This window comes from Hemitrygon akajei, chromosome 2 (assembly GCF_048418815.1).
Source record: "Hemitrygon akajei chromosome 2, sHemAka1.3, whole genome shotgun sequence".
NCBI classification, from domain to species: domain Eukaryota; kingdom Metazoa; phylum Chordata; class Chondrichthyes; order Myliobatiformes; family Dasyatidae; genus Hemitrygon; species Hemitrygon akajei.
Genome location: NC_133125.1, coordinates 171,098,343 through 171,300,530, shown reverse-complemented (window position 1 = coordinate 171,300,530; position 202,188 = coordinate 171,098,343). Strand labels below are relative to the sequence as shown.

General features: G+C 49.0%; 4 protein-coding genes across 25 annotated transcripts; 1 reads left to right on the top strand and 3 right to left on the bottom strand.

Moving 5' to 3' along the window:
- Positions 1-17,914: 17,914 nt before the first annotated feature.
- Positions 17,915-92,433, top strand: LOC140718494 (alpha-1,3-mannosyl-glycoprotein 2-beta-N-acetylglucosaminyltransferase-like). Of its 20 annotated transcripts, none has more exons than XR_012096725.1 (4): positions 72,627-73,191; positions 73,331-73,382; positions 73,511-76,200; positions 91,319-92,404. XR_012096725.1 is itself a non-coding variant. In XM_073032372.1 (3 exons), exon 3 carries the CDS (start codon positions 71,228-71,230, stop codon positions 72,575-72,577), a length of 1,350 nt encoding a protein of 449 aa, XP_072888473.1. In that variant the 5' UTR covers positions 17,915-18,045; positions 23,499-24,307; positions 71,172-71,227; the 3' UTR covers positions 72,578-72,622. The 20 variants fall into 20 exon arrangements, 4 of the variants coding, with proteins under 4 accessions (XP_072888473.1, XP_072888487.1, XP_072888483.1 ...); XR_012096724.1 differs by adding an exon at positions 73,236-73,279 and having other exon boundaries at positions 72,627-73,057; positions 73,331-76,200; positions 91,319-92,402; XR_012096721.1 differs by having other exon boundaries at positions 72,627-72,963; positions 73,006-73,057; positions 73,236-76,200; positions 91,319-92,401.
- vars2 (valyl-tRNA synthetase 2, mitochondrial) lies at positions 83,798-129,497 on the bottom strand. The gene is made up of 29 exons (XM_073032334.1): positions 128,847-129,497; positions 126,886-126,961; positions 125,094-125,194; positions 124,890-125,011; positions 120,302-120,368; positions 118,413-118,510; positions 117,209-117,290; positions 115,783-115,902; positions 110,995-111,103; positions 110,443-110,531; positions 110,167-110,257; positions 101,423-101,550; positions 101,132-101,235; positions 100,866-100,947; positions 100,032-100,108; positions 99,621-99,705; positions 98,542-98,647; positions 98,320-98,390; positions 97,704-97,829; positions 96,907-97,011; positions 96,721-96,784; positions 96,286-96,369; positions 95,941-96,068; positions 92,834-92,986; positions 92,433-92,642; positions 90,967-91,078; positions 90,225-90,397; positions 85,361-85,510; positions 83,798-84,957 (listed from the first exon to the last, which is right to left on the bottom strand). The coding sequence occupies exons 1-29, from the start codon at positions 129,132-129,134 to the stop codon at positions 84,877-84,879; spliced, it is 3,282 nt and encodes a 1,093-aa protein (XP_072888435.1). The 5' UTR covers positions 129,135-129,497; the 3' UTR covers positions 83,798-84,876.
- Positions 129,498-132,884: 3,387 nt separating this feature from the next.
- ppp1r11 (protein phosphatase 1, regulatory (inhibitor) subunit 11) lies at positions 132,885-157,747 on the bottom strand. The gene is made up of 4 exons (XM_073032500.1): positions 157,634-157,747; positions 144,113-144,293; positions 139,703-139,811; positions 132,885-133,991 (listed from the first exon to the last, which is right to left on the bottom strand). Exons 2-4 carry the CDS (start codon positions 144,206-144,208, stop codon positions 133,828-133,830), a joined length of 369 nt encoding a protein of 122 aa, XP_072888601.1. The 5' UTR covers positions 144,209-144,293; positions 157,634-157,747; the 3' UTR covers positions 132,885-133,827.
- A 19,281-nt stretch (positions 157,748-177,028) lies between these two features.
- On the bottom strand, positions 177,029-191,914 carry LOC140718520 (RNA-binding protein 4B-like). Of its 3 annotated transcripts, XR_012096728.1 has the most exons (5): positions 191,636-191,913; positions 189,245-189,551; positions 182,188-182,937; positions 178,520-178,655; positions 177,029-177,419 (listed from the first exon to the last, which is right to left on the bottom strand). XR_012096728.1 is itself a non-coding variant. In XM_073032478.1 (4 exons), exons 1-3 carry the CDS (start codon positions 191,738-191,740, stop codon positions 182,195-182,197), a joined length of 1,155 nt encoding a protein of 384 aa, XP_072888579.1. In that variant the 5' UTR covers positions 191,741-191,913; the 3' UTR covers positions 177,029-177,419; positions 182,188-182,194. The 3 variants fall into 3 exon arrangements, 2 of the variants coding, with proteins under 2 accessions (XP_072888579.1, XP_072888592.1); XM_073032478.1 differs by lacking the exon at positions 178,520-178,655; XM_073032491.1 differs by lacking the exons at positions 178,520-178,655; positions 182,188-182,937 and having other exon boundaries at positions 191,636-191,914.
- Between the last annotated feature and the right edge of the window lie 10,274 nt (positions 191,915-202,188).

Genomic DNA, 202,188 nt, shown 5'->3' with positions numbered 1-202,188 from the left:
GCCCAGAGCCATCAAATGTTCCTCATACATTAACCCTTTCATTCAGATTCATGAATGATTTTCATGAATCTGATCTGGACCTTCTCCAAATGCCAGCACATCATTTCTCAGATGCTGTTTTAGAGCTGTGCAGCCTAGTTGGGTGTAACTGGGCAGTGCGGGCTCGCTGGGCCAGCCGGAAAGGCCTGTTACCCAGCTGCATCTCAAAACAAATGAATCAAATCTGTAAGGTGTACAGACGGGCTGAATGCAAGCAGGCTTCTTCCCACTCGGGTTGGGTGAGACTCGAACTAGAAGTCATAGGTTTAAGGTGAAATATTGAAGGAGAATCTGAGGGGGAGCTTCTTCACGCAGAGGGTGGTGAGAGTGTGGAATGAGCTGCCACTGGAAGTGGTGCAACGTTCGAGAGAAGTTTGGATAAATACGTACGGTTTGGAGAGCTGTGGTCCTGCCGCAGGTAGACGGGCCAAAGGGCCTGTTTCTCTGCTGCAGTGTTCTGTGACTCTGTGAGATTTATAGACGGGATAGACAATAAAAATCCCTTCCTGATACTTGGAGTGCCCAAGATCAGGGGATCTGGGTTAAAGGAGAGGGGATCTGAGGCACACTGTCAGACCTCACTGCCTGAGGCAACAGATGGTGGAGTCTGATAGGAAAGGAAGGTGGAATGTGCACTTGTGAGGAGCGCAGATGGGAACGATGGTGGGAGGGGGAAGAGAGGACCCAGTGGAGTGGGTGGAGGAGAGAACGGATGGGGGGGGGGGCTGCGGTTTGAAAGGAAAGGTGTGTATGAGAGGGCCTGTAGGGAGTAGAGCAGGATACCTGAAGGTGGAGAATTCAATGTACACGTTGCTGTGCAGTCTATCCAGGCAGCGTGGGGGGTGATGTCCCTCTAGTTTGCATTTGGCCTCACCCTGAACGGAGAAGATCGAGGACAGACATGTCCGTAAGGCTATGACACAGGAACAGAATTAGGCCATTCAGCCTACTGAGTCTACTCCGCCATCGATTTTCCCTCTCAAACCCTCTTGTTGGTGTGGGAACGGGGAGGGGAGCTGAAATGGCTGCAGCTGGGAACTGTAGACGGTCAGTGAACAGAGCAGAGGTGTTTGGCGAAGTGGTTGCCCAGTCTGCATCTGGTCTCACTGACTTACAGGAGGCCACATCACAAGCACCAAATACCATAGGACGAAGCTAAGACATGGGAGTGAGCTTTGTAGCTCTTGACAGGTGTGGAAGTTAAATGTGGCTTGGACTTCGACTAGAGTGACAGAACACTACAGCACGGCCTTTCTGTGCAGACTATTAATCTGCCTAGTTCCATCGCCTGGACCATAGTCCTACATACCCCTCCCAAATTTCTCTTAAATTGACCCCACTTCTGTACTCTCACCACCCTGAGTGAAGATGTTTCCCCTTAAATATTTCACCTTTCACTCTAGTCTCATGCAGCCTCAGTGGAAAAAGCCTGCTTGCATTTACTCTTAACTATACCCTCATAATTCTGTATATCTCTATCAAATCTTCCCTCATTCTTCTACCCTCGAGGGAATAAAGTCCTAACCTATTCATCCTTTCCCTATCACTCAGGTCCTCAAGCCTGGCAAATTCCTTCTCAGTTTTCACTGTGCCCCTCCAACATTATTGACATCTTTCCCACAGGTAGAGACCAAAATTGCACACGTTACTCCAAACTGGGCCTCACCAACGCGAGTCCCTCCCGGGTTTGCCCTTCTAAAGTGCAGCACCTCACACCTGTCTGCATGAAATTCCATCTGCCAATCTTCAGCCCATTTGTTCAGCAGGTCCACATTCAGTCAGTCTCCTCACTGTCCACTAAACTCTCATTCTTCTTGTCATGAATAAATTTGCTGATTCAGTTAATCACATTGTGATTCAGATCACTGATATCGATGACAAACTTCAAAGGACCCAGCACGGGCCCTAGCGGCACTCCACTAGTCACATTCCTTCCAGTCAGAGACACCATTTACTACCACTCTGCCTTCTCACACAAAGACAATGACTAAGCAATTTACTTCCTCATCCTGAATGCCAAGCGACTGAACCTTCTTGATCAACCTCCCAAGCAGGATCTTGTCAAAGGCCTTGCAAAAGTCCATGTAAACAACATCCACTGCCTTTCTTTCATTAATTTTCCTGGTAACTTTTGTGAAAAACTCTATATGATTGGTTAGACACAAGCTATCTGCACAAAGCCATGCGAACACTTGTATATCTATTCACCCAAATGCTTCTCTATCTGGTCCCTCAGAATATTTTCCAACAACTTACCCACTACTGATGTCAGACTCACCGGCCTATAATTCCCTGGTTTATTCTTAGAGCCTTTCTTAAAAAAAAGATAATATTAGCTATACTCCAATCCTCCAGCACCTCACCTGTGGCAAAGGATGTCTTAAGTACCTCTGTTAGGGCCCCTGAAATTTCTGCAGTAGCCTACCACGGAGTCTGAGGGAACACTTTGTCAGGCCCTGGGGATTTATCCACCCTAATTTGCCTCAGGGCAGCAAACACCTCCTCGTCTGTAATCTGTACACGGTCCATGACCTCAGTGCTGCTTTGCCTCACTTCTATAGACTCTGTGTCCATCTCCTAAGTAAATACAGACGCAAAAAAACCATTAACCATCTCCCCCATCTCTTTCAGCTCCATTCTGATCTTCCAGAGGAGCAATTTTGTCCCTTGCAGTCCTTTTCCTCTGGAGGCCCTGGGATTCTCCTTAACCCTGTTTGCTAGAATAACCTTTTCGCCTTCCTGATTTCTTTTGGAGTGTTCTCCGTATTTCTCATACTAAGTACCTCATTTGTTCCTTCCTGCCTAGGTGCTAGGCACCTTCTTTTTTCTTAACCAGGGCCTCGATCTCTCTTGAAAATGTATTAGCATCGCCTGTTATTCTGACAGGAACATACAAACTCTCGACTCTCAATAATTCACTTTTGAAGGCCTCCCACTTACCGCGTATGCCTTTGCCAGAAAACATCCTGTCCAAACCTACACTTGCCAGAACCTTTCTGATTCACAATTAACTTTTCTCCGATTTAGAATCACAATCCAAGGACCTGACCAGTCCATTTCCATAATTATCTTGGGACTATTGGCATTATGATCACTAGATGCAAAGTGTTGTCCTACCCAAACTTCTGTTACCTTCCCTGTCTCATCCCCTAACAGGAGATGTAGTAGGGCACTCTCTAGTTGGGGCCTCTGCGTACTGATCAAGGAGACTTTCCTAAACAAACTCTTATCCGATCCAGAATGGCCCATTGGTCTAAAAATCTGATGCCCTCCCTTTTGCATCAACTCCTTAAACACATATTAAACTGTGAGATCTTCCTATTTCTGGCCTCGCTAGCACGTGGCATGGGTAGCAATCCTGAGATCACAACCTGGAGGTCCTGTCCTTTAACTCCCTGAACTCACCCACCCTGCCCATGTCAATGGTAGACCTTGACCTTTGGCTGTTCATCCTCCCACTTAAGAATTCTGTGGACTCGATCCAAGATGTCCCTGACCCTGGCACCCTGGGAGGCAAAAACCATCTGGGAATCTCGTTTTGGTCCACAGAACCTCCTGCCTGTTCCTCTAACGAATGAATCCCCTATCACAAGAGCTTGCCACTTCCCCTCTGAGCCACGGAGCCAGACTCAGTGCTGGAGACCTAAGCACTGTGGCCTTTCTCTCCTAAGTCCACCCCACCCAATGGTACACCTGTTGTTGAGGGGAACGGCCACAGGGGTCTCCTTTCCCTTTCCTGATGGACACCTGCACCTTGGGTGTCACTGCCTCCCCGTATGTCCTGTCAAACAATCCCTCAGCCTCCTGAATGATCCGGAGCTCGTCCAGGTCCAAGTCCAATTTCCGAACATGGTCTGAAAGAAGCTGCAGCTGGATGCGTGGAGCTCTCCCTGCGTTCCCACATCCCACTATCATACCTGACATTCCCACTGCTCAAACTGTGTGATAAGAAAGAAAGATAAATGATAAAATCTACCTACAGCCTTCATGTCTCCTCACCAAAGCCTCTCTGAGCCAAGCCTGAATTCCGTACACAAACACAATTGCCACTCCCTTAAACATAGCTTCTTACTGGCCTTTTGCCAGGTGCCTAGTTATACACAACGCAAGGCCTCCTCGGGAACTGTGATGCACAGTGTCCTGACTTACCCTGCTCACGTCTTCTGAACCCTCTCCGTTCACAATCGAACATCTCCTCAGGAACTCCAGCGCACAGAGCATACCATAAACCTCCAGAGATTCTTGTGACCAACACAACCAGAAAAGACATCTGCACTAATCCCCGGTGATTCCATCAAAAGCTTTTTAAAATTGGGCATTGACAGAAGTGTGAACAGGAACGGAGATTTCCAGCATCACCAGTGACTCGAGTTCAATTCCCACGGCTGTCTGTACGGAGTTTCAACGCTCTGCCTGAGACCGTGTGGATTTCCTCCGGGTGCTCTGATTTCCTCCCATAGTCCAAAGACGATCGGGTCAGTAGGTCATATGGGTGTGCCTGGGCGACGTGGGTTCGTTGGGACAAAGTGGTGTAGTGGCATCCACACTGGACACTGGACTTCAAGGCGAGTGGTTCCGGGTTCAAACCCAGCAGGCTCCCTGCACACTTCCTATCCGTGTTGGGCTGGGCATCGAGATAGCAACTCATCCTCATAACAAAACGGACAAAAATGCTAAAGAAACGGCAAGGCTGCCGCCTGATGTGCCACAGGGCGCGGAGAGGAATAACAATAATGTACAGGTATGTAACTGCCTTGAGATTCCTTGAAGAAAATAAATAGTATTTATGAAAACTGTTACGGATTCAGGCAACAATAAATAGATGAGTTAGGCAGGGGTTTATATAACAAATAACACGTTTATTAAACACTGAAAACAAACCCCCCAAAAGTAAACAAATCACTGACGTAACCGGAAGTCAGCTGCTGTGCGGCAGCTTGAACAGTTCTTAAAAGCATTGAAGCTTAAACAGTTCTTAAAGCGATGTTGCAAAAACAGTTCTTCAAAGTAGTATTGCCAAAAGTTCAAAATGCTCAAAATCCATTTAAGGGAGAGACTTTTTAAGACGATTTAAATTCTCTTTTCCGTCGTGTTGCTTCGGTTCCCAAGATCGAACTTTTTCCCACAAAGAATTTACGAAACAAAACAGCTTAAAGGCACTGACCTTTCCTTTACAGAACTATTCCCAATCCTTTCTGCTATTTCACAGGGATTAACACGAGAACAGTCAACGAATTCCTTCCGAATAAGGATCAAACAAGGTCGAACCTGTTTCACCATTGAAATCGATTCTCCTCGATCTTTAACACCTGAACTCCGATCTTCACTCTTCACTGATTCTCAACTAGCAGTATTGTAGAGAAACCGCTGGCAATGACCTTTTAAACTTTAGGCATTAGATAAAACTTCATCTTTCAACTAAACTGCGTCATAACATTAAATCACGCAGTGGCATGAAGTCAACAGGGCAAATCCAGCCACGAACTGCCCCTCCTTTTATACCCTGTAAAAAAAACTGTCACATGACCTCTACTGGCAGGAAAATGATGTCACTCCACCATCACAAGACCATTACCTCAAGTCCAGTAGCGCTTCAATCCCAGTCACGTGACAAGGGTACCATTGTCACGTGTCACGAGTACGTAACAAAACCTAAACATCAACAGAGGCTGATAAACAACCAACGTGTAAAACAAGACGAACTGGGCAAATCAATGCAAGAAGTAAAGATTTATAGTTCATTTGGGAATACTTGTGCCTCTGGCCAAGTGTGACAAGCTGCCGTTTGTTGTTGTCACTGCGTATTATACAGAATCCACAGGGTTCAAATGCCACATAAATTTAGCTCTCTGCAGAAACAGCACTGTACATTTGAAGATGAGGACAAACATGAGTTTATGAACTTCAACAGAAATTATACATAATTTACACGAATACAAAATAAACATGACATTAATGCAAGACAAAGAGAGAGGGAAAACATAACCAGAGGTAGTGTTTGAGTTTTCAGGTAGGTTCAAGACCTTGATGGCAGTGGGGCAGAGGAAATTGTTGATCCTTGAGGTGTGGGTCATCAGGCGCCTGTACCCCCTGCCTGATGACAGCATCAAGAAGAGAGCACTGTCCAGATGGTGGGTGTCCAATGTCTCTCCAGAGAAGCAAGTATATGTTCCAGGATGACAATTCCCTGTGAGGTACGGACATTCTGAGAAGTTAAACTGCAGCTCTGCCCGCTCTCTGGGACGGATTGTTAAAGAATTCAGGAATTCAGAAGCTTCAGTCAATTGTATTCCCTCAACTAAATTGATTACCACAGATGATTACCCAGATGGTACCACATTACTAAGATGCAAAACATGGTTGGTTAGCACACAGGATAGCACAACACATGATCAGGAACTTCAGTCCACAAGGTCTGTGTCAGACACAACGCCAAATTGAAGTATAAACACCAGAGATTGCGCAGATGCTGGAAATCTGGAGCAACACACACCAATGTTGGAGGAACGCAGCACATCTATGGATGAGAATAATCAGTCAATATTTCAGGCCGAGACCCTTTACCAGGACTGAATTTAAGCCAAATTAAACTAAATCTCTTTTGCCTGTAGATGATCCTGATCCTTTTATTCCCCGCACATTAACGTGACCGTCCAAAAGCCTCTAAACATCAATACTCCACTACCACACCTGGTAACCCCTTCCAGGCACACATCACTCTCCATGAACAACAAACTCTTGCATCGAACGTCTTCTTTACACAGCCCTTCTTTCATTGGGCCCTTGTACTTGACATTTCTACCCCGGGAAAATGACTATCACATCTACACTCAATGGCCACTTTACTAAGTACCTCCTGTGCCTAATGAAGTGGCCACTGACTGTACCTTCGTGGTCTTTTGCTTCTGTAGCCCATCTGCTTCTAGCTTTGGAGTGTTGTGTGTTCAGAGATGCTCTTCTGCACGTCATTCACTGTGGTAGCATGTGGTTATTTCAGTTACTGTTCCCTTCCTGTCAGCTTGAACCAGTCTGGCCATTCTCCTCTGACCTCTCTCATTAACAAGGTGTGATGAGAGAACTCATCACAATGAGTGTGATGAGAGAACCCACAGAACTGCTGCTCACTGGATGTTTCTACTTTCTCGTGCCATTCTCTGTAAACTCTAAGAGTCTGTCGTGCATGAAAATCCCAGGAGATCAGCAGCTTCTGCGATACTCAAACCACCCCATCTGGCACCAACCATGGCCAAAGTCACTTAGATCACATTTCTTCCCCATTCTGATGTTTGTTCTGAACAACATCTGAACCCCTTGACCATGTCTGCATGCTTCTGTGCATTGAGTTGCTGCCACATGATTGGCTGATTAGATATTTGCATTAAAAGAGAACAGGTATACAGGTGCGTAGCTAATAAAGTGGCTCTGAGGGTACCTTTCTCATAATTTTATAAACTTCTGTCAGGTCTTCCTTCAGCCTCCACCTCTCCAGTGAAAACAACTGAACTAGTCCTTACAGCCAATAGCTAATCCAAGCAGTATCCTGGTAAACCTCTCAGTCAGAGAACACGATAGCACAGAAACAAGCTACTCGACCCATCTATTCAGTGTCAAATCTGCCTAGTCCCATCAACCTGCACCTGGACTATCACTGTTCATATTCCTTCCATCTAGGTACTTTTCCAAATTTGCTTTAAATCAAACCCGCAGCCACCACTTTCACGGGCAGCTCATTCTGCACATGGCCCTCTGAGTGAGGAAGTTTCCCCCCCATGTTGCCCTGAAACATTTGACCTTTCACCCTTAACCCTGTGACCTCCAGTTCAAGGCTCACCCAACCACAGGGGAAATGGACTGCTTCCATTTACTTTATCTATACCCCTCATAATTTTGTATACCTCCCCTCATTCTTCTACACTCTTGGGAATAAAATCCTACCCTGTTCAACCACTCCCTATAATTCAAGTCCTCTAGACCTGGCAAAATCATTATAAATTTTCTCTACAATCATCCAATCTTTCCTGTAGGTTGGTGACCAAATCTGCAGACAATACTCCTAATTAGGCCTCACCAACTTCAACATAACATTCCATCTCCTGTACTCAATACTTTCATTTATGAAGGCCAATGTGTCAAAAGCTGGCTTTACAACCCTGTCTACCTGTGACACCACTTTAAATGAATTATAGACCTGTATTCCCAGATCCCTCTCTTCTACCGCACCTCAGTGCCCTACTGCTCACCGTGTAAGACCTACACGGTGTCCTCCCAAAGTGCAACACCTCACAACTGTCTGCATTAAATTCCATCTGCCATTTTTCCAGCTGGTCCAGATCCTGATAGTCTTCCTCGCTGTCCACTACACTCACAATCTTGGTGTCACCAGCAAACTTTCTGATTCAGTTTACCACTCTGTCAACCAGACCATGGGGCAGCATGGTAGCGTAGTGGTTAGCACAACACTTTGTGAGACCCAGGTTCAATTCCTGCCGCTGTCTGTAAGGAGTTTGTATGTTCTCCCCGTGACCACGTGGGTTTCCTCTGGATTCCTTCCACAGTCCAAAGACATACTGGTTGGCAGGTTAATTGGTCATTGTAAATTGTCCGGTGATTAGGCTAGGGTTAAATCTAGGGATTGCTGGGTGGCAAGACTTCAAGGGCCGGAAGGCCCCACTCCACACTGTACCTCAACAAAATTTTTAAAATCGTTGATATAGATGACAAACAACATGGACTCAACACTGATCCCTGTGACACACCACTAGTCACAGTCACAGTTGCAGTCCCCCAGTCAGAGAAGCAACCATCTGCTCCCACTCTCTAGCTTCTCCCTCGAGACTAATATCTGATCCAATCTACTGCATCCAAGTGTGGCCGAAGCCAAGTTTTATACAGCCGCCACATGAATTTTTTACTCCTGACCAAAGAAGGCAAGCATGACACTAACATCATCTCAACTTGTGTGGTCACCTTCAGGGAGCTTTGAACTTGGACTCCAAAACCCCTCTGTGCATCAGTCTTATTAAATGTCCTACCATTAACTGTATACTTCCCCCTTACATCTTACCTCCCAAAGTGCAGCACCTCATTCCTCCCCAGATTAAACACCATCTGCAATTTCTCTGCCAGTGTTCCTGTTGTATCATCTGGTACTGCCCTCAGTCCACAACTCCACCAATCTCCGTGACACCTGCAAACTTATTAACCCAGCCAGCTAGATTTTCACCCAAGTCATCACAAACAGCACGAGTCGCAGACGTCCTACCAGAATAACGTCCTTCCACCACTACCCTCTGCGATAGGGGTGGTCCACAATGGGTAATATGATTCTAAATCCAAACTAACGAGTCACCACGGATCCCAAATGCCTTGATCTTCTGCATGAGGAACCTTGTCAAATGTCTGCCTAAAATCCATGTAGACGGCATCAATCACCCTCATCACCTCCTCAAAACGGAAGTCAAAAGACCCATCCCACATAAAGCCATGCTGACTATCCTTAATTAGCTCATGTATTTCCCAAATGTGCATGAATCCTAGGATTCTGATAACCACTGATACCAGGCTCACAGGGCTATAATTCCCTGGAATCTACGTATTTTTCTTCTTGACCATGGAATGATATTGGATTCTCTCCTCCTCTCCAGGACCTCTCCTGAGGCTACAGAGGATACAAAGACCTTCCTCAAGACCCCTGCAGTCTCCTCTCTTTGCCTCTTTCAATAACATAGAATCGATCCCATTAAGCCCTAGGGATTTATCCACCTTAATGCTCTTTAAAAGACCCAGCACCGCCTCCTTCCTGATCTTAAAATGTCCTGGCACATTGGCGTGTTCCAGACTATTATTAATTCCCATGTCCTTCTCCTTGGTAAACACTGACACAAAGTACTCACTTAGTACCTCTCCCGTATTCTCTGACTCCAAGCAGAAATTTCCTTCCTTATCATCCTACCCACTGTCTCCAGTTATCCATTTGTTTTTAATGCAAGGACAAAACTCTTGTGATTATCTTCAATTCTACTTGCCAAGTATATTTATCATTCGTTTTGACCCTGTCTTGGGCTCTGTCCTGTTTTCTTTATGTTCTTCAAGGGCTCGGTCTGATTTTATCTTCCTAAACCTGACACACTCCTGTTACTTTTTGGCTAAATTCATAACCATTCTCATCATCCGAGGTTTTCTACTCCTGCCATCCTTGTCTTTCCTGCTGACTGGAACATGCCGGTCTTGAGTTCTGATCACCTGCTCCTTGAACAACTCCCACGAGTCTGATGAGGGCTTACCCGCTAACAGTTGTTCCCATTTATCTCTCCCAATGCCTGTCGCAATCTACCCTCCCTAAACTTAGTGCTTTCCCACGAGCCCCAGACTTATCGCTATCCACCACTGTCTTAAAACTTAAAGATAAACACAAGAGATTCTGCAGATGCTGGCAATCCAGAGCAACACCCACAAAATGCTGGAGGAACTCGGTGGGTCAGATAGCATCTATGAAATAAATAAACAGTCATTGTTTCAAGCTGACACCCTTCACCAGGACTGGAAAGGAAGAAAATTAATAAACAGTCATCCTTTCGGGGCAAGAAAGGAATGCCACGATAAGAAAGTGTGGGGGGGGGGGAGGGAAGGAGTACAATCAGAAGGTGATAGATGCAGCCAGAGGGGGAGTGAAGTAAGAAACTGGGAACAAGAGGAAATCTGCAGATGCTGGAAATTCAAGCACTGTCAATGTTTCAGGCCGAGACCCTTCGTCAGGTCTCGGCCCGAAACGTCGACAGTGCTTCTTCCTATAAATGCTGCCTGGCCTGCTGCGTTCCACCAGCATTTTGTGTAAGAAACTGGGCGGTGTTAGGTGGAAAAGGTAAGGAGTTGGGGAAGGAGGAATCTAAGCTCTCAGATCTCTGTTCTTTTCTCAACAACAGACCCCACCAGTTCCTCTCAAACACCACCCCCCTCCATCTGGCAGAATTGGTCCTCACCTTCAACAATTTCCCTTTCTCCAAACTCAAGGAGTAGCCATGGGCTCCAGCTATGCCTGCTACTTGGAAGCATCCATATCCTGAGCCTTCCCTGGCAATGCTCCCCAATTCTTTCAGTGCTACATTGACAAAGGAATTAGTGCTGCTTCATGCACCCACGCTGAGCTTGCCAATTCATTAACTTTACCTCTGACTTCCACTCTGTCCTTAAGTTCACTTCTGAGATCTCTCTCTCCTTTCTCAATTTCTCTGTCTCCATCTCTGCAGGCAAACTGCCTACCAATGTTGTTAACAACACTGCCAACTGCGCAGCAGCTTTGAGTAGCTGTGCTCTAAATGTGGCCCGGTGGACCTGGCATGTTGGGGAGGTCAGGAAAGCTGTTGTAGGGCTTGGACGGACAACTGGCTGGCAGATGGAATACAGTGTAGAAACGTGTATGGTCATGCTCTTTCACAGGAGGAATAAAGGCGAAGAGTATTTTCTGTGCGGGGAGTAAATTCAGAAATAAGAGGTGCAAAGGGACTTGGGAGTCCTCATGCAGGATTCCCTAAAGGTTAACTTCCAGGGTGAGACGGTAATATGAAGGCAAATGCAATATTAGAATTCCTTTTGAGGAATAGAGTACAAAAGCAAGGATGTAATGCTGAGGTTTTATAAAGCATTGGCTAGACCAAATTTGGAGAATTGTGAGCAGTTTTGGGCCCCTTATACAAGGACATGCTGGCATTGGAGAAGGTCCAGAGGATATTTACAAGAATGATCCTGGGAATGAAAGAGTTAAAGTATGAGGAGCATTTGATAGCTCTGGACTTGTATTTGCTGGAATTTGGAAAAATGAAGGGGGATCTCATTGAAACCTATTGAATATTGGAAAAGCTGGATAGATTGGATTTGGAGAGGATGTTTCCAATAGTGGGAGGATCCAGAACTAGAGGGCACAGCCTCAGAACAGCACTTCAATTTAGAACAGAGATGTGGAGGAATTTCTTTAGTCAGAGGGTGGTGAATCTGTTGAATTCATTACCATACACAGCCATGGTGGCCAAGCCATTGCGTATATTTAAAGCAGAGGGCAAGAGTTTCTTGATTAGTAAAGGTGTCAAATGATTCAGAGAGAAGACAGAAAATGGGTCTGGGGTGGGATAATATATCAACCATGATGGAAAGGCAGAGCAGACTTGATGGACCAAATGGCCTAATATTGCTACTATGTCTGATATAGGCTTACAGGCAATTCTCTTTCTACATTAGGTGATCTTGGACCCAGTCACCTGATGGGAGCATCAGTTTTAGGTCAAGTCTTGAGTTGGTCTAAAGACAAAGAAATAAATATCAATATATAAGCAATAAATATGAAGAACGTGAGATGAAGAGTCCTTGAAAGTGAGTCCATCGGTTGTGGGAACAGTTCCATGATGCCAGTGAATTGAACCGAATTGAATTTAATTGACTTTGTTACTTACATCCTTCATATACATGAGGAGTAAAAATCTTTACGTTACGTCTCCATCTAAATGTGCAATTTATAGTAATTTGTAATAAATAGTAATTACAATAGGATAGTCAATATAACACAGAAATACAATTGTATCAACATGAACTAATCAGTCTGATGGCCTGGTGGAAGAAGCTGTCCCGGAGCCTGTTGGTCCTGGCTTTTATGCTGCGGTACCGTTTCCCAGATGGTAGCAGCTGGAATAGATTGTGGTTGGGATAACTCGGGTCCCCAATGATCCTTTGGGCCCTTTTTGCACACCTGTCTTTGTAAATGTCCTGAATAGTGGGTGTTCACATCTACAGATGTGCTGGGCTGTCCGCACCACTCTCTGCAGAGTCCTGTGATTGAGGGAGGTACAGTTCCCATACCAGGCAATGGTGGAGCCAGTCAGGATGCTCTCAATTGCACCCCCTGTAGAAAGTCCTTAGGATTTGGGGGCTCACACCAAACTTCTTCAACTGTCTTGAGGTGAGAGGTGCTGTTGTGCCTTTTTTTCACCACACAGCCAGCACATACAGACCATGTGAGATCCTTGCTGATGTGTAGATCCATTGATATTGAAAAGGTTAGCCTGTCTCCATTCCTCCTGTAGTCCACAACCAGCTCCTTTGCTTTTGCCACATTGAGGGAAAGGTTGTTTTCTTGACACCCTTGTGTCAGGGTGATAACTTCTTCTCTGTAGACTGCCCCATTTTTATTTGAGATAAAACCAATCAACATAGTATCATCAGCAAATTTAATTAGCAGTTTGGAGCTGTGGGTGGCGACACAGACATGGTTATACAGAGTGTAAAGGAGGGGGCTTAGTACACAGCCCTGAGGGGCACCTGTGCTGAGGGTCAGAGGGGCAGAGTGAGGGAGCCCACTTTTACCACCTGCTGGTGATCTGACAGCTGTCAGGATCCAGCTGCACAAGGTAGGGTGAAGGCCGGGGTCTCTGAGCTTCCTGCCGAGCCTGGATGGAATTATGGTGTTGAATGCTGAACTATAGTTCAAGAACAGCATTCTTCTTCTCCAGAGAAGTTTAATGATGCAGCAAGTGAAGTTGAGTGAAGTTATCTCCTCTGGTTCAAGAACCTGATTGTTGAGGGGTAATAACTGTTCCTGAACCTGGTGTGTGGGTCCTGAGGCTCCTGATGGCAGCAGCGAGAAGAGAGCATGTCCTGGTGGTGGGGGTCCCTGGTGATGGATGCTGTGTTCCTCTGACAACACGCCAAACAGATGTTCTCAATGATGGGGAGGACTTTACCTGTGATGGACTGATCCAAAACCACTACTTTCTGTAGGATTTTCCTTTCAAAGGGCATTGGTGGTTCCTTACCAGACTGTGACACAACCAGGCAATATACTCACAAACAAGAGAGAATCTGCAGATGCTGGAAATCCAAGCAACGCACACACAAAATTCTGGAGGAACTCAGCAGGCCAGGCAGCATCTAAGGAAAAGAGTACAGTCAATGTCTTGGGTTGCCATTTTAATTCCATTTCCATTCCGATATGTCCATGATCCATGGCATCCTCCACTGTTGTGATGAGGTTAGGTTGGAGGAACAACACCTTATATTCCATTCGGGTAGACTCCAACCTAATGGCATTGGTTTTTCAATCTTCCCCCCTTTTGCCATTTCCTATCCCTTTTTACCTCTCCCACCTTATCTCCTTGCCCACCCATTGCCTTCTCTGGTGCTCTCCTCCCTTTTCTTTCTCCCATGGCCCTCTGTCTCTTTTACCAATCAACTTCCCAGCTCTTTACTTCATCCTTTCCCCTCCAGGTTTCACCTATCACTTGCTGTTTCTCTCTCCCCTCAACCACCTTCTAAATCCGCTCCTCAGCTTTTTTTTTCTCCAGTCCTGCTGAAGGGTTTTGGCCCGAAACATTGTACTTTTTTCCACAGATGCTGCCTGGCCTGTTGATTTCCTCCAGCATTTTGTGTGCGTTGCAGTCAATATTCTCTCCACCACACACCTATAAAAGTTTGTCAAAGTTTTAGATGTCATTCCAAATCATCACTAACTTGTAAGGAAGTTGAGGCACTGCCATCATTTCTTTGTAATTGCACTTACAGATCAGGTGAAATGATAACACTGAGGAATTTAAAGTTGCTGACCCTCTCCACCTCTGATTCCCCGAGTGAGGACTGGCTGATGGACTTCCAGATTCCTCCTCCTGAAGTCAATAATCAGCTCCTTGCTCTTGCTGACATTGCATGAGAGATCGTTGTTGTGGCACCACTCAGCTAGATTTTCAATCCCCCTCCTATATGCTGATATGTCACCACCTTTTATTCAGCCAACGACAGCAATGTTGTCAGCAAGCTTAAATATGGCATTGGAGCTGTGCTTAGCCACACATTCATAAGTGTAAAGTGAGCAGAGCAGGGGGTGAAGCATACAGCCTTGTGGTGTACCTGTACTGATGGAGATCACGGAGGAAATGTGGTTGCCAGTCCAATCTGACTGTGGTCTACAAGTGAGGAAACTGAGGATCCAATTGCCCAAGTAGGGATTGAAGCCAAGGTCTTAAAGCTTATTGGTTAGTTTTGAGGGAATGTTAATATTGAATGCCGAGCTGTAGTCGATAAAGAGCATCCTGATGTATGCATCTTTGCTATCCGGATGTTCCAGGGTTGAGTGAAGACCCAATGAGATGGCATCTGCTGTGGGCCTGTTGTGCTGGTGGGCAAATTGGAGCAGATCCAAGTCACCTCTCAGGCAGGAGTTGATATGTTCCATCACCAGCCTCTCAAACACTTCATCACCATGGGTGTAAGTGCTACTGGAAGATATTCTATTAGATAAACCTTGACTAGATTACAATCACTTTGTCTAGGTTGCAATCGGCAGCCTGTATTTTTCCTTTAAGAAATGTACTTTTGAATGATTTAAATGAACTAGCCATTTTACAATCTCCTGAATGATTCGGCAAACTTGATCCTTAGGAATGCACTTCAAAGGGGAGGGCCGACCATCGCCAGGGTGGATTTCAGGCCAGATTAAACATTGAGGCCTGCGAGTTCAGCCTCACTACTCTGCACCAACTAAAGCATCGAGCAAGATTAAAGCATTGAAGGCCAAGAGTGGAAAATAAACCGGAGTTTATAGCCGACTGCTCCACGCCAGCCACGATGCCGCACTTGAGCCCATCTTGTCAACCCAGCTCCCTCTCTTTTGACAACTGCCATCATGCGGGAGGGGCAGGAGTCTTGGGTCCACATCGCCAGGTTTGGGAGTAATTGTTGTCCTGCAGTCACTCTGCACCCTGGACTGGTTTTGCTCACTTCAGCACTGAACTGACTGCACAGCCTACAGACTTACTTCCCAGGGCTACAGTTCATGTTCTTTGTACAATTTGTTTATTTTTTAAAATATTTGCACGATTTGTCCTCTATAGTATTAGGACAAGGGCTGTTAGGCTGGGAAGCAGCTTCTTTCCCAGGCCGTGACTCTGTTGAACGCCCTGCCACCACCCAGAGACATAATCTGATTAGGGACAGTCAGCATGGCTTTGTCAAGGGCAGGTCGTGCCTCACGAGCCTGATTGAATTACAGTATTTGAGGATGTGACTAAACTCATTGATGAAGGTAGAGCAGTGGATGTAGTCTATATGGATTTCAGTAAGGCATTTGATAAGATTCCCCATGCAAGGCTCCTTCATGAAGTAAGTAGGCATGGGATCCAGTGAGACCTTGCTTTGTGGATCCAGAAATGGCTTGCCCACAGAAGGCAAAGAGTGGTTGTAGATGGGTCATGCTCTGCATGGAGATTGGTGATCAGTGGTGCCCTGCAGGGATCTATTCTGTGACCCCTCCTCTTTGTGATTTTTATAAATGACCTAGTTGAGGAAGTAGAAGGGTGGGTTAGTAAGTTTGCTGATGACACAAAGGTTGGGGGTGTTGTGGATAGTGTGGAGGGCTGTCAGAGGTTAGAGCAGGACATCGATAGGATGCAGAACTGGGCTGAGAAGTGGCAGATGGAGTTCAACCCAGATTAATATGAAGTTGTTCATTTTGGTAGGTCAAATTTCAAGACAGAATATAATATTGGTAAGAGTTTTGGCAGTGTGGTGGATCTGAGAGATCCTGGGGTCCGTGTCCACAGGACACTCAAAGCTGCTGTGCAGTTGGTAGTGTTATTAAGAAGGTGTATGGTGTGTTGGCATTCATCAACGGTGGCATTGAGTTCAAGAGCCGTGAGGTAATGTTACAGCTATATAAGACCTTGGTCAGACCCCACTTGGAGTACTGTGTTCGGTTCTGGTCACCTCACTACAGGAAGGATGTGGATACTATAGAGTGCAGAGAAGATTCACAAGGATGTTGCCAGGATTTGGGGCATACCTCACGAGAACAGGCTGAGTGAACTTGGCCTTTTCTCCTTGGAGCAATGGAGGATGAGAGGTAATAGAGGTGCATAAGATGATGCGGGGCATTGATCATGTGGATAGCCAGAGGCTTTTTCCCAGGGCTGGAATGGCTAACACGAGGGGGCATAGTTTTAAGGTGCTTGGAAATAGGTACCGAGGGGATATCAGGGGTAAGTTTTTCCGCACAGAGACTGGTAGATGCATGGAATTCACTGCCAGCGGCGGTGGTGGAAGTGGATATAATAGGGTCATTTATGTGACTCTCAGATAAGTACATGGAGCTTAGAAAAACAGAGAGCTATGTGCTAGGGAAATTCTAGGCAGTTTCTAGAGTAGGTTACATGGCCAAAAGGCCATGTCTATGTCCTTCTATGGTTCTGTCTTATCACCTGTAACATTTTTTAAAAATTTTAAACTTCTGTTGTAAATGCACCTTATACTCAACGTCAATTTTCTGGAATATATTTTATGATTTACTTATTTATTGCTGGTATTTTTGCTTCATGTGCTGTGTGAGGGATGTTGTTTCGTTAGGTGGCGGTTGAATGACAATATGTTTGTCAGTCTAAGTTGCACGTGGTTTTATGTGCATTATATTGTGTTTCCTTGTTTGTGGGAGCCTGCAAGGTTCACATACATTTACTCTTACCTTTACTTTCAACTTTGAACAACACAACATTGCCCGTCCAAGATTGCTAACTGTAGTCAGGGGCTTCCTGGAGATTTAATTCATGAAAACAGCTGTAAAACCACGCTGTTTTTCTTTATCTTTAGTGGAATACGAAAATATTTTGAAATGAACAAATGTATTTTGTCAAATGTCACTGTGAAATTGTCACTTTTTTAACTTACGCCAACTCCCCCGTAGACACATCCGCTTCACCTTTGACATTGCCATCCAGCCGAAGCCGGGGAGGGAGGTGTCACGTGCGGAGGGGTGTGGGCGGGAAGAGCCAATCGGAGCGGAGGGTCGCCGGCCACGTCGGCGAACAGGTCAGGTGACAGCGTCCGGCCAGTGGCAGTGCGCGGGGTGGGCGGCGCGCGCTCTCCGCCGGCACGCGGCGGGCTGGTGGCTGGCTGACGTCTATTCCGTGCGCGCGGGCTCCGCGCCGGGCAGGAGCAGGAAGAGGGGGGTCACGAGCCCGGGAAGGCATGGGGGAGAGGGTGAGTAACCATGGAAACAGACAGGTAGGGTGGGGGAGCAAAGGGTGTGGGAGGCGGCCCCGTCGCCATGGAGACACGGCCTGGTCACAACCGGGAGGGATCAGCGCCCGAGCCGGTATGAGGGAGAGGAGGTTGTGACTGAAGCTGTGATTTATTTATTAATATGCGCGGAGAGGATGGGGTGTGTGTGGAATATCACACTCATGTACTTGGGGAGTGATTCAAAATCAGTTCATCAGCATGGAGTCAACGTCAATATAAACACTGCCAGGTTCAGAATCCATGTAAATAACTGGGAGACATTGATTCCAAATCAGCATGGACACCAGGAGTCAGTGATTCCAAACCAGTGTAGATGCTGGGATACGGTTATTTCAAATCAGTGTGGACACTCCATGACAATGATTTCAAAACAGTGGTGATGGGGAGACAGTGATTTCAAATCAGTGTGGACACTGGGTGACAATCATTTCAAAACAGTGGAAATGGGAGGCAGTGATTTCAGATCATTGTGGACACAGAGACTGGTTCCCAATCAGCGTAGCGACTGGAAGACAATGATTTCAAATCAGTGTGGAGACCGAGACAGTGATTTCAAAACTGTGTGGAGAGGGGGAGAGAGTGATTCCAGATAATTGTGGACACAGGGAGCCAGTCAGTAATTCTTTCAGTCTAGATGACCAGGGTAGAGGAAATGGAAATAGGAGATCTTTGTGATGGTGGTGATTGAATGGAAGTGGAGATGGGAGACTGAGCCCAGTGGTGTTTGTACAGAGACTGAGCAAGCAGTTCACAGCCCCATTGTCAGGATGTATGAAATGGAGTTGGTGGTTAGAGTTGGCCCCAGCTGTGAATGGGGAGATCTGGGAGGTTGAAGTTAGGGTCAAAGAGGAAAGATTGCAGAGAGGAATGATTACTAAGCACTGGTGACAGGTTTTCTAATACTGATTTCAAAGGTTCAGGGACTTTTCAAATTGCCAGTGGATGTCAATCCCCACAGGTCCTTGTCATTGAGGTTTCTCCCCCAAAACACTGTCCCCCTATCAGATTCTTTCTTGAGCCCTTTTATCTCTTCTGCCTATCATCTCTCAGCTTCTAACTCCATCCCCCTCTTCCCCATCCAACACATGTATCAACTGCCAGCTTGTACTCCTTCCCTTGTGGATGCTAAGGATTGGTCACTGTTTTGGGTCGAGACCCTTCATCTTGTCTGAAATGTTGACTGTCCATTTCCCTCCAAAGATTCTACCTTGCCCTAGGAGCTTTTAAATTTGCATTTTAATAATGTAGTGATGTCAGTGAAACTTTTAATGTTCTTTCAGATATTTTAAGGATTTTGTTTTAATTACGCATCAAATCCAAAGAGCACAAAAGAGGCTATTTGGCTCAACCAGGCAATGCTAGACTTTATGCTCCAGCCAAGTTTCTTCCTCACTGTAAATCTACTGGCATAATCCTCTTTTCCCATCAAGTCAAGTCAAGTCACTGCTGGTGCAGTACATAGTAAAAATGAGACGTTTTTCCCATAAGACATAGGAGCAGAACTAGACCATCTGGCCCATCAAGTCCACTCTGCCATTCCATCATGACTTATTTACTATCTCTCTCAAGCCCCTTCTGCCTTCTCCTTGAATCTTAGACTCCCTTACTAATCAAGAACATATCAACCTCCACTATAAATATACCCAATGACTTAGTCTCCACAGCCATCTGTAGCAATGAATTCCACAGATTCAGCACTCTCTGGCTCAAGAAATCCCTCCTTGTCTTTGTTCTAAACGGAAGTCCTCCAATTCTGTGCTGTCCTTGATAATGCGCCTAGACTCCTCCACTTTAGGGAACATCTCCTCTACCTCTAATAGGCCTTTCAATATTCAATTAAGTTCCAATGAGATTCCCCCCCCACTTTTTATTCATTTAACCTTTGTCTGTAGGTTCATTTTTCGACAACTGTTTGGGTAAACAACTTTCTTTTTAATTCCCGATTAGATTTCTTAAGGAGTATCTTTTAAATAAAGACATTCATCTAAGCCATTGAGCATTTTATAGATCTCCAGACACTTTCTCAAGGCCCACGGTCTTTGAAACCTTCCTCTGTCTGTATGCTCTTATATCTTGGTAGTTCTTTTCTCCATTGTCTTTAATTTTTATAATATTTGCTTCAATTTGAATGAGTGTCTTAAGATTGTTACAAAGCACTGACAGCTTTACAGTGCGGCCATCTAAGGAGATCTGGGCTCTCTATCAATGGTGCGGCCAGCTGATGAGATCTGGGCTCTCTATCAACGGTGTGGCCGAGTGAGGAGATCTGGGCTCTCTATCAATGGTGCGGCCAGCTGATGAGATCTGGGCTCTCTATCAACAGTATGGCCGAGTGAGGAGATCTGGGCTCTCTATCAATGGTGCGGCCAGCTGATGAGATCTGGGCTCTCTATCAACAGTATGGCCGAGTGAGGAGATCTGGGCTCTCTAGCAACAGTGTGGCGATTTAAGGAGATCTGGGCTCTCTATCAACGGTGTGGCGATTTAAGGAGATCTGGGCTCTCTAGCAACAGTGTGGCAATTTGAGGAGATCTGGGCTCTCTATCAACAGTATGGCCGAGTGAGGAGATCTGGGCTCTCTAGCAACGGTGTGGCGATTTAAGGAGATCTGGGCTGTCTATCAACAGTACGGCTGAGTGAGGAGATCTGGGCTCTCTATCAATGGTGTGGCAATTTGAGGAGATCTGGGCTCTCTAGCAACGGTGTGGCAATTTGAGGAGATCTGGGCTCTTTATCAACGGTGTGGCGATTTGAGGAGATCTGGGCTGTCTATCAACAGTACGGCCGAGTGATGAGATCTGGGCTCTCTAGCAACGGTGTGGCGATTTGAGGAGATCTGGGCTCTTTATCAACGGTGTGGCGATTTGAGGAGATCTGGGCTGTCTATCAACAGTACGGCCGAGTGAGGAGATCTGGGCTCTCTAGCAACGGTGTGGCGATTTGAGGAGATCTGGGCTCTTTATCAACGGTGTGGCGATTTGAGGAGATCTGGGCTCTCTATCAATGGTGCGGCCAGCTGATGAGATCTGGGCTTTCTATCAACGGTGTGGCAATTTGAGGAGATCTGGGCTCTCTATCAACGGTGTGGCAATTTGAGGAGATCTGGGCTCTCTATCAACAGTACGGCTGAGTGAGGAGATCTGGGCTCTAGCAACGGTGTGGCGATTTGAGGAGATCTGGGCTCTCTATCAACAGTGTGGCGATTTGTGGAGATCTGGGCTCTAGCAACGGTGTGGCGATTTGAGGAGATCTGGGCTCTCTATCAACGGTGTGGCGATTTGAGGAGATCTGGGCTCTCTATCAACGGTGTGGCGATTTGAGGAGATCTGGGCTCTCTATCAACAGTGTGGCGATTTGAGGAGATCTGGGCTCTCTATCAACGGTGTGGCGATTTGAGGAGATCTGGGCTCTCTATCAACGGTGTGGCCATCTAAGGAGATTTGGGCTTTTTTTCAATGGTGCAGCCGTCTGAGGAGATCTGGGCTTTATCAATGGTACGGCTCTCTAAGGAGGCCTGGATTTCTTTATCAACAGTGCGACTGCTACTTGGCAATCAGAAGCCTGGTGGGGAGAGCATCAAGTTTCAGTGAGTGTAGGCAGTGTTTCCTACTGGTTTGTTGAGCGCCGGAAGGACCCAGCCCTTGATTTTGCTAATCTTGTAAAGTGACGCAGCATCAATACAGGCCCTTTCACCCCACTACAAATCTGCCGACCATCTCTCCTAATCCCATTCATCAGTGCTTGGTCCACCTATACCTTGACATTTGGTGTTTGTGTTGATTTTTGAGTGTCACATTATGAAGATCCAGGGAAGAGCTTGTCTTGCCTACTATTCATAGAGATCAAATCATTACACAGTGCATTGATTTAGAACAAGGTAAAACAATAATAATTCAGAATACAGTTTAAAAGCTATGGAAAAAACGCAGTGAGGGAAAGGATAAAGTGCAGGATCATAACGAGGTAGATTATGAGGTCAAGAGTTCATCTTATCGTACAAGTGTCTGGTCAGAAGTCTGATAGCAGCGGGGTAGAAGCTGTCCTTCAGCCTGGTGGTCCAAGCTTTCAGGCTTCCCGATTGGAAAGGTGAAGAGAGAATGTCCCAGGTGAGTTGGGTCTTTCATTATGCTGGCTGCTTTAGAGGCAGCGAGAAGTACAGAGGGAGTCCAGGGACAGTTGGTTTCTGTGATGTGTTGAGTTGTGTCCACAACTCTGTGCAGAGCAGTTGTCAAACCAAGCCACGATGCATCCAGACAGAGTGAGAAATACAGTTCTAGCGTTCATTGAACTGTTGTTTAAACCTTGCAAGAGGCTCTGCCTTCAGAATTCCAGCCACCCTCTGGATGAAATATATTCTTCCTCAAATCCCCTCCAGATCTCTTCTTCCTTTGCTCTAAACCTATAAACTGTACATCTACTTAGAGTAATGAACTTTATTTCAATTTGTCGTGCATCCTCTCTGTATTTAGTTCACAAGCCAGCCAGTGTCCTACTGTCCCACACCAGCAATAAAAAAACTGCCTTTAATGTCACAAGGTGTGGCAGAGCATCTCACGACACAGACCACAAGAGTGGACAAAAGGACATAAAATCTAAATCTTGATTAGAGAGCATGATGTTAACTATCGTCTTTTGAGGAGGAAGTAGAGGGGTGTAGTTGGTAAGGGAATGTAGTTTGGAGCTTAGCAGCTATGTAACTGAGTGGTTGTAGGCATTGAGGCCGGAACTGAGGCAAATAGATATCAGGGGTGGGAGGTAGTGAGAGACGTGGATTTTATCACTGCAGGAGTTGGGATGTTGTGTTGAGGTTGTATAAGATGTTAGTGAGACCAAATTTGGAGCTTTGGTCACATGCTGGAAAGATGTCAATAAGATTGAAAAAGCACAGAGAAAATTTACAAGGATGTTACAGGGAACTGAGGACCTGAGTTATAGGGAAAGGTTAAATAGCATGTCATTTTATTGCCTGGAGCATAGGAAAATGAGGGGAGATTTTAAAGAGCTATAAAAATTTTAAGGGGTACAGACAGGGTTAATACAAGCAGTTTTTTCCCCACTGAGGTTGGATGAAACTAGAACTCGAGGTCATAACTTTAAGGATGAAAGATGAAATATTTACGAAGAGCCTGAGGGGGAATTTCTTTACTCTCAGGGTGGTGAGAGTGTGGAACGAGCTGCCAGTGGATGTGGGTTTGATTGCAACATTTCAGAGAAGTTCGGATAAGTACATGGATGGGAGGAGTAACAGAGGGCTATGGACCCAGGTGCAGGTCAATGGGACTAGGCAGTATAACTGTTTGGCTTGGACTAGATGTGCTAGAGGGCCTGTTTCTGTATTGTAAGGCTCTATGCTTCTATTCAGCTTGTATGGAAGGGAGCAGAAAGCTAACTCGTGGCTTGGTTTCTTGCAGTTACATAGTGAGAGCCCCCCAAGCAACAAGAGAAGGTGCGTGTTTGCCAATGTGAGGAGATAATCACCCTGAATCACAACCAGCTGCTTCCATTCTGCTCCGGACACTCACCGTAGAGTGAGCAGCTCACATCCCGACGTAGTCGGGGGAGAACCCCTTGGCTTCTGAAGCCAGGGATCAGCCTCATCCTCATCCTCGTCCCCACCTCCCAGCTGTAGGTGAGCGGCAGTGCCGTGAAGTAACCGAGCAGCTTGATGGCCGAGGACTGACTGTTCTCCACTGTGGAGGCTGGACCTTGCTGGATAGACTGCGTGGAGCGGGGGTCAGACAGACGCTGGGTGAAGGCAACAGCTCAACCGTTCGATTAAGGGAAACCTACTTGGCCTGTGTCTTTTGAAACTGTACCAGAAGGAAGCCAACACAGAAGTTCAAAATCACCGCAGACATTCAGGAATTCTATTCTTTTCATGTTGTGGGAGGGATAAAAAAAATGCAGCCAGCACAGGGAGCCCTGGCTCACACAGTGAACAAACAGAACGAGAGATTTCCTGTCTAGGGAGGGCCCTCAACTGAAGTGACACGTTTCCTCTTTTGTCAGGGTGACTAGGTTTAAAAAAAACTCAAAGCTGCCAAAGTCCAGTCAGCAAAGTCAGTGCTGTGCACGCATACACGGACGAGAATCAGGAGTGCACAGGGTCACTGATAGCACAGTACGAGCTCGAGAGGGTTCGCTTCGCACTTGCTGTTGTCGCCTCGTGAGCCTCTCCGGCAGTAACATGTCCAGATAGGATCAAAGTTTGCGTTTCCTGGTAAGGCCAACCCTTTATTTTATTCACGTAGTGCTTGTTAACAGCTTTTCTGAGGCGGGGTGCTGGGTGGGTGTTGGAAACTGCTTGTTGAATTCTGAAGGAGTCATTCACTTAGTGCCGGTGCGTCTGAAAGTGTGGGTGTGTGTGCGCGCGCGCGAGTGTACAGGAAATGTACTAGTAAAAAGTTAACCTGTTGATATCTTCTTTTGTGCTGAAAACTTCCTTTCCTGGTTCTAAACAAGAATGCCCTCGATGGTCTGGATGCTAAACTGTGGTCAATGAAAGCCATTTGTTACAGTGGGGAATTGTTTTATCATGTTGGTTGTCACAGAGCTCTTGGGGGAAATGCAGTTTTCTTCTATGTGCACTCTGTAGTGCCGGGAACGCTTAGCCAAGAGAATGTTCCAGGTGTCTGCAAATTTTTTTAAAAAAGCTCCTCTCAAATTTCAGTCATATTTCCTGAAAAGGCTGGCACACTCTGAACTTTGTGATGCTGTTAGCAGTCAGCAGCGTGGCAGGGAGTTGGTCTCATCTGTGGAAAGAACCTGTCCTGACCGATCTCTTGATTTACTGTTGTGCTTATAATCTTGACCTCACTCGTACACTGCTACTTCATCCTCTGGCTAAAAGTTAGTGTGGACAAAATATCTCCTCTGATCTGCATGGTGAATGGTGACGCAGTAACATTTCTGCACTGAGTTTCATTTCTGGTCATTGGCCTTCCCCTCTCTGCTAGCTGTCTGGGCCACAATGTTGTACCTCTGCTGCTCTCAAACCCTGCAATCTTGCACAAATCCCATGGAAGGGAATATAGGAACAATCGCAGGCCATTTAGCTTATCACCAAAAAAATGCCTGACAAACTTCTGTAGGTATCCTAACTGTTTGTATCACAGCTTGGTATGGTGAGGATTAGAAAAGATTACAGAAAGTGGTGGATACAGTCAAGTCCATCAGAAGCAAAACCCTCCCCACCATTCAGTGTATTTACTTGGACCCCACCATCCAGGCCATGCTCTCTTCTCACTAGTACCATTGGGCAGGAGATACAGGAATCTTAGATTCCACACCAGGAAGTAATTACCCTACAACCTTCAGGCTTCTTTCACCACAACTCTGCCTATAGAATCACTGTCAAAGACTCTTTATTATTTTCATTTACACAGTGTCTTTTGTACATTGGTTGTTTGTCAGCCTTTGTCTGTTTAAGACAAGGTTGGATAGATTTTTGCATAGTAGGGCTTATTTTCCCCTTAATTGGGTAGGGCTTATTTTCCCCTTAATTGGGTTATGGGGAAAAGGCAGGTAGGTGGAGATGAGTTCATGGCCAGGTCAGCCATAATCTTATTTGAATGGTGGAGCAGGCTTGACAGGCCAGACTCCTGCTCCTATTTCTTATGTTCTTATGTGTAGTTTTCTTGGTAAAATTCTATTGTAGTTTTTTCCTATAAATGCCTGCTAGGAAGTGAATGGTGACAAATACATACTTGCATCATAAATTTACTTTGACCTTTGAACACTAAGCCCTCGAACATGATCCGTCATTTAGTGAGACGATTTGTGACTCAGCTCCACACACCAGCCATGATCAAGACTCCGTAAGATCTGCCAGTCTTGGATTTAAAGTTAACAAGGGTTCCAAGTTTCTACTGCTCTGTGTATGTAGAAGAATTTCCTAACCTCTCCTGAAAAGCTTGGCTAGGAATTTGAGCTTCTGGTTCCTGGAGCTCACCACAGTGCTTCCGGTTTGTATGAGCCAATACTAATATAACTTTATTTATAGCGATATGGCACAGTAGCAGGTCCACCCAGCCCAACGAGTCTGTGCCACCCAATTATACCCATGTGACCAATTAACCTACTTACCTGCATGTCTTTGGGATGTAACGGGAGACCCACTCAGTCCCAGGGAGAATGTAAAAACTCCTTACAGACAGCAGTGGGATTTGAACCCTGTCACTGGTGAGGTAAAGCATCACGCTACAGTGCCACCCCATCCCACTGGGAAAGCAGCATGTCAATAAGCTTTTTGATGATCTTCACCAGTGCTGCATGGCATTTTAAGGATCTACGGACAAGGATCCACTTGTCTGTTTGGATTACCACTGCTTCTTGCTTTTCACTATTTGGACTCTTTCTCACTGCCCAGCAACGCAAGAAATTGCAGAGTTGTGAACACAGCCCAGTCCTTCACACAAACCAGCTTCCTCTCTGTTGACTCAGTCTGCACTCAGGCAGCCAGAATAATGAAGACCCCCTCCCGCCCCAGTCTTTCTTTCTTGTCCCCTCTTCCCATTTTGCAGAAAATAAAAAAAACTGAAGAACATGTAACACCAGGCTCAAGGTCAGTTTCTATCCTGCTGTTGAATAACCTACTGAACTATCTCTCAATCTACCTCATCATCCACTCACACTTATTTGTCTCTCTGCACTGTAATTTGATGCTATATCCTGCAGACATTTTTTTGTACTATCTTAGTGTCTGAAATGATAAGTCTGGATGGCATACATGCCAAAGTTTTTCACTGTATCTCAGTAAATATGACAATAATGATCTCAATTAGCCCTTTAAATCCAAAGTGGAGACCTCACTTTACGTTGCTTTGCGTAAAGCAATGCGTCCTTGCAATTGGGCACTTTGATCTACCCGCCTTACAATGCCACCTTCCGAACTTTTTATCCTAAAACTTGATACCCCACCACCTGAGTCTCTGAAAATATTGGTTACCCTTAACACAGATTTTTGCCAATCCTGGAGTCTGCTTATACCTACTTATGTACACTTAACTGTTTAGTATCTTTCCTAGTGGTCACTGTAGTTTTGTGTATTTGTTCAGTGTGTCCCCTAGTGGTAGAAAGCTCTGGTAGTTTCTCTGATGCTGTCTTATTTGAACTGAGGATTGCGTGACTGATCTGCAAATAAGAATGTCTCTTATCTATGGGTATAAACGGTGCTGACTGCGTGGCGCAGCCATCTTTTTGCTTCTTCCCTCCCTCCTGCTGCTAGGCTCTTCTCCTGTTACTATCCATTTTAGACTTCCTATGTTCTGTTAATGCTTAATAAAACAAATGTGAAGCCACAGCTTTGGTACCTCTTTCCTGACTTCCGAAAGAACCTTGAATTAAAAACATTGCTACTCTGTTAAGATACTGACCTGACAGGTCAGCAGTCTTGATAATGGTGATTCAGCTCTAAAGCCTCCCACTTCAGGCATTTATTGCATTCCAAGAGAGTGCTTTAGAGCTCAAGTCCGCCGCGGAGAAATAACTCTTTCATCGTATGTGGGGTCAAGAGTGAAAGGCATTTGAGAGAGTAAATGGCCTGTGCCAAATGAAGATCATTAACTGTATTTGTCACACACACAGAAACATACAGTGTAATGTGTCAAATCAAATCAGTGAGGATTGCGCTGGGCAGCCAGCAAGTGTCGCCACATTTCTGGTGCCAACATAGCACACACTGGAACTCACACTGGGGGTCAAACCAGAGATTGGGTGGTTTATATGTGCAGGGCAAGAAAGATAAAGAACCTTGCATTTCCACAGTGGTTTTCTGAATCTCAAAGCTGTTTTGGTTGTCACACCAGGCAGGACATGATTGCAAAAGGGAATGGTAAATTGATAACTAGTTTATTATTGGCACATACAGTGAAAAGCTTACTTTTGCGTGCCATCCATACAGATCATTTCATTGCAACAGTACATCAAGGTAGTTCAAGGAAAAACAATAAAGGTCGCAGCTACAGAGAAAGTGCAGCGCAGACAGAAAATAAGGTGAAAGGCTATGACAAGGTTGATTGTGAGGTCAGAAGTCCATCTTAACATTCTAGGGGACCATTTAACTATCTGACAAGTGCTGGATAGAAGCTAGAAACAGGATTGGTGTGGATGGGTTGACATGGACATGGTGGGCCATGCTGTATGACTCCATGACATCACAAAGCTCTTCTACGTCAAAGTCCACCTGGGTACGGTTGAGATAGCCGGTGTGATCTCAGAAGGAGTCTGAATATATTTCTTTGGGTTATGCCATTGGAAGAGCAAGTAATGAGGAACAGCATTAGGGCGAGCCTGTTGCACTCACATTTTGCTCCCCTCCACCCCAGGCGAATGTAGATCCCAAGCCTGTTACACAGAACTAAGAAACAAAAACCTTGGTTCCCACCAGCACCACTCCCACATCCTAGATCAAAATTTACTCCAGGAACGGCAAATAAGCGTTTGGCTAGAAGACCAGAGAAACTGCAGATGCTGGAGTCTGGGACTAAAAGTAAACTCAACACTGGAACAGCTCAGCATCAGTTGAGGGAAAAAGTGAGTTTTGATGCTTTGTGTCAAGGCCTTGCAACAGGACTGTGAAGGAGGAGGGAAAGGCAGCCAGTACATGGCAGTACGAGGGGTTGTGACAGAGGTTGCTCGTGATAGGTGGAACCAGATTGAGAGGGGTGAAATAATGGGAGAAGGAGAGGGACCAAACAGTGAGGGATACAAAACGGACTGGTGCATGCGTTGGAGAACACCAGCGGAGCAGGTCACCTGATAGTGGAAAATTCAGTGTTCTTGCCTTTGGGTTACAATCTACAGAATGTCAATTGCTGTCCTTCCAGTTTGCATTTGGCGAAGCAGTTTCTGTTTGTCAGATTGTGCACAAACAAAAGCGCTGTGACTGCTTTGTTTTAGCAGTGACTACACTATAAATAAAGGCTTGTTCTGCTTTCAGGATGAGAAGCAGTTTCTGTAAGCTGTGCACAGGAACACTTGGTTGCAGCTCCCTCACCAGAGTGCTTCGCCCCTCCCTCAGGCTAGCAAGAAGAGGTGACGTGGCTGTGTGAGCAAATTGTAAACTGACTCGTTGCTACTTTGCATGGACTTTGGTCAGGTTCACTCAACTGCCTAGTGACATAACCTGGGACAAAACTAAGCAAACAGCTGGAGGGTTCAGCATCCACCTGCAGAGGGAGAGCATTCAGCCAGACAGTGCTGAATCATTGCCACAGAGTTCTGTGAAGCCCAGGTCTTTGGGTATATTTATTTGATTTATTTAGAGATAAAGCACAGTTACAGGCCCTTCCAGCCCAACAATCCCACAGCACCCATGTCACGAATTAACCATATGTCTTTGGAATGTTTGGGGGGGGGGGGGGGAACCAGAGCACCCCGAGGAAACTGTGAAGTCATGGGGAGAACGTACAAACTGCATATAGACAGCAACTGAACCCAGCTTGCTGGTGTTGTATTAGCACAATGCTGCCACGCCACCCACACAATGCAGAAGGGCAGAGGTCGATAGGTTCTTGATTAGTAAGGGTGCCAAAGATTACAGGGAGAAGGCAGGAGAATGGGGTTCAGAGGAAAGTTAAATCAGCCATGATCAAATGCCAGAGAGACTTGGGCAAAAAGGCCTAATTCTGCCCCAATGTCTTACTGTATCACCACATAACCTGTTTTTCGGGATGTTGGTCTTGCGGTCTTATGATCTCAACCCGAATATATCCATTGTTCTGCCTGCTTGACATGGTGAGTTCCTCCATCAGTTTTTGCCGTGGCCCATCATGCCTGTGAGCCCATTTTCAAGTTTTTGCTGCCTGTTGTATTGAGTGAGGTGTTCCAATGCCATGACAAGTCCCCAAACTCTCGCCCTTTTTTCTTACTCATCGCCAAGGCTTTAATATCTGCGGATCTTGACCTGACCTTGAGCACCGAACCCTGAGCTGGAACTAAGACTGATGACTGCCCTTTCTGGGAGACTCTCCCGTAAGCTCAGAGGTGGACATTTTAGCTCTCAGTGCCCTGTTCACACACAGGTTCACCTGCATCGCTGCTGATATGCTAGGGTTCATCTAGAGAGGCGCAAGCTATTTTCTCCTCTTCTCTTTCTGTAGCCAGGGCGGGCAGGGAGTTGGTCGTCTGAATCTGTTGTTCTGGACCTTCCCCATCATTTCAGCCAGGCCTGGAACAGAAACTGGTGGGTCAAGGTGGAGTCCCCCGTTAGAGGACCAGTTCCCATGCACCATGACCCTGAGTGCGCATTGGTCACCCATTCGCAGCGCAGCTGCATTCGATGTGGAGTCAGAGATTGATGGAAGGGCTGTGGCCAGGAGAACTTAGTGCAGATAGAGTGAAATGTGGCTCCATCTAAGAGGATTCCTTTGGTTCTTTCACCTTGCCCTTCCTTCTGCCATGCGTCATCTACATTGCAAGTGTATCTCAAGGCTTGCTGTGTCGGTCAGAAAATTTATTACCAAACTATGCATATGTCATCATATTACTACCCTTCTTGTCTGCAAGAAGATTCATTTTCTTGCAAGCATTTACAAGAAACATAACAGAAATACAATAGAATTTATGAAAACTATACATAGCAAGATTGACAAACAAAGTACAAAAGAAGACAAGCTGCAAATAACAAAATCACTAAATGCTTGAAAGTGCGTCTGTAGGTTGTGGGGACAAGTTCATCGATGAGTTGAGTGAAATTATCCACACTACTGAAGAGCCTGATGGTTGTAAGGGTATTTATTAACTGTTCCTGACCCTGGTGGTGTGGGACCTAGGGTTCCTGTATCTCCTTCCTGATGGTAGTAGTGAGAAGAGAGCATGGCCTCATGGTGGGATCCTTGATGATGGATGCTGCAGTGTTCCTTGTAAATGTGCTCAGTGATGTGGAGGGCTTTGCCTGTGATGGGCTGAGCCGAGTCCACCACTTTCTGCTGGATCAGTTCATTACCACATTGCTGTTTTTGTTATCCTGCTGTGTGTAATCTTGGTGAAAGGTGCTGATAAATGCGAACCTTTCTTTATTGTTTGCTCTTTCCGGCTACTGTGCTGCGTCTGCAGATCTAACAAGCAAATGAGAACTCGGGCTGCCTATTTTCTGCTCACTTCTGTTATTTTTTTCCCTGCCTTGATGTGGGGGAGATTGGATAGACAGCCCCTGTCCCTGCCCTGTGACATCCAGTTCCTGTGTGATAGATTGTTGCTCTAGGCTTGTGACTTCCTGTTCTCAGTCAGTAACTCTTACAGACCTCATTTCACTTGAATGATATGTGGGCTGTGCATTTTAATTGGCAGTTTCACAGTTCTCTTCAGAAGATTAAGGGCATGCTATTTTTAATACGATTAAAGGACTAAACCGCGACAATGAGAGAATATCTATTTCCTTGGACAGTGAGCATAATCCTAAAGTTAGGTCATGCAGTGGACTGGTTTGCCAACATACTGCTAAGTTTGTAAATGAGATGTTGGCACCTCCATATAAACCTGGGACCCTGGATCCATAAGATCATAAGCCGATAAGACATAGGATCAGAATTAGGCCATTCAGCCCATCAAGTCTGCTGCACCATTCGATATGGCTGCTGATTTATTATCCTTCTTATCCCCATTCTCCTGTGTTCTCCCTGTAACCATTGACACCCTTACTAATCAAGAACCTATCAACCTCTGCTTTAAATATACCCAATGATTTGGCCTCCACCACCATCTCTGGCAAGAAATTCAGACAGACTGACATACTTTATTGATCCCGAGGGAAATTGGGTTTCATTACAGTCGCACCACCCAAGAATAGTGTAGAAATATAAGTAAATAATGCCAAGTGGAAGTTAGTCCAGGACCAGCCTATTGGCTCAGGGTGTCTGACACTCCGAGGGAGGATTGTAAAGTTTGATGGCCACAGGCAGGAATGACTTCCTATGACACTCAGTGTTGCATCTCGGTGGAATGAGTCTCTGGCTGAATGTATTCCTGTGCCTAACCAGTACATTATTGAGTGGATGGGAGACATTGTCCAAGATGGCATGCAACTTGGACAGCATCCTCTTTTCAGACACCACTGTCAGAGAGTCCAGTTCCACCCCCACAACATCACTGGCCTTACGAATGAGTTTGTTGATTCTGTTGGTGTCTGCTACCCTCAGCCTGCTGCCCCAGCACACAACAGCAAACATGATAGTACTGGCCACCACAGACTCGTAGAACATCCTCAGCATCGTCTGGCAGATGTTAAAGGACCTCAGTCTCCTCAGGAAATAGAGACGGCTCTGACCCTTCTTGTAGACAGCCTCAGTGTTCTTTGACCAGTCCAGTTTATTGTCAATTCGTATCCCCAGGTATCTGTAATCCTCCACCATGTCCACACTGAACCCGTGGATGGAAACAGGGGTCACCGGTACCTTAGCCCTCCTCAGGTCCACCACCAGCTCCTTAGTCTTTTTCACATTAAGCTGCAGATGGTTCTGCTCACACCATGTGACAAAGTTTCCCACTGTAGCCCTTTACTCCGCTTCATCTCCCTTGCTGATGCATCCAACTATGGCAGAGTCATCAGAAAACTTCTGAAGATGGCAAGACTCTGTGTTGTAGTTGAACTCCGAGGTGTAGATGGTGAAGAGAAAGGGAGACAGGACAGTCCCCTGTGGAGCCCCAGTGCTGCTGACCACTCTGTCTGACACAAGTGTTGCAAGCGCACTTACTGTGGTCTGCCAGTCAGGTGATCAATAATCCATGACACCAGGGAAGCATCCACCTGCATCACTGTCAGCTTCTCACCCAGCAGAGCAGGGCTGATAGTGTTGAACGCACTGGAGAAGTTAAAAAGCATGACCCTCACAGTGCTCGCCAGCTTGTCCAGGTGGGCGTAGACACGGTTCAGCAGGTAGACGATGGCATTCTCAACTCCTAGTCGGGGCTGGTAGGTGAACTGGATTCAACAGATTCACCACTCTGTGGCTTAAGAAATTCCTCCTCGTCTCTTTTCTAAAGGGACGCCCTTCAAGTCTGAAGGCTTAGACTCTCCCAGTAATGGAAACATTCTCTCCATGTCCATTCTATCTAGGTCTTTCAATATTTGGTAGGTTTTACTGAGATTCCCTCTTATTCCCCAGCAAGAACAGGTCCAGAATCATTAAACCCTCATACAGTCCTTTCATTCCCAAGATCATTCTCATAAACCTTCTCTGGACACTCTCCGATGCCAGCCCGTCCTGTCTTTGATAAGGAGAGCAAAACTGCTCAGAATACTCCAAATGCAATCGAATCCCTAAATGAGCAGGGAAAAAAGGCCAGTGTGGGTAGAGCAGGCCGAAGGACCCATTTCTGAGCTGTCTGACCCTGACTGCTTCTCCGTGTAGTTTTGCCAGTTCTGATCCGTCCAGGTAGATCCAAGCTGAGTAGCTGAAAGCTGTGAGCCGAGGTGGTTGAAGCAGATATGGTAGAGATGTTTGAGGCTTTTAGGCAGGTATATAAGCAGCAGGGAATGAAGGGGTGTGGGTCATACATAAGCAGATGAGGTCAGTTTAATTCAGCATCATGGGTTGTTTTTGTGCTGTAATGTTCTGTGTAAATTGGAAAGAAAACTAATTAAGCTATTCCAGTGCAATGGTTGACGAGCTGGCCAGCAGCATAATGACTTACACATTTGTTTAGCATTCTTTTCCTTCTTTATTCTGTTCCTCCTCTGTTTATGTAGTGGAGTCTGGATGTTCCTGGGAGCCACTCAGCCTCTGGTGTCTGGCCTCCCACTTTAATTGGCAGTCTGAAAGTCTGAACTGTGGATGGGTGGAGATGTGTGTCAAGCTGTTTTTTTACCTCCCTGTTCTCCCCCCACCCCCACCTCTTACATACGGACTTAAGGTCTCTGTTCAAAGGATCGTTTTATTGTCAATGTATACATGTGCAATACAACTCTGATAATCATCTTTCTCAGATAACCATGAAATACAGAAAATCCATGGAAGTTGTTTAAAAAAAATACATAAATTCCCCCCCCCCACAAAAAAGAAAAAGATACAGAACTCACAAGTCCCAGACCCTCCCACTCCCACCCCCTCCCTCACACAAAAACTAACAGATCACCTGTCCGGAAAACACCAGCTTGAACATCAAAAACCTCCCTCGCAAAAAAAAAGTGACTATAGCATCAAATCCCCAACCCCTCTGTCACACACAAAAACTAACAGACCTCCCTCACAGAGAAACACCAACGAGAACCTCAGACCCCAAATCCCCAACCCCTCCCTCACACACAAAAACTAACAGACCTCCCTCACAGAGGAACACTGAGAACCTCAGACCCCAAATCCCCAACCCCTCCCTCACACACAAAAACTAACAGACCTCCCTCACAGAGGAACACCGAGAACCTCAGACCCCAAATCCCCAACCCCTCCCTCACACACAAAAACTAACAGACCTCCCTCACAGAGGAACACCGAGAACCTCAGACCCCAAATCCCCAACCCCTCCCTCACACACAAAAACTAACAGACCTCCCTCACAGAGGAACACCAACGAGAACCTCAGACCCCAAATCCCCAACCCCTCCCTCACACGCAAAAACTAACATGCCCCTCACAGAGAAACACAACGAGAACCTCAGACCCCAAATCCCCAACCCCTCCCTCACACGCAAAAACTAACATGCCCCTCACAGAGAAACACCAACGAGAACCTCAGACCCCAAATCCCCAACCCCTCCCTCACACGCAAAAACTAACATGCCCCTCACAGAGAAACACCAACGAGAACCTCAGACCCCAAATCCCCAACCCCTCCCTCACACGCAAAAACTAACATGCCCCTCACAGAGAAACACCAACGAGAACCTCAGACCCCAAATCCCCAACCCCTCCCTCACACGCAAAAACTAACATGCCCCTCACAGAGAAACACCAACGAGAACCTCAGACCCCAAATCCCCAACCCCTCCCTCACACACAAAAACTAACAGACCTCCCTCACAGAGGAACACCGAGAACCTCAGACCCCAAATCCCCAACCCCTCCCTCACACACAAAAACTAACAGACCTCCCTCACAGAGGAACACCGAGAACCTCAGACCCCAAATCCCCAACCCCTCCCTCACACACAAAAACTAACAGACCTCCCTCACAGAGGAACACCAACGAGAACCTCAGACCCCAAATCCCCAACCCCTCCCTCACACACAAAAACTAACAGACCTCCCTCACAGAGGAACACCGAGAACCTCAGACCCCAAATCCCCAACCCCTCCCTCACACACAAAAACTAACAGACCTCCCTCACAGAGGAACACCAACGAGAACCTCAGACCCCAAATCCCCAACCCCTCCCTCACACGCAAAAACTAACAAGCCCCTCACAGAGAAACACCAACGAGAACCTCAGACCCCAAATCCCCAACCCCTCCCTCACACGCAAAAACTAACATGCCCCTCACAGAGAAACACCAACGAGAACCTCAGACCCCAAATCCCCAACCCCTCCCTCACACGCAAAAACTAACATGCCCCTCACAGAGAAACACCAACGAGAACCTCAGACCCCAAATCCCCAACCCCTCCCTCACACGCAAAAACTAACATGCTCCTCACAGAGAAAAACCAACGAGAACCTCAGACCCCAAATCCCCAACCCCTCCCTCACACGCAAAAACTATTGGATTGCCCTCACAGAGAAACACCAACAAGAACATGAGACTCCAAATCCCCAACCGCTCTCAGACTCCCAAACAATTAGTTATTCAATTGCACCAAAGTTCACCTCAGTTTCTTGCAGTCACTGGTGCAAGTCAGCAAGAAGGTGTTAGTATAGGTTTAAGGCCAGAAAATAGTAGAGTTACTCTGTAGATTAGGGAGCACCTGTGGTGTCAAAGTCTCTAAACCAAATTTCCAGCAGTGTCTTTCATTTCAGATTTCCATTGTCAGGAGTTTTAGTGCTTTTCCATGTGTTTACACAGGCTATCTTTGTGACTGGGTGGCACACTTCACAGGGCCGCTGTGAAGCCCTGTGCTTCACAAGTGCTGCCTCTTCACGGGTCCAGTGAACCCGATTCAATCCTGACCTGTCTGTGTGGAGTTTGTTTCCATGACTGTGTAACCCCCTGGGTCGCCTCAGGCTCGCTCAGCTCGTTCTCGTCTAGGGGAAGCAACCTTCGGCCCCGCCAAACAGGGTAATCAGCTGGTGTGGATGCTGTGTGATGTCCTCGCCTCGCCCAAAAACAGACAGTACACCATATGCAATTAAATGAGTACAATTTATGAGTACTATAACTAAGTGATTAATAATGATACCAGTATGTATGAAGGAAAAACAATAAAGAAAAGGCGCCAAACTTATCAAAGTCCAAACCACTTTGTGCACAACCGTTGGAGCTCAATTACTGAAGTCTTCTGGCCACCATTCGATCCCCTCCGAACTCCTCGACTCACAGCTTAGGACCACCCGAAGTGGTCAACCAAGCACATCTAGCTTTATCTCCTCTCCTCGGAGTACCTCCTGGCCTTGGACCCCCGCTTGGGGTCCGTTCCTCGCCCAGCTTACAGCATCGCGTCCTCTCTCTCTCAACCCCTTGCGCCGATCTCCCCAAAAGCCCGCCAACAATAGCTTACAGACTTAGAAGAAAGAACAACATTAATCCCAATTGGTTTACAAAGGAATACAATTCTCGTTATCAGTAAATTTTAACTCAGACAAGCTTCCAGCACTCTCTCGCAACAAAGAAGCATTCCTGCTTTTAACAAAACAAAGAGGCCATTTTGATTACATACACAGTAACAAAGAAAAAAGAAGAAACCCCCTTTACAACTGTGTGGGTTTCCTTCTGCTGCCCTGGTCTTATTCTGTGGTCGGTGGGTTAATTGCCTGATGTAAGTTGGCCCCTGTGTGTAGGTAAGTGGTAGAATCTGGGTGGGGGGGAGAATAAGATGAGATTAATGCAAAAGGTTGTTTGATGGTCAGCATGGATTCAGTGGCCTAAAGGACCTGTTTCTCTGCTGTATTGCTCTGTGCAATTAGTGTCAAAGAACAGTGCAAATTTGGAGGCTGAAAGGGAATTTTCTCTCTTGTAGAGTCATAGAGCATTACAGCACAAAAACAGCTCCTTCAGCCCATTTACACCCTGGCTAACGATTATTCTTCCTAGTCCCATTGACCTGCACCTGGACCATAGCCCTCCATGTTGCAATTGAACACGTATCCAGCACTTCCACTGGCAGTTGGCTCTGTACTTGCACCACCTCTTGATGAAAAAAGGTTCCCCTTAGATACTTCACCTTTCACCCTTAACCTATGATGTGTTTGGATTTCTGCATGGCCTTGCTCCCTCTCTGCCTCTGCAGCCTTCAGCCCTCCAGCGCAAAGCTGCTCTCCCTTATCAAAAACCTGTTGTGTGGCTAAGCAGAGCTCCGTGCAGTATTCAAATTTGCTGATGACCCCACTGTCACAGGTGATGACGAATGACCATATAGGAGGGAGGGAGACTAAAAATCTGGCTGAGTGGTGATGTCAGCAAGACCAAGGAGCTGATTATTGACTTCAGGAGGAAACCAGCGGTCCATGAGCCAGTCCTTAGTAGTGGAGAGGGACGGCAACTTTAAATTCCTAGGTGCTATCATTTCAGAGAGTCCAGCACGTAAGTGCAATTATGAAGAAAGCACGGCAGCACCTCTACTTCCTGAGAGTTTATGAAGATTTGGCATGACATCTAAAACTTCTGTAGGTGTGTATCACAGCCTTGTCTGGAAACCCCATTGCCTTTGAAAAGGAAATCCTACAAAAAAGGTGGATCCATCATGGATTAAGTTCTCCCCTCTATTGAGCACATCTACACAAAGCGTTGTTGCAAGAAAGCAGCACTTTATAAGGGACCCCCACCAACCAGGACATGTTCTCCTCTTGTTGCTGCCATCAGAAAAAGGTTACAGGAGCCTCAGGACTCGCACTTCCAGGCTCAGGAACATTTATTACCCCTCCACCATCAGGCTCTTGAACCAACTTCACTTGCCCTGTCATTCAACTGTAACCACAACCTTTGCACTCACTTTCAAGAAGTCTTTGTTTCATGTTCTGGATATTTATTGCTTATTTATTATCACTATTTCTTCCTTTTTGTATTTGAACATTTTGTTGTCTTTTACTCATTGTTAAACACCCCAGTTAGTGCAGTCTTTCAGTGATTCTATTATGGATATTATTCTATTTTGGATTTATTGAGAATGCCTGCAAGAAAATGAATCTCAGGGTTGTATATGCTGATATTTATGTACTTTGATAATTTTAGTTTAAATTTACTTTGAACTTTTTGGTCATCTGACCTCTTGATCTTTTGCCATATTTTTGGTGGTGTCGCTCACAGCCGCTGAAATATTTTTGGGAAGTGTGTCCCCTCTTACATTGCAGGATGTGCAGTAGCCAGTATGCATGTAGAAAGTTCCCACCAGCAGCAGTACTCTCTCCACAGGATCCTCGGGATGTTTAGCCAGATGAAAGGTGCGCTGTGTCTCATGAAGGGTGGGGGTTATACGTTGGAGGCTATTTGGGCAGAGTCAGCAGAAAGGAAGAAAGCGCACAGCTGAATGATGAGCTACTAGGCAGACCAGCTAGACCAGACAGGGAGGGGCAGACCACACTCATTCAAAGTTCTGTGCTAAATCCATTGTCCAAAAAACTACCGAGAATGGCTCTCCTTCCATCGTGTTGCACCCCCTCCCCCACACACCCAACCACTGTTTGTTTCAAACTGATTAGTTCCTGAGTTAGTTAGGCAAACTTTCTGATCGATCAGTACAAGCAAGCCGTGACCATTGGACTGTGATAGCCAATGTATGTGACTATACTTTGTTTCAAAGTGTGTGTCGGTTTTAGCTGCTGTGCCTTCAGACTTCATGAGGTATGTTGCAGATTTCTTTAACTTGAGATGTCACTGCAGTGAACTAGGTGTCAATTATTTAACGATCCCTGACTAACCCTGCCTTTTAATGTCTTTTACAATGGTTGTTAAGGCGCAGGAGTCCTTAACTGAAACCAATGTCAGCTTGCAGGCAGATTAGAGAGAGCAAGGAAAAGCCTCCGGAAATGTGCATGTGGTGCCCACTGGCATGCTATCCAATCACATGCACTGGGATGCCACTGTCAGCTATGTACTGGGGTAGATGAGAACGCAAGCCAGTCTCTGATCCCCACTGGCTCTGTGTATTGGGCTTGTGCTGGAGTAGATGGGGATCCATCTCTGGCAGGACCCAGACCAGATGCAGACCTTGTTTCTGATGCAGACTCCATGCTGACAATTCGTGTACTGCAGCCAAATCAAAATCAGCTTTAATATCACTGATATATGACACTGAACTCTGTTGTTGTGCAGCAGCAGTACCGTGCAAAAGCCTCAGGCACATGTATATAGCTAGGGTGCCTAAGACTTTTGCACAGTCCTGTATTTGTCAACGTGGAGCAGAGAGTGAGTTTCTGAATTTGGCAGCAGCAAAGGGTGTTGGGAATGGCGAGGGCAGAGCGCCACATTAGGATTGTGGGACAGGTGGCAAAGAAGGAATACCAGGGTGGGGTGGGGTGGGGTGGTGTGGGTACAGACACATCCTGCCCTGAGTCACCAGGCAAAGTCATTTGATCATTACAGAGTGCCTCTCTAATACTTCCTGCTCCCTCCCCTCTCCCTTCCTGTTTTTCCAAGCATGATTCCCCTCTCCCTGCCCACTTCCCACTCTCAGTCCACGATAGAGACCCATATCAGAATCAGGTACATCGTCACTCACATTTGTCACAAATTTTTTCTTTGTGTGGCAGCAGTACAGTGCAATGCATAGCATAACTACAGTACTCTGCAAAAGTCTGAAGCACCCTAGCTATATACAGTGGCATGCAAAAGTTTGGGTGTCCCGGTCAAAATTTCTGTTACTGTGAATAGTTAATTGAGTAGAAGATGAACTGATCTTCAAAAGTCATAAAGTTAAAGATGAAACATTTTTTTCAACATTTTAAGCAAGATTGGTGTATTATTGTTGTTTTGTACAATTTTAGAGTGGGAGAAAAAGGAAAGGAGCACCATGCAAAAGTTTGGGCATCCCAAGAGATTTGAGCTCTCAGATAACTTTTACCAAGGTCTCAGATCTTAATTAGCTTGTTAGGACTATGGCTTGTTCACATCATTGTTAGGAAAGGCCAGGTGATGCAAATTTCAAAGCTTTATAAATACCCTGACTCCTCAAACCTTGTCCCAACAATCAGCAGCCATGGGCTCCTCTAAGCAGCTGCCTAGCACTCTGAAAATTAAAATAAATGATGCCCACAAAGCAGGAGAAGGCTGTAAGAAGATAGCAAAGAGTTTTCAGGTAGCCGTTTCCTCAGTTCGTAATGTAATTAAGAAATGACAGTTAACAGGAACGGTGGAAGTCAAGTTCAGGTGTAGAAGACCAAGAAAACTTTCCAAGAGAACTGCTCGTAGAAAGGCAAATCAAACCCCCGTTTGACTGCAAAAGACCTTCAGGAAGATTTAGCAGACTCTGGAGTGGTGGTGCACTGTTCTACTGTGCAGCGACACCTGCACAAATATGACCTTCATGGAAGAGTCATCAGAAAAAAACATTTCCTGTGTCCTCACCACAAAATTCAGCATCAGAAGTTCGCAAAGGAACATCTAAACAAGCCCGATGCATTTTGGAAACAAGTCCTATGGACTGATGAAGTTAAAATAGAATTTTTTGGCTGCAATGAGCAAAGGTATGTTTGGAGAAAAAAGGGTGCAGAATTTCATGAAAAGAACACTTCTCCAACTGTTAAGCATGGGGATGGATCGATTATGCTTTGGGCTTGTGTTGCAGCCAGTGGCACGGGGAACATTTCACTGGTAGAGGGAAGAATGAATTCAATTACATACCAGCAAATTCTGGAAGCAAACATCACACCGTCTGTTAAAAAAAAAGCTGAAAATGAAAAGAGTATGATCCTAAACACACCTCAAAATCCACAATGGACTATCTCAAGAGGCACAAGCTGAAGGTTTTGCCATGGCCCTCACAGTCCCCCGACCTAAACATCATTGAAAATCTGTGGATAGACCTCAAAAGAGCAGTACATGCAAGACGGCCCAAGAATCTCACAGAACAAGAAGCCTTTTGCAAGGAAGAATGGGCGAAAATCCCCCAAACAAGAATTGAAAGACTCTTAGCTGGCTACAGAAAGTGTTTACAAGCTGTGATACTTGCTAAAGGGGGTGTTACTAAGTACTGGGTACTTAGGTCCCAGGGTACTTAAAGAGGTGGCTCTAGAAATCGTGGACGCATTGGTAATCATTTTCCAATGTTCTATAGATTCAGGAACAGTTCCTGCTGATTGGAGGGTGGCTAATGTTGTCCCACTTTTCAAGAAAAGAGGGAGAGAGTAAACAGGGAATTTTAGACCAGTTAGCCTGACGTCAGTGGTGGGAAAGATGCTGGAGTCAATTATAAAAGAGGAAATGACGACACATTTGGATTGCAGTAGAAGGATCAGCCTGAGTCAGCATGGATTTATGAAGGGAAAATCATGCTTGACTAATCTTCTGGAGTTTTTTGAGGATGTAACTATGAAAATGGACAAGGGAGAGCCAGTGGATGTAGTGTACCTGGACTTCCAGAAAGCTTTTGATAAAGTCCCACATAGGAGATAAGTGGGCAAAATTAGGGCACATGGTATTGGGGGCAGAGTACTGACATGGATTAAAAATTGGCTGGCTGACAGGAAACAAAGAGTAGTGATTAACGGGTCCCTTTCGGAATGGCAGGCTGTGACTAGTGGGGTACCGCAAGGTTCGGTGCTGGGACTGCAGCTGTTTACAATATACATTAATGATTTAGATGAAGGGATTAAAAGTAACATTAGCAAATTTGCTGATGACACAAAGCTGGGTGGCAGTGTGAAATGTCAGGAGGATGTTATGAGAATGCAGGGTGACTTGGACAGGTTGGGTGAGTGGGCAAATGTATGGCAGATGCAGTTTAATGTGGATAAATGTGAGGTTATCCACTTTGGTGGCAAGAACAGGAAGGCAGATTACTATCTAAATGGAGTCAAGTTAGGAAAAGGAGAAGTACAACGAGATCTTGGTGTTCTTGTACATCAGTCAATGAAAGCAAGCATGCAGGTACAGCAGGCAGTGAAGAAAGCTAATGGCATGCTGGCTTTTATAACAAGAGGAATTGAGTATAGGAGTAAAGAGGTCCTTCTGCAGCTGTACAGGGCCCTGGTGAGACCACACCTGGAGTATTGTGTGCAGTTTTGGTCTCCAAATTTGAGGAAGGACATTCTAGCTATTGAGGGAGTGCAGCGTAGGTTCACAAGATTTAATTCCCGGAATGACGGGACTGTCATATGTTGAAAGATTGGAGCGACTGGGCTTGTATACACTGGAATTTAGAAGGATGAGAGGGGATCTAATTGAAACATATAAGATTATTAAGGGATTGGACACACTGGAGGCAGGAAGCATGTTCCCGTTGATGGGTGAGTCCAGAACTAGAGGCCACAGTTTAAGAATAAGGGGTAGGCCATTTAGAACAGAGATGCAGAAAAACTTTTTCACCCAGAGAGTGGTGGATATGTGAAATGCTCTCCTGCAGAAGGCAGAGGAGGCCAAGTCTCTGGATGCATTCAAGAGAGAGTTAGATAAAGCTCTTATAGATAGCGGGGTCAAGGGATATGGGGAGAGGGCAGGAACAGGGTACTGATTGTGTATGATCAGCCATGATGGTGGTGCTGGCTAGAAAGGCCGAATGGCCTACTCCTGCACCTACTGTCTATTGTCTATTTACTGACCATGCAGGGTGCCCAAACTTTTACTTTGGGCCCTTTTCCTTTTTTGTTATTTTGAAACTGTAAAAGATAGAAATAAAAAAGTAATCTTGCTTAAAATATTAAGGAAATGTGTCATCTTTAACTTTATGCCTTTTGGAAATCAGGTCACCTTTTACTAGCTTAGCTATTCACAGTAACAGAAATTTTGACCAGGGGTGCCCAAACTTTTGAATGCCACTGTATATGTGCCTAAGACTTTCGCACAGTCCATAAGGCACAGGAGCAGAATTAGGCCATTCAGCCAATTGAGTTTGCTTCATCATTTCATCATGGCTGATCCTGGACCCCATTCAACCCCATACACCTGCCCTGTCACCACATCCCTTGATGCCCTGACCAATCTGGAATCTATCAACTTCCATTTTGAAAATTCCCATGGACTTGGCTTCCACTGCAGTCTATGGCAGAACATTCCACAGATTCACCACTAAAAAAATTACCCCTTACTTCTGTTTTTAAAGGTTGCCCCTCAATTTTGAGGCTGTGTCCTCCAGTTCTGGATACCCCCACTGGAGGAAACATCCTCTCCACATCCATTCTATCTAGTCCTTTCCACATCTGGTAGATTTCAGTGAGAAACCCACGCATTTCCTCTAAATTCCAGTGATTACAGGCCCAAGGCTGCCAAATGCTCCTCATATGTTAACCCCTTCATTCCCAGAATCATCATCATGAACCTCCTCTGGACTCTCTCCAATTAGAATACATCCTTTCTGAGATAAGGAGCCTAAAACTGTTGACAGTAATCCAAGTGCGACCTGCCAGGTGTCTTATAAAGCTTCAGCATTATCTCCTTGTTTTATTCCTATTCCTCATAAAATAAATGCCAATATTGCATTTGCCAACACAGCCTCAACCTTTGAATTAATCTTCTGGGAGTCTTAGGTGAGGACTCCCAAGTCCCTTTGCACCTCTAATGTTTGAATTTTCTCCCTGTTTAAATAATAGTTTGCATTATTGTTACTTTTACCAAAATGCATTATCATACATTTTCCAACATAATTCCATCTGCCACTTTTTTGCCCATTCTGCCATATTGTCTAAGTCCTGTTACAAACGCATTGCTTCCTCAGCACTTACTACCCCTCCACCTATCTTTGAATCATCGGCAATCTTTGCCACAAAGCCATCAATTCCACTATCTAAATCATTGACAAACAATGTGAAAAGTACTGAGCCCTGAGGAACACCATTAGTCACTGGCAACCAATGAGAATAGGTCCCTTTTATTCCCACTCGCTGCCTCCTGCCTGTCAGCCATTCCTCTATCCATGCCAGTATCTTTCCTGTAATGCCATAGGATTTTATCTTGTTAAGCAGCCTCATGTGCGTCACCTTATCAAATGCCTTCTGAAATTCTGAATAAATGACATCCACTGCCTCTCCTTTGTCCACCCTGCCTTGTTACTTCCTGGAAGAACAGATTTGTCAGGCAAGATTTCCCTTGACAGAAACCATGTTGTCTTGAATTAGTTTATCATTAGTCTCCAAGTACCCTGAAACCTCAACCTTAGTAATAGACTCCAATATTTTCCCAACCACTGAGGTTAGGCTAACTGGCCTATAATTTCCTTTCTTTTGTCTTCCTCCCTTCTTAAAGAATGGAGTGACATTTGCAGTCTCCCAGTCCTCTGGAACCGTGCCAGGATCAAGTGATTCTTGAAAGATCAAAACCAATGCATCTGCTATCTCTTCAGCAACCTCTTTCAGGACTCTGGAATGTAGTAGATCTGGTCCAGATGACTTAACCACCTTAAGATCTTTCACTTTGCCTCACACTTTTTCCTTTGTAATAGCAATGGCATTCACTCTTACTCCTTGACGTTCATGGACCTCTGGCACACTGCTAGTGTCTTCCTCAGTAAAGGCTGAAGCAAAGTGCCCTTTAAGTTCATCTGCCATTTCTTTGTTCCTCATTACTACCTCACCAGCATCATTTTGCAGTGGTCCAATATCAACTCTCACCTCACTTTTATTCTTATATAACTGAAAAAAACTTTTGGTATCCTGCTTTATATTATTGGTTAGTTTGTCCTCAGATTTCATCTTTTCCCTTCATGGCTTTTTTAGTTGCCTTTTGTTTGATTTTAAAAGCATCCCAATCATCCAATTTTCCATTCACTTTTGCCATCTTGTATGCCCTTTCTTTGGCTTTTATGCAGTCCTTAACTTCCCTTGTCAGCCACAGTTGCCTAGACCTGCCAATTGAGAACAACTTTTTTTGTGGAACGTATTTATCCTGCGCCTTGTGAACTGTTCCCAGAAACTTCAGCCACCTCCATTCTGCCATCATCCTTGCCAGTATCCTCCTCCAGTCTACCTGAGCAAGCTCCTCTCTCATGCCTCTGCAATTCCTTATTATTCCATTGCGATACTGATACATATGGCTTAAGCTTCTCCATCTCAAATTGCAGTATGAATTCAATCATATTATGATCTCATCCTCCTAAGAGTTCCTTTACGTTAAGCTCCCTAATAAGATCTGAGTTATTACACCACACCGAATCTAAGATAGCCTTTCCCTGTGTAGGCTCAAGCACAATCTGCTCTGAGAGGCCATCTCATAGGCATTCAGCAAATTCCCTCTCTTGTGATCCGACACCAACCTGATTTTACCAATCCTCTTGCATATGATATCCCCCATTACAATTGTGTCATTTCCCTTCTTACATGCCCTTTCCAACTCTGTTTATAATTTCAACCCCACATCTTGGCTACTATTTGGAGATCTATATATGATTCCCATAATGTTTTTTACACCCTTGCAGTTTCTTAATTCCACTCACAAAGATTCAACCCTAACCCCATATTAACTCTTTCTAAAGATGTATTTGTATCTCTTACCGACTGAGCCACATCACCACCTATGCCATCCTACCTGTCCTTTCAAATCAGTCCTGTAGGAAATAAAGAAATAGTGCAAAAAGAGAGCAAACTAGTGAGGTAGTATTCATGGGTTCATGGACCATTCAGAAATCTGACGGCGGAGAGAAAAAAACTTCATAAAACATTGAGTGTGGGTCTTCAGGCTCCTGTACCTTTTCCCTGATGGTAGTAATGAGAAGAGATGGAGAGTGTCCTTAATGATGGATGCCACCTTTTTGAGACATTGCATTCTGATGTGCCCATGATGGAGCTGGCTGAGTCTACAGCCCTCTGCAGCCTCTTGTGCATTGGAACTCCATACCAGGTGGTGTTGCAGCCAGTCAGAATGTTCTCCTCTGTACATCTGTAGAAGTCTTCTGGAGTATTTGGTGATGTACCAAATTACCTCAAACTCCTAATGAAGTATAACCACTGGTGAACATTTTTTGTAGTTACATCAATATAGTGGGTCCAGGATAGATCCTCTGAGACGTTGACACCTGGGAACCCTTTCCACTGCTGATCCTGACTTCCCCTTCTTGAATTCAACAATCCATATTTGCTGTTGATGGAAAAAGGACTAGGTTAGAAACAGAGAGCCCTACACTTTGGAAGGATGAATTACTTTAAGTGGAGCAAGACAACAGAACATTGAGTACAAAGGGATCTGTGAGTTTTAATATTTGAAGTACAAGCGGTTCCCATGCAAGAAGAGTGAGTCAATAAGGAGGCTCATGGAATGTTGGCCTCTATTGTAAGTGAATTGGATGGAGTTTCTTGTATACTCACCAGGTTCTTTCCCTTCCTCTGTCCACTCCCGTTGACCATCACACTCACATAAGACCATAAGACATAGGAGCAAAAGTAGGCCATTCAGCCCATAAAGTCCTCTCCTCCATTCCATCATTCCTGATTTATCATCCCTCTCAACCCCATTCTCCTGCCTTACCCCTGTAACCTTTGACATCCTAACTAATCAAGAATCCATCAACCACTGCTTTAACTATACTCAATGACATGGCCCCCACAGCTGTCTGTGACGATAATTTTCACAACTTTGCCATCCTCTGGTTAAAGAAACTCTATGCTGAGGCTGTGTCCCATTCCATCCCCTACTGTTCCCATCTGCCCAGCTCATTTCCATAATCAGAGTTTAGACATTGAGAAGGCATTATTTTAGAATGATGGACCAAGACAGGGAGGAATTTCTTCTCTCAAAGGACCATGAATCTGGAATTCTCTACCCTAAGAGTTGAAGTCATTGTACGTGTTTAGGATGAAGCTGGACAGATACTTTAACTTACAAGGAAGTGGAGGGGTTGGTAGCGATGCGGTGATCTTGTTAAATGGCATCCTGCACTTGCTCTTGTTTCTGGAGTTGTTTTTAAATATTGCTGCTCCACTGTCTATGGTCATTTGCTGTTGCACACTTGGCCGATGGTATTGAAAGGCCTTAATAAACTGAACATGGAGATGATGTTTCCAACAGTGGGAGTCTAGGGCCACAGGGAACAGCCTTAATACAAGGATGTCCCTTCAGAACAGAGAAGAAGAGGAATTCCTTCAGCCAGATGGTGGTGAATTCATTGCCACAGACTGCTGTGGAGGCCAAGTCATTTTTCCATAAGACCATAAATCATAGGAGCAGAATTAGGCCACTCGCCCCATCGAGTCTGCTCTGCCATTTCATCCTGGTTGATTTATTAACCCCCTCAAACCCCATTTCCCCAATTCTGAATGGAGAGAAACTGCGACTGTGTGATCTAGGCGTTCTAGTGCATGAATTATTAAAACTAGCAGTCAAACCCAGAGAGTGGATAAGAAGGCCAACTATATTTTTGGTCTTTATTGCAAAGTGGTTGGAGTTTAAAACTAGGGAGGATTTGTTGCAATTACGTATACAGTACGCTGTTGAGGCTTCAACAGGAATGCTGCATACAGTTTTGTTCTCCTTAATCTAAAATAAACTTACTTATACTGGAGGCAAGCAAAGGAGATGCACCAGGCTAATTCCCGTGATGAGTAGATTGACTACAGAGAGACTATATAATTTGGGTCTGTATTCCTTGGAGTTTAGAAGAATGAGAGTTGGCCTTATTTAAACATACAAGATCCCAAGAGAGCTTGACAGGTGGAAGCTGGGATGTTTTCACTCATGGGAGAATCTTGAACAGAGATGTAACAATAAGGTAAGGGCCAGTCATTTAAAGGTGAGCTTCATAGAAACAACTTCTTGCACAGAGTGATGAATCTCTGGAATTCTCTGCCCCAGTCTGTGGTGGAAGCTGGATCATTCGAAGTATTTAAAGAGGAGGTGGATAAACATTTGATCAATTAAGGAATAGAGGGGTGTGGAGGAATGGCAGAGGAGGAATTGAGGCCAGCTCGGATCAGCCATGGTCATATTAAAGTGGCTTGATGGGCCCAATAACCTCAAATTGTCTTGTGTGTCATCAAATCCATGTAGTTTTCTTCTACGTAGCTTCACAGTGATTCTATCCCTGCTGCTGGTTTGGATCTCGGCAGACACGTGCACAGACTGACTGCCTCAGTGAAACACACGGTCTGCTAATCAGGAGTCCACAGCAGCAACCCTACAAGGAATGGGTGGCGGCAGATTAGATCCTGATCATTGCCCCTTGGGCCTGGCCCTCGGACCTCCCACAGCACTTTACAGCAAATAATCTCACTCTGAAATACGGTTACTGTTGGAGTGTTGAAAACCATTTACACACAGCAAGCTTCCACGTTAGGCCGTGTGCTAATACCAGCTAATTTTTATTTTGCCTGACTCTGGGAAGAATCAATGTCAGTGAAGCTGGCCAAAGTCCTCCAATTTCTGAGAATTCTGTGAGTGGAGTTGCTTCATTATTGTTATTGGTACCACATACTGTGAAATGTGCTTACTTGCATACCATCCAGGCAGGCAGCTCTTACCATACGTAAGGACACTGAGGCACTAAAAAGAAAACAGAACCCTCTCCTCTTTCTTCCATGGTTCACTGTTCTCCCATATCACATTCCTTCTTTAGCTCTTTACCTCTTTCACTGATCCCCTTCCAACTTCCACTTCATCCCCCATCCCCTACTCACCCACTTACCTCTCACCTGGTCTCGCCTTTCAGAGCACTACAGGCTCATTGGCCCACCTAGTCCACGATGAACCGTTATTCTATCTAGTTCCATCAACCTGCACCTGGACCATAACGTTCCATACCACTCTCATCCATGTACTTCTGTAAGATGTTACAATTAAACCCACATCCCCAACTTCGCTAGCAGTGTGTTCAACACATGCACCACCCTCTGAATGAAGTTCCCCCTCAGATACTCCTTAAGCTTGTACTCCTTCCCCTTCCCCACACCTTTTTATTCTGGCTTCTGCCCTCTTCCTTTTCAGTCCTGACGAAGAGTTTAAGAGTCATGAGGTAATGATGTAGCTCTATAAAACTCTGGTTAGGTCACACTTGGAGTACTGTGTCCAGTTCTGGTCGCCACACTATAGGAAGGATGTGGAAACATTGGAAAGGGTAACAGAGGAGATTTATCAGGATGCTGCCTGGTTTAGAGAGTATGCATTATGATCAGAGATTAAGGAAGCTGGGGCTTTACTCTTTGGAGAGCAGGAGGATGAGAGGAGACATGATAGAGGTATACAAGATATTAAGAGGAATAGATAGAGTGGCTAGCCAGCGCCTCTTCCCCAGGGCACCACTGCTCAGTACAAGAGGACATGGCTTTAAGGTAAAGGGAGGGAAGTTCAAGGGGGATATTAGAGGAAGGTTTTTCACTCAGAGAGTGGTTGGTACATAGAATGCACTGCCTGAGTCAGTGGTGGAGGCAGATACACTAGTGAAATTTAAGAGACTACTAGACAGGTATATGGAGGAATTTAAGATGGGGGGGTTATATGGGAGGCACGGTTTAAGGGTCGGCACAACATCGTGGGCTGAAGGGCCTGTACTGTGCTGTACTATTCTATGTTCTATGTCTTAGCCCGAAATATCAACTATTTATTCCCTTCCATAGGTGCTGCCTGACCTGCCTAGTTCCTCTTGCATTTTGTGTGCATTGCTCAGGATTTCAAGCATCTACAGAATCTCTTGTGTTTATGCAGTTACAGAGAAAGTGCAGTGCAGATACACAGGGCCACATAAGGCAGATTGGGAGATCAGGAATTCATCTTTAATGCATGAGAGGTCCTCTAAAGAGTCTGTTAACAGTGGGGTAGAAGCTGTCTTTGAGCCTGGTGGTACCTTGTATCTTTTGAATATTCTGCCTGAAGAAGGAAGGGACAAGAGAGAATGACTGGCGTGCGAAGGGTCCTTGATCATATTGGCTACTTTCCCAAGTCAGCGGGAAGTGTAGAAGTCAGTGGAGGGGAATCTGGTTTGTGTGATGCTGGCACTGAAGGGGTGTTGGTCTGGATATTTGTGCTCATGCTCTGGAGTCGGACCTGAGCCCGTGACTTTCTGACTTTGAGGCTGCCCTCGGTGCCATTTCTACAGCCGATGCAGTTGGGGTGAAGCGAGGGCTTGGGACAGCCTGATCTATCGTCCTGGAATCCAGACAATGCGTTGCTAGTGCAGCCTATGCTCTTCCTTCATGGACCCTGTGTGTGGGAGCTGAAATGTACCATCCACGAGCAGACCAAGACTCCGAGCCCCTGCATTAAATCTCAGCCATTTATGAGGGACAGTCCTTGTTCTCCTCCAAAAACACTCAGTAAGTAAGTTGTTTGTCACAGTTTCTTGTGTTCTGCTCTGAACAAAACTTATTTAGATCTTCCAGCAAATCTCCTTTGATCAGTAACCGGACACCTGTGAACAGAGACTGCTTGCTTTACCCTATCAGGTTCCACTGTTTGCTTTGAAGGTGCTGACTTAAAACTCCCCTGTGAGTTTCAGTTCCTCTTCTGGCTGGAACCACTAATAGTGTCTCAGTCTTATTTAATTAGGAATCTGCACATGCGTGCTATAATAACCCTGTTGTCTGTATGGCATTCTCTTTCCTTCTCTCTGTCAAATACTCGCTTACAGTTGGACTGTGTGTGTGTTTTCTCTCTATCTCCTTGTTTGAGTATTGTTGTGCTTTTGTTGTGTATAATGAAAGATATGTACAATCTGAGTGTATGTTTGTTCTTCTCTGGGGCTGCAATTACTGGGTTGAAATTCTGATTTAGTGTAAAGTGTGTAGCCAGTTGGCTGTACTTTGCTGGATCTGAGTATTTTTGTGTTTAGCAGAATGTGTTTTTCATTCTTTGTACTGATGACCACTCACTGCTCTTGCTTTTCTTTTGGACTGTTGTGTGTTTATTTTTCTGTGGTCCATTTTGTTTCTGTCCCGCTCTCCAATTTTTTTTTGGTCTGAATTGAGCTCTCTCTTTGACACTCTGCTGTGTGTTGCTTCTTCATGTCTGGATGTCTATGTGTCTTCTTCTTCGCTGTTCAACTGCCTCGTCAGCAAGCAGCACGGACTGTTAGACAGAACTACCGCTAGGAATGTGGCTGATGAAGTCAGAGACTCTGTGCACTGGGGTTGGACTCAATTTTCAGCCAGAGATGTACATTGTGAAAGATTAACCCTTCTTTAACAATTCATGGAGTGCTTCCAGAAATGTAGTACTGTTGTAATGTAGGAAATGTGCAAACCCATTGGCACAACAAGATTAATGACCAGATTTTCTTGGTATTAATGTATTATTGTCATACGTACCACGATACAGTGAAAAGCTTGTTTTGCGTAATGTTCATACAGATCAAATCACTACACAGGGTATTGAGATAGAACAAGGTAAAACAGTAACAGCGCAGAATGAAATGCAAAGCAAGTATCAATCCTAGAATGACCTAAATAGGAGGCCCTTCAGCCCAACTGGCCCATGCTGACCAAGATTAGCATCTAAGATTAGTGTGTTGTCTTACAGCATCAGTGATCACCAATTGATATACAATTCCCTCCACTGCCTGGAGTGGGTTTTTATGTACTCCCCCTTACCTCTGGTTTCTTCTGGGTGCTCTGGTTTTCTACCGCATTCCAAAAACATACAGTGAGTTGTGGGCATGTTACGCTGCTGCCAGAGGCATAGTGGCACTTGCGGACTGCCCATCATGATCCTCGTTGATTTGATGCAAGCTACACATTTTGCTGTTATGTTTCAAAGCACATGTGACAATAAAGGTAAGTCTTTCTTTCACCAAATTGCCCACATTTCGCTCATATTCCTTAAACTGTTCTTGTTCATACCTGTCCAAGTACCTTTCTAAGTGTTGTTAATGTACCTGCAGTACTCTACAGGTGAGCAAACAAGGGTTTGGAAAGAATGTAGAACAGCAGTGATTGGCCAGAAGCTACATACCAGAATCCTACATTGATTCCAGTTTTTAAAAAATTCTCCCCAGATTCCCATCAATTCCCCAGAGTCTACCACTCACCTACACACTAGGAACCTTTTACAGTGGCCAGTTAAAACTCCATACAGGCAGTGCCAGGGTGCCACAGGGCAGCAGCTCTGCCAGCTGTGGAAGTGACTGTCTTCCAAGAGCTTCCCCTCCTGTGCAGGCAAAGAGACGCACTCTTGAAAATTTGTGTTGAGCTTGTTGTGGGAACTGAGTGAGTCAGAGGTTCTGGAAGGAGAGCAAGGCAAAACATTTGACTAGTCCTTGGGAGAAGCGAAAGGATTTGGAAATCATGATTAGTCAGAGGCCAGTCACCCTTGGAGGCCTCGTTCAGAAGAGGGGGGTGCATTCACACTAGTCCTTGGAAAGACTATCAGAAATAACTCATAAAAGAAACTGGTACTTCCCAACATTGAGCAGTCAGACTGCCAGCTTTCTTCCAAAAGGTTGCTGTCTACTGGGATGAGGAGAGACTCTGGACTGGCAAATGTAGCTCAGTGGCATTGGGTGGCTGAAGTGAATGCAGGTAGCTGGGTTAGACGGGCAACAAAACAAGAGTGGATGGGATTAGACAACAGTTGAAGGTCACTAATAGATGGACAAGTAGATGTTAGTGTTGAGGGGTTTATAAGATTATGAGAGGCATACATAGCATAGGTAGTCAAAATCTATTTACAGTTAAAGTCAGAAGTTTACATACACCTTAGCCAAATACCTTTAAACTCAGTTTTACTCAATTCCTGGCATTTAATCCTAGAAAACATTCCCTGTGGTCAGTTGGGATCACTACTTTATTTTAAATGTGAAATGTCAGAATAATAGTAGAGAAAATGATTTATTTCAGCTTTTATTTCTTTCATCACTTTCCCAGTGGGTCAGAAGTTTACATACACTTCGGTAGTATTTGGTAGTGTTGCCTTTAAATTGTTTAACTTGGGTCAAACGTTTTGGGTAGCCTTCCACAATCTCCTCACAGTAAGTTGCTGGAATTTTGTTCCATTCCTCCAGACAGAACTGGTGTAATTGAGCCAGGTTTGTAAACTTCCTTGCTCACACATGTTTTTTCAGGTCTGCCCACAAAATGTGAAAACCTGAGATTAAATGTATTTGGCTAAGGTGTATGGAAACTTCTGACTTTAGCTGTACCAGTAATGGTATCAAAAGCATGAGGGCATAGGTTTAAGGTGAAAGATAGGAATTTTCAAGAGCAACTGAGGAGAAAACTTTTTTTTACATAGAGAGTAGTGATGTCTGGAGTTGTTGAGGAGGAGGTGATAGAATCAGATGCAATCACTACGTTTAAGGGCATCTCTCTAGAACAGAGATGGGGAACTTCTTTAGTCAGAGAATGGTCAATTGTGGAAATTCGTCGCCAAGATGGCTGTGGAGGCCAAGTACATTTAAAGTAGGGTTGATAGGTTCTTCAATAGTAAGGGAGAAGACAGGAGGATAGGGTTGAGAGGGAAAATAAATCAGCCATGATGGAATGGCGGATGAACACAATGGGCTGAGTGGCCTAAATCTGCTCCTATGTCTGTGAGACATTTGGACAGGCACATAAATAGGCAAGACATACAATTTAATGCAGGCTAATGAGATTAATGTAAATTAGCAAAAACCTTGGCATGACCATCAGTCTGCGGCAACAGTGGAGGTGCAGATATCCGGACCACACGCAGACGACTGGTTAGATTGGATGCAAAAGTAGGAGCAGCTGAAGGTAATTCAGCACCAGATTTCTGTGAACCAAAACCTTTCTGGCTTACACAAGAGGATGTTGCGCTAAGCTGGGTTGAAAAGTGCGAGGTGATGCATTTAGGAAAGTCAAACCAAACCTGTGTAGGATTTGTACTCTGAATGACAGGACATTATTGAGTGTAATAGAACAGAGGGACCTCGGAGTACAAGGGCATAGTTCATTGAAAGTCGTGTCTCAGCGTGGTTAAAATGTGTTTAGTAGGTTGCCTTTTATCCGACAGAGCGGGATGCTGCTGCAGATGTACAAGTCATTGGTGAGGCCACACCTGAAGTACTGTCACTGTTTTAAGAAATACATGGTTAAACTAAAAAGAGTGCAGGAAACACTTAAAAAGATGTTGGCAGGACTAATGAGTTTGAGTTACACAAGTCAGCCAGGCTGGGTCTTTTTCCTTGGAACGCAGAAAAATGAGGGAAGACCTCGTAGAAATGTTTAAAATTGTGAGAAGTATTGGTAGGGTGGATGGCCACAGTCTTTTCCCAGAGAGGGGGAATTACAAACTAGAGGGCATAGCTTTGGGGTGAGAGGGGAAAGATTTAAAAGGGACCTAGGGTGGTGAGTATGTGGAACAGGCTACCAGAGGAAAGGGTTGAGGCAGGTTTCATTTAAGAAGCACATGAGTAGGTACGTGGAGGGTCCAGCTCAGAGGGAACACACAAAATTGGAACTAGATGGTTGGGCACCACGGTCAACATGGACTGGTTGGACCTGTATCCGTGCTGTATTGCTCTGATGGGATTATATACTTGTTAAGGTCTGAAGTTGTTACCCAAGAGTGAGTGAACAGTTAGAACAGAGAGGTAAGTGATTCTAGACAGTAACTTCTCTAACACTCACCTGGAAAGGTTCTGTGTGACGTCATCTGCACTCTCTCTGTAAAACAAATCCCAGATATTAATATCTGGACACCTTGCAGTAAACATAATACAGTGCACCACAGGAACAGGCCCTGTGTTGAGCATGAGGCCAAATTAAACTTTAATTTTTAATCATATTTAAACTTCTGCCTGTACATGACCCATATCATTTCAATCCCTGAGTATTCATATGCCTGTCTAAAAGCCTATTGAATGTAGCTGTCTTATCTGTTTCCACTTCATCCTCTGGTAGCCTATTCCAGGCATCTGCCACTCTCTATGTAACAAGAAAGGTCCACACCACATCCTCTTTAATCTTACCCCCCAGCCCCATCTACAGTTATGCCCTCAAATATTTGACGTCTACCCTCGAATAAAGATTCTGGCACTCCACACTATCTATTTTGTCCATCTGCTCCTTGTAGCTAATACTTTGAATTTTAGGCAGCATCCCATTGGACCTCATCTAAACTCTCTCCAAAGCTTTCACATCCTTCCTGTAAAGTTCAAAGTAAATTTATTGTTAAAGTTTGTATATGTCACCGTATTCTACCCTGAAATTCATCTTCTTGCAGACATTCACAGAGGAACAATATGATGGAGACAGTGAAAACTACACACAAAGACTGACAAAAATTGTGCAGAGATGACAAACTCTGCAAATACAAAAATAACAATAATAAAACTTAATGAATTAATACCAAGAACATCGGTTGTAGAGTGTTTGTAAGTGCAGGTTGTGGAATCAGTTCAGTTCGCTGAGCTGGGCAATTAACTTGCAGGTATTTCATTAACAGTTGAAGGGACATCCTCAGTGCACAGTTATTGGTGTTTCTCTCTTGGAGTGCTCACATTTATTTAGCCTCCCGCCTGTTCGTTTACCTTGGTCCTGATTGGCTACCCCTTTAGTTAAACTTTGAATTCTATTGGCTCTCGTTTCTTTGGCTCTTAGGGGTTCATTGTTGCCGTCTATTTCAGTATGTTCGTTTATGGAATTACCACAAGATCACCATGCTTCTGAAAATTTTTGTGCCTGCTATGTATTTGCTTGTACCAGAACCTCCGCGATGTCCCAGTTAAAGCAGACCTTACTCTTTGCGAATATAAATGGAAGCACTCTCAGAGAGAAACAAACAATAACTGCACACAGATGGTGTCACCTTCACTGTTGATGAAACATCTTCTAGCTAGTTGCTAAGCTTGGCAAACACTGCAACATCAAACGGCTCAACCCGATATTCACCACCGTCCTAAATCAATTAACACTGGTTCAGGAGCTTGATTGTTGAAGGGTAAAAACTGTTCCTGAAGCTGGTGAAGACCTATGGCTCCTGTTCTTCCTGACTGAGGGAAGCAGTGAGACGAGAGCATGAAAAATGCAGGAGAGAGACCCCAAGGGATGGATGATGCACAGCAGGGATTGAGTTCAAGAGCAGGGAGGTTTTGCTGCAACTGTACAGGGTACCTGTGAGGCCGCACCTGGAGTACTGCTTGCAGTTCTGCTCTCCTTACTCGAGGAAGGATATACTGGCTTTGGAGATGGTGCAGAGGAGGTTCACTAGGCTAATTCCAGAGATGAGGGGGTTAGACTATGAGGAGAGATTGAGTTGTCTGGGAGTGGAGCTGGAATTCAGAAGAATGAGAGGAGATATAAAATTATGAAAGGGATAGATTAGATAGATGCAGGAAAATTGTTTTCACTGGTAGGTGAGACTAGAACTAGAGGACATAGCCTCAAGATTCAGGAGAGTAGATTTAAGATAGAGATGAGGAGGAGCTGTTTTTCCCAGAGACTGGTGAATCTGTGGAATTCTCTGCCCAATGAAGCAGTGGAGGCTACCTCAGTAAATATGTTTAAGATAAGGATGGATGGATTTTTGCAAAGTAGGGGAATTAAGGGTTATGGGGAAAAGGCAGGTAGATGGAGATGAGTCCATGGCCAGATCAGACATCATCTTATTGAACAGCAGAACAGGCTCAACAGGCAAGATGGTCTACTCCAGCTCCTATTTCTTATGTTCTTATGTTCTAGAAGACTTATCCGGTTGGTGTCCGATTCCCCTTCCCCAGCATCTAGGTGGTCCTGTATGGGATAGTATTTGTCTCTGAAGAGTTTTAATTTGCCATTTTGTTGGTTGAGTAAAGCTGCTCTGTATAGTTATTTACTAGAAAAGCTTCAAGTACAGTACAGTCTGCTGTTTCATTTAAGCAAGATGCATATAGATTGGAAAGTGGATGGGTTTGTGTGAGAGTACAAAGCACAGCCACTTTCCAATCCATATTGTCTTTTCTGAAGGCCTCTGGCCTGATGCCCATTAACAAGAGCCTTATTGTACATGTTGGTTTTCACAACCCTGGGTCTCTCCCCAGGTGTGGTACAATCACTGAATTACTTTTATAGCATAGTTACTGTTACAATGTGGTGGTGGACTTTAGGAGATCTAGGCCTCATATGGAGCCAGTGATCATTAATGGAGAATGTGTGGAGCAGGTTAAGACCTACAAGTATCTGGGAGTACAGTTAGACGAGAAGCTAGACTGGACTGCCAACACAGATGCCTTGTGCAGGAAGGCACAGAGGCGACTGTACTTCCTTAGAAGGTTGGCGTCATTCAATGTCGGTAGTGAGATGCTGAAGATGTTCTATAGGTCAGTTGTGGAGAGCGCCCTCTTCTTTGTAGTGGCGTGTTGGGGAGGAAGCATTAAGAAGAGGGACGCCTCACGTCTTAATAAGCTGGTAAGGAAGGTGGGCTCTGTCGTGGGCAAAGTACTGGAGAGTTTAACATCGGTAGCTGAGCGAAGGGCGCTGAGTAGGCTACGGTCAATTATGGAAAACTCTGAACATCCTCTACATAGCACCATCCAGAGACAGAGAAGCAGTTTCAGCGACAGGTTACTATCGATGCAATGCTCCTCAGACAGGATGAAGAGGTCAATACTCCCCAATGCCATTAGGCTTTACAATTCAACCGCCAGGACTTGAGCTTTTTAAAAGCTATTATTAATGCTTTTTGAGATAGTGATTTAGATGCATATCATATTTTTTACTGAGTTAAGTATTGTATGTAATTAGTTTTGCTACAACAAGTGTATGGGACATTGGAAAAAAGTTGAATTTCCCCATGGGGATGAATAAAGTATCTATCTATCTATCTATCTATGTAGGAAACACCCTAGCCAGTTTGTGGACAGAATGTTTTAAGTTATTGTGTTCTGGAAAGTTCATGGTTTTGACTAAAGAATAATGCTCACCCCTACTCCCTCCCCCCTTTCTCTCTGCCACCCTCACTTGTTTCAGTTACTCCCCTCACTGTATGTGTGACCTGGCACATCTACAACATCTCCCTATCTGCCAGGTACACTGAGTGTCCTGTGCCCCTTTTTCACTCTTGGCTTTCTTCCATGCAGAGACCAACTGATTTCAACCCCATCCTCAACCTGTGTTACTATGAGAGGGATTGTGCTGCTATTGAAGCTTTCTCTCTCTCTCTCTCCCTCCCTCTCCCCTTCTGCCCCTTCTCTCCTTCTCTCCCCTCTCTCCCTCTCCCCCTCTCCCCTCTCCCTCTCTCTCCCCTCTCTCTCACCCACTCTCTCTCCCTCTGATCCCCCCCTCTCTCTCTCTCTCCCTCTAATGATAATATAAGCAGATCTAATCCTAAATTTTGCCCGTGCGGAGTTTGCTCTGGTTAATGTCAACAATGTGGTAGGAAGTGATAAACCAGGAAAAGATAAATCACTGGGACTCACAGATAACATTGGCTAAAAGATGACTATGGACTTTTACTAGAACTAGAGCCCATGGGTTAAGGGTGAAAGGTGAAATATTTAAGGGGCATCTGAAGGGGAGCTTCTTCACTTTGAGGACAGCGCGAGTGTGGAACGAGCTCCCAGGGGAAGCGGTGGATGTGGGCTCTCTCCTCTCTCCCTTCTCTCTCACCCACTCTCTCTCCCTCTGATCCCCCCCTCTCTCTCTCTCTCTCTCTCTCACACACACACACACACACACACACACACACACACACACACACACACACACACACACACACACACACACACACACACACCACCCCCCCCCCCCCCCCCGATGAAAAATGCAATTGTTTCTAGGCACTGACTGGATAGAGATAGAGTCCAGTCCCTCTGCACCGTCTTATCACACACTCCAAATAGCACAGGGTAAATAAAGAGTAAAGTTCACTCTCAATCTTGCATCATACACTCCCAAAGCAGGGACAACATGGGTTGTTGAGGCAAATTTCCCTCTACTTTGTCCCACCAAATACTCAAGGGCAGGGTAGTTTTGATCGTTTCCTCGTCTCTTCTACCAGGATGAATGGGGAGACATGTTGTGAATTTCTGGTAGCTCAAGAGGGGGATAGTCTGCTGTTAATGCAGAGCAACATGTATGTTCATTGGCCCTCCGATAGGAGTTGGGGGCAAAAAGTGACTGCACACTCAGGGTGCTCCAAGTGCTTTCCCACAGGGGCTGTGCCCTAGTCATAAATCAGTTGGTGACCACCATGCTGTTGTATCAGTCAGTCACTTTAGTCCAGGAGAAGCTCCATTTGATGCTCTGCAAAGTCTAACACAGGATCTCTGCAGTGCTGGGCAAGATTTAACACAGGATCTCTGCAGTGCTGGGCAAGATTTAACACAGGATCTCTGCAGTGCTGGGCAAGATTTAACACAGGATCTCTGCAGTGCTGGGCAAGATTTAACACAGGATCTCTGCAATGCTGGGCAAGATTTAACTCAGGATCTCTGCAGTGCTGGACAAGATTTAACACAGGATCTCTGCAGTGCTGGGCAAGATTTAACACAGGATCTCTGCAGTGCTGGGCAAGATTTAACACAGGATCTCTGCAGTGCTGGACAAGATTTAACACAGGATCTCTGCAGTGCTGGACAAGATTTAACACAGGATCTCTGCAGTGCTGGACAAGATTTAACACAGGATCTCTGCAGTGCTGGACAAGATTTAACACAGGATCTCTGCAGTGCTAGACAAGATTTAACACAGGATCTCTGCAGTGCTGGACAAGATTTAACACAGGATCTCTGCAGTGCTGGACAAGATTTAACACAGGATCTCTGCAGTGCTGGACAAGATTTAACACAGGATCTCTGCAGTGCTGGACAAGATTTAACACAGGATCTCTGCAGTGCTGGACAAGATTTAACACAGGATCTCTGCAGTGCTGGGCAAGATTTAACACAGGATCTCTGCAGTGCTGGACAAGATTTAACACAGGATCTCTGCAGTGCTGGACAGGATTTAACACAGGATCTCTGCAGTGCTGGACAAGATTTAACACAGGATCTCTGCAGTGCTGGACAAGATTTAACACAGGATCTCTGCAGTGCTGGACAAGATTTAACACAGGATCTCTGCAGTGCTGGACAAGATTTAACACAGGATCTCTGCAGTGCTGGACAAGATTTAACACAGGATCTCTGCAGTGCTGGACAAGATTTAACACAGGATCTCTGCAGTGCTGGACAAGATTTAACACAGGATCTCTGCAGTGCTGGACAAGATTTAACACAGGATCTCTGCAGTGCTGGGCAAGATTTAACACAGGATCTCTGCAGTGCTGGACAAGATTTAACACAGGATCTCTGCAGTGCTGGACAAGATTTAACACAGGATCTCTGCAGTGCTGGACAAGATTTAACACAGGATCTCTGCAGTGCTGGACAAGATTTAACACAGGATCTCTGCAGTGCTGGACAAGATTTAACACAGGATCTCTGCAGTGCTGGACAAGATTTAACACAGGATCTCTGCAGTGCTGGGCAAGATTTAACACAGGATCTCTGCAATGCTGGGCAAGATTTAACACAGGATCTCTGCAGTGCTGGACAAGATTTAACACAGGATCTCTGCAGTGCTGGACAAGATTTAACACAGGATCTCTGCAGTGCTGGACAAGATTTAACACAGGATCTCTGCAGTGCTGGACAAGATTTAACTCAGGATCTCTGCAGTGCTGGACAAGATTTAACACAGGATCTCTGCAGTGCTGGACAAGATTTAACACAGGATCTCTGCAGTGCTGGGCAAGATTTAACACAGGATCTCTGCAGTGCTGGGCAAGATTTAACACAGGATCTCTGCAGTGCTGGGCAAGATTTAACACAGGATCTCTGCAGTGCTGGGCAAGATTTAACACAGGATCTCTGCAGTGCTGGACAAGATTTAACACAGGATCTCTGCAGTGCTGGGCAAGATTTAATACTGGATCTCTGCAGTGCTGGACAAGATTTAACTCAGGATCTCTGCAGTGCTGGGCAAAGTAACACAGGATCTCTGTTGTGCTTGGACAAGATCTAACAGAGGGTTGGATTAATCTTAGAGTAGGTTAAAAGGTCAGCAGTACATTGCTGTACTGTTCAATGTTATGTATTGCACTGGACCAGTGTTGTCCACGGATATCCAAGCCATGGGCCCATTATTCAACCTGAATGTACCACGTGTATATGCAGTGTGAAAGCTTGCAGCCCTTAGTGTATTTTGAAGGGGCTGCTCCTCAAAGAGTTTGTACTTGACCCCTGGACTTCGGGCACCTGGTGCAGAGGTGTGGAGCAAGTCAGTCAGGGGACTTATTCATTGGCTCCTGGATCCACTCAGCAGGCACTGTGGGGGTTGGTCCATTACGTTTGCCTGCCCCTCTTTGAGGGTATGTCTGTACCAGGGTGTCCCTGGAGAGGACACTCGTAATGTCCACTGTCTTGCTGAGACCCAATGGGCACTGCAGGGTCTGGAGTACATTCTCAAGTTGAGTTAATCATTGAATGATGAAAACTTTTCTTACAGCAGCATCACAGGCACATAGTTACGGGTGAACACAGAATATAAATTCTATATAATCAGTGAAGAGCAAAAATCACTCAATGCAAAGCAAATCAATTGTGAGCCATTGTGAAAAACAAACATGAGATTCTGCAGATGCTAGAAATCTTGAGCAATGCACATAAGGTTTTGGAGGAGCTCTGTAGGTCAGGCAGCGTCCATGGAAGGAAATAAACAGTTGACACTTTGCACTGAGACCTTTCATCAGGATAGACAAGGACAAGGACAGAGGCAGAAGCCAGAATAAGAAGATAGGCTTGTACTCCTCCCTCTCCCTCTACCTTCTTATCCTGGCTTCTGTCCCCTCCCACTTCCTTTCCAGTCCTGATGAAGGGTCTTGTCCCGGTTTATTCCACTCTCTAAATGATGACAATCAAAGTTGGGTTCATGGTCGTGCAAGAGGTGGTCTGTATTGCTGAGGTAGGGTGAAGTTGTGCCAGTTAGTTCAAAACCGTGATGGTTGTAGGAAAGTAGCTGTTCCTCAACCTGGCAGTATGGGACTTCAGGCTTGATCCCTCCCACCCAGTGAGAAGAGGACATGATCCGGATGGTGGGGTTCCTTGAAGATAGATGCCACCTTCTCAAGACAGCGCCTGCTGTAGATGCTGTCAGTGGTGAAGAGGTCTGCAGCCACTTGTGTTCTTGTGCATTGGAATTGTCATACCAGGCCGTGATGCAGCCAGTCAGGATACTTTCCACAGTTAGTCAGAGTATTTAGTGACATGCCAAGTTCCCTAAGGTCTGCCTCCTTCGTGTTTGCATCAAAGTGCTGCTCCCACGACAGATCATCCGAGATGTTGACGTTAAGTAGAAACTGCTAACCCACTCTGGACAATACATCCTCGACACAGAGAACAACAATTTTAAGTGATGAATTGTTAATAAGACTATAAAACATAGAGCAGAGTCAGGCCACTCGGCCCATCAAGTCTACTCCACCATTCAATCATTTTGATTTATTTTCATTCTTCTGCCTTCTCCTCATAGCCCTTACTAATCAGGAATCCAGCAACCTGCACTTTAAATATACACAACAGAGTTGTCTGCATTTATGAATTCCACAGATTCAGAGAAAGCATGACAGTGGCTATTTTTCATTAGGAGCTTGAAGAGACTTGGTATGTCACCAAAACCCTTGCAAATTTCTATAGATGTACTGTGGAGAGCATTCCAACTGGTATGGATGGGCCACTGTACAGGATTCATAAATGAGTAATAAAATTGTAAACTCAGCCAGTTCCATTAGGGGCACAAAGCTCTCTAGCATCCAGGACACCTTCAAAAGATGTTGCCTCAAAAAGGTGGAATCCATCATTAAAGACCCCCATCATTCAGGCCATGCTCTCTTCTCATTGCTTCCATCAAGCAGAAGGTACAGGAGCCTGAAGATAACACACTCCGCTATTAGATTTCTGAATGGACAGTGAACCAATTGAGTATTCCTCACAATGTTTTGCTCTTTTTACACTACTTATTTAATTTATTTTAAAATATATTTGTATTGTAATTTATAAGTTCTTAAATCATGTCTTGCAATGTATTGCTGCCGTAAAACAGGAAATTTCATGCCAATGATATTCAGCCTGATTCTGATTCTGATTCTGTCTGGCTAGAAAAGTTACTCCTCGTGCTCCATTCTAAATGGATACCCTTTCATTCTGAGGCTATGCCCTTTAGTCCTAGACTATCCCACCAGTGGAAACATCCTCTCTATGTTCACCTTATCTTGGCCTTGTTGTAATGTAAGGTGTAATGATGTAAGTAAGATTATTTTAAGATGAGAAGAACAGAAAATGGACATCGGGTGATAAACCCCAAGGAAAATAGAATAGACTGCAGAATTCGATCAGTGTAGAGATCCGTCAATCCACAGTTGAAACACAGTAAGAGATAAATACAGAGTAAAGGTATATATAACTAAAGCCTGAATCACAGACTTGGAGATGCAAGGAGAGCATTCAAATGATCCTGTTGATTTGTTAGATCATGGCATTTCTGAACCATGTTTTGCCTTCGTTTGGTTTTGTTCCTTGTACCTCAAAATTCTTACCTGAAAAAAATTCAAGTGGAGATGTGATTTCTCTGCCCTGCTCAGTATCTTGTCTCTCTGGTTTTAGAATATGTACCTCACAAGATTTAAAAAAAACAGACATCTGCTACTGACTGTCAGGTGAACCATAACTGAACTAACAGTTTGTTAGTGACTCTTAATTAAACAGTAACAGAAACACAGCTGGTGATAACAGAAGTTATCAGACCAAGGCAGATAAACATTTCTTTATTTCCTCATTGGCCAGTCCTAGATCATACCAGCATGGATCTATCAAGCAAAATAGACTCCCCCAGCTTTTTAGATATCTGACTTTATTTGTGATAAATCAAGTTTTATTTTTAGTAGAAGATGTCAGTCATTTTGAGACATCTTATTAAACAAGTTCTTTCCACTAATTGGTTCTGATCTCTAGCCTATCATCTGCTTGTCAGGATTGTTTTCTGCAAGCCCAGTCCTTGGAACCGAGCTCCCACCTCCTAGTCACAGGACCAAGGCTTGTGTTCATATCAGCACGACTATCCTTGTAATTAAAAATCCCTGACTTGATGGAGGAGTACAGGATGATAGAGGCAGGAATTGAGTGGTTAGCCCAAGATTTTTACCCAGGGTGGAAGTGGCTAATACAAGAGGAAATAACTTTAAGGTAATTGGAGGAAAGTATGGGGGAGATGTTCCTGTTTTTAATCAGGGAGTTTTGGTGCATGGACTGCCCTGCCAGATCTGGTAGTAGAGGCTCAATAATTTGCTCAATAATCTGAAATATTGACTCTCCTTCATACCTGTTTCTAGTCCCATTGCAAGTAACAACTCTCGAACCATGCTTTCATGTTTTATGAAGCGAACATAACCAAGAAGTGAAGATTCGTTGCCTGGCAAAGTTGACTCATCCAACTGCAGAGCAAATTCTGTTACCCTAAATATGTTGCACAATGTGTCCTCCACATTCTCAGACATTTCATCTATTCATCTTTGAACAGAGTTGTTGCAGAGTCGGTCTGGTGACTTGTACAAAACTATACTCAGAACCTCCTTTACTGCTGGCAGAATCAGTTCTCCAATTTCCAGATTTAACAATGAGCAATGAAATGTTGTTTGAAGCACACAAACCATCACAGTTTTGTCGTGAAGTACTGGCGAATATGTATTGAAGTGTTTTTAGTTTCTGAAAGTTTTCATGAAGTGACTGAGAATAAGCCAAGTTCGTGTTTGCGTTATCAGAGTGTATTCTCTTCAAATATTCAGGGAGCCTGAACAGTTTAATTACCGCATTTGAAAAAACTTTTTCACACAACAGACAGATTGGTTCCTGTTGGTTGCTTCTTGCTGGTATAAATCCCTGTTTCAGATACTCTGCGCTATACTGTCGACATTTTTTCATTTGGTCTGCTTCTGTGATTTTCCTTGCGGATTAAAAACCATGGTGAGTGACCTACTGTTTAAATCCAACGTTAAGTGCTGAGATCGATAAAAGGGGAAGTTATGATGCCAGGCAAAACCTGGCTCTCTGCCTGAAGTGGGGCAGCAATATCTGGTTGACCATGGACTGGAGAACTGTGTCAAAGGGCAGATTCTGAACTTTACCCCATTCAACATGATACTGTAATTCATAGGAATTTCATCACTGCATGATTAGAGTGTGGGAATCTCGTATTAGCTAACAGCGTACTTACAGTAGTGAATGGCAATAATGTGATGTAATGGGCTCAGAAATAACATGATTTCTTCAATCTAGATTTCCCATGATGTACCAGCAACTATAATGTGTTGCCTTTTAATAACTACAATGTGCCAAAGTCCAAGACATTGGTTCCCAACCATTTTTATGCCATGGACCTCTACCATTAACTGAGGGGTCTGTGGAACCCCTGGTGGATTAGCAAGCGATGAGGTGATTACGTGATCATTTTATTCAGTTATGAGGCTCTGAGGATCAAATGCTTATAATAAGTAACTCGTTTCTTAAATTAAGCCTGTAATCCCTCAGTTGACCCCCTTACAACCAAGCACCCCCCACTGCCCATTTTATCTTCATCACCCCCTTTGAAATTCCCACTATAATCTCAGGTGATGGGGTGAAATTAACCTTTTAACCTTCTCTAAAATCGATGTAACAGTTCGATTGATGTTAGAGTAATTTAAAAGGTCGGCAGAATAACGTGGGTTGAAAGGCCTGCATTATGCTATAATATTCTGTGCTCTCAAGATCTTCCGTCTGCACAGCAAAGCAGGTAGAAGCAAATCATTTCAGCACTCTCCCGCTCGCCAGCCTTTCTGGCGAGATCCTGGTCGAACTGAGCAGAGAAACATGTCCTTTGTTCATTCCTCTGCTGGTAACCTCATTCTGTCTATAAAACAGTAACCCACAGTGCATCTTCAGTTTTTGACACATTAGTCCCTCGTCACCCTTTCTAATTGGTTATATATATGTATCCACACCCCCCCCCCCCCCCCGTGACTGAGGTGCTCCCCAGGAAAAAATGTAGTACCGTAAGATGTGGACATGAAACATGACTTTCCATTGTGTTGACAAAAGACCCACAATCTGTGAACCTGTCTGAAAAGGTTTCATAGAAGATAGCACAAGAACAGGCCCTTCATACTATTGTGCATGTGCCAACCACAGTTGTAACTATAGGAGGTAGTGATCATAAGCTTTTATCTGCAATTTGAGAAGGATAAGGGCAGCTCGGAGGTGTCAGTGTTGCAGATGAACAGGGGAAACTATGGAGCCATGAGGGAGGAGCTGGCCAAAGTTGACTGGACGGATAGCCTAGCAGAAAAGACAGTGGAACAGCAATGGCAGGTATTCTTGGGAATAATGCACAAGGTGCAAAATCAGTTCATCCCCCAGAGAAGGAAGGATTCAAAGGGGGGAAAGGGGCCTCAGTGGTTGACAAAGGAAGTCAGAGACTGCATAGCATTTAAAAAAAGGAAATATGACAGAGCTAAGGTGAGTGGGAGGACAGATGATTGGGAAGTTTTTAAGGAACAACAGAACTTAACTAAAAAGACAATACGGGGAGAAAAAATGAGGTACAAACGCAAGCTAGCCAGGAATATAAAGGAAGATAGCAAAAGCTTTTTTAGGTATGTGAAGAGAAAGAAGATAGTTAAGAACAATGTTGGGCCCTTGAAGAATGAATTGAGTGAAATTGTTAAGGGAAACAGAGAAATGGCAGAAGAATTTAATGAGTACCTTAGATCTGTTTTCACTAAGGAAGACACAAGCAATCTCCCAGATGTATGGATGAGCCAAGGACATAGGGTAACAGAGGAAATGAAACAGATTGACATTCGGAAGGAAACGGTGATGAGAAGACTGATGGGACTGAAGGCTGACAGATCCCCAGGTCCAAATGGTCTGCACCCTAGGGTACTAAAGGAGGTGGCCCTGGAAATTGCGGATGCATTGGTAATCATTTTCCAATGTTCCTTAGATTCAGGAACAGTTCCTGAGGATTGGAGAATGGCTAATGTTATCCCACTTTTTAAGAAAGGAGGGAGGGAGAAAACAGAGAATTATCGACCTGTCAGCCTGACGTCGGTGGTGGGAAAGATGCTAGAGTCCATTATTAAGGATGAAATAGTGGCATATCTAGATAGCAGTGATAGGATTGGGCCGAGCCAGCATGGATTTACCAAGGGTAAATCATGCTTGACTAATCTGTTGGAGTTTTTCGAGGATGTAACCAGGAAGTTAGACGGGGGAGATCCAGTGGATGTAGTGTACCTCGATTTTCAGAAGGCATTTGATAAGGTCCCACATAGAAGATTGGTGGGTAAAATCAAAGCTCAGGGCATCGGGGGGAAGGCATTGACATGGATAGAAAACTGGTTGGCAGATAGAAAGCAAAGGGTAGCGGTGAATGGGTGTTTCTCGGAACGGCAGGTGGTGACTAGTGGGGTGCCACAGGGCTCGGTATTGGGACCACAGCTGTTTACCATTTACGTTAACGATTTGGATGAAGGCATAGAAAATAACATCAGCAAATTTGCTGATGATACTAAGCTGGGTGGCAGTGTGACATGTGATGAGGATGTTAGGAGAATTCAGGGTGACTTGGATAGGCTGGGTGAGTGGGCAGATACTTGGCAGATGGCGTTTAATGTGAATAAGTGTGAGGTTATCCACTTTGGGAGTAAGAACAGGAAGGCAGATTATTATCTGAACGGTATAGAGTTGGGTAAGGGAGTAATACAAAGAGATCTCGGAGTCCTTGTTCATCAGTCACTGAAGATGAATGAGCAAGTGCAGCAGGCAGTGAAGAAGGCTAATGGAATGTTGGCCTTTATTACAAAGGGAATTGAGTACAAGAGCAAGGAAATCCTCTTGCATTTGTACAGAGCCCTGGTGAGACCACACCTGGAGTATTGTGTACAGTTTTGGTCTCCAGGGTTAAGGAAGGACATCCTGGCTGTAGAGGAAGTGCAGTGTAGATTCACGAGGTTAATTCCTGGGATGTCTGGACTGTCTTACGCAGAGAGGTTAGAGAGACTGGGCTAGTACACGCTGGAATTAAGGAGATTGAGAGGGGATCTGATTGCAACATAAGATTATTAAGGGATTGGACAAGATAGAGGCAGGAAATATGTTCCAGATGCTGGGAGAGTCCAATACCAGAGGGCATGGTTTGAGAATAAGGGGTAGGTCATTTAGGACAGAGTTAAGGAAAAACTTCTTCTCCCAGAGAGTTGTGGGGGTCTGGAATGCACTGCCTCGGAAGGTAGTGGAGGCCAATTCTCTGGATGCTTTCAAGAAGGAGCTAGATAGGTATCTTATGGATAGGGGAATCAAGGGATATGGGGACAAGGCAGGAACCGGGTATTGATAGGAATTGATCAGCCATGATCTCAAAATGGCGGTGCAGGCTCGAAGGGCCGAATGGTCTACTTCTGCACCTATTGTCTATTGTCTATATGTCTGCCTGTCTGTGGTCTACATCCTTCAATACCCTGTCTATCATGTCTTTTTAAATACATCTTAAATTCCTATTCCTGTTACTTTGGGGTACCTTCAAGGAATCTGTCCACAAAGAAGCTGGACTACAAAGGGGACAAAATGTTGGCTGTTTATTTCCCACCTGGTGCGCTGAGTCCCATCAGCTACCTTGTGTGTTGCTGCAGATTTCCAGCACCTACAGAATCTCTCTCTCTCTCTCTCGATAGCATCTCCTAATCTTTGAGATGCAAAGGATTGTAGATGCTGGAATTTGGAGAAGCACACATCATAATCTGCTGGAGGAACTCAGCAAGTCGAGCAGCATCTGTGGGAGGGGAAGGAATTATTGACGTTTCGGGTCAAAACCTGCATCGGTCAGGGTACTTGCTCACTGGGTCAGAGCAGCAGGCAGTTTGGGGGTCAGTCCATCATGGCTGCTAGCCTTTTCTGAGGTCGTGTCCATGCTGGGGTGCCTCTGGAGATGGAACACACGATTCCCACTGGATCCCTTCAGGTTCCCAGGATCCAGAGTACATTCTCAACTCTTCATTGTCAACTGATGGAAAACTTTTTTGCAACAGTATCACAGGCATGTGGGTGCAGACACACATAGATATTAATCATACGCAGACAGTAAAGAGCAAGAAAATCAGTGCACGATCCTGATTTCATGTTTAGACAAGAACTATAAACAGTTCAATTTCCCCCACAGACTCTGCTTGACCCAATGAGTTCCTTCAGCACGTCCTTTGCTTCTACTTATTTTTCCCCTGTTGAAAAAAAACAGCTGCCTTTCCACAAGCTGGATGAGATTCATATCGTTACCTTATACTAAGGTGCTTTAAAGTTGGGCTTGAGATGATGTTGGAATTGGCAAGGCCAGAATAGAGAGGATCAAGAGATTTGTTAGAGGTGTTCAAATCTCTGAAGGATGTGGACGGAATAGAACATTACAGCACAGAAACAGGCCTTTTGGCCCTTCTTGGCTGTGCCGAACCATTTTTCTGGCTCGTCCCACTGACCTGCACCTGGCCCATATCCCTCCATACACCTCTCATCTATGTACCTGTCCAAGTTTTTCTTAAATGTTAAAAGTGAGCCTGCATTTACAACTTCATCTGGCAGTTCATTCCACACTCCCACCACTCTCTGTGTGAAGAAGCCCCCCCCCCCCCCCCAATGTTCCCTTTAAATTTTCCCCCCTTCACCCTTAACCCATGTCTTCTGGTTTTTTTCTCCCCTGGCCTCAGTGGAAAAAGCCTGCTTGCACTCACTCCATCTATACCCATCATAATTTTATATAGATGAGAGTTTTTCCACAGAGAGGAGGAGGCTTGTCAACAGAGTTCAAACTGTGTGCAAATGAGACTGTGTTGGACAGCAGATTATCCTCAGCTGGCAAACACTGCTTGAAAGGGAGGTTCAGAGAGGACATTGGCACCTTTCAAAATGGAATTCTGTATAAACTTAGAAGGAAACATTTCCAGATATCTAGAGAATGATTATTCATAAAAATAAGAAGGCATTTGGCATGTTGGCCTTCAGTCAGGACACTGAGTGTTGGAGTTGAGACACTACATTACAGATGTGCAAGATGGAGACATTGCTGTATGGAAAGGTGTCATTAGTTGGAAAGAGTGCAGAAAAGATTTACAAGGATGTTGCCAGGATTCCAGGGCCTAAAGTATAGGGAGAGGATGGGCAAGCTGGGATTTTGCAGGAGGTAGGTAAAGTGAGAAATTCTGCGGTTTTGTTTTAAACAGAGATTGTGAAACGTTGGGGTTCAGTGGCACCTGGGTAACTTTCACAGTCATATTATTGAAAGGTAATTTATTTATTTAGAGACAGCTCAGAATAGGCCTTCCGGTCCTTCGAGCTGCAATGCCAGCAACTCACTGATTTGGGGCAATGTACAAAGACCAACTAACCAGTACATCGTTGAACTGTGGGAGGAAACCGCATGTTCACAGGGAGAACGTCCTTACAGATGATGTTGGAATTGAACTCTGAGCTCCAGTGTCCTGAGCTGTAATAGCGTCATGCTAACTGCCATTGTTGTGTAGCACACAACATGGCAGGCCTCTGGTGCAAGAGGATTTAACCACAGCAATAAATATGTTTTATTGTAATTATATAGGACCTTGCTGAGACCACATCTTCAGTACTGTGTATAATTTTGGTCCACTTAGCTTGAAAGAAAAAGAGGATAAACATCATATTGAGGGAGTTCAACAGGAAGTCATCTGGTTGGGATGGGATGGCAGGTCTGTCATTCCAAGGAGGATTGAGTAGGTGAAGCCTCGTAGAGTTTAGGAGGCTTCACCATGTAAACAGCCTTTGCTACAGTTCATTCCTTCCTACCAAGAAGGCTGAACTCACCACCGTGCGTCTCCACCCCCCCACTTGCCTTTCTCCCTCCATCCCCTGCTCCTCATTCCACTCCACCCGCTGTCCCTCTCCGCCCCTCTCAGCTGGAGCAGGAACCGCTTGCTGCTTACCTTTCAGCCAGCCTGACCCTGTGTCTGTCTCTGCCGCAGGTTGATGGAGTGACATCGGCGAGGAGTCGAGCCGCGCCCGGCCAAGGCCCCACAGGATGCTGCGCCGGGGCAACGTGGTGGCGTGGGGCGTGCTGCTCTTCATTGCCTGGAACTTGCTGCTCCTCTTCTTCCTGCTGGCCCGGCCCCCGGCGGGAGGGGCTGGCGGGGGTGAGGGGGGTGTCCCGGCCCCCGAGGATCTCACCCGCCAGGTGGTGAAGGTGGCCGAAGAGGTGGAGCAGGAACTGGAGGCCCAGAAGAAGCTGCTGCAGGAGATCCAGGCGCACCAGAGCCAGTGGCGCCGGGGTCGGGGCCGAGGAGAGAATGGGAAGCAGCATCCCCCGGCTCCCACCTCCACCCGTCAAGCTCTGCCCCAAGACAGCCCTCTGCCCGTGCTGGTGATCGGCTGTGACCGCCCCACCATCCGCCGCTGCCTGGATAAGTTGCTGCTACACCGGCCCTCCAAGGAGCTCTTCCCCATCCTGGTCAGCCAGGACTGCGGCCATGAAGAGACAGCCCGGGTCATCGCCTCCTATGGTGACCAGCTCCTCCACCTGCGGCAGCCAGACCTGAGTGAACCACCCGTGCCAGCGGGCCACCGCAAGTTCCAGGGGTACTACCGCATTGCCCGGCACTACCGGTGGGCCCTTAACCAGGTCTTCCACACTTACCACTACGACGCCGCCGTGGTGGTGGAGGACGACCTGGAGGTGGCCCCGGACTTTTTCGAGTACTTCCGCGCCCTGCGGCCCCTCTTGCTTCAGGACCCCAGCCTGTGGTGTGCCTCGGCCTGGAACGACAATGGCAAGGAGCAGATGGTGGAGGTCGGAAGGCCCGAGGTCCTCTATCGCACTGATTTCTTCCCCGGCCTAGGCTGGATGCTGCTCCGCTCCATGTGGGAGGAGCTGGAGCCCAAGTGGCCTGGCGCCTTCTGGGATGACTGGATGCGGAATCCCGCCCAGAGGCAGGGCCGCTCCTGCATCCGGCCCGAGGTCTCCCGCACCATCACCTTCGGCCGTAAGGGCGTCAGCAATGGGCAGTTCTTCGACCAACACCTCAAGTTCATCAAGCTCAACGAGCGTTTTGTGCCTTTCACCAGCCTGGACCTGTCCTACCTGCAGAAGGAGCGGTACGACCCAGCCTTCAGCCAGCAGGTGTACAGTGCGCCGGCCCTGCGCGTGGAGGAGCTGCAACGGGGCGAGCGGCCCGAGTCGTCCGAAGTCCGCGTCCAGTACACCTCCCGCGATGCCTTCAAGGCCTTCGCCAAAGCCCTGGGCGCCATGGACGACCTCAAGTCGGGCGTACCCCGAGCTGGCTACCGGGGTGTTGTCACTTTCATGTACCGCAGCCGCAGGGTATTCCTGGCGCCGCCCGAGGACTGGAATGGATACGACCCCAGCTGGAGTTAGCCCAGCCCCGCCGGACTTCTTCATTCCACTGAAGTGCCCCCAGCCCTCTCCAACCCTTCCCCCACCTGTCTCTCTCTGTCCTCTTTACGCTCCCCACTCTCCCTTTTCACCCCTCTCTCTGGCTCACCATTCTCTTCCCTCTCTCTCTTTCTCTGCCTTTGTCTCTCTTGCTCACTTCTCTCTTTTCTTTATGCCCTTTCTCTCCTTTTTCCTTCCTAGAGATGAGGGTAGAGAAAAACAGATTTCCCCCTTTTTGAGTGTTAATACCCTCTTTTTCCAACCCCTGCCCCCCCCCCCACCTCCTGCTGGCTGACTGGCTTCCAGTGAGGGGGTGGGAAGTGTTGCTGGGAGTGCTGTCAGTGAAGGGTGAGTGAGTGAGGGGTGAGGTGAGGATTACACAGGAGTCACAATGAAGAGTGAGGGGTGAGGTGAGGATTACACAGGAGTCACTCAGTGAAGAGTGAGTGAGTGAGGGGTGAGGTGAGGATTACACAGGAGTCACAATGAAGAGTGAGGGGTGAGGTGAGGATTACACAGGAGTCACTCAGTGAAGGGTGAGGGGGTGAGGATTACACAGGAGTCACTCAGTGAAGGGTGAGTGAGTGAGGGGTGAGGTGAGGATTACACAGGAGTTACTCAGTGAAGAGTGAGGGGTGAGGTGAGGATTACACAGGAGTCACTCAGTGAAGAGTGAGGGGTGAGGTGAGGATTACACAGGAGTCACTCAGTGAAGGGTGAGGGGGTGAGGGTGAGGTGAGGATTACACAGGAGTCACTCAGTGAAGAGTGAGTGAGTGAGGGGTGAGGTGAGGATTACACAGGAGTCACTCAGTGAAGAGTGAGGGGTGAGGTGAGGATTACACAGGAGTCACTCAGTGAAGGGTGAGGGGGTGAGGATTACACAGGAGTCACACAGTGAAGAGTGAGGGGTGAGGTGAGGATTACACAGGAGTCACTCAGTGAAGAGTGAGTGAATGAGGGGTGAGGTGAGGATTACACAGGAGCACTCAGTGAAGGGTGAGTGAGTGAGTGGTGAGGTGAGGATTACACAGGAGCACTCAGTGAAGGGTGATTGAGTGAGGGGTGAGGTGAGGATTACACAGGAGCACTCAGTGAAGGGTGAGTGAGTGAGGGGGTGAGGATTACAAGGAGTCACCTCTGGCCAGGTGGCTCAGGGTGGTGGGGGGGGAGGAGGTGAGTCAGATTTGAAATGATGACCACAGGGTCCTTGGGTTCGTCAGACACCACATGGAAGATGAGATTTTGATAACACATTGGACACCATGGGAGAGGGAGGATCAGGAAGTAATGGCTGTGGGGTGGGTTTATCGGACTCTGATGGCTATGGGGTCATGTGAGTTGTCAGTCGTCTCTACGGTGGGCGGACATCTGTCATCTCTGCAGGGAGAGGGCAGATAGCTCTGGGGAAGGGAGGTTGGACGGATGGCTGTGCATTGGTCAGTGCAAGGTTCAGCTTGGGCCTGCTGTCAAAGATTCTGGTGGATATGAGTATTGCCTGGTCTCTGCAGGAACCACGGGCACTCATCCCGCTCGGGGAGTAGGGGCTGGGGCAGGTGACAACTGGAATACCAACAGATTCACCACCTTCTGGCCGGGCGGGGGCGGGGGGAGTGCTTATTATCCACTCTTCCTCTCGTTTATACCCCTTCTTCCCCGCCCTCCTCCCATTTACATCTTGTGATGTCGCATCCTCATTCTGCCCAACCCCGAGCCAGCCCGGAGAGGATCCCGGCCGCTTGGGGGAGGGGAGTATTTGAGAAGGGGCCACAAACGTGAACGGAGGAAATCTTCCTGCTCTCAGTTGCGGTGAGAAAAAAGACTGGAGCTCGCTGCGATTTTTATTTTTTATAATAATAAATAAATATATGATTATATCCGCACAGAGCAGCTCGATCAGAACCAGAGTTACTGGTCTGGATGTGGAATGGGCAATCGGAGTGACCGCTAGCGCGCAGGGATGAAGGGCCCCGTGGCCAAATTGTCCGCCGACTGCGATATTTTCAGGGAAAAAGGGGGGTGCGGAGAGATTGAAATTACGGATGGGAAAGCACTCTCAGAAAATGAGCCGGTTGCGAGAGGTTTTCGCCATCCACACCTGTGATTTCTAAAATTATAATTTCTAAAACGTGTCCAATGATGGTAGTTCCAATTCCCATACAAGGTCTTACCCCTATCCTGTGTTGGGGCGGGGCGCTGGGTCGCATCCGGTGTAAATAAATTTAAAATATGCATCTAGGACTTGCACAGCACCTGTTTCTAAAGGTGGGGCGTTTGTAAAATGTGATTATTCTCTCACCAGAGGGTTTTTTCTCGGTAAAGCTGTGATGGGTTGGTTCTCTGATTTCATTAAACACAGACGTTTGTATGTTTCACATTGATCGCTCGGAATTTAAATCGGTTTATTTTTGGAAAGTGTTGTGCGAGGCGGGGGGTGGGAAGACGAGAGCGGAAGACAGAGTACCGCCGTGTTCTTCCAGCAATCTGTTACGAACGAGGTTAAGTGTTGGCGACTGAAGCGGAGCTTTTATGGAACTGATGGATCACCGCTGGCTATATTGAAGGAGAGAGGAGGTGGGGCTGGTCGGAGAGTGTAGGAAAGTAGCCAAGTCTTCCCAACCATCCCTGAGTATTCTGATTTAAATGCGGGAAGAGGTAGCGTCATAGAAAAGTCAGCACAGAAACAGTCCCTTCGGTCCATCTTGTCCATGCCAAATCATTTAAACTCTCTACTTACATACCACTACCACCCATGTACCTATCCGAACTTCTCTTAGACGTTGAAATTGAGCTCGCATGCACCGCTGGCGCTCACACTCTCACGACCCTCTGAGTGGAGAAGTTTCCCCTCATGTTCCCCTTAACCCTGACCTTCAGTTGTAGTTCCACTTAACCTCAGTGGGAAAAGTCTGCTTGCATTTAATCAATCTGTACCCGTCATGGGCGTATATACCCCTCAATCCACGCAAAGGCTTACCCTTCCTTCCCAAGTCTCTCTGAGGTTTTGGTTTGTTTTCGAGTAACTGCCTCACCCAGGTCTAAGGACACTTGGGAATTATGTCAACTGAGCAAGCTTTGTTTAACTCCTTATCGAATCACACTGAAATAACTTAAATAAAACCAGGAAGTGTACGTCAGAGTAGTGTGGTCATGACAAAATCAGGGACAGAATGAGAGATGCAAAGAAACAAAAGACTGGGTTTGGAGGAGAAAATGAAATATTTTCTATTGAATTTTTAAAATCTCCAAAATTATTAAGAAAGATTCTTTTATCCCATTTCCCCGGGGAGGGAGTTTGCACTGAACATTGGCTGCTTTCGTACATTCGGGTCGGCCTGTAGGGGGTGGGATTTCCCAGGGTAAAAACTTCCTCCATCTGTTAATACTCCCGCCGGCACTCCACCTGCGGGAGTTCGGGGCCCACCTTCGGTTACGGGATATGGAGACACGCTGACTTTAGGAATCCGGAAACACCGGGAGTACCGCCGGTACTGATTGGAGAGTTGAGGCATGACGTGTTGCCGTGTATGTTATTGGCCCGCTCATCAATCTGTCCGCATGTTACCGTCTCCGCCAGCCAATCAGAAAGAAAGGGCTCAAATGAAGGTAGGTGTGGGCAAGGGCTTCCCTCTATCGCGTCGCTGCTGGTCTGGCACAGAACCGGGAGGTTTGGGGTGGCGACCGGAGGTAGTCGGATCTAACCGACTTCAGCTGAGCTGGAGGGGTTAAATCCCCCAAAGATGCAAGCGAAGGTCCAGTGGAGCTGAGTGGTCTTGACCGTTCCGCAGCTCGTCTGAGGCGGGGACAGACGGCGACTGGTCGGGGAGCAACGCTTCCTCTGGGCGACTGAACCCCGGTCAACCCACTAACAGAAAAGGCGATACACGTCAGCGTGGGGTCGCCCAGTCTAATTCGGCAGTGGTGATCTCGGGTCAACTGCTCAAAGCTTTCCCTCTACTGTTGCAGCATGACATTGAGAGGTGTGAGTGGCAAGATTGGACCATGCACGGACAGGGACAGGGATAGGATAGCAAGGGTTTCATGAAGGATTTAAAAAAAGCGGCAGAATGAAGCAGATATTGAAAAAGTGGGACCCTTGAGCTTGGAAAGTATGGCTGAGTATACTGTGCAGGGCAAAAAAAAGGTTGAAGTATCACTGATGGTCAAGATCAGACAAACGATAGACATTTCATAACACAAAATGCTGGAGGAACTCAGCAGGTCATTTATAAACAGTGCCCTCTCGGGCCGAGACCCGTCAGAACTGCCGCGTATCTTAGGTTGCCACAGAAAGAAATTGCTAGGTCCCGATGTAGATGTTAATTTTCATTGGCCACGGTGAGGTGCCAGATGATTGATGGACAACTTTACTGGGCAGCAGGAATAACACACAAAATTGCTGGAGGGGCGCAACAGCAGTCCTGCCGCAGCGTGTCGACACGAAACGTTGACTGTACTTTTCTTTCGTAGATGCTGCCGGGCCTGCTGAGTTCCTCCAGCACTTAGTGTGTGTTGTAGATTTCCAGCATCTGCAGATTTTCTCCTGTTCAGCGGGAGTAAATCGGGATGTGCCTTACATCAGTGAGTGGAGATAAGGCAGGATGCAGGGGTTGATAGAGATATCCAGCACGGCATCAGTGTTAGAGCTGATTCTGTTAGAGCTCTAAGTTTAAGTTAGAGCCAAAGGTATGACAAGCTCGGCGGCTAGAGGCCGAGTAAGTAAGTGATCTAGGTGAGTGCGGAACTCAGAGCTCTAAGACACAGGGAGCGGGTGGGATTTTTGTTCTTGCCTGTAAATCGTCAATCCTGAAAGTGTAGGAAGCATGGATAAGGTGGTGGAATGCTCCAGTAAAATGAGTGGGAAGTACCTCCGACTTAAATTGACTGACAAAGTCAAGGAATTGGATGTACTTAGGACTATCCGGGAGGCAAAAGAAAATCTCACAGCTGCCCACACCCAGAGTAGAGTGTAGGCTGCAGATAGGTGACGACCAGAAGTAAGGGTCAGTCCAGGGTTCCCCTGTGGTCATTCCCCTCAGCAACAATTATACCCCAGTGGCGATGGCGTGACCTATCAAGACACAGCAACCGAAGCCAGTGGCGCTGTGGCTGGTGCTGAGGCCCGGCAGGGAAGGATTTAGGAAGGGCCATTTAGCCCTTCGAGTCTGCTTCGCCGTTTAATCATGGCTGATCCATTTCTCTCTCAACCGCATTCTCCTGCCTTATCCCTGTAATCTTTCACATCCTGACATCAAGAATCCATCAATTTCCACTTTAAATACACCCAATGACTTGGCCTCCACAGCCCCCTGTGGCAATGAATTCCAAATTCACTAAAGAAATTCCTCCTCATCTCCATTCTAAATGGCTGTCCCTCTATTCTGACATTGTGCTCTCCAACCCTAGCATTCTCCCCCTCCCCCCATTATGGGAAACATCCACTCTATCCAGGCCTTTCAATATTTGATTGCTTTCTGTGTGATCTCTAAATTCTAGTGAGTACAGGCCCAAAGCTGTCAAACACAACTCATGTGAACATTTTTGTGAACCTCCTTTGAACCGTCTAAAATGTCAGCGCATCCTTTTTTTTTAGAAAAAGGGCCCAAAACTACTCACAGCACTCCAAGTGTAGTCTGACCAATGCCTTAAAAAGCCTCAGCATTACATCCTTGCATTGTATTCTTGTCCTCTTGAAATAAAGCATTGCATTTGTCTTCCTCACCACCGACTCAACCAGCAAATTAACCTTCAGGGAATCATGCATGAGGACTCCCAAGTCCCTTTGCACCTCAGGATTTTGAATTTTCTTCCTGTTTAGAAAATAGTCGCACTTTAATTCCTTCTACCAAAGTGCATGTCCATGCACTGTATTCCATTTGCCACTTCTTTGCCCATTCTGATCTGTCTAAGCCCTTCTGCAGACTCCATACTTCCACAATACTACCTGCCTCTTCACCTATCTGTGCATTGTCTGCAAACTTGGCCACAAAGCCTTCAATTCCATCATTGGCATACAATGTAAAAAGTGGTCCCGACACAGATCCCTGTGGTATATCACTAGTCAGCAGCAGCCAACCAGAAAAGGCTCCTTTTACACCCACTCTTTGCCTCCTGCCAATCAGCCACTGTTCTATCCATGCTAGTATCTTTCCTGTAATACCATGGGCTCTTATCCTGCTAAGCTGCTTCACGAATGTTATCTTGTCAAAGGCAACCAATTCTCCTTTGTCTTTTCTGCTTTTCATTTCCTCAAAGAATTACAACAGATTTGTCAGGCAAGATGTTCCCTTAAGGAAACCGCGCTGACGTTGGCACATTTTATTATGTGCCTCCAAGTGCACCAAAACTACATCCTTAATGATCACCTCCAACATCTTCCCAAACACTAATTGGCCTATAATTTCCCTTCTTCTGCCTCCCTCTTGTCCTGAAAACTGGAGAGACATTTGTAATTTTCCAGTCCTGTGGAACCATGGCAGAATCTAGTGATTCTTGAAAGATCATCAATAATGCCTCCTCTTTCTCTTCAGCTACTTCTTTCAGAATCCTCGGGTGTACTCCATCTGATTGACATGATTATCTACCTTCAGACCTTTCAACTTCCCAAGTACCATCTCCCTAATAATAGCAGTTGGACTCACTTCTGCCCTGACATTCTCGAACATCCCGTATACTGATAGTGTCTTCCACAGTGAATACTGATGCAAAATATTTATTCACTTCATCTGCCATTTCCTTGTCCCCCATTACTACCACCCCAGTAGTCCGATATCTAATCTCACTTATTTTATAGATCTAAAAAAACACACACACATTTGCTATCCTCTGATGTTATTGGCTTGCTTACCTTCTTTCATCTTTTCACTCCCTATGGCTTTTTTACTTGCTTCTGATAGTTTTGCTCTGGTCTATTACATGCCCTCTCGTTTCTTTTACGTTGGTTTAGTGGTGTCATCCAGCAATTAGAATACTTCTTCTTTGAGATGTATCTATCCAGGTCTTTTCACATTGCTCCCAGAAACTTCAGGCATTGCTGCTCTGCCATTATCCCTTCTAGTGTCCCCTTCCAATCAATATTGGCAAGCTTCTCTCTCATGCCTCTGTAATTCCCTTTACTGCACTGTAATACTGATCGATCTGACTTTAGCTTCTATCTCTCAAATCGCTGGGTGAAATTGATCATATTATGATTGCTACCTCCTAAGGATTCCTGTACATTAAACTCCCTAATCAAATCTGGTATATTGCACAACAGCCACTGCAGAATAGCTGATCCCCTAGTGAACTTCACCAGAAGCTGCTCTAAAAAGCCATCTTGTAAGTATTCTACAAATTCTCCCTCCTGAGATCTGATTTTTTGAATCTACTGGCATATTGAAATCCCCCATGACTATTGCAACACCGCCAGAGTCTCCCCGAGGAAATAAGACAATTAAGCACAGAACTCCTACAGAATGGCTACAAGGTGAAGGAAATCAGTTGGGCCCTTAAAAGAGCTGATGAGAAAACCAGGAAGTGTAATAAGGAGGAACCCTTCGCTACTGCCTGTCTTCCCTATATTTCCATGGTTTCTGGAAAGAATGCCAAAATCCTTAAGAAATTCCAGAGAAATACCATCCACAAACCCATAAGGAAGCTCAAATCAGAGCTTATGTGGGTCAAAGCAGTAGCCAAAAAGGCTATTGCAGTAACTTGGAAATTGGATGCATACTTAAGTATAGATCGTTGGAAGAAGGAAATTTATAGCTGTATTCCACTTGAAAAAATTACTTATAATTTAAGAGATAAATATGAAACATTTTTGAAAATTTGGTGCCCTTATTTACAAAAGACAGGATTAAATATATAGGTGCTCTGAAGATGAAATAATTGGTTATTTGGGGAAATAAATAAGTATATATACTAAAGTTATTATGAACTCCATGGAGCATGTGGGGATCTTCCGATATCCAGGCACTCTTTCTCTTTTTTCTTTCTTTTTTTCTATAGGGATGTTAGAGGGGAGGGGGGAAGGGTATATATATATTTTTTTCATATATTTTCTTCTATTTCTGTAATTATTTGAAAACTCAATAAAAAAAGTTTTAATTAAAAAAAGATGACCTGGGACTCAGTATGGCTGGTGTTTACAGGATTGCCTGTGAATGTAGAACAGCGTACATCTGCCAGACGGGACGCACGCTGGAAACCCGCATCAAAGAGCACAGGTGAACAGTATCTGTTTTGGTTACCTGGAAAATTTGGTGGTAGCACAACATTGCATTGGCAATAGTTATAGGAATGGATTCAATGGCACAAAACTACTGTTCTGTGCCTGGAACAGCCTGGTAAAGGAAGCCATTGAAATAAAAATAGAGCAAAAGAATTTTAACAAAGACAAAGGTCTCGCTCTAAATAAGAACTGGAATTTAGTTGTAAATAATGAGAATGCAAACCTGATTGGATGAGGACTAATTATTAGGAGGGATGGACGATGAGAGTATTAAATACCACTGGCCTAGACCTGCCCAGGTATCATCCCTGATGAAAATAGCAGTGTTTGTCATCAAAATGACTTATAATCAATACCTGTACCAGGCTGGAAGCCCAAGAAGTTTATTCACCTTCAATCCTGAACTCATCCCCATTTTGATTGTGTCCATTACACTGCACACTCATTCCGCTGACTAGTTTTCTCTATCATCTGCCTCTCCTTCCTGACAATCTCTCTGCAAGCTGCCTCTGTTTGTATACCAACTGCTTTATCCTTAATTTCCACACCACACCACCTGCCAAGTTAGTTTAAACCCATTCCTCATGGTTCCAGCGAACCTGCCCACAAGGATATTGGTCCACAAGGTTCTCGGGTTCAGGTGTAACCCATCCGTTTTGTACAGGTCATACCTTCCCCAGAAGAGATCCCAATGATACAGGAATATGAACCACTGCCCCCTACACCAATTCCTCAGCTACGCATTAATCTGCCAAATTGTACAGGCAGCAGGCCAGAGATTACTGCCCTGGAGGTCCTGCTTTTTAAACTTTCGACCTAGCTCCCTAATCTCTCTCCAGGACCTCCTCCCTTTTCCTACTTATGTCATTGGCGCCATTATGTACCAAGACTTCAGCTGCTCACACTCCTCTTTGAGAATGCTAAGCACCCAGATGATAGGAGACTTGATAGGGAGATGAGCTGGAGATCTTGTGGCTGCAAAAGAGACAACAGGATGGTGTGTTGCCTCCCAGCCAGTGGGGTCCAGTATATCTCAGAGCACCTGCAGAATGCTCTTGGGGGGAGGGTGAGCAGCCGGAAATCATAGTGCAAATTGGTACTGATGACAGAGGTAGAATGGGGAAGAGGTCCTATGCAGAGAGTACTGTTGATGGAGTTGGGAAAGGGGTTGAAGAGCAGGACTCCACGGTAGTAAACTCCAGATCACTCCTGGTGCCAGGTGCAAGTCAAGGTGGGAATAGTATGACAGTACTAGCTGTGGAACTGGTGCAGGGGGCAGAACTTCAGGTTCTTGGATCGCCAGAACCTTTTCTGCCCCAGGGGTGACCTGTACAGAGGGACGGGTTGCACTGAAACTGGAGGGGAGCCAATATCCTGGCTGGGAGGTTCATTAGTGCTACTCGGGAGGGTTTTAAACTCGTTTGGCAGGGGGAAGGGAACCAGAGCTCTAGGTGAGAAAGTGGAGGGATGAAGAGGACAGTAGATGCCAGGGCCAGTAAAACTAGCAGGAACAAAGTAATTGATATGATAGGACAGCTAGTTTGAAGTGTGTGTATTTTAATGCTGGGAGTATTGAGAGTAAAGGTGATGAACTTAACGCATGGATCAGTACATGAACTATGATGCTGTGGCTGTCACAGAGATCTGGTTGAGAGAGAGAGAAACAGGATTGTATCCCGAAGGTCTGATCCTTTAGAAAAGATAGAGAGGTGGGGGAGTTGCACTACTAATCAGGGACAACATCACAGCTACACTCAGAGGGACATAATGGAGAGCTCGTCCACTGAGTCTGTATTGGTAGAATTCAAAAAGAGGAAGAATTGGATTGGATTACAGACCCTCCAATAGCCACTAAGACATTGAACAGATATACAGGCAGCTTAAGGAAAGGTATAAAAATAACAGGTTTCTTATCAACTTCCCTAATATAAACTGGGACCTTCTGAGCAGTAGATGGGGCATAATTTGTTAGGTGCATCGGGAGGGTTTCTTAAATCAATCTGTAGACAGTCAAACAAGAGGAGGGAGGGGCTGTACTGGACCTGGTGTTGGGTAATGAGCCTGGCCCGGTGACCACAACCCTCCCGGATCCCTACACAGAGTCGGAGTCTGGGAGGGTTAACACCATTCAGACCAAATCCTGGTTAAACAGGACTAGTATATGATGGGGTGAAGGGGCTCTTTCTGAGTGCTACAGCGCCTTCTGGCCCAAACCCTTCTCTGAAAGTGGGGTGTCCAATAGCATAGAGTTGGATAGCACCACCTTCTGGATGCCGTCCCCAGTGTTTCCAACAAGTTAGCTCCACTCTCACCACCACCACCCGATGTTAAACTTTTGAAAAGTGAAATAAAGATAAGTTCCATCTGTCAGGAGTGTGGTTTCCCAGTGGCCAACCATTTTACTTCCAATCCCCATTCTCATATACCAGCCTCCTCTTCTGCCAAGATGGGGCCACCCTCACCTCCAACTCGATGGCATTAACATCGATTTCTCCAATTTCTAGTCATTTTTTCCCCATCCATCTTCTCCAATTCCCCACTCTGGCCTTTTACCTCTTGTCACCAGTCTATCACCCCCCCCCCCCCGTGCCCCTCCTCCTTCCTCCCATGGTCCACTCTCCTCTCCTGTTACATTTCTTCATCTCCAACCCTTTACCTTCTCCACCTCTCACCTCCCAGCTTCTAACTTCATCTCCCCTCTTCCACCTGGCTTCACAAGTCACCATCTTCCTCCTTCCCCCGCCCCCATCTTATTCTGGCTTCCTCACCCTTCCCCTCCAGCCCTGATGAAGGGTATCAGCCCAAAACGTCACTTTCTTTATTTCTATAGATACTGCCTGACCTGCTGAGTCCCTCCAGCATTTTGTGTGTGTTACTCCGGATTTCCAGCATCTGCAGAATTCCTTGTGTTTATAATAAAGATCAGTTGTTTATTTATTTTTGGTGTTGTTTTTAGTTAAAATGCAAGTGAATATTTCCGTTGGAGCCTCCTGTGAGAAACGTATTTTATTTGAGCTGGACAGCACCAGGCACCGCTATTTCAACCATGATTAAAGTTGCAAAGATTCCCACTGCCTTGCTCTCAAACTTGGCTCCTGCACCGGTCCTGGTTTACCCTGTTGATCGAATTTCCGATGTACCAGCACCGTTCAAATCTCCCTCCCCCCCCCTCCCTGGAGGATTGTGCAAAGCAGAAGGCAGCAGATGTGGAGGGGCTGACATCTCCGGGTGGCAGCTTTGGTCTCCCCTGTACACCCACCTTCATTGTAGGAGGGGCTGATGTCCTTCGGCAGCTGGAGTACAGGGGAGATGAAGACTCGTGTGAGGGACATCCCAGTGGGGCAATGCCTGAGGCCCTCAGAGCTGGGCCCAGCTGGGAGCGGAGGGGGATCACTGAAGCTGGCCTTTGGGAAGGAGGAGGAGAGGGATGCAGAGAGGCCATTTCTTGAGGCTGGAGACATTGGTGCAAGGATGGGGTCAGACTTCAAGGACTGAATACAGGAGGCATTGCTTCACGCACAGGGTCACACATCTTTGCATCACTGATTCTGGAGGACACACGCACACATTGGAAGCAGTCTGCGGGGCAATCTGACCACCTCGCTGGTAGGCCATTTGGCCCGCCGGGTTCATGCCAGCCCTCAGGCAGTCCCAGTGCCCATCTTCTCCAGCCCAATGCCTTCCTCTTCCTCAATTCTCCCTGGACCCTCCCCACACACTCACCATCCCAACAACTGGCCTGTTGGTGTGAAGGGAGAGGAAATGACAGCACCCACGGGGAGATGGTGGGAACCGAGACTGTCACAGGAAGAACGTGCAGATTCCACAGAGCTGCAGGAGACGGGAAGGAAGGAGACTGTAAAACAGAGTGAACCAGACCGCGGTGAGACTCCAGTGAGCGTGAGATGGATCCTCAAAGCCGTGGTCACTGGGCGACAGTTCCTAACCCAACCCGTAGACACCATTGTACTGTGGAGGGTCTCACACACTGTCCTCTCTCCCTCTGGGTCTGGGCGGGGCAGTCAGTGAGGGGTGTGGCAGCCGTGGGCTCTCTCCCCACCCCAGTCTCCTCAGCTCGAGCTGCGGAGCATCTGCTCCAGTCCCCTCTCTGCCTCCATCACTCGCTGCAACTCCTCCCGGATGGCCTCTGCCTGCAGGGGGAGACAGCGGGTCAGTCAGCGTGGGACAGGCACCCAGCACCTCCGTTCAACCCCTGGACCACCCGAGAGAAAGTGGGGCAGGACAGGGAGTGGGAGGGGGGGAGAAAGGGAGCGAAAGGGGATGGAGGAGGAGGAAGGGGAGAGAGAACAGGAGGGAAGTATTGAGAGAGCAAGAGGAGAATTGATTGAGGAGTGTTGAGAACTGAGGCAAGTAAGGTGAGTTGTGGAGTGGAGGAGGGGGCAAGGGACGTGGGACGATGACCAAGAAAACGGGTGGGGTAATGAGGGCAGATTTTAGGGGGGGGGGGTTCAGTACAGGTCCTGTTCACAGCCCCCCTCCTCCCGCATCAGAATCCCCTCCCCCAGCGCAAACTGTCCCCATCCCTATCACCACCTTCCGTGCGTGCTCCAGCTGGATCCTCTCCGGAACCTTCTCTCTGTATCCGGCCGCTTGTGTCCGACCGACCGCTGCCTCCAGCTCAGCTTCCAGCCGCTGTCGTCTTACCCTCAGCTTCTCCAGCTCCCTGCGGGGGTCCCTGGCTCCCTAAGGGGGAGAAAGAGAGAGAGAAGATCAGAGAGGAAGGGTCAGACAGAGCTGGGGAAGGGGTTGAGAGGGGTCACAGAGAAAGGTCATGGCAAAGTTACTATCCCTCTCACCCCCATTTTCCTGCCTTCTCCCTGTAACCTTGGATGCCCTGAATAAGCAAAAACCTATCAATCTCTGCTTGAAATAAAAACCCCTCCACAGCTGTCTGTGGCAATGAACTCCACTGCTTCACTAACCTCTGACTGAAATTCCTCCTTGACTCTGTTCTCAATGGATGTCCCTCAACTCTGAGGCTATGTCCTGTCCTAGACTCCCCTCCACGTCCAATTTGTCTAGGCCTTTCACTATCCAATAGGTTTCAATGAGATCCCCCTTCATTCTTCTGAACTGCAGCAAGTACAGGCCCAGAGCCTTCAGACATACGTTAACCCTTTCATTCCTGGGACTGTTCCTGAGGACTGCCTCTGGATCCTCTCCAATGCAACACATCACTTCTCAGATATACCACCACCCCAAATGGGTATGAGGTTTCACAGGGATGGTCACAGAGTCGTACAGCACAGAAACAGGCCCTTCGGCCCATCTAGTCCGTGTTGAAAACCATTTAAAATGCCAACTCCCGATGACCTGGACCATAGCCCTCCTTACCCCTACTATCCATGTACTTACCCAGACTTCTCTTAAACATTGAAATCGAGCTCACATGCACCACTTGTGCCGGCAGCTCAGTCCACACTCTCACCACCCTCTGAGTGAAGAAGTTCTGTCTCATGTTCCCCTTAAACTTTTCACCTTTCACCCTAATCTATGACCTCCGGTTGTAGTCCCACCCAACCTCAGTGGGAAAAGCCTGCTTGCATTTACCCTATCTATACCCCTCATAATTTTGCATACCTCTATCAGATCTCCTCTTAGTCTTCTACGTTCTAAAGAATACGGCCCTAACCTATTCAATCTTTCCTTACAACTCAGGTCCTCCAGATGAGGGAACATCCTTTCACTCTTTCAACCTTGTTTACATCTTTCCTGTAGGTAGGTGACCAAACTACACAATAATCCAAATTCGGCCTCACCAATGTCTTATACAACTTCAAGTTAACATACCAGCCCCTGCACACAATAAACTGATTTATGAAGGCCAATGTGCCAAAAGCTTGCTTTAGAAACCCTATCTACCTGTGATGCCACTTTCAATGATTTATGGACCTGTACTCTCAAATCCCTCAGTGCCCTACCGCTCTCTGTGTAAGACCTACCCTGGCTGGACCTACTGAAGTGCAAAACCTCGCACTTGACTGCATTAAATTCCATTGGCCATTTTTCCAGCTGACGCAGATCCCTCTGTAAGCCATGATGGCCTCCTTCCTCACATTCACTACTCCCCCAATCTTGGTGTCAACCGCAAATTTGCTGATCCAGTTAACCGCATTATCATTGATATAGACGACAAAGAAAAAGGACCCAGCATTAATCCCTGTGACACACCACTAGTCACAGGCCTCCAGTCAGAGAGGCAACCCTCTACTACCCTCTCTGTCTTCTCCCACAAAGTCTAATCCAATTTACTACCTCATCCTCAATGCCGAGCGACTGAACCTTCTTGGCCAGACTCCCACGTGGGACATTGCCAGATTTCTTGCTAACGTTCATGTAGACAACATCCACTTTCCTAGTAACTTCTGAAAAAATTTCCGTAAGATTGGTTAGACATGACCTACCACACATGAGGCCATACTGACTCTCCCTAATCAATCCATGTACAGTTTTGGACTCCATACTTGAGGAAGGATGTACTGGCTTTGGAGGCAGTGCAGAGGAGGTTCACCAGGTTGATTTCCAGGGATGAAAGGGTTAAGCTATGATGAGAGATTGAGTCACCTGGGACTATACTCTCTGGAATTCAGAAGAATGAAAGGGGATCTTATAGAAACTTACAAAATTTTGAAAGGGATAGATAAGATAGAAGTTGCTTCAATTGGTAGGTGATACTAGAACTAGGGGTTCTAGATTCAGGGGAGAAGATTTAGGACGGAGATGAGGAGAAACTGTTTTTCTCAGAGAGTGGTGAATCTGTGGAATTGTTTGCCCAGGGAAGTGGTTGAGGCTGAGTATAGTTAAGGTACAATTAGATAATTTTTTACATAGCAGGGGAATTAAGGGTCATGGGGAAATGGCAAATAGATGGAGCTGAGTTTACGGACAGATCAGCCGTGGCCTTATTATAACGGCGTGGCAGGCTCGATGGGCTGGATTGCCTACTCCTGCTCTTATTTCTTACGTTCTTATATTATGTTCATGTCTATCCAAATCCTTATATATCTGGTCCCTTAGAATACAATCCAATAACTTTCCCACAAATGACGTCAGATTCACAGAATAGAGAGGATTCTGAGACAGGTGAGAGATAGAAGGGGGGATTCTGAGACGGGTGAGAGATAGAGGGGGGATTCTGAGACAGGTGAGAGATCGAGGGGGATTCTGAGACAGGTGAGAGATAGAGGGGGGATTCTGAGACGGGTGAGAGATAGAGGGGGGATTCTGAGACGGGTGAGAGATAGAGGGGGGGATTCTGAGACAGGTGAGAGATCGAGGGGATTCTGAGACAGGTGAGAGATAGAGGGTGGATTCTGAGACAGGTGAGAGATCGAGGGGATTCTGAGACAGGTGAGAGATCGAGGGGATTCTGAGACGGGTGAGAGATAGAGGGGGGATTCTGAGACGGGTGAGAGATAGAGGGGATTCTGAGACAGGTCAGAGATAGAGGGGGAATTCTGAGACAGGTGAGAGATGGGGGGGATTTTGAGACGGGTGAGAGATAGAGGGGGGATTCTGAGACAGGTGAGAGATCGCGGGGATTCTGAGACGGGTGAGAGATAGAGGGGGGATTCTGAGACAGGTGAGAGATCGAGGGGATTCTGAGACAGGTGAGAGATCGAGGGGATTCTGAGACAGGTGAGAGATAGAGGGGGGATTCTGAGACGGGTGAGAGATAGAGGGGGGATTCTGAGACGGGTGAGAGATAGAGGGGGGATTCTGAGACAGGTGAGAGATAGAGGGGGGATTCTGAGACAGGTCAGAGATCGAGGAGATTCTGAGACAGGTGAGAGATAGAGGGGGGATTCTGAGACGGGTGAGAGATAGAGGGGATTCAGAGACGGGTGAGAGATAGAGGGGGGATTCTGAGACAGGTGAGAGATCGCGGGGATTCTGAGACGGGTGAGAGATAGAGGGGGGATTCTGAGACAGGTGAGAGATCGAGGGGATTCTGAGACAGGTGAGAGATCGAGGGGATTCTGAGACAGGTGAGAGATCGAGGGGATTCTGAGACAGGTGAGAGATCGAGGGGATTCTGAGACAGGTGAGAGATAGAGGGGGGATTCTGAGACAGGTGAGAGATAGAGGGGGGATTCTGAGACAGGTCAGAGATCGAGGAGATTCTGAGACAGGTGAGAGATAGAGGGGGGATTCTGAGACGGGTGAGAGATAGAGGGGATTCTGAGACAGGTGATAGATCGAAGGGGGATTCTGAGACGGGTCAGAGATCGAGGAGATTCTGAGACAGGTGAGAGATAGAGGGTGGATTCTGAGACAGGTGAGAGATTGAGGAGATTCTGAGACAGGTGTGAGATAGAGGGGGATTCTGAGACAGGTGAGAGATTGAGGAGATTCTGAGACAGGTGTGAGATAGAGGGGGGATTCTGAGACAAGTGAGAGATTGAGGAGATTCTGAGACAGGTGAGAGATAGAGGGGGGATTCTGAGACAGGTGAGAGATAGAGGGGGGATTCTGAGACGGGTGAGAGATAGAGGGGATTCTGAGACAGGTGATAGATCGAAGGGGGATTCTGAGACGGGTCAGAGATCGAGGAGATTCTGAGACAGGTGAGAGATAGAGGGTGGATTCTGAGACAGGTGAGAGATTAAGGAGATTCTGAGACAGGTGTGAGATAGAGGGGGATTCTGAGACAGGTGAGAGATTGAGGAGATTCTGAGACAGGTGTGAGATAGAGGGGGGATTCTGAGACAGGTGAGAGATTGAGGAGATTCTGAGACAGGTGAGAGATAGAGGGGGGATTCTGAGACAGGTGAGAGATAGAGGGGGGATTCTGAGACAGGTGAAAGATAGAGGGTGGATTCTGAGACAGGTGAGAGATCGAGGGGATTCTGAGACAGGTGAGAGATTGAGGAGATTCTGAGACAGGTGTGAGATAGAGGGGGGATTCTGAGACAGGTGAGAGATTGAGGAGATTCTGAGACAGGTGAGAGATTGAGGAGATTCTGAGACAGGTGAGAGATAGAGGGGGGATTCTGAGACAGGTGAAAGATAGAGGGTGGATTCTGAGACAGGTGAGAGATAGAGGGGGGATTCTGAGACAGGTGAGAGATTGAGGAGATTCTGAGACAGGTGAGAGATTGAGGAGATTCTGAGACAGGTGTGAGATAGAGGGGGGATTCTGAGACAGGTGAGAGATTGAGGAGATTCTGAGACAGGTGAGATATAGAGGGGGATTCTGAGACAGGTGAGAGATCGAGGGGATTCTGAGACAGGTGAGAGATTGAGGAGATTCTGAGACAGGTGAGAGATAGAGGGGGATTCTGAGACAGGTGAGAGATAGAGGGGATTCTGAGACGGGTGAGAGATAGAGGGGGATTCTGAGACAGGTGATAAATAGAGGGGATTCTGAGACGGGTTAGAGATCCCTCCCACCTACCTGGAGATTCAGGTGGACCTGGCAGTACTGGTTGACCACGGCCATCGTGCATCCCTCGGGTGGGTTCACACCGGGGTCCAACAACTCTACCCGTCCTGAGCGTGACAGTGTCCGCAGGGGCCCAAGGAAGGGGCGCAGACGAACAGCCTCCTCCTCCCGACAGCAGATATAGACTGTGAAGAGATACAAACTGGGCAACTCTCATTCCGGCTGGGTGTCGGGAGAGTGGGGTGAGGGGGGAGTTGCCATACACCATGTTCCAGGCGGTAATCTGGACCAGAGTAGGGTGGGAACCTCAGCTGACACGGTCCAGATGGGCCAAAAGGCCTGTCTGCTGTACAACTGTGATTTAACCCCATCCGACACCTGACGGGTCTCCACCCCCCAGATCACCTCCCCAAAACCTCTTGTTACTGCCGCAAGGGGCACAGATCAACGGCCTCCTCCTCCCGATAGCCGAGGCTGGAGTGGATTCGAAGGAGAGGGCTTGATGGAGAGGTGTTGGACTAAAGGGGGATATGGATTTGCCCACAGTTCATACCCAGATATTTATCTCCCCAAATATTCTCCCCCCATATCCGTGCATTTCCTGACCCTCCCCACTGATATCCCTGCTATGCCCACACTCTGTGGCCGTTCATCGCCTGGCCTTCTCCCCCACCCCTGGTGTTTCTCCCTCCCCCCCACCTGTGCTGTTCCTGACGCCTCCTCCCCAGTTCCCCGGGGTCCCCACCCAACTCACGGTCTGGCCGCGCCTTGGTCAGCTGATAATCCGCCCGCAGTGCCCTCACCGCACGCACCACTTCCTGTGCCAGCAGGAAGTCCGACTCCAGCTGGGGGCAACTCCAGTCCGGCTGCGGGAAGAGAAGATGCCGTGTTACCACTGCCCCTGTCACTCCTCCCACCCCACCACACCAAGACTCGGCCCATCCGTCTGCAGGTGAACCCAAAGCACCGGCTGTGAGCAGGTACTGGAGGGGCAGAAGGGCCTCTTTGCCTACTGGACATCACTAGTCAGAGCCTCTGAGTGTGGATGAATTCCTCCTCCCCCTCGGCACCCCCTTTTTTCACCGAAAACTTTCTAACCTCCACAGACGTACTGTTGAAAGCACCGTCTCCGGTTGCATCACGGCCTGGAATGAAGCTATGAAGAGCAGTGGAGTCTCACCGGCACATCCCTCCCCACCATCTACAGGAGGTGCCGCCTCAGCGAGGTCAGCACCCAGACCTCGGCATCTTCTCGCAGCTCCCAAAGTACAGGAGCCTGAAGTCCCACACCACCATCTACAGGAGGTGCCGCCTCAGCGAGGTCAGCACCCAGACCTCGGCATCTTCTCGCAGCTCCCAAAGTACAGGAGCCTGAAGTCCCTCCCTACCATCTACAGGAGCCAACCTGCACAACCCCAATCGCTCCTGCAGTATCAGCGCTTTGCACTAAACGGACTTCTTGTTATAATTGACTTGTTCTTGCAAAGATTGTGCATAATATATGTTCAATTCATGTTTTTCCTTGAAAACGCTGTGCCTCGAATGTCGTGTCCGAGATGCTGCTGCTCATAAGTTTATCATTGCACCCGAGCACACACGTACTTCTGACATTAAACTCAACTTTAACCTTTGTCATTTAGACAATCTGAAAATAACTGAAACTTGTCAGATGATTTTATGGAAGTCTGATCACGTCTGACAAATTTGCTTGAATTGTCTTAGGGTATAACAGGGAGGGTTGATGTAGGGGAACCTGCCGATGTGGTAAATTTAGATGTTCGGGGGCATATGAGAAGGTGACACATAGGAGGGTGGGGCATAAATTAAGAGAAATCAGAAACACTCGGGAACTGGGGATATTCGAGTATCAAAGGAAGTGTGTTAGAAAGGACTGAAATCCACTGGGGTATAATTTATGTTGTAAAAGTTGTGTGTGGTTTTCCTGTGAATGCTGTATATCTGATGCTCTTTACTTGTGGTGCTGCTGCAAGTTAGCTTTTCCTTGCACCTGAGCAGACATGTACTCATTCATGACACTGTAGCCTCAAATTTGACAAAGTGTTGGTGCTCAGCAGAGATCTGAAAGGCCGAAAGACCTCTCTCCCAGCTAGCAGTTCTGATTCTGGTCTCCCGACACAGCAGGACGAAACGAACTGTCCCTCCAGACCCCTTTACCCACTCGCACCACGCTGCCACCCACAGCCCAGGTCAGTCTCCTACCAGCCACCCAGGGTTGGGGTACGGGGCGAGGCAGACGCTGGGCTCTGCCTGCAGCTCCTGCCCTGGCAGGCGTTGCCACAGTTCCTCGGTCAGGTAGGGCATGAAGGGCGAGAGGAGGCGGAGGGAGAGGTCAGTGCAGGCGTGCAGGACCTGGCGGGTCCTCTCCCGAGAATGGCTGTCTTCTCCATGCAGAGCCGGCTTCACACACTCCTGGAGAGGGCAAAGAGGGCAAAGGGTAAGTCAGGGAAGCAGAGGAGAGTTAGACGAGGGGGAAAGGGGTCCAGGGGGGTGAGAGGGAAATAAAGAGTCCGGGGGGAAGGCGAGGGGAAAGAATATCTGGGGGTGAAGGGGGTCAGAGAGACAGGGACTGAGATGCTCTTCCCCACCCCCGCCACACTCACCAGGTAGACATCGGACAAGTCGTGTAGCCAGAAGCGGTGAAGGGCCCCAGTGACCAGCGACAGGTCAAGCTCCCGGAATCCGCGGTCACACACGCCTGCAGTCCGCTGCAGCCTCCCCAGCACCCACCGATCGATAGCGGCCATCCCCTCCACCTGCACACCACAGGTCAATGTCGCACAAGATCACTGTCTGCTCTCTGAATCCTGACCGTCCACACAACGTGGCCGTCCCTGTCTCCCCACCCGGACATCCCGGGGACCGTCCAGACCCACACAACGTGGCCGTCCCTGTCTCCCCACCCGGACATCCCGGGGACCGTCCAGACCCACACAACGTGGCCGTCCCTGTCTCCCCCACCCGGACATCCCGGGGACCGTCCAGACCCACACAACGTGGCCGTCCCTGTCTCCCCCACCCGGACATCCCGGGGACCGTCCAGACCCACACAACGTGGCCGTCCCTGTCTCCCCCACCCGGACATCCCGGGGACCGTCCAGACCCACACAACGTGGCCGTCCCTGTCTCCCCCACCCGGACATCCCGGGGACCGTCCAGACCCACACAACGTGGCCGTCCCTGTCTCCCCACCCGGACATCCCGGGGACCGTCCAGACCCACACAACGTGGCCGTCCCTGTCTCCCCACCCGGACATCCCGGGGACCGTCCAGACCCACACAACGTGGCCGTCCCTGTCTCCCCCACCCGGACATCCCGGGGACCGTCCAGACCCACACAACGTGGCCGTCCCTGTCTCCCCCACCCGGACATCCCGGGGACCGTCCAGACCCACACAACGTGGCCGTCCCTGTCTCCCCCACCCGGACATCCCGGGGACCGTCCAGACCCACACAACGTGGCCGTCCCTGTCTGCCCCACCCGGACATCCCGGGGACCGTCCAGCCCCACACAACGTGGCCGTCCCTGTCTCCCCCACCCGGACATCCCGGGGACCGTCCAGCCCCACACAACGTGGCCGTCCCAGTCTCCCCCACCCGGACATCCCAGGGACCGTCCAGCCCCACACAACGTGGCCGTCCCAGTCTCCCCCACCCGGACATCCCGGGGACCGTCCAGCCCCACACAACGTGGCCGTCCCTGTCTCCCCCGTCCGGACATCCCGGGGACCGTCCAGCCCCACACAACGTGGCCGTCCCTGTCTCCCCCGTCCGGACATCCCGGGGACCGTCCAGCCCCACACAACGTGGCCGTCCCTGTCTCCCCCGTCCGGACATCCCGGGGACCGTCCAGCCCCACACAACGTGGCCGTCCCTGTCTCCCCCGTCCGGACATCCCGGGGACCGTCCAGACCCACACAACGTGGCCGTCCCTGTCTCCCCCGTCCGGACATCCCGGGGACCGTCCAGACCCACACAACGTGGCCGTCCCTGTCTCCCCCGTCCGGACATCCCGGGGACCGTCCAGACCCACACAACGTGGCCGTCCCTGTCTCCTCCACCCGGACATCCCGGGGACCGTCCAGACCCAGACAACGTGGCCGTCCCAGTCTCCCCCACCCGGACATCCCGGGGACCGTCCAGACCCAGACAACGTGGCCGTCCCAGTCTCCCCCACCCGGACATCCCGGGGACCGTCCAGCCCCAGACAACGTGGCCGTCCCAGTCTCCCCCACCCGGACATCCCGGGGACCGTCCAGCCCCAGACAACGTGGCCGTCCCAGTCTCCCCCACCCGGACATCCCGGGGACCGTCCAGCCCCAGACAACGTGGCCGTCCCAGCCTCCCCCACCCGGACATCCCGGGGACCGTCCAGCCCCAGACAACGTGGCCGTCCCAGTCTCCCCCACCCGGACATCCCGGGGACCGTCCAGCCCCAGACAACGTGGCCGTCCCAGTCTCCCCCACCCGGACATCCCGGGGACCGTCCAGCCCCAGACAACGTGGCCGTCCCAGTCTCCCCCGTCCGGACATCCCGGGGACCGTCCAGCCCCAGACAACGTGGCCGTCCCAGTCTCCCCCGTCCGGACATCCCGGGGACCGTCCAGCCCCAGACAACGTGGCCGTCCCTGTCTCCCCCACCCGGACATCCCGGGGACCGTCCAGAGCCACACAACGTGGCCGTCCCTGTCTCCCCCACCCGGACATCCCGGGGACCGTCCAGAGCCACACAACGTGGCCGTCCCTGTCTCCCCCACCCGGACATCCCGGGGACCGTCCAGAGCCACACAACGTGGCCGTCCCTGTCTGCCCCACCCGGACATCCCGGGGACCGTCCACACCCACACAACGTGGCCGTCCCTGTCTGCCCCACCCGGACATCCCGGGGACCGTCCAGACCCACACAACGTGGCCGTCCCTGTCTGCCCCACCCGGACATCCCGGGGACCGTCCAGACCCACACAACGTGGCCGTCCCTGTCTGCCCCACCCGGACATCCCGGGGACCGTCCAGACCCACACAACGTGGCCGTCCCTGTCTGCCCCACCCGGACATCCCGGGGACCGTCCAGACCCACACAACGTGGCCGTCCCTGTCTGCCCCACCCGGACATCCCGGGGACCGTCCAGACCCACACAACGTGGCCGTCCCTGTCTGCCCCACCCGGACATCCCGGGGACCGTCCAGACCCACACAACGTGGCCGTCCCTGTCTGCCCCACCCGGACATCCCGGGGACCGTCCAGACCCACACAACGTGGCCGTCCCTGTCTGCCCCACCCGGACATCCCGGGGACCGTCCAGACCCACACAACGTGGCCGTCCCTGTCTCCCCACCCGGACATCCCGGGGACTGTCCACATGTGTACTTACACAGACACACACACACACACACACACACTCCCTCATTCCTGCCCCTGCCTCCACTCAGTCACTCACTCTCTCACTCCTGCCCCTGCTTCCACTCACTGCAGCCCAGCCACTCAGGAACTGTCAGGCTCCCCCCAAAGGTTCTGTCCGCTGGGACGAGGGGCCCACCCCATTCTCGAGCACCCCAGAAGTCCTCCCAGTACGAGATTCTACCAGACGTCACCCCTGCCGTGAGACCCTGCACCATCGTGGACAGAGCTGGCCCCAGCCAGCCCCCGGATCTGGCCAGTGCCTCCGCCCACCCAACCCCCGGATCTTCCCGTCGCCCCTCCTGCCCGCACCTCATCCAGCGGCAGTGGTCGGAAATCTCTGGGCAGGACGGAGAGGGAGAACTTCATGGCATTCCAGATCTTGTTACAGAACCGTCGGGCGTTCAGGAATGAGGCAACGTCAACGTTAATGTCTTCACCTGGGGGTGAGGTGGGGCAAAAGCGGGAGATGGAGAGACCTGGGTGAGGCAGCAACTAGACAAGATGGATAACAGGGCAGGATGGGGTGGGAGGGTGAGGGGGATGGACAGGACGGGGTTTAGGGGACTGGTGAGAGTGAACCGGAGGGGGATGAGAAGGGGAAGGGGTTATTACCCAAACGAGCACACCCCTCTCCCCCAGTTCCCGTCTCCTTACCTTGACACCGGTGGGAGCAGAGGGCGAAACGCAGGGCATCCGATCCGCACTCTGGGATTCCCTGTGGAAAATCCCGGCACTGCCAACACAACATCACAGTGAGGTGATCCATCCTGTATCCACCCACTCCCTCACCCCTCACAATCTCAGCCCCGAGCTCCTCTCTCAATATTCCCCCCCACCAACATATCACCACTCCCACCCACCCCTCAGTTCTGACAACCCCCCCAGCACCCAGCTTCACCCCCCCTTACCAGCACAACCTCACCTTCAACCCACCCCACCAAAACCTCACCCCCCCAACCCCAATCCCGATGCAGACACCCTCACCCGCTCTGTGACTTCTCTCAAGGGTTCCTCACGTGCAATTCCCCCTCCTGAGGGAGTCTCAACCACCCACATGCCCCTCCTGAGGGTCGCCCACACCTCCCTGCCCCTCCAGGGCGATGTGTCTCTCCCGAGGATCCAGGTTCCCCTCCTGAAGCTTCTCCTGCAGACGCTGGAAGAGATGAAAGTCAGTGCGGGCCCCGTCCCGGACAGAAATCACAGGATGGCAGGCTTACAGAGCGGTGGGGGAGGATTGAGTATGTCTCCCTACACCCACATGGAGCAGAGACCCACCTGCAACGAGGTCCCATTGATCACATCCAGCGGGTCAATGACGTTGCCCAGGGACTTGCTCATCTTCCGGCCGTGGGCATCCCTCACCAGAGGGTGGAAGAGGACCTGTGGGGTGGGGAAAACGTGGGTCAGGGTGCAGGCAGGTGGAAACTGTGACATGCAGCGTTTACCCGAGGGTGCAGGAGAAAGACACACACTTGTGCATGGAGAGAGAGAGAGAGATGGTGAAAGACAGCGTGCAGAGCAGATTTACAAGGATGTTGCCTGGATTGGAGAGCATGCCTTATGAGAATAGGTTGAGTGAACTCAGCCTTTTCTCCTTGGAGCAATGGAGGATGAGAGGTGACCTGATAGAGGTGTATAAGGTGATGAGAGACATTGACCTAGTGGATAGTCAGAGGCCTTTTCCCAGGGCCGAAATGGTTGCCACAAGAGGACACAGGTTTAAGGTGCTGTGGAGTAGGTACAAGGGGGTAAGTTTTTTTGCTCAGAGGTGAGTGCGTGGAATGGGCTGCCAGCAAAGGTGGTGGAGGTGGATATGATAGGGTCTTTTAAGAGACTTTTGGATATGTTTAAACAAGTAAATAATATAAATAAATAAATAATATAATATATGGAGGTAGGCAAGGGGCAGAACAGCGAGTAGGGAGAAGCACAAAGACACAGATCTGTATAGAAATGGGCAGGTACAAAAACAGATACACACACTCACTCACAGACTGAAACGGTAGTATTAAGCCCCATTAACCCTCCAGGCTGCGAGCCTCCTCCCCCCAGGGTCTGCCCCCCCAGCCCACCTGAGGGAAGGGCAGCTGCCCAGTCAGCCACTGGCCCAGCATCACCATTCGGGCCACCCAGAAGAAGATCAGGTCGCTGCCCGTCTCCAGCAGCGAGTTGGGGTAGAAGGTTTTCAAATCGGACGTCTGTTGGTTGAAAGAAACGCAGGGTCAGCTCCCAGCCGGCTGTCTAGACATCCTGACCCGCATCACCCCCTCCCCTGGGGACGGGGACCTCCCCGAACGTCCAAAGGTGCAGTCACAACTGCGGCCCCAGCAGCGCACAGGAGGATCCCTGGTTGGTCCAGAAGTGGAGCTGCTGGAGGGGGTAGGGGAGAAGATGCTCGAGAATAGGGATGATTGGGCAGGGAAACGGGTGAGGGGGAGGCTGGAACAGAGTTTCACACAGGTAATAACGGGGTGGGGGGCGAGGGAGGCAACGATGTGTGTCGGGGAAGGACCGATGGGGGAATCTCATCCTCTGGTCTCCCAGTGCGGCTGGACGCTCTCAGTGGAGGGACCGCAGGAGGTGATCGGACGCCGGAGGCAGGGATGGGACTCGGCAGAGGCAAGAGGAGGGAAGGAGGAAGTGAGGGGAGGTTAGTTGTGGGGGGGCAACAGTCTCCCCGTGACTCACCTCCCGTGGCCAGCCCAGAGCCGCGAAGGGGAAGAGGGCTGAGGAGAACCAGGTGTCCAACACGTCTGCATCTGTGGGACAGACAGCACAGTCACGGTCACTCAAACACTGCCTGTAAAGCACATACACGTGCGTGCAGAGACAAACGCATGCAAACATTCACACGGTGAACGAGCAGCTGTACGAACGTGGACACAGACACGGGCATCACCACCCTCCTACCCCGTGTCAGCGTGATCTTGCTCTCCTCCCAGCCGAGCTGTCTCGCAGCTTTCCCTCGGGCCTCGTCCTCCGTACGACCCACCACCCACAGCTCGCTCGAGTCGTCCTGTAACGGGAGAGGGAGAGTCAGCCAGAGAGAGAGAGACGCGCGCACACACACACACACAGCAACCCTTCCCTGTCATCCTAACCCACATGTACTCTGTCCCGTACCCCAGATTGAATCTCAAACCACCCCATAACAATCCCCTCCCTCCCTGACAGCAGACTCGCACTGCCCATGGTTACCCAGCTGCCCTCCTCACCCCTCCCGGCCTAGTACAGCAATTCCGAGCACAGAGACACAAGAGGCTGTGGAGAGTCGCACACACAGCCCTCCCCACCACTGACAACATCTGGAGGAGACACTGCCTCGAGGTGCTGACACTCACCATCCAGGCCGTGCCCTCTCCTCATTGCTTCCGAAGCCTGAAGTGCCACTCTCAGCTTCAGGAATAGCTACGATCACAGACCCGAGAGATTCTGCAGTGTTACTGGAGGGTTTCAGCCCCAATCGGGGGGGGGGGGAAGGACGACTATAGATGCTGCCTGACCTGCTGAGTTCCTCCAACATTTTGTGTACATTTTCAGGTTGGTGAATCCACATGCACAGCCTTAATCCTACCTCGGCAATGGAACATTACAGACCACCTCTCGCATTACCCTGGATATGACTGTAGCCTCCCCCGTGATGGCATACACATCGATTTCTCCCCCCGTCCTTCTCTCTTTTTCCACTCCCCTCTCTGGTCACTCACATTTAAAAGGCCTTTGTGACAGGGACACAGATTGGAAAGGGTTAAGGTGATAAGGGCCAAACACAGACAAATGGGACAGCATGGACGAGTTGGGCCAAAGGGCGTTTCCCTGCTGTGTGACTCAGTGACAACAAAACTGATTTGATTTCTCAGAGACGAGCTCTGTTCCTCACCCGACACCCTTCCCCTCGCCCCCTCCCTCTCCTGACGACCAACCCCCATCACCAGGACCCGCCTGCTTGGCTGAGCAAGGTGAAAGGTCGCCAGGTCATACACACGCACCTTGGGGTCATGTGATCCGGGGAGCGAGACGCGATAGGCTGGAATCTGATGACCCCACCACAGCTGCCGAGACACACACCAATCACTAGAAGGCAAGAGGTCAGAGGTCAGGCTGTGCTCACGTGGTCTGCCAGGTTACAAGGAAGGGAGAGTCGAGGGGTGAGGGAATGGCGTTTGTGGGGCATAGCAAAGGGACAGGATGGGGTAAAGAGAGGGTGGGTAGAGAGGGGCGTCAGATGGGGTCAATGGAAGGGCATGCGGGGGGGGCGACGGAGGGGGTCAACAGAGGGAGGGAGTGGTGGAGGGTGAGAGAGGGGGATCCAAACAATACCGTGTCGGAGGGGAGCAGCTGGGAACTCAGTCCGTGGAGACCACACCTTCCCCCCACAATTGCCCCACCCCTCCACCAACCTGATGTCAGACAGCCAGCTGTTCCAGATGTTGTTCAGGGAGGCAGGAATGAAGGTCAGATCTCCACGGTCCACGGCCTGTGGGGCAGAAGGTCAGTGAGAGGTGGGGGTCAGAGAGAAACAGACACAGAAGAGTTCAGTCTCCCCCCCTCCCCACCGATGTCTGTGGGGAACTGCAGGATCCTCTCCTCATGGGCTCACAGAATCACCCAGTGCCTCAATCTGATGAGACCGTGAATGTCTGTAACCCGGCCCGAGGAACTGAGCACAGTCTGATCCAGAAAATACGACCGGGGACCCAGGCAGCTGAGTGCGACGGCTTCCACCCAAAGCCCGTAGCTCACATGCTGTCCTCTCCCTCTGGGTCTGGGTGGGGCAGTGGGTCACACACTGTCCTCTCTCCCTCTGGGACTGGGTGGGGCAGTGGGTCACACACTGTCCTCTCTCCCTCTGGGACCGGGCGGGGCGGTGGGTCACACACGGTCCTCTCCCCCTCTGGGACCGGGCGGGGCGGTGGGTCACACACGGTCCTCTCCCCCTCTGGGACCGGGTGGGGCAGTGGGTCTCACACTATCCTCTCCCTCTGGGACTGGGTGGGGCAGTGGGTCACACTGTCCTCTCCCTCTGGGACCGAGTGGGGCAGTGGGTCACACACTATCCTCTCCCCCTGGGACCGGGTGGGGCAGTGGGTCTCACACTATACTCTCCCTCTGGGACTGGGTAGGGCAGTGGGTCACACACTGTCCTCTCTCCCTCTGGGACTGAGTGGGGCAGTGGGTCACACACTGTCCTCTCCCCCTGGGCTGTCCGTTCCTGTTGAAGGAGCCTCACTCACCGCCATCGCGCTGTCTGCCAGTTGCCGACACCTCACGTACCACTGACTCTTCAGCAGGGGCTCCACCACGTCTCTCGACCGGCTGTGGGGAAACCAGGCCGTCAGTGGAGTGGGGAGGGGGGAGTATCGGAGTGTTAGCGGGGGGGGGGGGGGGTCAGCGATCGAGAGAGGACTGGGGAGGGGAATTTTCCAGAAACCCCAACACCATCGTTGACGAACCCCCCCAGGGGGTGGGGATCCCAGCTGCTGCCCTTGGAGCCTCTCACCTGCAGAGCCGCAGGACCATGGCGTGATCCTCGGATCCCCGGAACAGGCCCCGCTCCGACAGGGCCGTCACTACCTGCTGACGGGCGTCAAACCTCTTCACACCCTGGGAGCGGGGGCGGGGGGAGAAAGGGGCAAAGTTAAAAGTGTAACGCCCTCATCCCCGGCTCTCTTCCCTCACCTCCGACGTCCTCGGCACCTCCCCTCCTGAATCCTGCCTCACGTTCCACTCCCCGTTCGGCCTCGCTCCCTTACTCTCCCACCCACCCTCACCCCCTGCACCCACGCCCTACCTTCAGCCAGCCATCGCTCTGGGCCACCATGGTGCCATCCTCCTGAATGACGGTGAGAAGGGGGAGCTGGTGCTGGACGGCCAGCTGGTGGTCAGTGTGGTCGTGGGCCGGAGTCACCTTCACCGCACCTGTGGAGTGGGTGGGTCGAGGAGAGCCGTCACTCGGGGGGGGGCAGGAGGGGAGTCGGTCGTCGAAGGGTCACTCGCGGCCGAGTGGTCAGTGGGGGAGCGGTCACGCGGCAAGCACGTCAAAGTACATTTTACTATCAGACAACCCAGAGGTGCATTACCTGTACAACAGTGACTATAACAGGATCAATGAAAGATCAACAAACCGTGCAAATGCAAATATAAATAAATAGCAATAAATAACAAGAACGTGAGATAAAGAGTCTTTAAAGTGGGATTATTGATTGTGGGAACATCTCAATGGATGGGCAAGTGAGTGAAGTTATCCCCTCTGGTTCAAGAGCCAGATGGTTGAGAGGTAGTAACTGTTCTTGAACCTGGTGGTGTGAGTCCTGAGGCTCCTGTACCTGCTTCCTAATGGCAGCAATGAGAAAAGAGCTCGGCCTGGCTGGTGGTGATCTCTGATGATGGATGCGGCTTTTCACGTTGGTGGGGAGGGCTTTACCTGTGACGTACTGCACCACAGCCACTACTACCTCTTGTAGGATTTTCCATTCAAAGGCGTTCGTGTTTCCAGGCTGTTCTGCAGCCCGTCAATACACTCTCCACTACACATCTACAGAAGCTTGTCAAAGTTACAGATGTCGTGCTTGCTTCGCAATTGCATCGACATGCTGGGTCTGGGTCAGAACCTCTGAAACAGTAACAGGGTGGAACCCTCTCCACCTCTGGCTCATGCACCTCCAGTTTCCCTCTCATGAAGTCTAGAATCACTCCCTTCATCTTGCTGACGTTGAGCGAGAGGTTGTTGTTATGACACCACTCAGCCAGATCTTCATCCTCCTTTTTCTTCACATTGAATCATCATCCCCTTTCATCCGGCAAACAACAGCGGTGTCACCAGCAAACTTAAAATATGGTGTCGGAGCTGTGGTCAGCCACATCGTATAAGGCGAGTAGAGCAGGGGGCTAAGCTCACAGCCCTGGGGTGCACCCGTGCTGATGGAGATCGTGGAGGAGATGTTGTTGCCAATTCAAACTGACTGGGGTCTGCAAGTGAGGAAAGCCAGGACCCAATTGCACAAGGAGGCATTGGAGCTTATTGATTAGTTCTGAGGGGGTGATGGTACTGAATGTTGAGTTGCAGTTGATAAAGAGCATCCAGATGTGGGCATTGCAGTCCAGATGTTGCAGGGTTGAGTGATGGCACCTGCTGTGGACCTGTTGCTCTCGTAGGCAAATTGGAGCGGATCCGAGTCGCCTCTCAGGCTGCAGCTGATACGTTTCAGCACCAGCCCCTCTCAACACTTCAGCAGAGCGGACGGAAGTGCAACTGGGCGATGGTCGTCAAGGCAGGTCACCACGCTCAGGTGAACGGTCAGCGGGGGAGTGGGTGCGTTGCCTGTGTCGAACAACGGGTCGACCAGTGGGAGGGAGTTGGAGGACGTGCATTACCTGTGTCGAACAACGGGTCGACCAGTGGGTGGGAGTTGGAGGACGTGCATTACCTGTGTCGAACAACGGGTCGACCAGTGGGTGGGAGTTGGAGGATGTGCATTACCTGTGTCGAACAACGGGTCGACCAGTGGGAGGGAGTTGGAAGACGTGCATTACCTGTGTCGAACAACGGGTCGACCAGTGGGTGGGAGTTGGAGGACGTGCATTACCTGTGTCGAACAACGGGTCGACCAGTGGGTGGGAGTTGGAGGACGTGCATTACCTGTGTTGAACAACGGGTCGACCAGTGGGAGGGAGTTGGAGGACGTGCATTACCTGTGTCGAACAAAGGGTCGACCAGTGGGTGGGAGTTGGAGGACGTGCATTACCTGTGTCGAACAACGGGTCGACCAGTGGGTGGGAGTTGGAGGACGTGCATTACCTGTGTCAAACAACGGGTCGACCAGTGGGTGGGAGTTGGAGGATGTGCATTACCTGTGTCGAACAACGGGTCGACCAGTGGGAGGGAGTTGGAGGACGTGCATTACCTGTGTCGAACAACGGGTCGACCAGTGGGAGGGAGTTGGAGGACGTGCATTACCTGTGTCGAACAACGGGTCGACCAGTGGGAGGGAGTTGGAGGACGTGCATTACCTGTGTCGAACAACGGGTCGACCAGTGGGTGGGAGTTGGAGGACGTGCATTACCTGTGTCGAACAACGGGTCGACCAGTGGGAGGGAGTTGGAGGACGTGCATTACCTGTGTCGAACAACGGGTCGACCAGTGGGAGTTGGAGGACGTGCATTACCTGTGTCGAACAACGGGTCGACCAGTGGGAGTTGGAGGACGTGCATTACCTGTGTCGAACAACGGGTCGACCAGTGGGTGGGAGTTGGAGGACGTGCATTACCTGTGTCGAACAACGGGTCGACCAGTGGGAGGGAGTTGGAGGACGTGCATTACCTGTGTCGAACAACGGGTCGACCAGTGGGTGGGAGTTGGAGGACGTGCATTACCTGTGTCGAACAACGGGTCGACCAGTGGGAGTTGGAGGACGTGCATTACCTGTGTCGAACAACGGGTCGACCAGTGGGTGGGAGTTGGAGGACGTGCATTACCTGTGTCGAACAACGGGTCGACCAGTGGGAGGGAGTTGGAGGACGTGCATTACCTGTGTCGAACAACGGGTCGACCAGTGGGAGGGAGTTGGAGGACGTGCATTACCTGTGTCGAACAACGGGTCGACCAGTGGGAGGGAGTTGGAGGACGTGCATTACCTGTGTCGAACAACGGGTCGACCAGTGGGTGGGAGTTGGAGGACGTGCATTACCTGTGTCGAACAACGGGTCGACCAGTGGGAGGGAGTTGGAGGACGTGCATTACCTGTGTCGAACAACGGGTCGACCAGTGGGAGTTGGAGGACGTGCATTACCTGTGTCGAACAACGGGTCGACCAGTGGGTGGGAGTTGGAGGACGTGCATTACCTGTGTCGAACAACGGGTCGACCAGTGGGAGGGAGTTGGAGGACGTGCATTACCTGTGTCGAACAACGGGTCGACCAGTGGGTGGGAGTTGGAGGACGTGCATTACCTGTGTCGAACAACGGGTCGACCAGTGGGAGTTGGAGGACGTGCATTACCTGTGTCGAACAACGGGTCGACCAGTGGGTGGGAGTTGGAGGACGTGCATTACCTGTGTCGAACAACGGGTCGACCAGTGGGAGGGAGTTGGAGGACGTGCATTACCTGTGTCGAACAACGGGTCGACCAGTGGGAGGGAGTTGGAGGACGTGCATTACCTGTGTCGAACAACGGGTCGACCAGTGGGAGGGAGTTGGAGGACGTGCATTACCTGTGTCGAACAACGGGTCGACCAGTGGGTGGGAGTTGGAGGACGTGCATTACCTGTGTCGAACAACGGGTCGACCAGTGGGAGGGAGTTGGAGGACGTGCATTACCTGTGTCGAACAACGGGTCGACCAGTGGGTGGGAGTTGGAGGACGTGCATTACCTGTGTCGAACAACGGGTCGACCAGTGGGAGTTGGAGGACGTGCATTACCTGTGTCGAACAACGGGTCGACCAGTGGGTGGGAGTTGGAGGACGTGCATTACCTGTGTCGAACAACGGGTCGACCAGTGGGAGGGAGTTGGAGGACGTGCATTACCTGTGTCGAACAACGGGTCGACCAGTGGGAGGGAGTTGGAGGACGTGCATTACCTGTGTCGAACAACGGGTCGACCAGTGGGAGGGAGTTGGAGGACGTGCATTACCTGTGTCGAACAACGGGTCGACCAGTGGGAGTTGGAGGACGTGCATTACCTGTGTCGAACAACGGGTCGACCAGTGGGAGGGAGTTGGAGGACGTGCATTACCTGTGTCGAACAACGGGTCGACCAGTGGGAGGGAGTTGGAGGACGTGCATTACCTGTGTCGAACAACGGGTCGACCAGTGGGTGGGAGTTGGAGGACGTGCATTACCTGTGTCGAACAACGGGTCGACCAGTGGGAGGGAGTTGGAGGACGTGCATTACCTGTGTCGAACAACGGGTCGACCAGTGGGTGGGAGTTGGAGGACGTGCATTACCTGTGTCGAACAACGGGTCGACCAGTGGGTGGGAGTTGGAGGACGTGCATTACCTGTGTCGAACAACGGGTCGACCAGTGGGAGGGAGTTGGAGGACGTGCATTACCTGTGTCGAACAACGGGTCGACCAGTGGGAGGGAGTTGGAGGACGTGCATTACCTGTGTCGAACAACGGGTCGACCAGTGGGAGGGAGTTGGAGGACGTGCATTACCTGTGTCGAACATCGGGTCGACCAGTGGGTGGGAGTTGGAGGACGTGCATTACCTGTGTCGAACAACGGGTCGACCAGTGGGAGGGAGTTGGAGGTCGTGCATTACCTGTGTCGAACAATGGGTCGACCAGTGGGTGGGAGTTGGAGGACGTGCATTACCTGTGTCGAACAACGGGTCGACCAGTGGGAGTTGGAGGACGTGCATTACCTGTGTCGAACAACGGGTCGACCAGTGGGTGGGAGTTGGAGGACGTGCATTACCTGTGTCGAACAACGGGTCGACCAGTGGGAGGGAGTTGGAGGACGTGCATTACCTGTGTCGAACAACGGGTCGACCAGTGGGAGGGAGTTGGAGGACGTGCATTACCTGTGTCGAACAACGGGTCGACCAGTGGGAGGGAGTTGGAGGACGTGCATTACCTGTGTCGAACAACGGGTCGACCAGTGGGTGGGAGTTGGAGGACGTGCATTACCTGTGTCGAACAACGGGTCGACCAGTGGGGAGTTGGAGGACGTGCATTACCTGTGTCGAACAACGGGTCGACCAGTGGGAGGGAGTTGGAGGACGTGCATTACCTGTGTCGAACAACGGGTCGACCAGTGGGAGGGAGTTGGAGGACGTGCATTACCTGTGTCGAACAACGGGTCGACCAGTGGGTGGGAGTTGGAGGACGTGCATTACCTGTGTCGAACAACGGGTCGACCAGTGGGAGGGAGTTGGAGGACGTGCATTACCTGTGTCGAACAACGGGTCGACCAGTGGGTGGGAGTTGGAGGATGTGCATTACCTGTGTCGAACAACGGGTCGACCAGTGGGTGGGAGTTGGAGGACGTGCATTACCTGTGTCGAACAACGGGTCGACCAGTGGGAGGGAGTTGGAGGACGTGCATTACCTGTGTCGAACAACGGGTCGACCAGTGGGAGGGAGTTGGAGGACGTGCATTACCTGTGTCGAACAACGGGTCGACCAGTGGGAGGGAGTTGGAGGACGTGCATTACCTGTGTCGAACATCGGGTCGACCAGTGGGTGGGAGTTGGAGGACGTGCATTACCTGTGTCGAACAACGGGTCGACCAGTGGGAGGGAGTTGGAGGTCGTGCATTACCTGTGTCGAACAACGGGTCGACCAGTGGGAGGGAGTTGGAGGACGTGCATTACCTGTGTCGAACAACGGGTCGACCAGTGGGAGGGAGTTGGAGGACGTGCATTACCTGTGTCGAACAACGGGTCGACCAGTGGGTGGGAGTTGGAGGACGTGCATTACCTGTGTCGAACAACGGGTCGACCAGTGGGTGGGAGTTGGAGGACGTGCATTACCTGTGTCGAACAACGGGTCGACCAGTGGGAGTTGGAGGACGTGCATTACCTGTGTCGAACAACGGGTCGACCAGTGGGAGGGAGTTGGAGGACGTGCATTACCTGTGTCGAACAACGGGTCGACCAGTGGGTGGGAGTTGGAGGACGTGCATTACCTGTGTCGAACAACAGATCGACCAGTGGGTGGGAGTTGGAGGACGTGCATTACCTGTGTCGAACAACGGGTCGACCAGTGGGAGGGAGTTGGAGGACATGCATTACCTGTGTCGAACAACGGGTCGACCAGTGGGAGGGAGTTGGAGGACGTGCATTACCTGTGTCGAACAACGGGTCGACCAGTGGGAGGGAGTTGGAGGACGTGCATTACCTGTGTCGAACAACGGGTCGACCAGTGGGTGGGAGTTGGAGGACGTGCATTACCTGTGTCGAACAACGGGTCGACCAGTGGGAGGGAGTTGGAGGACGTGCATTACCTGTGTCGAACAACGGGTCGACCAGTGGGTGGGAGTTGGAGGACGTGCATTACCTGTGTCGAACAACGGGTCGACCAGTGGGTGGGAGTTGGAGGACGTGCATTACCTGTGTCGAACAACGGGTCGACCAGTGGGAGTTGGAGGACGTGCATTACCTGTGTCGAACAACGGGTCGACCAGTGGGAGGGAGTTGGAGGACGTGCATTACCTGTGTCGAACAACGGGTCGACCAGTGGGAGGGAGTTGGAGGACGTGCATTACCTGTGTCGAACAACGGGTCGACCAGTGGGTGGGAGTTGGAGGACGTGCATTACCTGTGTCGAACAACGGGTCGACCAGTGGGAGGGAGTTGGAGGACGTGCATTACCTGTGTCGAACAACGGGTCGACCAGTGGGAGGGAGTTGGAGGACGTGCATTACCTGTGTCGAACAACGGGTCGACCAGTGGGAGGGAGTTGGAGGACGTGCATTACCTGTGTCGAACAACGGGTCGACCAGTGGGAGGGAGTTGGAGGACGTGCATTACCTGTGTCGAACAACGGGTCGACCAGTGGGAGGGAGTTGGAGGACGTGCATTACCTGTGTCGAACAACGGGTCGACCAGTGGGAGGGAGTTGGAGGACGTGCATTACCTGTGTCGAACAACGGGTCGACCAGTGGGTGGGAGTTGGAGGACGTGCATTACCTGTGTCGAACAACGGGTCGACCAGTGGGAGGGAGTTGGAGGACGTGCATTACCTGTGTCGAACAACGGGTCGACCAGTGGGAGTTGGAGGACGTGCATTACCTGTGTCGAACAACGGGTCGACCAGTGGGAGGGAGTTGGAGGACGTGCATTACCTGTGTCGAACAACGGGTCGACCAGTGGGAGGGAGTTGGAGGACGTGCATTACCTGTGTCGAACAACGGGTCGACCAGTGGGTGGGAGTTGGAGGACGTGCATTACCTGTGTCGAACAACGGGTCGACCAGTGGGAGGGAGTTGGAGGACGTGCATTACCTGTGTCGAACAACGGGTCGACCAGTGGGTGGGAGTTGGAGGACGTGCATTACCTGTGTCGAACAACGGGTCGACCAGTGGGAGGGAGTTGGAGGACGTGCATTACCTGTGTCGAACAATGGGTCGACCAGTGGGAGGGAGTTGGAGGACGTGCATTACCTGTGTCGAACAACGGGTCGACCAGTGGGAGGGAGTTGGAGGACGTGCATTACCTGTGTCGAACAACGGGTCGACCAGTGGGAGGGAGTTGGAGGACGTGCATTACCTGTGTCGAACAACGGGTCGACCAGTGGGTGGGAGTTGGAGGACGTGCATTACCTGTGTCGAACAACGGGTCGACCAGTGGGAGGGAGTTGGAGGACGTGCATTACCTGTGTCGAACAACGGGTCGACCAGTGGGTGGGAGTTGGAGGACGTGCATTACCTGTGTCGAACAACGGGTCGACCAGTGGGAGGGAGTTGGAGGACGTGCATTACCTGTGTCGAACAACGGGTCGACCAGTGGGTGGGAGTTGGAGGACGTGCATTACCTGTGTCGAACAACGGGTCGACCAGTGGGTGGGAGTTGGAGGACGTGCATTACCTGTGTCAAACAACGGGTCGACCAGTGGGAGGGAGTTGGAGGACGTGCATTACCTGTGTCGAACAACGGGTCGACCAGTGGGAGGGAGTTGGAGGACGTGCATTACCTGTGTCGAACAACGGGTCGACCAGTGGGAGGGAGTTGGAGGACGTGCATTACCTGTGTCGAACAACGGGTCGACCAGTGGGAGGGAGTTGGAGGACGTGCATTACCTGTGTCGAACAACGGGTCGACCAGTGGGTGGGAGTTGGAGGACGTGCATTACCTGTGTCGAACAACGGGTCGACCAGTGGGTGGGAGTTGGAGGACGTGCATTACCTGTGTCGAACAACGGGTCGACCAGTGGGTGGGAGTTGGAGGACGTGCATTACCTGTGTCGAACAACGGGTCGACCAGTGGGAGGGAGTTGGAGGACGTGCATTACCTGTGTCGAACAACGGGTCGACCAGTGGGAGGGAGTTGGAGGACGTGCATTACCTGTGTCGAACAACGGGTCGACCAGTGGGTGGGAGTTGGAGGACGTGCATTACCTGTGTCGAACAACGGGTCGACCAGTGGGAGGGAGTTGGAGGACGTGCATTACCTGTGTCGAACAACGGGTCGACCAGTGGGAGGGAGTTGGAGGACGTGCATTACCTGTGTCGAACAACGGGTCGACCAGTGGGAGGGAGTTGGAGGACGTGCATTACCTGTGTCGAACAACGGGTCGACCAGTGGGAGGGAGTTGGAGGACGTGCATTACCTGTGTCGAACAACGGGTCGACCAGTGGGAGGGAGTTGGAGGACGTGCATTACCTGTGTCGAACAACGGGTCGACCAGTGGGTGGGAGTTGGAGGACGTGCATTACCTGTGTCGAACAACGGGTCGACCAGTGGGTGGGAGTTGGAGGACGTGCATTACCTGTGTCGAACAACGGGTCGACCAGTGGGAGGGAGTTGGAGGACGTGCATTACCTGTGTCGAACAACGGGTCGACCTGTGGGTGGGAGTTGGAGGACGTGCATTACCTGTGCCAAATGCCGGGTCAACCAGTGGGTCGGTGATGATGGGCAGCAGCCGGTGGGTGAACGGGTGCAGGACGCACTTCCCCTGGAGGTGCTGGTGGGGGTGGGGGAACAGGATCAGTATCTGTGTTCGGGATACAGGGTAAACTCCCCTCCCCTATCCCCCACCTCCTCTCCCTCATCCTTGTAACCCTCGGCCTCCTGAGCCCCCTTCCCCTCCCTCGCTCCAGTGACAGCTCCCTCTCATTTCTCCGGCGCCCCCCCCCCCCCCAAACTCACGGTGTATCGCTGGTCATCAGGGTGGACAGCCACAGCAACGTCCCCCAGCATGGTCTCCGGGCGCGTGGTCGCCACGACGATCTCCTCCCCTGCAGCGAGAGAGGGGGGACGTTAGCTGGGGAAGGGGATGCAAGGTGGGGGGGGATGGAGGGGGGCGGGGGAGACACAGGAATGTTGCAGGAGGGGCAAGGGTTGGGTGTGAGGAGGTGGAGGGAAGAGGGAGGAGAGAGGGAATGACTAGCTGTCCTCCCCTCTGGACTAGTGCCCGAGCTGGCCAGTGCGAGAGCCTTACCCAGGATGGAGTGGGCACCACGTATGCCAGGCTGGTAATGGACACGGTGCCTACAGAGACCCCCGAATCAATGGTCCTCTCTCCCATCTCCCGACCCTCCCTACTCAGTCCCAGAAAGGGAGAATACACAGAGTGTGACCTACCACCCCCGGGAGCCAATTCCATCACCAATCAGGGTCGGCCCCACTTCGCTGGGAGTGTGTGTGTGGACACCCCACCCTGCAAAGCCCTCCTCTTCCCCCCACTGCCCACACACTCACCCCCGTCCTGGGTCTGGTAGGCAAAGTTCACCAGCTCTCCAAAGACCACCTGCTCCTGGTACCCAGGCACCGAGATGGGAGTGCGTCCACGCAGGGGCCGGCTCTCCACCTGAGAAGTGTTAAGTAGGGCCAGATGTCAGAGTCCGGAGAGGAGGGAGGTGAGAGTTCAAGATACAGAACGGAGGGGGGGGGGGGGGGTCAAGCACGGAGTGGAAGAGTCAAATTGTAGAACTGAGGGGCACAGAGGTCAGGATCCCAAATGGAGTTCAGGGGTTAGGATGTACAGTGGGAAGTAAGAGGTTAGGATGCAGAGCAGTGGGGTCAGAGGTTAGGTTCCCAAGTGAAGGTCAGGGGGTCAAGCTATGGAGTGGAGGGGTCAGAGGTCAATGGTCAGGATTCAGAGTGGAAGGTTAGTGATCAGGATGTGGAGCAGTGGTGGGTTCGGATGGGGAGTAGGGTGGGTTCGGATGGGGAGTAGGGTGGGTTCGGATGGGGAGTAGGGTGGGTTCGGATGGGGAGTAGGGTGGGTTCGGATGGGGAGTTGGGTGGGTTCGGATGGGGAGTAGGGTGGGTTCGGATGGGGAGTAGGGTGGGTTCGGATGGGGAGTAGGGTGGGTTCGGATGGGGAGTTGGGTGGGTTCGGATGGGGAGTAGGTTGGGTTCGGATGGGGAGTAGGTTGGGTTCGGATGGGGAGTAGGGTGGGTTCGGATGGGGAGTAGGGTGGGTTCGGATGGGGAGTAGGGTGGGTTCGGATCGGGAGTAGGGTGGGTTCGGATGGGGTGTAGGGTGGGTTCGGATGGGGAGTAGGGTGGGTTCGGATGGGGAGTTGGGTGGGTTCGGATGGGGAGTTGGGTGGGTTCGGATGGGGAGTTGGGTGGGTTCGGATGGGGAGTTGGGTGGGTTCGGATGGGGAGTAGGGTGGGTTCGGATGGGGAGTAGGGTGGGTTCGGATGGGGAGTAGGGTGGGTTCGGATGGGGAGTAGGGTGGGTTCGGATGGGGAGTAGGTTGGGTTCAGATGGGGATGGGGAGTAGGGTGGGTTCGGAAGGGGAGTAGGGTGGGTTCGGATGGGGAGTAGGGTGGGTTCGGATGGGGAGTAGGGTGGGTTCGGATGGGGAGTAGGTTCGGTTCGGATGGGGATGGGGAGTAGGGTGGGTTCGGATGGGGATGGGGAGTAGGGTGGGTTCGGATGGGGAGTAGGGTGGGTTCGGATGTGGAGTAGGGTGGGTTCGGATGGCGAGCAGTGGTGGGTTCGGATGGGGAGTAGGTTGGGTTCGGATGGGGAGTAGGGTGGGTTCGGATGGGGAGTAGGGTGGGTTCGGATGGGGAGTAGGTTGGGTTCGGATGGGGAGTAGGTTGGGTTCGGATGGGGAGTAGGGTGGGTTCGGATGGGGAGTAGGGTGGGTTCGGATGGGGAGTAGGGTGGGTTCGGATGGGGAGTAGGGTGGGTTCGGATGGGGAGTTGGGTGGGTTCGGATGGGGAGTTGGGTGGGTTCGGATGGGGAGTAGGGTGGGTTCGGATGGGGAGTAGGGTGGGTTCGGATGGGGAGTAGGGTGGGTTCGGATGGGGAGTAGGGTGGGTTCGGATGGGGAGTAGGGTGGGTTCGGATGGGGAGTAGGGTGGGTTCGGAAGGGGAGTAGGGTGGGTTCGGATGGGGAGTAGGGTGGGTTCGGATGGGGTGTAGGGTGGGTTCGGATGGGGAGTAGGGTGGGTTCGGATGGGGAGTAGGGTGGGTTCGGATGGGGAGTAGGGTGGGTTCGGAAGGGGAGTAGGGTGGGTTCGGATGGGGAGTAGGGTGGGTTCGGATGGGGTGTAGGGTGGGTTCGGATGGGGTGTAGGGTGGGTTCGGATGGGGAGTAGGGTGGGTTCGGATGGGGAGTAGGGTGGGTTCGGATGGGGTGTAGGGTGGGTTCGGATGGGGTGTAGGGTGGGTTCGGATGGGGAGTAGGGTGGTCAGCGATCAAGGTCCCAAGTGAGGGTCAGGGATCGTGATCCTGAGCGGGCGTCAGGTTTCAAGATCTCAAGGGAACAAACGTGGTGGTTTCTGGAATTTCGGGACAAGGAAGGGGGCTGCTTGCCCCTCACAGGACAGAGACAGGGCAGAGGGCCAACTCTACCCACACCAGCCACTGGGAGGCTGAGGCGCCTTCACCAACCACCGTAGTCCGAGTGTAGGCGAGGGAGCTGGAGGGTTCAGATTCGGTGTCCAGTGAAACAATGCTGAAGGCCAGTGGGGAAGTTGGATAGCAGGGCACAGGAAATAGCTCTTAAAAACAGGATCATTCCACACTTTGGAACTGAGATAGTAAAAGGAAAGCAGAACATAGTGTTCCAATTACAGAGGAAGTGAAGAGCGGGGAGCCAAAGAGCAAAGGCTGTGACAAGATTGACGCAAAGACCGTGTCCATTCACGAGACAGACGAGAAGACGGGGTCCATTCACGAGACAGACGGGAAGATGGGGTCCATTCACGAGACAGACGGGAAGACCGTGTCCATTCACGAGACAGACGAGAAGACGGGGTCCATTCACGAGACAGACGGGAAGATGGGGTCCATTCACGAGACAGACGGGAAGACCGTGTCCATTCACGAGACAGACAAGAAGACGGGGTCCATTCACGAGACAGACGCAAAGACCGCGTCCATTCACGAGACAGACGGGAAGACCGCGTCCATTCACGAGACAGACGGGAAGACGCAGTCCATTCAGGAGACAGACGAGAAGACGGTGTCCATTCACGAGACAGACGAGAAGACGGGGTCCATTCACGAGACAGACGAGAAGACGGGGTCCATTCAGGAGACAGACGGGAAGACGGTGTCCATTCACGAGACAGACGGGAAGACGGGGTCCATTCAGGTGTAACGGGGGGTTTCTTTTTCTTTGTTACTGTGTATGTAATCAAAATGGCGTCTTTGTTTTGTTAAAAGTAGGAATGCTAGCATCTTTGTTATGATAAGTGCTGGAAGCTTGTTTGGGACTGTAAACTGATTGTTGGTGGGGATTTTGGGGGGTCGGCGCGATGGAGTGAGAGAGAGAGGACGGGATGCTGGAAGCTGGGCGACGGTCCCCGGCCCAAGGTTTTCGGTGATGAGAGAAGACGGAGACAGAGGAGTGTGGAGCGTCTGGTCGACCACCGTGGGGGTCCCAGGAGGCGGGTCGAGGAAGTCGGAGGGGATCGAATGGTGGCCAGAAGACTTCAGTAATTGAGCTCCAACGGTTGTGCACGAAGTGGTTTGGACTTTGATAAGTTTGGCGCCTTTTCTTTTTTTTTCCTCTTATTCATATATACTGTATCGTTAGTAATCGCTTAGTTATAGTAATCTTTATAAATTGTACTCATTTAATCGCATAAGGTGTACTGTCTGTTTTTGGGCGAGGCGGAGACATCACACAGCATCCACACCAGCTGATTACCCAGTTTGGCGGGGCCGAAGGCTGCTCCCCCTAGACGAGAACGAGTTTGAGCGATGCCTGAGGCGACCCAGGGGTTACACAGGAGACAGACGGGAAGACGGGGTCCATTCACGAGACAGACGAGAAGACGGGGTCCATTCAGGAGACAAGACACAATTACGCTGTCCATTTTGGAGCTCATTATAATGGGGTAGAAACTGTCCTTGAACCTGGTGGTACTGATTCTCAAACCTTTATCTCTCACCAAATGGGAGAGGGGAGAAGAGAACGACTGGGGTCGGTGAGGCGTTGGCTGCTTTCTCGAGAGGCAGCAGTCAGTCCATTAGGATCTATTTTTTGTGCTTTAGAGTTCCATGACACATTCTCCTTTGAACTGAACCCCCCCCCACCTCAGCTTTATGACTAATACAAGGGTGAAAATTTTGTAAATGGTGTCCAAATGGTTGTTGTGACGTGTCTAGTGTGGTAGTGTAGTGGGTAGTGCTTGCCACTCCACTGACTAGCAGTCTTCAGAAAAGGAGAGCTGAATGTGAAAGTCTCTCACTGCCAGTACATAACCTCTCCAACAAGCAGTGACTCCTCACTAATGACTCCCTCAGACTCGGGATGGGGAGGAGGCCTGGCCTGGCCCCTGCACACATAGCACACAGTCCTATCAATGTGTGAACACGCCCTTGTGCTCGTGAACCAGATCCCCCAGCTGTGGGTAAATTTCCCCACTGCCTTGTGGGTAGCCTTGGGAGGCTACGGGAGTGAACCCAGACAGCAAATCCAGAGTGGAGCCCCTCAGCTGGCTGAACATCCTCCTGGCAGTTCCTGCAGCCAAGCTGGTGCCAAACGTATTGCACCTTTGTCTTTCCTTTGGACTCCACCATTGAGGCCCAGAGAGGGATCTCGCCGACTGGGCATCTCGGGATCTCCGTACCTTCCGCCCAGGTGTGTAATGATGATCATCACCCACTGTTCTTCGAGACAGCCAACCACCACCCACTTTAATGTGACTGGTTAAAAGTACAGGGAAGTTCCGAGACAAGTTCTTTACACGGAGTGCTAAGTGTGTGGAACACCCTGCCAGGGGTGCTGGTACAGATAGATCCATTAGGGGCAGTTAAGAAACTTTTAAAAAGACATATGAATGATCAGAACGTAGGATTATCTGGGAGGGAAGGGTTAGATCGATCTTAGAGTAGGTTAAAAGTTTGACACAACATCACGAGCTGAAGGGCCTTTTCAATGTTCTATGTACAATGCATATCGGACATCTCAACCCGGGGGAAAACGGTTCTGGTTTTCTTTAACTCTCCAGAAGACTTTAGTAGGGAGATTTTGGCCGTCAATCCCTTGGTGGGAGTGGGGGCGGTACCTACCTCGATGTCAGATATGGCAGAGTTGAGGGCACACGACCAGTTCACCAGCCCCTGCCCGCGGTACACCAAGCCTGCCTCATGCAGGCGGACAAATGCCTCCGTCACGGCCTCGCAGTAACCCTATGGGGGGATGGGGGGGTAAGATGCAGAGAGAGGTGAGACTCTGGACGGGAAGAAGGGTGAAAGTGTCTGACGAGAGCTTGGGAGAAAGAGGACGAGACATGATCATCCCTCAGCAGAGCAGATGGGACGGACTGCAGACACGGTATCCAGGCACAGACAACAACACGGCCCAGGCCCATCAGCCCACAATGCCTGTGCTGTACACGGTCCCAGATACAACTGCATCCCTTGTGCCTGCACAGGCTCCGCATCCCTCCAAGCCCTGCGTAGTTAAAGATCGGCTTTTTGGTACAGTGAAAGGTGTCGACAACCTTTCACTGGAGGAAACTAGAGCCCCTGGAGGCTTAAGAGGGGAACACACGAAATCCTTATAAATAGCACTGGGAACTGAACAGTAATCATAGAACATCACAGCACAAAAACAGGCCGTAAGGCCCAGCTTGGCTGTGCCGAACCATTTTTCTCAAGTCCTGGCAACATCCTTGTAAACCTTCTCTGCACTCTTTCAACCTTATTAATATCCTTCCTGTAATTCAGTGACCAAAACTGCACACAATACTCCAAATTCGGCCTCACCAATGTCTTAAACGACCTCACCATAACATTCCAACTCTTATACTTAATAATTTGATTTATAAAGGCAAATGTACTAAAAGCTCTCTTTACTACCTTATCTACCTGTGACGCCACTTTTAGGGAATTTTGTATCTGTATTCCTAGATCCCTCTGTTCTACTGCACTTCTCAGTGTCCTACCATTTACCTTGTATGTTCTACCTTGGTTTTTCCTTCCAAAGTGCAATACCGCACACTTGTCCATCTGCCATTTTGCAGCACTGGCGCTGTAAAGCATCACGCCTCACCAGCATCACTGTTTCCACCACCACCCGTGGCAGCCCAGTCCAGGCACCCATCACTCTGTGTAAAATACCTTAACAACATGTCCTCCGGTATGATATAACCACCCTAGTAAGAAGAGTCTGACTGCCCGACCTATGTGCTTCATAATCTTATAAACATGGATCAGCTCCGAAGCTCCAGACAGAAGATCTCTAGGCATCGACCCTCCTCGACCTGGAACCTCAGCACCACCTCCTCACCCGCCGCTGTGATCTTCACCCACCTGATCACGACAAGTGTCTGCTTGATAGGTTTTCAAGTACTTGGCTCCCTCTGCTGTTTGAGGAACGATGTTCTGAACACTCAAACCCCCCGCCACGTACCCCTCCCCGAGAGAGAGGGCTCATCACGTCTCTGTGTCACCCCCGGCTCGACACCCAGCATGCGGATGTGTTGCCACTCACCGGGTCCATGGTGAAGCAGGCCCGGTCCCAGTCCAGCGAGGAGCCCAGGCGACGCAGCTGATGATAGATCTCCTCGCCCTTCCTACCGACAACACCCAGACATTAGGCAGGGCCCGGGGGATGCAAGCAAGGGCAGAGGGGAGAGGGGGTGGAGGAGAGGAGGGGCAGTGGAGTGGGGCTGGGAGAGGGAAAGGGAAGGAGATGAGCAGAGGGAGGGGATGACGGGAGTGGGAGGGCTGACTTGTTGAGGGACCCCATAAACCAGGGTTGAGGTTCCTGGGGAATGCCACAACATCCTAGATGGGGTTGACACCTCTGTAATTCAGTCTCCCAACTGCTCCTGCCCCCACTCCGATACCCACCGTACCAGACCGGGATAGTGGGGGCCCCACCCAGACCAGGGCAGCCAGAGGTCCCATCAAATCAGAACTGATGGGACGATGCACCCCCCTCTGCACCAGCAGTGTGAGAGAAAAACGGTAACCCCTCCGGACTGGGACAGCGAGGGACCCCAACCCCCTCCGGACCAGGAGAGCGAGGGACCCCACCCCCTCCGGACCAGAACGGTGAGGGACCCCGACCCCATCTGGACCAGAACGGCGAGGGAACCCAACCCCCTCCGGACCTGGATACGAGGGACCCCGACCCTCTGGACCAGGAGAGCGAGGGACCCCGACCCTCTGGACCAGGAGGGCGAGGGACCCCGACTCCCTCGGACCAGGAGGGACCCCGACCCCCTCCGGACCAGGAGGGCGAGGGACCCCGACCCCCTCCGGATCAGGAGGGCGAGGGACCCCGACCCCCTCGGACCAGGAGAGCGAGGGACCCCGACCCCCTCCGGACCAGGATACGAGGGACCCCACCCCCTCCGGACCAGAACGGCGAGGGACCCCGACCCCATCTGGACCAGAACGGCGAGGGAACCCCACCCCCTCCGGACCAGGATACGAGGGACCCCGACCCCCTCGGACCAGGAGGGACCCCGACCCCCTCCGGATCAGGAGGGCGAGGGACCCCGACCCCCTCGGACCAGGAGGGACCCCGACCCCCTCTGGACCAGGAGGGACCCCGACCCCCTCCGGACCAGGAGGGCGAGAGACCCCGACCCCCTCCGGATCAGGAGGGCGAGGGACCCCGACCCACTCGGGACCGGGACGGTGAGGAACTCCACCCCACGTTTTCGAACTGTGGGACTGATACTCACTCCTCCTTCCATCGCCACACCTCCTGCAGGAACTCGTGGCGTGACAGGTCCCGCCGGCTAATTCCACGCTCACGCTGCAGGGTCTTCTCCACCACCACCTGACGGCGAGGGAGGACAGTCAAGAGAGGCTGGAGTCTGGCCATTCGGCCCATTGAGTCTGGTCTGCTCCACCACTGATCTGGCTGTTGTTTTTCCTTAACGCCATTCTGTCAGTAACCTTACAAATCAAAAACTCTCCAATCCCTGCTTGAAATACCCAATGAGTTGGCCTCCAGTGCTTCACCCCTCCACAGAAACTCCCTTCATTCCGAGGTTAGGATATTCTACTCCCCTACAAGGAAACACACACAAAATGCTGCAGGAACTCAGCAGGCCAGGCAGCATCTATGGAAATAGAGTAACCAGCCAACATTTTGGGCTGAGACTCTTCAGCTGGACTGGAATGGAAGGTGAGGATGGGAGGGGAGGATGAGGTACAAGGTGGGAGGTGAATCCGGGAGAGGGGGAGGGGTGAAGTAAAGAGCCGGGAACTCGATTGGTGAACGAGATGGAGGGCTGCAGAAGGACGGATCTGATAGGAGAGGTCAGAAGACCATAGAAAGGAATGGGGAGGAGCACCGGAGGGAGGTGATGGGCAGGTAAGGAGATAAGGTGAGGGAGGGGAATGGTATAAGGTGGGTGGGGGGGGGGGGGAACATTACCGGAAGTTTGAGAATGGATGTTGTACCATCAGGTTGGAAACAACACAGGCAGAGTACAAGATTGCAACAGTAGGAGAGGCCCTGGACTGACATTTGGAATGGAAACGGGAAGTCGAGTTGAAACGGGTGGCCACTGGGTGACCCCGCTGTTGGTGGCGTCAGGGTTGGGACTTCCCTCATTATTTTTATAAACGATTCGGCCGTGAACGTGCACAGCGGAGTGAAGCAGAGGCACCGGACAGCCTTCTTCCTGACGGAGCCAGGACAGATCCTCAGAGATATTGATGCCCAGGAATATGGAGCTGCTGAACCCTCAGTGAGGATTAGTCTGTGTTCTCCCGACCTCAGCCACAACCCAGTCCCCGGTCTTGCTGCTGATAAATGGACTGCAACTTAGATAAGTGAGGGGTGAAACATTCTGGACATTCAAACCAGTGAATGGTGGGGCACAGACGAGTGTTGTGGAACTGAGGCACCCGGGAGCACAAGTGCACAGTTCAGTGACAGTGACGACGCGAGTAGACAGGGTGGGTGAAGGTTTATCACGCTGGCCTTCATCAGTCAGGGTGTCGACTTTAGAAGGACGTTATGCTGCAGATATGCAAGTGACTGGTCACCCTGTTAGAGCAAAGGCGTTGCCAGGTTGGAGAGGGTGTGGAAGAGATTTACCAGGATGCCTCTGGATGAGACGGCCTGAGTCTTGGGTACCGTGTGGCCAGGCTGGATCTTTGTTCACTGGACTACATGAGGGACGACAGAACGGGTGTGGACAGGGTGGACAGTCATGATCTTTTCCCCAGGGTTGTCGAATCCAAAACTAGGAAACACAGATATAAGATAAGGGGGCAGAAGAGTACAGAAATAGGCCCTACATCTGGACTAAACACAACTGCAAATGAAACTAAATGCTGTTGTGAAGGGGCATTTTTATCGAAGCTGCCTGAGCCAGTTCCACCAGCATTTAGCATGCTGTGCACGGTTTCCAGCAAGTGCAGAAACTCGTGTGCCTCTTCTGCCTGTGCAGGCTCCAGTCCCCACATCTTTCACGCCTGACACATGCAAACAGCACCCATCACCCTGGCGCTGGCTGGGTCACGCCCAGTAACCGGGTCAGAATGCCTGAAGCTGCCCCCCATATCCACCGAACAAGAGGCTGAGCCGGGAACACAGAGACGAACCAGGACTCACCTGTGTGGCAATTCCGGCATGGTCACAGCCCGGGAGCCAGAGCACCTTGCGGCCCTGCATCCGGTGCCTGAAAGGTAAAAGGTCACGACCTGAGAACTCTCTCCAGGACGCAGAGCGCAGATCAGAGTGTGAGGCAGCCAAGCAGTTGCAAAACTGCTCCTGCAAATAGTGCAGAATGCAGCACAGAAGTTCCCCGGCGTTACGCAGAGTGGTTCTCCACAGTTACTGTACCCCAGTGTTATACAGAGAGACATTCCCACAGGTACTGTACCCCAGTGTTATACAGAGAGACGTCCCCACAGGTACTGAACCCCAGTGTTATACAGAGAGACGTCCCCACAGGTACTGTACCCCAGTGTTATACAGAGAGACATTCCCACAGTTACTGTACCCCAGTGGTATACAGAGAGACATTCCCACAGGTACTGTACCCCAGTGTTATACAGAGTGACGTCCCCGCAGGTACTGTACCCCATGTTATACAGAGTGACGTCCCCACAGGTACTGTACCCCAGTGTGATACAGAGTGACGTCCCCACAGGTACTGTACCCCAGTGTTATACAGAGAGACGTCCCCACAGGTACTGTACCCCAGTGTTATACAGAGTGACGTCCCCACAGGTACTGTACCCCAGTGTTATACAGAGAGACGTCCCCACAGGTACTGTACCCCAGTGTTATACAGAGTGACGTCCCCACAGGTACTGTACCCCAGTGTTATACAGAGTGACGTCCCCGCAGGTACTGTACCCCAGTGTTATACAGAGTGACGTCCCCGCAGGTACTGTACCCCAGTGTTATACAGAGTGACGTCCCCACAGGTACTGCACCCCAGTGTTATACAGAGAGACGTCCCCACAGGTACTGTACCCCAGTGTTATACAGATAGCGAATCCCCACAGGTACTGTACCCCAGTGTGATACAGAGAGACGTCCCCACAGGTACTGTACCCCAGTGTGAGTGAGAGAACGAGAGAGAGACAGACAGAGAGGGGGAGGGGGAAGTATAGGGGAGAGAGAGAGAGATATTGAGATCCCCACAGGTACTGTACCCCAGTGTTATACAGAGAGACATTCCCACAGTTACTGTACCCCAGTGTTATACAGAGTGACGTCCCCGCAGGTACTGTACCCCAGTGTTATACAGAGACGTGTCCCCGCAGGTACTGTACCCCAGTGTTTATACAGAGAGACATTCCCACAGGTACTGTACCCCAGTGTGATACAGAGTGACGTCCCAACAGGTACTGTACCCCAGTGTGATACAGAGAGACGTCCCCACAGGTACTGTACCCCAGTGTTATACAGAGTGACGTCCCCGCAGGTACTGTACCCCATGTTATACAGAGTGACGTCCCCGCAGGTACTGTACCCCAGTGTGATACAGAGTGACGTCCCCACAGGTACTGTACCCCAGTGTTATACAGAGAGACGTCCCCACAGGTACTGTACCCCAGTGTTATACAGAGTGACGTCCCCACAGGTACTGTACCCCAGTGTTATACAGAGTGACGTCCCCACAGGAACTGTACCCCAGTGTTATACAGAGAGACGTCCCCGCAGGTACTGTACCCCAGTGTTATACAGAGTGACGTCCCCACAGGTACTGTACCCCAGTGTTATACAGAGTGACGTCCCCGCAGGTACTGTACCCCAGTGTTATACAGAGTGACGTCCCCGCAGGTACTGTACCCCAGTGTTATACAGAGTGACGTCCCCACAGGTACTGCACCCCAGTGTTATACAGAGAGACGTCCCCACAGGTACTGTACCCCAGTGTTATACAGATAGCGAATCCCCACAGGTACTGTACCCCAGTGTGATACAGAGAGACGTCCCCACAGGTACTGTACCCCAGTGTGAGTGAGAGAACGAGAGAGAGACAGACAGAGAGGGGGAGGGGGAAGTATAGGGGAGAGAGAGAGAGATATTGAGATCCCCACAGGTACTGTACCCCAGTGTTATACAGATAGAGAATCCCCACAGGTACTGTATCCCAGTGTTATACAGAGAGACATTCCCACAGTTACTGTACCCCAGTGTTATACAGAGTGACGTCCCCGCAGGTACTGTACCCCAGTGTTATACAGAGACGTGTCCCCGCAGGTACCTGTACCCCAGTGTTTATACAGAGAGACATTCCCACAGGTACTGTACCCCAGTGTGATACAGAGTGACGTCCCAACAGGTACTGTACCCCAGTGTGATACAGAGAGACGTCCCCACAGGTACTGTACCCCAGTGTGATACAGAGAGACGTCCCCACAGGTACTGTACCCCAGTGTGAGTGAGAGAACGAGAGAGAGACAGACAGAGAGGGGGAGGGGGAAGTATAGGGGAGAGAGAGAGAGATATTGAGATCCCCACAGGTACTGTACCCCAGTGTTATACAGATAGAGAATCCCCACAGGTACTGTACCCCAGTGTGATACAGAGAGACGTCCCCACAGGTACTGTACCCCAGTGTTATACAGAGTGACGTCCCCGCAGGTACTGTACCCCAGTGTTATACAGAGACGTGTCCCCGCAGGTACTGTACCCCAGTGTTTATACAGAGAGACATTCCCACAGGTACTGTACCCCAGTGTGATACAGAGTGACGTCCCAACAGGTACTGTACCCCAGTGTGATACAGAGAGACGTCCCCACAGGTACTGTACCCCAGTGTGATACAGAGAGACGTCCCCACAGGTACTGGACCCCAGTGTTTATACAGAGAGACGTCCCCACAGGTACTGTACCCCAGTGTTATACAGATAGAGAATCCCCACAGGTACTGTACCCCAGTGTGATAGAGAGACGTCCCCACAGGTACTGTACCCCAGTGTTATACAGAGTGACGTCCCCACAGGTACTGTACCCCAGTGTTATACAGATAGCGAATCCCCACAGGTACTGTACCCCAGTGTTATACAGATAGAGAATCCCCACAGGTACTGTACCCCAGTGTGATACAGAGAGACGTCCCCACAGGTACTGTACCCCAGTGTTATACAGAGTGACGTCCCCACAGGTACTGTACCCCAGTGTGAGTGAGAGAACGAGAGAGAGACAGACAGACAGAGAGGGGGAGGGGGAAGTATAGGGGAGAGAGAGAGAGATATTGAGATCCCCACAGGTACTGTACCCCAGTGTTATAGAGATAGAGAGAGACACGTTCCCACAGTTACTGTACCCCAGTGTTATACAGATAGAGAATCCCCACAGGTACTGTATCCCAGTGTTATACAGAGAGACATTCCCACAGTTACTGTACCCCAGTGTTATACAGAGTGACGTCCCCGCAGGTACTGTACCCCAGTGTTTATACAGAGAGACATTCCCACAGGTACTGTACCCCAGTGTGATACAGAGTGACGTCCCAACAGGTACTGTACCCCAGTGTGATACAGAGAGACGTCCCCACAGGTACTGGACCCCAGTGTTTATACAGAGAGACGTCCCCACAGGTACTGTACCCCAGTGTGATACAGAGAGACGTCCCCACAGGTACTGGACCCCAGTGTTTATACAGAGAGACGTCCCCACAGGTACTGTACCCCAGTGTTATACAGACAGAGAATCCCCACAGGTACTGTACCCCAGTGTTATACAGAGAGACGTCCCAACAGGTACTGTACCCCAGTGTGATAGAGAGACGTCCCCACAGGTACTGTACCCCAGTGTTATACAGAGTGACGTCCCCACAGGTACTGTACCCCAGTGTTATACAGATAGCGAATCCCCACAGGTACTGTACCCCAGTGTTATACAGATAGAGAATCCCCACAGGTACTGTACCCCAGTGTGATACAGAGAGACGTCCCCACAGGTACTGTACCCCAGTGTGATACAGAGAGACGTCCCCACAGGTACTGTACCCCAGTGTGAGTGAGAGAACGAGAGAGAGACAGACAGACAGAGAGGGGGAGGGGGAAGTATAGGGGAGAGAGAGAGAGATATTGAGATCCCCACAGGTACTGTACCCCAGTGTTATAGAGATACAGAGAGACACGTTCCCACAGTTACTGTACCCCAGTGTTATAGAGATAGAGAGAGAGAGACACGTTCCCACAGATACTGTACCCCAGTGTTATAGAGATAGAGAGAGAAGACACGTTCCCACAGATACTGTACCCCAGTGTTATAGAGATACAGAGAGACACGTTCCCACAGATACTGTACCCCAGTGTTATAGAGATAGAGAGAGACACGTTCCCACAGATACTGTACCCCAGTGTTATAGAGATACAGAGAGACACGTTCCCACAGATACTGTACCTCAGTGTTATAGAGATAGAGAGAGACACGTTCCCACAGATACTGTACCCCAGTGTTATAGAGATAGAGAGAGACACGTTCCCACAGATACTGTACCCCAGTGTTATAGAGATAGAGAGAGACACGTTCCCAGATACTGTACCCCAGTGTTATACGGCGAGCTGTTCCCCGGTGTTATGCAGAAAGCAATCTGAACAGTACTATACCCTGGTGTTATGGAGCATCTGACTCATCCTTGTTCCCAGGTACCAGGTCGATGTTTGAACACAGTGATACCCAGGCACAGCCTGTTACCTGTCTGGTGTACAGCCACAGAGTGGACACTCACCATCGGACCACAGCGTCTTGGATTGCCACGGTCAGCGCGTGTCCCAGGTGTAGGGAGCCGGTGACGTTGGGCGGTGGAATACACAGGGCGAAGGTGGCCTCCTCTGGCTGAGACAGATGGGCCTGTGGATGGAGTCAGACATTAGTAGTTCTCCCTGAGCTCAGAGCCCCTGGGTCCCAGTCTCTCTGCCCTCCCCACACGCACCTGAGACTCGGGCTTGAAGAAGCCCTGCTGCTCCCACCACGGGTACCAAGCAGCCTCCACGTATTGCGGGCTGTAGGAGTTGGGCAAGGGGGCCGCGGTGTCTGCAACAGAGAGACAGCGTTAGGGGACATCAGACCCAGTAGGTGGGAGCATCCCACAGTGCCGGAGTTGAACAACACAGAATCAGGCCCTTCAGCCCACTGTACTCAAACTGACCCTCTCCCCACACCCATGTACACCAGTAACTGCTACACAGCACAGAATCAGGCCTTGCACGACTGAGAGCCGCCTCCCTGGGCTGCTCGCATTTGGCGACATAGTAACGTAGCGGTTGGCATGACATCATCACAGCCGGGGGCGTCAGAGTTCAGAGTTCAATCCCGGTCTCCGTACATCCTCCCCGTGGAATGCCTGGGTTCTCTCCAGCTTCTCCCATTTCCTCCCACAGTCCGAAGACGTACCATGCAGGTTAACTGATCAGAGTAAGTTGTCCCGGGTGTAGATTTGTCAGGGATTGCTGGGCAGGTGGAAGGTCTGGAAGGGCCTGCTCTGCCCTGTATCTCAAAACAAACAAACACGCCCCATCACGCTGGTGTTGTTGGCAAAACACTGAACTTTGACAACTCACACGCCTTCCTCAATCTCTCTTTATGAACTGCGCCAATGGAGAACAGCCCTCTCCCTGGCACCAAACTGTCCCGAAGCTCGAACAACAGGTTTTTATTACTATACAGGTTGGATACAGATCAAAATTTTGTGTGTTCAGATTCCTTATTTGCATTATCAGTAGATAACGTACAACTGTGGAATTGCACAGTACAGGAGAGGCCCTTCAGCCCATTGGGTCCGTGTCAACCATGTTCTTATCGTTCTGGACCCATTTACCCGCACTGGGTCTGCATCATTCTCTGTCTTGGGGATTTGACTGCTCGTCCAGAGTGTTATTTGTACATCCCCAGAGTCTCTGCCTTCACTACCCCCTTGGACAGTGTGTCCCAGATTCCACTCACCCCCAGCCCTCAGTGAAATACATCCTCTCTCCACCTCTCCCCTTCCACCCAGCCCCTGCATCCGTTCTTGGTGAACGTTCATTGGTCAGAAACAACAGTCACCTTCCCCTGCTCTTTGCCAGGTCTATTAGCGATCCAGGCGAGAGCAGGGGGGAGACGGCTGACACACAGAGGAGAGATGGGAGGGGGGTGAGTACGAGGGAGGGATGACAAGCAAGAGGGGAAGGGCTGGAGGCAGTTGTAGGGGACGGAGAGAGAGAGGGATGACAGGCAAGAGGGGAAGGGCTGGAGGCAGTTGTAGGGGACGGAGAGAGAGAGGGATGACAGGCAAGAGGGGAAGGGTTGGAGGCAGTTGTAGGGGACGGAGAGAGAGGGATGACAGGCAAGAGGGGAAGGGCTGGAGGCAGCTGCTAGAGGGGACTGAGAGGGAAGTAACTGGGTAGGCTTTGTGTTACAGTCCCTTACCCTCCTCATACTGCCCTCCCCAGCCTCTACCTACCTTTCTCTTTACCTGCATCCATCTATCATTCACCTACCTTTACCTCCCTACACCCCTCCCCCACCTATCAATTATCCCTCACTCCTGCGAGGCTCATCCATCACCTACTGACCCCCACTCCTTCTGCTATTGGTACCTCACATCCGCTCCCGTCTCAGGCCTGACGCGGCTGCTGGGTTTGGGGACCCTGTTTAACAAAGACCACAGTCAGCCACGGCAGACTCGTCCCGCCCTTTCCCCTCCACCTCGTCCCACCCTCTCCCCCCACCTTGTCCTGCCCTACCTTTCTTCTCTCCGGGATGCGTCGGTATGTCATATGTAATCACCGGCAGCTCCTGCCACTTCCGCTCACCCTGGTCCTGGGGCAAAAGAGCCTCGGTTATCCCGTGCAAGGTTGGAATTGGAATATCATTGTCATATGCACTGAAGTACAGTGAAAAACTTGTCTTGTAAACCGTACATACAGGTCAGATCGTTACACAGTGCACTCAGGTAGAACAGTAACAGAATTCAGAAGAATGAGAGGAGATCTTATAGAAACATATAAAACTATGAAAGGGATAGATACGATAGAGGCAGGAAAGTTGTTTCCTCTGGTAGGTGAGACAAGAACTAGAGGACATAGCCTCAAAATTCAGGGGAGTAGATTTAGGACGGAGATGAGGAGGAACTGCTTTTCCCAGAGAGAGGTGAATCTGTGGAATTCTCTGCCCAATGAAGCAGTGGAGGCGACGCCAGTAAATATATTTAAGACAAAATCAGATAAGGTTATGGGGAAAAGGCAGGTAGGTGGAGATGAGTCCATGGCCAGATCAGACATCATCTTATTGAATGGTAGAGCAGGCTCAACGGGCCAGATTGCCAACTCCTGCTCCTATTTATGTTAGAATGCAGAATAAAAGTGTTACAGCCACAGAGAAAGTGCAGACAGACATTAAAGAGCAAGATCATAACGAGGTAGACCATAAGGCCAACAGACCATGTCGTCATACCAAAGAACTACGCAATAAGTCTTCTAACAGCGGGGTAGAAGCTGTCCCTAAGCCTGTTAGCAGTGCTTTAAAACTTCTTCCCGATGGGAGGGACGAGAAGAGAGAGTGTAGGGGGTGGAGCAGCCAGTGTAATCATACACCCTGCCCACCCCGTACATTCTCACCTCTCTCTCCCAAAGGGATAGGGTGTTTCATTATGTTGACTGCCTTACAGAGGCAGCGAGAATTGCAGAGAGAGTCATGGAGGTGAGGCTGGTTCCTGTGATGTGCTGAGCTGTGCCCACAACTCTGCGGTTTGTTATGGTCACATGCAGAGTGGTTCCCGTACCAAGCTGTGATGAAAATTGGTACGGGCTGACGTGGCGGTGTTTGGTTGGAGCTGGACGTTACCTTTCACTCAGACAGACCCACCTCCCGACACCCAGTGAGACGGGCACAGCATCGGTTACTCAGCTCCTGTTGGTTTGTCACTGTCAATATCATAAACAGTGGTGTAATGCAGGGAGGGTGACACTGTAACACAGCAGATATAGTTCCTCCCTTGGTTACAAACCTTCTACATACAATTGAGCATTTGGGAAACTGATGAGGTTAGATTTGCCAGCTTCTGCAGGTTGACAGCACCTTCTTCAGGATGGCAGATATCTTTAGCAGGGAGTGGCCATTTCTGCAGACCTCCATTCTCTACCATGCCTACCCTGAGCCACAGGAATCGGGCTGGGTGGAGCCGAGCAGAGCTGTGAATACAGAGCAGACTCACTCGCTTGCTAAGCCAGTGAGACTCTCTGGCAGCCATTCTTTCTGCATCCGATAACTCTCCCATCCCCGCTGCCTTTATGATTCTCTACCACACTTAACGGCTCGGGTTTGCAAACAGTTCTCAGGAACAGAACACTGTCTACACGAACCTCCACCTTCCCCAACTCTGCACCCACCAGACCAGAGCTTTCAGCGTTGGGGAAAGATGGTAGGTGGGGGAGATGGCTGAGGGAGGCCAAGTCTGTCCAAGGTCAAAGTTCAGAGTGTAAAGTATATGTACGAACACGTATAATGAAACACATAAAAATTGCAACGGTATCACGGCCACATTGCATGAGGTGCGTAATACACACAAAAAACAAAATTAATGATACAATAAGCTGTGCCGTTTTCAACAATTAGGGGAATGCAATGCAGGTCTGGCAGTAAGAGGGGTCGGAGGTCACCGGGAAAGGCCGCTGGCCACTCTCACCACCCCCTACCCCCGACTCACCCCTCCGGCGCCCCCCCGGGCCTCTATCACCGCCGCCCGTCGTCGCAACCGCCGCTCCTTCTCCTCCCGCTGACGGACGCGGTTGCGGGAGGCGGGCCCGGCCGGGCTGCCGCTGTTGCTCCAGGCACGGCTCCGGAGCGGGACCTGAACCTGCGAGAAGAAGGTGCGGCCACAGCACCGGCTCACGGGCGCCGCCATCATGTCCCTGACGGACACCGGAAGGGGCGTGGTTGGCGCGGCGGCGGGAGGCGGAGCTGGCGTAACAAGGGGCGGGGCCCAGCTGTCCATCACAGGCAGAGTTATGGAGGTACAGGAGCCCAGGTTCCAGATTCCATTCAACCAATCCGCACAACCTTCATCACTACATCAGTATAAGACCATAGGACACAGGGACGGAATTAGGCTATTCGGCCCATTCAATCATTGCTGGTTTATTTTCCCTTCAACCTCTTGCCCGATAACCTGACCGATCAAGAACCTATCGAGCTCTGCCTTAAGTATGCCCGATGAATTAGCCCCCATAGCCGCCTGTGGAATAAAGAGTCACCACACGCAGACTCAAAAAAAAAATCCCTCCTCACCTCTATTCTGGCCCTAGACTCCCCCACTACAGGAAACAATAGACAGTAGGTGCAGGAGTAGGCCATTCGGCCCTTCTAGCCAGCATCGCTATTCACTGAGATCATGGATGATCACACACAATCGGTACCCCGTTCCTGCCCTCTCCCCATATCCCTCGACCCCACTATCTACAAGAGCTCTATCTAACTCTCTCTTGAATGCATCCAGAGACTTGGCCTCCAATGCCTTCTGGGGCAGAGCATTCCACATATCCACCACTCTCTGGGTGAAAAAGTTTTTCCGCATCTCTGTTCTAAATGGCCTAGCCCTTATTCTTAAACTGTGGCCTCTAGTTCTGGACTCACCCATCAGCGGGAACATGCTTCCTGCCTCCAGCATGTCCAATCCCTTAATAATCTTATATGTTTCAATCAGATCCCCTCTCATCCTTCTAAATTCCAGTGTATACAAGTCCAGTCGCTCCAATCTTTCAACATATGACAGTCCCGCCATTCCGGGAATTAACCTTGTGAACCTACGCTGCACTCCCTCAATAGCAAGAATGTCCTTCCTCAAATTTGGAGACCAAAACTGCATACAATACTCCAGGTGGGGTCTCACCAGGGCCCTGTACAGCTGCAGGACCTCTTTACTCCTATACTCAATTCCTCTTGTTATAAAAGCCAGCATGCCATTAGCTTTCTTCACTGCCTGCTGTACCTGCATGCTTGCTTTCATTGACTGATGTACAAGAACACCCAGATCTCGTTGTACTTCCCCTTTTCCTAACTTGACTCCATTTAGATAGTAATCTGCCTTCATGTCCTTGCCACCAAAGTGGATAACCTCACATTTATCCACATTAAACTGCATCTGCCATACATTTGCCCACTCACCCAACCTGTCCAAGTCACCCTGCATTCTCATAACATCCTCCTGACATTTCACACTGCTACCCAGCTTTGTGTCATCAGCAAATTTGCCAATGTTACTTTTAATCCCTTCATCTAAATCATTAATGTATATTGTAAACAGCTACGGTCCCAGCACCAAACCTTGCGGTACCCCACTGGTCACAGCCTGCCATTCCGAAAGGGACCCGTTAATCGCTACTCTTTGTTTCCTGTCAGCCAGCCAATTTTCAATCCATGTCAGTACTCTGCCCCCAATACCATGTGCCCTAATTTTGCCCATTAATCTCCTATGTGGGACTTTATCAAAAGCTTTCTGGAAGTCCAGGTACACTACATCCACTGGCTCTCCCTTGTCCATTTTCATAGTTACATCTTCAAAAAACTCCAGAAGATTAGTCAAGCATGATTTTCCCTTCATAAATCCATGCTGACTCGGACTGATCCTTCTACTGCTATCCAAATATGTCATAATTTCCTCCTTTATAATTGACTCCAGCATCTTTCCCACCACTGACGTCAGGCTAACCGGTCTATAATTCCCTGTTTTCTCTCTCCCTTCTTTCTTGAAAAGTGGGACAACATTAGCCACCCTCCAAACAGCAGGAACTGTTCCTGAATCTATAGAACATTGGAAAATGATTACCAATGCATCCACGATTTCTAGAGCCACCTCTTTAAGTACCCTGGGATGCAGACCATCAGGTCCCGGGAACTTATCAGCCTTCAGACACAACAGTCCATCCAACACCGTTTCTTGCCCAATATAAAATTCCTTCAGTTTATCCTTTACCCTAGTTCCTTTGGCCACTATTACATCTGGGAGATTGTTTGTGTCTTCCCTAGAGAAGACAGATCTAAAGTACCTGTTCAACTCGTCTGCCATTTCCTTGTTCCCCATAATAAATTCACCCGTTTCTGTCTTCAATGGCCCAATTTTGGTCTTAACTATTTTTTTTTGCTATTCACATACCTAAAGAAGCTTTTACTATCCTCCTTTATATTCTTGGCTAGTTTACCTTCATACCTCATTTTTTCTTGGCGTATTGCCTTTTTTGTTTTCTTCTGTTGCTCTTTAAAAGCTTCCGGTTTCCCGCTCATCTTTGCTATGTTATACTTCTTCTCTTGTATTTTTATACTGCCCTTTACTTCCCTCGTCAGCCACGGCCGCCCCTTACTCCCCTTAGGATCTTTCTTCCTCTTTGGAATGAACCGATCCTGCACCTTCTGTATTATTCCCAGAAGTACCTGCCATTGTTGTTCCACTGTCTTCCCTGCTAGGTATTGTTCCATTGAACTTTGGCCAGCTCCTCCCTCATAGCTCCATAGTTCCCTTTGTTCAACTGTAATACTGACACATCTGATTTTCCCTTCTCCTTCTCAAATTGTAGGTTAAAACATATCATATTATGGTCACTACCTCCTAATGGTTCCTTTACCTCGAGATCCCTGACCAAATCCGGTTCATTGCACAACACTAAATTAGAACTGCCTTCTCCCTGGTAGGCTCCAGTACAAGCTGTTCTAAGAATCCATCTCGGAGGCACTCCACAAACTCCCTTTCTTGGGGTCCAATACCATTCTGATTCTCCCAGTCTACCTGCATGTTGAAATCCCCCATGACAACTGTATCATTACCTTTGCAACATGCCAATTTTACCTCTTCATTCAACTTACACCCTACATCCAGACTGCTGTTTGGGGGCCTATAAGATAACTCCCATTAGGATCTTTCTACCCTTAGAATTTCTCAGTTCTATCCATACTGACTCTACATCCCCTGATTCTATGTCCCCCCTCGCAAGGGACTGAATATCATTCCTCACCAACAGGGCCACCCCACCCTCTCTGCCAGTCAGTCTGAAACATGCACTCAGTGTAGGCCTCAGTAGGGTTCAATAAGATCCCCCCTCCCATTCTTCTAAAGGCCAGTGACACAGTCCCAGAGCTATCAAACGTTGTGGACACCATTTGAAGTTTAACTTCCCGACGTTTTCCTTTGCATCTCGTGACCAGTGGAAAGGTAGAGCAGATTTGATGAACCGAATGGCCAGATTCTGTTCCTGTGCCCTATGCCTAGGCTCACTACAGCTTCCACTTCCTTGCAATTTGTGATTGAGGGTTGGGATAAGAGGAACCGAGGGTGCACTGGAGGAGGCCATGTTTGGTTTGTGATGAGTGGAACTGCAGAAGATGAAGAGAGACCATCTTTGCTGAGCACACTGCAAGAATGGGTACTTTTCCCAGTCGCCACGCGGGCCAAAGGAACTGGTTCTGCGCTGTATGGCTCTATCATCAAGGGGTGGGGCTTGGAGACACTAGCAGGCCTGACCCACTCGCCCACACCAGACCCGTGAGCATCCCACATTTTATTCCCAGCAATTGAGTGAGGCGGGAAAGGGGCTCGTCTGCGGACATTCTGCATCTGCGCCGGAATGTGTGTTGACCCTTGCGGGCTGCCCCCAGCACAGCCGCAGATTGTCGGGGTTGGTAACGCAAATGACACAGCTCACGGGATGTTTCTGTGCGCGAGTGATAAATAAATCTGACTGTGAAACAACTCAGCTTGTGTTCAGCAAGACCATTTATTTCAGAACATCTGATTGGTGAAGGACGGGAGCCTTCAGCATTACATTTCAACCTATAGCTCTGCGGTGGCCCGTCGCCCGGGTGGATGGGAGAGACCCTCGGGCCAGGAGCAGAAGCAGCCCGGCCCGGACAGACCCGACGGCGACCACCACGGATGGAGCCGGTCAGACCCAACGGCGGCTCACTGGGGACCCCAGCACCCCTCGCTCAGTGACAGCCCCACCCGGGGGGGGGGGGGGGGTGGGCACAGGAGACCTGGGAAAATGGTGTCACTGGGGCGGGGAGGAGAGGAGAGCCCGGCGCCTGTGGAGATGGACAGGAATCATCGGTGTTAATGGTCGATCTGGACAACTCCATCCCCTCCCCACAGCCTCATCTGCAGTTCAACCTGTTGTCTCTCTCCAGTAGCTGTGCGTTGCCCCCCTCCCCCCCCACACATCAACTTCGAACAACATGCCTCCTGTAGTTACCAATATGTGTCCTCTGCACCTCGGTTGACAGGGTGCTGACTTCAAGTGCTTGTGCTCGAGTGATTAGATTCCCCAGTGACCCTGACCGCTGTGCTCACCCACCCCCCCCAATCAGCTCTAGGATTTTCGGCTTCGTGCAAACACCCTACTGGCTGGACGAGAAGTCCGTGCTCTGCATGCACCCTCCCACTGAGGATCTGCTGAAAGGCAAAACCCAAAAAAAAGGTTCTATTAAATAAATTACAAATGCAATACAAATTTACAGGTCTAGTTCTGTTTAAAAAAAAAACCCTCTTCCCTAGAAGATAAGCAAAGGCCGCCACCGTGTGACAGCCCCCAGGGTCGGTGCGTTGGGAGCGGGGTTGACTGAGTGGTAGGTCGGGGGTGGCAATGCTCCTGCAGTTTGATCCGCTCCCTCCAGCCCTGCGTCTCCCCACCCCCCCCCTCCATTCAGTTCTCCCGAGGGCCACCCTGTTCTTGATTCGAGTGCTTGGAGCTGTGGTCGGGCTTCTTGTGGCCCCTGATGCAGTGCTCGTTACCGCAGCCGCTGTCCTCGTCCTCGCTCTCTGAGGAGCTCTCCCCGAAGGCCCGTGGCTTCTCGTAGATGCAGCAGCCTGGGGAAAGCAGGGAGGGGTGGGGGGAGAGAAAGACAGACGCAAGATCAGATCGGCGAGTCCGCCAGTCAAAGGTCCATTATACCACCGGCTGCCTCAGGTAAGCAGCCAGCTCCATTAGGCACCCCACCCACACACACATTCTCTGCCCCCTCCCATCGAAATACAAAGGTCATCTTCACCAGGGTCAGGGCCAGCTCCCATCCACCCTACTCGTCGTGGCCCTTGCACTGTCTAAACGTCGTGTAAATGTAAGGCGACATTATGCACCACTTTCGTTTTACTATCTCAGTGGAATTATGGTGTAATTACCAGAGGGTGATTGTTGAGAGTATAACGGGGGGATTTTTACACAATAGGTGTGTGGGACAGGCAGACATATTAGGGACATTTAAAAGACTCTTAGGCACACGGAGGGCAGTAAAATGGAGGTTTGTGCGGGGTAATGGGGAGCATTAGATTGATCTTGTAGGTTAATGGGTCAGCACATCATTGCGGGCTGAAGGGCCTGTACTGTCTGGACAGCGCACAAACAAAAGCTTTTTGCTCTATCCCATTGAGACAATTGTAGGTGTGGTTCTGGTCACCACACTGTAGAATGCAAAACACACCATTGGAACAAACTAGGCCACTCCGTCTTTTCAACACAGCTGATTTCATCATAGCCTGACGTCAGTGGTGGGAAAGATGCTGGAGTCAATTATAAAAGAGGAAATTACAACACATTTGGATAGCAGTAGAAGGATCAGTCCGAGTCAGCATGGATTTATGAAGGGAAAATCATGCTTGACTAATCTTCTGGAGTTTTTTGAGGATGTAACTATGAAAATGGACAAGCGAGAGCCAGTGGATGTAGTGTACCTGGACTTCCAGAAAGATTTTGATAAAGTCCCACATAGGAGATTAATGGGCAAAATTAGGGCACATGGTATTGGGGGCAGAGTACTGACATGGATTGAAAATTGGCTGGCTGACAGGAAACAAAGAGTAGCGATTAACGGGTCCCTTTCGGAATGGCAGGCTGTGACCAGTGGGGTACCGCAAGGTTTGGTGCTGGGACCGAAGCTGTTGACAATATACATTAATGATTTAGATGAAGGGATTAAAAGTAACATTAGCAAATTTGCTGATGACACAAAGCTGGGTGGCAATGTGAAATGTCAGGAGGATGTTATGAGAATGCAGGGTGACTTGGACAGGTTGGGTGAGTGGGCAAATGTATGGCAGATGCAGTTTAATGTGGATAAATGTGAGGTTATCCACTTTGGTGGCAAGAACAGGAAGGCAGATTACTATCTAAATGGAGTCAAGTTAGGAAAAGGGGAAGTACAACGAGATCTTGGTGTTCTTGTACATCAGTCAATGAAAGCAAGCATGCAGGTACAGCAGGCAGTGAAGAAAGCAAATGGCATGCTGGCTTTTATAACAAGAGGAATTGAGTATAGGAGTAAAGAGGTTCTTCTGCAGCTGTACAGGACCCTGGTGAGACCCCACCTGGAGTATTGTGTGCAGTTATGGTCTCCAAATTTGAGGAAGGACATTCTTGCTATTGAGGGAGTGCAGCGTAGGTTCACAAGGTTAATTCCCGGAATGGCAGGACTGTCATATGTTGAAAGATTGGAGCGACTGGGCTTGTATACACTGGAATTTAGAAGGATGAGAGGGGATCTGATTGAAACATATAAGATTATTAAGGGATTGGACATGCTGGAGGCAGGAAGCATGTTCCCGCTGATGGGTGAGTCCAGAACGAGAGGCCACAGTTTAAGAATAAGGGCTAGGCCATTTAGAAGAGATGCAGAAAAACTTTTTCACCCAGAGAGTGGTGGATATGTGGAATGCGCTGCCCCAGAAGGCAGTGGAGGCCAAGTCTCTGGATGCATTCGAGAGAGAGTTAGGTAGAGCTCTTATAGATAGCGGGGTCAAGGGATATGGGGAGAGGGCAGGAACGGGGTACTGATTGTGTATGATCAGCCACGATCACAGTGAATGGCGATGCTGGCTAGAAGGGCCGAATGGCCTACTCCCGCACCTACTGTCTATTGTCTATTGATTTATTTCCTCATCTCCTACCTCCTCCTCATAACCTTCAATGCTAACTAATTAAGAACTTAACAATCTCCACTTTAAGTATACCCAATGACTTGGCTTTGACAGCCAGTGGTAATGAGTTCCACAGATCCACTACTATCTGGCTAAAGAAATTGCCCCTCATCTCGGCTCCAAAGGGATGTCCTTCTATTCTGAGGCTGTGCCCTCTGGTTCTGGACTCCCCACTATAGGGAACATCCTCGCCTTGTCCACTCTATCTATGCCTGTCAATATTCGATGGGTTTCAATGAGATCTACTCTCACGGTTCAACTCCAGCGAGTACAGGCCCAGAGCCATCAAACGCTCTTCATACTTAAACCCTTTCACTCCTGGGATCATTCTCGGGAACCTCCTCCGGACCGTTACCCACGCCAGCACATCTTTTCTTAGATAGGGAGACAAAATTACTGACAATACACCAAGTGCAGACTACCCAATGCCTTACAAAGACTCATTACATCTTTGCTTTTATAGGAAGAATGCGATGGTGCTGGAGAGGGTGCAGAGGAGATTTCCCAGGATTTGGCCCAGCTGGGAATGGAGGGGCATTAGAAGGATCCTGAGAAGGAATTTTTCTCGTGCGGAGGTGGTGAATACCTGGAACAAATTGCTGGAGAGTGTAATTAAAGCAGAGTCACTGGCAGTATTGGACCAAAGGGCACAGGGCAAATCCTGGGATAAAGTGGGTGCCCACTGGTCAGCACTGGGAAGAGGACAAAGACGAGAACCATGGGGAAGACTCCCTGCCCAGCCCGAGTCATCAGAAGAACTGGTCCCACTCTCCGTCCAGCCAGGGTCACCAATGAAAATTTGCCAAAGAGTGGAGGACACGTGGGAGGTTGAAAGGAGGGGGTGGGGGAGGGAGGTCAATGGGTAGTGGGAAGTGCAAGTGGTACGGGAAGAAGTTCTGAGCAGGGGGCGGGATGCCATTTTCCTGACCATCCACACTCCGGGATCAGACTGGAAACAACAGCAGGAGTGACATTGCCATGAAAATTATTCACATGAAAAATTTCACCAAAATTATTCCAGATTTGACCAGCTTGTCACGTGAAGAGCGCTTGATGGCTCGGAGCCTGTATTCACTGAAACTCAGAAGAAGAGGGGTAACATAATTGAAACCTATCGAATGGTGATAGAGTGGATATGGAGAGGATGTTTCTGATGGTGGGAGAGTCCAAGACCAGAGGATACAGCCTCAGAATAGAGAGGTGTGCTTTGGGAACAGAGATGAGGAGGAATTTCTTTAGCCAGAGAGTGGTAAATCTGTGGAATTTGTTGCCACAGGCAGCTGTGAAGGCCAACCAAGTCTTTATGTATATTTAAGGCAGACTCTTGATTGGTCAGCACAGGAAGAGATACGGGGAGAAGGCAGGAGACTGGAGATGAGAGGAAAAATTGGATCAGCCTTGATGAAATGGCAGAGCATTTTTGATGGGCCAAATGGCCTAATCCTGTCTTACAGACATCTTAAAGCACGGTCTGGGATGATACGTTCATCATTTGTGCCCAGGGACAATCAGCTGGACAGGTGGCCTGGGACTTGCCCCAGTGAGGGGTTGACCGGCAAGGAGAAATCCCCCAGCCTGGAGAAACCTCTGAGGAAGGTCGCCCACAGTGGGGGTCAAATCTCTGCGGAGGCAGGGGTCAGGGCAGACTCACCATCATAAGTGGGGCCCCGAGGAATGAGGAGGAAAGTTGAGTGTACCAGGGATTTTCTCTCTGGAGTTGAGGATGAGAGGTAGAGGTGTAGCTACGAGGCATGGACAACCACTGCTTTCTCCCAGGGTGAAAAGGACTTCTATCAGAGGGCATGCTTTCATGGTGAGTCAAGGAGAATACTGGGGGATGTGAAAGGTTTTTTTTAAGAATACACAGAGTGGGGTTTCTGGAGGTGGTAAAAGCAGATACATCAGGGGCATTTAAGGGAACCTAAGATGAGCACGGGGATGGAAGAAGAATGGAATGTGGTGTGGGGGGGGGGGGAAAGCATTGGACTGATGTCAGAGCACATTAAAAAGACAGCCCACCACTGTGAGCCACAGAGTCCATGATGTGCAAACACGAGGAAATCTGCAGATGCTGGAAATTCAAACAATAACACACACAAAATGCTGGTGGAACGCAGCAGGCCAGGCAGCATCTATAAGGAGAAGCACCGTTGACGTTTTGGGCAGAGTCCTGACGAAGGGTCTCGGCCCGAAACATCGACAGTGCTTCTTCTTATAGATGCTGCTTGGCCTGCTGTGTTCCAGCAGCATTTTGTGTGTGTTGTTTGAGTCCATAATGTGCTATTTCTAATATGGAACGAGCGGCCAGAAGGCAGGTTCATCCACAGCACTAACAGGGCACTTGGACAGGAAGTATAGAGGGATGTGGGCCAGATAGGACCTGCTTACTTGGGATCGTGGCCAGCATGGAAGGGTTTGTTTCTTTGCGTCTACAGATGAACAGTGGAGAGCATTTTGAATGGTTACATCAGTGCCTGGTATGGTGGTGGGGTGGAGATTCGTCTCCACCAAAGAAATGTAAGTTTTCCTTCCCTCCGCTAGCCTGCAGGCCCTTGGGCAAGGTGTAGGCCCTGCTTAGCCCCTGATCAGGGTCACCTGGAGCCATGGGGGCAGCTGGTGCATATCACAAGTCCTGGTTATGCGACCACTGACGCCAGGAGGACAATCTCTGAAGAGTATTAATATTGGCTCGGGTCACCCGTCTGGTAAAGACACTGTCCAGAAGGGGGCAATGGCAAACCATTTCTGCAGAAAAATCAGCCAGGACCAAACCTGGTCATGGAAAGACCATGATGGCCCACGTCATACTTCACAGAACACAATGACTGAATGATTCCACAGGATATGAAGAGACTGCAGAGGGCTGTAGACTCGGGCAGCTCCATCAGGGGCACAACCCTCCACTCCATCGAGGAAATCTTCAACAGGCCAAACCTCCTGAAGGTGGCATCCACCATTAAGGATCCCCACCACCCAGGACAAGCCATCTACCATCAGGGAGCCTGAAGACCCACAACTAATGATTTACAAACAGCTTTTCTGACTCTGCCACCAGATTTCTGAACAATGAGGTCCATGAACACGACCTCACTCTTCCTCATAATGTGTAATAGTCATTTATTTCTGTTTAATTGTAACCTATTGTGATTTTCATACTTTGCTCTGTGGTGCTGCCACAAGATAACAAATTTCATGACAAAGGTCAGTGATAATAAGCCTGATTCTGATTACTTCTTACCCACCCCCCCACAGAGAGGGTGGTGGCTCGGGACAGACCAGAGTGGGCCAACTGGACCGAGAAATCCCAGTGAAGGGTAGGGTTATACTTGGAGACTGCTCACTAGAACCAGGAGTCAAATCTTTGGGGAGGCAGGGACCAGGGCACTCACTGTAAGCAGGGCCCTGAGACAGGGGTGTGCTGCTCACAACGGAGGCCACTCAGCCCCTCTGAGTCCATGCTAGCCCTCCCCATATCCGTGTCGTTTCTCCCCCCCCCCCACCCCAATCTTAAAGTTATTAGCGAGTCTCTTCCCTCCCAGCATTCCTGCAGTAATAACTGGCAGGTGGGGGAACTGTCTTACGAGAGCCCGCGAGGAGGGCTGACTTACACTTGGAGGAGCGCCGGCCCAAATGTTCGTTGTCCACGGTGTCGCTGGACCACTCCACTTTCTTATTCGTCTTGCGCTTCCTCAGCCTGAGGGTGATGCTGCGGTTTTCCTAGGGTCAGGGAGGGGGCGAGAGTGGATTACAAGAGGTTCTGCAGATGCTGGAAAACCCAAACGACCCGCACCGACAAATTGCCGGAGGGACTCAGTAGGTGAAGCGGCACCCGCCCGCACCCCTCCGGGGACTCAGTAGGTGAAGCGGCACCCGCCCGCATCCCTCCACGGACTCAGTAGGTGAAGCGGCACCCGTCCGCGCCCCTCCGGGGACTCAGTAGGTGAAGCGGCACCCGTCCACGCCCCTCCGGGGACTCAGTAGGTGAAGCGGCACCCGCCCGCACCCCTCCACGGACTCAGTAGGTGAAGCGGCACCCGCCCGCACCCCTCTGGGGACTCAGTAGGTGAAGCGGCACCCGTCCGCGCCCCTCCGGGGACTCAGTAGGTGAAGCAGCACCCGTCCGCGCCCCTCCGGGGACTCAGTAGGTGAAGCGACACCCGCCCGCACCCCTCCGGGGACTCAGTCGGTGAAGCGGCACCCGTCCGCGCCCCTCCGGGGACTCAGTAGGTGAAGCGGCACCCATCCGCGCCCCTCCACGGACTCAGTAGGTGAAGCGGCACCCGTCCGCGCCCCTCCGGGGACTCAGTAGGTGAAGCGGCACCCGTCCGCGCCCCTCCACGGACTCAGTAGGTGAAGCGGCACCTGTCCGCGCCCCTCCGGGGACTCAGTAGGTGAAGCGGCACCCGTCCGCGCCCCTCTACGGACTCAGTAGGTGAAGTGGCACCTGTCCGCGCCCCTCCGGGGACTCAGTAGGTGAAGCGGCACCTGTCCGCGCCCCTCCACGGACTCAGTAGGTGAAGCGGCACCCGTCCGCGCCCCTCCGGGGACTCAGTAGGTGAAGCGGCACCCGTCCGCGCCCCTCCGGGGACTCAGTAGGTGAAGCGGCACTCGCCCGCACCCCTCCGGGGACTCAGTAGGTGAAGCGGCACCCGTCCGTGCCCCTCCGGAGACTCAGTAGGTGAAGCGGCACCCGTCCGCGCCCCTCCACGGACTCAGTAGATGAAGCGGCACCCGTCCGCGCCCCTCCAGGGACTCAGTAGGTGAAGCGGCACCCGTCCGCGCCCCTCCAGGGACTCAGTAGGTGAAGCGGCACCTGTCCGCGCCCCTCCGGGGACTCAGTAGGTGAAGCGGCACCCGTCCGCGCCCCTCCAGGGACTCAGTAGGTGAAGCGGCACCTGTCCGCGCCCCTCCACGGACTCAGTAGGTGAAGCGGCACCCGTCCGCGCCCCTCCAGGGACTCAGTAGGTGAAGCGGCACCTGTCCGCGCCCCTCCGGGGACTCAGTAGGTGAAGCGGCACCCGTCCGCGCCCCTCCAGGGACTCAGTAGGTGAAGCGGCACCTGTCCGCGCCCCTCCACGGACTCAGTAGATGAAGCGGCACCCGTCCGCGCCCCTCCAGGGACTCAGTAGGTGAAGCGGCACCTGTCCGCGCCCCTCCACGGACTCAGTAGGTGAAGCGGCACCCGTCCGCGCCCCTCCGGGGACTCAGTAGGTGAAGCGGCACCTGTCCGCGCCCCTCCACGGACTCAGTAGGTGAAGCGGCACCTGTCCGCGCCCCTCCGGGGACTCAGTAGGTGAAGCGGCACCTGTCCACGCCCCTCCACGGACTCAGTAGGTGAAGCGGCACCCGTCCGCGCCCCTCCGGGGACTCAGTAGGTGAAGCGGCACCCGTCCGCGCCCCTCCAGGGACTCAGTAGGTGAAGCGGCACCTGTCCGTGCCCCTCCAGGGACTCAGTAGGTGAAGCGGCACCTGTCCGCGCCCCTCCAGGGACTCAGTAGGTGAAGCGGCACCCGTCCGCGCCCCTCCGGGGACTCAGTAGGTGAAGCGGCACCCGTCCGCGCCCCTCCGGGGACTCAGTAAGTGAAGCGGCACCTGTCCGCGCCCCTCCAGGGACTCAGTAGGTGAAGCGGCACCCGTTCGCGCCCCTCCGGGGACTTAGTAAGTGAAGCGGCACCTGTCCGCACCCCTCCACGGACGCTGAACTACCTGCTGAGCTCTTCAAGCGTTTTGTACGCGTCACTAAAGGAGAGTATCATCACCGCGGCAAGAAAGAGCATGCAAAGGAAACCCTCACCGTCACAGGGAGAACGTACAAACTCCTTACAGACAGCAGCAGAACTGAACCCATGTCGCTGGGGCTGTAGCAGTGTTAAACCTCCAGTACACTATAGTTGTTTCAGTAAGAGGCAGGTACATCAGTGACATTTTAAAAACTCTTAGATAGGCACTTGGATGACAGAAAAATGGAAGGCCATGTAGGAGGGAAGGGTTAGATTGATGTTAGAGTAGGTTAAAAGGCTGGCAAATCATCGTGGGCCAAGGGGCCTGTACTGTAAAGTTTGATGTTCTAAGATCACTAGAAAGAATACACAAAAGGTTTTGAACTTGAAACACCTATTGTCCATTCCCCTCCTCGGATGCAGAGTTCCTCAACCAGCTCATTCTCTGCTCCAGATTCCAACATCTTTCACGTTTCCAATTCTTTAGACCTGGCTCTCTCCACCGCTGGACAACCCAGCAAAGTCTCCAGCAGACTCGTTCCAATGCTGCTGAAGGTTACAGGCAGCTTCCAAAAGGGAGGGCCGCACCCTCCAGACCCAAGGTCCAGAAGGAAGAGCACGACGTCAGCACAGCCGCTGGAAATCCAGAGTGACGCACACAAAATGCTACAGGAACACGGCTGGACAGGGAGCATCTATAGAGAGGAATAAAGAGTCAACATTTCCGGCCGAGACCTTTCATCAGGACCGGGCAATGTCAGCACAGTGGCCGGGAAAGTAGACCGAGGTGATTAAGATGCTGGTCTTTGTAAATAGTGACCAGTGGACAGGCCCATCCAATGTACCACTGACCTTGAGTGAAGGACAACTACCCCTGCCCCATTTACTGCCCACCAACACGGTTCTCTTCCTTATTCTCTGTCAGCGGTGGCCCATTCAGTCAGTCCGAGAGACGGTTAAGGACGGATATTGAGAACAAAACCTGTATAGAGTTCTGCGTGCAGTTCTAGTCTCCTTACTTTTCAGGAAAGACATACTGGCTTCGGAGGTGGTGCAGAAGAGTTTCGCCAGGTTGATTCTGAAGATGACGGTGGGGAGGGGTTGGTGGTAGATTTAGCCTACGAGGAGAAGTTGAGTCACCTGGGACAGTACTCAGTGGAATTCCCACTGAATGAGAGGGGATCTCACAGAAACACAAAATCACGGAAGGGAAAGCAAGAAAATTGTTTCCACTGGTAGATGGGATTAGAACTGGAGTACATAACCTTAGATTCGGAGGAATCGATCTAGGATGGAGATGAGGGGAAACTGCTTTTCCCAGATGGTAGAGAATCTGTGGAACTCTTTGCCCAGAGAAGCAGTAGAGGCCAGCTCATTAAATACACTCGCGGGCCATTTTATTCCACCGGAGTGTGATCTTCTGCTGCTGTAGCCCATCCACTTCAAGGTTTGATCTGTTCTGCATTCGGAGATGCTCTTCTGCACAACGCTATCGTAACACACGGTCACTTAACTGACAGGCTGAACCAGTCTGGCCTCTCTCACTAACAATGTGTTTTCACCCACAGAATTGCCGCTCAGTGGGTTTTTTTTTTGTTTTCGCAGCATTCTCTGTAAACTCTGGAGACGGTTGGGAGTGAAAATCCCAGCAGATCACCAGTTCCTGAGATATTCAAACCACACCAACAATCATTCCACGGTTAAAGGTCACTTAGATCCCCTTTCATCCCAGTTCTGATGTTTCATCTGAACAACGATGGAACCTCGTGCTTTTGTGCATCGAGTTCCCGCCGTGACTGGCTGAATCAACGTGCGGGCATACCTATTAAAGTGGCCACTGAGTATATATATTTAAGACACTGTTAGATTGTTGCCTAGCAGAGAAATTCGGGGGGAAATCTAGGGAAACAGCAGGTAAGTGAACCAAAGTCCATGGCCAAATCAGCCCTGATGTTATTGAATGAGGGAGCAGGCTTGATGGGCCTATTCCGGCTCTGATTTCCTATTCTGAAGAAGTTTTACCGCGGTCGGCACAGTAGTGTAGCATTTAGCGCAATGCTGTACAGCGCCAGCAACTGGAAGATGGGGGTTCAGTTCCTGCCACTGTCTGGGAGGAGGTCGTATGTTCTGCCCGTGACAACATGGGACATCTCTGGTTTCCTCCCACACAAAGCGTTCGGGTTAGTGGGTTGTGGGCATGCTGTGTTGGTGACACTCGCGGGCTGCAACGTAAACGATGCACTGGACAGTCATTTTCAGCGTGTTGATCCTTACCCGTCCGAGACGGGGGCTACTCACCGTGTCCGCAGGCTGGCTCCCGTCCACGGTCTCTGTGACGGTCGCCGAGGTGCCAGCTGCCTCTGCCATCGCGCTGCGCTCAGCCCCTCTTTCCATCAATCCCGGGAGGGGGTGAAACTCTGGGCGTCACCGCCACCCACCCCCCCGTGTGGAAGAGTCGGAGACTACGGATCGCTGAACCCTGTGAAAGATGCAAAGCGTTTACAAACTGACGGCGCCTTAAGGCGAGGGCGTTCATCACCATTACCCTTTGTGCCTGAAGACACACATTCAACGTCGGAGGAAGTTTCTGCCATTGTCTCCGCCTCCCTCCCCTCTAATACTTTCCACCACTGATTTACAGCAGCCAATTAATCTCCAGGATTTGGAGGAACCCGGAATTGCCAGGGGAGAAGGGGCAGACTTCAAACCAGACAGTGCCGGAGCTTGGGACTGAACCGGGGCGTCGGGGGCGTGAGGCACCGGCTCCAGCTGCTGTGCCACAGAATCAGGGTCAGCTGGAGATGGTCGGTCCATTATCAGAGAGCATCACGGGGACAGCGAAAGGGTGAAAGAATTACCCTGCCTTGCCATTTGCTTATGACAGACTCACACCCATTTATGTCCTGGGGGTGGGACGGCGGAATCAGTTTGTTCCACTTTGCTCGAGGCCCACGGCCTGGCAAATAACTTCATCCTCAGTGTCAACAGGACAAAGGAGTTGGCTATCGACTTCAGGAAAACCCGCACCACTCTCATCTCCCTTTATATCGGCGGCATAGCAGTGACCAATTTCAAACTCCACGTCTCACACTACCTCTCCTGGGCCTGGAACACGTCCTACATGATCAATAATGCTCGCCAACACCTCTACTTTCTGAGGAGGCTGGAGAGAGCCGGATGATGCACTTCAATACTCCGATGTGAGCTGAGAGCATCCCGACGTGCTGCATCGCCGTGTGGTGTGGGAAGAGCCCTGCAGCCGACTGGAGGGCTCGACAACCGGTAGTTGAAAGTGGCCAAAGCATCTCCAGCACCAGCCGACCCCCCCCAAAGGCACACATCAGGTGCCAGGAAAAGTCCAGCGACATCTTGAAGGATCCTACCCACCACCCTGCTTTAAAAGATCCGTTTCTCCCCACTCCCTGTGGGAACAGGCCACAACCATCCAGACTCAAAGACCATTACTTCCTCCGAGCAGTCCGGCTGATCAACACCCCAGCCATTAACCCCCACCCCCACCAATACACACACAACACACATCACCGGAATCATTTTATGTACATATAGTATAAACAGTGCTAGAAAGTTTGTGAACCCTGTAGAATTTTCTCTATTTCTGCATAAAGATGACTCAAAATGTGATCAGATCTTTAGGCAAGTCCTAAAACTAGATAGAGAACACAATTATATACATATTACACAAAAACATTATACTTGTTCATTGAGAAAAATGATCCAACATTACGTGTATTTGTTGAAGGACGTATGTGAACCTTTGCTTTCAGTAACTGAGGTGATATAGCAACAACATCAACCAAACGTTTCTGGTAACCGTTGATCAGTCCAGCACATCGGCTTGGAGGAATTTTAGGCCATTCCTCCTGACAAAACCGCTTCAACCCTGGGATGTTGGTGGGCTTCCTTGCATGAACTGCTTGCTTCAGGTCCTTCCACAACATTTCTATGGGATTAAGGTCAGGACTCTGAGTCAGACATTCCAAAACACACATTTTCTCCTTTTTAAACCATTCTGTTGATTTACTCTTGCCTTTCAGATCATTGTCTTGTTGCATTATCCAATTTCTACTGAGCTTCAGGTGATGGACTGCTACCCTGGCATTCTCCTGTAAAATGTCTTGAAACAATTTTGAATTAATTGTTCCCTCAAGCTGTCCAGGTCCAGACGCAAAGCAGCCCCAAGCAACAATGCTCCTTCCACCATGCCTCACAGTTGGGATGAGGTTCTGCTGTTGGGAGTGCAGTCCCCCGCCTTCCCTCCAAACATAGCAATGTGCATATCTGCCAGAAAGTTCAAATTCTCTCTCCTCTGTCCACAGAACATTGTCCCGGAAGCATTGTAGGACATCCAGGTGCTCTTGTGTAAACTTGAGACATGCAGTAATGCTTTTTTTTGGAGAGCAGTAGTTTCCTCCGTGGTGTCCTTCCATGAACGCCATTCTTGTTCAGTGATTTTCTTACAGTGGACACATGAGCAGAGACTTTAGCAAGTTCTAGAGATTTCTGCAGGTCTATTTGCTGTTAACCTTGGGTTCTTTTTCACCTCCTTCAGCACTGGTGTGATCTGGGAGTATCTGGGAGTACAGTTAGACGAGAAGCTAGACTGGACTGCCAACACAGATGCCTTGTGCAGGAAGGCACAGAGTCGACTGTACTTCCTTAGAAGGTTGGCGTCATTCAATGTCTGTAGTGAGATGCTGAAGATGTTCTATAGGTCAGTTGTGGAGAGCGCCCTCTTCTTTGTGGTGGCGTGTTGGGGAGGAAGCATTAAGAAGAGGGACGCCTCACGTCTTAATAAGCTGGTAAGGAAGGCGGGCTCTGTCGTGGGCAAAGTACTGGAGAGTTTAACATCGGTAGCTGAGCGAAGGGCGCTGAGTAGGCTACGGTCAATTATGGAAAACTCTGAACATCCTCTACATAGCACCATCCAGAGACAGAGAAGCAGTATCAGCGACAGGTTACTATCGATGCAATGCTCCTCAGACAGGATGAAGAGGTCAATACTCCCCAATGCCATTAGGCTTTACAATTCAACCGCCAGGACTTAAGAACTTTTTAAAAGCTATTATTAATGCTTTTTGAGATAGTGATTTAGATGCATATCATATTTTTTTACTGAGTTAAGTATTGTATGTTATTAGTTTTGCTACAACAAGTGTATGGGACATTGGAAAAAAGTTGAATTTCCCCATGGGGATGAATAAAGTATCTATCTATCTATCTTTGCAGGATGCCCACTCCTAGGGAGAGCAGTGAGTTTCCTCCATTTGTAGACAATTACTCTTACTGTGGACTGATGAACACTCAGCTCTTTAGAAATGCTTTTGTAGCCTTTTCCAGCTTCATACATCTCTACAATCCTTCGAAGGTCCTCTGAAAGTTGTTTTGATCAAGGCATGGTGCACATAAACAGATCTTTCTTGAAAAGAGCAGGCTTTGCCTTTGTGTGTTTTTTTTAATATAAGGCAGGACAACTCTGCAACCCACACCTCCAATCTCATTGATTAGAACACCCGACTCCAAATATCCTTTGTAGAAGACATTACCCCTGTGGGTCACATACTTTTTCCAACAAATACATGATTATTGGATCATTTTTCCTCAATAAATAAATGAACAAGCACAATAGTTTGTGTATTATTTAATTAATTTCTCTTTATCTAGTTTTAGGACTTGCATGAACATCTGACCACATTTTAGCTCATATTTATGCAGAAAGAGAGAAAATTCTACAGGGATCACGGGGAAAGAGAGAAAATTCTACAGGGATCACGGGGAAAGAGAGAAAATTCTACAGGGAACTTTCTAGCACCACTCTTTCTGCTTGTACATTGTCAAGTTGAAATTTATGGTCATCTAACAGATATCACGCACAGCATGTAAACCAACGCACAGGCTTGTGCATGACAGCTAGGACGCAGCATCTATGGTCGACCCCAACCAACGGAGGGCCTCATCACAAAACATTACCATAAATTAATTACCGCAATAGAACACAAAAATGCATCGAATGCGCGGCACATGCAGACAGTAAACAGCTGGCTGTCCTGGTGATGGCAGGGTATTTGTTAGCCTCACAGCTCGAGGGAAGAAGCTGTTACCCAGTCTAGCAGTCCTAGTCCTGATGCTCCTGTACCTCCTTCCTGACGGCAGTGGGTCAAAGTGATTGTGGGTGGTAGGGAGCCAGAACAATGCTTTGGGCCGTTCGTCTGCAGTGCCCCCGGCAGTTTTCACTGTCCTCTCGTGGGTCTTGCCGTCTGATCGCCTGCAGCTTCCGTACCACACAATGATGCACCAGACAGGGCACTTAGGGTGATGCCCCCGTATAAAACTGTTAGAATGAGGGCAGGAAGCCTCACACACCTCGATCTCCTCAAAACACGTAGACGCTGCTGGGCCTTCTCGACTAGTGAGGGGGTGTTGTAGGTCCAGGTTAGATCATCCGTACGTGCAGACTCAGGGACTTGGTGCTCTTCACTCTCCGCAGGGCAGTCATTGGTGTGCAATGGAGAGAGATCAACCTGTGCCTTCCTGAAGTCCACAATCATCTCTTCTGTCATTTGAGATTCAGACTGTTGTTTGACAAGCCTCGCTACCTCCTCTCTGCATGCCCGCTCGTCGTTGTTGCTGACGAGGCCGAGCACTGTTGGACCATCGGTGAACTTGATGGGGTTTCAGCTCGATGTGGCAGTGTCGCAGCGGGATGAGCACGCAGCCCTGGGGGGGGGGGGGGGGCACCAGTGCTCAGTGAGCTGGAGCTTGGGACGTTGCCGACAACTTGGACTGACTGGGGTTTTACCATGAAGAAATCCAAGATCCCGTTACAGAGAGGGGTGTTGAGTCCCAACGAGGACAGTGCTTCCACCGGCTCTGAGGGATGATGGTGTTAAACACCGAGCTGAAATTGATGAGTAACATCCTGGCATACAAAGCATTGTCTCCCAGTGGAACAGGGTGGAGTCGAACTGGATAATGTCCAATGTAGCTGGAAGGTGGGATTTTGTACAAATCATTACCAGTCACTCAAAGCACTTCATGCCTCTGGGCTGTGATCATTTGGTCCAGTTACTGTCACTCTTTTGGACACCAAACTGACAGAGGCTGCCTTGAAGCCTGCAGGGACAGTGGACTGTTTCAGACAGACATTAAAGCGGTCCAAAAGACTTCTGCTAGCTGGGTTTTCACGGGATTGTCTGATTTTTTTGGTATTCTTTATGCATATTGTGTTTTCTTTCCGCTGCATCAGCTCTGGAGCAACAATCAATTTGCTCTCCTTTATATTCAAGAATGACAATAAACGATCTTGAACCTTGGACCACAGGCTCCAAGCACTGTACATCAGCGCTGTTAAGGCTTTGCCATTAACAGTGTACTAGTTCAACTCAGGAAGTACACAACTTCACACTTAACTCCAGCTGCCATTTCTCCCCCCTTATCTGCAACTCATCGACATCCCACTGTATCCTTTCCCGATCTTCCACACAATCCACAACACCAAACTGTGTATCATCTGAAAACTTGCCCACTCATCCATGTAATGCCCCTCAGATCAGCTTTCCCTCTGACCTTCAACCTGTGCCCTCTAGATTTAGACTGTCCTCCCCTTGGAAAAAGACTGACGATTACAGGGCTGTATAATGCACTCTCAGCTTGTGGGATCAATAAAACTATTAGGAACACTGGCATGAATTCCTGCTGGAAAATGCACTAGGTCATTTCATCCCTGCTCAGGCTCACTTGCACAATTACACACAGAAGTCTGCCATAAACCAGCATAATCCTTTACTCCCATTAAACCATATAGTACGTTTGAGATTCGAGACTGTTTAATGTAATTTCCTGTACACGAGCGTAAGGGAGATTGAAATAATTGTTACTCTGGATCGAATGCAGCACAAAGAAAACACAATAACATAACAATTTAAAAAAACACAGCAGTATAAATACATAACTCGTACACACAGATTGATTATATCTCCATAAAGTGACTCTAGGCTCAGGAGTGTCTGTACTTAAGGTGACTGACAGGAAATGATAAAGTAGTACAGGTTGGGGTTATGGGTATGGAGGTGTTGATCAGCCTTACTGCTTGTTTCTGAGTCTGGCATAGATATTCTCGGAGTGGTCAAACTATCTGCCAGCAGGGTGGGTGGGATCCCTCACGATGTTACTGGCCCATTTCCAGCACCTTTGTCCTTGCTGCATTGGGCAGTTTTGACTACCCACGGTAGAGCCCTCCTGTCCGCAGTGCAGGTTCCGTAACTCGCAGTGGTACAGCATTCTACTGCGCATCTGTCAAACGGCGGGAGTATGGACGGGTAAAGTTCAGCTCTCTCCAGCCTCCTCAGAGAGGAAAGAGGCAATGGTGAGCTTTCTTGACTGCAGAGGACGTGTTCTGAGACCACGAGAGGTTGCGTGTGAGGTGCACTCCCAAGAGTTTGAAACTATTCACAGTTTGCACTGTGACACTGCCGATGGTGAGTGGTGCAAGTTCTCCTGAAGCTGATAACTATCTCCTGAATTTCGTTGACTCTGAGGAAGACGTTATCTTCCTGGCACCTTTACTGCCATTAAACCATATACTACGGTTAAAATCCTCGACTCTTTGGTGCAGATTTCTGTACACAAGTGTAAAGAAAAGCAAAATACTTGTCACTCGAGCCCTTCCGCCTCCTCTGTGCGGGACATCTCGTCATGGACCGTGATGAGCCCCACCACTGTCGTGTTATCGGCAAACTTGGCCATGTGATTACCCGGGTGTGTGGGTATGCAGACAAGGGTGAGCAGCCCTGGGGAGCACTCGAGTTGGGGACGATGGGGAGCGAGGAGCAGTTTTGCATCCGGACTATCGGAGGTGTGCTGGTTAGGAAGTCCAACACCCAGTACAGGGGCGTATTTGTACCAAGGAGTAGTTTTTCCACTGAGATCTGTGGGACAAGCATTAAACACTGAAATGAAATCCAGAAACAACGTCTGACAGAAGTGTCCTTGTCTCGTAGGTGCGTGACAGATGTTGTGATATCTGTTATAGAGCCATTCTGTTGGTAAGTATATTGGCGAGTGTCCAATGTTACAGAATGAATGAATGCATATTGTGAATCATTGTAGTTTACTAATATTCTCTACGGGTTTGACGACTTGTACGTGCCGGAACTGGGCATCAAGCCGTAGTGTCGTGGGGGAGTGTCAGCACTTTTATTCCATGAATGGGTTCTTGTGTGTGACTACTGGCCCCAGAGTACCCGTCTCGTTTCCCTGTGTTCATCAGTATTCATGTATGGTGCAATGACAATTGAACGTGAATTGAAGTGCCATTTCCAGCCATTCAAAGCACTTCATGATGACTGGCGTCAGTGTCACTGGGCAGAAGTCGTTTAGTTCTGAAGATGTTGGCAGATGTTCTGAAGCTGTCTCATCAAGATTACAGCCCAAAAGCAGGCAGCAATCCAGCACGCGTCCGTAGGCTATGCTGATGCAGTCTCCAGTGTTGAAATGAACAGAAACCTGCCAGAACAAAGTGCCTGTACCGGGGTTGAGGAAGTGCAAGAAACTGTTCCTCATAATGAAATGGCTGTCCAGAACCTGGACAGATCTCTCTGTAACCTCCGATGCCCTGACTAATCAAGAACTTATCAACCTGCACCTTAAATGACTTAACCTGCACAGCCATCTGTGGTAATGAATTCCACAGATTCACCGTATTCTCGGCTCAAGAAGTTTCTTCTCATTTCTGCTCTAAAGGAATGTCCTTGTATTCTGAGGCTGTGCCCTCTGGCCCTAGATTTTTCCTCTACAGGAAACATCCTCTCCGCATCCATTCCATCCGAGTCTTTCGCATCCATTCCATCCGAGTCTTTCAATATTCGATAGGTGTCAGCGAGACCACCCTCATCCTTACAAAGTCATAAGCAACCACATCATAACGGAACCAACATCACCCCTCCCTCCCCAACCCTCTACTAGGTTTGTCCTACACCCCCACCCACATCTTCCCTCAGGTCCAGCACCAACTGTGGTGTTTGAAGGATGTGTCAGTTAGTTTAGAGAGCTTGTGGGAGAAGGAGAAGGAATCCCACTGGGCCTTCATGGTTTCACTGTGTTGGCCAGAAAGAACGAGTCTACAGTGAATTCAAATGAATCAAGGACAGTGGAAGCAGACAGAACAATTGCCTTTGTTCTTATAGTGAGGGAGGAGATGAAGACCGCCATTTTATGAAGAGACGGTCTTCTCCATTTTGTGAGTTAAAGTCGCTCAGTTTTTTTTTAAAAAGTCGACACAATGATGCCTCAGGTAATCAGCTGAGCTAGCGATCATTTCCAAATAAGATATTCGTGAGGTGCTCTTTGGTTGGATGTAACAAACAGGTTCGTGACCGCTGGGGTCTGAGTCTGCTCTGCATGATCCAAGCTGGTTGCTGATCGAGAAGACCGACGGCCACTTGCTGGGAAGAGGGCAATAAATGGATGCTAGCCTGGAGCAGAGCCAATAAAAAGGTGTAAAAGGACAGGCACATGACCTGCAGCCAGTGACACTGCAACGTAATGGTAGGAAATGAATATAAAAGCAAGGATTTTCACATTCAGGCAGTGATGACTCTACAGCAACATGAGAAGTATTGTTGATGAGGAGGACGCCACAGACGTGGAGATTCAAAACGGGACTACGAGGAACAAGTGGCCAGCAGCAGAAACTCCTTCTGTTTTCTGTTCATGGAAGGTCAGGAAAACTCATTTGGTTGTACAAGTTCATGTGTTCTTCCATTGAGACAGTAAAGGTGCTCTCTGTGCCTCCCTGATCATCATTACGAGGGGCAATTCTTGTAACAATCGGCTCCTTACAGAAAGGATCCGCTCGTCCCACTTCCAGGGAGGCTCATGAAAATCCCGCTTTTTAAATCCCCCTTCTCCAAGTTCGACTCTCCTTCGGAAGTTATCATTGGTTGGGCCTCTTGTCCCATTAAGTCATCCTGTTAAATCGGTCTGCTTCACCACACAGCACCACAGTAACCCTGGGCCTCAAGCGGCCGCCTTATAAAGCTGGACCCCCAGGTCTCTCCTCAAACTGAACCTGCTAGTCGTCGCAGCCCCATGGGTAAAGGTGCACCATTTAAACTGCTGCCAAGTTTGTCCATTTCCACAGCCTTCCTCCGTCCCCTGTCACCATTCCCACGTTATCTACAGACTTTATAATTATGCATTCACACACCGTCAGTGGCAATTTTGTTAGGCAGCTCCTGAAGCCAACCGAGCCCACCGAGTGAACGCCCATGCTCTTCTGTTGCTGTGACCCATCCACTTCAATGTGTTCTGCGTTCAGAGATGCTCCTCCGCACAGTTACTGTCGCCCTCCTGTCTGGCCTCTCTCATTAACGAGGCGTTTCGCCCACAGAACTGCCGCTCACTGGATTGTTGTTTTTTGATTTATGCACCATTCTTTGTAAACTCTAGAGATTGTTGTGAGTCAAACTCCCAGGAGATCAGCAATTTCTTAGATACTCAAACCACCCTGTCTGGCACCAACAATCATTCCACGGCCAAAGTCACTTGGGTCACATTTCTTCCGTTTGGTCTGAACAACAAGTGAACCTCTTGACCGTGTCTGCATGCTTTTAGACGCTGAGTTGCTGCCACGCGATTGGCTGATTAGGTATCTGCATTAACGAGCGGATGGACCTCGAAGTGGACATTTAGTATACATCAAAACCTGCCGTGGTCCTGAGATCGACCCCCAGCAACATCACTGTGTGTTTCCCTCAAATCACAAGACTATTCACTAATACTTCCTCGTTTCTCATGTTGGCAATTTTAAACCGTGTAGCCGTTTTAAGTTGTTTACAATGACCTCAGTGTTTATTTATTAACCTATCAAATGCAATTTAAAAGAACATTTACGCATTAACAACCAAACTATGCCCATTGACCCTCTGCTAAAAAAGCACTCATCCAGATTTTGACTGCGGATTCCAGGAAGGGCAGAGACACCAGTCCTCGTCGAGGTTTCAGTAGTAGGAAAGGGTGAGCAGTTCCAAGTTCCTGGGTGTCGACATCTCTAAAGATCTATCCTGCGCCCAGCATATAGATGCAGTGACACAGAAGGTTTGCCAGGGGCTATATCTCATTTGGAGATTGAGGACTTGGTCTAACTCCAGCAGATTTCTACCAGTGTGCCGTGGAGAACATTCGGACTGGTTACGTCACTGTGTCGTACACAGGAGCCACCGCAGGGGGTCAGGGAAAGCCGCAGGGCGTTGCAAACCCAGCCCACTCCGACATGGGCACCCGCCTCCCCAGCATCAGGGGCATCTTCAAAAGACAGCACACATCATTTCAGGGGCAGGGGCCCCAGCACCCAGGGACATGCCCTCTTCTCATTACTACCATCACAGCAGAGGTACAAGAGCCTGAAGACACACACCCAACACTTAAGAAACAGCTTCTACCCCTCTACCGTTAGCTTTCTGAATGGTCCAGGAACAGTACCGCCCATGTGTGTGTACACCCCCCCCCCCCCCCCCCCCGTTAAAGTATTCAGCCGCTCTGGCAGTGTGCTTTCGGTTGCTGTTCTGCTGAGAGAGGAACTTCCTCCCCAGTTTGGGCTTTCCAGCAGAAGCCAGCAGGTTTCTAACCCAGATCTCTCTGTATTCAGCTGCATTCGCTTTCCCACCAATCCTGACCAGGTTTCCGGTCCCTGCTGCTGAAAAGCATCCCCATAGCACAATGCTACATTACAGTAGGGATGCTGTTACCTGGCTGGTGTGCAGTATTAGATTTACATCACTCATACTGCTTGGTGTTGAGGCCAAAATGTTCCACTTTAGTCTTATCCGACCACAAGACCTTCTTCCACATCTTTACAGTGTTTTCTAAGTGACGCTTTGCAAAGTCTTTATGGGCGAGGAGATGACTTCTTTCAGTGGCTTCAGATGAAGATGACGTCCCTGGCTGGCCCAGTCAGAGTCCTGACCTTAACCCAATCGAACATCTCCAGCAAGATCTCAAGACAGCCATCCACCACCACTCCCCAACTAACCTGGCTCAGCTTGAGCCAGGAGGAATGGGCAAATCTTGGTCCATCATGTTGTGCAAAGCTAATAGAGACTTATCCACAGACTACTGGTTGTAATGGCTATGAGGGGTGAGCAAACGGGGATGGGTACTTTTCCAAGGGTGCGTCTGTACTGTATATTTTTCTTATTGTAATATTCATGCGATGTACTGCACAGCACAGTACTGATGGCTCAAACAACACATTTCACGAGATATGCCAGTGATAGTGAACTTGTTTCTGATCCATTAATACAGCAGTGTTACATTAAAATGGAATATATTTGAATATTAATACTATATAAAATTATACAGATTAATAATTATCATCAGTACTATGACCAGCTCCTTCCCCTTACACTGGATTGTTATTATGTAGCTGTGAAGACATGCGTAATCACTTGTCACTGACGTTCACGTACACACTGTTTTATGGCTGTATATTAGGTTACAGATCAGAACTATGTTACCAGTTAGCACCCATCCCTCCAGTTGGAATTTGACCAGCTGAACACCACCCCCCCCCCCCCAACATCATGTATTGAGATACAAAAGGGATTTGGGAGTCTTTGTGCAGGATTCCCTAAAGGTTAACTTGCAGGTTGAGTCAGCGGTGAGGAAGGCAAATGCAATATTGACATTCATTGCGAGAGGACTAGAATATATAAGCAAGGATGTAAGCTAAGGCTTTACTTTGAGCATTGAGAGCAGTTTTGGTCCCCTTATGCAACTACGGAGGTGCTGCCACTGGAAAGGGTCCAGAAGAGGTTTAAAAGAATGATCCTGGGATTGAAAGGGTTAACATATGCGGACCATTTGATGGTAATGGGCCTGTACTCCGGAGTTTAGAAAAGTGACGGGGGTTCTCTTTTAAATCTATTTAATATGGAAAGGGCCTAGACAGAGTGGACGAGGAGAGGATGTTTCCTATAGTGGGAGAGTCCAGGACCTGTGGGCACAGTTTCAGAAGAGAAGCAGAGGCGAGAAAGAATTTCTTTAGCCAAAAGAATGATGAAGATGTGGAGGCCAAGTCATTGGGTAAGGACAAAGGAAAGCAGAAGAATGAATCAGCCATGATGGAATAGTGGGGCAGCCATGATGGAATAGTGGGGCAGACTCGATGGAAGGATGAATGAATGAATCAGCCATGATGGAATAGTGGGGCAGACTCGATGGAAGGATGAATGAATGAATCAGCCATGATGGAATAGTGGGGCAGACTCGATGGAAGGATGAATGAATGAATCAGCCATGATGGAATAGTGGGGCAGACTCGATAGGTGAATGAATGAATCAGCCAAGATGGAATAGTGGGGCAGACTCGATGGGTGAATGAATGAATCAGCCATGATGGAATAGTGGGGCAGACTCGATGGGTGAATGAATGAATCAGTCATGATGGTATAGTGGGGCAGACTCGATGGAAGGATGAATGAATGAATCAGCCATGATGGAATAGTGGGGCAGACTCGATGGATGAATGAATAAATCAGCCATGATGGAATAGTGGGGCAGACTTGATGGGTGGAATGGTGTACTTTGGCCTCATGATTTTACAGTGTTTAGCACATTACATTAGCTTAGAGAGAATATTTATTTAGCATCTGCCACATATTGTAAATTATGCTTAATTTATGACATTAAATTATGCCATTTATATATAAGCACATTTATCAGTGTTCTCCACGTTATACACTGTGCAAAAAGAATTTTATCATCTTACAGGGGAGAGTATTTATTTAATCAGCTGCCCCTACATGATACATTATATTAATTTAATTTGTTCACTATGTGCCAAGTTGATGACGTGGCTGATCGTGGCCTTTCCAAGACCAAGATTGTTCTTGGCAAAATTTTCTACACAAGTGCTTTGCCATTGCCTTCTTCTGGGCAGTGTCTTTACAAGACAGGTGATCCCAGCCATCATCAATATTGCCTGCCTGGTGGCAGTGGTCATATAAACAGAACTTGTGATACGCACCAGGTGCTCGTATGACCACCCACCCTCAGCTCCTGTGGCTTCACGGGAGCCTGATCCAGCTACACCCTGCCCAAGGGTGACCTGCAGGCTAAGGGTGCGAAATAACACCTTGCATTTCCTTTGCTAGAGACACATCTCCACCCTGCCACCACACGGGAAAATTCTTCTCAGCTCCCTGCAAGTTACACACCATGCTTACAGCATTATATTAATTTATAGAGGAAAATATTTATTTAGTGTGCACCTCATATTATAAATTGCTTCAAGCAGAATATTAAGATGAGTAAATTTATCAGCTGTCTCCAATTTATACAATGGGATAAGAGCATTTCATTAATTTACAGGAGAAAATATTTTATCAACTGCCTGACATTATACATTATGTTTAGAGCCGTATAGTGGTTTACAAAAGAGAACTGCCCACATAATACACGTTGTGTTTAGAACATTAATTTAATTTACAGGAGGGAATGTGGATTGTCCACATAATGTTTACCCCATGATATCAGCTTGCAGGTGAGGACATTTATCAGCTACCTCCATATTATGTTTAGAGAATTAAATTAATTTACGGTAAGGATATTTATTTACCAACTTCTCTGCCAGGACATTATCGTACAGATAAGGACATTTATCAGCAGACCCACGTTTACACTGCAGGGCACTGAACTGCAGAGAGAATCCTCACAAACGGATCCTCACTGCCCTCTTTATGTCTGTGTTTACTGGGTGAGGCAACAGTGCCGACCGGGATGCCCCAGACAGCGGCCCCTTACCTGAACCCCCGTCACTCCGCCTCCATCTTCCAGTCCTCTCCCTGCGCTCTGTCCCCGGTCCGCCGCCCATCTGCTTCCCCCACTCCACTTCCGCCTTCGGCTGGCACTCACTGCTCGGTCGTCTGGGGCGTGTGACCCTGCGGCACGCCGCCATCTTTAATACTGGCGTTTGCCGCAGGGGGTCGCCATCTTTGAAACGGGAAAACTGCTACCCAATCTGGTGCGCCCGTCGGTACCGCCTGTCTGAATCAGAATCAGGTTTGAAATAACCATATAACAATTACAGCACAGAAACGGGCCATCTCGGCCCTTCTAGTGTCGTGGTTTCTCGTGCCCCACAAATGACCAAGAGACGCAGTTTCAAAACTGACTTAATAGTTTTGGTAAATTTATATTTTTATACTCCAAAGCTAGTCCGTGCCGAACGCTTACTCTCACTCACATCTCTAACACAGGAACATATCATATAACCATATAACAATTACAGCACGGAAACAGGCCATCTCGGCCCTTCTAGTCCGTGCCGAACGCTTACTCTCATCTAGTCCCACCGACCCGCACTCAGCCCATAACCCTCCATTCCTTTCCTGTCCATATACCTATCCAATTTTACTTTAAATGACAATATGGAACCTGCCTCTACCACTTCTACTGGAAGCTCGTTCCACACAGCAAGCACTCTCTGAGTAAAGAAGTTCCCCCTCGTGTTACCCCTAAACTTTTGCCTCTTAACTTTCAACTCATGCCCTCTTGTTTGAATCTCCCCTACTCTCAATGGAAAAAGCCTATCCACGTCAACTCTATCTATCTAGGCTTTACAATTCTACCGCCAGGACTTAAGAACTTTTTAAAGCTATTATTAATGCTTTTTTAGATGGTGATTTAGATGCATATCATATTTTTTTTACTGAGTTAAGTATTGTATGTAATTAGTTTTGCTACAACAAGTGTATGGGACATTAGAAAAAAGTTGAATTTCCCCATGGGGATGAATAAAGTATCTATCTATCTATCCCCCTCATAATTTTAAATACCTCTATCAAGTCCCCCCTCAACCTTCTACGCTCCAAATAAAGACCTAACTTGTTCAACCTTTCCCTGTAACTTAGGTGCTGAAACCCAGGTAACATTCTAGTAAATCTCCTCTGTACGCTCTCTATTTTGTTGACATCTTTCCCATAATTCGGTGACCAGAACTGTACACAATATTCCAAATTTGGCCTTACCCATGCCTTGTACAATTTTAACATTACATCCCAACTCCTGTACTCAATGCTCTGATTTATAAAGGCCAGCATACCAAAAGCTTTCTTCACCACCCTATCCACATGAGATTCCACTTTCAGGGAACTATGCACCATTATTCCTAGATCACTCTGTTCTACTGCATTCTTCAGTGCCCTCCCATTTACCATGTATGTCCTATTTGGATTATTCCTACCAAAATGTAGCAGCTCACACTTATCAGCATTAAACTCCATCTGCCGTTTTTCAGGTATCACTGACAAGTGGTGTGAAACCAGCTCTTGTTTTTTTTTTCGCGGGAGCAGTGCAAGATAAGTTGCAAATAAATAAATAGTGCAAAAAGAAAGAGTAACGACTTAGAATACCCAGCAGGAAATGAGAGTGAGTCAGCAGGTTTAAATGCAAAACCATTCTGTGCAGACTTTCGTCAGAATGCATCCTTGCGAGATGCCCCGTTTTACCTGGTGCTGTTGCACATCAACTAATCCCTGTAGAGGCAACAGGGGCTGGGGGACACCAACCCGCCGGGGAACGGGAGTGACATCGGGGGTGGAAGAGCAACCGCCGAAATTTCGGTGGAAACTCTTCATCGGCACGTCAGGTTTCAGGCAGGTTGTTCATTGCCCCGGGTCCCCGTGTCTCTGGGGAGGCTGGATTTGTCCGTTACCCCGGGTCCCCGTGTCTCTGGGGAGGCTGGATTTGTCTGTTACCCCGGGTCCCCGTGTCTCTGGGGAGGCTGGGTTGTCTGTTGCCCCGGGTCCCCGTGTCTCTGGGGAGGCTGGGTTTGTCTGTTACCCCGGGTCCCCGTGTCTCTGGGGAGGCTGGGTTTGTCTGTTGCCCCGGGTCCCCGTGTCTCTGGAGAGGCTGGGTTTGTCTGTTGCCCCGGGTTCCAATGTCTCCCGTGTCTCTGGGGAGGCTGGATTTGTCTGTTGCCCTGGGTTCCCGTGTCTCTGGGGAGGCTGGGTTTGTCTGTTGCCCCGGATTCCCGTGTCTCTGGGGAGGCTGGGTTTGTCTGTTACCCCGGGTCCCCGTGTCTCTGGGGAGGCTGGGTTGTCTGTTGCCCCGGGTCCCCGTGTCTCTGGGGAGGCTGGGTTTGTCTGTTACCCCGGGTCCCCGTGTCTCTGGAGAGGCTGGGTTGTCTGTTGCCCCAGGTCCCCGTGTCTCTGGGAAGGCTGGGTTTGTCTGTTGCCCCGGGTCCCCGTGTCTCTGGGGAGGCTGGATTTGTCTGTTGCCCCGGGTTCCAATGTCTCCCGTGTCTCTGGGGAGGCTGGATTTGTCTGTTGCCCTGGGTTCCCGTGTCTCTGGGGAGGCTGGGTTTGTCTGTTGCCCCGGATTCCCGTGTCTCTGGGGAGGCTGGGTTTGTCTGTTACCCCGGGTCCCCGTGTCTCTGGAGAGGCTGGGTTGTCTGTTGCCCCAGGTCCCCGTGTCTCTGGGGAGGCTGGGTTTGTCTGTTACCCCGGGTCCCCGTGTCTCTGGGGAGGCTGGATTTGTCTGTTGCCCTAGGTTCCCGTGTCTCTGGGGAGGCTGGGTTTGTCTGTTGCCCCGGGTCCCCGTGTCTCTGGGGAGGCTGGGTTTGTCTGTTACCCCGGGTTCCAATGTCTCCCGTGTCTCTGGGGAGGCTGGATTTGTCTGTTGCCCTGGGTTCCCGTGTCTCTGGGGAGGCTGGGTTTGTCTGTTGCCCCGGATTCCCGTGTCTCTGGGGAGGCTGGGTTTGTCTGTTACCCCGGGTTCCCGTGTCTCTGGGGAGGCTGGGTTTGTCTGTTGTCCCGGATTCCCGTGTCTCTGGGGAGGCTGGGTTTGTCTGTTGTCCCGGGTTCCCGTGTCTCTGGGGAGGCTGGGTTTGTCTGTTGCCCCGGGTTCCTGTGTCTCCCGTGTCTCTGGGGAGGCTGGGTTTGTCTGTTGCCCCGGGTTCCTGTGTCTCCCGTGTCTCTGGGGAGGTTGGGTTTGTCTGTTGCCCCCGGGTTCCCGTGTCTCTGGGGAGGCTGGGTTTGTCTGTTGCCCCGGGTTCCTGTGTCTCCCGTGTCTCTGGGGAGGCTGGGTTTGTCTTCTCTGAAGTAGCGGAGGCTGCGAGGGAGGCAGAATTGTGAGGGGCACAGACGGGGGTCGGCGTTGAGGAGACTTTCCCCGCTGCACTGCTGTCTAAAGCTGGCAGGAAAAGGTTGAAGGTGTTGGAAACTGGGTTAAAGAATTTCTGAGGGTATTATTTTTTACCCAGAGGGTGTTTGGAATCTGAAATGATCTGCCTAAGGGGGCGGCGGAGGCAGAGACTCTCATAGCGTTATAGAGCAGGGGTTTACAGACTTGGGGCCCTACCATTAACCAAGGGGACCGTTTGGGAACCTGCCACGAGAGAGGCCAAAATACAGAACAAGTGCCGGTAAATGGAATGCGTTTAGGTGGGTACTTAATGGTCAGGTGGGCCAAAAGGCCTGTTTCTGTGCTCTATCACCACATAACATGGTGCCTTGGATTTTGAGAAGGGTCAATAAAAAGCCAAAATGGGAGCGGAGTGGAAACTGGCAACATAGAATCAGAATCAGGTTTATTATCACCGGCATAGGTCGTGAAATTTGTTAACTTTGCAGTAGCAGTTCAATGAAATACATGATCATAGAGAGAAGAAATGAATTACAGTAAGTATATATTAAATAGTTAAATAAGTAGTGCAATATTTGAAAGAAAAACAATAGTGAGCTAGTGTTCATGAGCTCAATGTCTATTCAGGAATCGGATGGCAGAGGGGAAGAAGCTGTTCCTGAATCGCTGGGTATGGGCCTGCAGGCTCCTGGACCTCCTCCCCGATGGCAGAGGGGAAGAAGCTGTTCCTGAATCGCTGGGTATGGGCCTTCAGGCTCCTGGACCTCCTCCCCGATGGCAGAGGGGAAGAAGCTGTTCCTGAATCGCTGGGTATGGGCCTTCAGGCTCCTGGACCTCCTCCCCGATGGCAGAGGGGAAGAAGCTGTTCCTGAATCGCTGGGTATGGGCCTTCAGGCTCCTGGACCTCCTCCCCGATGGCAGAGGGGAAGAAGCTGTTCCTGAATCGCTGGGTATGGGCCTTCAGGCTCCTGGACCTCCTCCCCGATGGCAGAGGGGAAGAAGCTGTTCCTGAATCGCTGGGTATGGGCCTTCAGGCTCCTGGACCTCCTCCCCGATGGCAGAGGGGAAGAAGCTGTTCCTGAATCGCTGGGTATGGGCCTTCAGGCTCCTGGACCTCCTCCCCGATGGCAGAGGGGAAGAAGCTGTTCCTGAATCGCTGGGTATGTGCCTTCAGGCTCCTGGACCTCCTTTCCGAGGGTAACAATGAGAAGAGGGTGTGCCCTGGGTGCTGGGGGTCCTCAATGGCGGACCCACTTTCTGAGGCACTGCTCCTTGACGATGTCCTGGATACTATGGAAGCTCGTGCCCGTGATGGAGGTGACTACGTTTATAACGCTCTGCAGCTTACTTTGACGGTACCAGACGGTGATGGAGACGGTCAGAATGCTCTCCACGGTTCATCTGTAGGAGTTTCCCTTGGTTTTGGTGTTCCTCACACTGTGCTGAAGTCGAAGAGTGAGTCCAGTGAGGGAGATGTTTAGCAAGAATCCCTGGGGCTTTAGCAACACGGCCTGCACAGCGTCTGGATGTGCAGGCACCGCGGTGGGCAGAGCCAATGCCTCACATCACCAGAGATCCGTGTTCGATCCTGACCTCTCCTGCTGCCTCTGTGGTGTTTGCACGACCCCGTGACCAATGGGTTACACCCTCCCCCCACTCACTCCAGACTCATCTCGCATCCCCAAGACATGTAAGTCCGTCGGCCATAGTTTCTTGCCCCTCGTGTGAGGGGGATTGATGGAATCGGGATAGAGCAGATGAGAAGGTAGGGAGAATAACAAATGAGTTTTGTTGGTTGTGGGTTGACCGGAAGGCCTGTTTCTATACACTGTCTCTCTCTCTCTGTAATTCGAGCAGCCGGCAGCCCGGAATATCTCTGTCCTCAAGAGGCAGCTTTTGCCACGTTGTGTGGTAGAAGAAAGGGATCCGGGAATATAGATCCAGATTTCCATGAAACTGGTGACTCAGGTCTGGGTTCCATGACCTTCATAAATCAGACAAATCAACACAGGAGTTAGGATGTAACTTTGAAGCTGTATTTAACGTCAGTGAAGCCTAATTTGGAGTATTGTGTGCAGTTTTGGTCACCAACCTACTTGTGCTCGAACACAAAGGACTTGTTATGCTCTTGTCCCCCTGAACAGGAACATCTATTGATTATGTGCTGGCCGTTCTACTTACTGAGTGAGTTCTCCTTGGTACACTACTCCTTCAGCTGGCATCTTCTGGACAGATAAAACCACTTCTTTGTGCCTCTTACGTTTGTCTTGAATGAGACTCTGGAACTGTTGCAGCCTGTGATGTGTAGTTTGGAGATCGTTTGGGTGTTTCAGTGTCTGCAGTCTCTAAGGGGATTCTGGGAGACAGAAGCAGCCACACAAATCTCGTACTGACGAGGCTGAGGGACGAGGCTCGAGACAACCTTCAACTCCATTTAACCGATTAAAGCTTCCATTGTTCACCAACTAAAGCAACAAGGGAGATCGAAACAGTGGAAGGTGAAAGCCTGCCTTTTGATCACTGGTGGGATCGCTCTGCTACCAGAGAGAGGAAGCTGCCTTGTTATCACTGGTGGGATCACTCTGCTATGGAGAGGGGAGACTGCCTTTTGATCACTGGTGGGATCGCTCTGCTACCGGAGAGAGGAGGCTGCCTTGTTATCACTGGTGGGATCACTCTGCTATGGAGAGGGGAGACTGCCTTTTGATCACTGGTGGGATCGCTCTGCTACCAGAGAGAGGAGGCTGCCTTGTTATCACTGGTGGGATCGCTCTGCTACCAGAGAGAGGAGGCTGCCTTGTTATCACTGGTGGGATCGCTCTGCTACAGGGAGGGGAGGCTGTCTTTTGATCGCTGGGGGATCGTTCTGCTGCTGGAGAGGGGAGATGGCCTTTTGATCGCTGGTGGGATCACTCTGCTACAGAGAGGGGAGACTGCCTTTTGATCGCTGGGGGATCGTTCTGCTGCTGGAGAGGGGAGATGGCCTTTTGATCGCTGGGGGATCGGTCTGCTGCTGGAGAGGGGAGACTGCCTTTTTATCACTGGTGGGATCGCTCTGCTACGGAGAGCGGAGGCTGCCTTTTGATCACTGGTGGGATCGCTCTGCTACCAGAGAGTGAGACTGCCTTTTGATCACTGGTGGGATCGCTCTGCTACCGGAGAGTGAGACTGCCTTTTGATCGCTGGGGGATCGCTCTGCTACCGGAGAGCGGAGGCTGCCTTGTTATCACTGGTGGGATCGCTCTGCTACCAGAGAGGGGAGGCTGCCTTGTTATCACTGGTGGGATCGCTCTGCTACCGGAGAGGGGAGACTGCCTTTTGATCGCTGGGGGATCGCTCTGCTGCTGGAGATGGAAGACTGTCTTTTGATTGCTGGTGGGATTGCTCTGCTAACAGAGAGGGGAGATTGCCTTTTGATCGCTCTGCTACGGAGTGAGGAGACTCTGTTTTGATCACTGGTAGGATTGCTCTGTTACGGAGAGGGAAAGGCCTGTTGTTCTGCCTGGAGAATGTTACCCAGCTTTTCTGTGTTTTGGATATGGACTGTAGACTTTCTTTCAGTCTTATAGTATTTTAATATTCTGTGTTTTTCGCCTGCTCTTTCTTGTTTTTTTTGTGTGGGAGGAGGGATTTGGGGGTTGATGACTATCTGGAGAAGAAGAATTTCAGAGTTGTATACCTTGATGATAAATGAACCTTTGAACCTTTTTGTTGAAGTCCCATGGATGAATCTCTGAGGCCGATATGAAAGTATCCTTCAGGAGGGTGAACCCACAGAAGGCATTCAGCCCAGATGGGATTTCTTGGCTGATCAACTGGCTGGAGTATTCTCCAATATCTTTAACCTCTCACCTCAGCTGTCTGAGATTCCCACCTGCCAAAATCAAGCAGGCTGCAACGAGACCAGTGCCTTAGAAGAACATGGTGACCTACCACCAATGACTGTTTCCAATACCTCAGCTGTCTGAGATTCCCACCTGCCAAAATCAAGCAGGCTGCAACGAGACCAGTGCCTTAGAAGAACATGGTGACCTACCACCAATGACTGTTTCCAATACCTCAGCTGTCTGAGATTCCCACCTGCCAAAATCAAGCAGGCTGCAACGAGACCAGTGCCTTAGAAGAACATGGTGACCTACCACCAATGACTGTTTCCAATTCCACTTGCTGCCACTGTGATGAAGTGCTTTGAGAGGTTGGTGAAGAAACATCAACTCCTGCCTGAGGAGTGACTCGGATCCGCTCCAGTTTAACTATCATCACAACAAGTCCACAGCAGATGCATTGGCTCTTCGCTCGGCCCTGGAATATCTGGACAGCAAAGATGCACACATCAGGATGGTCTTTATCGACTATATCTCAGCATTCAATACCACCATCCCCTCAAAACCAATCAATAAGCTCCAAAGACTTTGACCTCAATACCTCCCTGTGCAACTGGATCCTCGATTTCCTCACTTGCAGACCCCACTCCATTTGGATTGGCAACATCTCCTCCACCGTCACCATCAGCACAAGTGCACCACAAGGCTGTGTGCTTAGCCCCCCTGTCCTACTCGCTTTATAGTTATGATTATGAGGCTAATCACAGCTCCAATGCCACGTTTGTTTGCTGACGACACCACTGTCATCGGCTGAATCAGAGGGAGTGACGAATCAGCGTAGCAGAGGGAGATTGAAAACCTGGCTGAAAGATGCCATAACAACAACCTCTTACTCAATGTCAGCAAAACCAAGGAGCTGATTATTGACGTCAGGAGGAGGAATCCAGGGGTCCATGAGCCAGTCCTCACCGGGGGATCAGAGGTAGAGAGGGTCAGCAATTTTAAATTCCTCGGTGTTATCATTTCAGAGCATTCGTCCCGAGTCCAGCATGTCAGGTCCAGTATAAAGAAAGCACGGCAGCGCCTCTACTTTCTTCAAAGGTTTGCAAAGATTCTGGATGTCATCTAAAACTTTGACAAACTTTTATAGTTGTATGGTGGAGAGTATATTGATGGAAAAGTCTACTAGAAGTAGTGGATATTGCTCTACCCACCACTGAGCCCGTCTATATGCAAACCCCATTTCCAGAAAAGTTGGGAATTTTCCAAAATGCAATAAAAACAAAAATCTGTGATATGTTAATTCACATGAACCTTTATTTAACTGACAAAAGTACAAAGAAAAGATTTTCAATAGCTTTACTGACCAACTTAATTGTATTTTGTAAATATACACAAATTTAGAATTTGATGGCTGCAACACACTCAACAAAAGTTGGGTCAGAGTTAAAATAAGATTGAAAAGTGCACAGAATATTCAAGTAACACCAGTTTGGAAGACTCCACATTAAACAGGCTAATTGGTAGCAGGTGAGGGATCATGACTGGGTATAAAAGTAGCGTCCATCAAAGGCTCAGTCTTTGCAAGCAAGGATGGGTCGTGGCTCACCCCTTTGTGCCAAAATTCGTGACAGAATTGTTAGTCAGTTCAAAAGGAACATTTCCCAATGCAAGATTGCAGAGGATTTAGGTCTTTCAACATCTACAGTACATAATATTGTGAAAAGATTCAGAGAATTCAGAGACATCTCAGTGCATAAAGGGCAAGGTCAGAAACCACTTTGAATGCGTGTGATCTTCGAGCCGTCATGCTACTGTGACAATTATAGCCACCTGGGCTCGGGAGTACTTCGGAAAACCATTGTTACTTAACACAGTCCATCGCTGCATCCAGAAATGCAACTTGAAACTGTATTACGCAAGGAGGAAGCCATACATCAGCTCTATGCAGAAACGCCAGCGAGTTCTCTGGGCCCGAGCTCATCTCAGATGGACCGAAAACCTGTGGAACCGTGTGCTGTGGTCAGATGAGTCCACATTTCAGCTAGTTTTCTGAAAAAAACAGGCGTCGAGTTCTCCGTGCCAAGGATGAAAACGACCATCCTGATTGTTATCAGCGAAAGGTGCAAAAGCCAGCATCTGTGATGGTATGGGGGTGCATCAGTGCCCACGGCATGGGTGAGTTGCATGTATGGGAAGGTACCATTGACTCTCAGGCGTATATTAGGATTTTAGAGAGACATATGTTGCCATCAAGGCGACGTCTCTTCCCGGGACGTCCATGCTTATTTCAGCAGGACAATGCCAGACCACGTTTTGCACGGGCTACAACAGCGTGGCTTTGTAGACACAGAGTGTGTGTGCTTGACTGGCCTGCTGCCAGTCCAGATCTATCTCCTATTGAAAATGTATGGCACATCATGAAGAGGAGAATCAGACAACAGAGACCACAGACTGTTGAGCAGCTGAAGTCTTATATCAAGCAAGAATGGACAAAATTTCCAATTGCAAATCTACTACAATTAGTATCCTCAGTTCCAAAATGATTAAAAGGAGTTATTAAAAGGAAAGGTGATGTAACACAATGGTAAACATGTCTCTGTCCCAACTTTTGTTGAGTGTGTTGCAGCCATCAAATTCTAAATTTGTGTATATTTACAAAATACAATTAAGTTGGTCAGTAAAACTATTGAAAATCTTTTCTTTGTACTTTTGTCAGTTAAATAAAGGTTCACGTGAATTAACATAGCACAGATTTTTGTTTTTATTGCATTTTGGAAAATATCCCAACTTTTCTGGAAATGGGGTTTGTACATTAAATAGTTAAATAATTAGTGCAAAAACAGAAATTAAAAAGTAGTGAGGTAGTGTTCATGTCCATTTGGAGATTGTATGGCAGAGGGGAAGAAGCTGTTCCTGAATCGCTGAGTGTGTGCCTTCAGGCTTCTGTACCTCCTTCCTGGTGCGTGCATGGTGCGTGACCTTAATAATGGATGCCACCTTTCTGAGGCATCACTGGCTGAAGACATCCTGGATGCTACAAGGGCTCGTGCCCATGATGGAGCTGACTAAATCTACAACTCTCTGCAGTAGCCCCCCCATACCGGACAAAGATGCAGCCAGTTAGAATGCTCTCCACAGAACATCTGTAGAAATTTGCAATTGCTTTTGTGGCGACATACCAGATCTCCTTAAACTTCTAATGAAGTATAGCTGTTGTTGTGCCTTCTTTATAGCTGCATCGATATGTTGGGTCCAGGTTAGATCTTCAAGCATATTGACACCTAGTAACTTGAAATTGCTCACTCTTTCCATTTCTGATCCCTCTATGAGGAGGACTGATTTGTGTTCCCTCATCCTACCCTTTCTGATGTCCACAAGGTCTTACTGAGTACAAGGTTGTTTCTGCAACACCACTCAACTAGCTGATATATCTCGCTCCTGCATGCCCTTTTGTCACCATCTGAAATTTTGCCAACAATGGTTGTATTGTCAGTAAATTTATAGTTGCCATTTGGGCTGTGCCTACCCACAGAGTCGTGGGTGTAGAGAGAGTAGAGCAGTGGGCTAAGTACACATCCCTCAGGTGTATCAGTGCTGATTGTCAGCGAGGTGGAGATGTTACTTCCGATCCACACAGATTGTGGTTTCCAGTCAGGAAGTCAAGGATCCATTTGCAGAGGGAGATAGAGGTTTCTGTAGCTTTTAGATTCAAACTGTAGGAATGATGGTGTTAAACGCTGAGCTGTAGTCAACAGTCAGCATCCTGACATGAGTACTTGTCCAGGTGATCCAAGACCGCATGAAGAGCCAATGAGATCACATCCGCTCTAGACCTTTTATGATAGGTAAATTGCAATGGGTCCAGGTAGTTGCTGAAACAGCAATTAATTCTAGCCATAATCATCCTCTCAAAGCACTGCATCACTGTAGATATGAGCGCTACTGGACGATAGTCGTGAAGGCAGCTCACCCTGTTCTTGGGCACTGGTATAATTATTGCCTTTTAAAGCAGGTGAGAGCTTCCGACTGTAGCAATGGGAGAATGAAAATGTCTTTGAACACACCCACCAGTTGGGTTGGCACAGGTTTTCAGAGCCTTGTGAACATTCCCTCTCTTGAAAGACAGCCTGACATTGACCCACAATACAGAGGTCACAGGGTCACTGGTGCTGCAGGGATCCTCACCACTGTAGTTATATTCTTCCTTTCAAAGCGAGCATAAAAGGCGTTGAGCTCATCTGGTAGTGAAGCATCACTGCCATTCATGATGTAGGGTTTTGCTTTGTGGGACGTAAGGCCCTGCAAACCCTGTCAGAGTTGACATGTATCCAATGTCACCTCCAATCTCTCCTGGAATTGTTTCTTAGCTCTGGAAATAGCTCTCTGTAAGTCATACCTGGTTTTCTAGCACGCACCTGGACTGCTAGACTTGAATGCCACAGATCTTCCAACCCCCTGGTTCATCCATGGCCTTTGGTTTGGGAATGTACAGCAAGTTTTGGTAGGCACACGCTGACCCACGCAGGTTTGAATGAAGTCGGTGACAATGGTGATGTACCCATTCAGAGTCAACCATGAATCCCTGAATACAGTCCAGTCCACCAACTCAAAGCTGGCCTGTAGGCTCTCCTACGCCTCCCTTGTCCACACCTTCTTGGTTCTCACTGCTGGCGCTGTGGTTTTCAGTCTCAGGGAGTAGAAGTACAGCCAGCGTATCAGACCTTCCAAAGCGTGGGCGTGGGGTGTGTTAGTTCCCCCGGTACGACAAAATAATGAGTTTCTTTTTCCACTGAGGCTGGGTGACACTAGTGGTTATAGCTTAAAGGGTGAATGTTGCTGCCTATAAGGGGTTTGCACAGTCTCCCCATGACGAGTTTCCTCTAGGTGCTCTAGTTTCCTCCCACAGTCATTAGGTTAATTTGTCATTGTAAATCGTCCTGTGATTAGCCTAGGATTGCTGGGCAGTGTGACTCTAAGGGCCTATTCCACATTGTATCTCAAACTTCCTTTACACATTCCCTCTCAACTGCCTTTTTTGCTTTATAAACTTGTAACAGGTCACCCCTCAGCCTCCAGTGCTTAAGAGAAAACAATCCCAACTCTCATACTCTCTCGTGCAGGCAGCATCCTGGTGAACCTCTCCTGTATCTAAAGTCTGCACATCCTTCCTGTAATGAAGCAACCAGAACTGCACACGATACTCAATGTGACCTAACTGCAACAGGACTTCAATTTGTTCTCAACATCCTGATAGAAGCAGGTCTGCTGTACACCGTCTTTACCAGCTCTCCACTTGCAATGCATTTTCAGACCTCACCATCCCTTAGTACATCGGTGCCATTTACTATCCCTCTAACCTCCTGAAGTGTAACCTATCACTTTCCATCGACCATTTTTCGAACTGCTCTCTATCCTACCGAATCCTTTGGCATCCTTCCTGCCTATCCATGGTTTATCAAGAGGCAGTGATATCCACCCTCTGCGCTTCACAGACAACTATCTGCAGTGACCTGCAATCCCTTCCCCCCATGCACTCACAACTTAGAACCATTGAACACTACAGCACAGTACAGGCCCTGCAGCCCTCCATGTTGTGCCGACCCATATAATCCTTAAAAAAAAGTACTAAACCCACACTACCCCATAACCCTCCATTTTTCTTTCATCCATGTGCCTGTCCAAGAGGCTCTTAAATACCCCTAATGTTTTAGCCTCCACCACCATCCCTGGCAAGTCATTCCAGGCACTCACAACCCTCTGTGTAAAAAACTTACCCCTGATGTCTCCCCTAAACTCCCTTAATTTTGTACATATGCCCTCTGGTGTTTGCTATTGGTGCCCTGGGAAACAGGTACTGACTATCCAACCTATCTATGCCTCTCATAATCTTGTAGACCTCTATTAAGTACCCTCTCATTCTTCTATGCTTGAGAAAAAAGTCCCAGCTCTGCTAACCTTGCTTCATATGACTTGTTCTCCAATCCAGGCAACATCCTGGTAAATCTCCTCTGCACCCTCTCCATAGCTTCCACATCCTTCCTATAATGAGGGGACCAGAATTGAACACAATACTCTAAGTGCGGTCTCATCAGAGATTTGTAGAGTTGCAACATGACCTCTCTACTCTTGAACTCAATCCCCCGTTAATGAAGCCTAGCATCCCATAGGCCTTCTTAACTACCCTATCAACCCATGCAGCGACCATTGAGGGATGTATGGATTTGAACCCCAAGGTCTCCGTGTTCATCCACACTCTTAAGTAACTGACCATTAATCCTGAGATGTATCAATGGATCAATGGACCATTAATCCATTAACCTATGTTCCAAGCCTACACCAGTATCTGTCCTCCTTTCTTGCGTTATATCGACGACTGCATCCGCACTGCTTCCTGCACACGTGCTGAGCTTATCGACTTCATTAACTTCGCTTCCAACTTTCACCCCGCCCTCAAATTCACCTGGTCTATATCCGACACCTCCCTCCCCTTTCTAGATCTCTCTGTTTCTATCTCTGGAGACAGCCTATCCACCGACGTCTACTACAAACTTACTAACTCCCACAGCTACCTAGACTATTCCTCCTCCCACCCTGTCTCCTGCAAAAATGCTATCCCTTTCTCTCAATTCCTCTGCCTCCGCCGCATCTGCTCTCAGGATGAGGCCTTTCATTCTAGGACAAAGGAGATGTCTTCCTTTTTTAAAGAAGGGGGCTTCCCTTCGTCCACTATCAACTCTGCCCTCCATCGTGTCTCCCGTATTTCACGCACCTCTGCCCTCACCCCATCCCCCCGCCAGCCCACCAGGGATAGAGTGCCCCTGGTCCTCACCTATCACCCTACCAGCCTACAGATCCAACGTATAATCCTCTGTAACTTCCGCCACCCTTTACGGGATCCCACCACCAGCCACATCTTCCCCTCCCCCCACCCCCACTGTCGGCTTTCCGCAGGGATCGCTCCCTGTGCGACTCCCTTGTCCATTCATCCACCCCATCCCTCCCCACCGAACTCCCTCCGGGCACTCATTCCTGCAAACGGAAGAAGTGCTACACCTGCCCCCACACTTCTTCCCTCACCGCCATCCCAGGCCCCAGACAGTCCTTTCAGGTGAGGCACCACTTCACCTGCGAGTCAACTGGGGTGATATACTGTATCCAGTGCTCCCGATGTGGCCATTTATACATTGGGGAGACCCGCCGCAGACTGGGAGACCGTTTCGTCGAACACCAGCGCTCAGTCCTCCAGCAGTGGCGGGATCTCCCTGTGGCCACACACTTCAATTCCACAGACCACTCCCACTCCGATATGTCTGTCCATGGCCTCCTCTACCATCAAGATGAGGCCACACGCAGGTTGATGGAGCAATACCTTATCTCCCGCCTGGGAGCCTCCTATCTGCTGGCATGAACATTCAACTCACAGACCTCTGTTGATACCCCTGCCCCCCCTTACCCCCATCCCTATCTATTTTAGTCTGGTTCTCTTTCTCTCTCTTTTTTCCCTCCTCACTATAATCTCCCCCCAGCCCTACCTTTCTTTCTCTTTTATTCTCCACCTTCCCCCTAGCCCATTTCCCTCCAGCCTATCACTTCCCAGCTCTCTACTTCATCCCTCCCCCCACTTCTTATCCCCTCTCCACCATTCCATGTTACTTCACTCCTGATGAAGGGTTTCGGCCCGAAATGTTGTCACTACCTCCTCCCATAGATGCTGTCTGGCCTGCTGAGTTCTGCCAGCATTTTGTGTTTTTATTTGACCATTAATCCTGTACTCAGTCTTCTGGTTTGTCCTTCCAAAATGCATCACCTCACACTTGCCTGGATTGAACGCTATCTGCCATTTTTCTGCCCAACTCTGCAGCCTGTCTATATCCTCTTGTAACCTTTGACCACCTACAGCTCCATCCACAACTCCTCCAAATCTTTGTGTCATCTGCAAACTTACTCACCCATCCTTCCGCCTCTACATCCAGGTCATTTATCAAAATCACGAATAGCAGGGGTCCCAGCACGATCCCTGCGGCACTCCACTAGTCACCGACCTCCAGGCAGAATACTTTCCTTCCACAACTACCCTCTGCTTTCTTCCTTTAAGCCTATTTTTTATCCAAACAGCCAAGGTTCCACTTATCCCATGCCTCTTGACTTTCTGGATGAGTCTCTCATGAGGGACCTTGTCAAATGCTTTGCTAAAGTCCATGTACACCACATCCACTGCCCTACCCTCATCAATTTCTTTTGTTACCTCTTCAAAAAACTCTATCAGGCTCATGAGGCACGATCTTCCCTTCACAAAGCCATGTTGACTATCCATGAGTCGACTGTACTACTCCAAATACTCATAGATCCTATCCTTACGAATCCTTTCCAGTAGTTTGCAGATCACCGATGTAAGACTCACTGGTCTATAGTTCCCAGGTTTCTCCCTATTACCTTTTTTAAAAAAGGGAACTACATTTGCCATTCTCCAGTCCTCCGGCACTTCCCCTGCAGCCAAAGAGGATTCAAAGATCATAGCTAATGCTCCTGCGATCTCTCCTCTCAATTCCCACAACAACCTGGGGTGTATCATATTCGGCCCTGGGGATTTATCAATCTTATGTTTTTAAGAAGATCCAACACCACTTCTTCCTTAATCTCCACATTGTCCAGCACACAGGCCCGCTCTACCTCGACCTCATCCTGATTAAGATCCTTTTCACTTGTGAATACTGAAGCAAAGTATTTATTTAGGACCTCCCCAACCGCCTCCGCCTCCAGACACATGTTGCCCTCTTTATCCTTTAGCGGTCCCACCTTCATTCTCATCATCCTCCTATTCTTCACATATGCATAGAACGCCTTGGGGTTCTCCTTAATTCTACATGCCAAGGCCTTCTCATGCCCCCTTCGAGCTCTCCTAAGTCCTTTCTTTAGCTCCTTCCTGGCTACACTATATTTCTCTTAAGCCCCTCCTACTTTCTGCTTCTTATATCTAACATATGGTTCTTTTTCCCTTCTTGACGAGTTGCCTCACATTTCGTCAGCCACGGTTCCCTTTTCCTACCATTTTTTCCCTTGCCTCAGTGGGACAAACCTATCCTGAACCCAGCTCAAGTGGTCCCTAAACTTCTCCCACATTACTTCTGTGCTTTCCCCTTTGAACATCTGTTTCCAATTTACTCTCGCTAGCTCCTGCATCATCCCTTCCCCAGTTAAGCACTTTACCATTTACCCTAATGCTGATTTTATCCCTTTCCATAGCTATGCTGAAAGCAAAGGGAGTTGTGGTCACTCTCACCAAAATGCTCCCCCACCAAGAGGTCTGTCACTTGACCAGGTTCATTACCCAGAACTAGATCCAGTATAGCCTCTCCTCTCGTCGGCCGGTCCACATACTGTGTCAGGAATCCTTCTTGAGTACACCTGACAAATTCAGCCCCATCTGTCCCCCTTGCACTCAGGAGGTGCCAGTCAATATGAGGGAAGTTGAAATCACCCATAACTACAACCCTGCACCATTCTAAAATCTGCCTGCTTATCTGCTCCTCTGTATCCTGAGGGCTATTTGGGGGCCTATAGATTACTCCCAGCACAGTGATTGATCCCTTCCTATTTCTGACTTCCACCGAGACTGACTCTATGGACACTCCTTCTGCAGCATCCTCCCTTCCTATAGCTGTGATACTATCCCTGACCAGCAATGCCACTCCCCCCCATCCTATTCCTTTTAAAACACCTGAACCCCGGGACCTGCATCATCCAATCCTGCCCTTTGTCCAACCATGTTTCAGTAACGGCCACAACATCATAATTCCATGTACTAATCCATGCTCTAAATTCATCCTCCTTGTTCCTAATACTCCTAGCATTGAAATAGACACATTTCAACCCCTTCAACTGGCTACAATTATGTTCTGTCCCCTGCCTGTCCTTCCTCATCAACTCAGAACTCTTAGCATCATGCCCTTGTCCTTCTACCTTAATCCCTGCACTCACATTCTGATTCCCACCCCCCTGCCAAACTAGTTTAAACCCTCCCCAACAGCTCTATCAAACCTGCCCCCCAGGATATTGGTCCCCCTGGGATTCAAGTGCAACCCATCCTTTTTGTACAGGTCACACCCACCCCAAAAGAGGTCCCAATGATCCAGAAATCTGAATCCCTGTCCCCTGCTCCAATCCCTCAGCCACTCATTTATCTTCCACCTCATTCTGTTCCTATTCTCACTGTCGCGTGACACAGGCAGTAATCCCGAGATTACTACCTTTTAGGTCCTGCTTTTCAACTTCCTTCCTAACTCGCTGTAGTCTTCTTTCAGGACCTCTTCCCTTTTCCTGCCTATGTCATTGGTACCAATATGTACCACGACCTCTGGCTGTTCTCCTTCCCACCGCAGAATATCTTGGACGCGATCAGAAACATCCCGAACCCTGGCACCTGGGAGGCAAACTACCATCCCAGTTTCTTTCCTGCGTCCACAGAATCGCCTGTCTGAACCCGACTATAGAGTCCCATCACTACTGCCCTCCCCTTCCTTTCCCTACCCTTCTGAGCCATGGGGCCAGACTGTGCCAAAGGCATGGCCACTGTTGCTTCCCCCAGGTAGGCTGTTCCTCCCCCCCCCCACCAACAGTACTCAAACAGGAGTACTTATTGTCAAGGATAACAGTCACAGTGGTACTCTCTAGTACCTGACTCTTCCCCTTCCCTCTCCTGACTGTGACCCACTTGTCTGTCTCCTGTGGCCCCGGAGTAACCACTTTGCCTAAAACTCCTCTCTATCATCTCCTCACTCTCCCTGACCAGAGGAAGGTCATTGAGCTGCAGCTCCAGTTCCCTAACATGGTCCCTTAGGAGTTGCATCTCGATGCACCGGGTGCAGATGTGGCCGTCCGGGATGCTGGGAGACTCCAGGACTCCCCACATCTGACACCAACCACAGAAAACTGGCCTCACACACATACTACCTCCTATTGCAATCAACAACTGCCTCACCTCTTCCCGTGGAGCCAAAGCCCTTTCACTCTGCTGCCTCTAACTTCGCTGTCAAACTTGTCATCCAAAGAACGTCCTCCTCTCCTGACCATGACACTTCCGCCTGCCTGTTGGTAATCAAACGTTGTACAGACTGCATGCACCTGGTGGAAATTCAGGATTTTGCAGCCACTCCTCCCCCCACTGAAGACAGAATAGTACAGGCCCTTCAGCCCACAATGTTGACAACAACATCTGTGTGCCAGATTAAACTAACCCTCTCCAAGGCCTATCTAACCCTTCCCTCCCAGTATCCAAATCTCTTCAATATCTCATGAATTTGCCTCTACAACCACCTCTGGCACTTAACCCATGTTAAAATATACTCTTGCATCCTCCCTGTACTTCCCTTCAATCACTTTAAATGATGCTCTTGCACATCAGCCATTTCTGCTCTCAGGGGGAATACAATTGAGGAAAAAGTCCAGAGGACAGTAGCTGATCACCACGTGCACAGGATAATTGTCAGATAGGTGGAGTTGAGCACCACAGCAACCCTGGGCCGACTAAAGGGATGCCCCTTCTAGGAGATGGTGATGGTACTACCCTGACCTCAGAGCTGGTCTTGGGGATTGGTATATTGTCATGTGCACCAAGATAGAGAAAAGTTTTAGCTTGTATATGCCATCAGGCAGATCATGCTAAAAAAAACAAGTATATCCACGTAGCCTAAAACAATGCAGAGCAGTGTTGCAGCTGCAAAGGGAGTATAAGGCAGGTAGACAAGGGCCACGAGGTGGCAATTCAAAGTGTCACAGGAGGAGTCTGATAACACCAGGATCAAAGCTGTCATCCAGTCCAGTGCACCGGCCTTCACTCTCAAATACTCCTGCTAAATACACAATTTATGAGCCCTTGGAGGCAATGCAACTTACATACAATTTTAGTTTTTTACTTGGGAACAGTTTGCACCACACCTTCCTTCAGCTGGCATCAGGGTCTGTAGTGGGGAGGAATTGAAGGGAATAACTTCGTTGTGCAGCTCCAGAGACGCATTTTCAATCCTCATCTCTGGACGTGTCAGCGTGGAGCTTACATGTTCTGGCTGTGACCCTGTAGTTTTACCGTGCGTGATTCTGTTGCTCCAAATTGGCCCTAGTGTGTTAAGTGTGTCGTAGGTTAAGGGAAGATCAGTGTAGAGAGAGGGTTAGTATAGTCTGAAGAGCCTGTTTTTCTGCAATTCTAAATAAGACTTTACACGGAGTCTGCGACTGTTCAAATTCTCATTGTTTATTGCAGGGTACTACAAAAGGGTTACGTTCACGTTTAAAATCAAGGGTAGCTCCCCAATTAGTGACCTTAGCCATCACAGAACAGTTACCAGCAACACAAAATCAAACAAAATTTTTTTTATTTGTTTCTTTAAAAAAAGAACTTCAAAAAAAAAGCAAAACACAGTTCATTTGGGGAAAATTTAAAAAAGAAATCAACTTTTCACTGCTAGTTTAACAGAAAAGCACAATATTTTATGTATACAGATAGTATTTTCCCTGGTGTCGTCCGCGCTAAATCCCGACGGTGAGGGTAATCCGCACAAGATACGACCCGAGTTTGTGAGTAGCAGGGGGGACCGCGGTCTTGTCAACAGGTATTACCAAATCTGTAAAAGGAAGCACATCACAGACTATTCAAAGACACTCTGAACGCCACGGATGGAGAACGCACACATAGCTCGCCCAAGGCCAGCTCAAGGCAGTAACACCGCCACTTTTGGTCTGTGCCCAACATTCAAAACAAAAAAGGCAAATGAGTCCTGGTGGGGAAGAGAGGTGGGGAGGGGGTTAAGAGAAAAGGTCGAAGAATTCATGAAAGATTCTGCATCTGAGATCACCCTGATCCCCTCAGGTTATTGTGGTGGTTCATTCTGAGTAGACCACCTTAGCACTGTCGAGGAGCCACCCTGGGTTATTTATATTCAATGGTTTAGCATGGAAGTTGTGAAGGAGGTAAAGGAGGGTAGTGTATTCCATCGTGGGGCTGTCAGGATGGTGGGGGTTGAGGCTGGCAGGGTAAATCAGGTAGTGAGGTGGAAATCAGCCAGGGTTCGTGGTCCTGATTACATCGCCAGCCTGGCGGTGAGGGAATTGAAAACAACTGCAAATGATCCATGGTGTGTGAGGGGTTGTGGAGACGAATACTGGGCCTGGGTCAGCGAAAAACAGAAGGGTGGCAGCAAAACCTCCTCCAGGACTGGACAGAAAGGCGGCCATGCCCTAATTTACGCCAAGTTCCGTTCACCCATCACCACGGTACTCGCCCGCTCGGTCGTGTAAGTGCCACAGGCTCGTGTTCAGATTCCCCCCTCCCCTCCAAGCGCACCCGCTTTGTCATCTGCAACTCCCTCCAGCACTATGCCTCGCTAAGAGCTCTGCGCCTCCAGTCCCCACCTCACACTTGCCCCTCCATTCCCCCTCCCCTCCGGAATTCCTCCCCTCTGCCTCTCTCTCCTTTAAACCTACCTCTTTGACCAAGATTATTACTTTGCGTGCTTAGTCACCCAGTCGTAACATGACCCTTGGGGGAAGGGTTTGGGGTCTGACAAGTACCCCTCGAGCGCTGTGGCAAACCCTTTTAAACTACGCGAACAGGTCCTACACGTGCAACGTCTGTGGCACTGCACGCAAGTAGGGACACCCGCCTCCAGGAGCCGACAAAACACAACAGCATCCCACTGCATTCCTCCTCAGATTGCGATCGCACCTCGAGGCGCCAGGCAGTTTAATTTCTGTTACTGGTGGAGCAGGTGGCAACTTGGGTGCGTTCAGGCCCCCCGCTGTCTCCGCACTCTAAACTGCACTTCCATCTCTCGAGCCTTGGCCGCTGGTGGAAATGGCGACTGGGGAAGTGGACAAGAGCAGGAGGTTAAACAGGCAGCCGCGCCGTCAGCACGCCCTGGGTCTCCCCTGCCCTCGGCGCCTCTCATTACAAGTCGACAGGCCTGAGAATGGAAAGGGCTGGAGGTTGGGAGGGACAGGGTGGGTGAAGAGATGGGAGAGGGGGGTAGGGGAGGGGAAGGGAAGGATGGAGAGGTGTGTGTGTGCCCGCGCGAGCGTACGTCCGCGTGTGTCGAGAGATCACGCACTTGACCCGCGCCGTGCGCCGTTCCGCGCTGCCGACACTCGCCAAATGAAGGAGGAAAAATAAAAAACAGAGCGGAGGGCCAGATGAGACAGGCCCCTTTTGGAACCATGTCCCAGTCACGTGGGGAACGGGAGGGGAAAGGGGAGGGAAGGGGAAAATAGAGAAGTGAACGGTCCGAACAGAAATCAAAATAAAAAACGGAGAAGAGAAACAAGGTGCTGCGCCAGTTACCACGAAATGCAACCTGAAGCTAGTGTGATAGTTGCTACTGTCCAGAGGCTCCGCTGGAGGGAACAGGAGCTGAGATTCCAACAGGCACAAAACTGTTAAAGAGGAGGGGAGATGATACACCAATTCAGTTCATTCAACAAACCTACTGTCCCCGCGAGCTGAAAAAAGAATCACGCACGGAGAGCCGTCGGTCACACCGCCAGACACGAAAAACCTCAACGCCCAACACACGTCGCCTCGCTACCATTGGCAAATTGCACTCTCCACTAAAAAGGGTACTGGCCCTGTGATGGCCCATCGTCCACACTGCATGCTCATGGCCCCTCTCCCTGGCAGCATCACCTGACCCCAGTTGCTACACCATTTTGAGCAGATTGGAGGGGGGGGGGGGGGTTTGGGGAGTAAATACAAAAGGACACCTAAATGGCTGCTGGGAGGGGTAACCAGCCTTCAGGCTGGCAGATGGACATCGGGTGAGGGATACTACAAAAAAAGTGAGGGGGTGAGTGGGGGATGATAACAGGAGTTCCTCCACTCTCTCCCACCCCTCTCATTAACTAAAAACTGGCCCTCCCGTTAACTAGTAGAACATGGAAACATCACTGCAAACCACCACCAAAAACAGACAATGCAGCAATTGATAAGAGGCTGCTAAAACCCTTGAAACATCCATGATCTCAGCACAAATCACTCAACTGCTCAGTAAAAGGGGCAGAAAAAACCAACAGTACAGCACATCTTTAGCAACGATGGGCTGAAGCACACGGTAGCAAGAAGCACCTGTCTAACGCTCGTCCCGATTCAAGCCACTCAAGCAGAACCCGTTAATGGCCGGCCAAGGAAAAGACCCGCCTCACCACCACCCGCTCCCCAACCTCTAACCTGGTTCAGTGCGCGAGTGAGCAACCCCAGCGAAGGACTCGAACACCTGATCTGTGCCGTCGATGCTGGCAGGACATGCGTGGAGGGAACGAGGGAGAAAATGGCGAGTCGAGCACCATCCCCGAACTCTAGCTTGTGGTCTCTGCAGGAACACAGCGGAGCTGGGGTCTGACTGAAGATTACCTATGTGTCTGAAATAACTTAGGCACGGTAAGGTGTATTGGAAAGGTCACTATACTCACATGGAAGTGGGCAGGCTCAGGAGGAGGAGAGAAAACAAACGGAGGTGGGTAGGGGAGGAAAAACTGAAGACTGCACACCACGTCTAATAAAAATGACAACAACTTCCTCAGCTCAAGTTTGTACAAAGGCATGCACACAGTTTATCCTTCCTGGAATGCAAGAGGCACAACAGGTATAACTAAACCACCAGAATAGCAGACAGCACGCCATTGAGTGTTTAAACAAGCTGGTCAAAGTCAGTGGCACCCGAGCTCCTACCGCACAGAGATCTTAGATTCAGGTCCAAAGGTAAGCGTCAGCCTCACCCGGTGGGCTCCTTCTGCACGGCAACACGTGGGGAGAAGGGAGTGGTTAATTCTGCTCAGCAGCGGGAGAGGACAGTTTTAGATCAATTGCAATCGCTGCCGCCCGTCTCTGGCGCTGCCCGGACTCGGCCCTTGCCGACAGCAAGGAAGGTCAATCCGCACGCGCGCTCGCGCACACAACAGTTGCTCCCGCCTCACCTGGACTCGCTCAGCCCCCCGTGCATCAGAGCCCATCGCCTTTCGCTGCGTCAGCCAGAAAAGTAACCAAGGTCAAGCTTCAAAGTCTCAACAACGTATGGCAACATACAAAAAGAACATGTAGGGGTGGGCTTGAAAACAAAAACAAAGGGATGAGAAAGGAGGAGTTACTTCTTTAAACACAGCTTCAGGATATATGGCCTGAAAGGCGACGCAGGATCTTCGATGTGCTGAGCGATTCCAATGTTGCTCACTCCCTCATCTCTTTCTCAGTGTATAAAACTCCAAGGGTGGTTGATGAGGCTGGATTAAACCCACTGGGTCAGGGATAGAACGAGACATTATCTCACTGCAGGATGCAAACAAACTTTTGCAACTTGTTGCTAAGAGGGCTGGGATACTCAGCTTTTCAAGACTGAGGAATTTCTGAGCACTGGGGCAGGTGGATAATCTGCAGTGGCTTGAGGGGCCCATTATAACACAGTACATTACTACTGATCACAGGGACTTTGCCTGTTGACACGGACCAGTTGAGTTGAAGGATGGCCTGTGACATAGTGACCAGCTGATGAGAAACGTTCAAGTGACACACCTGGAATAGGTAACCAGCTGCAGCTTTAGAGTAAAGGGGAGGGCGAGTGACAGTTATACAACAGGAGTTTGTAGGGTCACACAAGGGGCTGGAAATGCCTGGAGCACCAGATCAACATCGGGAATGAGGGAGAGAGATCATGGATCACAGCAGGAACTCCAGCTGCCATACCTGCGGAAAGATGCAACGGGGTGGTGAGGGGTTGGTGGTCCTGTCACATTCCTGATGGCCACTACCAAATTAGCCAGAGACAGGTTGTACCTAGGCACAGCTGGAGGGAAGCTGGTGGCCTATTTTTTTTGCTACTGTTGTAATTTGCCAAGACATTAATCCCACTGAAGTGAGGACGTAGATTTATCACGGGGAGGAAATCTGGAGCAAGGACAGCCTGCTGTGAGGTGCCCTGCACGTGACATACACACAGTCACAGGAAGAGAAGTGCCATCCGACAGTGTGGGGGTGGGGAAAGAGGTTCGGATTAACTCCTGTTCTCTTCCCTCTGACCAAGGCAGGCTGAAGGGAAAGACCCATGTGAGCAGAGAGCACCCGAGGACAAGAAAGAAGGCAGCGATACTGCGGAGAACCTCAATCCTCAACTCCAATACGGCAGTTTTAATGACAGGATATTTATACGAGTAAAAAGGGATCAACTCACACTTGTGCGCACACACGCAGCCAGATGTGGAGACATGATTTCAGGAATTCCGGTGTGGGGGAAGCCATTCCTGGGTTCCCAGGTGGGGTACAACAGAGTAAACACTGGCAGATTGACTGGTTGGGGCTGGTGAGGAAAGAGGAGAGAGACCCCGGGAAGCCCCCAGCTGCCCCTCACTCACCTGCTGTTCAGTAGGCAGAGTACTGCGACTGTCTTGCGAAGACCTCACCGGTGGAGCCGGCAGAGTAGGCGGCACTGCTGGCCGCTGCACTGGAGTAGTCGAAGCCGTAAGCACTGGCGTAGTCAGCGGCAGTGTAGCTGGCGTTGGTGTAGTCGCTGGTGGTGGTCGCGTTGGCCGCTCCGTAGCCCGCAGCGGCCGCTGCAGCAGCGAAGTTGGCGCCAGTGTAGTCCTGGGCGGCGTAGCTGGCGTAGTCAGAGGCAGTGGCGGAGGCTGTGGCAGCAGCGGCGTACTCTGTGGCAGCCGTGGCGTAGTCAGTGACTGCTGAGACTACAGCACGCCGCAGCGGGCTGCGATCCCGAGCGTAGTAGGTGGGTGGCTGGGAGATGGCACTTTGGCTGTATGCCTCCAACGCCTTGGGCAAGCGCTCTCTCAGCCCGGCGCCGTAGGCCCCCAGCTGAGCCCCCCAGCGGTCGGGGTAGGGTGTCCCCACCGCTCCATACGCACCTGCCCGGTACTTCTCATAGTAGTCGACGTAACGGCTATCGAAAAACGGCTGATCGCCGTAGCGGGCGGACATGGCGAAGGGGTCGAGGTAGTCAGTGGCGAAGCCCACCGCCAGCTCTGGCCGGTCTGCCGGGCACTCCTTGGACCAATGGCCATCCTTTCCGCACCGGAAGCAGGTGTTCTTCTCACCCATTCCAGGCTGGACTCGTAGTCGGCTCTTGGACAGCTCCACGTGTATCCGCTTGCCTTGGATGGAGAGAAGAGCCCAGTCATTACACGGATCCAAGGACAAGTCCATTGCCATATGAACAAGGTACAGGTTCAAAGAAAAACTTACTTGTAGCAACATCACAAGCACAGTATTGGACACAACATTCACAAATACAAATTACACCAGAAACCACACAAAACACCCAAATCCTATTGTTGTACAAAGTGGTAATAGTGTCGTACTGCCAGTACTGGACCTCAGGAGAGAGAATTTGTAGAATGTCTAAGAGATGGCTTTTTAGAACAGCTTGTTGTTGAGCCCTCTAGGGCATATATGTCAAACTCAAGGCCCGCGGGCCAAATCCGGCCCGTGGTGGAATTATCTTTGGCCCACGAGATAATATCTAATTACTATTAAAGCTGGCCCCAGTAATCGAAGCGCCTATGGCGTATGATATGGCTAATGCTGAGTTTATTCAGGTTCCAGGTTTTCAGGGTTTTTAGTGTTTATTCAGCAGTCTTGCTCGGCAGTCTTCTTCATAAGAAACGGAATTTGTAAAGTGAAACACTTTGTAGTTATAGCAGAGACTGAGACACATGAGAGCAGGCTGAAAAAACGGAGGCACTGAAAACTGCGTTCGCACGCGTCCGACTGATCCGGCCCGCATGAAGCTGCATTTTGCTCAATCCAGCCTGTGACCTAAAATGAGTTTGACACCCCTGCTCTAGGGGATCAGCTGTGCTGGATTGGGTGTTGTGCAATGATCCAGAGGTGATAAGAGAGCTTAAGGTCAAGGAACCCTTAGTGAACAGTGATCACAATATGATCGAGTTCACTTTGAAATTTGAGCAGCTAAATCCCAATGTGTTGGTATTTCAGTGGAATAAAGGAAATTAGAATGGCATGAGAGGGGAACTGCCCAAAGTTCACTGGAAAAGGACAATAACAGGAAGGACAGCAGAACATGAAGTGTAAGACAGATATATTCCAAATAAGAAATTTTTGAATGGAAGAAGGACACTACCGTGGCTGACAAGTCAGAGCCAAAGTAAAAGCAAAAGAGAGGGTACACAAGGAAGGCAGAGCTAGTGGGAAGATAGAGGACTGGGGAGCTTTTAAAAACTTGCAGAAGGAAACTAAGGTGGTCATTAGGAAGGAAAAGATGAATTATGCAAGGAAGCTGGCAACGAATATCAAAGATACTAAAAGCTTTTTTTTAAGTATATAAGAGTTAAAGAGAGTTGAGGGTAGATATAGGACCAATAAAAAATGTCGCTGGAAATATTCCAATGAGAAACGCAGAGGTGGCAGAGGAACTGAATGCGTATTTTGCATCAGTCTGCACAGTGGAAGACATCTGCAGTATAACAGACATTCAAAAGTGTCAGGGAAGTGAAGTACGTGCAGAGAAAATTACGATTGAGAAGGTGCTCAGGAAGCTTAATGATCTGAGGGTGGATAAATCTCCTGGATGTGATGGAATGCAATCTTGAGTTCTGAAGGAAGTAGCTGGAGATTGAGGAGGCATTAATGATAATCTTTCAAGAATCGATAAGATTCTGACATTGTACCGTATGACTGGAAAATGGCAAATGTTACTCCGCTATTTAAGAAGGGCGGGAGGCAGCAGAAGGAAACTATAGACCTGTTAAACAACACACACAAAATGCTGGTTAGCCCGACATCAGAAGTTGTTGGAATCAATTGTTAGGGACGAGATTACAGAATACCTGGAGGCACATGACAAGTTAGGCCAAAGCCAGCATGGTTTCCTGAAAGGAAAATCCTGCCCGACTAATCTACTGCAATTTTTTGAGGAAATTACAAGCAGGGTAGACAAAGAAGATGCAGTAGATGTGGTGTACTTGAATTTTCAGAAGGTTGTTGACAGGGTGTCGCTCATGAGGCTGTTTAGCAAGGTAAGAGCCCATGGAATTACAGGGAATTTACTAGGGTGGATGGAGCATTGGCTGGTTGGCAGAAAACAGAGAGTGGGAATGAAAGGATCCTATTCTGGCTGGCTGCTGGTTACCAGTGGAGTTCCACAGGGGTTGGTGTTGGGACCACTGCTTTTTACGATGTATGTCAATTATTTGGACTATGGGCCATGGGGATGAATAAAGTATCTATCTATCTATCTATCTATCTAATGGATTTGTGGCTAAATTTGCCAATGAAACAGATAGGTGGAGGAGTGAGTAGAGTTGAGGAAACAAGAGAGCCTGCAGAGAGACTTAGATAGTTTAGGTGAATGGGCGCAAGAAGTGGCAAATGAAATACAATGTTGGGAAGTGTATGGTCATGCACTTTGGTGGAAGAAATAAACCGGCAGACTATTAAATTTAGATGGGGAAAAATTTCAAAGTGCAGAGATGCAAAGGGACTTGGGAGTCCTTGTGCAGGATGCCCGAAAGGTTAACCTCCAGGTTGAGTTGGTGATGCAGAAGGTGAATGCAATGTTGGCATTCAGGTTTAGAGGTACAGAATATAAGAGCAGGGTTATGATGTTATGATGTTGAGGCTCTATAAGGCACTCATAAGACCACACTTGGAGTACTGTGTGCCATTTAGGGCTCCTTATTTTAGAAAGGATATACTGACATTGGAGAAGATTTAAAGAACATTTAAGAGAATAATTCCAGGAATGAAACTGTTACCATATGTGGAACGTCAGGCAGCTCTTGGGCTGTATTCGAGTTCAGGAGAATGGGGAATGGGGGGGGAGATATCACAGAAACATTCCAAATGTTAAAAGGCCTGAACAGATTAGATATGCCAAAGTTACTTCCCATGAAAGGGGGGTCTAGGATAAGCGGGCACAACTTCAGGATTGAAGGACGTCCATTTAGAACAGAGATGTGGAGAAATTACTTTAATCAGAGGGTGGTAAACATGTGGAATTTGTTGCCACGAGCAGCTGTGGAGGCCATGTCACTGGGTGTATTTAAGGCACAGATAGATAGATTCTTGATTAGCCAGGGCATTAAAGAGTATGGGATGAAAGCAGGGGAGTGGGATGACTGGAAGAATTGGATCAACCCATGACTGAATGGCAGAGCAGACTTGATGGGCCAAATGGCCTACCTCTGCTCCTATATCTTATGATTGAAGGGAAGTAACTGTTCTGGAAACTGGTGGTGTGGGACTTCAGGCTTCTATATCTCCCGTCTGAAGGATATGCAAGGGGAAGCAGTGCCTGCAGATTATTTCCCTTAGTCACTGTGATGTGATGTTTGTAATACATGCAAAGGGGGGAGAGTACAGCGTTCCAGTAATAGGGCAGCGGAGGGCAGTTCAAAGAGCTCACAGAAATGGGGCAGATGGCCTCAAATTGCACAATATACCCGATCTAACCGTGCTGATTCTACCAGTGATTTGGCATGGGTTCACATCACACAAACCCACCTAACATCCATTCACACAGCTGCAGAATAATTCTTAATAAAGATAGAAAATCTAGATGTGAAACTACTCCCAAAATTGATCACTACATTCAGTTAACGGATAGTTTCCAAACAGCAAAGCAAAAGTCTGATACTTCTTGTTTCAAATGACATGGTTTTATACAGATGTTAACACCAGCCATGCCGTTTTACACTAACAATGGGAGTGTGTCATCTTGTGTGTGTGTGAGAGAGAGAGAGACACACACACACACACACATACAATTAGGCTTAAATGCACAATGGGGATCCCACAGTTGTGAAAGGAATGGTAAATGCACAGCTCTAAATACTCTTATAATGCTTCTGCTGGAGGTCTACACACACATACCTTCTGCTGCTAACTGACCAACAAGAGAGCAAAGGCAGGATCAATATAGATACAGACCAGGAACACGAGCACATACAAAAGATGTGGTTAGAGAAATATTGCTAAACAGTTTTGTTTTACAGTAATTAAACACAGTTATTGTACATCAGGGGCTGCACATCAGAAATAATTAAAAAGCGTGTTCACCCTTCCTACAAGAATTCAATTCAAATCACATGGTCTTTCTCTAAAACTACAGCCATCTAACAGAGTCCATTTTCCTGTGCTGCTGATTGAATGGAAAGAGTCTGGTTCCTCAAAGTGTGAGGATTAATTAAGACAAATCTAACAAAAGGGAGAAAGATCCACTGCTTATTGGCTGTCTCAGTCCCACCAGGCTTTAAAAAAACACAATAGATAATTCAGGACTTTATAAAACACACCATTTAGTTTCAAATTAAAATATGGAGATCACTATTTGCAAGCTCAAACCAGAGGGGCCCACTGTTCTCAAAAATCCCCCATTGTAACCATGGACATCACATGTTCCATATCCAGGGACACCGGGGCAAAATCCTTGATTGGTGTCCACTGTCTGGACCTGTGAACAGCTGCTAGGCCAGACCAAGGAGCAAACAGACCAGGAGATCCTCCTAGTTAGATTGCAAGTGGAGTGCTGAATGCTAACCTCCAGCTCACTTGAGAACAATTCTAAATAAAAGATGAGGAACACTGTTTTCAGCCCCAACAGGGAAATATTACTGCACAGCAAGGTGGTATTCATTCCACCAGGTCTACATAGAGGGGACTAGCAGTGATCTCACACTCCTCCTCATGCCCTGTTCTATCACCATTACCCTACAAGTTATTCAACATTCACAGCTGCCGGTTATTTAAAACAACCTTGCATTCAACATCAGCAAGACCGAAGAGCTGACTGTCTGACCCTTTCTGAAGTTCACTAAGGAGCACGAACCAATCCTGAAGGATCAGAAGTGGAGAGAGTGAGCAATTTCAAGATACTGGGTGGCAAGATCTCTGAGGATCTAACCTGGTCCCAACATATCGATGCACATTTCATTAGGATTTTGAGGAGATTTGGTTGTCGCCTAAAACACTCAAACTTCTATAGATGTATACTGCAGAAAGCATTCAGAAACTCCTACATCACTGTCTGGTATAGGGCAACTACTGCAATGGATCAAAAGAATCTACAGAAAGTTGTAAAATTAGTCAGCTCCATTTTGGAGCTTAACCTCCATAGTATCTAAGATATCTTCAAGGAGAAGACTCAAAGGTGGTGTCCATCATTAAGGACACCCATCACCAAGAACACGCCCTCTTCTCATTGCTACCATCAGGTAGGAGGTACAGAATCCTGAAGGCACACACTCAGTGATTCAGGAACAGCTTCCTCCCCGTCACCCGATTTCTAAATGGGAATTCAACCCATGAACCCCTCAATACTTCTTTATGTTTCTGCACTATTTAGTTTTGTACTGCTGCCTCAAAATTAACAAATTTCACAACATATGCTGGTGATTCTGACACTGAAGACAATTCATGCTAACAGTTTCACCCTGTATCTATAAAAGTGTGTGAAACAGCCCAGCTGCATTTCACAAGAATGGCAAACAAACTCAAAAGCTGACACCTTCACTTTAAAAAAATACGAGGGGACAGGATGGAAAATTTGAAATCAAAGTGCAACCCAACCTGGTCAGTGGGCAGATGAGAAAAGAAGGGTGAATAGATTTATGGTCTGCATTCGGACACAGTTAGCAGATTTCAGGTGATTATTTGTGGAAGACAATGTCACAGGGCAGCCAATTGAAAAGTTTAGCAGAGAGTAAGTTTAGCGAGGGTGGCGCTCAGAGATGTTACAAGTGAAAATTGGTATGAGAATAAAGCTCAGCTCTGGATTAACCACATTACCAAAGCTGCAGAGCCTGGATCAGCCTTAAAAATAGGTAGGGCACACACAGCAAAGTTTGTGACAAAACACACTGGCCAAAACCCAACACTCAAAAATTCTACTCAAGACAAGAACAGTCACAGGTTAGCACTTTCAGGAAGAGGTAGACGAAAAAATATAAAGACAGCGACGACACTGGATTTAAAAGTGAAGTGGTACATGAAGAAATAAAACAGTGGATATTGTTAAAATGGGAGGAAGGTAATGGCAGTAGGGTGCTATTCCTGGATGAGACCAAGGGAAAAGCAGGAGAGAAGTACAGGGGATAGGAGGGTTAAAACAGGGAAATAGTTGGTAAAGCTACACTGTGCTCATTATAGGTAGGAGATGGAGAGGAGATTTACCAGGATTAGATAGCATGTCTTATGTTAGGTCTTTCTAACCATTGACAGAAAATTTTCACCTCTTGTTTATCAATGAGCTCCAAAGACAATAACCTTCCAACACACTCAATCAAACCCAATGTTCAGTAAAAAACCAGGAGACTAGATGAAACCTTCAAGCTGCTAATACCATGAACCTCAGTGTAACCCCACGGCTCTGCAGCCGCTGTTAACAGCAAGCACCCCTTCCCACCCCACTGGCTCAAGCCAAGTGCCCTGCAGTAGTTGTACCTTTTAACTCTGTGCCATCCAGCCCTTTGATGGCTGCCATAGCATCTTCCCCTCTCTCCATGTGCACAAATGCGTAATCCTTGATGATGTCGCACTCCAGCACGGTTCCATACTCCTCGAACTTAGCCTGAAGCTCCTCGCTGGTACAGTTGGGGCTGACTTTGCCTACGTGGAGCTTTGTGGAGGACTTGGTCATGCTCTTGCTGGCCTCCACGTTGATGGCAACGCCATGCAGCTTGTAGTGATGCAGACCCTGAATCGCCTCCTTGGCTGCCTCCTTGTTGTCCATGTGCACAAATCCATAGTTCTGTTTGGGAACAGACACAGACCAATGAATCAGACCAGTAACAGTCTATAATCTAGTAAAAATCTGCCACGCAGGACCTTTAAAGCACAAGTTCAAGTTCAGTTTATTGTCATTCAACCATGCAAGTATACTGCCAAATGAAACAATGTTCCTCTGGACCAAGGCGCACAACACGGTGCATATAACTCACACAAAGTAATATTACCACAAATAAATTAATAATAAGATCATATACAACACAAGTTAAAAAGTATAACACACCTGGCACTTCATACATGATGAGACTGGATGGTGACAGGGAGTTCAGTGTTCTCACCGCCTGGGAAACTGTTTCCCATTCTAACAGCTCTTGTCCTAATGCAACAGAACCTCCTGCCTGATGGTGGGGATCAGAGATAGTCGGATGGATGGCAGTGATCACTGACAATGCTAAGGGCCTGCATGCACTGTGCTGCTGATAAATATCTCTAATGGTTGAAAGAGATACAATAGGATCTTTTAAGAGACTTAGTAAAATAGAGGGCACGTGGTAGGGAAATTCTAGGCACCTTGTAGAGTAGATTACATGGTCGGCACAACATTGTGGGTCGAAGGGCCTGTAATACGCTGTAGATTTCCATGATTCTATGAGAGAACCCGATGATCCTCTCAGCAGTTTTTTTTATTAGATAGTTTTTTTATTAACTATCTGAATAAAAACGATTCGGATAGTTTTAGATCTGAAACTATCTAAAGCTTCAGATAGCATGGTTGAAGTCGCCAGCCACAGTAAGAAACTATCCGGGTGTGTGGCTTGCAAATCTCTGATGGCACCGTACAGCTCAATGCCTCAGTGATCCACAAGATCTTGGGTTCAGTGGCTGTTTATTAACTCTGCTATGGACGGTCCCAAGTCCAGCTGTGAAAGAAAGGAGGTTTGGGCATGGGTCCGTAAAAACCCAAAGCAACAGAAACTCCAAAGACCTTGTCCCCGGGAGAGGAACGATCCTTGCCAAGTTGTTGGTGAACGCAGAGCCTCAGGGCCGATCAGCCCTGAACAGAGGACTTTGGCCAGCTGCTGTAGGTGACCCATGTCCCAGAAGGGGTAATGGCCTTAATTAAAGTTAGTTTTATAGGTGAATTGGCACTTTCATAAGTCACTAGTAAACTCTCACCCATACTGCTGTCATGGAACAAGTTTCCAATTCTGATTGAGCAACAAAGCACAGAGCACATGATGGCGTGTGGCGTAATGCCAAGGATGTACTGCTGAGGCTTTAAGAGGCATTGGTCAGAACACAGTTGGAGCATTGTGAACAGCTTTAGGCCCCATATCTAAGAAAGGAAGTTAAAAAGTTGGCAGAGCCAATGGTCACTACTGGAAAAACGACTCTGTTCTCCACTCCCTGGGCAAGTGGAGGACAGAAGCCATCGGACTCCAACACATCTTCCATCCACCAGGCAGTTCCAGGTTCACTGAGATTCCCAACAAGGTGATACCAGAGGAAGAGTGAACAAAATTCAGCCTGTTTGCAACCCCAGGCCTAAAGTGTGCACTCAATTAGATATTTCCATTCAAACACGACCCCCAGCCCTACACCAGGCATGTGGGGACTCCCCCACCCCACCACCCAGGGCACGCACTCTTCTCACTGCCACCCAGGAAAGAGGTACAGGCACACAGTCAACGAATCAGATTTCTGACTGGACATTGAAACCAAGTACCTCACTACTTGCTTTCCACTTTTTGCACTAGTTAATTTAACAGTTCCATTTTATACACCTTAAGAGTTTGTATAATGTATTGCAATCGCACAACAACGGATTTTCCGACATTTACCAGGAGGGGCTGAACAGATGTGTACAGCAGACCCTTCAGACCTACTCTTCCATGCCAATTAAGTTGCTTACCTAACCGGTCTGCAGAGGAAGACCCTCCACATACGCGTTCCTGGTTAAGGAGGCAATAACCAGCTAAACCAGTTAAGCAAGACTGACGATACGGGCCCTCACACAAGGCCAGTCCGCCATCATACGGCTAGCAGCCGGGTGCCACTCCGCCGGTTGCCATGGCAGCGGCGGAGGTCCCACCCCCCCGCGCTTACCTTGATGAGGTCACACTCGCTCACTTCGCCGTACTTCTCGAACAGGGCCCGGATCTCCTCGGCCGTCGTCAGCCGCGGCAGGTTCCCCACAAATATTTTCACCATTTTTCTCGTCTCTGAACCCTCCGACGGACGTTGAGGGAGGGGGAAGGGGAAGGGGAAGAGAACACACGCAGCGAGAGCTTTAAGGCAGAAACAACAGCACCTGAAGCCGGATGATGCTCACCCTCCACCCGTCTCTCTGCCGCGACGTAAAATGGCGGCTGCAAAGGGCGGGAGGTGGCGGACGAATCTTCCTTTGACTTCACTCCCATTGGTTAGAGCGCTGGAGGAGGGAGGCAGCGCCGGCGCTGATTGGTGCGTCACACGTCAATCGGCGCCGCAGCCTCTGCGCATGTCCGAAGGCGGCTCCCGCAGCTGATTGGCTCGATGGAACGTCAATCATGTCACGCAACTGAAGTCCTTTGCTTCGGGACCCATCACAGAACGAGATGGTCAATGTGTGGGATGTGAAATTCTTCATTCTGTATTTTGTCTTCATTTCTGCAGTTGTTAATTCTTAGCCATTTTAAAACAGTTTGGCATTGAAATAGAAGTTGCGGGATTTCTGTGCTGGTTGGAAAGCTGCCATCTTTTGTTCTGGCAGTGTGTAGCACGTGGCTCAAAAGATTGAACAAATGCAATTTTCACATGTTGATGATGTGTATTTAAAGTTAGACCAGTATCTGTTCAATGGGGTATAATGCAATTTCTTTCCCCCTCCTAAATCTTGCAGCATGCTAAGGAAGTTTGCAGAAGATAGGAAAACAGAAATGTAGTTTGGTGGTTTTCAAATTTTTTCAATGAAATCCCCACCTTTCACTCTCTGTTTGCATGTCCTGATGAAGGGTCTCGACCCGAACCGTCGGTGGTTTATTCCCATACGTAGATGGTGCCTAACGTGTTGAGCTTCCCCAGCCCACTGTTTGCAAGTCTTTGTCCAGGTTTGTACCATACCTGAGTATCTGCTGTGGACACAATTCTGTGGACATAATGAAAGCCAAGCTCTGCTTTGTATGTCTTCTGCAAGTTTTCAGGAATAAAGTTCTGGAAATGAGCAGAGGGAGCTGCAAACTGAGAGTACCATTACCTGTAATTTGGTGAAGACTAACTGATCTGCCAGTGTTCTTCTGTCAGGGTCCTGAGGCCACTTTGAGTGTATTTGGTGGCAGAAACATAGGCGAGGCAGACATGTTGTAGGAGAATGAGTTTCATTTATTTTTATTACATTGAGGTAGTGTTGAACAGGCCCATCCGATTTAGAGCAGCGCTACTCCACCGTCCCCCAATTTAACCCTTGTTGATTCACAGGACAATTTCCAATGACCAGTTAACCAACTAACAGCACCCGGAGAAACCCGTGCGTTCATGATGCTGTCCAAGTTGCATGCCATCTTGGACAATGACTCCCATCCACTCAATAATGTACTGGTTAGGCACAGGAGTACATTCAGCCAGAGAATCATTCCACCGAGATGTAACACTGAGCGTCATAGGAAGTCATTCCTGCCTATGGCCATCAAACTTTACAACTCCTCCCTCGGAGTGTCAGACACCCCGAGCCAATAGGCTGGTCTTGGACTTACTTCCACTTGGAATAATCTACTTATTATTATTTAATTATTTATGGTTTTATAGTGCTATATTTCTACACTATTCTTGCTTGGTGTGACTGTAATGAAGCCCAATTTCCCTTGGGATCAATAAAGTATGTCTGTCTGTCTGTTCCATGGGGTGGGGGCGGTGGGGGGGACATACGAACTGCTTACAGAGGATGTGGGGAGTGAACTCCCGACAGCCGCAGATGTAACTTCATCACCCTAACTACTATGCTACATCGGGTACGACAAGTGGGGAGAAAGAGACGGATAGGTCCCGACTGGGATTACTGGCAGGCATGTGGTCAGAGTAGCTCCCGTGTCCACTTTGTTTAATGTACCTGTACCTTCTGGTGAACTTTCCAACTAAGCTGTGTGAATATTGTTACCTGCCTGGCCGACAATGACAAGGAAAGCTCCAGGCTGCCAGAAAGCACAAGCGGGTTTCCGAGTTCTGAGATTCCAGCTGGATATGTGCAACAGAAGCAGCAGAACTCACACACAAACCTGAAGACCCCGCTTAGCTGGCAGTGGGAGGGGGGGGGGGGGGACCCTCCCAGTCGGGGATGTGGGAATGCTTTAGAAAGTCCACGGCAGTCTTTTGAGAACTTAGTGTGAACATCTGTCTACTGAGTTTTTAAATAGTCATAGAACACTACAGTGCAGAAACAGGCCCTTTGGCCCATCTAGTCTATGCCAAACTCTTCATCTGTCTACTCCCATCATCAAAGCCAGACTTTGGTAAGATAATGATTAAGCGAGGCTTTGGGCCTACTCCGGGGTTCCGCTCTGGGAACTCAGTTTTGGTTCAGAATGCTGTTGTTTGCATGATTAGTATTTTTTTGTTCTCTTGTGCCTCGAGTGTTGGTCTTTTTTTCTTTAATCGGGTTTCTTGCTCCATGGGCAAGCAAATCTCAAGGTTGTGTAATTTATATTCTTTGAAAATAAACGTACTTTAAATCTTGAACTTGCACCCAGACCATAGCCATCCATCTCCCTCAAATCTATGTGTCTGTCCAAATTTCTCTTAGATGTTGAAATTGAACTTGCATTCACCACTTTCACTGACAGCTCGTTCCACACTCTCACCACCCTCTGAGTGGAGACGTTAATGGTGAACGTCTGTCCGGGAAACTAGAGCCAATCATCTTGAAGGGTACAAAAATGATAAATTTCTTTGTGTGAATGAGAATCTTAAGCTTGTCACGACTAAGAGCCGGAGATAGAGAGACAAAAAGTTGGAGACTTTCGGTTCCCTCAGACAGTATATTGTGCAGGTTATTTTGTATTTTACTAATTCATTAACCATTTTTCTTTCTGTATTTAGTCTCTATATAATAATTTCATACAACCATTAACATGTGTGCAGCTTGCTTGCAGATGCCTCTTGCTGCTGAATCAGAAAGGAACAAAGCTAATTTTAATGACATGGGGGTTTGGGAGGGGATAGGTGGAACAGGGCTGAAGAAATAATCTGATAGGAGAGGACAGTGCCTTCCCCTCACCTTCAGCCTCCTTTCCTAGTCTTGATGAAGGGTCCCAGCCTGTTTATTTGCCTCCATACATGCTGCCTGACCTGCTGAGTTCCTCCAGCACTTTGTGAGAGTTTCAGATTCTCTTCTGTCTATAGGGGGAAATGGACAGTTATGTTTTGGATTGAGAGATGGAGGGGAGATAGCTCGTGAGGGGATTCCAGCAAATATTCCCTCTAAGGTGTGCATGCACACACATCTTTTGCTACCAGCACACAAAGGAATTTAAACTGCACACAAAAGTTTGTCACCCTCTACCTCATTGGCACGTTAAGTATATTTCATGACCATACATATCACATTTCCTTTTCTGCTTTCTGATGGAGACGGTGTTGACAACGTAGAGTTTGTGATAATTTGTGGATTTTAGAACTGGCTTATTTATACTGTTTTTATTAAAGAAATTATTCAGTGTGCTCATGTTGTCACTGGGTAAAAAAATTGCACAGTACAAGATTTTTGCGCACACTGGGAATTAGAGGGAACATCGTTTTCCAGCAGCTTTCTCTGGTGAGCACCAGAACGAGTTCTTTGGAGGTAAGTGCTGGGCTTTCAGCCTTTATTTTAGAAGCAACAGCTTTCTTCTAGTTTAAGGGTGTGGTTGCTGAATTCTCCAGTGACACAAATGTAGTCCAACTTACTTTGTAAAAATGACGCTGCTAAGGGTTATGGATAAGCTAAGTGAGTGGGTGAAGATCTGGCAAACGAGAAAATCTGCAGCTGCTGGAAGTTCAAAAGAGGAAAGTTTCGTAGGAACTCGGCTATAACCGGAACACCAACCGTGTGTTGGAGAATAGGGAAGATTCAGGCATAAAAGGGAGACACTGCCTAGTGGAGCGGTCTTCGATGGAGTGGTCTGAGTCAGAGTGGTAGGGCTTTGCCAGTGGGCAAGTGGACCTTCTTTTCTCCTTGTTTTTTTTTGGAGGAATAGAGAGTATGTTGTAGGGTTAGTACTTTGCGCCGAGTGTCAGATGTAGGACTCCTGGGATCTTCCGGTCTCCCAGATGGCCACATCTGTGCTAGGTGCACCAAGGTGCAGCTCCTGAGAGACTGTGTTAGGGATCTGGAGCTGCAGCTCGATGACCTACAGCTTATTACAGAAAGTGAGCAGGAGATAGATTTGAGTCACCCTGAAGCTGCAGGGGTTAGATAAATGGGTGACTGCCAGGGAGGGGATGGGAAGAGCTCAGATAGTAGAGAGCACCCCTGTGGCTATTCCCCTCAGTAATCATGATCTCGTTTTGGATGCCGTTGAGGAGGATGACCTGACAGAGGATAACCACGGTGATTGGGTCTCTGCTACTAAGCCTGGTTCCATGGTGCAGAAGGGAAAGGAGAAGATGAGGAATGCAGTCGTCATAGGGGATTCCACAGTGAGGGGAACAGACAAGAGGTTCTGTCAGCCTGATAGAGATACCCGCATGGTGCGTTCTAGGGTACGGGATGTCTCAGATCAGGTGCAGAGTATTCTGAAGGGAGAGGGTGAACAGCCAGAAGTCTTGGTACACGTTGGTACCAATGACAGATAGAAAAAGGGAGGAGGTCCTGAAGAGAGAAATCACGGAGTTGGGTAGGAAGCTGAAAAGCAGAACCTCCAGGGTAGTAATCTCAGGATTGCTACCTGTGCCACATGCTAATGAGCACAAGAATAACATGATCAGGCATATTAACGTGTGGCTGAGAGACTGGGGCAGGGCTTCGGGTTCCTGGATCATTGGGGCCTCTTTTCGACCTGTAGAAAAAGAAGAGGTTACACCTGAACCCAAAGGGGTCCAATATCCCAGCAGGCAGGTTTAATAGAGCTGTTAGGGAGGGTTTAAACTAATTTGATAGGGAAGTGGGAATCAGAGTGATAGGGCTGGGGAAGGGGAAAACAGAAATAAATCAAAGATATCATCCCTGTTGCATGTTAGAAAGGACAGGCAGGAGATGAGGCATTATCACAGCCAGTGGGATGAGTTACAGGGCAATAGAGATGTGGTGCAGTTAAAACAAAACAACAAATACTGGACTGAAAGTGTTATATTTGAATGCACGCGCATAAGAAGTAAAATTGATGATCTTGAAGTTCAGCTACAGATTGGCAAGTATGACGTTGTGACCATCTCTAAAACTTGACTAAAAGATGGCAGTCATTGGGAGCTGAACGTCCAAGGATATACGGTGTATAGGTTAGTAGGCAGGGGGGTGGTGTGGCCTTGTGTATAAGAAATAATATTAAATCATTTGAAAGGGATGACATAGGATTAGAAGGTGTAGAGTCTCTATGGGTTGAGTTAAGAAATGGCAAGGGAAAAAGGACCCTAATGGCAGTTGTATACAGGTCTCCAAACAGCAGCCGGGATGTGGATTACAAATTACAGCAGGAGATAGAAAAGGCTTGTCAGAAAGGCAATGTCATGATCGTTGGGGATTTTAAACATGAAAGTGGATTGAGAAAATCAGGCAGTATTAGACCTCAAGAGAGAAAATTTGTAGAGTGTCTAAGCGATGGCTTTTTAGAACAGCTTGTTGTTGAGCCCTCTAGGGGATCAGCTGTGCTGGGTTGGGTGTTGTGCAATGATCCGGAGGTGATCAGATCACCTTAGGGAACAGTGATCACAATATGATCCAGTTCACATTGAAACTAGAAGAGAAACTAAATTCCAATGTGTTGGTATTTCAGTGGAATAAAGGAAATTATAGTGGCTGAGAGGGGAAATGGCCACGGTTGACTGAAAAGAAACAGGAGCAGGAAAGACAGCAGAACAGTAATGGCTGGAGTTGCTGCAAAAGTTAAGGGAAGTGCTACACAGATATATTCCAAATAAGAAGAAATTTTCAAATGTAAGGAGGACACTACCGTGGCTGACAAATGAAGTCAGATCCAAAGTAAAAGCAAAAGAGAGGGCATACAAGGAAGTCAAAGTAAGTGGGGAGATAGAGGATTGGGAAGTTTTTAAAAAATTTCACAAAGAAACTAAGGTGGTCATTAGGAAGGAAAAGATGAATTATGAAAGGAAGCTGGCGACTAATATCAAAGAAGATACTAAAAGCTTTTTAAAATATATAAAGGGTAAAAGAGAGTTGATGATAGATATAGGCGACCAACAGAAAATGACGTTGGAGATATTGTAATGACAGACATAGAGATAGCAGAGGAACTGAATGATTATTTTGCATCAGTCTTCACAGTGGAAGACATCTGCAGTATACCGGACATTCAGGGGTGTCAGGGAAGTGAAGTTTGTGCAGTGAAAATTACAACCGAGAAGGTGCTCAGGAAGCTTAATGGTCTGAGGATGGATAAAGTTCCTGGACCTGATGGAATACACCCTTGAGTTCTGAAGGAAGTAGCTGGAGAGATTGAGGAGGCATTAACGATAATCTTTCAAGAATCAATAAGATTCTGGCATTGTACCGTATGACTGGAAAATGGCAAATGTTACTCCGCTATTTAAGAAGGGTGGGAGGTAGCAGAAAGGAAACCTTTTAGTCTGACATCAGTGGTTGGGAAGTTGTTGGAATCGATTGTTAGGGACGAGATTGTGGAGTACCCGGAGGCACATGACAAGAAAGGCCGAAGCCAGCATGGTTTCCTGAAAGGAAAGTCCTGCCCGACTAATCTACTGCAAGTTTTTTTTAGGAAATTACAAGCAGGGTAGACAAAGGAGATACAGTAGATGTGGTGTATATGGATTTTCAGAAGGGCTTTGACAAGGAGCCGCACATGAGGCTGCTTAGCAAGATAACAGCCCATGGAATTACAGGGGAGTTACTAGCACGGGTGGAGCATTGGTTGATTGGCAGAAAACAGATTGGGAATAAAAGGATCCTATTCTGGCTGGCTGCCAGTTACCAGTGGAGTTCCACAGGGGTCGGTGTTGGGTATGTCAGTGATTTGAACTATGGGATTAATGGATTTGTGGCTAAATTTGCCGATGATACAAAAATAGGTGGAGGAGCAGGTAGTGTTGAGGAAACAAGAGAGCCTGCAGAGAGACTTAGATAGTTTAGGGGAATGGGCAATGAAGTGGCAAATGAAATACAATGTTGGAAAGTGTATTGTCATGCACTAAATGGGCAGACTATTATTTAGATGGGGAGAGAATTCAAAATGCAGAGATACAAAGGGATTTGGAGGTCCTTGTGCAGGATACCCTAAAGGTTAACATTGAGGTTGGGTTGGGGGTGAGGAATGTTGGCATTCGTTTCTAGAGGTATAGAATATAAGAGCAGGGATGTGATGTTGAGGCTCTATAAGGCACTCATGAGATCACACTTGGAGTATTGTGTGCAGTTTTGGGCTCCTTATTTTGGAAAGGATATACTGACATTGGAGAGGGTTCAGAGAAGATTCACGAGAATGATTCCAGGAATGAAAGGGTTACTGTATGAGGAATGTCTGGCAGCTCTTGGGCTGTATTCCCTGGAGTTCAGGAGAATGAGGGGGGATCTCATAGAAACATTCCAAATATTAAAAGGCCTGAACAGATTGGAAATGGCAAGATTATTTTCCATGGTAGGGGAGTCTAGGACAAGAGGGCACGACTTCAGGATTGAAGGACGTCCATTTAAAACTGAGATGCGGAGAAAATACTTTAGTCAGAGGGTGGTAAATCTGTGGAATTTGTTGCCACGAGCAGCTGTGGAGGTCATGTCACTGGGTGTATTTAAAGCAGAGATAGATAGGTTCTTGATTAGCCAGGGCAACAAAGGGTATGGGGAATTGAATTGAATGATCTTTATTGTCATTATACATAGGTACAATGAAACTCTGTTTGGCTTCCTCTCAGGCAATCAAACAAAGCAGTAGATAAAAACAAGACAGTAATAGAAAAACAGAATTAAATAGATAAGTAGCAGAAAATAAGTTACAGCAGCACCAGAATGTCACAGTAATGCACAAAGTGCCGTTAGTGCAAGTATTTGAGTCCTTGTGTGTGCTCACAGTTTCAGTCATTGTTCTGTGGGAGTGGTGTGATGGAGGCCACAGCTCTGGGGTAGAAGCTGTTCCTCAGTTCTGGCTTTTGCTGGACGGAAGCGGGTCAAACAGGGTGTGGCCGAGGTGTGTGGTGTCTCTGGTTATGCTGATTGCTTTCCTCCTGAGTCTGCTGGAATAGATGGTGTCCAGTCCTGGGAGCTCCATCCTGACAATTCGCTGGGCTGCCTTCACCACGCGATGCAGGTCTTGTCGCTCAGCGGCTGTGCAGCTGGCATACCACACTGCGGCGCTGTTGGTCAGGATGGTTTCAATTGTGCTTCTGCAGAAGTTAAGCAACAGCTTTTGTGGGAGTTTGGCCTGTTTCAGCTTTCTGAGGAAGAGTCTTTGTTGTGCCTTTTTTTTTTTACAAGCATTGAGGTGTTGGTGGTCCATGTCAGCTGCTTTGACAACATAACTCTAAGGAACTTTGGGTGTTCCACATTTTCCACTACCTCTCCATGTATATGGGGGGGGGGGGTGTGTACTCTGTCCTTTGATCTCCTGAAGTCAATGATCATCTCTTTTGTTTCGGAAGTGTTAAGGACCAGGTTGTTGTCCTTACACCACTCCGAGCCTGTAGGCTGTTTCATCCTCGTCCGAGATCAGGCCAACCACTGTGGTATCGTCCGCAAATTTAATTATGGAGTTGGAGGTGTGGATGGGGGTGTAGTCATGTGTGAAGAGTGTGTAGAGCATAGGGCTCAGCACACAGCCCTGCGGGGTGCCTGTTTTTAAAATCAGGGTGGTAGAGGTGTGCTGACCAACTCTGACTTGCTGTGGTCGGTCTGTGGGAAAGTCCATGACCCACGAGCACAGGGAGGAACCAAGGCCAAGAGTGTTCAGTTTGCTGACCAGTTTATGGGGGATGACTGTGTTAAATGCAGAACTAAAGCCCACAAATAACATCCTCACATAAGTGTTTGGTTCCTCTAAGTGAAATCATCGGACAAAGTCAGCATGGATTTGTGGAAGAAAATCATGTCTGACGAATCTTATAGAATTTTTTGAAGATGTAACTAGTAGAGTGGATAGGGGAGAACCACTGGATGTGGTATATTTAGATTTTCAAAAGGCTTTTGACAAGGTCCCACACAGGAGATTAGTGTGCAAACTTAAAGCACACGGTATTGGGGGTATGGTATTGATGTGGATAGAGAATTGGTTGGCAGACAGGAAGCAAAGAATGGGAGTAAACGGGACCTTTTCAGAATGGCAGGCAGTGACTAGTGGGGTACCGCAAGGCTCAGTGCTGGGACCTCAGTTGTTTACAATATATATTAATGATTTAGACGAGGGAATTAAATGCAGCATCTCCAAATTTGCGGATGACACGAAGCTGGGCGGCAGTGTTAGCTGTGAGGAGGATGCTAAGAGGATGCAGGGTGACTTGGATAGGTTAGGTGAGTGGGCAAATTCATGGCAGATGCATTTTAATGTGGATAAATGTGACGTTATCCACTTTGGTTGCAAGACCAGGAAAACAGATTATTATCTGAACGGTGGCCGATTAGGAAAAGGGGAGATGCAACGAGACCTGGGTGTCATTGTACACCAGTCATTGAAGGTGGGCATGCAGGTACAGCAGGCAGTGAAAAAGGCAAATGGTATGTTGGCATTCATAGCAAAAGGATTTGAGTACAGGAGCAGGGAGATTCTACTGCAGTTGTACAAGGCCTTGGTGAGACCGCACCTAGAATATTGTGTGCAGTTTTGGTCCCCTAATCTGAGGAAAGACATTCTTGCCATAGAGGGAGTACAGAGAAGGTTCACCAGATTGATTCCTGGGATGGCAGGACTTTCATATGAAGACCGTATCTACTAGGCTTATACTCACTGGAATTTAGAAGATTGAGGGGGAATCTTATTGAAACATATAAAATTCTAAAGGGATTGGACAGGCTAGATGCAGGAAGATTGTTTCCAATGTTGGGGAAGTCCAGAATGAGGGGGTCACAGTTTAAGGATAAAGGGGAAGCCTTTTAGAACCGAGATGAGGAAAAACTTCTTCACACAGAGAGTGGTGAATCTGTGGAATTCTCTGCCACAGGAAACAGTTGAGGCCGGTTCATTGGCTATATTTAAGAGGAAGTTAGATATGGCCCTTGTGGCTAAAGGGATCGGGGGTATGGAGAGAAAGCAGGTACAGGGTTCGGAGTTGGATGATCAGCCATGATCATACTGAATGGCGGTGCAGGCTCGAAGGGCCGAATGGCCTACTCCTGCACCTATTTTCTATGTTTCTAAGTGAGTCAGAGCAATACGGAGGCTGTTGCGATTGCATCCTCTGTGGAGTGGTTTGCCCGATAGGCAAACTGGTGTTTGTCCAGATCAGGTGGGATTGTAGCCTTAATGTGTGAGAGCACAAGTCTCTCAAAGCACTTCATGGCTATGGGTGTCAGCGCAACAGGACGATAGTCATTC

Bases quoted from the DNA above. Each gene is read 5' to 3' on its own strand.
- LOC140718494 (XM_073032372.1), top strand. From the start codon at position 71,228: ATGCTGCGCCGGGGCAACGTGGTGGCGTGGGGCGTGCTGCTCTTCATT.
- LOC140718520 (XM_073032478.1), bottom strand. From the start codon at position 191,740: ATGGTGAAAATATTTGTGGGGAACCTGCCGCGGCTGACGACGGCCGAG. The intron at 189,552-191,635 runs GTAAGCGCGGGG...GTTCCCAAACAG, and splicing joins GCGAGTGTGACCTCATCAAG to AACTATGGATTTGTGCACAT. The intron at 182,938-189,244 runs GTACAACTACTG...TCTCCATCCAAG, and splicing joins GGATGGCACAGAGTTAAAAG to GCAAGCGGATACACGTGGAG.
- ppp1r11 (XM_073032500.1), bottom strand. From the start codon at position 144,208: ATGGAAAGAGGGGCTGAGCGCAGCGCGATGGCAGAGGCAGCTGGCACC. The intron at 139,812-144,112 runs GTGAGTAGCCCC...CCCTGACCCTAG, and splicing joins GGAGCCAGCCTGCGGACACG to GAAAACCGCAGCATCACCCT. The intron at 133,992-139,702 runs GTAAGTCAGCCC...TGCTTTCCCCAG, and splicing joins GGGCCGGCGCTCCTCCAAGT to GCTGCTGCATCTACGAGAAG.
- vars2 (XM_073032334.1), bottom strand. From the start codon at position 129,134: ATGGACAGCTGGGCCCCGCCCCTTGTTACGCCAGCTCCGCCTCCCGCC. The intron at 100,109-100,865 runs GTGAGTGAGGCT...TCTGCCCCACAG, and splicing joins TGGCAGACAGCGCGATGGCG to GCCGTGGACCGTGGAGATCT. The intron at 92,987-95,940 runs GTGCGGGCAGGA...TGTGGTGTGCAG, and splicing joins GACCACTGCCGCTGGATGAG to GTGGAGGGGATGGCCGCTAT.